Source organism: Scophthalmus maximus, chromosome 1 (genome assembly GCF_022379125.1).
Source record: "Scophthalmus maximus strain ysfricsl-2021 chromosome 1, ASM2237912v1, whole genome shotgun sequence".
Taxonomy (NCBI): domain Eukaryota; kingdom Metazoa; phylum Chordata; class Actinopteri; order Pleuronectiformes; family Scophthalmidae; genus Scophthalmus; species Scophthalmus maximus.
This window is the reverse complement of record NC_061515.1, coordinates 15,752,077-16,035,776: the sequence shown is the minus strand read 5'-3', so window position 1 is coordinate 16,035,776 and position 283,700 is coordinate 15,752,077. Positions and strand designations below refer to the sequence as shown.

Genomic DNA, 283,700 nt, shown 5'->3' with positions numbered 1-283,700 from the left:
GTTCCGGGTCATATCGGATTGTAAACCAGATTATCCGAGGCAGTGTGGCTAAGGACAGTGTTTGCAGTAGTTATTGGTGACGTGGGAGTAATCATAGAGGATTTGGAGGAACAGCAGTCCTATTTTGGACCTATTGATTTTTTGACTGCCACTGGCAATGTTAGACAAGTGAAGGAGGAATTCCACCACTCCAACTGTTTTTTTTGCCAGGAGTAATAGAGCTCCCCCAGCAGCCACAACAGCGCACTCGTTCGAAATCTGTTCCCTGGTAATACTTTTAGATATTTCAGGGTAACTTTCAGACCTCTGTTGCATTTTTTTGCCCGCCGGCTGTGTTTTGTTGCCAGTTCAATTTACATGTCATGCATCGGGTACACATTCTGACACGTATAAAAATTGCAGAGCTCCGTCAAACCCCGGGCTTTCAGTGGAGAGCTTAGCGAGGAGCTCTTTTAATTTCTTTTCCTGATCCAGTCCCACCCTGTTTTGGCTTGACTGCCTGCATACAGTGCTGCATTACAACCAGCGTCCACTCACACGCCCCTGCTGCCTTCTTTCCTTTTCTTTCTGGGACAGATCTAAGCAAAAATTCCACCACTCTACCATCATCCATTGATTCCTACCTCCATATCAAAGGAAAAAAATGCTTGCTGTCTTTAAATTGCAGCTTGCTGGGATTTTTTTCCAATTTCTATAATACAAGAAGATTTGTGTATGTCGTGATTTTGTGAGTAAAAATTTGCTTGGTGTTGCCTGTTCTAGGGATGGCAATATCGGTTTGTGTGTTCTCCGCAATATCTTGGCAACAAATGAGAGGATTGCTGTAAGTTCCTCTGCACCATTGTTTTACTGATTCTCTGACTTAACATCTTGCGCCTTTATGAGATTGACATTTTAGGTTGTTAGTGAAATGTGTTGGCAACTGTTGCATAAATTGCCATGGACATTGAAATCCCCGTCAGGCTGATTTGTAACAACTTTAGTGACCACTTAACTTTTCATCTCGTCCTATCATTTGAGTGTTTTGGTTCAGTCCAGTACAGTCTCAGCTGTACTTTGTGTTTCGCACTAAATAGCTACTGTTAGCATACTATACTAAACTAAGATGGTGAATATGGTCATACCTAAAACATCATCTTATTAGCATTATCATTGTGACAATGTTAGCTAAATTTTTTCAGTGAAACCAAGTTTCAACCCACGTGACATCACCCGTTGGTGAAATCTGAAGCCTCGAATTTAGCATTTTGACCAGCGCCATCTTGGTTGTTTTGCAACCAGAGCCATGGAGTTTGGTCAGACTGAGGGCTCGTCCACTGCCCGCCCACATACACCTGGAACCGTGCATCGACTGGACGGTACTAGCTGTCAATCTCGCTGCATCCTAGCTCCAACATGTACGTTGCTTTATCATCTATTTTAATCTAAATGAGACCACAATTTACAAAATGAACGCCATGCTGTATTGGAGAAGACTTGATACTCGTGATTTATACCCTAAACACCTCGTTTACTGTGAATAAGCGATGTTTACTGTCATCCTAAATCAAGTGCGAGTCATTTTCTCATTTTTCTATAGAAACGGACTTATTTTTGCAACCAGTGGAGTCGCCCCCTGCTGGTGATTCCACAGAATACAGGCTTCAGGCACTTATAATAATAATATTAATAATAATAAATTTCATTTCTGCTTTGGCTTCATTTTTCAGACCCAGTGACTACGTCCATTTTGACATATAGGAGGTGAAACATCAATGTTAACTACTACTATCTTATAAAGACAGTGGCAGTACATTGCCCTAGATCTGTGATTCAACAGGCTCTGATGTCAGACTGTTGGTCAGGCGTTGTGACAGAGCAAGTTGAATTCATGTCCATGCATGCGCCGAGGTTTTCTCATCTGCCCAGCCTCATCTCACTCACTGGCCAGCAATGATGCTTCTGCTGAGATCATGGAAGTGTGGAGCAACAGTCTTCTTCCCTATCAGGAATCATCTTGTGAATACTGTAATGCTAATCAGCCAGTAATCACCTTAAGAGCCTGTCAAGCCCTTGACGGAGCATTATAGGGGGTGGGGGGGACATCATTCTCACCAATGTGACCACACAGCTGACACAAGTCTCATCCTGTTGCTGGGCCTCATTTGAACTCCCTTCGGCAGGAATATGCTGACTGAGATATCCATCCTCAAGCTTTTGTTCCTAGTTTAATCTCCTCAAACAGAACACTTTCAAATTGAGCTTTTCACAGAAGTTACTAGGAGGAGAGGACCTCCAAGTCTAATCGACAATTTCTCAAAGGAAAAATTATATTTTCAGATGTAGACTAGGGCTGCAACTAATTTATTTTACTATGAACTGAGCTAAAGGTGACAACTTCCAAAAGCCTTTTTCTTTGTCGAACCAGTGGTCAAATAACTAAAGAAGCTACATTTTTAATTAATATAGAACGGCAAAAAGCAGGCAGTCGTCACATTGGAAAACTGAAACTGACAGAGGTTAAACGTTTGTGCTTGTTAAATTAAGTCATCAAGTATAATCTGTTTTTTCTCCCCGTCGATTTAACTAATCATGAGTCGGAGCTGCGTTCCCGAAAGCCCTTCTTATCGACGTCATGTCCAACGAGTCAAAAATAAGAGCTGTTTTTTAGTCTAGCGGTGCCAAATTGAACATGAGGTAGTTTGATGAACAGACTGATAAGTCAGGCATGAGTGAGTCATTTGTCCCAGAAGACTATACAGCATGATGGTAGCTGCTCATTTAGTAGTGTCTGCTCAATTGTACTGCTATGCATTATGTTGTTATTCTTTTCAAACATGTTATCTCTTTGTTGCAGAGCTGTCACTATTTCATGGCAGTAAACAGTTGTGCTACAGCCTATTAAAAAAGTCTTGAATTAAAAAAACAAAACACTGTGAGTCATTGTCAAGGTGTATTTACTCCTCATTTGAGGGCAATACGAAGCTTAAATTTAATATCTGAACTTTAAAATACTTTCATTCAGACAGTGTGGGTTTCCCTGAATATTAATGGGAAACAAGCGTCCCTTGAGAGTGTCTTGAGCGAGTGATTGGTGAGCGTGCCCTAGGTTCAGCTCTGGCATTCTTCATTAAAATCCCCAGAGAAAAACAATGGAAATTGGGGCAATAGCCTAATGGATTTGGCTTTTCTTTCCCTCTTGCATTAAGACATATTTTGCAAATGCAAATATACATTCAGTGGACCTCCCGAGCTTTGTTTAATTAGGGGTTTATGTACTGTATATCCCATGGCTGCTCAGAGACAGAATTAAAAAAGCACTCAGAAGTCAAACTGCAAATAAGGCACATGGAGTAAGTCATGAGGTTTTATTCTGTTGACTGCAGCCTGTGGCGCTGTCTTTTTCCAGGGCTCTTTTTGAAATTACTCCTCCTTACCTCCTTCTAAGGCCAATTTTTCCACCATTAAGCTGACAGATTTACTCTTGCGATTTAATTCAATCAATTGGAAAGGGCAATGAGATATATTTCAGCCGTGGGACAAAGGTCTGCATCATTCGTCTGCGCTCAGTCCGAGCAAAACAATTATACAAATAACCTTTGAACACATTACCTTATTTACCTCATTAGGTTAAGTGGTTCCTCTTAGCTACACGGCCAGATAATCTTCACTTGCCTTTTGACCTGGCCACTACAATGAGCTTTATTTAAAGAAAATGCAGCAAATATAAAAGGTCAAAAGTCACCCAACTGCATAAATCTGTCAGTCTGACTCCACCCCGATTTGCCTTACTTGCATGCACTCGCATTGATATCATGCCTCAACGTCGAGTTTTTATTTGACTCTTTATTGTGAGGCTATACAAATGGGAGGGGGGGGGGGGCTGCAGCATTTTGAGGTGAAAGTGGTTAGTGGTGAATATAGACTGTCACTGCTCGGAGAGAAAGAGAAAGAGGGAACGGAATGAGAGAAAACAGGTACATCTCCCCCAGGTCTATAATCCTGAGATTACTGTTTGCTCTGGGGCCTGTCTGACTGCACTCGGGGCCGCCTGTGCTTCACTTCTAATCTCCTCGGCCCCAGCTGTCCAAGAATTGATTCGAAGATTCTCTGAATCAATTACTCTTCTGTCCAAGGTCTCATTGCCTGAGAGAGATACTCGCGCATGCACATGCGCACACGTATACATAAAAAAAACCACATACACACACAGATACACAATGCCTATTCATCCCTCCGTAGTAAATACTCATTCAAAGAGGTTAATTGCACAACCTTTGACACACCAGTCTTGAACCAGGCCTTGTCCCTCCCTGCGGGGCCTCATACAGTTGGGTAGGTGGCTGTTAACCGGCCTCCACTAATACGGTTGTGAAGGTGAAAAGGAGTTTTCCACCTTCATTTTTTCACAGAGAGAAAATTCTGGCTTTAGCTCGTACAATGCCACAGCATCGTCTTTTTGAAAAAACAGAACTAACCTGCAACTACACTAGTTGAAATCATGTACAATACTGAATGTTTTATTCGATGCTTTCGCTTATGACTCTGGGCTTTCGAGTGGTTGTAATGATAAAATTAAGTGGATAAACACTGACACAAACTGCCGAGGAGAAGTGTTTCACGATACGCCTACTGCCAAGTTATTTTGCGAGTACAATTCCCTATTATCAGTCAAGTTTATAACCACACACTCACATTCCTAAATGTATGAATAATGCATGTGACCGGGGAATAGGGAGGTTTCTGTGTAAAGGGAGACGAAGCCGGAGCATGAATGTTGACCGAGTGGCTTCAGTTGGGCTTATTATTTATTCATCTATTTTTTATTGAGTCATGGAAAGCCACAGACAAGACCACAAATGTATTATTGTTAAAGCAAGGGAGAGGAAATTGACTCCTCTGGTGCAGGGGAACTTTTAAGATGAACTTGCCTTCCCCCCTCAGCAGTAATTATTATCTCTCCATACAGCCATGCAAGATGGAGGGGGAGAAATCCAGGAAAGCTGGCATTCTTTTTTCCTTTGCTAGTCCGACAGTGTGATTGTAGTAGCTTAGACATGCAGTTTGCAGCTGCAGAATAATTGCAGTTTATCGCCAATTAAACTAATGAGTTCTAAAATAGCCTCCAGTGTGTTGTCTGACAAAGCTGCGTAAAACTGCACGGTGGGAAAAATCTGTAACGCGAGAAAAATTCGCGGGGAGAATCGGCGATAAATAAAGGTTAAAGGAAATTGAAGGTCAGTCGAAAAAGAACCACTGGAAACACACACTTCTCCCCTCACGCCCGGCTGAAACCGAAGTACCACCAGCCTAGAAAGGAGATGTGCTGCTTTTTGATAGATGTCATCCCTAGGCTTGGCCTCCGGATCCTCCCTGAGCCGCGCGTCATTAATAATGCAGCATGATTTTACTCCAACCTGCCTGACAGATGTGCATAGATTGAGCCTGAGGTTCCCCGCTGCTTGTAAACAGTCTGCTGTTATTTTTAGGGCCAGGTTGTACTACAGTTCTACCCTGTGTTTTTTTAAAGGTAGAGGTGACTCAGACAAAACAATAGAGCGAGCAAATTCATCACCTCGCCCAACTGCTGTGGGGAGTCTGACAGGTATGTCTGCCACTTTGTTCCAGACTGATCACATCAAAACCATACTGCTTGATGGACTCGTGTGAAACTTTTACAGACAACCATGGTCACAAGAGGATATAATACCTTTCTTGATCCTTGGTTTTTTTTCGTTGTTCTAGCGCCACCATGAGGAGGCTACGTTTGACACAAAATATTCAAAATGTCAAAATGATGGTTTTGTCAGTTCTTTTCTGACCAGTTACATATATACATACAAACCAAAACATATGGTTTTGTGAGTGCCATTTAAGACATTCACAATGTCTTAATTGTATAATAAAGTGCATTCAGTTTTATATATTATATCAATGTATTTTCAAACTCTACTTGTGACCTGTTCATTTAGTCAAATGGGACATGAACGCTCGTATAAAAGCTTTAAATGTGTTTGTCTGTTGCTGCATATTTGTTGATCGTAGCCTGCACTGAAAAAAAAAGACAAATGAGAACGAACGTTCACACACAAAACAGCGTTGAGACATAATTGCTTTAGGAGGAACTTTCTAAACTGTATGTACACTCTCCCCATCTTTCTTACGACCCAGTCGGAACCATGCCTAGTTGATTGCCAAACACTTTGTGTAGCTATACTGTATCAACACTTTGAGATTGCTTTTAGCAATGAAAAGTGCTCTCTGAATTAAATTTATTATTATTATTATTATTATTATTATTAACACTACTAAACAGCGTTCCCATAAAACACGGAGAACCTCATGGCGCAGCCATTCTGCAGCTCACATCAAATTGCCCTGCACAGTTTTACATTATTTATCAATGGCCAGTCAACAGTCAGACAGGTTTTTCTCTACAGTGTTCTCACTTTCTCACTTTCACTCATACATGCCATGTGATACAGTATGTGGTGGAGAACAAGCGTCTCGGCATCTTCGATTTATTGTTTTATAATTTAAATCTCTAGTGACTTTAAATAATGTTTTGTTTTTTCATATCATTTGCTGGATCCGATCGGTTTCGCTAACCCCAACCTTCCCAGCAGTGAGTCATTGGAGCAACATGTCTGATGAGTCGAGGCAGTGATTCTTAATAGTAATGAAAAATGACCGTGACTGTTGACATTAGAATTCCGCGCGCTTGTTCAGGGACGGGATCAGTTCACATTAACACTGCGGCCAGTTGTGGGTCTTACTGTAACTGTCACGGAGACAGTTCAAGCCGCTCTGCTGAAGCATGCGAGTTGTCAGTTGGGCTGCGGGGACGTCACATGCGTTAAGACTCTGCTACTTAAGATAAATGTCTCTGGCCTGACGTTGACAGTGTTCACTTGAAGGCTGCAACATGTGAGTGAATATTTAATAAACAAATATAAAAGCCTGCCATAGTACATGAATGTCATTGTATTGCCGTCGGCGAGCTGTGCATTTAATTGGGTTTAAAATAAGAAGCAGCCAAATGCAAAACCAGTGACCCGACATCTGGCATTTAAATCTGATCGCTAACTGTCCAAAGACAAACAGAAAGAGCTGTTTCCCAAGCACAACTACCCCTTCTGTAATATTGGTATTTTTGTAGTGCAGGAAAAGATGTAACCACCTTTGCCGCCTCACAGATGTGAGGGCCAAGAAGGCACGGCAGTGTGGTGTCCCCCGCTGGCGCCCCTGTGTCAGCCATCATTGCTGGGCCGTGGTGGCACTGAGGTTATTAAAAACACAGCCTCTCCATCTGTCAGTGCGTGGTGTGTTTCTGGCCTTTTGTCGCTTTGAAGATGCAGGCTGTCAGGGCTTTCCACCCCATGAAGTGATTGGAGATAAAACCAAAATCCGTTATCAGCATGTCTGTCAACTATCGACAAACCCATCTGTCTCTCCTGATAAGACTCGTCTCGCTTCACGGCTTCAGAATCTTCACAGGGCGTAGACGATTCTGACTGATGCCTCGAAAAAGAAAGGGGGGAATGTGATAAAATTAGAATCGGCCTCATTAAAGATTAAATTTGGTAAATGTTGAGCCTAATTGAATTTCTACTCACAGATCATTGTGCGGGCAGAAAACATGGGCAGCTCCAGTTTGTCTGGGTCCCAGTTTAACGGTTTGTCCTCCTCCTCCAGTATGTTCTCAGCTAAAGATGATTCTCTTCAAGTCCACAATGGTTTGATATGCCCCATGCGTTAACGAGAATCAAGAATTACTCTATTTTAGCGCTACAAGTTTTCAAAACTTATCACAACAACCCACATGGATTTAGCCAGCAAATCTGTTCGTGGACTCTCTTGCTGAATGCAACAAGGAAACAAATGCGTTGAGGTTACACAACACTGTGAGTGTTAAAGTATGTGTCTGCACACCAGTATGAGTTCTGAATTATTGATATACAGTACGAAGGCAAATGAGCGTCGCCATTTCAGAAGCCAGATAATCAAATGAGAAAGAGTGGAAATAAAAGCTGGATCAATAATGGATGAATTTGTCCCAGATTTTTCAGCTCGCGAACCAAAATTAAATGTCTTGTTGTGTCATGTTGGGAAAGAGAAAAAAAAAAAGAAGTTTTAATTTCATCATCATGTGTTTTTTTTCAAGTAGTTTAGAATTCTTACTGTGTTCATTCTCTTGTTGACATCAGTAATAGAAAAGTTCAAGTCTTGTATGCATTTTAGAGTGCAATATCTACATTTATGAGAAGTCTTCTCTGCATTATAAAACTGAGAAGTTATTTTGTATTATTTATTTTATTAGTCTCAATATTTCCGGGGGTATCTGCACACTATCATACATCTCCATTTCACTAGAGTTTCGAAAAGTCATCAAATGTTAATGTTTCGTACGGAGCAGCATCCCGAGTAGAGCAACGATACGGAGAAGAACGACATGCCGTAACTCCTCAATGACTCCCTGTAAAGAAAGCATCTAGGACTCGCTGTGATGAAGCTTGTTTTTCTGTGTCACCTTCATGCAACCGAGCCCCAAGTGTTCAACTGAAAATAAAATATGAATCTTATGTGTGTCAGTGCATGTTCCAGTTGGACTTACTGCTTTCTATTTTGCTTTCTAAGGTGTGGCATTGGAAAAATCCTGTGGTCTAATTCACATATTGGGCAAGTGTGTGCCCGTGTAAACAGGAGGGGGGGACTGCATCGCCGTGTCGAGGTTCGGACCTCGGTATTATTTTTTGCAAAATTTGCTTTGAAGTCCTTGCAACCCAAAGTAAAAAAAGACACAAGTTTTAAGCATCCCCGTGGTCCCCACGGTAAAGTCTCTAAAGTGTGAATGAAATTCGGGGCTTTGAGGCTCCAACTGGCGTTGTGCGCTCACGTTCACAAGCACGAATAACAGACGGAGGTCGTCGGAGAGCTACGCAGTGTTCTAGTTAACGTTGCTAGTGTAGTGGGCGTTCTCAACATGTATGTTTGGTCCGGGTTGTTGCTGAAACGGCAAAAAGTGACCTGCAGTTGAGCCGCGGCGACTGACGCCGCGCTGCTGGACAAGCAGCTGTTGTTGTAATTATTTAGTTGTAGTTATTTACAAGAGCAAAGAGTCCTTCATAGATCCAGCCTCCTAAATTCCTGTCAAAATGTTCACCAGATTGCTGGATTTAACTTTAAAATGTACATAACTTTCTTCCGGGGGAGCATGCCCCTGGACCCACCTTGAGGGGTCTGATGTCCCAGAAAAACCACACAACCACAGAGAGAGAGAAAGAAAGAAGGAGGAAAATATGGCAGGTCATCCCCAACAAAAAAATATCTACAAACCCGTAAACCTAGGGGAAACACTTCTTCTTCTTTTATTACGCTGCTTTACTGATGTGGTTTCGAAGCTACTGTTTAACAATAGTTATATATATATCCAAACGTCATAAAATGCGCATATTTACATCAGGGACATTTTTAAAAAGTTGCACCTCGATATTGCAAAAATCCTGGATTCGGGCCTGCGTGACTGTTGACAAGGCACAACTGTTACTGAGAGTAAGGGTTAGCAACTTTTGATATTCACTGCTGGTCGCCGAGTCGTGACTGACAAGACCCGATCAGGAAGCCAATGAGGGCGAGTGCATCAAAGCTTCCAAGCGTCTCCGTTCCCGCCTTTCCTGACTAGAATGCAGCCTCTGAGTTTTCATATTAAAACAGGGGGCCAGTTGCATTATAAAATGTCATTTCTTCAAAACTTTGAAGGTGTGGATGTAGGCAATGTAGTGTTGGCAAAACCCGGCAATTCCTTAATATGGGCATTGGAGTTCCCTGGGAGTCGTAGTAGCCTACTCTTATTTCATAAAGGCTAAACCTCATGAATAATGATATGTTGTTAATTCTCAGTATCCTGGTCTTATTATTGTTCATGACCTTGACTTGTTTTTTGTTCTTTTGTTGTTTAAAATATTCAAGGTATATAAAACATTTGGACCATGAGTCTACAAATCTAATCTGATCTAAGATCATCAAGTGTCACTGAGTCACTGAATCAAGTTTTATAGAAATATCACCAAAGCTGATATAATGTAGTTTAATTAGAATATACAAGTTTATGTTCTCTCTCTACTACAGATTATCTGCACATTTAACAGGCTACAGTAATTAGTGTTCGACTCGAACATGTTATTTTCACCCCCACATCCCATGAGGCAGGGATTGTTTTCAGTCATGCCCACCCACTACTCGAGAACTGCAGGCCTCCAGTGTTCTTCAAAGAGAATAGTAGTAACGGGCCATTATTCCAATGCACACCAACCAGTGCATATATCACATACGGCCAGGACTAAAGAGTAGAGGTGGGAACACTGGTGGAGAGGATGGCCTCTCCCAGTGAAATCATACATTTCCGTGAATATCTCCTCTAAACTAACTGCTGTCGGCTTCAGCGAGAATCTACTTTGAGTGTTTTAATGTTGTTGTTTTAGGGGGTTTTTGGATGGCTAGTTGTTAACCTCAGGGGCACTCAAATAATTGCAGTTAATTGCCAGAAGAACGTTTTCAACAAACCAGTCAAATTAGCCATTTAATATGAGCTCTGGCGATTATGCAAAAGCAACTTCAGATCCATAAGAGGGGGAACGACTGCGGTGTCAAGGGAAAGTCACAGTAAACTCAGAATGAGAGGAAGGGTGGGATGATGGGTGGAGAGAGTGACGGTGCTCAGTAAATGAAAAAGGGAGAGAAAGAGAGAGTGAGAGAGGACAGTCACCCAACTGACTAAAAAGTGGGCTTTTATCATTTATTCATTTGAAATGCAAAAGCGTGGAGGCAGACACTGAACATCCCCAACCAAGCCCCCCTCTCCGTACCGCTCTCATTTGCATTGAAAGGGCTGCAAGGTTCATGCGAAGGCTGAAGCTCACGAGCTTCCTGGCGCTGTGTGGGCCCCTTTGAGCCAGTTCATACGCCCACGTGTTGGCGAAAACATGTAAGAGCTCTGAGCAAAGGCAAAGCAAACAGAGCTTGCTGCCCCCACTCGTATTTTTGGCAGCTGTGCATGTGGAGGCTAAAACTTGGTAAAAGCACATTTAGTGCATGTTAACACGTTATACTGTTTTGTACATGCTAAGAGTTCCACGGCCTGCCTGGCTGAAGTGATTGTGTGAGATAACGCCTGCTTTATTAAAGTCTCACTGAAATTTAAATACTTGAGCTTTACTTAGGGTTTTATTTGGTCAAAACTATAAATACCAATTTCAATCATTTATTGTTTGAACATTTAGCACAAACGGATAGTGTCGCTACTGATGCAATATCTGCGTGGGTAGGCACTCACCGCTCTGGGATTTGGGTTCTCCCAATGTTACTCCGTGATTCTTCACGTTACTTCATGTCACACGTTCCACACGTCACGTGTGGAATGCCAGGGTTACTTAAATTCTTTAATTTTCAAAGCTTGCTTGACAGTGATTTGGACATGTCAGACAACCGTCGACGTGTAATGCCTAATCAGAGGCTTAAATCTTTTCTTTTACGACAAAACTGTTTTCTCCTCTTCGAATTTAAACATATGCCCAGTGAATATGGTGTCATTAGAGTTTTTCTCAGGGACAATCAGCCATGAAATACAGCAAGCTCTGTAAAAAAATCCAATCCAACTCTAGGCGGGCAATTAAATCAGCAAACTTAATCAAAAAATTTGAGTAATACTGATCTGTGACTTTTCTCACAACCTTGAAGAATTACATATATCACGGAATGGAAGCAAAACTTCGGAAATCCCAAAACACCTCAAAAACATGTAAAAGTTTATTTAGTACATTATATTTTGATTTATCCGGTAAATTAGTTGAATTTAATAAGGACATTTAACAGATGTTATCCTGACTGCTTTGCTGTAACTGAGTTATACTAGGAAAGGAGGAGAAGTGAAAGATTTGGCCATAACTCTGCATGTTCATCTATTTACTATGAAAGGAAGCAATTGAGCATAACTGCAGCCACCATCACCTGTGCCCACCTCCTCCCGGACTTTCATTTGGCTCCAGAAATCCCACTTACTACAAAGAACTTTGTGTCCTACAGTGTGTGTGTGTGTGTGTGTGTGTGTGTGTGTGTCTCTATATGGGCGTGTGCACGCACATGCAGCAGAGGCTGTACTGGAGGGAGGGGGTAACATGCTGACCGTCACTTTCCCTCGCTGTCAGGACCAATCAGTGTCTGCCAAGTTAATGGAGAACACAAAACCTATTTAAAAGCTACATTTACCACTTGGCTGATTCCATTACATTGTGTAATTTCCAGGTGTCACATTTCCCCTCCACACGTCTGTCTCAATGCTCTCCCAAGCACCCTCTGATTAGTCAGCCTCGGCTGGCTCCCCCAGATCCAGTGTAGCGGAGCACCCCATCCGTTTACATCCTCCTTGAAAAGGGGAAAAACTCCTTACTCCACATTTTATATGGGGGTGTTCAGCAAGTTACCAAATAACACTGGACACCGGCCGGGCTGTAAAGCGCTGAATGGTGCAAGCCTCCCTCTGATCTTGGAAAGGTCGATCCTGTACGAGTCTCATCCCGATTACAGCATCTCACTCCTTGTTGAGTCAAACTTTGCCCACACCCAGGCTTTGAATCAAACTCTGGGTTCTGAAGTATCTGTCGGGGGGGTATGATTGACGCTGATGATAATGTAATCTTCTGAATCCAGTCTCAAGTATTTCACAATACAATGTGTGATTTGACTTCAAAGGACCGAGTGTGCCTCCTTCGTTTAGTTCAGAAAGGGAACAAAACTCCACCGATTAATGTTTCAAAACCGTACACAGAAACCAGGTTCAACAGAAACAGCTGGAGGCAAATCATGGCCTCCTCGACGTTGTGTCTTGATTCCTGATAAATTACAGGGGGCAGTGGTTTAAACTTTAATCTGCAGCGACCTCTTTATTCTTGAAGCACAAATTGTTACCGTAGGACTTCCGATTCATGTATTTTCCTCTAAATATCAGAGGAAGGCCACTGTATGTCAGAGGTTGCTTGGTTAATAAGAAGCCGCCCGGTGAATGAACATCTTTTAAAAAATCAGCATTGGATTCCCAGTGGTACCAACAGTGGTCAGAAGATCTACTTCTCTACTACTTTGTCGAACATGGCGCTGATGTTTAATCAGGGCCCCCGGCATTGAATTGTTGTCATCCGCAGGCCTAGGGAAATCAATGTGGGTTGAAGAGGCAATCAAGAGCATCATCTGATTTGTGACAGAAAGTCTCCCTGGTCTTCAGATTCGGACGGCCACGAGGGAGCTGCCACCACCAAATGTTGGCCCCTACAGAGGTTTTGTATCCCTCAACCCATTGATTCATCGCTTTTTTCCTTTGTGTATTTTTTCCCTTCATTTTTTCTTTTCTTTTTCGGTCTGAACATAGTGCTCTCGAAAAAAGCATGGCATTTTCTCCATCAGTCTGAGTTCATAGTCAATGGGGTGTAAGCACTCCCTCCACGTAAAGGTCACTAGCTTTTCACAGTTATGTGTGAGGACACTCACTATAATGGCACATTACGAGTCTGTCGTTAGTATGTGCTCAGTGTGACGCTGATGCTGCTACACGTGTTCTGTTCTTTATTTTTTGCGCCTGAATGTAGGCTCTGAAAATGATTCCCTTTGCATACGGAGGGCCCCGCCGATGTGAGGATTCCCACTCCTTTTAATTACATGCAATGCCCTGCAGTTATGGGATCCATCAAACTGCCAATACTTACAAGTGGGGGAAATAAGGACATAATTGATTTCAGAATTCCCGACCATTGCTATTGAACTAACACAGTCCTTGCTGTGACTCACCAGTCATAAGAGATCAACAGAACTTATCGAAAAAATGCAGGCAGATAATGAGATATAGACCAAAGTTAATATATGGCAACGAGGATCTTTACATCAACTGCTTCGTGGTTGTATTGTGTGCTGTACAGCAAAGCATCAAATCAATATCATCAGTTACAGTATATATTAAATCCTTTGTATTTTAAATTCTGTTGTAATTTTGTTTAATTGCTCTCCATAACAGTTTTACAGCCAGCTATCACAAAAGCATTGGCTGGGAAACACCAGGGGGTGTCTCCTTATTTTTAGTGCAGCTGATATCCAGCCTACGGCAAATTACTGGTCAGCAGGGCTGGTACTGGGATCGGGTCCTCCCACTCAAGTCACTGCTGAATTGCCCACTGTCGTAAGAGTATATTAAAAGGAATCAAAGGGGCCACTAATGATCTGCTCTCCATCAAAGTGCAGCTTTCCAGGAAGCGTCCCGTGCTTTAATTAATGATTCCGAAGCCAACAATCAATTCAGGCGTATGTTAAAGGAATTAAATCTGTCCGCTGAAAATGTACCCATTTGGTAGGTGGACGTGGTAATTGTAAGCATTACTGACAGTCGAGCGTGTTGTTTAAAAAAGATAGAGGAAAAAGAAAAACAGGGCAGGCTGTCCATCTTTCCTCGGGTCAAATGGAGTGCGCGGATAGGGCATGCATTCGTCATATGAGCTGTGAGCTATTTTCTGTCTGCTGATTGACTGCAGGCGATCCTTCAGGAATTCCTCATTTATCAAACCCTTGATATCCCCTCCGGCAGGACGGGAGCGGATGAAGCCTGACACCTCTGGGTTTGCCCGGAGAGGAAAAAAAGGCCAATCGGGATGCGTCAGCTCCAAGCCCGACTACGGGATTACTACTGCTTTCATTAAACTGGGCTTACAGATGATCACAAATGAATACTCAGGCACACTGAGATCCACGGCCACTTGCACTCATGCAAACAGACAGATTTTTTTTCTTCTTTTTCCTCTCTCTTCTCACATATTTGAACACCGACCTGCTCATTTATTTATGTAAAACAATACATAACATTTTAACTGCAGAAAATTGATCGAAGAACTTCAATGCCATACTTTACCCATTAAGATGCAAAAAAGGGACACTGACTATTTTGTGACACTTGAGACCACGTGTGGTTTTTCCAGCAGCTGATTATGACCTATGTGGTTCGTTTTAGGAACAGCAGACCTCTAGCAGTCGTTATGTACGCGGCCACTAGAGGTCAGCGGTAGACGTAGCGTAGACCTGCTATGTCCGAAAAAGGTTGATTTGGACTTATTGTTATTAAACACATACAACATAATTTGTCGTATGAGTTGGAGGACTTGTTGGAATACTTATATTTCATTATCAGAATGACAAGAACATTATGTCCTTGTCTGAGTTTCGAAACAAGTCTTTGCAGCTTCGTAATGCGTCTATTAGATTGATTGAATCATTACATATTACACTACTGGCAAAGGTTGTGCCAGATAACACATGGATGAAAGAGCGAATTTGTAATTGAATTAATGAAGTCAATATATGGTGGGGACGTTGCAACTTAATAAATTATAGAATAAATCTCACACATTGTAATCTGGTTGGACTAGCCCTGCTTCTTGACGGGCTGTGCAGGCTTGAGCACGTGGTCGGCTGCAGTACAGTGTCGTTTGTATGGAATCAATGACACCATTCCCTCGTACTAGTAGTATATGCCTGTCATACCTTCCCAATCTAGCATCCACCAAGTCAACACCATGCAGAGCGACACGGTGAAATGATTGGAGTGTACCTCCTGTGCTCTTAGATTTAGGATTACAATGTCTCATTGTGCCTCCCTGTTGGCCCTTATAGGTCCACACACAGGGATACAGGGACACCCACAGTCCCTCAGGATAAAAACAGGCCCCGAGTTACACCACAGCCCACCACCGTTCAGGAGGGACTCGCACTCAAAGTCCGCAGGTGTCACGCTATTAAGCATGAGAGCGAGCAGGTTGTCAGATTCTACTCGGCGGGTATCACAAAGACCTATTCACAGTATCCAGCACATGCCCACAGAGAAGCAAAAGCAAAAGCAGAAAAACACCTCGCAGCTTATTTTCTGCCATGTCCACAATAAATGCATCACCAGACACAAAATCCTTTTAAACTGTACCAGCAACCCCAAAGTGAAGGACATGGTCGTAGCAGGGCACACAGTGGGACCCAAACGACAGCTTCAGTAACAGTGAATGAGCGGACATGGAAGGCAGTCAAACGCAACCCTCTGTGCTGAAACGATTCGAGAAGACAGGCTTTGACGAAATCCTGCCTGTCGTTTGACTGCTGCAGACGACACTGAGAATGTCCAGTGAGATTCATCTGCTTACATCAGCACCAGGGACGGCTGCTGAAATATGCATTTTGATTTCTGCCCAAAAAGACAATTCATCAGTGCTGTTTCTCTATTGCATGATGTGAGAAATTAGAAAGAGAAGCCGCAACATATGCCTTGATTAAAAAGAGAGAAAGAGATGGAGGATCACTTTTTCCACGTGTCCAAATGCAGAGAGAACAAAGAAATGGTTGACAAACGGCGTCATGGCTCAAGACTGGATGGGACACATTAGATTTGTACTGCACTGCGCAGAGCTAAATTCTTTGATTTCAAAATAGGAGATTTAGTGTTGTATTTAGGGCTGCAACTAACGATTATTGTCATAATCGATTAATCTGTTGATTATTTGTTGATGAGTATAATTAGTTGTTTGGTCCATAAAATGGTGAAAAATGTGAATTGTGTTTCCCAAAAACTCAAGATGATGTTTTGTTTTATCCACACACCAAAGATATTTAGTTTACTGTCATAGAGGAGCAAAGAAACCAGAAAATATTCACATTTCAGAAGCTGAAATCAGAGAATTTTTTTTCAAATAAACACAACTTGAAACAATGAATCGATTATCAAAATAGTTGGCGATTAATTTAGTAATCGATTAACTGTTGAAGCTGTAGTTGTATTGCTCTTTCATTTGCTGAATAAAAGTGAATGCTGACTACCAACATCCAATGAGAAAATTACAAATCTTTTTCTTTATTTTTTTTCTGCAGTATTTCAACAAGTTTTGAACCCAGAATCATCATTTGTCTTGTGCGTGCGGGAAAAACACAAGTTCACATCCGGCGTATAAACACACGTGCATGTCTTTCGTACATCTCCTGTGTATAGATATAGCAAAATTCTAGCAGGACTAGTAATGAATGCCCAGTGGGATGACATGAATATGCATGACCACTTCTGGATGTGTGTATTTATCATCATGTGTTCTCCGCATGTACTCGCCAGTGCTTAAAATAGAAATGTTTATATTTGTGTTACCTAAATTATCAGCAACTCTTCGGTGGACATAAAATATATACATATATATGTGCTTACAGTTTATTAACATTCAAATGGAAGGTTAGGGTATCGGTATAGGTTAGGTTTCCAATCTGAAATCAATAATTGGATGATAGCTTTGCCAATAGTTTAAAGGGCCCATATTATGCTCCAGGCACCTTTTCAGCCTGCCTCCACGTATATTTGGTTATCTGGGGTGTCTGCCAGCCCACGGAGAATGAAAAGAAAACAATGAGTCGTTGATTCGTGGTTTGGGTTGTCCGTGCAGACGGTCTGTAAACGAGCCATTCACAGCCCGGGCGTCAAGCGACGTAAGTTGACTCCTGCTACTGGGGCGACCACGCCCCCAACCTGAGCAGCACCCCCCCGCCCCCTTGAAGTGCGAATAAACAGATCGCATCTACGCCATAATTTTCTCCCCGCAAGCAAACGACGACCGCGGGCATGGCCAAGCTAGACTCGCAGCCGGCCGGCGTAGCTAGACTCGCGGCCGGCTGGCGGAGCTCGTGGCTCGCGGCCGGCCGTTAGAGCTCGCGGCTCGCGGCCGGTCGTTGGAGCTCGCGGCTCGCGGCCGGCCGGTGGAGCTTGCGGCTAACGGCCGGCCGCGAGCTCCGCCGGCCGGGATGTAGTTAACGTTCTATCGCCCAGCCCCTTGTGCACTTTGTGTAATTATGGAGAACGTGTTCGCTGTGCCTCCCGGGTCTCTACGTCGTGTATGTGCCTTGTCACGTGCGACTGTTGTCATGGCAGCGCAACGCCGTAGTTGCGCAGCAGACCCGGGGAGGAGCGAGGCGGAGCTTTGCGGAACACGAAGGGAGGGGGGGCGAGGAGTGAGCAGGAAAGCTCCTTGAGGTGTTTTGACATGGAATGGCAAAGACATGTAGTGCACACACCTGAAAACCAATGTAACTTGTGTAAAAGGGGGGAATACATGGGCCCTTTAATGGAAAGACCTCCCAGTATAGGGACCTATAAAACGATTCTCTGCTTTGCTGGGTGAGCAGCAATAGGTGGAAAATATCATGCACATGTACAGTACATGAGGGCATCTCTGAAGGCATACAAAATACCATGTGGCTACTATAAACAACCGTAAGATAATTTACAGATGGATTTCTTTTTTTAACTACTCTACTGCCTTTAGTGTAGGCAGCAGCTGATTCATTTTTTAAATGTCATGTAAACAAGAAACCCGGTTTCTATAATTAGGGGGTCAGAAAATAACCTTTTCTCACAGACACAGTATTTTTTTTTCTTGAAGCAAGATGATTTTTTCAACGTGTATGGGCAACCAGGTTTCTAATCTAAAGTGCAGACGCCGAGTGGGTGGATGAAAGAAGAGGTAATTTCACACAGCGATTCATCCCTGGTTTAAAATAATGTCGTCCAAATTCTGATTAAAACCAAAACTAACCAAAGAAAATTCCTTTATAAGTCTAAATAAGACTATTTCAGACTTAATCTTGTTCATTAAGGTCAATAAAATAAGGCCAAGAGTTGGGGAGAAAACAAAGTACACATTTGCCACGTGTATATATTTACAGTAACCAGATCACCGTTGCTGTACAAAAGTAACCAGGTTAAAACAGTGTATGTAAACATGTTCTCTGATTACATGGGTAATCTTATTTCTATGAGTGACCTGCAATAACAAAGAACGATAGATATGTAGATAAATAGAGGTTTTACACGAAAAACGGCCATTGTACTTTTCAATTAGCTGACGACATTATAGTGTAAGATCCCTCCAGACATTTCAAATCTCTCCCAGCCCTCGTGACAAATGCAGCTGCCTTGCTTTTCCTTTCATCCACCGACATCTTCCGCACGGCTGCCTTTGACTTTGAGCACCTATTGTGCGATTTTCACCTACATACGACACCCGACACCACAGCGTGGTCACAGGGCGCCATGCAGCGCCCCCCACACGAAAAGACGAAGCAGAATGTATCCTTGCATTCGGGCCCATTGTGGTGGCCGTACGTAAGACTTATGTTCATAGAATCTGTAAAATCAATAAAAAGCAGAGCGGTTTTGTTTAGAAGACCGTTTATCTCCATTTGCCATGTTTGAGAAGGGGGCCGTGGCTGGATGATGTCAGTTTTACTTCACTGGCTTGGTACATTAAACTGAATATTTGCTCTATGAGAGAATCAATAATGGGGCATCTGTAGAGGACTATTAGAGCCATAATCTTACACGAGCCAGCATCCCCATGATTCACACAAAGAACACCTTGTACAAGGTTAATGTCAAGAGTGGCAAAAAATAAATCTAACACTGTAAAATAGGTGTTGGAAGGGAGGAAATATAACGACCTAAGATGGGTGGGGGTGGTCACTTTTGGAGGTATATGCAATATTCACACATTTTCATTTTCTCAGGGATTTTTGGGGGCCACCAGGAAAGACCTGCAAATCAAACCACCTGAAAAATATGAAATGTGAAATTACAGATAGAACAGACTGAAGGTGTGAGATGTGGTCAATCACACAAATCACCAAGTGAATTTACAGATTTGAAAACTGCTCCTGAAACGTCCCCGAATTATTTATTTTTTTCTCCCACTCTTTATTGTCACGTGATACCTGCTTCGCTGAGCCATGATGGCGCCGTGGCCCCTACCTCTGATCAAGCACTCTTCAGTCCAGGCACCATCCATGCCCATACCTGTGTTCCCTTGGCAGTTGCCATGACAACACCCTCTGCTTGATCAGCCGCCTATTCACAGAGTGACACTTGAGTGACCACTTCACCTATGAGTGAAAGGCACCCATCTGAGTAAAGAAATACAGGAAGGTGTGATAATGGTGATCACAGAATCATCGATCACTTTCAACTCTCTGAGAAGTTCCGTGTCATTGTAAATCATTGTTTCAGGAATATTTGTTTATTGACCAGTGGACCAGGCGATTCCCACTGATCCACATGTGAGGCCACTCTACTGGAGGCTAAATGTCAAATTACATTCGTACCTGTCTGATACATTTATTAAAAGATGTTAAACAAAACAGGATCGGATGATTTTTAAAGGATGTGTCCTCAATAGCTTTTTTCTCTGGCAGGGTGCTTGGGAGTGCGTCAAAAAAGTGCTGTGCATGGGTTTTGTTTCTATGACAACAATATCTTGACAGCATATCGCCAACACGCTTGTATGAAAGACTAGCATTAACGCATTTTTTTTTCATCCTCACATCCAAGGATGCTTGCCTTCATACTTTGTGTTGGACGAGCTTGATGCCACTCGGTCTGACAGTCGTAGAGCTAAGGAGTTGTGTTGTGTCGACCAAAGCTGACGCCAACAGGTTCGGTGATGAGAGCGCAACCCTCGCGAGCCACATTCGGTGTCCTGCCGATCTGCCCAACTTCTTTGTTGTGATAGTTTCCGTCAGAACAAGCTTCACCTCCATTTTACCTGCTTACCAGGGTGACGGGTCGAACCCCCATCCGATTGGTTTCCCTTCAAAAAGGAGCTACTGTGACGACGCCAACGCTTTTTTGAAAAGTCCAGACATTTTCAACTAGAAGCACTCGGTGTGGCAACGTAAAAAGCGCAACAGCCACATACACTCTCTCCTCTTCATGGGTACACGCCCGAATGGGATTTCATTTCTTCTTTGTGTTCTTTTTTGATGAGCTTGCTGAAGTTCTCCTGAGTTTTGTAGCTATCATGTTTATAATTGTCAGTAACATAGTCTGGAGACTGTTCACGAACGTTCTTTGGGGTGCCGTTTTTTTCGCAGTGTGAAAGTTTTACTGTATATTCATGTTTTTGTTTAGCTACTTCAAAACTGAAAGGTTATTGTTTTGCGTGCAGCCTCCTTCACAAGAATGAACACAAACAATTGATACAGATATTATGGCAAATATGGAACTTTTTTTTTACCTATTATAGCAACATATATGAATTATTCTATTGAATATGAGGTTATTTAGACAACTTAAGAGCCTGTATTTATTAGATCAGATAGATATTCTAAACGAGTAAGCGATTAATCTGAATCGTACATCTAAATTTGAGTACATTTTGTGGTTTAAGCAGCAGCATGTGACTGTGAGCATGCCAGCTTCTCGTTCTGTTTGACATCAGAGTTGTGGGAAATTCTCGGTCCCATCGTTGAGATAAACTCTAACAGTCCTGATTAATAACCGTATCAGTCAGAGCATCCGCATGAGTGGTGTCTTCCTTTTCAGAGAGGGCTACACCTGAAGCAGACCCACAGGCAGGTGAGGAGTGGCGGCTGGGTAGAGCGCCCTCTCCCCCGCGGTGAATCTTCTGGTAATCATTGTCCTGCAATATTCTTACATGTAGGCCCACTCGGACATTATCCGGAAATGGAGGCGGGCAGGAAAAGTTCTAGGAAGTGTCCGGACTTCAATGCATGTCTAAAAGCAGATTTTGTCTGGTCCTTATTCTGGGTCACTCACAGACACAGTCGTTGAAGAGCCCTGTCATTACTGGACTCCTTTACACTGTTCAACTATATCCATTCAAAACAATTTATTACCAAACTACCCAATTCTTTTTTTTTTTATTCGACAAAGTAGTAGGAGTCGAACAGGAAGATTACAGAAAAACACACACAAACAACATTTCCTTCCTCATTCATACAGCAAAGATTAAACTAAAGCTGTCACTGAACAAGGATTACACATGCACCTTGGAGCAAGAGGAATGCTTAACTCTTTTCGGCGGGGTTGCGTTGCGGCGGAGCTCGGCAGAGTGCTGCTGACGCCGCTCGGAGCGTTGCAGGGTGCATATCGTGAAGCAGATTGGTACAAACAGAATCCTCCCCAAATAATTTTTTCACATCTGCACCAATTTTTTTTTATAGTTCTGGCTAATGGCTTAAAATTGCAACGACCCTCTCTGAACTTGTTTTTGTCCAACGAGTAGCGCATCCAGCTTGGGCATCGTTGCTTTGTTGAATGCTTCAGCGAGGCCTTGTATTGATTTTAATGATAAACATGTGTCGGGCTTAGCGGAGACACGCACATTACTCACGGGATGCGAGTGAACAAGTGTTGCATGTGATTCAACAAAGCAAGACAACTCATATTTTAGTCGAACCAGCGCGCACACTCCGAACTCTCCCTCTCCTCAGCCTGCCGCAGAAGGCGCAGATGCATTCGCTGTGTAGCTGTAATGTTGCCTCGAGAGCCGGGATACAGTAATAGACTATGACAGGGCCTTTTCTCTACCTGCCTTCGGGGCAGTTAGTCATGTGTGGTTGAAGTCGAGCGAGCCCTCTCAGGACCTTTCCAATCTGAAGCATATTCTGTCAGCAACCCCCCCCCCCCCCCCCCCCCCCCCATCTCCCCGACAACATTCTGTTCATGTCATCTATCAATCTTTACCTTCGCTTATTCACTCAGCCCATAGTCGGAGCCCAGAGATGACAGCGGCTGCTGGTGCTTCTGGGGCCCCGCGACTCCTCCCTCCCTACCTCCCTCTGCAGCATGTTGGCAGAATGGGCCATCGAGCAGCAGACGGCCAATCACATGTGACAGTATGAGGACCGCAGACCTTAGGAGGAGGCTGTTTGTGGCGTAAACAGGCTCTGACAGCAACACTGACTAACAATACGCACAGCTACAGAAAGTGGAGCTATTTATATCAGATTACGAACCCCCCTCCCCCCGCCCCAGCAACCAGGTGACAGTGCAGAGATGAAGCACGCAGGAGACCAAAGGCACTGACATGCGAAAGGGGAACAAAACAAACCTCTCTCTGACAACAAAATGAGTGGATACGAGGAGTCAACTTTCATCCATGCAGAACACCTTAATACTGCCGAGATGTCACTTCAGCCTTTTTTTTTCATTTTTTTTTTTTTTCATTTATATGAAGCCTTTCCACTTCAAACTGCTGCCATAAACCAATGATAGGAGGTTAATGAAAGGTGAATGGACAGGCACATACCGATTACGATTTAACTGATAATGCCAAGTAGCCTTTTTATGGAGGAACATTGTCCAACTTTGGTGCAGAGCAGTCAATGGCAATTTTTCACAGCTGTCATGTCATGGCACCTCAACAGTTTGGTCAGAAGCCCCCAGTCAATGTGCTGACACAACTGCTTCTGCACCGCTTCAGACCAGAATTTTTTAGAAATATATGTATTTTTTTTGTCTAGATCACCGGATATACTGTAGGAATGCATCCTGTTTCTGCAGCTACATGATGAAATGTGTGGTGACTGCATTAAAGGAAGTATATATAGTCTATTTTTCTGCATGTCCTTACTTGCACTGGGCCTGATGCAACAACATGTCAGAATTCTAATGCTAAATGTCTTTTACTTGTTTGTGCCCATGCCCCGAGTTCAAGCAAACTCTGTCGGGTGCACAATCTTGTCGCCACCTCTTCAGGAATTGATGCCAATTCATGCTCTTTGTTCACATGATAACATTTTTGAGAGAAATGATCATGTTACTGTGCCCCACCATAACAGCCATAATGCATTATCTGACCGCCTTGCACTTTTTCCTTGAATTCATACCCACACACGCCATCATACTGTAGGTCCACTATTCCACAGGCAGACAGGTTACATAAACCGACCAAAAACAAATGAGCACGAATAATTGAAAGTATCAAAAGCAGTTTTGTTGTTTTTCTGGAAACACAAGAACAAAAACTTGCTAATACTCCAGGGTAATAGGGCAATGTGGGGAATGGATTAAGAAATTAACTTGTTTTTCATCTTGTTGCAGTTCATTATTTCAAAGAGAATGAGATATTAGGATGTTCTTTCGATAAACAAAGCCTGATTAATTTCCACGGCAAACATTGTCTAATGGTTGACTGTCTGGTTTGAGATAATTTTGGAAGATCTTCACAACATACAAAGAAGCCTTTCATGCAGCAGCGCCCCCCCCCCCCCCCCCCCCCCAAAAAAAAAAGAAAAGAAAAAGAACAATCCAACAATAATTGAAATGAAACAACAAATGATACTGTAGTTGTTAGAAATAATCCTGGAAGATACACAGATAAAATACAAAGACTATTTGAAGTACCTGCTTATTCACTGGAAACATTTTAGTAAACAATCAGCTTGAAACCCAGAATTTAAAACGTTATCACCCTATAAGAAAAGAAAGATTGTGTTTTTGCATGTTTTTATTTCTCTATATAGTCCCTCTATGAAATTATGAAGTATGAAATGTACTCAAGTCAATATTTTGATTGCATCCGCAGGTAGATCTGCCTGACGTTGGCTGAATTCAAACAGGTGTTTTTTTTTCCCACAAGGACAAACTCCACTTCATTACTGACTCAAGAGTTGTCGACTACATCAAAGACGATTCGCGGCCTCTTTCCTTTTTCTGGGGGGATATAGGCTCAGCTCACGGGCCGGGCGAAGTAAACAGTGCGGCACCTGTGGGGGGGTTTCTCTCTGATCATCACTGGCCTCAACACTTACTCCTTACTTCTATGCAAATCGTAACCGCGCGCGAAAAAAGAGAATAAATTAAATCCTGATTCCAGGTGGAATCTCAAAGGCATTGATTTTTTGTTGCATTCCGCTGAGACGAGCAGACAGGAAGAGGTAGGGGGTCGGTGACGCCTGAACCGTCCCAATCAACTGATACAAATGAGGTAGATTTGGCATCGGCGCCAAGTGGTTGTCATTTCAAAGGTTCTCGTTGCTTTTACCGTCGTGAAGGAACTGCGATTATTGAATGGATCAAAAGGCTGGGCTTCTATTTCACCTTTGATTTAAGATACCTGTACAGTAAATATGAAGCTACAGCCATGAGCTAGTTCGCTGGGCTTACCAACACCTCTGAAGCTCTTCAGTCAGATCGTGATATCTCCTTTGGGAAGGGATTTTTGTCTTTTTGCCTTTGGGCAGAGCCAGGCTAGCTGTTTCCCCCTGCTTCCAGTCTTTATGCTAAGCTAAATTGACCAGCTCCTGACTCTAACTATATTTTGATGAGAGAGTGGTTTATATTCTCAATAAAGTTTCAGCGAGAAAGTGAAGAAGCACATTTTTCAAAAAGGCCAAAATTGCTCTTTCCAAATGTTACCATAGGCATGTGTATTGATCAGAAACTTGTATGAAAACATGATCACACTGTATGCCAGTCTATTCACATTCTCGATATTGCAGTAATGGTAAATGGGCTGTATTTCTATAGCGCTTTTCTAGTCATACAGACCACTCAAAGCACGTTACAGGAAAGTCACATTCACCCATTCACCCACAATCCTACAGCGCTGCTATTTACCACGTATTTTTCTGTCACATTCATACACTGTCGGAAGAGCCGTCGGAGGCAAGTTGGGGTTAAGTGTCTTGCCCAGGGACACAACGGCATGTGGACTGGCAGAAGCTGGGATCGAACCTCCAACCTTCGGTTCGGTGGACGAACGACGTACTGAGCCACAGCCGCCTGCAGAGGGGGCTTGTGTCCTCTCAAGGTGTCTCTGACGACTGAGATTTCATTATTTATTCACACAACTACCTTGTCGGTCGAGATTAGCTGAAGTCGCCGAGGAAGTGCGGGAATTTAATTCCATTCCTCATCTCCGCATCCAGCACAGTGCGTCGTCTGCTACAGTGCAAATCGAGTCAGGAGGAACTTGGCTTGCAAGATCTCCTCACTGAGAACTTTGGGCATTTCATGTGACAGGCACTAGAACATCTATTGTGTTTCTTTTTTTACATTTGAGCTCATCATGTAACACGACGTGACACACATGATGCACAAAGACAATTGTGATGACAGTACGATGGCTTTTCAGGATATATTGACTCAGTAAGTTGTAAGCAGCCTTTTCAATGTTGTAGTCGGAGCAAAGTCCAAGAATATAAAGGGATATTTTTGACGTTGTGGGGACATATTTTGACCTTGCGCGTGACACAGGAAACTTTGGTTTTTCTTCCAGATGAAACAATCAATACTTGTGTTCTTTTGCATTACTGTGAGACAGCTAGCTACAGTGCATAGGGCATGCGCTCACCTTCTTTTGCATTGTTAATGATGACATGAAAAGCAACAACATTATTTTGCAATACACTTAATCTCTCTTTCCAGACCATCTCACATGACCGATGCCGTAATGAAAGCAGTATGGACTGAACATTTCTAATATGTACTCAGGAGTCAGGTGTTTTTCCTCTTTGCGGCCACCTTTTTAATGTAGCATACATTCGCATAAAATATTATTGATCGAATAAAAAGGCGCTGGCTTCCACATGCATTTCAAGCAAGCAGCGCTAACAAATTGTGATCTATGATGAGTAAAACTCCCCACATTGGCAAGCTGCCCTTTCATTTATCACGGTGAGCGTAATCACTGTTTATCTGTTTCGCATCATGGCCCCCACCTGCACAGCACAGTCACTTTATAGTGGCATTAGGTGAATATGTAGAATTCACTGCGCCCGAGAATATCACCTCACGCACCATCCTCCCTGGTCATGAACTGTTTGATATTCAGAATCGCATTCCTCGCTGCAAGGTGATCGGAATTTATTTGGGGAACGCAAAAATGGTGAGAAAAGACTTTATATTCGACCAGGGTAAAGGTGTAGTAACTGAAAGGTGGCTTCTGTCCGCGAGGCTAAGGATAGTGCATTCTGGCGAGTTTGTGGGTCGGGATGATGAGCCAAATAAGGTGTGAGGAGAAAGCTGGGGGGAGTTAGTGATAGAAAGGCATCCAAAGGAGCAGTGTGGGTCATGATTAGATCTTACCACATGGCGGATGAGTAATTCATGTGCTCTTAATGTGCTGTAGCTGCAGTCTAATGAGAGGAGACCTGGCCACCAGGTCCCCGTGACTCCGCAGTTATCAGTCACCTCGGACGTGTGATGGTGGGGCGGGTATGGAGACGTATGGATGCCTAATGTCCACACGGTAACACAGTCCACAGTCAAAATGTTTCTCAATATCATACATGAAGACCCTGACCAACACTCTGTGTATTCGCTCAATGGAACCGCAAAATATGAGTGAAAAAATAACCACCTTATTGTACTTTTCTCTGGGAAAATGAATGTAATAACTTTCACAAGTCCTTTTTTATTGTAGAGGAATTGGATAGCCTTGTATTGCAAGGTTATTCTGTAATTTAGCCACAAGGATGCTTGTTGCACAGATGCTCACAGTGCATTCAACTTAAATTTTTTTTTAAAAAGTTATGCCTACTGTAATTTCAAGAACAGTTTATTTGAAGAACCCCTGAATATTGTATTCACAATTTTGTAAATGTTCTGTTACAACTCCCACTTCAAGAGCTGGGGCAAAGATTTGATGTTTCTTTACAACATTTTTGAACAATTTCTCATTTCAACATAGATTTTTCATTTTTTCAGCTTCTTGTTCTTGGTCCCGACATGATACATATCATTTTTATTTTTTTAAATGAAACTGTTTTTGGTGTCCGTCACGTAGCATTGGTGTTATCAAGCAGTAGTGAACCGTGGGGTCTGGCACTGGGCCTTCAACGTCTCAAAGTCAGAATTTTTTGGGGGTGTTTTTTGAAGATGTGAACAGCTCTAACACGCTGCACAACAAGCTCCATCACACACACACATACACACTCACACACACACACAAACACACTTCCATCGTCACACCACACACCCCCTTCTGGAAGGCGTTGGCCAATGTTTTTTTGTCCCGCCCACCACAATAGCAAAATATGATTTACTCACTATATTACATCACTTACTAAATGAACACGCGAGCTCCAGACTTCTGTCCCAATCATGAAGTCCCCTTTTCTGCCTAGAGACAACAACAACTAAATCTGATTGGATAGCTGTCTCTGCAGAAGAAAAACCAGGTGCCGGTCGCTCCTTCAGCGACCGGCTCCTTCACCCTAAGTGTGTGAAGGAGCGATACCGCAGGTCCTTCCTTCCTGCTGCTGTGAGGCTGTACAACCAGCACTGCTCTAAATAGGACACACACAAACACACACAGGACTCAACCACTCTAATATAATTCACGGATACACTTAATAGTGCAATAACTAACTGTGCAATATTTATATTTTATATTTTTTAATATCCCATGTGCAACTATTGTTACTGCTCTGTTTATAGCATTTATATACCTTTGGTGTTTTTTATTTAATGTACATTTTTTGTTAAATTTTGTATAAATTATCCTGTCCACTTTACTGCTGTAATGACCGAATTTCCCCATTGTGGGACGAATAAAGGTATATCTTATCTTAGCTCTATTTTCGAGGGTTTGGGTCACTTACACTGTCATTTCTTAGGCGAAATTGATTGAAAATCATCCGAAAATTAAAATTAAAAGAGACAACTATTGTTGATTGAAATATGTTACATTTGACATTTAAAATGCTCCTATGTTGGGCCTTCTCTGAAGTCTTAGAAGTCCCTGAGGGTTCCCCTCTGTTATCAAGACTCACCACTTGAATGCCAAGCATTTCGTAAAATGGACGTCCCATGTCACGAAACAATGTCGCATGTTCTATTTGAAGGACGCATGACAAATAAATGTTATTATCACTAAACTGCCCACAAGTGTGAAAGACTGGCGACCTGGCCAGGGTGCGCCCGGCCCCTCGCCCCCCTGTGGCAGTCAAAGGGTAAGCGGCATACATAATGGATGGATGGACAACAAACAAGAGAATGCACCCATGACAACCTGCAGTGGTTTAACTCGGGCAACCCCTCTTGGTATTAATTATTGGTCTTGTCAAGTGCACTTTATGTAAAAAAACAAACAACTAACAATGGCAACATTATGAGACAATAACTTCCATCCCCATTAGTCTGTAGATTACAGAAATCTTTTTTTTGTTTTCCTTATACCAAGCAAGGTTTTAAAATGGCCTGTTCTGTCTACCCAAACGCCTCTTTACATATCAAGTGCTCTGTCGCATCCTCATTGTTATGCTAAGTGGGCCGGATTCGCATGTGAGGGGTTTGAAAAACCATGAGTAACAAAGGGATCTACACTGTGTGAATGGGTGGAAGTGCAGGATGGGAATGGCAGAGCAGGCAGCTAGCAACAAAGCAGCGCTGGCAGTTCCTGTGCGGCTTTGCCTTCCAAGAAGCTTCTCATCCGACACAGAGCCAGGCATAAGAACTGCTAGCCTAGTCAGGAGAAACCCTAATAAGGTAAGGCCTTATGAATTATTGATTGTAATGCCCCCCCCCTTCCTGTGGCCCAGCTCCCCTTTAAAATACAGATTCCCTTTAAATCCAATAGGCTTTGCTTGGCTCTCAGCTATGGCTCTCTGAGCACAGCAGCTGTCCAAGAGAAAGGGAGCAATGGATGTTCCATAAAGAGAAACCAATTAGAGGCGGCATGGTGTCCTCTACCCTCCCTGTTCCCCCCACGCTGCTATCCCATGATGCTTTAACTCCTCTCCATTGGTCAGAGTCAAATCTTTCCCCGAGCAGTGGCCCTCTAATGTTTGGCTACAATTCTTGATCTGAGGGCCAGGCCTTTCCTATTCTCTGTGGTCCGCCGCCCAAAACCCCAAACGGTCAGTCCCAGCCCCGCTTAGATTGACAGCTTGCTAGTCTGTTGTGAGACCACACTGTTTGTTGTTAACAGCAACAAACGAACCCACAAGTCTCTAGATCACTTACCACCCAGTCAGATACGCTAACAACGAGAAGTTGGGGGTTCGTCCGTGGGATTAGATGGTCAGTGTATTCCCCCAGTCTCATCGTGCATTCTGGAAGCACGTCAGTCACCAGTCAAGGACAGACAAGGCTGTGAGCTTGAGATGCAGACCCCACATGTATGAAATCACCACTCCAATGTTAATAGATATTGACGAAGTAGCCAATCTGGTTTGATGGAATTTGCAGTCTGAAGAGCAGTCGCTGGAGTCCGCAGCTTCTCATGGAATACAAGCAATTTACAGCATGTGAATAATAGAGTCATCAATCACCTTAAATTAAGTGCTAATAGTTACAGCTTTAGAGCTGGAAATATGTGTTGATGTACAGACGGGTACAAATCAATCACTCTTTTAAATTCATGTCGAAAAATGGCAAAGATTCACTGGTTCTTAAAACCTGCAGGATTAAACTTTCCATTCCTGCAATCACACAAACACTGCTGGCGACTTTCCATGACATGTGCCGGCAATTGCTTTTCTTTTGTCATTCCTCTGAATGCCAAACTTCTTCTTTTTTTATCTGGAGAATCAGAATCCTTTCTTTAATGCTTCCTAAAGGTTTTGCAGCCGAACGTGTGCTTTGAGTATATTTAACAGTATTATGGGCGTAGTTTTATTCAATACCTCACTCAAATGACCTCAAGCCCACTTCATTAACCAGGGGTGAATTTTTGCTGAACAGGGCAGCGTGAATGAGACTTACTTGGACTGTGCAAAATTTCACTCCCTTGCGATTACTACTGTAATGAAAGTCGCCAAAAAAATGAACTGGAAGATCTTCACTCTAAAGGCTATTTGACTTGCACTTACAAACATATTGCAGAGTTTTAACTCCCTTATTTTTCCGTCTTTCTTTCCAATTTGAACTGAATCCAGAAAAATGAAAATCCCAAATGAAGGCTGGAATTCAGTATTTATTATGGAATCCGGGGCCCATACACACAAATGACAGTGCAGGGAGATCTGGTATTCATGCGCTCGCTCACCTCGAGGCAAGTTCTTCACTTATATATGACTCTGTATAGTATCCATTCCACAGCTCGCCATGTGAATCTCTGCCTTTCCCCCGCTCATCCAGGCAGGTCATAGGGGCTGCCGGATAAGCAGAGCTATATTGAAATATTCAACAGCAGTCAGAGACTAGACCAGGGTGTTAATGCATGGTGTCTAGGTGTGCAGTGTGGAGAGGAGGTGGAGGATAAAGGGGGAGAGTGGAAAAAAGTAGAAGAGGAGGAAAACAGCAAAGCAGATGATGAGCATGATGGTAGGCCCTGGCTATTAAACTTTCTGAAGGTTGACATTTCCCAAAATGCAGAATCCCTGTTAGTTTCCTGACATCCAGAGCCCTCTCCTGGCCAGATGGATTCCCTGTTTGCCGTTTCGCCTCTCCTTCAACTCATTCATCAGATCTGCTCCGCCCGACCCCCACACCCTTGCCCTGTCATCACTGATCAGTACAGCTGATTGTTATCGCAGGGCTCTCTCTCTCAAGACCATGGAGCTGCAGTGTGGAAACTGCAGCAATTGAATGGGGTGTTACCCAGCCTCACGCAAACACTTACAGTGACTTTTAAGGTTAAGGGAAAATGGCAGACATGCACACACAACCCTGCAGACTATTATGTAATTTTAGGTCAGGGGGACTCGTTCTCCGGGTGAAAGGAAACCAAAAAACCCGAGACACTTGTGAAACTTTAAAATGATGTTGATGAACGGTGGTGCTTATATAAGGTTTTTTTTTTTCTTCTCATGTCCAGGGTTTACGAGAGGCCTGAACCACGTGATTGGTCTTGTAATCATGGTGAAAATAGATGCGGTAAGAAGGAGAAACAGGTCTGATTTAAAAGGAAAAAAGCACATAATCACCTCGCTCTTTAACTCCCGCCAGACTTATCAGGTGAATTAGCGGAGTTGGCAGGAAGTGAATGGGTTAGATTGAGGGCATACAAAGCACACAAACAGTTGAACCGGAGACCAAGGTTCACATCCAGACCAGTCTGCGGTTAGGTTTGGACAACCAAAGGGCTTTGGTTAGAGATCGTGATTTTGGTGATCTGAATTCTGTATTAAACCAGACCACATTCTTTCTTGTTTTAGTCTTTTGCCTGACATTTACAGGTGCGAGTGATGTGAACAGTTAAACAAGGCTGTAGCTACAAATGGATATTGAACTGCAAGATCATGTTGTTGTTTTTTTTAAGTTACTAATTTGTCTGAGAACCTTTCATTGATACTTTGAGTATCAACGTATGTATGACCTGCCAAATACACTAACAAAACACTATGTTATCTAGACGGCATCACGTTTTGTGCAAAATATTCTTGCTGCACCAGTGAGGACACATCTGTATGTGTCTTCTGTTCAAGAAGCAGTGTTTCCCCTTTTGCTACAGGATTTATGAGAATCCACTCATAAATCATTCAAGTGCACTGAACAGGATAGCCCGACATGATGACGCGACAATTTAAATGTCCATTAGGAGAGCGGATTCCCTGTTGCCTAACCGATGCTATTACCCAGCAGTCATACTAAAAATATTGTGACTATTATTTGAATTGTGACATGAAGTACTGATCAATAGTCATGGTTTAGAATTATAACTATACACAGTGATTAAACAGCACCAGGTCCTATTTGTGCTAATTTTCCTCAACTTTCCTTTCTTAACACTGACCAGTTGGCTTAACTCAACATGTCAACCCTTTCTGTTCAAATTTCAATTCCCTGAAGGAACGTTTGTTGCATTTCTCGAGATGAGATCATCTCTCGATTACCTCGATCAAATAAAGGCTATAGCCTATTGCCAAAAATCTTCATGGGTGCAGAATCTCAGAATAGCGCAAAATGCTTTTAACCTGTGAGCAATACAATGAACTTCACGTTGGTTCTCTCCAACAAGTCCTCCATGCAGGTTATATATACAGTATTCACTGCCACCAGAAGTCTCAATAGCAGATGCATGTTGGACCAAATCAAATGAGACACTCAAGACATCATATTCCACTATATCTTAGTTCTTGGTTGCTATATTAATGTTTAGAATCCTATGTATATAACCTTTAAACAACCATATAGTTCATTTGTCCCTATACACTCAGATAAGTGACACAAGGATTACTGTCACGTTCACATGGTAAAAAAAACCCATTACTGTCCTGGGTGAAACTCCTCAACCCTAACTTCTTCCTCAATGTCCACTTTGTCGTTTTATCTATTTGGGCACACGACCTTCTCCTTAGCTATGGGTCATAGTAACCTACTTGCACAGGCGACCCATGGGCTTTTTTTGCTCATATACCCGCTGCATGTTGGGATTGCACTCCAGCTGCCCGCTCCTCTTAATAACATTCTTGGGTCAAAAGAAAGAGATTGCAACCAAATTTGACGAACGAGAATAGACACCATTAGTTTCAACAACATTTCAGTTGAATTTAGCAGCTAAATTATGTCGTTTTTTAAAGTAAATTACATCATTTGCACCTCCTTCACGCAGGCAGCCACATCCCTCTCTTTCTAAAAGTGTGGAACATTCCATGTTTGCTGCCTTTTTGAAGTCCTCTTACTATCGACGTTGTCAGTGAGCCCAGCAGTGTGCATTAGACATTAAAAGCTCACTATATCTAAAATAGGCCTCTGAGCATTAGAAGGAGCTGTGTTGCTTTTAACTAACTCTGGAAAATGGGAGCTTATGCCCCCCCAGTCCTTTGTTTCCTGATGGTTCAGACTCCGCACTGCATCAGCTCTGAGGAGCTGGGGACTTCAGAGGGCCCTCTTGAAGCCACAACATCAACCATGCAGAGAGTAACACAGAAAGTGTTACAACCGTGTCCTGGGGATTTGACTGTTTTCAGGATAATAAGTAGGAAGAGCTTGTGTTAACTTTGTGAAAAAGTCGCTTGAGAAACCCACCGCTTGTCACCGCTCCTGTCTGTTCTATGAGACCACTGGATTAATCTGGCAGGATGTAGGCATAACTGCACCATCAGGTTTGCGTGAGGAACATAAGAAATCATGTTCTATCGCCTTTGACATTTTCTTTTCTTAAACATGAAATGAAAACACTATAATTTGGAGGAGGATGAAGGTTAATTGTACGGTCAAACTCTGTGTTCTCAATTTGAATATTTCCTCCCCATTAGGATACATGACTCATTTAATTCTGTAAAAAAAATGTACATGTTAAGATAAGTTAGACATTGGGAAAATCAAGTACAGAGTTGAGATGGCAGCACAGCTCCTTCATATGGTGTTGTTGTCCCTTTCAAAACAGAGGACAGAAATGTATGAATAAATCAAATTAACTTAAGCCTGGAAGATACAATATTGATGCATTTGAATATGCTTCCCAAGTTCTTCTTCTGGAGCTCTGCTGAGGCTGCAACTCCAGGTCAGACCAAGTCACCAGCACTCTGACAGAAGGATGTGAAGGGGTCGAAAGGCCAGGAGCACAAGGGGAAACCATGCTGGATGTCAAACTGAGGGGATGACACAGAAGACCAGACAAGGCAGCAGCCTGGCCTGCTGACAGAAGTGTTTTGCTCTATCTCCAATAACTTCAGTATCGCACACACACACAGTATACTCACTCTGTGTTTCAGTCACTGTGTGTGTGTGTGTGTGTGTGTGCGTACTCGAACACAGCTGTCAGTTCACCTGATATGAAATGAGCAGCTGTCCTTCGGTGAACAATAATGGACAGAAAGGTCAGTGGTACCAAATGGAGAGCAATAATGTAAGTGCACTTGGTTGTTCCAAGGTGCGCCGTGGACAACTGCACATGTGAACTACTCCGTCCCACTAAAAATATCTAATCTGATTGTCAGGGACATGGCTGACATAGTATCCGTGAGGATTATTGACTCTGGCTTGTAACCACCCCCATGAAACTCAGCGTCATTTAATGATGACCATTTAAGTAACTTAAAATTTGTCAATAAAATATATATATTTCCCTCATTGCCAAAAGTTGGATTATAACATTAGTATAATTTTCATGTCTGTGCAGTAAATATGTATCTGCTTTGATCCTGAGATGCTGGTATGTTGGATTTTGCTTCCGTTGTACTGCGCCAAGCGAGCTGCATCCCGTTGTTTCTGGTCTTGATGCACATCTAACCTAATCAACTGCAGAAATATGCATGTGGTATCAACTTCTTCATCTAACTTTCAGCAAGAAATCCCCAAACTATTCCTTTAACTTAAAATTATTTATATTCACATCTGTATCCAGGTTTAAACTTGAACTTGACAAGGCATAAATAATCTATCTAATCTAAATCTATCTCACAGTTAAATTTCTGCTGTTGCCACTTTTTTTCGTATGGAATGATTTACTTTCTTTACTTTACAATTTTTAAGAGTGTATGCACCTTTGATATCTAATTGCTATTTCTACTGTACTGTGATATGTCATATTTGTTCACTTTGCCATAGTGCAGCACATTAGTACATTTGAATCAGTCTGCAATGATTGAGAATTCAGAGAGTAAATGAACAAGAAAAATGTGCAGAAAGGCATTATTTGCACAATTCTTGTTAGTCAGGCAGGAACTTTTGCTGTACTGAAGCTGAACGATGCTGAATTGCATCAGCTACTCTTGGCCACTAATATTGCAGCTAAGAAAAAAAAACCACATTCAACAGTGCTTACCTTTTGAGAGTCTGTTGTGAATATTTGTTACTGAAAGACGAAATCAAAAAAGGATTTGCTGGTCGAGATTCAACCACTTCATGTACATGGTAGCAAGAAACAGTATTTTTACTTTGAAGTGGCAAAATGACACAATTTTCTGTCCCCAGAAGTAGCGGCAGGGCGAGAGCTCCTCGCCTTTTTTTTCTCACACTCCTCTCTGGGGGTAAACTCCTTCCACTACGTCAAGTCGTCCTCTCCACTTCGATGAAGATGTTTGCGACGGGTACAGACAGCCGCGGACCCAGGGTGAGTCAGAGAGAGCAACTTCATGAGCGGCTTTTGTTTCATGTCTGGTGTCACACAAAAAAACATTGTTGCACATTTCCCATCCATCAATAACGTAGTTAGCTCAGAGGGATAACTTGACTTGTTCACGTGATGTGTGGGTGTTGCTGTCACCCTGAACGTTCTGTCGAACCCCATTCAAAAATTGGGTTGTTCAATAAAGCATCACTTGATAGCTTCTATGCAGAAAGAAAAGGAAAGAATCGTCAAATATGATTCAACTGACAGCCCTATTCCAGGGAGAAAGAAATCATTTGGAATCTATTACTTGATTCCAGCTGTCTATTGTATTTTTACTCAACAAGCTTAGTCTTTCCCTGTTAGTTGATATGTTTGGTCTGACCACACTACAAGAGAGGAGAAGCAAACGACATTGAGGTGGTTTTTGATGTTTATAACCACAAACATTTTTTTAAACCACCGGAAATGTAAGTGTAAGTTTCCCTGAAGGTGAAACTTTCCTCCTCTCTGAACGGGACACAGGGGTTGATATAAATTACCACAGCAACTGCTCATTAACACCTTTGATGGGCTGATTAGCTGGTCATGAAGTCACTGTGCACATTGTGTGCATAGCAATCAGCTCCATATTTTTATCTGCAGCGCTCCTCGTCCCAAACTGATGCGAGGAAGGGGGGGGGGTTGTCTGATCAACTTAATTAAAGCCTTTTAGACATTCAGTGAGGTGGATTGGATCAGCTCTGTGTGGAATAGAAATGAATTGGGGAGACACTGATAAATGGTGTACAAACAGACCACTGTTCTGTGAGCGGGATAACTATCAAATCACGTTGTCTCAGTACCAGATTATGAAATGGAGGCGTTACTCTCAGGTAGAGATTGCCAATGTGTCCACAGTACACGCACCCTGTTGGGTCAATGCAGCCATTACTGGAGCTCACATTTCTACATGAAAAACCTGCTGCACTTCACGTCAGCTTGTATGTATCTATCATTAGTCCGTCAGTAGCCGCTATAGAGCATGCAGCAATTCTTAGCTATGAAGAGATAGACTTTTTTTCCCCACACCTGGCCTAATATCTGCCTAATAATTGGGGTTATAAGCCAGCATTTCCTTTAGGTATGAATGAAATCCTTTGGTTTTATATGGGTAATGTAATAGACATCTGTGATAGGGGCCTTGGAAATCCAGGAAGATGACAACTGCAATTACTCCCTAAGCCACGAATTTGACATCATTCAATAGATGAAAAATGTGCAGGCGTGGGGAATGAAACAACGATTCATGTTCATATCCTCAAAGTGAGTATTCAAACAGAGGGCGGTATGACATAAGAGCAGCACCTCTGCATTGAGAGGGGTGCTCAAACACCTTCAGACCTGTCATTACTGTTCCTCATGAAATGAGCATCAAAAGAGAGGGAGATCCCCCACGGTGAAATTTAGAAAGTTGCCATACTACTGCTTTGATATTTCAAACAGTTCGAGGTTTAAACATGCCGTCTTTGAAGTCTCCCAGTTTCTAGAGAATGTCAAAAATAATACAGACACTTTGCAGAGGGGAGGATTTGCTTATGGTTTATCAAACGGCTTTCTAGATGAAACCTGATGCTGCCCAGTGAATAGTACAAGCAAACACGAGCTCAAAGAGCTTGTTTTCCCCCCCCGTTTTCTTCTTGTAGCCTGTGTGCGCAACTGTCAAACCATCGTTGAAACATCACGCAGAGATATACTGTATGCATTGCAAGGAGTGTTACGCGTTAATAATATGCCAAGGAACTGAAACGCTGATAACGAGGGAACTCTGTTTAAAACAGATTTGTACCATTATTTACAATAATCGATTCGCTCTTATGCAACTTGATATCATATTTGTTAATAGATAAATGCCCCTGCAGAGGTACTGTTCATACATACTTAAGGTTGACATTCACACTTGTGGAATGGTAACTCCACTGTCACCGTAAATTGTTCCTCAGTTGAGTGAAGATCACTGAAAAGATTTACACAAACGTACCAAGCCAAATATTTCATAGCTGGCGAAGAGACATCTTAAAGCCAGACAAGACATGTTCATTCACATCCAACCCAAAGGTTTGTTCCAACCACTTTAACACTGGAACACATCAACAATGGGGGTGAAGAGGAAGATTAGCAAGCCAAGCAAACACAGATTTCGACAATGCACAATTTCAGATATTTAATAAATTGGAACATGCATTCAACACACTGATAGAGTTTGAAAACCACTGTAAGTCTGCGGGAACACTGTTCCAGAGAACTGTGTTTAAATTTGCACTTGCATCCAAAAGGATTAGAGATCTCTGGTTGTACAATTACAGCAGTAGGTCAAGTAATTTTGTAAGTGAGTTACAGTAATTTACTACATAAACAGACTAAAGCTTTTGATAATTCTTGTTTTCATTCTGTTTGTACTCAGAGATTTGCTATTCTGTCTTACTCCTAAGGGAGGTAGCCATCCCTGCTGTTCAGGACAAGTGGCCCTGTTACGATTGGAGCTCCTCCTCAACACCCAAAGCAACCAAATAATGGTTTCTTATGGCCATGCCCTGAAAAAGTGATGATACACCATTTTGGCCATCCATGCTTACTCCCCGTTAAAAAGGGATTTCTCCTTTTTTCCCCCTGAACACCTAGCTCCACCGGTCTGTCCGTCACAATAAGGGCTCTTTTATCCCCGGCCCTGCCTGGCGAGAGAGTAATCGGTGTGAAGCGGAGAATAACGTATCGCTTGATACGCCTTGAAGCCCTTGCAAAGCCACAATCCTAATGAAATATGAATCTGTGGCTCCCCACTAATGATAATGCACTATCAAGCATGAGTTAGTCCAAGTGGGGCAGGCACACTTTCAGTCGCACTTGTGTTGGGAGAAGATACCCCAAGCCATTTCAACCCACAAATGAGATTTGGATCTGCGAATGGTTAAAGTGCTGGACTGCAGCTTTTATTCATTCTTTACGGCTCCTGATTTACTCAGACAGTTGCACTGTAGACCACTAACCCGGTAACATGTGATACAGAGCATGAGCCTGTTAAACTGAGGGCTAACACTGATGACCCGTGGTTTCCTTTCTCTGTCCCTCTCATTTTCACAATCTACCTTTCTGTTACTCTTTGTCCTTTTTTTGACATTTTCAAAAATATATGGAGCTATTTTTTTTTAACTTTTATTTTCCATCATCCATTAGCGATAATGCTAACCCTTTGAAGGGCTGAAGCCAACCCCAGAAACATTTGACAAGAAGCAGGGTACAGCCAGCGGTAACCAGTCTATCAAATGACTGAAGTACATTTCTGACATTAAAATATTTTCATGCAAACATACCTTTGCATCACTTTTTGAGCCTTACAGATTCATTTTCTGCCAATTGATTAATCAATGAAACCAACTAATTGCGTCAGCTCTCAATTGAGTGAAAGTAATTGACATTGACTATATGAACACACACAGAGGCGCATACAAATACTATACAAATATATTACCTACAACATGAGGCATTAGAAGAAATGTTGATTGTATCAGGAGAGACATGCCACCAGTTTTTACAGGACAAGCAAACACTGAAAAATATCCCACATGCTGTTAGCTTTAAAGGATCAGTGTGTCGGATTTAGTGCCATCTAGTGGTGAGGTTGCAGACTGCGACCAACTGAATACGTCTCCCCACCACTCCTTCCAAGTGTGTAGTTTAAGCAGCCATCGCTAGAGTCTGTGTTATAAAAACATAATTTTTATAGATACAGAATAATCTGTGATATATGCCAATCCATCCCTCTGAAAGACCACAAGATACACACTGTGATGGCCACTTTGTTCTCACACACACACACACACACACACACACACACACGCACACACTAAAACTTGTTTTATTCCTCGTCCAGACAATTAACACAACAAAAACCTGATTAGACTTGTGGGCCCACACAAAGCAGAAGAATATCCTTAAAGCTCTCGTACTAATTGTGCCGTGCAAAATGTGACACTGTGCAACTGTCAGCACTGTGCATATATCCTCACATGCGGCTAAGCACAAGAGGTATTTCCACCCATACAGCATGAGCTTTTGAAACACAAGAGATCGCATCTACAGAGAAGTTATGCTGATTGACAAGCAAGTTCAAAAGGAGCATTTTATCATTTAGCTTCAAACGGGAATATGTGGCTCTGTCCTACATTCGAGTCTCTTTTAACTTGAAATTAATTTCAGCCTGGCAAGGAGGGAAACATTTTAGTGTAAAATAATAAGCTTCTTTCTATCAATTCCGAAGGAGATGCAATTTTGGCGATTGTAATGAATACTGGAGACCTAATTCAAGAGGAAACTGTTGTCAACAGTGATTTGAAACTCGCAGCGGAGGCACCTCGCTGAGACAAAAACTCTTAGCTGCTAAAGATGAGACTCAAACGTTGTTCCCTCCACAAGAGATGACAAACAGAGGTTGTCATCTTTGAATCCTCTCAAAGCCCATGTGGCTGAATTAGCATTGAGCACCATGGAAAAGCTGCATCAAAAGCACACGGTTGTTCCCCTTGTCTGATGAAAGGCTGAGCGTTGCCGCCAGTGCAGACTCACTGCAGTACCCCTGCCGCTGAGGTCACAAGGTCAAGGACAAGAGGCGGAGGGAGCAGGAGAAAAATGAGTTACATTCTCTGACAAGCTGCATCCTGAGTGCAGTTTTCAATCACAGCTGTAGTTAGAGTGTTGTGTGTGTATGTGTGTGTATAGCGTCTATGTTTGTTTGTGCCCGTGTCACTCTGTGTGTGCGTGTGTGTGTGTGTGTGTGTGTGTGTGTGTTCATTTACAGTGTAGGAGAGTCAGCCAGCAGGATCCTGGCACGGGGATTCCTGCCCATCAGGACTTGACGAAGGGAACAGATGGAGCTCTCTGAGGTGTGCTCTCAGATTCAGAGTCCCCTTCCACACCACACCCCCGAACCTCCACCCCCACGCACTCATCCCTCCATTCCCTCCATCCACCACAGCCAGCTGTGCACAGCCTCTGCAATTTCATCAAAGCAACTTGTCCTTCTTTCATGGCAAAGCCACAGCCCAAGATCCCTCGAGAAGCAGACGTTCTTGAAAATGCATGGCCTCATGTCTGGGTAACACAATAAAAAGTGATCGGATCATGTGAGTGATATGCGATATTGGCGGCTGGCCAGCCACGCTGTCCCTATTTCAACAGCTGCTGTAGAAGTGCTAAATTAAATGAGTGTTGTTAAATGATATGAGTACTGCCTGGCCTTGGAATGGAATGGATGAGTGTCAGTGTGTCTCTTCAGTATTGATTCAGATATGTTTTATTCTCTGCAGAGGATAATTAAGTCTACCTCAGATTCAGTGGGTCACATGAATATATTTATAGGGAAAGGTGTTGCTCGCAGTATATCACTGTACTGTCTTACAGCACTTATGTTTTGGTTTTATTTCCTGAAAGTTTATTGTTTTGTTTCACTTTCATTTCCCACTCAGATAAATGCCAAAAAAGGCAAACTGATAAAGTGATAACATTTGAAAGTAGCAGGTGAAGAAAGTGGAGTGTTTTTTGCAACATTTTTGCAAGACGTTTGGTAGATGAACGGAAACTTTTCTCCAAATGAACACTAATGTTTATCTGAGTCTGCTGGATGTGTTAGTAGGCCACTGTATGCCATCAAGGGAAACCCATTAACTTTATAATGTAATAATTTGTTGTGTAACCTGGTTCATAATGTTATACATTGTTATACAATTAGGTTAAGATCAAGGCATGTAACTTTTTTATAAAGGTGTTGTTATAAGTACGGTTGAAAAGGTACATCATGAATATGGTTTAAACAGTAATTTCATGAACAGTGAAAAGGGTACAGCGAAATAAATACATTTTCAATCGATACAAAAATTTCGAAATAAATGTCCCGTTTTATTATGAAAGAGGAAGTAGTGTAGGACATGAATAGTGACAGTGGTCATTCATTGGTGGGTGAAATCTGAAAGCCGAAAGACAGGAAGTAGAGAGTGAGGGCAGTGTGGAAGCTTGACTGACACAGACAAAAAGTCCGTGAAAAGTTTGTGCAAGCAAACATATAGTTGGTGTCTTTAGATGATCTGCTCCACAGTCTAAACTATTCCCTCCAAATATTCTTTGTGTGCAACTGGAGGCATTTCTATCCGAAGTGTATTATACTTGTTTATATTGGCATCACCTGTGTATTAGCTCATTAGCCTACAGAGTTTATTTTGTTAGCATTCATTAGCAAAGTGAACATACTCTTAGCCACCGCATGGCTAACCCAGTATCAGTTGCCGAGGCCACGCCCCCTCTCCGGACACCTGCTCGCCCCCTGCTCTTCACCCGAAACTGGTACAAGCTGCAGATCGGACTCAGAACTGAACTAAGGTACCACACTTTTATTTAATCGCTCTGTCAAGTGAAACGGCCAAACAGTTTTGGGCCCCTCCGCACCCACGCATGGCATTAGGCCTGCAACAAGGTGTAATGTTTCGTACAGTGGGGCCACTAGGTTTTGTGTGTATTTGGATGAGAGGTAAACTGAAGGTTAGGTATATTTATAACTTAATTCTGATCATTTTTATTTCCGTTGAAGGGGAATTATTACTGACATTTCAATGGCACTAAATGTTATTTTATTTCTTTTAACATTTCAGGATTTTTTTTCTAAATCTGATAACTGTGTGAGGTTTGGTCATTCATTCGGTTCAAAATATTTACGCATAGGAAGTAAATATTGGTGATTTGTGACTGTGATGGAAAAATTGATGCAGTTGAATAAATACCATAAAGTGTCCCCTGTTGGGTTCTCAGTTGATTGCAGTTTGCAACTTTACCACCAGATGCCGCCAGAAAAGTAAAAAAATTGATGCACTGGGGCTTTAAGGCAAAACGTTGTTCAAACAATATGATAAAATAATAGATGAAGTCATCATCAAGCACACCATATAAACACTGTATTTTAACAGATGTCATGATTGTCACGACACAAGTGTTGAAAACAACATTCTATGAGCAGCGGAACATTTCCATATCCAGCCCACAGCGCTGTTAACAGAAACATTATGATTCCAGGCACATCCACTAAACACTGCTGTATCCCTGTCGACACCACCACGTAAAGCTGTTGCATGTAGATTAACTGCTCTCTTTTTTTTTCCTTTGGTTATCGCTTTTGTTACCTAAATAAATGGACCAGCTGCCTGTTTATTTGTCGAGCTTTCTTCCACGGGCATATTTTAATCAATACACTATAAGGTTTTAATTAATCTGCAGACAGCTTCTGTATGTTTTCTTAAAGATAAAGACAGGCAAAAGAAGAGTCTGCTTTTTTAATTTCCTTGCATTGTTTATATCTATGATTGCCTTTCTACCAACCCGGCGCCGTATGTATTCAACAAACTTTCAAATCTGCCACAAGAACTCATTATGTTTCCGCCAGTTATGTGGTGCTGCTGTTGTTTTCTGCAAATGTATTTAACACCCCCCCCCCATCGAAAAAAGAAGAAAAAAAGACAGAGCACTGCTACTCACAAATCATATACTCACACCTGGGAGATGCTCCATACGGTGGACCCTTGAGTAGATGCACAGGAGCAGTTGGGGGTTGAAGACCTTGCTCAAGGGCACCTAATTAGTAGTTGGGGGCAGGAGATTATTCGCTCTCCTCCTGCACCAAGAGAAGTTCAATCTGGTGACCTCCTGCTCGCAATCTTGCTTCACTAACCTTGAGGCTACAGCTACCCTCCATTGTATAAAAAAGGAGCAGAGAGCGACCTACAGTGCACCAATTGCAATCCAGCATTACCACATTAAGGTGTTTTCCATGCTTTTGTCTCCCACTGTACTCCCTTGTGAATTGAAAGGACGAACCCAGTCTTTTTTCCGCATCCTAATAACCTCTATAATCTGCCCAGTGGTTTCTCATTTATTATTCTTTATCGATTTTCATCATCAGTCCTAAACCTCCCCCCCAGCCCTTCTCCCAATGAATCATCCTCCATCCCTCTCCCTCTCTCTCTCTCACACACACACTTTCTCCAGCTGAGGTTGCGACTCCCAATTGATTCAGTGCCCTGCGCATATGAAGTTGGGTGCTTTTCAGTAAAATACATCACATTCATGCATGCTAATGGTTTATTGTTTTGCAGACGATCTAGTACAGAATGCATCGGGGGGCTCGATTATTGTCCAATGTATGAATTGCAGTTTGCAATGCTGTTGTTTACACTCGTCGACGGCTAAATTGAAAAAAATAAAACTTTGAAATGTAGCAAAAAACATTTCATATATGTTTGAGGAAAAACATGCAACGTTTATATAATGTGAGAACACTTTTTATTTAATTTTGTGATTCAATTGGATTTTATAGAAATGTAAATTATGTAATTTGTTCATAAAGGCACATTTTGTGTTGTTGTAAGGTTCACTTATTTGTTAGCATAATTTGACATCTTTTTAATATGTTTGACTGTAATAATTATTTTCAATAACAGTTAATCAGTAATTTTATATTTTGGATTAATTATTTAATGGAATTTCAGGAAAAAAAGATTAGGATTAGGATTATTATCATGAACAGTGTCTTGCAAGTTGTTTAGCCATAAAACAAACAGATCAGCCACAAGATTAAGACAGGCATCTGGTTTTAATGTTCGGCTGAGTAATGTATGTCTGTGGCCTTTTTTGAAAGAGTTAATTTCAACTCATTCCTCATGTTTTCATACTACTAAACTAAATCCAAAAATAAAAATGAAAAAACCTTAAAAACCAGATTGTGTGTGTACAGAAATGTTTGCTTTCAGCTCAGGTGTATCATATGTGCAACAGAACCGGAGTTATCACTGCTTCATACAGCAGCGCTCTGGTTCCAGTGGGTCAGATCCACCAACTGAACTTTCCACCTCTGTGTGTTTTCTAATTTCCTTTGACCAGACTCTTGTGTCCACGTGATCACTATCTGTTGAAACAGTGCCTTGAGGGATTAATAACTTGGGAGATGGAGGGTGGTGATAAATGATGCCTTGATGGTCCCCTGTCTGAGACTGTACAAATTAACTGCAGTTCGCTTGCCATTATTTCTGTTGTTTCTCTATGCTGCACTTACTGTAGCCACTCCATTATCTCACTGCACCCTCCATTGTGTTCGATGTTCATCATGAGGAATGCACATTAGCGACTGACTTGCCAACAAAAAACAGGAATTAAAGTTTTTTCACTGCTGGGGTTTGCCGACAGCTGAGGACATATCAAAACGATCACTGTCGATGCTCTGATTCACTCAAGAGTGAGGGTTTTTAATATGAAATGAAGATTTGGAAAAAATGTGATGCATTAAAATGCCTTTCAGAGTTGTAGCAAAATGTGTTGATAATGCATACAACATTTTGTGTCTCTGCCAGGAAAAAGATCTTGATGGTGTATGAAGGATCTGGAATAATGGAACAAGTTTTCTCAGTCATGTTCTCTTTGGGTTGGCTCCTCTGGGTAAGAGCAACTTTTTTTTCTTCTTCTCCGATTGCAAATATCCATTTCAATTGGTCACAGCCTTGCGCTGTGGTGATTTTATCTTCCTGACTGTCAGGCTGCGGCCTAACAGTGACGTCAACCCTCGAATTGTGTCTCGAGATGGAACTGGGATAAGACTTATATTGCATTGACCTGCTTCTCAGGAAATTTTGTAGTTGCCAGGGCTTAAATTATCCTGCTTCACCTCCATGTTTGGATAACACAACTGATCATGACCCTGCTTTTTACCAACAGTTTATATGGCACCAGCATAAATTACACAGAACAAGTCTTACCACTGTTGCTGAAGTCCCCTCCTGTGTCTCCTGTTCACCGTGTGTGGATTAATGTTTCCTTTGTATTGATAAGTCTAATGCAAAGTTCACACAGCAGGCGGTAACAAGGATTGTCCATGACTCTGTGATATGTTGTTGAGTCATGAAGCAGGATGCCTTTCTAAAAGTAAGCATATTAGTCATATTGGTCTTTTTTTATTTATTCCCGACGATAAAATACTTGACATACAACCTGAGTGAGGTTGAGTTTTCATTCATAATCAGGGCTAAGATTTGATAGAGATTTCTAGACAGATGTAAATACTGTGAAGATGAAATGTGCTGTCTTTTAGCCTTCTTTTGGTTTGGTCCTATAAACATCCATCCAATGATCAGGCCATAACTGACTCAGGCTACATCCACACTACGTTGTTTTAGCTTTGAGACTGATCACTGTTGCCATTCCGTTGAGAGTTTGGAAATGCCGCTTTCCCTGTTTTAGTTTGAAAACTTGAACAAGACATATGGAAACGATGACGCAGTCATACCACTTTCTGATTGGTTCTTATCAGAAACGACTGAACTACCAATGGATAAGACAAAAGGTTGACGTTTACTGTCCATAGTCGTTCCACATCATTGTCAGTCCAAGAAAAGAAATCCCTGCTCTCACTTTTCATCATTGCTGTTTCCCATTCGTAGTATTTACTGTAACTAAGCAACCGACTACATAATATACAATCTGCTTCCTGTTTACACCGGAACGCACATGCCCAGTGTACGTGAAAATATTCAAGTAATATGCATTTTCAGGTTTGCTAGTATGGACAGAGATTACTTCTGATACAGAGCTAAAACGCTTGTCTTGACGCAGATCATCTCGGTTTTAAATGGTTAAACTTAGTAGTACAGTTGTAGCCGCAATGAAATTAGGATTAAATAAATGGATTTAGGATTAAATAAATGTAGCTGAATAGAAAGAGATTGAATTATATCTGACTCAAAAGGTGTCAGTACAGGGGTGACAAATTGAGTAGGGGAGAATAACATAAAGACAGGCTTTGCAGAGGCAGGTCTGCCCTTTGGAGGGCCTCTGGCTCAAGCTCCCATAATGAAAATAAAAAAAAACATGTAAAGTGCTTTCAATTTTGATTTTGTTCCCATGGTGTAAAATACGTTGTAACAGCCATAATGTTTCATGCACTTATAGCTGCTCTACTCTTTTTGGAAATCATCCATTAATGGACTTTAAAGTTGCTGAGTTATGCTCTTGAAGTCACACAGAGCTGTTCACAGTTCAGACTGTAGCCTCAGCGAGCATTTCAGTGGGCTACCACCAGTCACCTCCATGATTTATCAAAGATCAAATAACAATATTTAGCCAAGAGAAGTCAGCAGATTACGAAGCCGGAGTGTGTGGGAATGACTCATGATGGGGTAGTAAAACTGCAGCAGAGCACTTACTCGCCGCACGGTTTAGTGGATTAAGGAGTGCCACAGTCACACTCGCTTAAACGACTGTGTCAACAAGGAAAGCATCTCCCAAGTCTTTGGATAAATCAATGCATCGCGCGCTCTCCGGGACGCTTTAGAGGTTATGCAAATGAACAAAGCTGGGATGTGACATTTTGAAGGTCCTGGATGGATCACCCCTATTAGCAAAGGCTTTGACGGTTCTTAAAAGGTACTCCCTCCCTTCCATGATGCCAGTTTATTTTACTCTCTCACTCCTCTTTCAACATGATTTGTGGTCAGAAGGGGCAGTGGTGATTTCATATAAAACAAGCGCAGCCCCTGCCGTAGGGGAGCCCACCTGTGAAATGGAAGCACAGAGCAGAGAAGCCGTCAGGATTCAGGAAGCAGAGGACGCGTGACTGATTCGATGTTGCATCAGACTGAACAAATGTGGCGAAATGAAACCAGGGCTTACTGAAACCAAGAGCACTCTACTGTATGCTTCTATCACTCTGTTGTTGCACAGCGGTGATTCATGGAGATGTAGCCTGTAGCACAACAAGCTGTCCGCCGCTTCTGAGCTGACCGTGGAGCTTTCCCCTCAACAGCAGTCGGAGGCCATTACTGCTCATGTGCAAAACTATCACGATGGAAACACGCATCATAAAATGAGAACAAAATGTCATATTTACTCGTCCCATTAAGGGGTGAATATTGTTAGCACAGTGCCCAGGTGACATGCTTCATATAAATTGGCTGCAGCACTTAACTGATGGGATGGCAATAGCCACCAAAAAAAACCCAGGACATTATGGTAGATGAGGCTTTTTAAAAGTCTATAAATGGAATGATTTGAGGGAAGAATAGAGAGGTTGATTGAATACTGACATGCACCAGCTCTTAATTAGGTGTGGCCGCTAAAATCCCTCATGTAAGCTGCAATTACCACTATGGTTTCCTCCAAATCCATTTCAATTCACCATCACATACTGACTTTTATTTAACTTAATAAGGAAAGTTGTGTGATCAATCTATTATGCATCCCATAACATTTCATAATAATCACTCCCAACTTGTGCAGGTGAGGATGTAGGGCGCTTTCACGCCTTTTTTTTTTGTCTGGACTTTCAGACTTTTCTGTTTAGTCCGAACCAATATAACAGGTATAAAAGGTGCCTCTGACCATGGATTGACCCAATGGACAAAAACGTAGTCCGACCAAAGGAGGTTTCGGCCCAGATCAAACTGAACCACGGTCCGGTTCGTTTTGCAGTGTTTAAACACTCATGTGTATAGTTCAAACTTAGAAAAACCAATTGCTTGCAGTTGAGACAGTGTTTAGAAGAGGGGAAAAACGTAAATGAGGCGTGGTCCCACAAAGGCGAGGAGGAGACAATTCAAAAAAATATTTAATTGCGATTTACACAGGTTTGCTTCCAGTCTTCAAGAAGTTAATTTGGCACATTCAAGCTAGTGTTGAGTGTCAGGGATGGACTGGGACGAAAAAAACGTCCCTGGTCTTTCCCCACAAATAGGCCCAATTGGCACGTAGCACCATGAGAATTGGCAAATTCTGCTGTTTGTTTTGATAAGCTGTATGATATGAGTTTGTGGCCAGTTATTGAGCAATTTAAACGGGGACAAATGGGTTTGAATTTGGATGTTGGATGGGTTAAATGACATGATCAAAATAATTGCAATAATTCATTTGTCTTCATTCATTTTACTATAGTGTTGTTCGAGTGCGATTTGTGGGAAAAGGAACCCAGACGGGAAGATAACAACAGTGTGTCACTGTCACAGGGTGGCTTTTGAACTCACAACCTTCGGTACATAACACAGTGAGTGAGGTTTACACACTGCACAGCAGAGCACTCGACTGGCAGACCACCGCACAACAAAACAAAACATGCAAGATTAGAATCAGCCTACCAAATACCAGCGGGCCGTCGGGCGGATGGCCGATCTGTACTTCTCCAGAACGTCCAGATGGCCGGTCCGCCCCTGTTGAGTACCACGCCTGAAGTTGGTGATGCTGGTAGTGATACCACAATGATATTACAGTGGCAACCATTCAAACAGAGAGACTGCTACTAAATTTACAATACACTGACGTCAGACGCACGTAGGTGATGACGACATGTCGTAGGTACAAAATTCTTTAGTGCGCTCCCTAAATTGCAATGTGAAAACAAAACTGACAAGCATTAGCAATTATTTGCTATTCAGCCAAGAGTGCAGGGAGTGACGGTAACACTCTGTCCCCAGACACACATCCCCCACTATGGCACCAGTAACATTTAAAGGATTATGCTATCAAATGAGGCATCCTCTGGCTAGGCACCAGTCCTAAAATATCCTTTTTATTACATGACCTAATTAATGAATTTCAAATGTTCAGTTTGATGTGATTATGTATGATGATTTTGATGATATAAAGGGATATCAAGGATTCAGTGGTGTCAATACTGCAGAAAGTCAACTTTGTAAGGGTTAAAACTGGAAACACTTTGCTAAATGAATGGCATGAATGCTCATTCCGACAGTGTGCAAACATAAGGACCACAAAACACAATTTTTTTGATATTGGATTTTAATCAACCTGAATATTTAATTGCTGTCTTTATATGCATTGCTTGTCCTTATATGGATTCACAAAGACATTCACTAATTAATAATTCCATTTTTAAACAGTTTTAACATATGAATTATTTATTTACATGTCCTCAACAATAATGTAATGTACATGATATAATATATCTTAAATAAATGAACAATACAGTGTATTACACGCTGTTTCAGTTAAACACTTGATGTGTGTGTGTGTGTAGCTCCCACTGTAAAAATGATGTCGCTTTATTACTCTTTGCACTGTCATCAGCGCCCCTAAACCTTCATCAGAGCGGAACAGCAGCAATAATAAATAATAAACAAGTCATCATTCAATAGTGAGAGCTTTTGCAGATTGTAGTGTCTTTTTGTCAATAGATGCACTGTGAGTAGTTCACATTATCTTATTATTATCATTATCACATTATCTACCAGAGGGCCAAATTAGGGGCTTCCTGTTGGCCCCTCACCTCAACTTTTGACCCCTTTGAGTTCTCATCTCTTCATAGCCTTTCTTAATTCAAACCAGATGTTCCTACTCAAGCCAACGATGGACCTATAAATGTAACCCCCAAGAAGAGTCGGGAGGGTTGTCATTTTGGCCGGACACTCTCCAAGCTCTCCAGGGCTTGAATCGATGCTGGTCTTTTTGTAATAAACCTTTATATACAATCAAGACGGTGTCGGCGGACTTCTCTTCAATACATCTTCACATCATCGATACTTAGTATACAACAAGATGCCTGCCCACTTCTTCATTATGCTGTAGCTTCTGGTCTCAGTATGAAAGATGAGGGGAAATCATGGTCCTAAAAGCAGGAAGTTCAGCAACTACAGCAAATACCAAGGGACACCAACAGTCTCGGCACACAGAATAAAAAGGAGACAGAGAAATCAGCAGGGATTTCCTGCCGCTTGTGACAAAGGGCCTGAGGAATGAATATTTAAAGCGGTGCCACCAGATAAAAAGTCTACAGGTGTGGCCATACACATCAAAGTTAGAGGAGAAAACATTTTATTAATTAAAGAATTCTGCTCCATTTATCTAATTTACTGGGAACAATCTTTTTTTATTGAGAAGGCAAATCCCTTTATATCTGAGACGTTCTAAATTCCTTGTGTTATCTCATCAGACCTTCAGCAATACTGTAAAAATCAAGCTTTAACAAAGGTGGGTGTAGGGGAGAGAATTAAAGTATGCCAAAACTGGGCACTGATCTGTCTTGTCCCTAGGTTCACTCCTGTGTGTCGGCCAGAACACCGCTTAAGGCCAAATTTGCAAAGAGTTGAGGGCTTTTCTTTCCTGGGTGTAGCTGTGTTCTTCGTAGTGGTATTTTTTTTTTTTTCTGTCATTCACGCACAGACCACTCGTAACAAAGCTATTGCTATGCGCACCGTCGCACCTCACTTTCTTATCAGACAGTCAGTTACCAGTTATTACCACCAGGGGGGTCTGGCTTCTCAAACCAGCAAAGAACACACAAACACAGTACACAATGTGTGAACATTGGGGCCTTTTCTACAGTGAGTCATTATAAGATTAGTTCTATGACTACAGGTTTTACTCTATATCCGTGTCTATAGTCTTTGCCACAAGACTGAACAGACCAATAGAGGGAACATTCTTCGGGATGTAGAATTCAGGCATTTTCCTTCACAAAGATACTCAAAGTGACGTCTGACTCGGTAACATCAGAGTCACAAGGCCTTCCTCAATACACACTGTGCAACATTTTAACTGGGCAAGTTGAACAGGAGGATGCTCAAATTGCAGTCGGGACAACAGTGTTGTTGCTGACACAACTGTGCCGGGATCTCTCATACTTGCCCACAACTGTTGCATTACAAAGCAATATTCATACCAAAGGTGTTATTGGGAAAAAAATTTGAGTCTGAGGTGCAATCAAAAGACAACAGTAAAAGTAAACTTTAACTTAAACTAATTTAATTATTTCTAAATACAAATGTTCTCCGCAGGACGACAGATGAGCATTAAAACTGATGGAAGCCCGCCACACCCAAAATCACCAAGAAACTTTTCAACTAGGCATTAGTTGAGCTATGGTTGCCGCCATGTTGTATAGGAGATCGCAACGCAAAAAGTTTTTATTAAAATGTACTAAAACTACCGCTGTTCATGTCAAGTTACAAACTTTAAATGGTCCAAAAATAAGTGCTAAACCTCCTGAGGTAAAACAAAAAAAAGGGTAAATGTAAATTTCATATAAAAAAAAGGCAATACTGCACCGTAGGAAAGGAAAGTTGAGAAAAAGGCAATTAAAAAACTGACAGACTCGTTGGTCACTATTTCATCCTACAGCAACATAATGACCTAAAACATTAGCAGAACAAAACTAAGCAGCAGCTTTAAACGATGGAAGACCAGTACAGTCTCCAGACCTATTCCCCTTTTCCTTCCTTTTCCTAAATCCCTTTTATTTAAAATAGTTTTAATCTAAGAAACACTGAGACAATCTCTTTTGTAAATTTGAATTACAGCTTTTGACAAGTTGTGTGTTTGATGTAAAATAATAACAGTCAGAAAGCAGCTTTAAAACCAAAAGGTGTAATTTGCCTTTTCACATGAGATAGTTCGAAGCTTGGTAGCATAGTGACAACATGCAGGACTAGTTAGCGAGCCAGCTAACAGTCAGTCAGCAAATGTGTAAGCTTAACTTGGTTGCTAATTCGAACAGTACGTTTTCACAGTTTATTCCTAAAACGTATTTGCGGCTCCTGTCGTCAACCCACTGCTCTTTAGTTTAAGCAGTTTTTACTTCAACATTAGGTCGGTGTTACAGCTGCCACCGGCACCCTCGTGTGTGTATTTAAGATTGTGCTTTATCTGAGATGCAAAGCAGGCTGTGCCATCCCGTGCTGCGGATTGGTTGGATAAGGGAAGTCCCGCCCAGTTCCCTGCGATGGTGACGCTACTTGGTGCGGCATGCCACCACTGCCCCAATGGAGGAGCGCCAGTGAAGTCCGCCTCCGGCTTAAATAGTCTGCTTGGCTGGCAGTTGAGGGCAGCTTGCAGACCAGATTTGTTTGCCTCGATGTATGAGTGTGTGAGGAAGTGGGCCAGGGAATTGAGCTTTAAAAACTGATATTGCCTTTGCATCTAACAGGTTTGTCTTGTATAGTTACACAAGGTAAAGGGTCGCTGCGCCCATTGTGTTTTGTTTTTGCAAAGTATGTTAGTTAGAGAGGATTTTGGATTACCCTTTTGTTTTCTTATAGTTGTAGTATTAGTCTTCCTATTGAGGATTTCTTTTGTTATATTCCTTTGTTGATTTCCACAGCACCCATTTGCCCATTTTTCTGTTGTAAGTTCCTTTTTGTCTTATTATAAATAAATAGCCTTTCAAAATAACAATTTTATCTGGTTTATGTTTATGTCCTAATACGCCTAGCTCTACGGGACGTAACATAAATGGGGGCTCGCCTGGGATATCTAAATTGATGCCTGGTGAAAGGGTATTTGTTGGAAGAGGGTATGTGAACACACTAGATTGGTAATCTGGTGCAGTGCAGCGGACTAGGTGATTAGGTGTCATGGCTTCTGAGCGCTTTGCCTTGGAGTCATTGTGATCCGACTCTTGACCAAATTCTTGCGTGTAGAAAGGATGATTTAATTAATGTAGCGAGTCACCTCCAGATTCCGGTAACTAAAACTACATTAAAAAGAGATCTTGAACCGTTAGTTATTGCTAACTTGGTGGAGAGGGGGCTGATTGAGTTAGGCCTACCTGTGGCAGCAGAATTAAAAATGCTTCCTGTGGCTGTCTCAGCAGAGGCAGAGGGTGCGCGGGCCCTTAAGCCACAAGCAGTCTCCACCTACCACCGGTAGGTGGAGGGTTAAAAACCCCTGTCACGTTGCCACGTTATGATCCATCCCCAGAAAGCAGTGCTCGTTCCAGAGATGAGGCCCATATAAACGTTGGCCTGGCATGTCTCCAGCTTGAGGCACCAGAACGGGAACGTCAACAGCACATGCAACTTCAGCTTGAAATGAGGAAGCTGGAGGTAGAGGCTGATACGGCTGTTAAGATACGGAAGCTCGAGCTTGAAAGCTCTCAGGGGGCGGAGAGTCTGTCTGCTGCTTTTCCAGGTATGTCATCCACCACGTCCTCCACCCGAAACTCTGCCGGTCCGGTTGCCATGGCTTTTGATATTAGCAAGCACATTGCTCTAATGCCGTTGTTCCGTGAAACTGAGGTTGACTCGTACTTTAGTGTATTCGAGCGCATTGCAGTTGCTCTACAGTGGCCCACTGAGGTTTGGTCTCTATTGCTCCAGTGTAAGCTCCCTGGCAAGGCACAGGTAGCCATGGCAGCGCTCTCTTTAGAAGAGAGTTTAAATCTTGAGTCAGTTAAGTCCACTATTCTGCGCATCTATGAACTAGTCCCTGAGGCATATCGGCAGAAATTTAGGAGTCATAGGAAATCACAGAATCAGACTTATACTGAGTTTGCCAGAGAGAAGGGTGTGTTATTTGATAAGTTCTGCCGATAACTTCAATTCTCTGAGAGAACTACTTCTGGTCGAGGATTTTAAAAAGGTACCTGCCAGAGCGCATTGTTGTGTACTTAAATGAGCAAAAGATGCCTATAGATCAGCGCTTCGTCCGGGTGCTGAGGGACACCGCATGTTCCCAGTTGGTACTTTTGGCGTCATCATTGCCCTTTTCTGAACAATCAGCTTGCGGGTTCGGTTCGGTGCTCCGCGGCATTGAGATGGGCTACATTCCCTGTCCCTCGCACCGCACTCACATTCAGTCTGATTTAGTAACGGGGTTCTTTTCTATCGCTGTGTGTGCCGCTCTGCCAATTCAGGGTATCGTACTTTTGTGGAGTGTGGAGAAAGTAGCTTTCATACTAGATAAAGATGTCTTAGTTCGCAGATGGTCCCCTCTCCCAGATACTGATGCTGATTATAATGTTGTGTACCAAGTAGTGGTGCCTGCTGGTTATAGACAACATGTGCTGTCAGTAGCACATGAAAGCAAATGGTCAGGTCACTTAGGTGTCACAAAATGCTATCAGCTTATTCTTAAACACTTCTTTTGGCCAGGGTTAAAAGGGGATGTAGCGAAGTTCTGCCGTAGTTGCCATGTATGTCAGGTAACAGGAAAGCCAAACCAAACAATCCCTGATGCTCCTCTGCATCCTATTCCTGTAATAGAGCCATTCGACCGGGTGATAATAGACTGCGTGGGCCCGTTACCCCACACAAAAAGTGGAAAGCAATATCTTCTTACCATTATGTGTGTGGCGACTCGTTTTCCTGAAGCGATACCACTCCGTAACATTACGGATAAAACTGTAGTAAAATCCCTCATCAAATTCTTCTCTACTTTCGGCCTACCCCGTGTAATCCAGTCAGACCAAGGTACCAACTTTCAGTCAAAACTCTGCTGTTTCCTCTGCTCATCATCCCGAGTCCCAGGGGGCTCTGGAGCGACGGCATCAGACTCTCAAATCCATGCTCCGTAAGTATTGTTTAGAAAACAGCAGTGATTGGGACGAAGGGGTTCCGTTTGTTTTGTTCGCAGCGCGTGAAGCCATTCAGGATTCCTTGGGCTTCAGCCCTGCTCAGCTCGTGTTTGGGCATACACCCGGTGTCCCCCTCAAAACGTTATATGACCAGTTTATGTCGCTCAAATCATCACCGGCCAAAAACGTATTCGATTATGTCAGTCACTTCCGTGAGCGGCTACACATCGCTAATGCATTCGTTAAGCAGTCACTGTCTGGTTCGCAAGAAGTGATGAAGCGTCACTATGACCGTTCTGCTGTAACTCGTTGTTTTCATCCTGGTGATTTAGTGTTGGCGATACTGCCTACACCTGCTTCGGTGCTCTCAGCCAAATTTACCGGTCCGTATGAGGTCCGTGAACGCCTCAGTGACACAAACTACATTCTGAGTACTCCTGAGCGAAGGTGAAAAACGCGCGTCTGTTATATCAACATGCTTAAGTTGTACCAACTTAGAGAGAGTGATAAAAACGGCCCTGTGGGCAAACCAGATCTGCCACTCACTTCCTCTCCTCCCCGGGGCGCCGCTCTGATCGTAACTGATCCTGCGCTTCCACCCGACTGTGATGATCTGCGGCCGCGTCATCCAGTCCAGTTGGGCACTCGACTCCCTAACTCAGAGGCGATAGCAGAGTGACCCGCCCGGCTACAACATTTACCTGCTGAGCATAGACAGGATATAATTCATCTTGTCGAACAATGTACATGCGTGTTTAGTGATCCGCCGACCACAACAACTGTAACACAGCATGATATTGAGCTGACCGACCCGCGTCCAATAAAACAACATCCTAAGCGTGAACTGATGAAAGGGGAAGTGCAATATCTTCTTAACAATGGGTTTGCTGAACCCAGTTCTGGTTCGTGGAGTTCACCCTGTCTTGTTGAGGCTAAACCCTACGACTTCACCCAGAGACAACCTACTTTGTCTGAACTTTGTGTAGTGTATTGTTAACCCTGACTTTAATATTTACAGCACTAATCTGGGACGAAGACTTTTAGGTCAGGAGGGTAACACTTTCACCTTAGAGCTGCCTAGCATTCTACAATCATTTATTGCTGAGTAGCTTAATTGAAGCAGTTGAGGCTATTATTCGATCAAGGGCACTTGTTTATCAAGGGCACGTAAGAGGCCGTAGTCTAGTGAGCTCAGACTGGTTCCTATTATACACCCAGACCATGTCCCAGACCAGGATTTTTTCAGGCCAAAATTTAAACTAGTGACCTTGTCCAGTGTTCAATTTATATCCATTAGGCTGCTGCGGGACCCAAAAAATTGATGACTGCTACATCCACTCCACTTGGTGTTGCAACATTATGTGCTGTGATATGAGAAACGTTTTTTTTCGTTTTGCCCCCTCATTCATAAATAGATCCTCGTGTCTCCATTTCATATTTCACTGGAGGACAATGGAGTGATATTGAGGCATGTCACACAAATCTCCACTGGCAAAGTCTGACATCTAATCTAATCTCGTCCTCCCTCCATTTCTTTTCACTGCTGGTTTAACAGACTATTATGTTTTGAGCATTCGTGGCTTCCGGTGCACAGACCCTCCTGTATCTTATTGAGCGACCTCTCATCCAGGCAGGACACTTGATTTACCACGGCTATGGGTGTCAGGGCGTCTCATAAACCTTCGCTTAGTCATTTATTTTGTTTATACACTTTCTAACGGATCAGAACTTTCCAAGGACTTCGCTGTACTCATACAAGAGCAACAGTTTGGTCCTGGGGGGAAAAAAGAGATAGTTGGGTGAGAGCACAATAATAAGAACCACCAGTTAAATCTTTATATATTCGAATGCGATATCCGTGTCCAGACTGCAGGTGAGACAGGTTTCTCTGCATGTGGATGTTTCGTTATTCATTTTTCTGGTGGCGTATGTATCTGTGCTGAAGCTAAAAAAAAAGGGAGGGGGGGGGGGTATGATTCGTCTCTTTATTCCGATATTCTCTTCTCTTGCTTGAGGCGAAGGCAGCAATACACCAAATGTACACCCACATGCATCATTTCAACAGCACCCCCTTTGGTGACAAGTCCATTCCCACAAGCATTATCCAACATAATATTACACTCCACAATAGCAAGACTGTTAAAGGATGGAGCAATAAAAAATGCCAGAGCAGAAATTTTAATCGCCCCTTCATCAGATCGAATTAATCACATTAACAAATCCATTTTTTCTTCATTTCGTTGCCTCACACAGCCTGTTCAAGAGTTTAATATGAAGCCATTTTTCTTTTCATAAACGTAATGATTAATATTAAGCTGCAATCTAGGTTATAATGTCAGAATTATTTATGGATTTCAGTTGGGGGCCTTTGGCCCCGGCTGACACACGAGTCTAACATATGAGCAACCTGTGCTGTGGTGCACTACCTGCGGTACACAGATGATGAAGTCATGCATTCAAAATCACATTAGCATGGCTTTGACCAGTTTTACATAACGTATCCCTGGATACTGCGGCTCCCACAGGGACGTGAATAAAGCATAAGGCCTTGTGCAGTGTCTTCCTGTGTTCTAAATACCTCCTCTCAACTTTTTATAAATGTGCAGTATTTATCATTTGGAATTCTACCACAAAAACCCCTCTGTGTATTACTGGGGGAAGGCGAGGGAAATGGCAAAGGGAGTACTGGAATAAATTATTCGCAGACAAATCTTTTATTCCAACACTGAGCACAGAAAACAAGTGTGCCAGCTCCCCCAGTAATTCAAGAGGTACTTTTCTTTTGTTCTTCCCTTTGTTTTTCAGTGCGAATGTGGAAATAGAAGTTGCTAAATAAGGCCCCTCCCATTTCCCTACTCCCAGCGAGTTTCATCTGTCTTGCTCTCTCCCACTTTGGCAGCTTCTCTTCAGCAATTGATCATTACCTGTTGTCTGTTCTGTAAGGGCCATAATTTAAATTGCAAGTGACAAAGTCCACACTCCGAGATGGCGAGAGCGTCCCCTCCATTGTTTATTAAGTTTTCCAATTGAATAAATTACCTGCGGCGGCCGCGTAATTGAGTTGACCTTATAAAATAACAAGAGGGATGGTTCTGATGTGGCGCATTCAGCATCACACCTTTGCCCACCTCGCATGACCCTCTCTTATATGGTTTGGACTGGATCACTCTTATTAAGACTTCATTACTGCAACACTATCAACACCTCATCCTCACTCTCCCCCGGCTGCTTCTGGTTTGCTGGAGCAGATGATAGTGGGAGAGGAGGGAAGACTTGGTCAAAGGAATGAGATCGAGGCAAAGGGAGAGAAAGCTCTTTTTATCATGCATCGCCGAAATACGAGTGTCGGAGCAAATGTGGCTGTACTGTAGCGTGGGGTATTATATAATGAGTCACACACTCATATTAACATGAAGTCTCATTTTGTGATTGTTTTTAAATCCTCTGCACGAGCTTCCAAATTAGACAATCTGCTTTCAAATTCACGCCCTTGAACAGTTTGCACATCACTCCTCGGAAAACCTCTAACAATCTTGGCAACATCAGCTGACTATGAACCATATTTTTCCTAGTGGTGACTTGCTTCTCAGTTACACTGTACTATACACAACCGCATGCATGGCCAATTAGTATTTGACGGTTAAACTCGGTGCTAAAGAACATCCTCACAGTATTGGACTAAATGAAACTCAACGGAAAGTTTCCACTGCTGGTGCAGCAGGGATTCAAGCTGAACCCCTGCAGTCAACAGCCCACCTCGTCTAACCCGTGGCCTGTTACCTCCCTGGATTATTACAGCAGTCGAGGACATGCACTCTGAGCAGCTTCTGGGTAAATATTCGAATAACGTGCAGTTGTTCCTCAGTACAGCACGCTCTCTCTGCCAAGCTCGGTCCCTTGATCGCGCCGAGTGTTGCGTCAATTCTGAAAAGTATCGCCGTTTTTTTGAGGAATGATTCGGGGCCCGTCTCTTTCCTACACCGGGGCTTCTAGTGCATGCTTGAATTAATGATGCCCCAGAGGTGTGCTACCGTACAGTGAATGATGCGTAACCTAAAGGATTTTGTTGAGAAAGTGCTAATCACCGCTGGAGGATTTCATTTACTCCAAATCACCATTGAATGTCTCAAATTACCGCTGTAATATGAAGATAATTTAACAACATTCAGAGGTGAACTGACCGTGTGAGGGAGGAGCTTCTCAGCTTCCAGCAGCAAAAGCACTGCAGTGATGCAGATGTTTTGTACAACAAAATGTGTTTGCTGGTTATGTGTCCGTTTTCTCCACTCTGTAGTGTGTGTGTGTGTGTGTGTGCGCATCTCCTGCACTGCTTGTACTGCATGTGTGGGTGTATGTGTGTTAGAGAGAGAGAGAGAGAGCGATATCTTGAGATACCTGGCATCGCTGCTGCCTCTGTTTGTTTGGCTCCAGGCTTTCAGACTGTCAGTGCGAGGGCTGTGTAGTGAAACAAAACATGCTGTCATCTCCGTAACAAGTCTAGCCGCCGGGACATGACACACACACACACACACACACACACACACACACACACACACACACACACACACACACACATCAGTGAGACAAGATGCTAAGGCAGTTGACACTTAGGACCACTGCCACTCATGGGGATATTGGGGAAACTATGAAACATTCCTCTGTGGCGTGTTTTTTTTCTTCTCTGTATTTCTTCAAGCCTTATGCAGCTGAGTCATTTTTGCATTAGCGCATTACATGACGCGAACGTGATGAGATGGATCTACTTGGGAAATGAGCATTGGTGTAGAGACGAGGTATCAACGTGACGTGAGACAAACTAGGAGAAGGTGAAAATTCCTTCTTTTTTTTTTCTTCTTCTTCCTCCTTTGCAATTCTGAGCCAAATTTCCCGTGGTTTGTCTTTGTCCATCTGTTGTCTAAACGCCACGCTCCTAGAGGCACATCAGCCGCGGTCTGTAAGCTGTTGCAGTCGGGAAGTCAAGCGCCTCTTTCAATTACTCTCTTATTGGCTCAGACCTCCCTCCGGACAAGCCAGGCCCAGTGTCACTCCTGCTGGTAATGAGAGGGGATCACTCCCCACGGAGGAAGTGTCTCTTTGGGTTTGCATTATGTGTCCTCCTGTTCTAACTGGACAAATAGGAAGTGCAGGGGGGTTGTGGCTTTTGGCACGCGTGCTGTATGTGGGATCCTTTTCTTCACTTCCATTTACCATTCATCATCCCTACACACATAATATTTCCCTGAGCTCCATCACCCAAGTCAAATCTGTGACAAACTATAGGCACTATTCCTTTTCTTTTTCAAGCCTGACGTGACATTTTGTTCAACCGACCGCCCTTTTTCCCGCCTGCAAGTTGTTTTTCGCTGGCTTGAGCAATAACACGTAACACTAAAAACCTCTTTCCCTGCTAAACTTTTTGCTCTTCCCCAGGGATTGCAAGTGTGTTATGCGCGGGACAGGGCTGGTGCGACGGTGCTGGCGAGAGGGTTGAGTGCGTGTTTGCATTTCCCAGCCAGACAGCTGTACGCCAGCCCAGTGTGAAGGTCAGGGTACAGCCCGGCTAGCAGCAGGAGATGTCACACCAGGACAGGCCATGGCAGCCATGCACAAAATTGCCTCAACAGATCACAGACCTCCACCCATCTGCTGTGACGCCAGATTGGGGGGGTTGCAGAAGGTTGAATTCAGTGGTCGAGCTAATAGCCCTCTGTGAGATTCACCGCAGTGGCATGGGCCGATTTGTAAATTCTTTTGTTCCCCCGCACATTTTTTAAATTTTTTGGGGAATTAATGAAATGCGATTGAAATACTGTGTGATTGTGAATAAGGGTTCCACTCCGAGCACTGAATGATCGTTGGACGGTGTTGTGACGAATAACATTTCATCTAGTGTTAAATATTGTAATATTTTTTAACGTTATTTGGCGATCTAGTAATATGAGTTTATTTACTTTAAAAAATGTAACCTTAGAAATGCTACAAGTAGAAGTATGTCCTGCAGTGTCAGGTAGTAATTCTCACCAGATGTGACAACATGATGACCTGGGTTGTTGCTAGGCAGCACTTTCAGGACAACACCCCAGATGGGAGGTTGTTGGTATAGGCCTAGTTTACCGTCCAGTGGAATCATGTCTTGCCAACTTTGACAACATTTGTCCTGCAGGCAGCCTGCGTCACACCACCACCTGTCAATGTAAACAAATAAATATCACTAGTCTGTCAGTAAGAAAGTGCATAGGGTGTAATTACGGACAAATAAAGAGCTGTTTATGTTTTTCCAAGGCTGCTTGAATGTGTGAACACTCCTCAAAAGCGAAAGTAGTGCATTAGTCATGATGTTTTGAAACAGAAGTGGGTTGAAAATATAATTCAGCAGCACATCATCCACTTTCTGGAACCTGACAAAGTCGGAAACGTGTAAACACCAACATGCTCCACCACACGGATCACAAAAGGGATTTGACTGGAGTGAAGACAAGGAGAATGAACTGACAAGTGCAGAGCAGTGACTTAAGTTTCCGCATCAAAGTTTAATTATGTTCTTATGGTGTGGAAATTATAAAAGTGCTGACCTCTGGCAGAATCTGATGGCTCGCAGTCACACTGCATACAGTATGTATTATTATTATTATATACAGCTTTAAGATTGGTGCGAGGGCTGAACAGAAAGTCTGTGAGCTGGCGCCTTTCTGTCGGCAGTTTCTATTTCTGTTTCCGTTCCCTGTGGCTGATGTGTCCCATCTTGGAGGAGTCAATCTTCCTCACAAAGGAGGAGCCTGCCTTCCCCGGGGACATCGTTTATTCATGTATCAGATTTATTTTTTGCTGCCATGGCCTCCCAGGATTCACACCGCATTTATTACAGGGGGGTAATGAAAATTGAATTCATATGGCAAAGCCCCACATGCATTGTGTGACTTGGGCGCAATGTGAAGGTCTCCTCCCTCCACTATAGCAGGCTGTAACCACAGTTCCAAAGTTGTGAAAGAAATTTGTGGTTTAAAAAAACTTTTTGAGAATAAAAATGTCAATTAAAAAAAAATTATAAGTTGCAGAGGGGAAGAATTTGGGCTGCTGGCAGAAGTGAAACTCATCTGCTCTTTGGAAAAGGGTGATACATCAACATGAAACAGTTGATTGAACAGATGCATTCATCATCTCGTATTTATTTTAGACCAACAAACACAACTAGGAATTTCAAGCCTCTGTAAAGAAAGAAAAACTAATCTTCACACGACTTAATGGACTGAGATTGTCCAAGTGTTTCCCTGTGTCCCAAAGCAACAGATCAGTCAGTTATAGTTTTCATGTTCTATTCACCATGTGTGCTATTGACGGACACTATTGTCCCACAACACAGTGCACACAGGAAGCACATGTGCTGTTCAGAGCTGGAGGTTGTCCAAAGTGATGAGAAGGAATCCATTTTCCATGTTCCATTTAACCAGCAGGCAGCATGGCTTTCTAGTATCAGTTCATGTTGTTAGTATACTGAGGATTATTGATCAGAAATATATATACTACATTTAGCATGTACTTGGGTTTGACTTCCACCATCATTGTTGGCCTTTGAATTTTTCACTGGAAATAGTTATCAAACTGTGACCACAGTGATTTTGCAGCAATTACAAATCACAAAGTAAAGTGAATGAAGTGAAACGCACTGTAATTAGTGCATGAACAAGTAAACTGTGGTCACAAACGTAAAGACTATCAAATCATAGTTTCATCGTCCGGCATGGCAAGAAGAGGGAGAAACAGTAAAAGATGAAGTTGACGTCCCCACGTTATTCATCTGGTTTTCACACCATATTTGGAGGTGGGGAGTGGGCTTGATTGAGAGCTCGTCCCACTGCATGTTACTGCAACCTGCACCTACTGTAGTACTAGCTGTCAATCACGCTGTATCCACGGCCCAATGCATACTACTACTACTTTAATCTAAATGGGAACATAATTTACAAAATGATGCAAATGTTACATGCTGTTTTGAATTAAGACTTGAAACTTGTGATTGAGACCATAAACTCCTCAGGAAAAAGTTTTACTGACGTTATAAATCATATAAGGGGGTAAAGCCATTCTCTCATCGACTTTTATAGAAACTGACTTCTTTTTGCAGCCAGTGGAGTCGCCCTCTGCTGGTCATTTGAGAGCATTCAGGCTTCAGGCACTTGTACATGTGCTTCCCTTTTTGAACCCTATGATTGCTTCCATTTTTATATACAGTCAATGATTCACACACAGAGTCAACGAGGGTAAAAGAGTTAGCAGCAGTAAATGAACAGTTACATTGGCTGTTGTATTAGCAACAGGTATTCAGTTAGTCTGAAGGTCTTGTCCTACTACTCCCACACGTTACCTCCTGTAGCTAGCAAATGCATGCAATTGATGTGTGTGTGTGTGTGTGTGTGTGTGTGTGTGTGTGTGTGTGTGTGTGACAGCTCAGCCTCTTGCTGAACTGAGATTTCAGCAGAAATTCTAGTTCCTTCATTATTTACCCTCTGAATCCCTTTTCCCTTTTCCTCCCGTCTCCCTGTCCATTATGAAAAAAACAAAAATTTCATGGATAAGCAAATTTTTGTGTTAATTTTTTTACAGATGCATCTTCCCAAATTCCCGAAGTATATGCATCCTTTTTCCCCCAGGCTCAATCACACCATGCCTTTCTGCCAAAATATCCAGTCCTGCAGAACAACATTCATGTAGTTACTATGGCAAAGCATCATCATAGTTTATTCAGTGATCATATATTTCTTTGTTTTTAAAATGTTCATCTGCAAAGTAATTAGTTACTATAGCCATCAGAAACATTTAATCGAATAAAAAGTATAATATTTCTATCTGAAGTGTAGTGCAGTAGAAGTATCATTAAATTGAAATACTTAACTTTACTACAGTAAAGTAGAAGTACTTCCTTTTATAATCTTCCACATCATAACCATGACATTGACCAATTACAGATTATGAATTTAATTTCTGGACTGATTTTGTAAAGATTAGATCAAGGATAATAAACAGTACGTACGTACACTTTTACGTTTTCTACAGATCAGAAACATTATTTGTTTGGAGATTTTACATGGCTGAGTTTCATGGTCTGTCTGTTCTCACATGGACAGATGATGGATCCCACTTAATATTTAAATTATTCATTTGTTATTTAGGGGCTACGATGAACACTTGGAAATTATGATTTCAGTGACATTCCAGCAAATGGAATTCACCGGGGGGGGGGGGGGGGGGCATGCTCAACTTGAAACTTTTCAAATATAAAACGGCTGCGTGCCAACTCGCAGATATTAAGCCAGCAGCATGCATAGATTAAAATACACTGACAAAGTAAAGAGAGGCTTCACACTGAACTAGGGAGTCGGGAACAATCTGTCTCTTTCCTCCAATGAGTCTTCATCTCTTCCTGCTTCATCTTCCCGTTCTTGCTCTCCCTGATCGTTTGTCTCCTTTACCTTGAGTATATTTTTCCTTCATCTGTCTCTGCACCGCCATCTGCCGTGCCGTCTGCATGACAGGTTGGCCTTTTTAAATGACTGTTTGTCATTGTGGGAAGCATCAAGTTACTTTGGCGAGCCGTTTGCCCTCGAGTATGAGGCAAAAAGGGACAAGGGGAGGAAATAAGGAGGGAGTGGTGGAAGTGAAGAGAGAGGAGGAGATGGAGGAAAGAGGAGAGGCGCAAAGGGAGGAGACGCAAGAGAACGGCCGGGTGATTTAACAAAATCAGATTTAAAGAGAGAAAATAAATCCTCCATTCGCCTTCAATGGCGGGGTGAGCAAGCATTTTTTCCACGGCGGATACAACAGCAAATTATGAAAGGTAATCTCTGGTGTGAGTGTGTGACACAGTGATAACTTGGGCTGGTGGAGAGGAATCCGACATCCTCCAGTCCAGGAGCAGAGCCAGCCGATCTTATCAAACATGGCTGATGAGGCCTTTGCTGTCGGTGGTTTTTTTTACTCTCTCTCTCTCTCTCTCTCTCTCTCTCTCTACCTCTACCTCTGCCCTCTCCCTCTCTCATTCTTTCAGTCTTACAAGCTCGCAGGGCCCAGCCTGCTGACATGCCTCAGCACAACCACTAAGCACATCCCCAGTGTCTGGTTTTGAGTTCACACTACTGACATTGCCAATTCATTAGTGTCCACTGACGCACAGCCAAACTCTTAAGTCATAATGCCACAAGGCATTATTTTACGTTCCTTTTTTTTTTTTTTTTCTTAGATCTTCCCTTTTTTTCCCTGGCATGGTCTGGAGGACAGAGCAGATTAAAAAAAAACATTCTCTCACACCAAGAAGAGTGAAATGACAGTACGAACTCGCCCGCGCATCTGAAGCTAGTGAACGCCACGCAGGCTCATTTACGTGTGGCTGCCTTCTTCTCAGCCTTTTCAACACTTTAATTAAATTGGATCTGCCTCCTAATTATTCTAATTGCTAAATTATGACTTGATTATGTCACATTACCGCGCTGTGAATCTGAAATGCTCATTTGCTTGACAAACACGGCGGCGACTGCCGCGCGTCTGAAGTGAACATGGGACGGCCTCGGCCGCACACAGAGGAATGCATGCGCCGAGGAGAGATTTATTTTTCAGTTGCTGCTCAGGGTTGGGTGATTATTTGTCTCCTTTAATCACCAGAAGCCCAGTTAATTAGAGATCTTTTCATTTTATTTCAATAACTAATCTGGGAATTGGGGGTCTAGACTTTATAAAGCATGTGCTGTAAGTATATCCAAAATACATTACCGCACTTTTCTTTTTTCTCTCCCTGTGTGTTCACCCATGGGCTACGTTTCCTCGAATGGCTCCTCTTTAAACCACATCAGCTCGAGCCGGATGATGTCGGAATTGGAAACAGGCTCCTGGAGAGGGAGTTGTTTAATGCCATTTAAATACCAGTGTGGCGTGAATGGAAATCTGTGAAGTCCGGGGTGTCACTGCTCACCGTCCACGCGGGGCAGGAAGCAAACCAGGAGTGAACCAGGCTGATGAGCGGCTCAATCATTGGCCAATTATCAGTTTAGTAAAAGGCTGTGGGCGCCAGTGGTCCGTTGTCCTCTGCAAACAGCAATTTGGAATAAAAAGAATTGAATGAACAATAATCTCTCCCAAGATGCCTGCTCAACTTTGAGTCACCTCTGACCCACAGCGTGACCCACTGCGTCAGCTCTACTGCCTGCAGCCATCAGCAGCCCACGGAGAGAAAAATATGTGTGGGTAACAGATGCACATGTATGTGTGCTGGTAGTGTGTGTGTGTGTGAGGGAAAACAACACTGGGAGAGACTCGCAGAACGAAGCAGTTGGGGGGTTACGAACCCTTTGAGACCTCATTAACCAGGGAGCTTTCACCACTTTGTGTCAACTGGCATCATCTGCCGACTGATGCTCGGAGGCCTGCAGTGGCCGGAGAATACGGCCGCCCAATAATTTTTATGATTTTAACCGTAGTTCAGTCAGAAAAATTCTCATCATACTGTAGTTGGTTAGTGAGTCAAAATCAAATCGAGCAGCATGTTGGTGAAGGCTGTCGCGGTGAGCTTGCAATGCAGCGGCAGCAGCGGTAACAGATGCATGCGGTAATGTATATTGACCGCTTTGTTATATGAATGGGTGCGTAGCGGGCACTTCAGATGGCAGATCAGCTGATGATCAGCTCTCGTGGGCGACGTGAATTATTCCTCGCTTGTGCCTGAATTGGGCTCTTTCAGCGCAGGCAGCAGGCGCGGATGAAACGCTTTTCGTCTCCTTCTCATGTTGTTTCCAGGATCAGCAATCCCCACCAGCGATGGAAACTTGCCGGAGAAAGCAAAAGCTGCCTGACACGTAGGTACATTTTTGAGAAGGAGTCCACAGCACCTCGAGGCTCTGCAGCTATACGCCTCCAGCAACAGAACTCCCCCTTAACGCAGAGGTATACCTTATTATTTTTTTCTATAGTTATGCTCAGCCAACCCAAAGCGCTTGGCTAAAGTTGGGATAACATTGTGGACATGGTCGAGGATCATTCCTGATTATTAGTAATGGTACCAAATTAGTTGGAGAGATCTGGGACAATGTCTCTACAATGTAGTCTGGTAAGAATTATATTGATTCGACCAGAATCAGGTTGAGAGAGCAAGAGCTGCAACTGTCAAATGCTGCTTTTACTACACACCTTTCCCTGCATTTTGACAAAAATGTCCGTCTTAAATTACGTTGGGTTTTTTTCTGGCTTGGCGGACGGGTTGGGTTGCTGGTGGCTGATCAGATGGGGAAGCTGTAAGAACATGATGCAATTTTTTTTCCCCCTCATCCCCTTGAGCCGCCAGGCAAGTTTCTCGGTGGCGCATGAAGCCAATTTCACAAAAGGAAAGTCTTGTTTTGTTTGGTTTTGTCCGAGCACTAACTCACATTCTGCACACAGACTTTGACTCTCACAAACTCATTCCATGACTGCCATTTCCAAAGCAGATCTTATCACTGCTACGGATAATTCAATGTAAAAAAATAAATAAGTCCCATTCTGAAACATTTTCTTTTATGTTGAATATATTGTATTTTTCCACAATCATCTGGCGACCCCCAGAAATTATCTTGCAACCCCCAGGTCGAGAATCACTGGATTTTTGAGCAGTACCTGAAGTTCAGTCAGATTATCTAAAGCCAACTTTTTTGATGCACCCGAATCGTCAGCTTGCACAGGTAGACCAAGTGCGTATAAGTAGAGTAAATCAAATCTATAAGGTCAGTATTCATTTACTCAAATGAGCCCTTCGTTTCCCCCTCCTCGTGAGTTTGGCTAACCTTCAAAGCTGCCTGGTCCTCTGACCGCCCGTGTGTCTTGTCCTGTTTGCAATGTCACCACGTTCCAAGAAGGTGGTGAGCACACAATATATCATGACAATAAAAGGAGACGATGGCCAAACATACTAAAAAAATAATATCTAATCACTATAAATCTAATTGTCTTTTTAATGGCGTATATACACAACCTTTAAAAAAAAGAGTGTTGATAATCATTCCGACTATCGTGTTCAAGAAGGAGCCTGGGACTTTTGAAGGGCCCACACTTGTTGCTCTATTAAAATAGTCGGCACGTGATTTATCTAAGACACGAAGCCCTGCGTCTTTGAACAAATAGTGGAAATGTGGCTCAGACAATGTTTAACCTTGACAGTGGGTTTTACATAACGCAGGAGTTGGATGTGATTAGACCTTTGTTACATTTAATCACTTGCCATTAGAGATGGAACAGGAGGGACGTTCATAAACATTTCATTTGCCGAGACCAGACGGTTGTTTTTGTTAGCAGGTTCTGCACAAAGAGAAGACCCCGGCGGAATTAATGCACCCTGTTCGGCTTTTTGCCACATCCTTCAAATTGAGCAGGGTTAATTTTGAAGTTAAGTAAACATGTCGGCGCACACTCAAGACTGTGATGGCTCTGTGAATTTTCCATCCGACACACAAACCTGAAAGAACCAAACGCCTTGTGCGAGTAATCGCCGACTTCATCTATTGCTTCTGTCTCATGTTCGCTCTCTGAGGAAATTGTATTTTCCTTGTTGCCACAAGCTGTGATTTTTCTCGGAGAGGACGGATTTTCATGTTAATTATTCTTTTTTGAAGATTTACTGATACTCTCTATAGTGATGATGGCTGTGAACAAAGTGATTGCACAAGATTTCACTCCTCTTTTTTCTGGTGTGATGACATGATTTGTATTCAGCCGTGTATGGGGCTCGTAATTATGGAATTTTCTCGTGAATGACTTCTGAGAGGAAACAGCGGAAGGATGCCGGGATGCAAATTCCGTCGGTGAAGTGATGAATTCAAATCGGGGAAATCAAATACCGCCACAGTTCTTTGAGTCTTGATTTTGTATCTTCTTCCCCGAGCTCACACTGACAGCATAAATCTCACTTGGTGGAGTTTAAGGCCAAGGACAATATTGAACAAGCGTCCATGGCAGAGTGACAGATTGATCTACCGTGAACATGATACACATGTAACCACGCTATTCATCTTCTCACTCTGTCAGCGTATTAAGATGCAAGGTGTGTTTGTCATGCCCTGGTAAATAAACTTTTATTGCATCAAAGCCTCAGGGACTCATCTGAATATTTAAAATCTTTGGATGAATGCACTGATTTAGTAGCTTTGAACACCCCCCCCCCCCCCCCCCCTCAGGGTGCCGACAAGAATTTATGAAAGTTAGCTTCAGCTGATCATAATTAATCATTGAAGTGACAGAAAATAGATGTTTGTTTGATGGGGGGGGAAAAAGTGAAGAATGTCTATCTGTTTTGTGTTAAATTAATTAACATGTAGCAGAGAGAGACTTTATCCAGAGAAAATATTATTCTTTTTCATCTTTCAGCGATCTGCCCCAAATGCTAACGAACCAGAAGAGGTTATAATATTATCATGCTCGCTTCCATAAATGTTATTTTTTTCCCATTTGAGTCTTCTAGTTTGAAAGAAAAGTTGTTCTGCACACTGGCGTAATATCAAAAATGTACTTTTTGGTGATGGTGGGTTCAAAGCAATATCAAAACCTCAATCCATCATCAGTACCTTACACCTCCGAAAAAAAACCCCATATGAACTGAGGAGGATATTGATCATGATACCGGCACACAACGAAAAATCTGTGTGAGGTCAAGAAGAAAAAGATCCCTCCGAGGGACCTCCAATTCCCACAATCCCCGGTTAACCTGAGCATCAGCACAAAGTGAAGCGGCTCTCAAGGTCAGAAGAGACGCCTCTACCTACATAAATCATGAGAGGAGTCTTCACAAGAAAAAACCCGAATGCCCATAAGCGTCACTCAGCCTGCCAGTGTGTAAGCAGTTTTTTTTTTCTCTCTCTCTCTCTCTCACTGCTTCCTCTCAAAGGCATCAGTGAGATTTTCTTCTCGGCTTTCTTTTTCTGTTTCTCACAATTCGTCTATTCTATCTCCATGTTTGTTCCAGGCTATCCAGTGAAGCCGGGTGTACAGGCCTTTGTGCACAGCTGTTCCTATCTTCTCATCATCTCTCCTTGTGTGTACTGTGTTAAAACCCCTCTAAGTGAATACGCACCTCGCGTAGAGGAGCGAAGCCGCTGCTATCAAAGTGTGGCCAGCCATCTGGGGGGAAAGGGGCAAAACAGAATAAAAACCACAAATTCCCATATTTGCTGTTAAAAATGTCGACGTAAAACGTATTTTTTGTCACAAATGGTTTCAGCTCATCTTAAATAATCCGAAGGAGTCTACGTTCTTAAGAGCCAGTTTGCGATCGCAACATTTATTGCCACCATTAAGCAATCCTTCCCACTCAAGTCTGCCGATAAATGTGATTTTATCAGTTTCAAATGTCACCCTCAAGGGGGGAATCCAATCTTTTGCAGACTGCAGAGTAGAGTGAAGACGAATGTTGACAGCATATAAAGGATAAAGCTGGCAACGTACTATACTTTTAGTTAACACTTCGGGCGGCTGCGGCTCAGGAGGTGGAGTCGGTCGTCCACCAACCCAAAGGTCGGCGTTTTGATCCCAGCTTACCCCAGTCCGCATGCCGATGTGTCCTTGGGCAAGACACTTAACCCTTAATTGCCTGTGGCTGCTCTTCTGGCAGAGTATGAATGTGATGGGGGGGTGAATTGCAGCACCATAAAGTGCTTCACTAATAGACAGTTATACCTTAATGTTAAAAAAAAACTGTTACTTTGCAAAACAGCTGGGCACTGTAGTTTTTAGCATATACTGTATATATATATATACATATATATACGTGCGTGTGTGCATTTTTTAGAGACTATTTTTTGCGACGGCTTAATACACATTTGGTGCTCTAGTGCGGGGGTTGCAAACCTGTTCGCTTCATCGGTATGAAGCAGTGTCTCCTCATGACCTCTTGTTACATGTCTAAAGCTGTTTTCAGACATGAGAAAGATTGTCTGACAAACGGAAACATTTAAGGAAAATGCGGAGAGCAACATTTGCGTTCTCGCATACAGGCCCTCCGTAGCATATCAGGAAATGTCTGGACTTCAGTGCATGTCTGAAAGCAGCTTTAGAGTTACAGAAATTATGAGTGACTGCTTGATGAGATTATTTTTTAGAGGCCTGAAACTATATAGCATTTCTCAGGTTATTATCTAACCCCCTCAACACATTAACTAGTGTTTAAAATCACCACACCACCATCATAACCCCACGTCCCAAACACCAAGGTCGGGAATCATTGTTCAAGTCATTTACAGCAGCAGGATTGTAAATGTGCAGCCGACTCGAAATAAACTCTCGTGCCCGTGTTCATCGTAATTAAAAAACATGTCACCTAGTGCAGCGATGCAGCACGTTAATGTGTTTTTAATAGTCTGTGGACAACAATGGAGCTCTGTGGCACAGAGGAATGAGCTGTATCCGGCCTGTGCTGCACAGACCTGTTAGCTGGATCGCTTTGTTGCTGGTTTCGGTCTTTTCAAGGGATTTGTTATTAATAAGAAAAACTAAATAGAGAATATAATTAATGTATTTTTTTATGAAAATGTCAACTTTACAGGAAAAACATGATTTCCCCAATGTGGATAAATTAAGGATCTTATCTTACAGATATACTCATAATTACATTGGCTACATGTTATTAGACCTTTTTATCCATATACCATAATAAAGACCATATATACAAATAAAATATTTCATTATTACTATCATACTATTATTATTGTTATGCTATACTATTATATCATACATTACTACAACTGAAATACTATACTATTCTCCAATTATACAACTAAACTACATTCATTTATTCCATTACAAATATAATTTATAGTAGGGCAATTTCTTTGTGTACTATTTTTACAACTGCGATTTTACAATAATGCAAATAATACATATTTAATAATAATAATTATATATATACATGTTTTATATAGCGCTTTTCTAGACACTCAAAGTCACTTTACAAATAAATACCTTAAAAAAAACATAAATTCAGAAAACAAAACACTCGCTTACATAAAATACAAAGTACAGAACAGAAAACACAAAGTGGCAGTCATGTAGTCTATGCTTTCTTAAAACCAGGTGGGTTTTGAGTTGAAACTTTTAGGTATACAATTGATTTTATCTATTCATCCACTATATATAGAGAGAGAGAGAGTATACAATAAGAGTGGCACAGCACTATACAATGTATACTATGTAAAGTATGTATATACATATATTATAGATAGTTAAATATATAGCACATATGCTATATATTAAGACTATATTCTATACTTGTGATCACAGTGATCATGTGGTGATAACTACATTGCTGACCACCGTTTTGTTCCATTTGCTGTTATCTAATGTATATGTTTTATATGTTGTAAATGTATGGTTGTATGTGTTGTTGCACTATTTTGGCACTTTGGCCTGGAGAGGTGACATTTGGTGCAGGCGTATACATTGTATGAGGATGAACAATGACAACGAAACATGAAACCAGAACTTTAAATAAAGTTGGTCTGCCTTTGACTTTGATGATCAATGCACTGTTTCTCTTCTGTATGTCCTGAAATGGGCGCTCACTTGCTTGCACGTTGTAGTCCAAGTTTCTCGCAAAGGCCCATTAGCTGTTTCTTAATCATGAGTCTTTGATGCACCTTTTGAGAGAAATCGCTAATTAAATAGTCGATACCTCTTTTTCCAATTCCTGAAAATCTGCTCATTATTGATCCACCCACCATCTCTCCTGTTGTGAACCAGATGCATTTCTCTATTGATCCCGCATCAAACTGTGCGGTGTACCGGCACAGTATTTTTTTTAAATCTCGGGCTATTACGTATTGATTTGAAAAAAAGCTTGATAGCGATATCGGGCTCACGTTGGCATTAATTGGTACACTCATAATGGAAAATGCATTTGTTTTCATTACTTTATCCCAAGTACCGCAATTTATTACGACTACCTTCTGATAATTGCTTTCCCCTGTCATCAACAGCATCATCGCTTTCCTGAAGGTGTTTGAGATGTTCAAGTCAACAGCCACCTCGGTGTTAATTCATGCCTGATTAACATGATTTCTATATATGGCTCCTACTTCAAGGTAAACCCATTGCGGTTTTGACACAGAGGTGCTTTGTTGTTAGGAAACGGGTGGGGGGGGAGACCAAAAAAACCCCACAAAAACAAAATTCTATTCCTGTCGAGCGACAACCCTCTGCAGTCTCATGGATGTCAGAAGTTGAATTTACAAGATGAAGGCGGTGAGCTCACTGCCGACACGGGGCAACTCTCTCCTGACATATGGGTGAAAAATAAACGGCAGCAGCTCAAAGGAAAACGCGCAAGCTCAAGTAAGACGTTTGGAAAGATGTCCACCATTTCTAAATGACAGTCGGAGCTCTGTCACTTTATTCTTTCTGCAGTATCTATTTAGCCGTGTGTTTATATCTTTGGTCCATATCTTGTTATATATTTCTTTTTTCTGACTAGCTACAGTGCACCTGCACCTGTTTGTGCCAATGCATCACACTTCACTGCCAGTTTATCGACTACACGCACGTGTTGGAGGAGGGAGCTGTTACAATTTAAATTTTTATTTTTTACTTGAAGTTCTTTGATTGTAATTAGTCCTTTAACTTCACACGCACAGGTTTACTATGTGTATTGGCCCCGATTCCCAGCCGGAAGTCCGGTTTCCTCACATTCTTTTCCCCGTATCCTCATTAAGTCAGTGTACGTTTGAACTGTGGAGTTAACATGAAGTTTAACTTGTGTATTTAAGAGAAGTCCCTGCGTATGAATCTGTAATGAGGTTCCGCACAGCCTCATCTTATGAATATGCCTACTTTAAATCTGGGAGACTTCCACACTGCTTGGGAATCTTTCCCGGCAAAGCGTGTCAAGCATCACAGCGTTCTGCTGCACCGAGACAACTGATGGAGAGACACTGCTAATGTATTCAAAAGAGAACAAGCAAGACACTGTCTGTGATGCTGCATGCGCTGTATGTTCTCTGCCTCACCGGCATCTGTATCAGCAGGTGGTCGCACAACGAGGTGGAAACTCACAGACATGACAACTACTAAACTGATTGCACGTCTGCAGTACCTTCCATCTCTTACAACGGTCTCTATAATATTCAGATGCCGCTATAGGTTGTGGAGCAGTTTAGATTCCTTTCCTTCCTAAAATGGTGGACTGTAAATACAGAGAACTATGGAGTAAATATGGAGTCAGTTTGGACATTGGTGTTGTGATCATCCACAGTCACAGGGTCAGCGATTCTGGAGAGAAATGTTAATGTTGGTTTTTCAAATGTCTTTTTTTTTCTTCAATGCTTTAAAATCCACAAAAGATATTCACTTAATTCTCAATTTGGTATAAAGGCAGAAATCTCTCTAGACCACATAAATAACTGTTTTGTGTTCCCTTTAATTTGCGCGATTTGATCCTTTAATAAACCCGGTTCGCATTCGCAGCATTTCAACTCAAGAAAAATTAGTGTAATCTCAGGTTTCATTTCCTCAACATGTCATTCAACCTCACTTGAAATAATAAAAAAAAAAACGGAGAAAACAGATGATACGTATCTTATGGTTTCCAAAGGGTCCTGATTCTTTGAACATTAAATATTTTTAGGATTAACAGGAGACTTTCAGTTCCATTAATCTATGGAAAATCACAAAAATAAACCTTGTTGTCACCCTCCCTCTCTCTCTCTCTCTCTCTCTCTCTCCCTCTCTCTCTCTCTCTCTCTCTCTCTCCCTCTCCCTCTCTCTGCATATGTGAGAGAGAGAGAGAGAGAGAGAGAGGCTGATACTGTGCCCAGGTGATGAATGACCAACAGTGGATAAAGTACACAGCAATAACCTCCAGGCAATCCGGAGCACACTTGGGCACAGGCCAGTGAATTTATCATTCAATTGTCAGAGGATTTTTATCAAGTGTGTTTTTCTCCCCGTGTCTCTGGATTTATTTCACCATTTGTAAAAGTCACTGTGAGTCAGCATTTGACAAGTGTCATTGCAGCCGATACACGGCAAAGTTACTCGAGGCAGAGTTCAAATCCATGATTGTTTCCCCCCCGAATTGAACGGTGACCCAAAAAAACAACAATTGGACATGGCATTTTGAAAAATCCCATTAATTTTGGGGAAATTGTCAAATTTTCAAAGCTGTCCACAACAGACGTGCATGAGTGGCACCGAGGCCAACAGTGTGCTGCAAATAAACACATGACCTCGCTCGTTCTCCTCTCTCCGCTTAGACAAGTGGAATGCGTAGGATTTGGCGGCTTGGTGTGGGAGGCACAAACCCTGCTGAGCCCCGTGGGCTATGAACACTCATCAGCACATGGAGAGCACTTCACTATCTTGAAGAGAATACACACACAGACACACACACACACACACACACACACACACACACACACACTCCCCCATTTACACAAATGGGTCTACAGCAGTGGAAAAGTTGCCTCAGCGAACCGCTTGTTTATTTCTCTGGAGCAGGCTAATTGTTAATCATTTCCTTTTTAATTGTGGTGGTGGGCCCGGCCCTCGATCTGCGGTGGCAGGCCTCCCAAGGATGGCGCCGTGGCGCTAATGTGATGTTCAGTTTAGTCTTGCAGCAGCGGTCTGTCCCCCCAGCTGCCGCTGAGCACAGCGTGATGTCAGCCCTTGAGGGACGTTACCGGGCCAGCCTCTCGGAGGCGTGATGCGTAAGCTGCTCCTCTCTGGAGGCGGGAAGCCTGGTTCTCCGTCTTACCAGGCCCTTGCATCTCTCTCCGGGGGCTTGGCAGTGCCCATGTGGGGGTGGCAGTGATTGATGATGCCCACTCCATTTAACACACTGTAGAAAGCCAGCGGCAGATGGGGATCTACAGATGTATGCTTCGCTGCACAGCTGCACAAACCCAGGTCTTGGGGAAGTTAGCACAGTATGTCAGAATGTGATGTTCTACAAGTGCAGCGGATCATGTTGCCATCTTCCTGCATATAGAACATACTATTGAACATGTATCATCCAAAATGGCATTTGTCAGGGAAAGGGTATAACTAATGATTCATACTTTATCACTTAAGGGAAAAAGACATGGAGCCTGTTTAAATATTATTCCACTTAGCTAGTTTTTTCCCCCCACCCATTTTCAATGCATTACGTATGAAATTCAATGCATGAGTATTATTCAAGCATGAGTATTCTTATTATGCAGCTACACTGGACTATTATCACTTTGTGTTCATGTCATGTAGTGTCGTGCCATGTCCGGAGAGATTGCAGCTGTGCTGTAGGTTACTGCTTGTTCATTCTGGAGATATTTGAATCCCCTCCCTTCCTCCACCGGTTTGATTTGACGTATTAATCTTATCGACTTTACAAGAGTGCGGATGTGAATAACCTAATCGTCCCAAAGTTATTTTCATGCAAAGGGGAAAAGAGGGTAGGAGAAAGTTATTTGTCGGTCTGCTGAAGTGGGAGGAAGTCCCGTTTAATTGGATTTTGATGTGCTGCGTTGTCATGGCACCCAGATCCCATCCTTATACATGAACGTATGTGTGCGTGTGGTTCCGTGCATTAGTGTGTGCATGCATGTGTGTGTCTGTAAGTGAGAGACAAGGTGTGAGAGGACTGGAGACAGAATGACAGACAGACAGGACAACTAAAGGGGGGAAAGGAGCTTTCATTAAGAGTGTTGAGTGATGAACGTACAACCAGTGATGTTGATTGAGAGAAATTATTCTTGTGGCCATTTGTCATAACGGGCGCTCAGGCTGCAGCTGCTTAAGTGGCCACAGATCTCTCAACCAGTGGCAAGTCAGATCACAGCCAAGAGGTTTAGAGCATGTGTAATGAAGGGACACAAAGTCCATCTGCATCTCAGTCTGCTGTGATGCTTTGATGTGGCATGTGCTCCATCTCGATTTCTCTCCAAAGCCGACTCTATAAAAGCACAGATTAGCAAGACACACACATCGTTTGTATGTGCTGGATGAGGAGCGTGCACACAAAACTCCTGAGCATATTTTTAACTCTTAACTAACTGGTGTAGAAAACATTTGAACTATTTAAAACCATAGCTTGGGAATATAACTATTTACACACTTTGTTACTGCCGAGCGTGTCTTACCTCACTTCAATGGAAAGGTGAAAATGATGAAAATGACAGCAGCTGTATTTGTTTTATTTTTTTAACCACTAGGGGGCAGTAAAAAAAAGTTACACTGGACATCAAATAATTATTTGGAGTCTTGTTTCCAGTATTCTGTCAAATTTTAGCTCAGTTTTGGTCTCCACCAACACTTTATCTGTCCCTGTAACCACTAAATACTCAATGTTCACCATCTAGCTAGTAACTATATCAGTCTGCTGTTTGGTGCTTCAGGAGGTACGCGCATACAGTAAGTTTAAAAACGGAACCAAAAAGTGGAGCTGAGGGGAACTGCTGAGAGATCGTCAATAACGTCCTCCGATTGTGTTGCTCTAGCGACAATTGCAAATAGCAATGTTGAACCATTGCCATAGGAATATTGATCAGTGCAGCTTTAAGTAAGTATATAAATAAATAAGTATTATTAATAAGATTATATAAATATATAAAATCATACTGTGGTGATAGTTTATCCACCTAGATTCTTCCAGCAAGTGTGGGAATTCAATTTTTTATGACCTTCATGTTATTGTGCTTTGCTTTATTTCTCCTGTCCCATCCTCATTCCATATTATTTGGTTGAAAATGAAGAAGGCCTTTAAATTTTAATCCAAACAGCCACCTTCATCTTGAATAGTATGTTTGTGTATGAACAGCTCGCAAAACTGGTACCAAGCCCTGACTAGGCCAGATCACTGACGCTAATGGAGCTGCGAGCACAATGTTGTGATCACTGGGAGAGGAGAAAATACCGCAAGTATTTAATTCTCTTCAGAAACACTGTTGACTTAATTGCCGGTCCCGTTCCGCAGAAACGGAGCCATTAGTCTATAAATCCGGCCAGTTGCCAGGGACGTTAAGTGCGACATAAGGACAAGATTAACCATCTATTCTCAGAAGTACCGAACTGAGTTACAGTTGAGTGTGAATGTAAACACTAATATTGACATGGGGAGCTCTTGTAGCTTAACTGTGCCCAAGGGAGCTCTAGCCAATCCAGTGGCTCTCACAGACACACAGAAATCTTGCATCACAGAAAGCATCCCACTTTTACGAGTGCGAGGTGTTTGATTTTGAGAGGTGCTCCCAAAGCAGCCAGCAGACACTCGTAAAATAACTTTCTGGAGTCATAATGTGGAAATATTGTTGTTTGTGTGATGGAGGCAACAACGGAGGACGGTTTTTAAAAGCGACAAAATGAGTCTCACAGGGTTAAATAATTTACTGCGACTCTGTTTTCTCGTGTGATGATTTACAGTGCGCTCCGTATCATTTTCACGTCGTATAATTTCTTTTTATATTTTTAAAAATAGATAAGGGAGCACCTCAGCGAGGCGCGCGAGCGCTCGGTTCCCCGCGACGTAGTCGACAAGAATCTGGAGCATCCAAATTTAGTCAAACGAAACCCAGGGTTAATCACTCAGGATGCAACGCAGACACTCACACATCTGTTGGAAAAGAGAGGGCGCAGTGGCTTGCATGGAAAATTAATTTGCTCCCCAAATAAATAGAGGGGAACAGTGAAATTACTTTCCAATCTCTGAGTGAAGAAAAAAAAAAGACATTCTTTTCTCTTTTTTGGGGGGGAGCAAGCTAAAAATAATGTTGAAGGAGGCACAGCAGTATTGTCCGCAGAGCTTGCCGCCTATCGACGGGCAAGGAGAGTTTTGTCAAATTCACCACCTTTAATTCTAATCGGCTTCCATCTCATTACTCGTTTGCTTCGGAGAGATTAATTGGTGCACATGCGAAATCTTAATAGTATTTCGTGCTGAAAAAAATCCAGTTTCAAAGGTACGGGCGACTGGCTGGGCTATATTAAACTAGGCTGCAGTGCAAATGCTGTAGATATTAACCCACATCAAATGAAGGTTTAGTGCTGGCCAAGGAAGGCTTAAGTGGCTCATAAAAAAGAAAAAAAAGAAAATATTTGGACTTCGAAGCGCCGTAACGTGGACATGAGATACGGCGGTGGCTTTTCTGCGAGGCCGCAGCTCTGTGAGCTACCTCTGCAGTTGAAAACGTTTTTCTGGAGATCTGAGGGTCTGTGAGTCTGGACCTGCTGACCTGGAGCAGTGTGATAAACAGTTGCGTTTACGTGAAATTCTCTAAAGAAAAGTCTTTAAATTGAGCAAAAAATCCTGCCTGCTAATTGTCAGGGACGAGGGGTTACCTTGAAAACACTCCTCAACCCTCACTTCACATTAAGGCTAACCCATACAGAAGAGTGAAGAGAGAATGAAACAGACTTCACTCCCGGGAAAAAAAAAAACTTAAGACAGGCTCCTTCGGGAAGAGCCGTGCCCATTCATCTTTAATGTATCTCCACTTGTGCTCCGAGGCTCCGAGGACCGACGATGGAGAACAGACAGAACGAAAGAAGAGTGGCAGAGGGAAGGAGGAAATGTGGAAGGAGAAAACGGAGGACGAGGGGGCCAGCTTATGGGGGGATAGTGGGGACCACTGTGAATGACTGATGAGCAGACGGGGCTGTTGGGGTGCGTTCGCCAACCAATGGAAATGGACCAATCCATCCTTTTCACTGAGCTGGTGAGATTTTCTGGGGAACTTTTCAGTCTGTTCACTGACCAGTTTTTCAAGAAGCAAACACAGTGCAGGAGTTTGTGCCAAAATGGGATCCAGCCAACTGGAGTCTCTCCATCACCTCTCCCTTTTTCAATCTCCTTCTTTTCTCTCTCTCTCTCCCCCAATTCCCATCCTTTTCCCCTCGCCCCGGCTGTCTGTCTGCCCATCTGTCCTTTTGTCTTTCTACATACCTGTCCATCTGACTGTTGTTTGGTTAATTTGCCTGGATCAATCTGTTCTCTCCAAAATGTCCACACTCATCTCCTGTGTCATTTCCCCCTTGACCACCCACTCTCACCAGTGTAATTTTCCCTCCAAACTCACCTTCATTCATGCTGCATCCTGATTACTCTTTTTCCCTCCCTCTCGGTACCAGTGTGTTCCCTCCACCGGGCTGCCGCTCGTTTTTGCTGAACACAGAGTGACCCCTGCTGGTGGAGGATATGCTCACAGGTGGCATCTTTCCCTCCTCTGGGGCATGGGGGGGACCGGGGGCATCAACCGTGAAATCAGCCTGGCTTTGGCTACACTGTGACAGACACTCTTGTGCTGTCTCTGGGCCATATTTCCCCCCTGCACTCCCTCCTCACTTGGGAAGTAGCACCAGTCAGCACCAGTGTCCTTTGCTTCAGACGTCGCCACAGTGTTTTCTCCCTCTGTTTTTTTTTATAACTGCAGCTGACAAAGGCATACGACTGTAGTTGCTGGGATTCAGTGCTTCCTGTGGAACAGTGGAGCTCCAAGACTGTCTGGTGGTTTTTCTTTTTGCCTGGGCTCCATGAAATACTTCTGATGTAGTTCAGTGCGAAGTGCACAGCAAACAAGCAAAACAAGCTGCATTTAGAAATACTATGAAGTAAGATAATGTATTTGCAAATCATTAAAATGACAAAGATAAAGGTTATTATTTGTTTTGTTCTGGGTCTTGTATAATTACATGATACTATAGCAAACTATTATTATTATTTTACCACATGTAATAGATAGATACTACAATGTATCATATTCTATAAATGTATTTAAATTCAAGTAATTTGTACTACCTACAGCAATCAAATCACTTGTGTGAAGTAAAAAGTCCAAATCTTTATTACCATCCACTGGAATATAATAAATCTGAAGTGTTCAGTAGCATTTAAAGCTACACTGTGTAATATGTAAAAGAACCTTTCACAGAAATTGAATATATTGTCCATAACTATGTGTTCATATATGTATAATCACCTGCAACAAAGAACCAATGTTTTTTCGCCAACTTTGAGTGAGTTAAATATAGTAACATGAGGTGGACCAGGCCTCTGTGTGAGCGGTGCGCCACCATAAAGTGTCCCCTGTCGGTTGCTCAGTTGGTTGCAGTCTGCAACTTTACCACCAGATGCCGCCAGAAAATGACACGCTGGGGCTTTAATGTAAACATGTACCTCAAATTATACAGCCCTTTTAAATATATACTTGTAGATAATCTCACCTGACTTCCTCTCAGTCATATTGTTGAGTGTCTTTCAGCTCATAGTTGTTGTTTAACCGTCAGCAGTTTTACCCCGTTGGTTCATCTCTCACCGTTTTCATTACATGTGTTCCCTCTACCAGTGTTTTCTCCATTTTTGTGCATTTTCAAATTGCGCATCAACAAGAGCAGACATGCCGGAAATTCAATAAAGACTTTAAAAATATTGCAAAACAGTTTTTTTACACTCAGGTGAGGTGGAAAAGTTGATGTATTGATAAAAGCAAACTGTGACTCACTGCACACACAGCAAATGAATCATGATGTACAAGAAGCATTTGACCTTAAAATTTTTCCCCTCATCGTTCAAAAACTATATATCAACAATATTAAAAAACTTTACCATTCAATTCTTGTGGACCATTGTCTGGTTTGTCATGTAGTGTCAGGTTTTACTAGGTCATGTGACAAGTGGTTTTCTCCAAGCCAATTTTACCAGATTGAAACCGCAGTGACTCATTCATTCTGAACTGCAGCGGCTTCCCGAGAAATAAAGTTAATGTCATTGTATTTATCTGTGGCCGCTCTCCGAAGTCAAAACAGAGAGAAGTGAATCATCTTAAACTCTTTTTCTCAAACTCTTAAGTTATGACACAGCCAGCAGAAATTCCTTTGAAATGTGGAGCGCAGTGTTCCGGGCTGTCTACAGTAAATTAGGCGTAATTGGGTTTCAGTGCAGGAAAAAAATGTCAAGCGTTTGACTTCCAGTCGAATTTGTTCAGGAGGGAAAAGAATGAATAAGACATGCAGATGGGGGATGTCAATATGAACTATGGTTTTTCGCTTTGCTTTCATCGTTCACCAAAGGCGTCACGACGCTGCCGTTTCTCTTCAGGGGGGGATTCAGTCGGACAAGTGAAATAGATGTACGCTTGAAATCGGCGATGAGAGGTTTTTCTGTGAGACTCACCTGGTTTGTTTGATGAAATCATGTTCGACCGCCTTTCTATTAGGGAGGGATTTACTCAAAGTTACACAGGGGAAAACTTAGGTGGGATTTCACACAGAGATAATTCATTAGAGTGCCGTTCACCTTGGAAGTAAAATTTCACCTCGGACGTGAACTGGAGAGTCTCTCAGAGGGAGCTGCAGCCAATCACGCTCAAAGCTCTCGCGTCGTATCCGGTCGCCAGATGAGCCACTTTATCGTCACGTGATTTATTTCAGGTTTCATTTGACGAGGCTGACCCTTCGCCCCCAACAGCCACAGAGAGGACCGAGTTATAAACGTCAAGCGTGAGATTCTGATTTAGGGCAGATCCAAGTGATTAAAACTTAATTGCTGAAATGTGTCATGGTGGCTCGTTTGGTTGCGGCGGACGGGGCAGTCATTTTCGGGCCTGACTTCAAATAGCACGGCGGCTGAGTGACTCACGCCGCGAGGCCCGCGCTCACGCGGTGCCGCTTTATTTACTCCGCAGAAGTCTCAGAGATGACCCCCTGGGGGAAATAATTAAGGTGGAATCAGCATTTCATAGCTGTACGTGACGAGCATATTAAGACAATTTACGCTCTTCAGGAAAGGGAGCGGGAGAAAATGCTGATAACCGGCGTTAGGCAGGTTTAAATTGTGAGGCATAACAGACAGTTGTGAGCATTCCGATGCGGCTTATCCCCCGGCTGCTGCTTACACGGGATAATTAGGTCCAAATCTGTAGCTGGAGGAGGAAGCTGGTGGAGTGGGAATTGCACACACTCAATCAGCCTGTACTTTTTACCGTATTGTTAAGCACTTGAGCTATTTTCTCCGGTCCTGTCACAGGGGAACTAACAGAAGTCTTTACCTACTTTTTTTCCTCTTTTTTTTCCCCCTTTTGATTTGTCGAGCCAATATTCAAATCCACTTGTTTATGTGTCGGATCACGCTGCTCCATTGGCGATAATGTATGCAATCGTTCCCGCTGCATTCAAGAAGAGGAGTTTTTCCGCCTCCTGCAAACTTTGAACTGGGTCACGGTAAAGAACCCAGAGGCCATTTCTCTTTGCGTAAGTGCTGCTTTCATGCCACGCCAGTAATAGTGCAGATACTCAAGTGAAGTTTATTCTCATGTAAAATCGTGACCCCCCCCCCCCCTCTCTCTTCTCTCTCGCTCCATGTGTATTGAAATACCACACATTCAACCATTGTTCAACCAGGCCTAGATACCAGTCCCGGTTGACATCCAGTGTCAGTGATGCCATTCACTCTCTCTTTTTTTATACAGTAGCTGCTGCTTCCGTTTGTCTGGTGTTCTACATTATATCTTTTACAATGGACAAATGTAATTGTTTGTAAAAAATGTTGGGGCTGCAACAAATGAGTATTTCCATTACTGATCATTCGATTTGACTCCTCCTCTGTCTCTCAAACATCGGAACACTGCCAAAAATCCCCATCTCGGTTCCACAGAAGTGAAGACGACATCTTGAAATGTCTTTTCATTCTACCACATAAACCAGAGATATTTAGTCTATGATGATATAAAAGCAGCAATTGTGTCAATCGACCAGTCGCTGCAGCTCTCAAGGAATATTTTCTGCTGAACGCTAAGAGCAGACTATTGCGCCGTTGCCTTTGAACAAATATGCATGCGAGGTTTGCAACATTGACATAATTCCCATGGTTATTTTGAAACCGCTCTCCGTGCATAATCGTGCGAGAGGCTGCAGGGCTCCCTCATTTCTCTGCAATTTTCAAATGACAGTCATTTGTGAAACGTGATGTTGCCGTTCATGACCTGCAGGTGAGCGGTGCTCAAAAATTGCTCTTGTGAAAATAGCTTGTATATTTTTTTCAAAATTTTTTATAACGATAAGAAAAGAAAGCTAGCAATGGAATTCTGTCTGTGAAATTGAATATCTGCATTACAAAAGTCAATGTTATGTAAAGTGATACACTTACTCCATAAGCTCGCTTGTCTGAGCCTCAGTGCTCAAAGCTCGAGTGGCCTGTTCTCCATCGAGATCGCATCGTGAAAAATAGATCTCATGGTGAAACATTGCTATTTTGCATGTTTCACAGGTATTGACACACACACACACACCATACATCTATATACACTCAGCATAATTGCAGAACTAAATTATGGCGCCCATGGTGAAATATGAATTATTTTATGTGTGCTGTATTCATTTCACGCCTGATGGACTCTCACCTTTAACCAGGAGGTGCATGTCCCTCGGTGCAGTTTCAGGCATGGTTATTCTAATAAAAGAATAATGGAAGCATTCTCACTTTTTAATTGGACATTGTTAGAATGACATATCAATCCTGCTGCAGAGATGCCCTTTCCATGTATACTGTAATTGAAACATTCCCTATTTCCCCCCTTCAATGTCTCCCTGCACAGAAGATTGCGACTGCTTATGGCGGGCAAATCTGCACCGCCGGCATTGTCACTTATTGTTGACTCTGCTTTACTGAGCATCACATCACCGTTTGAATTGTTTTCTTACTAGAGTTCATGAATTACTCGCTCTCTTCTTCTTGTGTACAGTAGAAACATACTAATTGGAAATTCTCTCCGTATCCTCAAAATACTGTATATCTCAACAATACTACTATTTGTGATTTTTATCCCCTTTGTAGTATTTCTTTTTCTACAACTTAACTCTCCAAAAGCGCAGTTTACCATTAGCATTTTTTCCAATCATCCAGAAATTCTATTAGAATTCTTGTAAATTAAATGACAAGAAATCATCACCCCATTAAGCCCCGGAGCTAAAAGCAACATAATGTGCACAGTGTGCTATGGTGATAATTTTATTTGGAGAGAAAAAAGCGGTGAAATACTACCTGTGTTGAACCGCTCAAAATTCCATTTCAGGTATTCATGGCATGAGGCTGACAAGCGAACTGAAGCCGAGCAAATAAAAACCGGCAGCCGCCGGATGAATGGCTGCATGTTTGGGTCATGATAAGGAAGAATTACATTTTCACACTTCACCGGGGAGGGTAAAACAAAGCCTCGCGTGGGGTTAAAAGTGCTATAAAGTGTTGGAAAATAACCCAGCGCAAAAATACATTCAACATAATTCCTCATTTGGTGGTTCGAGCCATTTCCACAGTGGGAGATGTAAGTGATTCAAGGCTCATCAAAATCACACAGTATGGCCCCCAAAGCACACGTAGTAAAAAGCGCGATGGCGGTCCTGCAGGGCAGGTGCGGCGGCGTATCAGTCTTCTGAGGGCGTTCCTAATGGAGCTATCACAGAGTCGGCTGTCATCTCCAAAGAACTCCATTGATCATCACAAGAGGCATAATGCCTCCTCATTAAACAGTGAAACTTTCAGATCCATATTCTGTATGATCCAATTTCAGCACTTCAAGCCCTCGCTGCAGACCAAGACGTCAGTCCGTCCGTCCAGCCAAACCAGGGAGTCCAGCTCATACCCCTGCCTTACCTCGGTCACTGTCAGCCTGTCCCTCACACATTAATATTTCATGCATCTGTGGGAATGTGAATCTACACACAAATGCCCAAAAATGTTGGTTTTCACAGACGCCGATGCAGCGTTTGGTCCAAATAGCGATTGGCGTGGTGGCAGATAGAGTAGATGACATCGTAATAAGGATGAAGGGAGCGACTAGCAATTACAATGATGAAACATTCATTTGTGTGAAGTTTGTGATTAGGGGACTAATCTTTAATCGCAAGAATTCTAATTACCAAGGGCTGTTCTATGACGTGTGGTCTCATAGCAGTTTAGCATAGATAAAGGAAATAAATGTCATCAGTAGGTAAATGTTCCCACTAAAATTGAACTATTGGTCGGATAAAACAAGACATTTGAAATTGTCTCATTGGCCTCTGGAAAATAGCGATGGACATTGCTCTATAGTCCAACGACTGATCAGTCGATCACGAAAAACAATTAACACGTTAACTGAAACTAAAAAAGTCACCTTTAGCTGCAGCCTCAGCTTGTTTTAGTCATCAGTCAAACACACAGAGCGCAGAAGGGAACGCATAGATGCAGATTCGGTGCAGGAGATCAAGTAGGGGCACAAGGCCTGTGCTGTACGTTATCCCAGCCATTAGGCAGCTCGGCTCCACAGAGCCCTACTCCCGTTGGGTGTGAATCAGAGAGCCAACAGCTAATGGCAACTGTCACCCCATGGTAGAGCCACTGACAGCAAGCTAATGCCCGCACATTCAGAGGGGAGCACAAGAGCTGTCAACACCCCACCATCACCCTGTGGGGTGTAAACTGGCAAAGAAAAAGGGAAAAGGACAAAAACAGGAAGTTGAAACTGATGTGCTGTTATTTCATTTCCCAACACCTCTTAGGCACTCTTGAGCTTTTCACCACCGTCATACGGGTCATTAAAATATTGAGTCACATAAGGCGCAGGAAGTCAGTGAAGGAAGTATGTTATTCTCACATCTTTAAAAATGCAATCCAAGCGTTTATTTGAGGCTGTCGCGTGTAAGTCCATGTTTAACGAATGGAGAGAATGGATGAGAGATTAAAACAAATGCTGACATTGCAGTGAGTGTTTCGCAACAGACGAGCTCTAATTCGCCTGGGCCGAGATCCTCCAGGTCTCTAGTGATCTACTGCAGAGATGAACGGCATTCCTCTTAAAGATCTGTGAAGTTCTGTCTAGCTCCATGTTGGCCTTAATCAGTCTTCACTCTTGCGCATCCAACTTGTCCAAAATTCTGCTGCTCGCTTTTGAACCAACGCTCGTGAAAGGCGTAAACACATTACACCCATTTTATACTCTCCCTCCACCGGCCCCCCGGTTGGATTTAGAATCGATTTTAATGTTTGTTTTTAAAGCCATTAATGGTCTGGCCGCAGCTTATTCGTGAGATATTTTAGCTCCGAGCAAGTACAACAGGGCGTTGCCGCCGTCTTCCGGTCAACTCTCCTGAGAAGTCCCGAGGTCGAGGTATAAGCAGTGTGGTGACGGTGCCTTCGCTGTCGCTGCTCCAAAGCTCTGGAACAAATGACCTCCTGACTTACGCTCCATCTCTCACTTAGCACTTTGTAAATCCAACCTTAAAATGTATTCATTTAGAATGTCTTTTGATACTTTGATTTTATTGTTTTTTATATTCTATTTTATGCTATTTCCTGATGCAAAGCACTTTGGATACCTGGCGGTTGCTGTAAAGCGCTTAATAAATTAGATGTTGATTGATTGACAACACTGACCAACATCTCCCATCGGGGCTCCACTGGGTTGAGATCTGGTTACTGCAATGGTCCTAGAATTAGATGAGTATTTTTGTCATTTGAAATCAAACCATTCATTCGCCCCCTTGTGTCCCGCAGCATTTGAAAACATCTGCATTCGTTATTTTCCCAATTTATTCAATTTTTTATAGGTTGTCACCCATCTGTTGGTTTGGGCAGACGATGGCTTTGGTGCATGATAGAGTTGTATTTGGTTGTGTGCAAATGTTGAATGTTCCTGTGTTTATCAGACACTAACAGGTTTGGTTGGACTCAAGTGAGTCTAAAGAAATTCGATGCGTGATTGGTTTAATTATCCCACAATCATGTCTCAACTTGGTGATTCGTTTTATAAAAGTTTACGTTTGTCGTTTCTTAACCTTGGTGGAGTTCTAATGGTTTCCTTGGCTCGGGATTTGAGACAACAAATTTGGCAATGCGAAGTCCGTGCTTCAAACTAGTGGCATGGAGTTTGGAAGATATGGGCCTTTACAAGGCAGGGTGGGTCGAATGAGGCCAATTGCATTGTGGGAAATGTAGGATCTACTGTTTTTGAACTTACTTCTGCCCGCACATCTTAAATGTTGGCCATTCCCAAATCCCAGAGTGCCACTTTTACGAATTACTTTTTCGAGCACATAGAGAAAACTCCACAAAATAACCACGTATTTTACTGTAAATCATAGAAGAATTTAAAAGTGATTGGAATCGTTTAATTAACGACAGCCAAACCCCGGCAGGCTTTGACGAGACGAGCTCTGAGTACAGAGTGAAGGAATTCGCTGAACAGCAGCGCTCAGCGACGAGACGAGCAGTATCTCCAGTGTTCAGCATCACCAACAAGCCAAAATCCAGTTTGTGTTTTCAGTAGACGGGTGAAACCATAATACTGAGCACCGTCGGCAGAGAACAGATGCCCCGAGGAGAACGGACTTCAAAGTAATCGACCGGTGAATGTGAGAACAGGCAGAGGCCGTCACACTACGGAAAACCGCTATCTTCTCGATTCAGAGGAAATGAAAATTCCTCTTTAATAATGTTCCAACAAATACTTTGTCGCGAATAAAAATTCAACACAGTGATAAACACAGGGGCTTCCCAAACCTTGTAGCCGCCGACCCCTAAAGTGATGATGACGCCAGAGACATGTGACCCTTGAATATATTGATTTGTGGTAGTTTGCAATAAAAATATTTTTTGCAATAGTTTGCAGTAAAAATCACCTACAATGTTTTTCCTGTTTTGCTGTAAATCGACCTAATGCTAAAACTGATTCTGTTGCTCATCTGTCATAATCACCTTAGGCGAAATGTGTGGACAAGGAATTTTTGCTGATGAAATAATTTTTTATTTTAAATATAACTAATATTTTTTTTTAATCTTTTGTAACAATTATGGCTCAGATTTCTTGAAAACATCTTGAGACCCCCCTCTCTATGTCTTGCGAGCCCTCAAGGGGCCCCTAGTTTGGGAACCCCTGGCCTATTGTCACTGACAGAGTTCAGAAACCTGTTCCCCGCCAATTCTCCGAGCAAACGGGTATCGGCTTACTCTTTTCCCCGAGCTGCACAGCAGCACACACGTGGCGGGATGCGAGGGCGCCGTGATTTTCAATTTCGATGCAGTGATTTTTCTTTTTTCCAACGTCGCTCCACAGCGTGTCGATATCGCGTGAATGACCCGCAGCAATGTGAGCGGAGCACTTTGGCAGAAAAAAACTCCGGGGTCCTCTCCCCGAGATCCCAGCAGAGATTGCATTAATCACTGCAGCCTCCCCTCCTAAGTGGAGACGGGGAGCAACAGCTGGGGGAGAGGGGCTCGGCTTTAAACAGTACACAGTGCGGGAGGTTCAGCCATCACTTCTTGTTGTTGATCCTGACATCAGTAGTAATGAACACCTTGGAGCGTTGCCTGACTGCCTGAGCATGACTCGCTATCACACACGAGGAGGAGCATAGAGGCAGTTATTTTTTGTGTCTTTGTGCGTGTGACCAATGTAGTGTGTAGCTGCACGTCCCCATGCACTGCTTCCTTTTGTTGTGCGGTTCTGAGTAATATGCAGAATAACAGGTAGGCCTACATAACTCGGTCTGGTGGGAACAATTAATCAGAACATTGTTGGTTGCTCTAGGACGAGGCCTGGGCTTCGTGCTGAGGTCACACTGTAGCTGCACTATGGGCTCCAGTGATCTTTAAATGATCTACGGCCGGCTGGACCACATTTATGTCAAGTGGAGCAACTGCATATTTATAGTTGTACAGTTTAAGACTCCGCTCAGCCACGTACAAAAAAATATATAAGACTGATTATCTAATCGATCCATACAAAAGGGAAATTAACAGCGTTACCACAGAGACAAAATATGTTTGTTTGTTTGTTGTTGTTTTTTTTTTGGTTGAGCCAATCCTTTACTAAAATAGAAGACAATACATATATGATGAGACTTTTGGAATTTTTTGGGCAGTTGAAATAAGCGATAAGCAACAATACTGACATACAGTACCGTGATATTATGTCAACATCCACAAGAACGGAAAAACAGCGGAATATTTTTTTCTGAGGATTTTCGATGGAGAAATTGTTGTGTCCAAAAAGTGAAGGAAAATAAAAGTGGTGATGGAAAAAAAAAAGTACAGTCGCAGGCTGTAAGACCAAAACAATGACTTAAAAATGCTCTATAGCAGGTGAAATACAGAATTGTGTGATCATTTGCTCTTGGGTTTGTCAATACAGGTTATACCTTTTAACTGCACGGCCACGTCAGACTTGTTAAATATTGATTATACATGATATATTTTATTGATTTACCATTGTGGTGTTCCCATTGTTTGACTGTATGACAACACGGGAAGGCTGCATATGTACAGGATAGATAGATAAGAGACTAAATGAGTGTAGGTGATCCAGATGCGTCCTGTGTACATCTTAGCAGGTAGATTTCCACGAGCAGCGGGCTGAAGTCGTCGCAACGCTGCAATTCTGTGCTCACATCCTGCTCTGGGAATTCAGTTGTCACTAACTGCATTAAATCAAATTAGACAAAGACTCAAAACCTGGGCGCCTTCTATTCTGCTGCTCTTTTGTCCAATTTTCTATCAATGCTGTGGCCACCTAGCCTCCACCACACACACACACACACACACACACGAACACACACACAAACACACACACACACACGAACACACACACACACACACACACACACACACACACACACACACACACACACACACACACGAACACACACACAACGCCAGGAGGTCTTTGCTTGCTGATCTATGTAGGACAAGCAGTGGGGTGTCTGAAGTCATAACTGAACAAGATGAATGTGGGGGATATGTTCATTTGAAAGCTCTTGTCGCTGAGGGTTTGTCGTCTGGCTGCACAAAGGGTGGAGCCGTCCTGCCCGATTTGCTTTAGACTCAAACCGCGGCTAAATTGGAAATCGTGAATCACTCTGACACCGTTGGCGCAAGATGGATTGCTCCAGTTAGAGTCGGCCTTTTTTCTTTACTTTGGTCCCTTTTTTCAAAAGAAATTATACAAAAATTAATTTCTCTGACAAACGGCCGACCTGGGCAGTCAATGAAAGGAACAGCAAAAGGAAGGCTGGGACTGAGACACTACAAAGCTGGTCTTATCAGCGCGGCGCTGCCCCAACCACATCCAACAGCTCTCGGCAGCACAATGAGCCTGGCTGAATATTTGATCAACTGTCACAGGTCTAACAAGGCTTGCCAAACTACACCTGCCTGGAGGAAAAAGATATGACTTTGAGCAGGCCAAGGCCTCCCCAAGATGTAAAGGAAATAAGCGGTTGATGTTCCCAATACCCAGTCTGCACTAATCTCATACAATCTCGGGCACTTGGATTCTTGAATCTCGCCTGCGCCATTTGCATTACTGAACAATGTCTTTTTCCGGATACCAGCACTTCCCCCCTCACCTCAACACGATCTATCCATAAATTATGAAAACATTACACTCAACCTCAAACTCACACTACCATAGTCTGAGGGGAGCGTTCACAGGTTGAATTCAATATCACACTATATAAATGTCCTTCATGCCAGGTGTGATGCAGTGGATGATAATTCATAATGCACTTGGAAACTCTCCCCCACACACACACACACACACAGTTAAGTCGTGGATAACTCTCTTGGACAGAGGTGAAAATTTATGTGCTCCCTGTATCTTTCTGTCTTTGAGTCTGAGCTGCAATGTGCGTGTGTGTGTGTGTGCACACGTGTGTGCACCGGCTGCAGCTCATTGCCCTGCAGTAATATCAGGCCTTGCAGACACCTGGGACCAGTGGTGTGGGCCCTCAGAGGAGGCAACCGCCTGGCAACTGGCCCTGATTACTTTCTCCACTCTCTGGAACTCAACTCTGTCTATGCCATTAACCAGCGCCACGCAGTGTGATCCCAACTCGACCGTGCCATTAACCCTGTACACAAAAGGGTTGTTTACAAACGCACGCGCGCAAACACACACACACACACACACACACACACACACACACACACACACACACACACACACACACGACTAGGAACTCCACGTCTTAACCCTCAGACTGCTGCAGACCAACATCCTCCTCCCATCATGGCGGCATAACCTGCACAACTGAATAACACGAAACAAGGGTGACACCTAGTGTCCACATCGTAGCACAACATGCAAGGGCCAGTTACATGTCAGCAGTGGTCGAAATGTGTCCAGTTGTTACATTAATAATTGTAATTGGTACAGGAAAGGGAAAGGTGGCAGAAGATGTAAGAATATCCTTAAAAATATTGTCTGATAATTGAGAGAGAAAAACACGAGTGGTTTAAATGTTTGTTTTTTCACTTAAAACTAATTTTGTTCAATAACAGCAAAGAGACCAGTAGTATAATCTGAAAACATGAAATACTGTGATTTTATTTCATTGTCGTTGTATCACCTTTACATGTCAATCAGACTTCATAGGAAAATACATGGGTGTGCCGATTTGTTTTTGTTTTGGTGTTTTTTGCCCTGAACCACCAGGGGGCAGTGTTGTCCACAGTTTTTATATTTCGATGTCAGAAAAAGGTGCAATACATGTAAGAGTGAGGTCGGTGACTCTCGGGATGACAGAGGCCTTAGTCATCAACATCATTTTTTCCTTTAAGCCTCCATGAATGAATTTATATTCTAAGTACACACAGATCCTCATATGTTTTATTCAATTGTATTGCTGTTTGTGGAGCACAGAAACATGCTATACAAACAAAGCCTATTATTAGTATTAGTAGTAATATTTATCAGTAGTTGTAGTAGTAGTATCGTAGTGGTGGTAGCAGTGCTATTCATTATTATTATTAGTAGTAGAAGTATTGTGGTAGTGGTGGTAGTAGTGCTATTCGTTATTTTTATTAGGAGTAGTAGTATTGTGGTAGTGGTGGTAGTAGTGCTATTCATTATTTTTAGTAGTAGTAGTAGTAGTATAGTGGTAGTGGTGGTAGCAGTGCTATTCATTATTTTTTGTAGTAGTAGTAGTAGTATAGGGGTAGTAGTGCTATACATTATTATTAGTAGTAGTAGTATTGTGGTAGTGGTGGTAGCAGTGCTATTCATTATTTTTAGTAGTAGTAGTAGTAGTATAGTGGTAGTGGTGGTAGCAGTGCTATTCATTATTTTTAGTAGTAGTAGTAGTAGTATAGTGGTAGTAGTGCTATACATTATTATTAGTAGTAGAAGTATTGTGGTAGTGGTGGTAGCAGTGCTATTCATTATTTTTATTAGTAGTAGTAGTATTGTGGTAGTGGTGGTAGCAGTGCTATTCATTATTTTTAGTAGTAGTAGTAGTAGTATAGTGGTAGTAGTGCTATACATTATTATTAGTAGTAGAAGTAGTAGTATGGTGGTAGTAGTGCTATGCATTATTATAAGTAGTAGTAGTATTGTGGTAGTGGTGGTAGCAGTGCTATTCATTATTTTTAGTAGTAGTATAGTGGTAGTAGTGCTATGCGTTATTATAAGTAGTAGTAGTATTGTGGTAGTGGTGGTAGTTGTGCTATTCATTATTATAACTAGTAGTAATATTGTGGTATTGGTGCTATTCATTATTATAAGGAGTAGTAGTATTGGGGTAGTGGTGGTAGTAAAGCTATTTATTATTATTATTAGTAGTAGTAGTAGTAGTAGTATTGTGGTAGTGGTGGTAGTGGTGCTATACTTACTGGAGTACCCTGTATATTAATAAGTATAAAACACATTGTAAACAACGTGACTGAGTAAAGCAGCACCACCTTATCTGATATATGCAAATGATTTCATGGCCCCGCGCGTCTCCGCCCGGAGGAGAAAAATCTCCCCCCCCCCCCCCCCCCCCCTGTTTTTTTTTCTGCTTCTTCTTCTTCTTCTTCTTTTCCTTCTCCTTTCGAGAGGGCGGTGCCAAGAAGTCGGAAAACCTTGTCAAAGCCACTGTACTCCGAAGCGTGAACGCGAGTTCCAGGTGAGTTCGGCGGGACGCGCGGGGACGAGGCCTCGCGCCGTGGAGGTGAGTTTCTCCTCGGCCCGGTGACATGTGGTGACGAGGAAGAGGGAGAAAAGAAAGTGGCGGCCGGTTCGCTGCTGACATGTCCCGTTGGAAACTTCTGTCAACGTGCATCTACTACTACAGTAGATGCACGTTTCTTACCTAATCTAACAGTTGGTACAAACCGCGCGTAAAGCAGCGCAGTCGTCCTTCCTTGTGTGTTTAACTGTCTTTATTCAAAGTGTTTCAGGAGCGCAGGCCTCTTTTATAGTCGATACTTGTACTATACTGTAGGCGAGCCGCCGTGTTTCTGTGTCGGTTTTCAGTCCTGGTCCTCAAATGCGCCAACACACAGTATGACATCCAATATCCAGCGTTGACATGGGGAGAGAACGTACTTGTATCTCCTGCTGCGTACGTTTAATAATGATAATAAACGATAGGTGATAATCACCTGGAAAAGACAAGGTCGTGTTAGGAAGGATAATGAGAAGTAGTTATTCCAGTGTACGTGTGTGAAATAAAGGCAATGAGAGTCGCAGCTGAATGTTGCTGAATTATTATTGTTATATAAATCACCCGTATTATCACCAACAGTCCTAAACTTAAAATATAAATAAGTTGTAATTGTGTAATAGCAAGAAAAATGGACACGCCCCTAATGATGTCACATATTTTGCAGTTTGCCTTAAAAGAATGACTAAAACACTACACTTGATCCATAAGTAGTTTACTGATTTATCCCGTGTTCGGTCAATTAATTGACAAATATTTACAGCTCTAAAGTCGATCCAGCTACCAACTTGTGTTGTCCAACACGTTTTAAATTGGTGTAGATATCAGTCTCCCGAAAAATGTGAAATACGTCTTATAGGCACAGTTTTTGGGGAAAGGCGTGTAAAAGATTGTTTTTGTGCTTGTTGGAACGGTGTCTTACACCTTCAATGAAGAGTTGGAACCAGTTCTGAATATATATGAGTTTGTCAGAGCGTATGGAATAAGATGCTTTTTAAAGTCTTGATGATACTGAAGGAGAAACAAAAGACAAACAGACAACAACAAATGTACAAATCTTAAATTGTGATGATTCAACATGGATTTCCCTAATTGAATGTCGTTTCTCTTCAGACAATCTATGAACATCATCCGGAAGAGCATTTGATACATCTTCTACGCAGCTGAAAAGAGGATGCTCCATCATGAATGAGGTACTTCCGAGCCAGAGCTCAGCTACAGACCTGCTGGAACCAGACAGTGAGGAGCTCCAGCTCAGGGTGGACTCCTTCAGGAAGCTGGGTTACTCTTCAGAGGAGATCAGGTCCGCTCTGAGGAAGCTGGGGCTCAGCACAGACACCAACTCGGTGCTCGGAGAGCTGGTCAGGATCAGGACCAGCACTTCACCCTTCATGTCCAGTTCTGACGGCGATGAGAGAAGAGGAACAGGACTGAAGGACCCTCTGCTGCCCCCCAGTTGGGCCCTTGGACCCAGAATCACACCGCAACTGGGGCATCAGAAGAGTTCAGAAACAGAATTGAGGCCCATTGTTATCGACGGCAGCAATGTTGCCATGAGGTAATTTTGTTAGTAACTTAAATCATAATTTGTCATTTTCATTTTTGCTACCTTGAACCACGCAGCCGCTCCAATGTGTGTACACAAAGATTAACTATATGCAGCATTCAACAAAGCTGGTGTTGTCTACCTGGGGACAGTGACATACCTGTAAGATGACATGTTTCGAACTATCACTCACTTAGCACCTTGTCAGTCTGACCCCACAAACATGCTCTCACTTCCATCGCCACGGAGCAGGATGCATGTTTTTTTTGAGAACGTTGTTCGCTGAAATGTTCACTATCCTGTATGTGCATGTTTTTTGCAAAGGCAGCTGTCACTATGCAAATTCTCGAGACACACCTCGAAATGTCGGCTTCTCGTAGATAATTAGGTGCCACACATGACGTTCGCAGTAAGTAGTGGCCAGAGGGAAGGTTCCGTCAAAAAAAATTTGAGTATCCTTCTCCGTAACATTTAAAGTCAAACTACTTAAAACTATTATTTGCACTCATGTTCCCTCACCTCTGTCTTTTACAGTCATGGCAACAAGGAAGTGTTCTCTTGCCGAGGCATCCAGCTGGCGGTGAATTTTTTCCTGGATAAAGGTCATAATGCCGTTACCGTGTTTGTTCCCACCTGGCGCAAAGAGCAGCCCAGACCGGATGCCCCCATCACAGGTGACGACACAAGAATCACGCACGACCAATCACAACAGCTCGCACTCAGCAAGCAGAATGGAGTTAGTTTAGACACTTAAAAGTTAAGTCAGAAGCAATGTCATTGGATTGACCACACGCAAGCAGACGCCATTATCATTCGCAAATGTTTTGCAAACTGGGAAATTGAAACGAGAAATGAGGTCTGGTTCAAAAAGATACGACCATAGCTCTTTATCATTCATCCTTGCCCCTAGTCTAGCAACCATGACCTCAAAGGGGCCAGCCGCCCAGCCAGCCTAACTAGCTAACTTTTTTCCAGTTAATAGCCACAGCTCTGGACTTTCTCCCTTTGTTGTTGGTGTGATTTTACTGCTCGAAACCCATGAAAAACCCGTATTGTTTCGAGCGGTCTTCATCTATTCTTACCAGACAGTCATGGCAGTGGTTTCCTGCTGTTTATAGTCCTTATACGCTAAACTAACCAGCTGCTTGCTGGATCCATATACGTTACTGTAAAATACACATACAGTACAAGAGTGGTATCAATCTTCTCACCTGACTCTCCACCAGAAATCAAAAGAGCATGTTTTCCAAAATGAACCTCTTCCTCTAGTTTGCCAGGAATCAGTTGTTCGGTTAAATCACTGAAATGACTTCCTCCTGAGCCTCATCTTTACTCACCATTACTTCCCCTTAAATATCATATATCACTGTCGCCGTAGGGAGGCATATCAACTGTCCTTGAGATAACATTTCAATGTTGTCAGAGGCTGAACTGCCTTGTGAACCCGTGCCAAATCCGTGGGGCAACAAAAATTCAGATTATGAAACAAAGTTTGACCCAAGCAGTTACCAAGTTAAGTTTCAACATGAACCCGTGGCAGCAAGTGTGGGAACTTGAAACTACTTCCTGTAAGAGATTCCATGGCAGCACAGTATGATAATGTGAGCGTACTGTGAAAGGAGCATACATTTCTGATTGCTGAATCACTAAGGTTTCTGGGTGTATCTTTTCAATCCCGATTAATATCACCTCCCCACTACGTCTTCGAAGACTGGGTCGTGCTCATGAAACGGATGCATCATCACCTTGCGGCTCTGAGGATTTAGTAACTCTGCAGCCTGGGTGGGGTAATCCGAGGGATCTATTTTCAGTCTGCAAACAAGGAAGTTAAAAAAATCAGCCTGGATTCATTCCTGGGAAAGCCCCACCAGGAAGTACAGCTGTGTTCCCTCACACCTAGTTTAGTGCATAGCTTAGGGTGTAGTTAAGTGCTGACAATCATCTAAGGTGAATACATTGACCCTGAAAAACATGAGCACTTAGTCGGCGAAGTGCTTGTGAGTGGCTGAACATACAATGTGAATACATAGTTCAGCCACAAACTTCATTTCACCTGGCCTCTTGGCTGGTTCATTTCATTTCACTCTTAATTTGTATAATAAGCACTAACAATGCATTTCCTCTCACCTTACAGGTATAGTAATATGATATTATGTACATAGAGATACAGGTGATGCAATACCTACCTTGTGGTTACTGATTGATCGCTGGAGCTTTGTAAGATATTTATTACAGTTTTAAGCTGTGTGGTTTTTGTTGCTTGACTGAGCGGTTGAAAAGAATGATAATGGTGTTACGTAACATGTATATCACGCATATCATGTTACATAACAAAGGTATGCAGTTTATACACAACTTGGATTATAGCATACAGCACTTAAATGCATCGTAAAAGGGCAATGACGCGAACATGATTGTGTGCAATTTCAGATCAACACATGCTGATGGAGCTCGAAAAGCGCAAAATAGTGGTCTTCACGCCGTCGCGTCGAGTCGGGGGCAAGAGAGTGGTCTGCTACGATGACCGCTTTATCGTCAAGTTGGCGCACGAGTCGGATGGCGTGATCGTGTCCAATGACACCTACCGAGACCTCCAAGGAGAAAGTCCAGAGTGGAAGAAATGCATCGAGGAGAGGCTCCTCATGTACTCCTTCGTGAACGACAAGTAAGCAACGAGTCTCCTGCAGAGCCTGTGAGGTTTTACGTTTTTTAGTGTGGTTCCAGCGCGCACATCACTGCTTGAGGGAAATAATGAGGTCCTCGTCCATCCGATTTGTCACAATTAAGTGACGAAATCAATGATCGGCCATTTCTTTTTTGTCCAGGTTCATGCCCCCTGATGACCCTCTGGGTCGCCATGGCCCCAGTCTTGACAACCTCCTCAGGAAAAAGCCTCTGCCTACGGAGCAAAAGAGACAGCTCTGTCCATATGGTAAGATATTATAATCAGAAAGAGAATCTCTTCAGCTACAATACGTTTTATACTAGAAATGATTTGTGAGACTTTTCACACTTTTTGGACAAAACAGAAATGTGGCTCCTAAATGAGATGACCTATAGCTTTTTGTGTTTTTTGCTTTTCTCAGACAAAAAGTGCACTTACGGCATCAAGTGTAAGTTTTACCATCCAGAGCGAACCAACCAGTCCTACCTCTCTCTGGCTGATGAACTGAGAGAGAAAGCCCAGATTTCTGCGGCAAAAGAAGATAAAAATGCCAGATTATCTCCCAGACAGCCTCAGCCTGATATTGGACCTGCTCATTCCCATCCTCGGGACGCCAACACGGAGGTCATGAGGGACGGAAAAAGATCCTCGTACCCAAGTCACATCAGTGAAAACAAACTGTTGCACTGGGAGGATCCGAGGAACAGTTCAAATCACATGCCCTTCTCTGTGACAGGAGGCCTGTGTCAGACAGACTGGCCCGCGCCGCACTCTGTGCCCAATCATTACTACGCCAACATCTCCCACGACTACCTGGATTCTGGGCTGGGCTCTTTTGAGAGCCAGTACTCTGATAACTCGCATTGCCTCAGCAGCTCCCACAAGCTCAGGTCCCAGCAGCGAAATGCCCTCGCCGGACCCAGACACAACAGCCACTCCTGTGGATGCTGTTCCCAGGCAATGTCCTCAACAGTTCACCGTCAACATCACGGAAGCCTGGACTCCAACTGTCAACCCAACTATCCTCACGTGTTCCCACCAGGTGTGCCACATCAGCGCAGTCTCCCCAACCATCTCCACTACAGCGGAGCACCCCGCAATCAGCACAGTTACTGGTCAGTTCCCATCCAGGGGCTTCCCCGAGCCTCTTCGGTGCATTCCTCGCACTCCCACAACTCCTGCCGCTCTTACGAAGGCCACGAGTACCAATCCTGGGGCCGTCAACAGCCAACTCCCGCTGCGTTCGACCCCCAACGGATGGAGCTCCGCAAGAACCTGCAAGCCATCTTCAATCCGGAACAGGTGGACACGGTGATGGAAATGTTCCCGCATCTGATGGACGCCGAGAAACTGGCCGCAGAGATCCTCAACCTGAAGGCCCAGCAGGGAATATTTGGATGATCTTCATCCCTTTGGACTTTCTTTAGAACTAACTTGGTACTTGTGTTGACCTTGGTTGTGTCCCACAAGTCTGTCACAGCCAACAGTGACTTTCACGAGAAGCTTCCACGGTGTCTACGGTTGAACGATTAAAGCTAATTGCGAAGACTCTGTGAACTGAAAGTGAAATTTGCCTTGCTATTTATGAACAGGTCGGACAATCTGTCCAGAGTTATGTTCATGTGACATTGCAGTCAAGTGTAACCTTGCCATCCATGTTTTGGATAAAGAAAAGTGCCTCTAGACGAAAAATGCTTATGTTCGAGTTTCTAGAGTTATGTTTGTCGATGCATATTGTGTCAAATGTGATTTATTTTAAGTTCTCGTAGTAGGGAATCGCTGTATAAAGTATTACTTGTGCTTTTACCGTCACTGTAGTTCTGCAGAGCAGCCTGCTGTTCAATGTTATCTCTGTGAGGTGTATGTCGGGGCCACCCAATGTGTTGATTTAGTGTCAGTTAATCAAAGTGTTCTGACTTGCAAATAGCGTTTACAATATATCGTAATCCAATAAGGAAACGGAGGGAAAAAAAGACTTCGGAGTTGGTGAAAGGAATTGACTGGTGTGTCATCACCTGTTTCCTGTAAATCAGTATCAGTGTCATGGAACATTCATAGAAAGTGCTGCTTTAACATAACGCACATTTGGGATACTGCGTGATCGACGATGTTATTAAGAAAACAATACAATAAGTATGGAAATTATGTTCTCTTAATCTGTAAATATATATGTATAATGTAGTTTTAAGAAAAACATAGATTGTAAGCATGTATAGCAAAAACAGAGTCTCTGGAATAAAAAATATATTATGTTTACCTAATTGTGCCGTAGCAATCTTTCTAGAGCTTAGCTAATTTGTCTGGGTCTCTACAATTTATCAGAAACAGAAACTCACTCGTGCTTACATCATAACATATGGCCTAAAATTCCTACTGATTTCAGGTGCACCACCGGCAGAAGTGCACCACCGGTAAAAAAGTTTTAATACAGTTCCATTTTTTTCCAGCTGTGATTTAAATATACATAATTTAATGTCTTTAGTGTTTAGATTTTTAGATTCGTTTTTTTTTTTTCTCTCTTTCCAGCAGCTGGAAACCCTGAAAATTCTTTTTACAATGGAAATCTAATATTATTCATGAAGGTCATTCCAACACGGTCGCAGACGCTCCCACAGAGGGGTTCCGGTTCATCCCAAACCAGCACCGCAGGGTTTAAGTCTACAGAGACTGTGCTGCTCTGCCATCATTTGAAGCCAGCGTCTACTCTGTCACCACTCCGGTAAAAATATACAACACCGATGTCCTAATAATGCATCACGGTGTAGTCACACAGCTTGTTCCTAGACAGACTTTGTATAGAGGGCTCATAAGGAATCCATAAAGGGCGAGGCACCTGTAGGAATTGTTCGCACTAACTTTCCACGCTTCACTTCCATTGTTGCAGGAAGCTGTAAGTTAACCTAATCTCTGGAAAGGGCAGCTTGCTCTGCGGTTCATGTTGCAAGCTTTGACAAATCCTAAACTCTGTTCTCGTGTCTGAGGGGAAAGGTCGCCCAGTGTGGGCACTGTATGCGGGTCTGTATGCGTGCACGCTCCAGCTCACCTACATTCTTGCTGTTACTAATTAGTGTTCTGAAAAGACGTCCTAACCTGACCTGTACATTTCTGTCAGCGCCGCCAAGGATGGCAAAGCAGGTCTGTCAGTTGCTGGGTGTTACTCAGTTTGTAGCTTTTTAAACGGAGTACTCGGGACTTCAGTTGAGCATTTGAAGGCACAGATGCTGTTTGAGACAAAAACGACTCTGTTGCGCAAGACAGGTTTTTTTTTTTTTTATTTTATGGAGAAATGAACAGGTTTCTCTTTGTAAAAATCTACATACAGATGGTGTCTGAACTTGTTTGGCTTCGCACTGCGATGTCTCCTCATCACCCACTGTTGTACTGGTGGAACCGAGGGCAAGAAATGGCCCATCATTTTTTCTTTCTTTGTTTTGTTGAGTCATTTGTTTTTAAATTCATCGTCTGCTTTTACGTTGGAAGTCCTTACACAAACTTGCCCCAACCCCCACTCTTTGCAAGCCGTACAGAACCATGTATCATTTATATTTAGCTTTATCTGCCCTACATATATACATTTTCTTTATAACTCCCCAGTTTGGCAAGCACTGACTTACAGCTATTTGCTCAGAGTGAGACTCCCTTTAGGCTAATACTTGGACGTCATTCAGAGCAAGAAAAAATGCTTTGCGCTCAACAGGTTTTTAACTGCCATACAGTTGCCATTCTTTTTGTTTGTTCACGTTTTTGTTTGTTTTTACAACCAGGCCGGAATTCGCGTTTGAAATTCTGCATTCTCCGTGAGACCGAGGCACATTTTTGTCCATTACACTTTGTGACTCTAATAGCCTGCCCAAGCTACACACAGTGCCTCGTCACTATATTTGTTGAAATTGTAAATATTTTTTAAATTGTGAATAGCAATTACACGTGTGATTCAATTCAGACACAAGACACACAACATGCACATTTTTATGCATGTACTTTGATACAAAAATGCACCTCATTGTAATAAGGTATCGGATCAATGACAGTAACTGCTGTCCTCTGATCGGTTGGTCCACTATTCTGTGGTGGATGTATTTTTGTCTATTCCCAGGCCATCAGCAGTTTGTGGAATGGTACAAAGGCTCCATATCCAGGCATGCTGCAAAGAACAAAAAAGAATATCACATTTGAAACTGAATAAATCAACAATAACAACAACGAAAAGCACATTATTAACATTTAAACATGTCCACATGTGTAACCTATTTAAGAGTAAGGATGAAGAGAAGACTAGATCCAAGCCCAGTCTCCAACCACACACAATAAAAATCCAATTTGTCATTGCCGTGCACAATGACAAATTGTGCACAAGTAGGTCCGGAGGTGGTGTTTGTCTGTCGAATACCTACAGTCTGTAGTGTTGTGTCTACATTCACAGAAAACCTCTTGTCTGCGTGTTTCACTCATGAATTCGACAAACAGGTGGATCGCACGGGCCAAAAGTTGAATGTGTTCATGTAAGTGTGTAAATCTGTCGGGATTCAGGACAGCAACTCCCAAACATATACTTTATTTGAAGTAGGCTGGCCTAGTGAAATGATCGCAGTGAAGTGCCACCGAGTGGATTCCCAGTAGAGCCGTAAAGGCCCAACAAGCAACGTGTTGTCTTTTGGTTCACACAGTAAGGATATGAGACGAGTTACCATTCAAAGTAACTGTGGCCCCTGTGGCTGCCGTCATGTCGTCCATGGTCAGGCGTCTGCAGCTCCACGCCGAGGTGGAGATCTGCCTCCCCCTGCAGGTGGCCCAGGAAACGAACCGTGCCTGTGCTGATCCGACCGGACGGCAGCATGACCCTGACCCGGTGGCCCGGCTGCAGGTCCACGGGGGAGTGGGGGACAAAAACCCGGTGAGGTCCCTGGGACGATCGCCATGATCTCACACTGAAAGGGACAGATGGTTCAGTCGCTGTTACAGCAGAGACTGGAGTTGACTGTGCTCCAGTCTACAGGACTTTAATTCAGGGGTTGTGACTCTCCCTCTGTCACACTGTCCTGTGGTGCTGTAAATCGACCTATTGCAACTGATTATGTCATGATCACCTCAGCAGGGGAAATCTGTGTTTTTTTTATAAATGTTTTGTAAGAAATATGTCTCAAATACACTATTTCTAATTGTTTTTAAATTATATTTGATTTCTGGAAAAAAAATTGCTTTGTTTCAAGGGGTCTCAGTTTGGGAACATCATATCTGGCAGAGAAATAGATCAGCATATTGACACATCAGTGCAGTGAACGCAGCTGGCTATTTGGTTAGCATATAGGTCGTTTGCCGTACGGACATGCTTGTACCTAGTGGCTGAAGATGAGGATGCAAGCATTGAGCTCAGAGCTGATGAGGAAGATAACCGTCTGTCTGGCAAACTGCTCGCGTTGGTGCTGCCTTTTGATGACGCCTCAGACCCTCTGCGTTGATACGTGCGCCTTGAGAGGCCGCCTGTTCACCAGGGAATAGCACTCGACACTGTTATTTAAAATGAATGGCCTCGCATGTAGGAAAACTTGTCAATATTTCACTGTGGTTTACTTGAGCACTCCTCAGACAGTTCTCCGTTGCCCCCCCCGGACTCTCCCTGGTCGTCACAACTGGCCACCAACACTCCAGCCTCAGAGGCCAGCTGAGGAGACGGAGGCAAAGTTGCCATTCATTAAGTCATAAACACGATCTCATCCTCACACACACGGTTCACAAACACACCTGATGACGCAGCTCTTCCTGTTTTCGTTGCAGCTCGGCGAACCTTTTCTCCCAGGACACTTTCTCACAGGCAAATCTGGTCTTGAGCGACAGGATCTCTGACTCGGCCTTGGTCAGTCTTTTATTAAGGGCAGTCTTTCGGTCAGGGCTCCCTGGTATGGCCGCAATCCCTTTGCTTTCAAAACCTGACAAACAGAGCCAAAAGGGCGTGACCTGCACCTCAATCTGCAGCCTTTACGTGTGGCCAAGGATATGTGGTAGCCCTCTACATGCGGCACGTGCGCGGAGTAAATTTACAGCAGGGTGCAGATAGACCCGTTATCCTCATGAACCTGATAAAACATTACAGCTTGTCGTCTGTTTACATTCATAATTCCATAAAAGCAATGAATTTACTATGATTACCAGCCTCTCGGAATAGAACAAAACCAGATACATAAAGTCGAAATTTAAGATTTTATTTGCAGACTTTTGGCGATTTCTTTTAGAGATCCTTACCCACAAGTGGTTTAGCTGGTCGACTTGACTCCTCTGTAATGTGTTGTTCCCTTGGCAAGAATTTGATTGCGTTGTATGGGCAAATCTGCAAGGTTAACGAACAGGGTTTATTGTAAAGTCACTATGAACATCAAACCCATCAAAATACCCAAGGGATTAAATAATTTCCTATCATTGTCACTCAAAGTAAACAAGTGGATGAAATGTTTCGGGACCATACAGGTTATCTTAACTCCAAGGTGTTTACATTATGTCTTGGTACTTTTTCCTATGGATTTTTTTTTTGATTGTATTTGGGTTTTTTTCCTTATTTGCAGGTATCAATTTGACATTCAAACTTTTCTTTTTGTGTCCACATATATTTGTTAAAACATGCGAGTAAAGACGGGAAAGATCAGAGATGTTTGAAAAAAAAACAGAGCTATGAATGGAAGATTTGAATTTCAATTCAATACAAAAGACACTCACCCAAAGGAACCTGCAGGTGCACAGTATCCCCTTGAATGTCCACGTAAACACAGTCCACAGGGTACAAGCCATCATGTTGGAGCATTTTCTTTCTGGAGAGCAAATTATGTGGATGTTCGTAAGGGGAAGTAGTGTGGCCCGAAAATAATAGTCAATCTCTACATTTGAGTGTATTCATGGGGTTTTACTGCACCGTGGTCTCATGAGTCCAGAGGATCAGGTGTAGATCCCATCTACAGCATTGGCGAATGCCGCCAATGCTGCGACCTCGCACACAAACACAAACAGACTGTTGGAAATGTACGGACAGAGCTGGACACCGACCTTTGCCAGAAGCTCAACTGTCGATCTGGGGGAAACCCTCCCATGTGAGGTCATAAAAAAAAATGAGTGGCTCCCATTTCCGCTCCCTGGGCCTCGGTACAGCGCCGGGTGAACGCCAATGAGGTGAAACTGACCCGTTGCTACGTATCAAGCCGGGTGTGAACAGTGCTGCTGACGACTGCGTGGTGGGTAAATCTGTTCTAATCTTCTTAGTCGTGCAGTTACAGCGTAGCTGCATGCAGGCTGCTTAATTTGGGCGACTGAGCCTTAACTACAATGTGAATAAGACTCCGCGCTAACCCCGTCGGAGGATTCGGTGTCAGCATCCATCTGTTCTGTTTGAAGTGAATAGGAACTGAGGAAGTGTTAAACAAATTTGGGGCCAAAAGGTTGTTTGTATTTATTTGTTTCGAATGGAAACAAAAAGAAACTGCATTTGTTGAAATGAAAACATGACTATTATTAAGATGATGATATTTAATCAAAGATTTTTCAAATTTACAGTGTGACAACAGCATCACTTTATGTGTTGGCAGGTGTGTTGCTGAAGACCCAAGGACGCGCGCTACGGGCTGTCAAAACGTTTCTCTGGAGGTTGCCGGTCAGCAGCAGCATTAGAGAGCTGTTTGTTTAGCCCAAACACCACCGCATCATCTCTCTGTTCTGGAGTATGAAAGGGGGACGGCATTTTTCTTTTTTCTTCCAGTTGATTAGTCACAATACAAGAGTTTTTGGTTTCAGAATAAAGCTGGTCATTCAAATGAAATGTGAGCCTGAAGGTTCTGGCGACAGTGCTGTGTGTGAAAAGGTGTATATATTTTGTCCAACCTTTAGCCCGCGCATCTCGGGTCACGTCCTCACGAACACATTGTACACGCACAATGCGAAAAAAACAACCAAACATTACAGCCAGATTTTACCAACCAAAAACGATGTCTCGGTTATCTAATTTCCTCACAGTCTCTCGTTCGATTATTGGTTTGTAGAGTAAATGTTTGGATACTTTGAGGTATAGAACAAAATACACAAATATACTGGGCTGGGATACTCATTTTACTATGTTATACAGTATACAGCCATGAACATGTTAATGTGTAAACATGCATATGTGAGGATGTACAGTAGTTATTGTGTGTATATGTGTTTTTTATATAAATACATGTGCAGACTCCAACAACAAATTTCCCCCAAGGACCATTTTAGCTCATTATTTTAGTTATGACTGTTATTTATTGAGTACACTGCTGGTTTGGGGTAACAAATTTCATTCCCTCATGTTTCAACATGTTTGAATGACAATAAACGACTGAACTGAACTGGAACTAAACTGACAATGGAAGCTATTGATATATTTTGTAAAGCCAGGATAACCAGTACAATACAGCAAGGACTTTAGAAAGAATTCTTCCCACCGCCTCATATTTAAAAGAATGGAGTCACATTTTCAAGTCATAAAATTGAAAGAGTTGCTGGTTAAGTAAGCAACTTGACCAGCAGCAATGTTGGATATTACATAGGCTTATGAATGCTAATTAAAGGTTATCAAATTCCTAAAGACAGTGACATTTCGTAACTTGAATTGACGACAGAGGAAGTCATATCAGGAAGCAATTTCTGTGAAATACAGTTTTTCAGGGGGGAGGGAGGGGACCTAAAAACTCAAAGTCATTATCAGATGAATGGACATATAGTGAAGAATAAAAGGATTAAAAAAAACTGACCTGTTTTACAGGTTTGCATGACTGCTGTTACTTTATATTTGAGAAGGCTTCACAAAAAGTTGACCTCACTCCTCTAGCCTTTCGGGGAATTTTCACATGGATAAAAAGCTAAAAAATTCTTTAAAGAAACCAACCACGGGTGACCGATACTTTCAGGTCATACAGACCTTTTGTTGTTGTTGTTGTTGTTGCAGTATCGTGATTGGCCACTGGGGAAAAATTGGCAGCAAAGCTGAGTGACAGTGCTACATCCAGTTCTGCTAATGCATCAATGGTGATGTCACGGAACAGCCAGTGATCGCAGCGCTTGTCTGCGCTGAATAACACAAGTTTGAAAAAAATATATCTGTTTGTGGCGATAGAAAGAATTGAGCTCACCAGACCTCAGCTTGTTCCTCCTCTATGCTAGAGGCTTGAGGCTACATTATAATAATAATAATAATAATAATAACAATAATAATAATAATAATCATCATATCATAATCATAATCATAATCATAATCATAATAATAATAATAAATAACCACTACTAGCATTACACACCAGAATGTATGATCGAACGGGCTACAGTTTTAACAAGAAAGAAGAATTTATGAAATTTAAATAAAAAAGATATATCTCGTTCTGTTGCATGAATTTAAATCCTTTTTTTTTCAACTATCAATTTTGAGTCAGTGTTAAAGCATTGCAATGCTAAAATGGTGAGCAAAAGGAGGGAAATCTTCGCAGCCAGTATGGATGAGAGGAACAATTACAACTACAGATAACTATTTCAACGTACACATGGACGTGCTGGTATTTTTAAGACATTTTCAAAATAATGTGAAGCTATTCTTTGCTTAAATACAGTATACAGCAGGGGTTTTTTACACCTGTTACTTTGCCTCACTGATAGAAATGGTGATTCCCAGACGATGCTGACTGAGCCTTTTGGATACGTAGTTGTTGCTTCAGTATGTATCATAACCAGCAATTCAAAAGAATACGTTGTGATTTAGAATATTTCAAATTAGCCCTCAAAGCCTGTTTGTCTTCAACAAGCACAATACGTATCTGTACACAAAAGACACATTTCATGTGTTCTATGCTGCCGCGATGCCGCAGAAGAAAAGGAAGGATTTCTGTCACCTGAATTGTGCAAGTGCCTTTTGTGTCGTGCCCAAGAATTCTATGTTCTTGGGGCCACAAAGAGGTCATTGTAGTGTGTGGGGGCTTTATGACGGGCAGAGAGCGGGGATCTGATTTCACATTGTGTTGAACAGAAACCAGGAGCTTTCCCTATACAATGAGCCCACAGGGCCACTGCAATCTTACCTGTATCCTTTTTGGGGGCTTTAGCAAAGGCTTAATCCACTGAGTTATTTTTTATAAATCTTTAATTGCTGGTTGCACAGTTCTGATCAACCTCCATCACAGCATATCAGATGAACACAGGAAAACGGTGTTACAAGACGTTCTGAGGGCTGAGGGTACAGGGCGTATTTAAAGTGTTTGTTTGGGATAATGTGAAATAAGCACTTTCCGTTTATATATGTATTGCTCTAGTTTGATCAATATTAAAAATACCCCCTTTTTCCCCCCCAGGATGCATTAACCCATCAGTTCTAGGGGCATCTTTAGACCCACCCAGCAACAGGAGGGTTTTAGTCTCCTCCTCTCTCCTCTCACACTGGTATAGCTGTGCAGGTGAGCGTTTTCCACTCATTACACAGCCACTACAGTGCTGTCAGCAGGACGTGAGAGGACAGAGAGCAACAGAGAGAAACGGAACAACAGTGAGAGAGAGAAAGAGCTCATTCACTTCAACCACAGCTGACTCAAAAATCCCACCACAGTGCACAGCAGGTGAGTGGACTCGATGATTTTAAATTATGAATTTTGTGAGCATGATTTGAATTCAGCTAAATGCAGCTTTGGTATTAGAGCAAGAGGAATCACTAGGACACGAAAAACAATGTCACCATTGTCACCAGGGAATGATACAGCAGGGCAACGTTATGGGAATTTGTTGTGTTTTGACATTTTCTGTTACAAACATTTTTTCATGTGTGCATTATTAATGTGTTCTATGATGAATAAGTCAGCCACTTACAATTGTTTTGATAAATATGAATGAACTTGTCAAATTGATTGAGAGTATTCTATATTTCCCCAAAAAATATTGACCTTATGTTTTTTCCAGTAAAAGATTACTTGTTATAACATTTAATCCCAAGCACAATAACTTGTATCATATCCTTAAAACAAACCCATTTCGGCTGATTATAAAGTTTTTCACAAAACATTAGCAGGTTTTTCCGTTCGTAGCGTCTCCTCCTGTCACGAAACAAACCATCATTTATTCACATTACAGTCAGAAATAAATGTATCTTACGAAAGATATTTCCATTTGTGAAATTGCCACATATTCACATTAGGGGATACTGTTGATGCGGTCATGATAACCTCGGAAGTCATTGGAGTCAATCTTGCATGCTTCATTTCAACAACATGAGGAAAATGTACATTATAGTTTATGGACTTCTGGATTCAGAACCTGAGGACACTTCTTAATGCAATGCACATCAATTGACCACAGCATTTTAATGTGGACGCCAAAGTGACTTGTGTTGTTACTCAGTTTCCAGGGTGTCGAGCCCTAAGGAGGCCATGCTGAGATCCAAGGGAGAGGGGAAAAAACAAGCCGCCCTAGCAGTTCTCCCAAGGGGACTGCTCAAGGAACAAACACATTTTAATTGTGTTCACTTATAAAGCATTGCAAACAGACTCATGATATAATTGCGTATTACAACACTACAACACTAATTTTAGGAGGAATGAACTCATGAGCGGGTGAATATTAGTAAAAAAAAATTGCTTATCATGCTTAAACTAGGAAAGTGCTACTGATGTGAGAAATGTGCGTAATAAATATGTGCAGGGGGGGGGGGGGGGGGAACCTGAAGTGCAGCATTTAAATCTCACATTCATCAGTTTCTGGTATCTGTGACTCACAAAATTGCAGGATCAGTTTCACCAGAACAATTAGAGGATTGTAAAGAGAAGAGACCGCGGATGACTTAGCTCCCAAAGATCAGAAAGACTGCCCAGCTGGGTAACAGGGAATGAGCGTGATTGTAAATCAGAGTCCTCTTAGCATGGGTAAACAGTTTGTGCCCACATTACTATTCATCATAAAGACCTTCTGTCGGCGCACAAATACAGCTTGTCATTGCTCAGATTGAGATATGTCATTATGTCTTCACAAAACCTAGGCGCACATCAATAGGAGAATGTCTTGCAGCTGCCCATTCATGTTAAGTGTATGTTTTGCCCTTCCATTTTAACAGGATCTTAACAGGCATGATTTTATTACAGGTTGGACAAAGAGCTCTCTCCCTGTCTCTCTACATGAAAATGGCCCCCACCACTCTAAATAAATACACAGGTAAGTGAGTATGTTTGTTTTGGCTGTTTAAAATCCTTGTCAGTGGTCACATACACGTTCCCTTTTAAGAGGTGCATTGTGGAAAGTCTTTTTTATCGAAACCAACTTTGTCCTTCAGTTTCATTTATATATCCGCAAATCACAAATTTTTCTTGAAGCACTTTACAATGTGTACAAGCTCACAAGACCTTTAGCCTTAGACCCAAAATTCAGATCAGGAAAAACAACAAAAAGATAAAGAAAAACATTTGACCCCCCGAAAAATTTGTAACAGTAGTAACATCTAAAAATAGAATATCTGAAATCAAAAATAATAATTAACTATAATAATTCCATCAAAGCACATTCTTATTTTCATAGCATCATATTCCATGTTTCCTTTTTTTTAAATACTAACTAATGTTGGACACATGCATTTTACCTGATATTATCAAAAGTTCCACAATGCTATGCTAAATACTGCAATTAAGTACTTCCTACAATGTTTCCCAAAATGCCAGGCTCCACAGGTATCCTGCACCTCCTCCTATTAGGACTACTTCTGCCAGCAGTATTAGTGTCGGGTCAAAATTCCACATCAACCCCAAATGTCACCACTGCAGCCATGACAGTTAACAGCACCACCGATCAGCCCTCGACGACCATGATGCCTGAAACCTCAGCAAACACCAGCAATACCACCTCTGCCCCCTCTGTAGCCACAGCAAACGCTGTCATCCAATCTCCGACCATCAGCACCAATGCCGGAAGCACAGGAGCCTCTACCTCCCAGTCCCCCACTGCCACCTCTGGATCTGCAACAACTTCATCCACCACACAATCCCCTATGACGGCCGCCAATGGCACAGCAACCACCATCCTGTCCACCAACTCCACCACCTATGAAGGTACAGTAATTACCACCCAGTCACTCACAACCACAGCAACCTCCGGAGTCTCAGCATCCACCATCACCACCTCCGGAGGCACAGCGAATCCCACCACCACCCAGTCGCCAACAACATCAAACATCTCCGGGGGCACAGCAAATACCACCATCACCCAGTCCCCCACAACCACAACCTCCTCCGGAGGCGCAGCAAATACCACGACCACCCAGTCATCCTCCACCATCAACGCCTCTGGAAGCTCAGCATCCATCCCAGACACCCAGTCTCCCACAACAACCATCAATTCAGGAGGCACAACACTCACCAACTCCTCCACCCAGTCATCCACCATCAACACTCAGTCACCCTCCACCAACGCCTCTGGAAGCTCAGCATCCATCCCAGCCACACAGTCTCCCACAACAACCACCAATTCAGGAGGCACAACAATTACCAACCTCTCCACTCAGTCATCCACCATCTACACTCAGACACCGTCCAACAACACCTCCGGAGGCTCAGCATCCACCACCATCCAGTTTCTCACAACCACAGCAACCTCTGGTGGCTCAGCATCCACCATCATCCAGTCTCTCACAACCACAGCTTCCTCCGGAGGCACAGTAAATACCACCACCACCCAGTCATCCTCCACCACCAACGCCTCTGGAAGCTCAGCATCCATCCCAGCCACCCAGTCTCCCACAACAACCACCAATTCAGGAGGCACAACACTCACAAACTCCTCCACCCAGTCATCCACCATCAACACTCAGTCACCCTCCACCAACGCCTCTGGAAGCTCAGCATCCATCCCAGCCACACAGTCTCCCACAACAACCACCAATTCAGGAGGCACAACAATTACCAACCTCTCCACTCAGTCATCCACCATCTACACTCAGACACCGTCCAACAACACCTCCGGAGGCTCAGCATCCACCACCATCCAGTTTCTCACAACCACAGCAACCTCTGGTGGCTCAGCATCCACCATCATCCAGTCTCTCACAACCACAGCTTCCTCCGGAGGCACAGTAAATACCACCACCACCCAGTCATCCTCCACCACCAACGCCTCTGGAAGCTCAGCATCCATCCCAGCCACCCAGTCTCCCACAACAACCACCACTTCAGGAGGCACAACACTCACCAACTCCTCCACCCAGTCATCCACCATCAACACTCAGTCACCCTCCACCAACGCCTCTGGAAGCTCAGCATCCATCCCAGCCACACAGTCTCCCACAACAACCACCAATTCAGGAGGCACAACAATTACCAACCTCTCCACTCAGTCATCCTCCACCAACTCCTCAGGAGGCTCAGCATCCACCACCATGGAAAATATCACCACCCTATCCCCCACCACCACTGCAACCTCCGGAGGCACAGCAATCACCACTACCACTAAATCCCCCACTACCACCTCCGGAGGCTCAGGATCCATCAGCTCTCAGTCCTCCACAATATCTAACATATCTGGAGTTATAGCAACTACCACCAACCAATTCCCCAACACCACTACCACCTCTGGAGGCATAAAAATCACCATTACCCCCCAGTCTGCCACAAACATCAACACAACAACCAGTGCCAATTCTGCACCTTCAACATCTATGACGTCTTCTAATTCAGTCAGTGTTGCAATTTCAGGAACCACCTCTGCCTCCTCCACAGCTGGTTCTACAGCCATGGCCCAGTCCAGCAACATCACCACAACCTCGGGTAGGACCAGTTCAGCTTCCTCCATGACTTCTGGTGCTGAAAGTTTTAAATAACTTTCCAGTCGTTGTTCAGTCCCATGTATATAAAATGAAATTATTGCTAATTCTCTTTTTATCCCTATTGTTGACATCCATATTTTTTTGCCACAGGTTACATGAATGGAACTTCATCAAACTTTGTGAGTAGGGGGGCAAGTCAACTTTTTTAGAGAAAAAAAATTGTCTCTTCTTCATCCCTTTAGTCTCTCATCTTCATCGTGTACCTTGCATCTCTCTCATACAGAACTGCCCCTCATTCAGCTGTAACTACTCAGACTGCTACACAATGTACACCAGTCAAAATGCCACTTCATGTGCTGCTGGTTGCTATTGTCAGGTAGGAAGGCCAACGACACTGAGAAAAACTTTTGAGCCCTCGAACAAAACTATTTAATGCATTGAAAATCCTTCAATGTATTCATTTACATGTACATATGGCAAAGTATACAAGAAATGTTGCATCGTATTAGTAACTTGTCGAGGCAGCTGAGCATTCAAAAGTTGGAGTGATATCTGTAAGTAACCAGTAAAAGTAAAGAGTAGTAGTCATTTTCTATATGCTGTACACTTCCAATGTCTACACAAACTTATTTTAATGAAAAATTATTGGAAAAAAAAGATAAATTAAGTTATCTACTTGTCTACTAATGTGTCATTCTGTGTTGTATCAGCTGATAAGGCAGATGGACATGTATTACACTGTGAGCTGCAGCGACACTTGTGCTGCGAGCTGCGTCAATGCCTCCCAGACCAACTGCTCTGAGAAGTGCTGCAACTTTACTGACTGCCTCAGCGGCAATTTTGCATCCATGATGACGATGAATGCCACCACAGGTAAACAGATCTGTTTTTTCCACATCTTCCTATCTCGTGACAATACTGTCCTCGTGAATGATTTCATGATATCACATCTTATAAGTTGCAATTACTGACATACACTTTAAGTCTCGATTCTTAATTTCTTATTCCAACATTTTTACTCTTTTCTTTACAATATTTTAGTAACTGCAACCGCAACACAAGCAACGACTACAACGACCACACAAGTCAGTTCGACTGCTGCAATTAACGTAAGGACAAAAAAGGCTGCATGTGTGAGTGTGCGCTGACATGTTAATGGATACGTGCTGTACATGTGAGCAGAAGGCTAGCTGCATGTGTCGTTCTGTCTCCTCTTGGTCACCTTGCGTAAGATAATCAGACACATTTGGTCTCTGTGTCTGACTGCTGAAAGCTGTCAGTATTTAATATTCTAATGGCATACAGAAGGGATAACAGTGAGAAATGAATACAATCCTTTCCCCTGTGTTGTTCTTTTTTCTCTCTTTCAGGGAAACAAATGCCATCAGGGTGTATGTACCGGCACAACTTGCTACACAGCTTTCATAAGTGCAGCCCTACAAAGCTGCTCATCCTCACAGCCACACTGCCAGGTGAGAGCCGCGAAACATACTGACGAACAACATAGGTCTCGCAATGTTAAATGATGAATTTGTAAACGTGAGATTCATTAAAATGTCCAATAACCCTCTGGAGTCCAGATTCTTTCTGGTTGATATTATCTGACTTTCAAAGTATTCAATTTGTGTCTGTGTTTTTCACGCTTTAGATTATCCCTGCCCACGGATATTCTTTTACTATTCATATACACAAATACAACATGAAAGTGAAAGAAAAGACTCTAATACCGTCTATTTAAACGTAAAGCAAACCAAATGGTTTCTGTGCCATTTTCTTTAAAAGCCGCCATTGTAAATTATTGACATCTTTAAAAATGTCTTATGATAATATTTCTATGTTTTACAGACAGATACTATGTGAAAGCTCCACATCAAAACAATAGATAACATTCCTCAGTGTATTCACTAATACACAGACTCCAGTGTTTTTCTTAAGCAACATTTTAATATCTCTGTGTTACACGCTGTTCTTTCTCACTCACTATCGCCCCTGCAGCTCAAAAAGGAGACCTTGGAGACAAAGTTGCAGTGGACGGCAGGTTGCATCGCCAACTGCTCTGGCCAAACCTCGTGCACGGCCTCGACGCAACCTTCGTGTCATCTAGAGTGCTGCAACGCCACCGCAACCTCCTGCCTGTGGCTGAATGGCACGCTGAATGTCCCCTCCTACGCCACGAGAGGCGCTCATCTTCACACAGGGCTGATTTCTTGCTTACTTCTACTGCTTGCCTTGGCTTCGATGCTGTGAGTATGAGCTGGCTCACTTGCTGCGTGGGTCGTCAGGTAACCAGAGCTCTGTGAAACTCCCAGTCCTTTTCAGAAATAAAGCACCATTTCATACATCTCAGTGATATTCATGTGATTGTACTGTACATATGTACTGTATATATAAATGTATGTATGGGACTATGTAAAGATTTCATTTCTTGTGTTATCAATGCTTCCCCTCATGTTTGAAATCAGATTCAAGACCAATGAAAAAATGGCTTTGAACAGCATATCTAAATAAGAAAACATATCAAGTTCAAATGTTTTTGTCTTCATAAGTAACAAAATAAGACATCAAAACAAAACTTTTTTCTTCAGATTAAAGTTTAAAAAACTTTAAATTGTTCACTTTAAGATGTGAATTATTTTCAACGGTGGCTTTTAAAGAAAATAGCACAAAGCCTATTTGGTTTAATTGACATATAAATAGACGGTATTAGAATATTTTCTTTCACTTTCATGTTGTCTTTGTGTATATGAATAGTAAAATAATATTTGTATCAAATGAAAGGATTGAACACCTTGTTTTAGCCATGACCCTGTCCATAACTGTGATTGAATTCATGTCCCGTCTTCTTGAAGAAAGTTTGCTCTGCGCCTTCCCACTGTCAACTGATTGTGAACAAATCAGAACTTTGGATGGGCGAGTGAGCGGAAACGCAACCTTGCGTGGATCAGGTGTTTGAAACCATGTTTGATTTTCATCTTTTCATCAAGCCATTGTGAGAGTAACGCAGCTACGAGTCTATATGCACTTTATGAAACTCAAAGGTTGAGCTGTCAAAGGGTCTTGTGAAGGTTCGCTGAAGAATTTCTGTAAATGTAATCACAGTGAGATGTGCAATTAAGTGCTTTGGCTACTTTTTGTCAATTTTTTTTTTGTGAATCGTGAATTGGATGTCTGTGTGGTGTACAAAATATATATTTTTGGGGTACAATGGTGTCATGTAAATGTTAAATGAAATCAGAAAGGTGTCTGTTTATTCTAGTTTTGTGTACTGTAAAATATGACAATAGTGCCTAAAAAAATATATCTGATAAACTATATGTTTGGTGAGTCTTGATTTGATTAAATCCTATAATGTGGGGTGAAAGGTGAAGACATTTCTAGCCGCTCACAGCTGCAATGGGCCCAAACATATTCCAGCAGGATTATTTCATTATAAAGTGTATGAAGTCCTGTGTATTACTACTCTGAGTGTGACCCGATGCTCACATTTTTCAGAATTTCTAGCACCTTTGCTCAAGTATGTCACTCAAGTAAAATCTGTAGGAAAGTATTGTACTTTATAGTCCACTTGATAGCTTTAGTGCCAGTTGCTTGCAGTGGTTACTAGTTGTGGTTACTTTTAAGAAATGTTAAACTTTTACAGTTAAAACAAAGAATGACCCCATGAAAATCTATATTTAAAAAACAAAACACTTTTGATTAAACCGCTAGGAAAAAAAGAAGGTGTTGGGACACATCACATTTCAATCTTTTTTCTTTTTTATAAGAGAGACTTCCTCTCTTAGTTTCTTATCAAGTCACGACCCCTCAGTTGTGTGAGTCACAAGGAATTGCAGAATTGTTAAACAAGGTGATTCCACTGTCAGCAGTTGTAGTGGACGATACCCCAGATATCTTTTCGTTATCTGGCTTAACTGACCCTTACGTCGGCCACCCTGATAACCTGGACTACAAAGCGGGTTGTCGACGCTGTCAGTTAAGTTTACCCTGGATTTTCATAAACAGATATGAGCACGTTTACGTGGAAGAGGCTGAGCCGTTACTTACAAGCAACATCTTCAGAACCATGGAGAACGTTTTTAATATACCACAACAAGCTCTTACCAGCTGGTGCAAATATTAGGTAAGTTGAGCTCTCCACATCTTGAAAAACGAAAAAGTAAAACCTGAATTAAAAATGTATATGATTGAGTTTTAATCACATTTCAATGATTCACCTATGTTCATGTATTCCCTGATAGTAAGGAGAAAACTGCAAGCAGAGGAGAGACGATATATACATAAATGCACAATCTTGGTGGCACTGTAACCTTTGAAAGAATTAGCACAGTAACTATGGCAACATTGCCCTACTTCACTTCACCTCACTTCCTGAAACTTTTTATCTGTCCTTAATGGCAGACTTAAGTTTTTTCAACTTTTTATTTTGCACTTGTTGTCTCTCTCATTTTAATCCGTATTAGAAAAAGAACAAAGCCAAAGTAGCCTATACAATGACAGTATACAAAGAACAGCAAAAAAAAAAAAAGTAGCCAGGTGTATGTTTGATACACGACACAAAAATAGTTTTACATATAGTTCCACATCTTTAAAGGGTGACATTTTTTTTTGACTAAAATAGGAAGTTAATGTATTACCCAAAAAATGTATTTGTCTTCTTTTCTTTGTTTTTTGAAAAAAAATAATTAAACAATTGTCTGAAAATATGATCGATGACAAATCTGCTGATGTTTTTTTTTTTTTTTTTTGTGGGCCTGGTTGTCACTCAGCCGATGACAAGCCCCGCTGTGACGTCACCGAGATTCCAAATCAGTGCGTGGCAGACTGGGTCGGGCTGGGCCAGCTGCGGAGGAAGACGAAGAAGGAGAGGAAGAGGAGAGCGGGAAACATCTGGATCGAAAGAGAACAATGTTGGATTACACGGAACTCCTGCGGTGAAATAAAAAAACAAAACAAAACTCAAACAAAAGACTACTCGGAATTTTCGAGTGTGTGTGTGCGCGTGTGTGTGTGTGTGTGTGTGTGTGTGTGCGGAAAGTGATCGCTATGGATCAGTCCGTCGCAATTCAAGAAACTTTGGAAAGGGAGGACAACTGCATCATGGTATCCTTTTTGCCTTTTTGGATTATCGGTGGTTTAAATGTTACTCGAACTATAAGTTCAGTTTTGTTTTTTTTCTTCTGTCACATAGCAACGAAGGTTACGACTCCGCGGGAGAGTCCGCACACAGGCCTGTAGGATTGAAGCTGTGCTACACGGTTTCACATCTCTCTGGATAAAGACAAAACAAAACAAACAAACTACAAGACAACTTGGTCTGTGAATTGCGTCAGAATAATGAGTCGTAGTTCTTCTCGGCGTTTAGTTGGGTGTAACTTCCGAAAGATATGCAGCGGGGCAACTTGAGTAGTAACACTTTGCTTCCACAAGGTGGCAGCTTTGTTTCACCAGCTGGGGTTATTGGCAGCGGCGGGAGAAGTCACTTCAAAAAACTACAAGTTAAAGTCCTGTATTAACAACTAAGTTAAAATGTAGGCTGTTATTAGGACCTTTGACGTACATTTCCAATGCTGCAGAACTGCACCTGTTGGTTGAATTATTAACAATGATGTGTTGACATATCAGTAGATCTTTAATGTTGCATCTGGTTGATTTTAATCATTTAATTTCCAACTGTGTCATTTCATCGACAATGATATATTACATTTTATAAACTGACAATGTGGTTTGCGTGTAAGATGCATATATAAATGTGCAAAGTAACTGGACTCGACAGCCTTGAAATGAAAACTAATATTTCCCTGTGAAATATAGTGGCAATGGTGTTTAAAGGGGAATACACAAGGACAGGTACATCAAAAGCTGTATTTAGTTACATGCCAACACTTACCAATCATTCACCAAAAAAAAAATGGTGTTGAATAATTAATTGAAATTACAGCATGGCAATATTTCTGTAGAAAGAAACACCAAAGGCTTTACCCTTAACAGTGAACAGGCTGTCCAATGTGAGGTCCTCTCCGACGACATCACGGAAAGCAGACTGCTGGGATTGGTGGAGTCGACTAATGAACACGCGTGAGTTCCGACAGAAAGTTCTGATTGGGCAAAAGCGAGGCCTCAGTGTACTATTGAACATTGATTCACAATGTCATTCTGTGGAATTGCACCGACTTTGTTCGACATAGTAACTCAAATTATAGACTGCACTGTGTAATGCATACAGTTGGACTGCAAATTAAAACGTATAGTTTTTTGACGTCATTTAAATTTTTTTAAATTGAATTAATGTTTTATAGAATCTTTATTTATTCTCATCGGAGGATGGCCATCACTGCTGACGACGTGTCACTGGAGGACATTATACCCATCTCTCTTGATTTTGCAGTTGTGGAGGGTGAGCAGCTCTCATCACCAGTCGACTGAACCATGCTCTTCAAAATGACTGTATAAACTGTACTAAGTGAAAATTGGCATGATGTCTCTCAAGTGCCCTAACATATTTTTCATGTTGCACTTTGTTTCTTCAGTTTCCTCTCCAGAGGAACTGGCAGTTGTGGGTGCGTTGTCTTTGTTTTCACTGCAGCTCAAATACACCATGCTAACCGATCCACCACATGAAACTGAATATATACGTAATGTGAATTCTTTGTCTGATTCTAGGTGCTGATACCAGAGTGAGAGTAAGCTACCAGGAAGACGCGCTAGAGCTCAGACTTCCTTTCGGGTCTCACGCTCGGCTCTTTCTCAGCGAGGTCAACAGAGCGTGGAGTGGTAGGTCGGCCCTCTCAGACACTGGTGAAAGGCTTTATGTAACATCCTGCAGTCACTGTTTTTTTTGTTTTGGGTTCTCGCAGTGTAGTTTCACAGTGAAAGTGTGAGAACTATTCATTTTGGACAGCAAAGCAGAGCATCACCTCTCATCCTCTGTGGTAGATCGCTGATTATATTTTGGTGAGGATAAGAAGTTCATATATTTCTATTTTCTCTGTTGAATTTAAGGCGCAGTAAGCGATGTTGGTTCTGTGTGCCCAGAAAAAAATCTCTTTTTTCGGCACAGCCCAGACTCTGTGGATTGAAAACCCAGAAAATATGTAGGAGTCAGCTGCAGTAGGCCATGTGTTAATACAAATATTTTTTTATGCTTGAAGAAAACCTGCCCAGCATGTCGTCAGTTGCCTTGTGGTCACATTAAGCCTCGAACAAAAAATGTCACATTATTCTTAGATTTTGACTTTTAGATCAGATAGACATTAAAAACATAAATGCTTTGGTGAAAGTCTGTTGTTGTCTTTGGTTCATAACCTACAGCAATGGCTAATAGAGATTAAGGCAGAGACACAGACAGAGAGAGAGAGAGAGAGAGAGAGAGAGAGAGAGAAGGGGCGGAGCTTGGGGTGTGTACTTAAATGATTTCCTTCGCTGCCAGCATTTACAAAAGGACGAGATGAAGACCTTTAAAGAAAAGGACATGACACTATACTTCTCTTGAAATACTTTTTAACTCTCTGCATCCTGATAGTCTGAGTGGAGGAGGCTGGCTGATGGGCTGACAGACACATTTGATTTGTTACGGATGTGTCACTTTTGCCAATGGCTCACTTTTTTTTTTACAAGCCACATGTCAGCAGGAGGGAGACTTGCATCCCGTCGCGTGAGTTACATTTTTCGTGGTACTCTTAAGATGAGCCACGGGGGCTTTTAAACCTAGTGAAGGAAATCAGTGATGGAAAGATTAGATGACCTGGCACCAGCTGTGGGTAAAAGGAAGAATATGAGAAAAGGAAAAGGTAAGAGGAGTTCCGTGAGATTCCTTAATGCAATTTCCTAAATGCACATTCTACGTGTGGAGGCAGTCTTACAGACGCAACAGTTCATTATACAGACATGACCCATGTGTAAGAGCGAGCGGATTCCTTAAAAATGCACGACATAAGCATTCTGGTTCATACCATGAATCATACTGTTGCTATTCCTTCTCCACGTTAGCTCGAAAGGAAATTCATTTCAAAGGCTCTTGCTGTGTTCTTCACTCACAACATTGCAATCGCCCTAATTTCATTATGAATCTCATGTTCTCTCTCTCTGTCTATCTTTTCTGCAGATGTGTGCAAGTCTCCCACACAGGTGCCCACTTTCGAGTGGATCAACAAGTACCACAAAGCCACCAGAGGACAGGGAGTTGTCAAACAGGCCCTTGCACCCCTCAGCACTAAACTCACAAAACTCAACCAGCACCGGAAAACAGGTTTGTCGCCTAATTTCTATTTGTATATGAATTTCAGTTAGCAACTTGGAATAGGTCCATGGAGTGCTGTGGGTGACAAGTCACCGGAAGAACAGGGCAGGCTCGTCTTTATCTCTTATCTTTGTTTTAGCATTAATAGTGTCACGAAGATAAGAGACTTCATCTAAGGCATGCATCATAAAAGTGGGCGGTTTTGCAAGTGTCACTTTTGCAATTGAATGGGATTTTCCCAGTCTGCACATAAGTTGTAAGGAATTTACTTATACCTGATTTATTTTGACATGTCGACACTAACATATAACGTAAATTATGGCCAGAGCTAAAGGAAATGCAGTCATTATTAATATGGTTATCAATAGCACCTGTGGTTTTCCTGCTCTGATGTGTAAAATGAGACTGCGCAGACTTCATTTCTACAACACTTTGTAAGGAGCTTACCAAGGGCATCAAACATACAATACCATTAAACGATCTCAGGAAGTTGTCAAACATGGGAGAATTAATTCAAAAAGCTTTTTTTGGAATTAAACAACATTTGTTTGTCAGGCTTTAGGGGCCTTTGTTCAGAATAAGGAGTAAAAAGACGTCTGCAAAGGCTGAGCAATCCCCCTGGCAATGCTGAAGAATCCCTCAAATGAATTCCTAGATCCAGATCCGGCTCTGGATCCCTCCCAAAAGTGACCATGGCCCTTGAACTATCTTTGATTTTTCTTTTTTTTTAACATACAAATCCGTTCATAATTTTTTGACTAATCCAGCAAACAAACAGACAAAGCTGAACCAATTACTTAACCTTAAATCAACTTCTGATCTGCTTCATACTTAGTAATCAAATACACAGAATTGACTCACATAGATGAAAAAAAAAGGAATCCATGATCTCTGAGGGTCATGAGATGATGACCCTCAGAGATCTCATTATTATTACTAATAATAATAAAGAGATCTCTCAAAAAATGCATGGGTTAGTTTGTCCCACATGGTAAGGCCCTTTCCATACAGATTACACTCATTATATTTGTGCATGCTGGGGAGCCATGCTATTTATGACTTAATGTAGCACCTTTCACAGGCCAGGTCACAAAGTGCTTTACATACAAGAATACAAAGGCATACAATGATAAAAATGAAACACTAAAAGGCCCAGACAATAGTATTGTGAGTTTTGAGCTCTTTCTTGAATACAGTGACAGAAATTACAGATTTTAGGTGAACCGGAAGAGCATTCCATATTGACGGAGCCATAGATTTAAAATCCGCAATCACCTTTAATTTTTAGTCGTGTAAAGCTGTCGGAAAACCTATAAGTGACCTGCTGGTGGTGTCGGGTAGCAATAGATCAGAGATGTATTTGGGGCCTTGTCCGTGAAGTATGGAGGACGGATTATGACTTATATAGAAATAAATAAATAAATGCATAAATAAATATATAAATACATAAATAAATAAATGCGTAAATAAATGCGTAAATAAATGCGTAAATAAATGCGTGAATAAATAAATGTATAAATAAATGATTAAATAAATAAATGCGTAAATAAATGTATCAATAAATAAATAAAAGAATAAATAAAAGAATATATAAATAAATGAATGCTTTACATTTACTTCTACATTTCTGTTCACCTACATTTATTTATTTCTACATTTCTGTTCACATACATTTATTTCTGTATTTCTGTGTCCATATGCTAATGAGGCAGGGGAAGTCCTAACCTCAGCCTGAACCATGATTGGTTACAGGAGTCACCTCGATTCGGGTCTTCTACTTCTGCCTTACGAACGGTGTTAATCCGTTTGGCAGACCCCTGTAGCACTCGTTTTTTTTTTAAAAAGCCACTTTATCTGGTGTTATTGGAGACTCTGACGCAGTAGTGACTGTCATCCCTCTGGGTCCAGACTGCAAATGAATTGCGAAGCCGCAAATAAATCACTGCATTTATTGTGGCATCTCCAGCTCTGACTGCAGCACCGCGCGAGTACGGGGCCGCCTGTGAGTGCATTGAGCCGGGGGAGGGACCCACGGCAGCACCCGCTGCTCATTTAGAGTAAAAATGAAAGCATCAGAGTCTCCAAAAGTCGCTTTTTTGAAAATGAGTCGCTAGCGGGGTTTAAAACAGACTGAATGTAGCGACAAAGTCGCAAAATTGGCAACGCTGAACTGGACAGGTAGGAAGGCATGGGATAGGGATCGTTTGCTTTTGCCTGGCTCTCCGATTTGCCCAATCATGGTTGAGGCTGAGGTTAGGACCTCCCCTGCCTCATTAGCATATGGACACAGAAATACAGAAATAAATAAATGTATGTGAACAGAAATGTAGAAATAAATAAATGTAGGTGAACAGAAATGTAGAAGTAAATGTAAAGCGTTCATTTATTTATTTATTCTTTTATTTATTTATTTATGTATTTATATATTTATTTATGCATTTATTTATTTATTCCTGTATTTATTTATACATTATTTATTTATGTCTTTCTTTCTTTCTATATTAGCCATAATCCGTCCTCCATAGTGAAGTGCTCCATTAGTTAAAACGAGAACCTCATGAATGAATTGGAGTGGAGGCAAGAAAATGGAATGGGTGTGATGTGAGTTACGTTTGAGTTTGTTGCGCGCGCAGCAGCAGCAGAAGGCGGAGGTTGGCTCCGCCCACCGTGGCGTTGACATGGGCAGGTCTGACACACTGGACATTGCTCTCCGCCACAGAATGTGTGGCAGCGGTGCAGGGAGATGTCTGAGGTGATTAGAGACTCTGGTATGAAAACTATTACTACATTTGCTTTTTATTAAGGTGCTGAAAACGCCATCTCCATCAATGCCGTGCCATTCAAGTCTGTCCCGTTTAAATTAGTTTAGCCATCCAGCTAATTCTAGCTAGCTAGCAGTAGAAGTAGTAGTTGTGTCGAAGAGGCTAACTTTAGCCGGATTAGCTAAGGGGACAGATATATTTCGCTCGGCGGATTAATGATGCGTCGTGTTACTTCTTCTATTATCTGCTGCCACCACAGTGTCGAGCTGTCACGGACGTCGGCTCGTCTTGTCGGAACGCCAACGTTGGGGTCCGGGCTCCTAACTCAATCTCTGCGCTCGAAGGAGCTGCATGAAAGTTAGTCGGTGGTCGAATGGTCGTGACACACACACACACACACACACACACACACACACACACACACACACACACACACACACCCGTCGCCGTTGGTGTAACAAGTGTGTTGGTCGACACAGCCTTGTGACACACGTTGTGACACCGTTGTCCGTTTCGCCAAGGAGGGACGCTTCACTCTCACTAGCGCGGTTCATCCTCTGAAGCTAGCTTAGCCTGTTATCTTCGGATCAGCTGGCTGTGAACTTTCCTCCCAGAGAGATAAAAGGTGTTTGCTGCTGTCTGCTTTGCCTAAGGGAGGGGGGGGGCTTTCTTTTAAATCAGTGTGACTTTCATCCAAGCTTTAGTTAATAGTAAGATTCTTTGAATTCACCTCTACACAGTTGTGAATTACGAATCAAACTGATTGATTCCTCTGTATTTAATAACTCACAACTGGACGACCATGAAGGGAAGAAAGTAGGTGCAGTTTAAGAGTGTGAGACCGGAACAACTTTATATTTTATGCTGACTGAGTTATGATCGACCGCTGATAGAGAGGCACATGCGTGTGAACTTGTCTCATTCAGTCCTTGAGTTTATCGAGCTCATTTGCTGGTTAATAATACTGAAGCAATGTGCAAGGAATGTAGAACATGCAGTGTAATAGCCGAGCTAATCACACACAGGACCCTCGTGGGGTCAGGGCCTTCGTGTGGTGCTAAAAAAAAAGAAGCACCTGCGGCATTGGTTGCGTTAAATAAGTGTTGAATGTTTAACTACAAAGGTATTAAATTTAGGAGGCAATGAAATGAAATCCATGAAGCTATCTTCAGCACTTCACAGCAGGACTAACACGTGGCAAGTTGGTCCACAACTAATGATTCTTTTCATCATTGAAGACTTCATCATCATTTGTCTGATCAGAAGTCCAAACCCTAAACATGTTCGTGATCGCTACTGTCAAAGTCGAGGAGAAGCAGCAGTTCTCACATTTCAGTAGCTGGAACCTGAGAATGACTAATGCTAGTCATGCTTAATAAAATATTAAATGATTATTCAGTTTTCAAAATGGTTGAAGATTTGATACAAACTACCATTTGTGCATTGAAGTCAATTTCCTGATTTTAACATTTTTTTTTTATTCCATGTCTATTGTTTCATTCCTATTCTATTCATGGGCTGCTGTGGCTCAGGAGGTAAAGTTGGCGTCGGCGGTTCGATCCCAGCGTCCCCCAGCCCCGCATGGCAATGTGACCTTGGGCAAGACACTTAACCCTAATTTGCCTCTGGCCGCTCTTCCGGCAAGTGTATGAGTGTGAAAGAAAAAGCGTGGTAAATAGCAGCGCTGTATGAATGTGTGATAATGGGTGAATGTGACTTGTGCTGTTAAGCGCTCTGTGTGGTCTGTATGACGAGCGCAATATAAATACAGATAATTTTTTCACTGAGGAGGATTCAAATCCAGAACAAACACTTTCAATTTAACACACTGTAAGGATAACAGTGCAAACCAGGAAATAGTAATGAACCCGCCTCAAATGGTTTATCTTTTTAATTCCTTATTCTGCTCTAACTCAGAAGACACTTGAGTCAATTTCACAGTTACATGTGGGTTTTCCTCTGTGTGCACAAGGAGATTTTCACCTTCTTCATTGGCTTTTCTGAAGTACACACTTCTGAAGTAATTTCACAGTTTGCTGGAAGTTTTCAGTCACACAAAGAGCCATAATCTTTTCTTTCTCCGTTTGCACAAACATCAACACCACTGTTTTTCGGTGAAAATGGCAATCTTTTCTTTTTCTTTTTGGTTCTTGTTTTACAAAATGTGGTAAATGAAACAAACATTGCAAACATTTCTGTTGCACAGGTCACTGGTGGTCACGCCCTGATTTCTCAGTTAAGTGATGAGAACATTTCCTTTGTACAACAAAGATACAGGAAACATTCTATGCCAACGGTGGTAAGGGTGATGATCTTTTTGTTATAATTCGTTCAGACTTTCGTTCTGCATTAGACACAGCTGCAACATAAATGATACCTTTTGAAGTTGAGCCGTTGGGTTATTTGGGGTTTTTCATTATCTCCATTACAGAAAGTTAATGTCTGTGTATTTGATCCATGAGGTTCTTGTGTTCAGAGCTGCACAAAAACAGATGAGAAGACAAATGCATGTCTGAAACTACCGATGTTACCCACTTAGAAGACTGGAATTTATATTTGGTACTGGTCAGGTGCACTACTAATGTAGCCGGCCATAACTTTGAGTTTAATTTCCTGCTCAAAGAACCTGGCTTTCCCTTTCAGAGGAGCCAGCTGTGTCGCTTGCCAAGCTGCAGGAGACAGGGGCCATGCTGTCTCATACTTCACACTTGCCTACTAAAACCAGCTACTTGGGATGCACCAACTGTTACCAACTGCAAAGGGCCAGCTCTGTCGATTGACCTAAAACGACTGAGCCCTGACTTGGCACTTTTATGATTGACTCGTGTGTTACTGTGCGTGCTTGTGTTTGTCCTTAAGCATAAGTTGCTTTCATTTAATCGCCATATTAGTTATTTGGATGTAGATTGTCAAAGACTGGGTTTGTCCAGGGCTGGGTTCTTTCTCATTAGAATGAGTTGATATCTTGGGCAGATTTTAAGATAATGCAGATGGTAATGACTCTTAATTAACTTGCACAACACAGTGACTCAAAGTCTTCTCTGACAAGCTGAAAACAAGAAAGTAATTTGTCTGGAGGCAGTTTGTGGAGAACTCTGCTATAATTCTACCTTTTACCTTTGTGCTCTTGTGTTTTATCACGCACACTAAAAACTTTTCTTTTCTCTTCCGCTCCAAACAGAGAAACCGTCAGACAAAAAGGGAAGTTTAGAAAGGGAGAAAGGATCCAACAGCGGCACACAGAAGTCCAGAGTGTTTTCGAGCCCAGAGAGGTACAGTAAGGCCTTTTTATCAATTCACGGGTGGAAGCTTTCAAAACCAACACTCTTATGTATTTGTGCACAGGTTTAGAAAGAGTCCTAGAATATTCTATAACTAAAGTGGAAGTATTGTTTGTCAAAACCGCGTGTGGAGGTTTCTTGTAAGCAAACAGACTGTGTTCATATTCAGTATTACTCACTGAATATGAATATGTATTCTTTACGCCCAACAAACATGCTGAATGCATTTCCTTTCTCAATGGACATTTGCACAGTTTTCTTTTCATATTTGTTTCTCCTTGAAAACGGCATTGTTTGTATTCATGTTTGCTTGCTAGCAGTCAAGGTCTTCCTTGCCTTTTGGTGGTGCATTGATGTGTGGACCATATTTCCAACTTGACTGATTGACGGATGCACACAGCCGTGAGGCGGTAGTTGCACTTGTCGGTCTACAACACTCGGCTCCTCAAGAAAAGCTACTTTCAGACACTGAAGTCCGGCTTTTCCCTGAACTTTTCCGGAGGGGCTGCTTGTGAGAATGCAAATGTTCGCAAATGTTGGTCCGGACTTTTTCCGGAACTTTTTCTGCCAGCCCCCTTAGTAAAGTTTCTGGAAAATGTCAAAGTGAGCCCAATGCGAGAATACAGCAGGAAAATCTTTGGACAATTTACAGCAAGTCAGTGGGATTTCAGCAGCATAATTAAAAACCATGTCCTTTCTCCTCCATGCTCTACCCAGACGCCAAAGAATGTTCAAGAAATGTTCCTGTTGGTGTCTGACTCGGACAATCAACCGCAGCTCACGTGATCTGCAAAACTTAGGAGAATTTCTGGATACAATTCTGGGACATTTTTCAGAGTTCATGTCTGAAAACAGTTTACTTCTCTGCCAGTTTTAAAAAAGCAAATTTCCCCAGTTAATTTGTTTAACCTGAAAGCCTCTGCTGTTATTCCGGGACTGAATGCCTATACAATATTTTTTATGATGATGTTCAGTTACGGTGTTTTCATGGCTTTCCTGGGCCCAGATATTTTACATTTCTCCTTCTCCCCTTTGTGTCATTCCATATTCATAACATGTAAATTGGAGCTTCAGCCCATAGCCGGGGTTTCTGTTGTCCAAATGATGATCTACTGTATATCACACTGTTAGTCTGGAGCAGAGTGTGATTCCTCTGTTATGACATGTTTTAATTTCTAGCTTTTAGAAGAGGTGTTACCAGATGCAAGTGGGTCAAAGAGTGTGCTGGGTGCAAACTAGCAACCGTGCATTTCAAACGTCTTTGGGCAAACACAGTTTAGGACCATCCTGCTACTTTTTCCCTCTGCCATCACACCAGTGTGACAGAATGATCCTGTTTCTATCTCGGTCCATCTCCACTCCACCACCACGTCTGACTGTTATTTCCCCTCCGCTCTCGTGCAGCCAGGTCATCTCCAGTCGAGAGCACCGGGATGACCTGGTACACTCCTCCAGCCACACCCCGTCCAACAAAGCTCAGATACTGACCATGCCTCAGTTCAACCTGCGCGACAACCTCATCAGGTGTGAGCTGCTGAAGAATGAGGACCTCTACACTTACCTGGAGAACTTCAGGTATGTAACTTGTTTCGGAGAGGGAAAAGTCACGGAACAGGGGCAGAGAGTTGGGGGGTTTGGGACTTAAAGGAGATAAAAAAAATGTAATGTTTTTTTTTTTTTTGGACGACCAATGCGACGGTCCAGTAGGATTTGTCCTGGTGCTCCCGATGGCCAGTCTGTCTCTGGTGGCTGGAGCACATGTGAATGTGAAAACTGTGAAACTGTCATCACAGTCAAATATTATGTATTAACATTTACGTTACAATGTAACCTCCATGAGAAATAAAAGAGTGACAGAGGACAGACTTTGATAGGGCTCGGTCCCTACCTGGGAGGTCCCGGATGTTGTTCTGGCAGGATCTGGCACAACAGCCCTGCTGTTAATTTAGTCAGTAGGCAATATTGGTGTGTTTTTAAAATGTACTTGTGTACATGTCTGGTCAACGGAGGTAGATCTAGGTGATCATCAGATATCAGTGTCATCATGACTGTAACTCAAGCTTCTGCTTTTTATCTCATATCTAAATGATTGTGGATATTAATGTTCCTGCAAACTCTTTTCTACTAAGGTTTTCTTTTTTGTCAGTTTCTAAAATCTGATTGCAAAATAAGTGTTTCCTGAATTCGGCATCGTTGTTTAGTTATACACTACACTTGAACCACGCTGCCTCCTGTTGGTAGATGTTTCTACTTTCACCCAAATGAAACGGTCTTTAAGTTTAAATATGGGTTTAATCTGAAAAAAGGCAGTTATACAGAAAGGTTTCATAGTGCTGGCTTTCATCTCATAACACTACAGACTGAGAATGTACTGAATATACATGCTGATGTGCAGATTTGGGGGGGAAGTGCAGATATGGGGGGGAAAGCTTAGGAAAACACTAGTCCTCAGTTTTGGTATAAAGATGGCTTCAGCACCAGTGGAGAGGAGGGCCATTAGGGCAGAAAGTGTTGTGCAGTGTGGTGTAAAGGCGGTCAGCACAAAATAAAGAGCTCTGTGCTTTTCCTGTAAATGGGCAGAGCGGGAGCCACATGAAGGTCAAGAGAGGCGGGCTGCTTTTCATCTGAAAACCTGCAGAATAAATGTCAGCGGGGATTTAAAGGGGTTGGGCCATCACAGATAAAGTGTGAGCTCCAGTGGGGCTGCGCTGTGGTCAGCAGATTAGGAGATTTTATTCTCTGCCATCTCATTGCACTGTGCAACACTTCTACTTGTAACTGAGGCTACATCCATACCTCTATGTTTTCATTCAAAAACTGTGTTTTAAAAGAAAAAATATCTCTGTCCAGATGAGCGATATAGCTCTGTATCAGTCCCCGTCTATACTATCCCTGCGTTCCTTTATACCTAGGAACTCTGAGCTTGCAAGTTCTGACTCGGAGGTCGTAATTCCGAGTCAGAGATTATATTTGAACGATAAACCTGATTTCCCGAGCTCCAAGTTCCAAGGTATAATATGAACATTTAAATCACGTGACCATTCACGTTCGCTGGACATGAGCGTGTCGGTGTAAAAAGGGAGCGGATTGTCTTCACTGCAGGTCACTTACAGTCGTCGCTTTCATTTTTGACTGTCCATACTACAACGCAACCCCGTTATCTAACTAAAGCGAAGCAAGAAGCTTTTCTGAACAGGCATAACCATAGAGTACTGCATTTTCGTTTGAAACGCAGTAATGTGAATGTAGCCTGTGTACATGAATAGGAACATGGCTGAAACTCAAATAAAACAACATTTGAAGATGAGAAAAGGGGTGCTCAGTAAACCAGAAAGGCATCGACTTAATTTCAATCTGCCCTTATGTAAACTGGAAAATCACAGAAGATATTCAGCCGTTGCTTGTCAGCAGGTCAAACTCAAAAGTAGAAGCCATTGTTCAAACAAAGTAACTATATTCCTCTCACCATCTCCCCCCCCATTCTCTCGCAGCTTTTTCCTTGGCACATACAATGTGAATGGACAGACACCAAAGGAAAGCCTCGGTCCTTGGCTGAGCAGCACTCCCGACCCTCCTGACATGTACTGCGTGGGGTAAGTCAAATTCACCCCTTACACTTAATCCCACAACACAGATGGACATATAGTCTTCAAATCTGTGACAGATATACACAGCCATGGATCCCTTTTTTAAGTTGGAGAACATGGCCCCCCACAGATTCAGCACTGTTCTTCCTCTGATCCTGCCTACATTTGACTTTACTGCTCAAAAGAGTGTGGGGGATGGGAACTTTTGTTAATAACATCACCCAAACTGTGGGTAAAGTGCGAATGAAACTCTCAAGACGTTCTTTTACCATTTATTCTTCCTTCTAGTTTCCAGGAGCTGGATCTTAGCAAAGAGGCTTTCTTCTTCAATGATACCCCCAAAGAGCTGGAGTGGACGAAGGCTGTGTCCAATGCCTTGCATCCAGATGCCAAGTACGCCTTAGTAAGAAAACCTGTTTTTCTTCTTCTTTTATCTTGTTTTCTTGGACCTGTGAATGTTACAGCCCAGCCCACTGCTTTCTGTCTGTTCTGTCTTTAGAGTGTGTGTGTGTGTGTGTGTGTGTGTGTGTGTGTGTGTGTGTGTGTGTGTGTGTGTGTGTGTGTGTGTGTGTGTGTGTGTGTGTGTGTGTGTGTGTGTGTGTGTGTGTGTGTGTGTGTGTGTGTGTGTGTGTGTGTGTGTGTGTGTATGTATTTTTAGTAGTAGCAGATTCACTGTTATACTGTTTGAAAGGATTTGCGTAACAGTAAAGTGTCATGCACTTTCTATCTTTTGCCATAGTTGTCTACACAACAGACTCCCATCACATTACATAGATTATTACACAAGATATCATTAAGTACAGTTATTACAATTTGGTAAGTTTAGTCAGTTTATTATTTAAGATACTTTGTGCCTGTCTCTTACCCTTCTTCACTTTCATCTACTTCCTTTTTGAGCTAGAGCGCTGACTCTTGTTTATTCAGTTCCTTTTTTTATTATTCTTAGCTTGGCTGCTTTCTCTGAGTCATCTTGGGACTCACAGGAAGTCTATAAGTCACAGAGCTTGTATAATGACATGTCATTCCCTCATCAAGTGTCACTGCCCTGACCAAAACGCACTCGGCCGCTCTGTTACTGACACTTTTTTTTTTAGCTCGGCAACCTGATAACTAAATGTTTTCACATTTAATATCTGAATGTTTGTTCTTGTAGGATTGGCAGGGAGGCTTATCAAACTGTCTTGCTTCCTCTCATGCACAACCGCTCCGTATCCTGGGACGTACATGCCTCCCTCTGTTTTCCTTAAGATAAGACAGTGGGTTAGACTAAATGTTTTTAGCTGTACATATTTGTTCCAAGTAGTTGCAGGTGAAAAGAAAGCTGATACAAGCAGCAAAAATTGCATTAAAGCATATGTTTTCCTGTCACTACTGGCTACCCATTAAATGAAAAACATCCAGCAAATTGGCATGTTGCATCACTCTGTGTGTATCTTCACTCTATAAGCTGACGTCTATTGTTTATTCATCCTCTGCAACAGGTGAAGTTGGTGCGTCTGGTGGGCATTATGCTGCTCTTCTATGTGAAGAAGGAGCATGCAGAGTTCATATCTGACGTGGAGGCCGAGACCGTGGGCACTGGCATCATGGGAAGGATGGTAAGACCGTTTTTCCAGAGTTTGTTGTTTCATGCACAGGTGTATCATGAAGATTTACTGGTATTACCTCTGCCAAGTCCCAACAGTCCCCTCGTGAAACCAAATTTAAATCCACCAGATTTGAATATGTATTTTGAGCTGCACCAAAAAAAAATACACGTTGTTTGATGTCAGTCCCCTAACTGTAAGTTGCCTGACGTTTCATTAAAATACATAACTTATTCCTAAGGAGATTTGTAATGATTTCAAAAAAACACCCTCTCTTTCAATGTTTAAGAAAGTGTGGGGGAAAAGCCTCATTGTCTGGTTCTGCGCCGGAATGTAATGGATTCTTTCTGGGTCCATGTCCCATCCTTGTATTACGTTTCTCAGGAAGCTGTTCAGTAGTTTTTGGGTGATCCTGCTGACAAACCAACCAACCAACCAACCTGCCAGCAAACAAACAAATTGACAGGGGACTCCAAACATTTGGGCTCCTATAATGACATCGCTGCTTCATTGACATATCTACTGGCATATGGCAAAAAAGAGGAGATATTATGCATAAAGGTTTTTCCGTGCTGATAAGAACCTAGATGAACTGCCACCTGTAAGGCAAGGCAAGCTTATTTGTATAGCACATTTGAACAACAATGCAATTCAAAGTGCTTTCATAAACATTTTAAAGCATTGGGAAGAAATGCATATAAAATGACATTAAAATACAATAATTAAAAAAGAGAAAACAAAAAGATGTTGAAGTAAAATAAGACGGGTGGTAAAAGTTATATTGCAGTAAATGGATGTAACAGGAAATGCACAGAAAAGGCATAAACAAGCTGAACCAATGTTGCAGCTCCAACATTGATTTGTTCTTTGGACTGTTTTTCTCTTTTCAAGCTTTTTCACCCATTAAGTGCATCCAGCGTCTCCAACTTTGTTGTTCATGCACTGTTGGAGAATTATATTGCTCAAATGCAGATATGCTTACTTAGCAGCCTCTGCAGTCTGGAGCAGGTGGCAGGCTGCTGGCCAGTAGGGGCCCCATCCTTCCCTGCAGTAATGAGACACTGACTTATGTTCTGCACCAAGAAACAACTGAAACATGCCAAGTACCAAATTCTCTGTACAATACTGGATTACTGGCAAAAACTGATTTCAACTACATATAATGTAATATTTTGACTCTGAATTTCTCTTTTCTCTTTTAATCTCTCAGGGAAACAAGGGTGCCGTGGCGATCCGCTTTCACTTCCACAACTCCAGCATCTGCGTGGTCAACTCTCACCTCGCTGCCCACATTGAAGAATACGAGCGTCGCAATCAAGACTACAAGGACATTTGCAGCCGTCTCCAGTTTCGACATCTTGATCTCTCCCAGCCTCTGCTCACCATCATGAAGCACGAGTACGAGCCGTCAATGTAGTGAAGAGTTACAGTGTGAATTACATGGAATTATATTCCCCATATGTTGATATGGGGAATACAATAATGACACGCTTATCTTTCCTGACCCAGAACTTTAAAATCCACCTTTACCATGTTTTGCTTGCCGTTGCTGTTAATTGCACGTTCTCATTTATTCTTCATGTTTCCTCTCTGTGTTTATTTCATTAGTGTTGTTTTATGGATCGGAGACCTCAACTACAGAATCAGTGACCTGGACGTTTTCGATGTGAAGGAGCTAATCGGCAAGAAGGACTTTGAAACACTGCACAATTATGATCAGGTAGTACCAAGAATGCCTTTATTCATCTTCTACGTTTTTATGACTGGTGATATTCACTGGCTACATTTGGTTCCTCAGCTCAAGAGGCAGATCGATGAGGAGGCTGTGTTTGTTGGTTTTGTGGAGGGCGAGATTGATTTCCAGCCCACCTACAAATATGACACCGGCTCTGACAAGTGGGATACAAGGTAATCTCATATGAAGGCCTGGCTGCAAATAGCAGTCGGTAAGGAGCTCATTCTTCAGTGATGTGATTACTCACATAGTTAGAATTAACATCATTGACGTATTCACCGTTTAGAAACTCCCCTCTCTCTGCTCCATTGTTTAATGCTTCATAGAAACTTTCTATGATCTAAACAGACAAACATCTCTCCGTTTACAGAGGCTGGTCTTCTACTGGGAAAACATCTTTGAACATAAACATGCACTAAAGCCCCAGAAAAAGTTGCTTGATATGTTTTCCTGGGAACATTCACAACAAATTGTAATACAATTTAGTCCAACATGAAGACACAGCACAAAACAGGAAGGGGAACTAGACTTAACAACAATAATATCACAAAAAGAAAAAAAGTGATTAAAAAAGGAAAGTGGGTTATAATTTTTGGCTTATCATTGTACAAACGTGTGTTTGTAATTCATTAATTCTTCTGCTCTGTAGCCATGTTCAATCGGTTCTCCTCGCACGTCTTAGCTGGCGAGCCCATGAAGAGGGTTCTTAAATACAATTTGAAAAGTAAGTTAGAAAACTAATCATAACAAATCATTAATTAATACCAATAATAAACATGGCCCACAATTAGCAGGTGTTACATGGTATTTTTTGCGCCCTCACTCCCTGATGGGATCATTTTCATTCAGGCATCAGAGTATGTAACTTTGATTATGTATAAATACACTGTGATACAAATTCCTTTTGCCTTTAATACTTTATACAAAATAAAAGATGTGACAAACATACTCTAGAATTAACAAACGTTTTCACTCCTGCATTTAGTGAAAAATGCCGCGTGCCTGCCTGGTGCGACCGTATCCTATGGAGAGGGAAACACATCAAGCAACAACATTACCAGAGTCACATGTCTCTGAAGACCAGTGACCACAAACCAGTCAGCTCCCTGCTCGTCATTGGGGTAAATGAGTCTTGTCTTTTAACTAATCTCATTCGTTTCTTCACGTTGTTTTTTTGGGTTAGAAACCTGCACATAGGACTTTTGTCTATCCTATTTTCAAACCTGTCAAAGGTTTTTTATTTTTCTCTCTTTATTTTGAACAAGTTGTATCATATGTCACTGCTGTATAACTCAGATGTGCCATGTTTCTCCTCCCTATATGTGCCCACAGATCAAGAGAGTGAATGCAGATGCCTACAAGAAGACCTTTGAGGAGATTGTACGCAATATTGACAAAATGGAGAATGAGTGTATTCCGTCGGTAACCCTGTCCAAGCAAGAGGTAAAAATTTCCCATCACTTTCCGTCCTATAATAGTGTAACGGGAGCTGTGACCTCTGATGCACTTTGTAAAATAAACTGCCTTCTCATTATGCCCCTTTAATGAATTCACAAAGTAAACCACAACCCGACGAAGCAGCATATTGATCTCAGGCTTTGGGCCTAATGCAGATATTTGAAGGATACAATTGCATTTTTTTTTGCCTCATGAATCCTGCTCTCTTCTTTCAGTTCCACTTTAAGGATGTGAAGTTCATGCAACACCAGGCAGAGACGTTGAGCCTCTTGAATGACGGCCAGGTCCCATGTCAGTTTGAGTTTATCCAGAAGCCGAATGAGTCGACATACTGCAAGCCCTGGCTCACAGCCAACCCTCCCAAAGGCTTCATCGCTCAGGGTGAGTGGCACATGTACAGTCCCTGTTTCATCCAGGAGACAGATTTTATTTCATTAAAGTATCAATGTCCTGCCTTGAGGTTTTACAAATGAGTTGCACTAATCTTTTTTTTTTTTTTTTTTTTCAAGACGAAATGTCGTTGTAAATTAGGGATGTCTTGTTTCTTTATTAATGCTCAAACAGCACTGTCACCAAGTGTAACAGTCTCAGCACAAAAAAACAACAGATCTAGATCTGAATCGTTAACATCTGAGGCACCCTTTACTTTATATATGCATCACTCTCAACATCCAGGTGGCTCTGTGGACATTGACCTCGAGGTGTTTGTAAACCGCTCGACGGCGCCGGAACTTAACTCGGGCGAGCAGCAGATCGAAGACATCCTGGTGCTCCATTTGGAGCGCGGCAAGGACTACTTCATCCCCGTGACAGGAAATTACCTGTCCAGCTGCTATGGCACCTCCATCCATTCGCTGTGTCGGCTGAAGGAGCCCGTCCGTGACATGCCGCGAGAGATGCTACGTCAACTGGTGAGTGCTCCCAAAAGCAGAGCAGGGAGAGTGTCCTTGAAATAACCATTTAGGGTCTTCTTACAAGCCACGGCATATATATTTTTTGGCAGATTTGTTAAACACAGACATGTCCATTTTGACTAGACTTCTTCTCTTTGCTCTAGGCGGAGATCTCTCGAGATGAGAATGCAGCCAACACTGAAAAGCCTCTGGACATTCCTAAAGAACTGTGGATGATGGTGGATCACTTATTCCGTATTGCAATCAAACAGGTCAGACAATCCGATGGTGATGCCTCTGTTTTGGTGCTGTTATAAAATCCAGTGACACAAAACGCCTATTAAGTTTTTGGTAAGCACTTATCTTCTTGGCCGATTCGTATTCTTAAAGTAATTTATGTAACTCTTGGCCTCCTCCCAGGTTTTTGTGTCTTTTCATGCACTTGCTGCATGCCTCAAGAATAAAGTAAAATGAAAGAGTTTTAAAATTTTGACTACAAAGACACTGGTATGACTCAGCTTTGCCAAGACTCTGCAGTGATTAGGTGAAGGGAATTTATTTATTAACTTGTTTTGGGTAGTTTAAACATAGGATTGTGCTTTAAATCTTAATTTAAACAAATTCTATTGTAGCTCCACTACGCCTCAAACCATTAAAGCCTGTTCGTCAGCCAAAGGGAACCTGTTGTAGTTTATGAATGTGCTTTTGTGAACATCAAGACTCATTGTGTATTATCTTCCATTTGCAGGAAGACATATTTCAGCAGCCTGGGCTCCGGAGTGAATTTGCAGTAATAAGGGATTGCCTTGATACTGGCATACCGGATTCTCTCTGTATCCTTCAAAGCAATTCTCTCATAACCTTTAGTGGAACATATATTGCTTAAAATAGAATATTTGGAAAGTTACACAGTGTAGTACAAATATATTTTCTGATGTTTTGACGTTGTACCCTAGTAGGTTGCATTTGAAATTAAAGTTACTTTTAACCTACAAGCGATTTAGTAGATGAACACTGAAGCATCTTCTTATGAAAACACAATCAGCTGCCTTTCTCAATTTTTGAATGCAGTCGGATAAACACCCGACATTTGATATACTCAATTAAAATCAATATTATGCTTATATTCAGGTTCATAATTTTATTTTGGGATCTTACTGGAAAAGGTATACATACTGTAATGTAAACCCATCATTTTCTTCAGGCTGTCCATTCCTGCAGCTCAAGCCACTTCCAAAATTTGGCACTGTATCTCTTTCTAATCTGTCCATCGGACACTTCACTTGACCCTTTGAATGATCCCTGGAACCTACCGGTGTATGGTATTCTTCTATTTTGCACTTATTTCTAGACTTCTCCAAGATTATGTCCTTAACTCTGTATTGACCTCCAGCGGGCAGTAACCACTCAGTGGCAGAGGCCTTGCTTCTCTTCCTGGACGCCCTCCCAGAGCCCGTGGTCCCGTACTCCTTTTACCAGCAGTGCCTAGAAAGCTGCTCCAACGCCAGTCAGTGTGAGAAAGTGAGTGAGACGACCCCCACTTTGACACTAAGCAATCAAAATCAAACCTCTGACTTTTAAAAAACATATATATAATGTTAACTTATTTTGTCTTCAGGTTATTTCCATGCTACCTCAGTGCCATCAAAATGTGTTCAACTACTTAGCTGCCTTTCTGCGTGAGCTGCTGAAGAATTCTGCATGCAATCGATTAGATGTCAACATCCTGGGTAAGAACTTAACAGAGCAGGTTGCTCTTAAGTGTTGTTCAATTTGTGAAGTCTTGTTATTTTTTAGCTTGCTGCTTTGGGCTTTAGTCAGCATGTTGAATAAGTGAAAAGAAAGTGAGGAATAGAGCCATGGAAAGTGAAAAAGGAATGAAGATCTGGTTCTAGGAATGTTAGCTTACCCAACCTGCCCTGTACAAATTGAATTACACCAACAGAAGGAATTTTTGCAGCATCTAAAATTCATTGTTCGTTACTTTGAATTTCTTGCCTCGTCTGTCACATTCCTTAAAACATGCAAAAAAAAATTAAATACTCACAAAGATAGTACATTATGCCTAAGATAAGGAACCCTTTGTTATAATACGCAATATTAATAATTTATTTTCTCTCTGTGTAGCCACCATTTTCGCCTCCTTGCTGCTGAAGTCGCCTAAGAAGCAGGATCTTGCTGAAAAGAGGAAGGCTCAGGAGTTCTTTCTGCACTTCCTCACCCAAGGCTTTTCCTAGACGGAGGACTTCTCCGTCTTGTCTCCTACATGCTGAAGCTCAACACTTAAAAAAAAGTACAGTTCAGTATTTGAAAATGAAGTGTATATATGAAATGAACTCATGATTTTCATACCAGAAGGCTCTTTGTATAGATATAGTATAATTACTGTAAGCTACACTTCTTTACCTGATATTAGTTCTGTTAAGGCGATGCTTGTGATCTGTTGATGGACAGAGTTTATTGTATTTCGTGGAACATCTGTAGAGACCTAATGATTTTTAATGTTATCTATTTTTTATTTTAAAAAAATAATTTGTATTTTAATGTTTCTGATCTCAACAGTATATTGTTTTTATGTATAAAACTATTGGAAACATTGTGTGTGTGTGTGTGTGTGTGTGTGTGCGCACGCGCGTGCGTGTGTCTCGCTGGTGAGATCAAATTGCATTATTCTGATGCTGCATACCTGACAACTGGGACATCCACATTTTCCGACAAGCATTCACAGTGCGTGTTACCAAGCCTAACTTGATTTGGGCTTCATTTGATACAATTGAACGGTTTGGTACTTGCAAACCGTATCCAATAACATGTATGTATTATCTTTACATATATGTTTTTAGTTTAATTTAAAGAAACAGGCAAATATACTTCGTGCTGTCTTTCAATAGATGAGTTACAGTGCACACATCATCTTCTGTCTGACGTGAGACTACGACTTCATCATGAAAGTTGGGGCAAGTGCATCTGCGAGTTCACGACTAGAAACTTCGAGTGGCGTTCAATTGCACTTTATGTTGTCGGAGGTCGTAAAACCCCGTCCGGAACGCAGCCTCAGTCCATTTACACGGAAGTTACTATGATTCATTTGTCTCTGAGAATGCCCTCCGTTGGTGATCACATCACACTTGTCACATAGAAAAGTTAAAAAAAATTCTGTTATACGGTTAGAAGACAACGCCATCATATTTTACTCGTGCTTTCGTTTATGATATTTAATTTCCCATAATACATCACGAATGGCTGGGAGTCCGTGACGTTGGATGGTAGAGCAGGGAGGGGATAGGAAGAATGTGTTAAAACATCCCAAAGCGCAGGGGCACGGCTTAAATTTCATCACAGGTAAATGCATTTTGATGCCATTTTCTTTCCGCCTGACAGTTTATCCCGTGAAAACACAGCGGCCGTCAGCGCCGCAGAGAAGACGGGTCGTATCGGCTGTCGACAGTCAAACTGGCTAACGTTACTAGCCAGCTAGCTCCGCTAACATACGAGCTAAATTGTTGCTAGTTAACTTAGCCGGCTACCTAACGGTCACTTCTCTAACCCAGCTGGGACTCGGGCCAAGGACAAAAGACGAGACTGGACACGTTTGCGCTGCAGTCCGAGCCGCACAACGTTGAGGAACACGAGCAGCGACAGGCGTGTTATCTAAAACACGAACTGTGAAAGTACGGGCGGTTTATGCGTAGCAGCTAGCTTAGCGACTCGTCTCCGAGTAACGGTGTGATCGAGATGTGTTGTGCGAACTGCCGTCGGGTCAATAATCCACCGACGGGTCGTTACTCGGACGGTAACGCCACAACATGAGGACACGGATTCGACTCGGCAGTTAACGGTGTGTGTGTGTGTGTGTTTGTGTGTGTTCCTCGGGTCACCGTGTCCGTCAGTCTCGCGGCACCGTGAACGTTAGCCCCGCCGTGTCGCGAAGAAGAAAAGTGACACATTTCATATTTATTATTCTAAACGTTTCGTAAAAATCCGACCTGTGTGGATTTATTGGGCCGGAAAGTCATCCGGACGTGTCAGTGTGTTGGTCGAGTGCAGCCTCTGCTGTCTCGTGACTTCTGACATCGGGAGTCAGAAACTTCCAGAGCCCCGATGTGGTCGTTTCCTCCAAACAAGGCTATTGTGCCTCATGAAGAAGAATCATTACCTCTTAAATGATTGAAACTTACAAAGTTTATGTTGATTGATTCGTGGTAGTCTGCTTTCTAGAAACATATTCGGTTTTATGGTATGATTTCCTCCACAGTCTTGAATATATATAAACATATTGTTTTGTAAAATAACAAAAGATTTTTACTGCAATTACCTGGTATAAAAATACATCCATGCCTCCTCCATCCCATGCTTCTTTTTATTTTAGGCTGTAACACAAACAGTGTGAGTGTGCAGTCCTCCCGGCCCGGGAAGGAGAGGCACCAGGGACCATGAGTGAGAATGGCCCTCACACGGAGGCGCCCATGTACTTTGAGGTGGAGGTGGATCAACTGGAGCGGGACGACGAAGACGAAGACAACAAGCTCCACTTCGTCAAAGACAACGACCTGATCGCCGAGCCCTCATCGTCCTCCGGTCGAGTGTACGACCGCACCACGGTGCTCATTGAGCGGGACCCCATCCGGCTGGATGAGGAGGGGGAAGAGGAGCTGCACTGTGGAGGGGACGACGACGGAGTCACCTTCTTGACCGAGGTGGAAGGCGATGGAGACGAGGAGGAGGGCACTCTGGTCTTCATGGCCGACCCCGACGGCATGTCGCAGGGTTACGTGCACCACACCATTTCTGCAGATCAGATCCAGTTCACGATCAATCCGGGCTCTACTCCCATGCCACGCAACATAGAGGGGGCCACGCTCACTCTGCACTCTGAGTGCCCGGAGACCAAGCTGAGAGAGGTAAACCTCAATGAGTGCATTTCCTCCTGATGTCAAAGGTGTACAGCTGCTACATACTGATGAAATGTGAATGTGCCACTGAGAAGCTGCCTTATTCTTTGAATACAGAGTATGAACACAATTCAATATGCAGCTTTTCTTTGTATCAGAATAATTTCAATGTTCCACTCAGGGGAACCGGTTATGTTACCCTTGCTCAATACACAGCAAGGGAAAAGGAAGTACATGAGTGAAAAAGTAATAACTACAAGAGTTGTGGTGATAACCAGGATCATTTAGTCATTCAGATTCTCTGGCTGAACATGCTCCTCTGGCGAACCAGAACACGTGTGTGGAGGGTGGAAGAGATCGTCCATGATGGAGAGGAGTTTTGACAACATTCTCCTCTTGGCGACTAAATGCAAAGGGTCCTGCTCCCACCCCGAGCACCATGCCAGCCTTCTGAATCAGTTTGTTGAGTCTGTTGGTGTTGGCCGTCCTCGGGAGACCGTAGCATAGAAAATCTGTGAAAATTTCACATCATGGTGCTACGGATGTTGAAGGACTGGAGCCTCTGCAGGATGAAATGAGATATTCCTTTATTCGTAGTTACGCACTGAAGTTCACCAACAGTTCCTTTTGTGTTGCTGACGTTGAGCTGCAGGTGATTCAGCCCGCATCAGTCCACAAAACCGTCCAGTACCCTGTGGCACTGTGACACACCGCATTGCTTTGATTCATTTTCACACACCACAGACTGGGAGGGCGACATAGAATGTGGTCAACTGTTACCGCTTGATTTAGTTTGGTTTGTGGAAGCTCGTTTAGTCATTCCAGATCAGTGGTTGAGAGATTTTTTCCCCCCTAGCATTTCTTGATGGCCCTTCAATCTGAGACAAATAATTTGAACAAAACAAAAAACGCTTATTGCACGAGTATAGCAAGTGTTTGGTTTGGTTGTTTGTTTTTTTATTCTATAACATTGTGATTTGGTGCTTTGGTGAAATGCATTAGGCCCACTCACAACCCACTCTTCCTCCTATCCATGTTCCTTTGGTAAAGTTGCCATGTTATGAAACCTATCCCAGCCTGATTAGGGGAAGTGGACAATAAAACCATCTGACACCAAGTGGGCACTAGTTAAGCAGCCGGTCATTTGCCAGATATGAGACAGGGTGCTAAAGGACTGCAGGTAACAACTAAGTCTCCAGTCAATACATTTCTTGGTATAAGAACAGGCACAAACACTGGTACTCTTTTCTTTTTGTTTGTCTGTAACCAATATCTAACTTTACAAATAGTTGATATTTTCATATTTTCATTCTGAGTCGTAAGTAAAGGACGGGCAATTTCGTGGTGATGTCTCATCTCGTCAAAATTATCTGTTAACTTGAGGTAGAGTGTACAGTGAACGGTCTTTGTGAAATATTTCGCCCGTGGGTCTTTTTAAACCACCGACCATAGCATCACTAAACAAACAAAATATGAAATACGATACATATGTGGAGGAGGTTTTCTTTTCATGTAACTGCAGAACACCAAGCACTGAATCGTAATCTGTGTATTCTGTTGGATCGACTGGATTGCATTGTTAGTGGGTAATGTAAATTAATCCAGTCACTTATGATACTTCAGTATCCCTGACGAGAAGTGCCCACAGCAGTAAATGTAAGACACCTCCAACAAAATTAAACTCCCTGTTGGTGTTATGTTATATATTATTTTGATTTTGCAGATAAAATATCCATGGCCTTTCAGTGGAACATTTTCAGTAACTCAGTGTGTAGTAATTGTGGCAGCTATGTGCCGCTGCTGCTGCTGTGAATATGAATGTGCTGTTTGGTGTGGTTACAAAAAAAAATTATGATGCTGTTTGCATTCAGCATGTACTGCAAAGGAAAAAAACAATTTGGCAGCTCTGTCTTCAAGCATAGAGAACCCCCAGAGTGGCCATTTCCTGTTCCTGTTCAACAGATGTCAGAAGAGAATGTCAAGACATTCTCACATAAACATTTAATTTGTTGTGGAGTGTTCTCCACTCTGCGTGTGGGAGACCAAAGCACACAGTGCTGTCTCGCACCGATCAAAGTGATGGTGGAGAGAGAAGAGTCACGACGAAGTGTGGGAGATGAATACAAGCCTCCCACAGTGGCCTTGCATGGTTTTATTGTCTAACAAATGTTATCTCCCACATCCTTTTAATCAAACTGTGAATGGCTTCAGACTACCCATCACTCAGTTAGTGTTTTGTCAGTGAGGCTGAGAGGGAGTCGAATCATCTTTGTGGCATGTTCGCCGTGCGTACAACAGCTTCGCAAGGTTTTGTACTTTTTTGTTTAGAGTGAATGTTACTACACGGGTGTGAGCATGTGAATTGAAGCGTTGACACTGCAAGGAGGCGTGAGCGTAGTGGGGGTTTTCACTGGTGCATCGGTTATTTTCTCTGCTGTCAAAGGCGCCATGAGGAATGTCTTATACTTTGTGAGTCCAGTTTGTGAATGATTGAACATGTGGATGCATTAATTAGCTCTCTTACATTCACAATAAGGAGAGGTTTTTAATATGTTTACAACTTAAGTTTTTTTTGGCTGTTTTGCTGGTTGAAATCTGCATTAGGCGTATGCAGTGTTTCCGCTGGTAACATTTCAAAAAATTTTAATCCAACCAATCATTCATCTCATCCAATGCTTTGGTGACTCCAGTCTCCGCCCGCCTGTCTGTGTGTCCCATTCATTGACTACACTGTGGCGGTCCGTCATAGTCTAATTTGTTGTGCCATAGACTTATAACAAATCGAAAATATTTTATACTTCTCAGAGCAACATAAAATATCTCTTAAGGTGCGTTCAGCTCAATGCTCCTCACTGCGAGCAGACTGGGGGAGAGGCGGAGAGCCCTGCTGTGTTCTCATTAACATTAGTGACCGTTCTCAACATTATGTTTGGACCGGGGCTGTTTGCTTGGTCTGTGTTGCTGGTTGCACTTTTCTTTTTTAACTGCAAAAAAGTGACCTGCAGTTAGGGGTGGGCATTCTGAAGATCTTATTGTTAATTTGGCTTATGATCTGATTTTCAGAGGAATCGATCAGACCACGGCGGAAGTTTGTGCAACGCTCTGGCGAACGCGGATACTGTAACGACTTTAATACAAGACAGTCTTGTTACAGAAAACTGCGCGTGCATTCATTACAACCAACAGATATTATTATATTTTTTTTTAATGGAGAGAGTAACAGCGTACTGAGTTGAGATCAGATCGGTGCGTCTCTGTGTCGGAACATGTCCAGTACTGTGGGCGTAGCCAACTCTCACTGCTCGTCTGTCAGCAGAGACGCTTACAGAGTGAACCGGTCGAAAGTCTTGTTGCCACAAGTGCAACAAATGTTTTGCAACTTTCGAAACATTTAGTGAATGTAAAAGTGAAAGTACCATCTACTTCTGCTGGTCCAAGTCGAAGACCAGATCTGTTTTTTAAATACATTTTATTTTATTTGTCTTTTTCTGAAGTATATTAATGGTGGTGATCATCATTCATATCTATACTAACAATGTGTTTATGATTAAATTCTTTACTGCAACAAGAAAAAAACTACAAGAGCACAAAGTTCTTAAAGATCTAGCCTCCTAAATTGCTATCAAAGTTCACCAGATTGATTGATTTAACTTGAAAATGTACAAAATGTTCTTCTGGGTGCCCCCCCAGAGGGTCTGACATCCACCCCCCATAGTCTCTCAAGATTCTATGCGAAACAGTGCAGGCATTACGGAATACAGTTGGTTAACAGCACTAGGCTAATATATTAGTAGATGTAGTAGTTAAAATGTGCATACTTATTTATTTTTTTTTACAAGGAAAAGAAAAACAAATGCATTTGTCCAGTAACAGGGTAGCGTTTTATCGAAGAACAGAATTTGTCGCTTCTATTCACACTGCCCCAGGGCTTTTGTGTGAGCAGGGAGCAGGAGACGGCCACACTGCTGCAGAGATTGGTGCTGTGAAACACAACTGGATGGGATGTGTTGCACTGAGGGTTCATCGCTGTCCTTTGTGCTCACCCGCTTCATGTGCTGACGGGTGGCTGAGTCACTGAGTCCCCTCTGAAAGGTCACATCCACTCATACTGTCACTTCATTGTGTGGCGAGGCTGCTTATTGCTGAGCTGAATTAACAAATGACTTTTTTTTTCCCCCTCCCTTTGTCAAAATGTAAGATGGAGACTGGTTTATGTTCACAGCTGCTCTCAGACATGCTCCGAAGTCCGGACAGTTCAACGACATTTTTCAGATGGGGCTGTGTGAGAACGCAAATGTCGTGGCAGACATTTTCTGGAACTTTTCCTGCCTGGCCCCTTTTTAAAAGTTACAGGAAAATGTCAAAGTGAGCAAATGTTAGAATAAAACTGGAAAATTCCAATTCAAAAAAAGCTGCTTTCTGCAGCGGAATAATCGTCACGTCCTGCTTCCTACATGCTGTACCCAGACGCCACAGAACGTTCTGGAAATGTTTCTGTTGGTCTGAATGAGTCTCCGGAATATGCCTTTTGGTCCAGGCATTTTCTGGAGTTCATGTCTGAAAACATCTTCTGAGTAGTGTTTTTCCTTATCTCCAGTGTAATTTTATATAATACCACTGCATGCAGTCGACAAAACGTGTAGGTAATGATTTTCCCTTTCACTATCAGGTGAAGCGCTACCAGTGCATGTTTGAGGGCTGCACGCGGACGTACAGTACTGCGGGAAACCTGCGCACACACCAGAAGACTCACCGGGGCGAGTACACATTCGTGTGTAATCAACAGGGCTGCGGAAAGGCTTTCCTCACCTCCTACAGTCTCAAGATCCACGTCCGCGTTCACACCAAGGAGAAGCCGTTTGAGTGCGACGTGCAAGGCTGCGAGAAAGCCTTCAACACTCTTTACAGGTGAGCCCACGCGCAGCTTTTGTTGTGTTGTGTTTTACTTCTCCTCACGGCGTTGTTTTTATGGCGCCGCGTCGTATCATAAAGTCACCGCAGCTTCTGCCATAAAGTGTGAGGCCATAAAGTGTTGTCACAGGACAGAAATGTCTGCATCATTTTTCTTTTATGTTGGACAGTTTTATTAAGAGTTATTCTATGTGGTGGCAGGTTTCTTCTGACCACACTCACTATTTTTCAAGTAGACCCCATTGTAGCTTAACATCTCTAAGTTGAAATTGAATTGAATGAAATCTGTGTACTGTGTCCTTAAAGTTCACCCTCCTTCACTGCCTGTTGTCCCTAATTACCCTTTTTCCCTAACTGGGGAAGAAGAAATAATCCACACACACACACCCTGGGAACATTGCACCGCTCACTAAGGATTGTCTAAATCCTGTAGTTTTGATTATACATTGCAATTTGACTTCACTCTAGCCTCTGGTAAAAGGGGCTGGGTTTGGTCGTCTGAGACTTTGTGTACCTTGTTTAGAAAATGAGGTACTGGCTGAACTTTCTGAGATCGATGCTGCAGATAATGAGTTTAAAACATTTTTTTGACTACACTAGGCTCAAGAGAGAGGGAGAGAGTGAAAAGGCAAAGATGTGACACAGTGGATGTCTTGGCAACTTGATGGAGTGTGGCAGCTGCAACCAATGACCAGAGCAACTCTGAGCGCTCCCTCAAAAGCTGCTGCCGTCATCGCAAATGCATTTAAGATGAAGGATGAGAAAACTTTAGTGCATCATTCTGTTAGGTATCTCTCTTGTTTGCTCAGTGCCTCACATGTTCTCCATTCGGAGCATTTTCACCTCTTTTAGATTTTTTTGCTGTCAAACCGGTTCACGGCGTCAGCGCTTTCTGGTCCGTAATTGGCTCAGTTGCTGTGACGACGTCTCTGGGGCTTGGTGGAGCTGTGCCACTGGCATCGAGTCCCTGTCAGAGGCATTAAGTCGGGGCAGCAAAGCAGTGCCACAAATGGATAATTTTTATTTTAAATAATATAACTTTTACCTTTCCTCTTCCATCCACCACCTAGAGAGTGTGTGTTCGACCCAACTGTCTTTTTTATGCTCTGTAGACATATTAAATTAATGAGCAGAAGCAATCAACACGAGCCGTTTAAAGCCACTGTGTTTAATTTAGTAATTTGTTATGTTTTTTTCTCTCTCCTGACGTGTTTCGCACTGTGGTTAAATGAAACCAACTTGATTGTCTCCTCAGACTTAAAGCACACCAGAGAATTCACACAGGCAAGACATTCAACTGTGAATCGGAGGGATGCACAAAGTACTTCACCACGCTCAGCGACCTGAGGAAGCATATTCGCACACACACTGGGGAGAAGCCATTCCGGTGAGCATCTTCATTATCTCAATAGGATTAACCCCTCCCCCTATCCCCCCAAGTAGAAGATGAGTATATGCTCACTGGTAGGTCTTTGTAGCTGCTGTCAAACACGCACTGAAGTCTGGACATCCGGAGGGGCTGTGAGAATGCAAATGTTCGCAGACATTTTCACGAACTTTTAGGGTGCAGTCGAAATGTCCTTCCTATCTACTTTTCCTTGACCTCAGTGGAAAACGCCATGAGTTCAAGGAAAGGTGTAAAGGAGGACTGATGGGAATTAGGAAAAGCCGACAGCGGTGCTCAGTGAATCCGACTCAACTTTAAATATACTACGTCATCACGCGACGGCGGATGTTATTGACATGCGTCTGCCGTGGTGAAACTACTGTTGTATACTAAGTAGCGATGATGTGAAGATGTATTGAAGAGAAGTTCGCCGACAGCGTCTTGATTGTATATAAAGGTTTATTACAAAAAGACCAGTATCGATTCAAGCCCTGCAGAGCTTGGAGAGTGTCCGGCCAAAAGGACAACCCTCCCGACTCTTCTTGGGGGTTACCTTTATAGGCCCATCGTTGGCTTGATAAGGAACACCTGATTTCGAATCAAGTTATGCTATGTGAGACGTGTAACTTTCAAGGCCAAGTAAAGGAGTGGTAAGGGTCCTTGAAAGACCCCTTGCATAACATTCCAAAGGAAGAGAAGCAAGCCCATATTCCCCTCTTATTCCATATATGGACAAAAAGACACTACACTACAACTTTCCGAAGATGAACTACAAAAAACGCAGCGGCTACATCAGCATTCTTCAGTGTGTTTTACCAATGTGTGACATCAGATGTAAATGATGCATATGTAACAGTAACTTATATGATGACGTGCTGGGTCATAATCATTCTCCTCTACTTCTATTTCGGATTTAGTCGTTTACATCCGTGGGTGGCGTGTCATGTTAAATATTGCTGCCGCAATGAATTGTGGGGCGTCTATACCTCCTTTCCTTTCCTTTTCGAAGCTCCAGTGTACCCTATGCTAGAAGAGATAGGAAAGGAAGCATTGAAGCTCCTTTCCTATGCATTAAGAGAATCCGAACAGCTCTTATCATGGCTGCCGATGAAATACTTTTGGGTCACTTCAAGATTTAGGAAACCTAAGCCAATTTGACAATTGGACCGTACCCTTACTGTCTGCCCCCTGGTCAAATTTTCAGAAAATGTAAAAAATACAGCAGGATAATCTCGAGTGATCCCTCTTCACAGGCGCCACCTCTCACCTGCTGCATGTTTCGGAAAATGTTCCTGCTGTTGTGAACGTGTCTGAGTCTATCAATCTCCTGCTGCGTTTTTCATGTGTGAACGGCAAACTCCAGAAAAGACCCAATGTTCCGGAGTTCATGTCTGAAAACAGTTCTTCCGTTGTGATGAGTATTTTTCCACACAAACACAGTTGTATGTGCAAACTAAAACATTTTCACTTCACTGTGGCATCATGGAAGCTACAAGATGGTGTTGAGATGATATTCCTCCCATTAGTTTCCCATCTGCTATACATGTGTTTCGTTAGCTATATGTACAGTATGTCATGAGTCGTAATGAGATTACTGTTCTAATAGAGGCTTTAATGTGAATCAACGTGCTTATCCACAGTCTTGAAAAATCCTCTCGGGCTATTTGCATCTGGTCTCGTGACATTGTGTTTTTTTTTCCTGTCTTTTTATTCAGGTGTGACCACGATGGCTGCGGCAAAGCTTTTGCTGCAAGTCATCACCTAAAAACACACGTACGGACTCACACAGGTACATGTCAGTGGCTTGTTTTATGTAACCTTGATTCATCTGGTGTCAATTCAACAAGGACATGTTTATTTTGAAAATTTTAAAAATAAGTTCATCGGAGTTGTTTGCCTTACATGGAGATAGTTCATGGGTTTTGTTTTGTTTTTCTTCAGTTTCCTCCAGAGTTAAAAAAGAAAAATGGTTGCAACTTTTACTCTAGCTCAAATATATTTTTCTTCTGCCTGACAGTTGAAATTATCCCTCACCTTTCCTTCTCGCTCCGTCTCTGTAGGGGAGAAGCCGTTCAACTGTCCGAGTGACGGTTGTGTGAAGACTTTCAGCAGCCAGCACAGTCTGAAGAGTCACATCCGGGGCCACGACAAGGGACAGTCCTTCAGCGTCACCCTCTCTGAAGTGAGTCAGAGAAACAGCAGCTCGTCGCTGTAGCTCAATTTGCCCCTCCATCTTTGCACATTGTTCTTCGTACACAGCCTGAGAGCAACATCACACCATCATCCTCATATTAGACAGAATTTTTTTTAGAGGGGTTCACACTACAATACATTATTACTTACTATTTTACCTTGTTTGATAAACTTTTTTTTTTTTTTTAATTTTATGTAAAACTTAATGTTTTACGTTAAAATACAGTCAAGGTTGCATTATTTTGCTCCCCATGTCTCGTTTGTATGACTCAGCACTTGATCGCAGCAGCGTCAACTTTAATTAAGATCTATTCATCTCTTAATTACAGGATGCAAATCACTCGCTGTGCCTCAGTGACTTGAGCCTCATCTCCACAGACTCTGAGCTACGAGAGAACATCCATAATGTAAGTCTGGTTGCTGCTCCAGCGTTGTCAAACTGAAGAAGTAGGAAGACCTGTCAAGATGAAGATGTCTAGCAGTTATGATACTCTGTAGGTCATTAAATGTACAAGTTAAATCTTTTATTAATGTTTAATGTTCCTACAGGCTCAAAATTTGGACCTCAACAATGTGACCCCTGTGAAAATCTTTGAGCTCATGTTCCAGAGTCCGGAAAACAGCGTCAGCCAAGATGATTGCCATCACAACGGTGAGAACATTTCAAAGCCTGTAGGCTGAAAGTTGTATCAGTGGTGCTTGTGCTGATGACGTTTTTGTTTCCCCCACCTTAGAGAGCCTTGCCAAACCCTTCAGCAGAGAGACCTCTGCCCAATCTGGAGTGACCGATGCCTCGACCCTCATCTCTTTCACTGTCAACCCCACCTCCTCCTCCTGCTGTTCTTCCCACACAGCTGCTGATCTGGAGGCTTCTTCCCGGCTCAGAGAGAGCTCTTCCTCTCAGGCCTCCGCCTCCGCATCGGTCACCGCCGCCGTCGGCTCCGCACAACCTTTCATGCAATTAACCGGGCCCCAGCAGGCCTCGGACGTGCCTGCGCAGGCTTCTGTCCCAGCACCGAACCACCACGGCCCCTCCCAGCACTACATGGCACTGCCGCCCACATTCCTGCAGCCAGACAATGTTGCCCAGACCACTCCTCTCCCAGTGCCCACCTCTGCTCCCCCTCCGGTGGCCCCAGCTCTGACCACCACAGTGCCAGGCGCTGCTGCTGCTGCTGTGTCTGTTGTTGCAGCTGCAGCCTCATCAGATGCTGTGGCAGCTGTGGCTCAACCTGTGCCTTTGGCCAACAACCCCATCCCCAACCCTGGCCCCAGTCTGGCTCCCAGCCCGGCCACCATCACCATAGCACCCACCCAGAACCTGCTGCAGCCAAGCTTGGTCATGTCCGACCAGAACCTTCAGTGGATCCTGAGCAGTGCTGCCAGCCAGCAGAACCCAGAGCAGGCTGTGAGTACTGCTCCCACACAGTGTTTGAACAGAGATATGCTTGTCACTTTATAACACATTGGTTTATTCATTGCAGTGCAAATTAGGCGTGTCCAGCATTTTGTCTTCGAATCCTACATTTTTTCACTTGTGATGATTAGCAATCAGTATGCCAACCTCTTCAGTGAGAATTTATTTTGAAGCTACTTCATAACACAGTAACAGCTTCTTCTTTTTTAACCTGCTTGAACTTTTCTGTTCAATGTTTGTTCGCAGTCGCAGCAAGGGGCTCCGAAAGTGGAAAAGCTTTTCTTCACTACGGCCATACCTGTTGGAGGAAATGCTGGTAAGAGTAGTTTAGTGAATTATTACGATTATTCATTTGGATGGATGTGATGAAATCATAAATGTGTTCACACATTTCGGTAAACAATTTGTGGGGGATTATTGGTTAAAGAATCAAATGTCTGTTAGACTAATTGTTTATATACACAATAAACATAAAAAAGGAGCAAACTCTGATGTGAAAAGCTGAAATCCGAGAACGTTTAGCAAATTTTCCAAACTGACTAACTTAGCATAATTTGTTGCACATTTTTTTTCTGCTGATCAAATATTCAGCTCAATGTTTCAGGTTGATGTTTTCAGTCAAGCATGATAAGTGACTGCAGATGTTCAAGATGATGCTACGGGGAACAAGTGTGTAACGGTTATCAGTTATTGTTTATTTGAGGAAATAAAATCATCACATTTGTTATTTAATTTTATTTGTTGAAGAGATCTGTCTGTACATGTGGCTTTAACTAATTTGTCATCTCTCACCCTCTGATTTGGCCTTAACATAAATATTTTCGTTTGAAGGATATTTTGGAAGGCAAATTATAAAGAGTTGCTATCAACTTGCCCGCTTAGTTTTTCAGTGACTTTTCTCTTTTGTCCGTTTCAGGTAATTCAGTCCAACAGATCGGCCTCAGCCTGCCTGTCATCATCATCAAACAGGAGGAATCCTGCCAGTGCCAGTGTGCCTGCAGGGACGCTGCTAAAGACAAGAGTTCAAAGAGTGCCTCCTCCATCAGCTCAGCCCTGGCACAGCAGCAAGCGCCCAAGCCACCTCTGCCTCCCCCTCCGCCACCACGGCCTCCGGAGCCCCCCCTCCATCCACCCACAACGTCTCCCTCGCACTGTCTCCCCACGTCTTCCTCAGAGGTGGGCGAAACGAGCCTGGAGGAGGCCGCCCCTTCCTCGTCGTCCTCGGCTCAGACGTTCTCCACGATGGTGAGCAGCGCCGACCCGCCCGACCCTCCCTCGTCCGACAGTTTAGCTAGTATGGACATCTCAGACTTCCTCTCCCTGCAGAGCCCCGAGGCGGCTTCCAGCATCGAGGCTCTGCTGCTGGTCACCAAGGAATTCAACATGGCCACTGAGGGCAATCCTTAGAAGAGCTGCCTTCTTGTGTGGGGCACCGTAAGTTTTTGTGTGTTGCACCCACTCATCCACAAGTCATTGATTCCAGCCACATCTCGAGTCGCTGTCCTCGGCGACGCCTCGTCTCTCTCCTCATATATCGCGTGCTCTGAACCCCCTGTACCTGCAGTGCATTCTGTTCTGTGTGGCATTGTTCAAACATTTACTCAAACGGCGATTTACTTTTCTCTGCGGAGACATTGCAGTCGTTACGTTTTTAGAAAAAGGATTAGTTTGCTTATTGAGATTTAGCAATGTTTATGCTAATTAATGCAGGGAAAAGGCAGTAGATCCTTTTGTTAAAAAAACATAATCAAACAGTAAATAATAACCCTGAGTGTTGTCCGAGCACTGATGACTTAAGAGTTCAGTTTTCCCTGGCTTGAAGGTCTCACGCCTGAGCAGGAAAACAAACGTGTCTGTATATCCTCGTACTGTACTACAGGTCCTAACAAACGCTTAAAGCTGGTATGCAACTGACCAGAATGCACTGTATATGAGAAGAATTATGCTATAATTTTTATCAAGCATTATTTCCAGCAGGAATTTGAAGGGGTTGTCCACACGGCCCCTCGTATGGCTGCCGAACGAGATGAAGTGATTGCCTCCGTATTTTTTTTGTTTTGTTTTCTAGGAAGACTTTGCATAGTCCAGAAAATGTGATGATTCTTATGTACTTCTTTTGAGTTCTTCACTAACTGAGTGAAGAACCTGTGATCTGCCTGTCTCAACACATCAATAAGTTGCCTATAACTTAAATTAATTTAAAATTGTACATGTTAATTTATTTAAATGCTTGATTCTTTCATTCATACTGGTAATACTAGTATCTTCAAGATAGCAGAAAGAAACAAATCGTATTAATTTATTTCAATCACTTGTTGTATTTTTTGTTTTTTATTGAGCTGTTTTTGTTACTGAATTGCTTGTCCTTTCGAGAACGTAATGGGTTTTTGCTCAAAGCAAGTTTGAGGAAAACGGCGCCAATAGCAGACTGCAGAGCGAAACAAACGATCCTCAAGGATCTGCAGAAGAGTTGTCCACAATGACACAGTATGGAACATCCCGTGTTTCATAGGGTTGTGACCCTCTCAGGGATGCATCGAGTCATAACGGATCCCGTTTTCCCCCCCCCCATTTGTTACTCAGACACGCAGCGTCTTGACCACATAACCCCACACTTGCGGTGGCCCTATGTCTTTTGCTGCACTCTTCCCTGTTTATTGCACAGTAACCTGTAAAGTGAGTAACCTGACATCTTTGTTAGCCGAGGTGCAGCACCACTACAGACTTGTTTTTGTACACAACTGCTGTAAAGTAGCATTTAGAAAAAAGATGGTGTCCTGGCGACAGTGTATATACAGTACATTTTAGTGTAAAAAAAGAAATCTTTGAGAAACTTGTAGATTGTTCTAGAATTTGTATTTTTGTATAGACTTTTGAACTACTAACTCGCCGAGTTCGGCGCTAATGTACAACCCCCCCCCATGACATTCATGCAGAATATTTGAGTTGTTTCGCTGTAGGTCTATAAGCAGCCGGGTTTCTGTACAGTCCCTATAGTAACAAAAATCTATGTGTAACACAGCCCCCTGCTCAGAGTGTAATTTAACAGTATTGTTTCACACGGGACATAATGCAATGACGATAGAGCGAAGGCATTGTGTCCTGTATACTAGAGTGTCGAGCTACTTGGCCTTAGAGCAGTAACTGTTCGGAGCCTCTTTGCCTTGACGGTCTCTGCTACAGACGTTCCACCGACGCGCCCACGCACTCATCCTCACCGAGTCTCAGGCACTCGCATCGAGCATGAGCTCACACAGGCGAAACTTTGATCTGTCTCGTTTTCCAGCTGCAATGTTGTGGATATGCAGCTTTTGTAGAGAGAGAGAGAGAGAGACAAAAAAAACATGTATACACAGCTACTTAACGGGTGCAGTTGATGTGATTCATTCTAGTTCCACGTTGTAGGACATTGTTTTCTGTTGTTTTGTTTTCCTATAATTTGCAGCGGTGCAGCTTTCCCATGATTCACAGGTGCCAAGGCAGCAGTTGGACACACTGTTAAAGGCTCCAAGTCTCATCTTGTGCTCAACCATTCCACGTATGCAGTATTTGATATCAGGAGTGTCCAAATCTGAAGTTTGCTCCATTATTAGATTGTGAAATTGTACGATCGACTCGCCATTTCCCCGTCGAGCGCGCGGTGACATTACTGCCAGGAGTCCAGCTCATGGCATCAACACACTCACATGCATACTGTCAGTGGACACAACTATGCAATTTTAAGTGGCATTCGTAAGTTTAAATACAGACTCCTGAGACAAATGTCGTATTCCTCCCTCATAACATTCTGCTAAAACCCTATATGCGGAACTCCAGTGGCAAACGTTGCCTTTTCCAATGCATAAACATTAAGCATGCTTGAAATCCATTCTATTGCATTTCAGATTTGGAGTGGTGTGAATATGGACTTGTGTTCAAGTACTGTTCCCATGAATATTGCAGCACAGTTATTATCCCTTGTTCATACTGGTTTGCCTCTGAGGTGTCTGGTTTAAAAACTAACTGGATTCTGTTTGTTTTGGAGGAGTGCTTTGTGAATTAATGATTCTGTTTTAAGAATTGTTTTTTGGTCAAATGTAAGCTGTTTTCTTTTTTTTTTACACTATATGGGTACATGTTTCATTTAGGCTCACTCCTTTTTATGTAATAATCTCAGCCTTTCGGTTAAAAAAATTGGATAGTGTGTCACGATTAAAAGTCAAACATGCAGCTGAAGATGACCTGAAAAACGGTCAGCAAATCACTGATGGTGACATTTGTTTAGAAGCAGATCGTTTGTTCACAAATGTAAAGCCAGTGTTTTTGTTTTTTGATCCAGAATTTTTGCCATGTCCAACATCTTTCCAAATGGGCAATATTGAATAAAAAGAGAGGGAGAGGAAACTATATGCTTCCAAAGGAATGTCTTGACACCCAAAGAGTGAGGAATTGGTGAGGATTTGTATTTTTTTTTAAAGAATGTATAATGTGAAACATGTTTGCTTATGCTCATTTCGTATACAGTAATATGATAACTTTCTGAATTGAGAGCAATATAATAAAACCATATCCCTGTCACTGTATTTTTTTCTTCAATTAAATGACAGTTTATTTTAACTTAAAATAGCATGAAATTTGAGAGAGGGACATGTTTTCCACTTCTGGTCACTTTGGCGATGGCAAGGTTACATCCTGGAGAGATTTCCTCTGCAGGACATGCACATGGTTAATTTTCGAATTTGCAGTATGTCACTGATTTAGTTTATTATTTATTATACTCACCATAAGAACATCGCTGAGACCCTTCAGGTCCCCTAGGACTCTCTCACACGTGGTTATCTTCTCAGATAGGGTCGCCAGTCTCCCAGTAACTTCCTCCAGCTGTTGTGAAGAAAAAAAACTCACCAAGATATTTTTGGGGGGCACAAAAAAAAAAAAAAAATTGCAAAATTTCCACTTCAGGTTAAAACTCACCTGTGCGACCATCGAGGCACCATCTTCAGTCCGTCCAGCCGGGGTCTCCTCTCTACAGCCTGTGGACGTTTAACAAAGACGCTTACTGTATAGATGAATGTGGATACAGTCACAACTGCAATGAAAAACATAGTATTGTTTTGTTACCTGTGTTAGATGCCGTGACAATAGACATGTTTGTCCTTCTAGCTTCTCAGTTTCCGCATTCAAGTGAGTGTCGTGCGGTTTTAAGCAGGTGTGCGCACAGGTGATGTCAATTTGTGCTAATCAGTGGTTCGTTTACGTCATAGGGCGCGACGTCTGCGAAGACCGTTTGAAGAAATAACACAAATGCAAAACGATAAAAAAAATGCTTTTCCAGATATTATTGCATCTGTCCAAAACAACTCACACAGAAGGTAAGACGTTTATTTTGGAGCAAATCGTGTGAATACTGTTTTTGAATACATTTTTGCTGAGATTTATATATATATATTTATTTATTTTTATATTTCTTTTTCCTTTCTGTTTTTATTATTTATATGTTAAGCGAGTGTTGTACTTTGACAGCAAAGATTAACCGGAGTCAAATTCCTTGTTTGTTTACGCAAACCTGGCCAATAAAGCTGATTCTGGGGGTTCTGATTTGAAACAGATATTTCTGGATTTTACCTTTTTTTTTTTACTTATTTAAAACGTTTTTCTTTGTTACTTTTTCTGGTGAATATCCATTCATGGAGATGAAAGACTATTGTTACCACAGATATAAATCTAGATACATTTTTTCGCGGTGACATTTCTAATTTCATGTCTTCTTTTTTTTTTTTCTTCGGATGTGCTGATGGCCCTTTAAGAAACATGTCGTCGTTGTTTTGGGGGCGTAACCCGGAAGACGTGTCTCGTCATTTGATCGGGCGACAGCGGCATGCTCGTCCGCGGTGAAGCGACAGCGACACACCCGTGGTGGCTGTAGTGTTGGTTTTGATGAAGTCGGCTGTTGTTGAACTGATCGGGCCCAGAGGAGCTCACCGTGCGGCCGCGGCTCGGAGACTCGGAGCGGACATGTGTAAAGAGCTGAAGACCAAAGTGCTGCGTTTGCTGCCGCCGACCTCCAACGGGCCGACGGTGCGTCGGGAAGGCCACACAGGTGAGGAACGTCACAACGCACGTGCATCTGTGTGGACGGTCAGTTTTGAAAACAGGTGAAAGTCTTTGACAGCTGCTGAGGAATCATCCATTAGCTGGAGAGGTAAACGCCGCCTTGTGTTGCATCCGGTTGCGTCAGATTCCTGATTTTCCTTTCGTCAGTGAAGTGGACCTGCCCAGGTGACATGAGCCACTCACGTGCAGATCTAGTCGTAAGAGTCCAGTGATTTTGGACATTTTAGTTGGTGTGTATACTTTAATAACAAACAGCTGATCGCCCACCGTGGACATCGAAGCAACAGAACTGTATTTACAGTAGTTGGTCCTTTATGGCAGGGCTCACTCATCCTTCAGGTTCTGTAAGTGTTGTTGAGTGACCGTTGTATTCTTTCTAGAATCAATAGAAGCTGATTTATTTAACTCGTATGTTGGCCATTAAAACCAACTAATGAATGTATATTATCCATACCAACTCTCCAAGGACCTCCCAGCTCATGTCATACATGGATGTCTTAATAATGAGAATAATTCATTTTATTTATGGGCGCCCTTCAGGACACTCAAGGACAACTTACATGTACAAATGATAAAAGATAAAAACAGATGCACAACAGTTAAAACAGTCCGGACATAAATACAGAGCAATAGAAGAACAGGTAAATTGTAAAACATTTCTAAAAAGTTACACAAAGTAAGCCAATCTGAAGACGCATTGTGTCTACATGCGTGTTTGTCGACATAAGAATGAACGTCAACAACACGTGCTTCAGTCGTCTCATCTGTTCTCGTCGTATGATTAATCAATTACTGGTTTGGACTATAAAATGTCAGAAAATATGTATTTGTTTGTATTGCTCTTCGAATTTCCTCTTTTGTCTGAGGCCTAAATGCAAAGTCTAAACTTTGGGTAAAATTTCTCTAAGGAGCAAACCAAAACGTGTAGGACCAATGTACTGCGAGCTCACATGATTCAGTATCAAAAAATGGTCTTAAAATGACGATAATATTGTTTATAGGAATCATATTCTGGGACATATCTTGCAACAAAAAGTAATTATCATGACTGGCCTACTCGTAAGGTGTGTGCCATCATTGCCATATAAACATCACTCGCTACACCTTAAACAACGTTTTTTTTTTATGTTATAATGTGCTCACCTCTCTCCTTGGTGTTTTTACTCTCTTTGTGCTTTGTTATCCGGGTTGTTGTTCGCCGTGGGTGATGATGCCTCATCGACCCTCTTCTTGTGTTTGGACTGCAGACGGCGCTGAGATCCTGAGTTGCACGGCGAACGCCCTGAAGGAGGGCCACGTCGTCGCTGTGCCCACAGACACCATCTACGGCCTGGCGTGTCTGGCTCAAAACTCAGAGGCCGTCCGAAAAACCTTTGACATCAAAGGACGAAATGGACACAAGCCGCTGGCCATCTGTGTGGGAGAAGTTCAGGACATCTATAAGTGAGTCTCTGCTGGAGAAGACTGAGATCTGAGCCCGTTTTTCTTTGTCAGGTGGAGGGTGAACTGAACACGGTGTGCTGATATTGAATTGAGCTCTGGTTTTAATGCAGACTTCTTTCCTGTATAAAATACCAGTGGTAACTGTCGTGTGTGGTGGTCAGGTACTGTAAGGTGAACGTGAAGAAGGAGCTGTTAGACGACCTGCTGCCAGGTCCCGTCACTCTGGTGTTTGAAAGGTCTGAAGCATTGAACACGGATCTCAACCCATTTACCTCAGTGAGTCCTCTCCTATTCAAGATGTTCCTGACAATATGACACCCAACGATTTATTAATAGATGCCATTAATCCCTCAGCTCGTAGGCGTGCGTATCCCAGACCACGCCTTCATGAGGCGCCTTTGCCAGATGTGCGGTGAGCCGCTGGCACTCACCAGCGCCAACATCAGCTCACACAGTAGCACTCTGGAAGTATACGTAAGTGGGAAGGAACCATCATATGTGACTTTTGTCTTATGTTCATGTTTTTAATACAGTATTTTTAGGATGTTACTCATTTTAATTTTACTGTGTCTTTATCTCTAATGTTGGTGTGTGTTTCTCCTGAAGGAATTCCAGGAGCTTTGGCCAAAACTGGCCGTGGTGGTGGACGGCGGACCGATCACGGACCAGAGCCGCCTCGGATCAACGGTGGTCGACTTATCGGTACTCGGCAAATTTCGCATCATCAGGCCCGGCTGGTGAGTTCATGATGTCGCTGGGACCCAATCACCGGTTAAATTTCCTGCAGTGACAAGTGACTTTTATTTAAAAATATCAAAATAATAAGTCAGAATTAAATTACTTCTAAAAGTCAAGCAAATGAAAAACAGTTTTCGCTTATCAAATAATGAGTGTTTGGCCTCTGCGCCGTTTCCTGACGGATGCGTCATTCACACTAGATAGATTGAAATGAAAAAGATCCGGTCACATTACATTTCCACGCAACTAAATTTCCCCCCCAAAGGATGTGATGTGACGGTTCAGATGTCAGTAATAAAAAAACGTGAGGGGTGCTATTACTTTGTTCAACGTTAAAATAAAGAGATAAAGCTCTCAAGGTGAAAGCCCACGCTCCTGAATAAAGGTGGAGAAGCACTATGCACTTCACCACTGGGAGGTTGAGGCCGCTGGAGAACCAGGGCAAACCTGTGCAGATGTTTTATTTTAATAATTTAATTTAATATATTACTATTTCACCGCACACACACGCACGCGCGCGCGATGGTCTTCCACTCTGGCCCCCACACACGAGTGATGAAATGGCACATGGAGTCAGAGTATTGTTTTGTGTTTGTACTACATTGTGACTCAGCCTCGCGCCCCGTTTCACTATTAAATAATCTTCCACTGAAGGGGACCCGGCGCATTAAACATGAAACGTCTAATTCTATTTTCAGTGCCCTCTCTTCTACGTTTGATGTGCTGGAGCGCAAATATGGACTGTCGGAGGACTCGGAAAAATGACCTCTGATCTGTCTCTCTCAACACTCCTCAACTGAGACGCACAATGAGCTTCGACCTCGGAGAAGACGAATCCTCTTTTCATGTTCCCAAAGAAGAATTTAATGTTTCCAAGCAAATACTTAAAACTCAGGGAGAACTCGAGTCTTGAACTTCCGATGGCCGACTCTGTTCCGGTGGCTGGTTTAAGGTCTGTGTTTACTTTTGGTTTTTGATGACCATATTTGCTGCCTTACCTTGTGTCTATCATGGGATAATGTGGGGTTTTGAACAGTGTCAAAGTTATCTAACATTTATTCAGAAATATAGAGCAATTTCTGTTTGGTATCGTCCATGCATTAAATGTAAAACTTTTATCTTTTTTGTACTGTCAAAGCAACGTCGCACAGCCAAGAATACAATGGTTTGAGTTAATATTTTATTGCCATTTCGATAATGTTAGAGGCTGATGGGCACCCAATCTGTGGCCTGAGTGAATTTTTGGGACCAGATGAAAGGATGGGAATTATGTGAATTGCACTGACTGACTGAGTCCAGAACTATTATTAATCTCCTGTCAGTTAACGATTTTTCTCCCCATCTTAAAGAGAAAAAAATATATATTCTGGATCTGCCCATTGATCTAGATCCCGATCCCCCAATTTTTTTTTTGTGTGGATGTACGGTGTGAAATTCCTCTGCCCACATGCAAGTAAAAAAAACAAACATCCATGTAGACTTTTTTTGATGGAATGTACAACCACAATAAATTCTCTTTTTCATTATCACACTCTTTTTCATCCATAAGAAGCTTAAGTGTCCTTCACATAGAAATCAACCAGAGACACAGATTTTATTTGCCTAAAGTTTTTGCTAGTACCTTTTTACTTTAACATTAGAAGTTGATAAAAAAATCTAAATCGCACACAAATCAAGATGGCAGACGTCTTTATTCGGCTTTCAACACTTTCAACTATTAATTTTTTTTGTTTTTGACTGGTGGGGGGAAAAAGTCCTGCACACCCAAAAGAACGTGGCGTCTTTTCATTAATCGAATTACACCAAAATCCAGATTGATGTCAGTGAATATAATAATAAACCTTAAGACCTATTCTAGTGTAACTGCCCTTTAACGGCCTGTCTGACCTGCTTTACTCGCCTCTATCAAACGTCTGTGTTGGTTGGCACAGTGGAGGGAACCAGTGCTAGTCTGCATGCTACAAATACAACTATAGAAATACTCAGAGGGTATTCAGACCAGTTAATATACTTTTCTTCTGCTAGAGGGTTTCTATTAGTGCTGCATTTGTTCTTGTAGATTAGCATGTGTGCTGAAATTTTCAGATAAGAACTTTCTCATCCGGTTTAATTAAAATGTCAACGCATGTCCTTGTGTACACCGATCAACCTCGACATTCACGTCCGTCTCCTTTTGTTCCCTTCCATATCCCGTGTCCACCCCAGCGTTCGTCCGATTTAAGCTCACATGAGCCACTGCTCCTTCTCTTTGTTGAACTGCTCCACCCAGTGGCGGGTCAGCTCCAGGTAGTGGTCGGGCCCATGCGGCTGGTAGTCCAAGTACACACGGGTCACTGTCTTTTTAGGGACAGCCCTCTCTATCTGCGTCCCCTCGTGCCACTCGTTGAAAGACGTGATGGTGACGATCTCCGGCCGCGCGTTGAGCGCTGCCTGCAGGGCTGTCTCGTAATAGCGGCCGTTCACCCGGTTGCGCGTGTTGTGGTTGTTCCACGGCCGGATGCTGGTGTCGATGTAGCCGGGCCCCACACTGGGGATGAACAGGAGGTTATTGCCGTCGCAGAAAGCCTTGATGGCCTTCCAGTTCTGATGGGAGGAGCCGAAGGAGAAGCCGTTGGAGGCAAAGTACGTGTACATGCCATCGAAGCCACCGGCGAGTATGTCGTGCTTGTGGCGCTCCTCCACGATCAGCGCGATGAAGATGGAGTCATAGGCGGAGCCGCGCACGCTGTGGGCGCCGGCGGGAGTCAAAAACTCTGACCAGGACTCTGGAGGAGTTAGGTAGGAGTCGTAGATGTAGAACAGAGGGAGAGTGCTCCCGGTGCTGGAGGTGAACTTGTAGAAGGCTCCGTGGTCACCGTACCTTTAAAGACAAGATGATATTATTATTAAGTTAGTTAGCTTGTTACACATGTCTCAAGCCCATAGAGTGACATGAGGATAACATGAGAGCAAATGGTTTATCCTCAGGGGAGCAAAAATCTGATTGGATTCTGGACCATCTTGGACAAGTGGACGTTGTGGCCTGATGGTGAGTTAAACCTACTAAAAAGTCACTGGACAGTATACACCAGTCATCACAAACCAACTTTCTGGACCAGGATATTATTCAACCCACAAAATTTCATGTGGTCAGAAAATGACAAATTTGACAGAGATTTTGAGGAAATGGGTAAAATGGGTTTGACTTAATATAAACCCTTAAGATAAAGAATATACAGTATGTGATGCTCTCAGGATAAAAATAAAACGATTTATATTTAAGGGGAAACAAAAGTGGAATCTGTACATTAAGTGGTCAATAAGAAAGCTTATAAGGACACCAAAGATATTAATATTATTCTAAATTCTCACAGCAAAATTAACTTAAAATACAGCCATTCTCCTCCGGATACTTTGTAGGTCAAGGAAAAACGATGGTCATAAAAGGGAACCATATCTCATTGCCTCTTTATACCACATTCAGGGACAACCTGACCAGTCAGCGATTGTTTATCTTGGCCTGTGAAATGGAATAATTAATGGAGATGACCGTGGATGTCTTGGTGCCTGAGAACCAAGAGTTTCTCGGGGAGGATAGAAAATATTCCACAACAGTCTGGACCAGAGTGTTGGACAGACACACCAGCCATCACCCTGCGATGCCCTTACCATCACTGTCGAGGCAAAATATGAAGGTTGGCTTTTTATTTCTGTATCAAAGTTTTTGGGCGCCTGAATATCTAAAGGTTGGGAAATAGCTTTTGCTTTAAAAACTCATTCATAAGACATAACACTGGCCTTATATAATTATATGACTTAAGTATCTGTGTTTTGCAACTACTTTTCTTTCAACTATGCATGAAATGTTAATGGTCTTCTGTTGAGACGTGCAGCCAGACGAGCGCCTACCTGTCGATGATGTACTTGATGTTGTCGTGCACACTCTGGTCGTTCCGTCCCACATACTGTTGGATGTGAAACGCAACCTGGGGGAAACATGTAGGAAGACACGCCTTGTTGGTTTTCCATTCATCACATTACTGTCATAGAAAAAAGCAATGCCACAGTCAGCACTTACAGATGACCTCACTAAGTATTGACGACACGTCAACGGTCAGGGAGGTTGACAATCCCAGTAGCCAGCAAGAAAACAGCTCAATATGATGCATAATATCATAGTCAATGAAGTCAAAGGATGTTACAGCTGATCAGTCCACTCACTGCTATTAGCACACACGAGAAAGCAAGTTTCTACTTTTATTAAAATAAGTTCATCGTGCACAAGTTTGACCTTGTGTGGCCCTAAACCACAGCATGAGGTGTCTGGTTTAAGAGTATAAAGCTGGGTCCGGACATTTTCCGCTGTTTGCCGTTCACATTTGAAAAACGTAGGGGCCCAGACATTTGCAGGGGTAGGCAGGAAAATTTGCGGACATTTTGCGTTCTCAAGTACAGCCCCTCGGCAAAAGTTCAGGAAAATTTTCTGCAAAAAAACTGAGCAGCTTGAGTGACTTAGTACAACCCGTACAACCATACTTATCCAACACAGATCCTTGTTGTTTACGATGTGGCTGCAATGAACTGCATTTTCACTCTTCCTGACAAACAGACGTCACACTGGCAATGTTTTGTTTTTTTCACCCCCGAGTACAGTTTCTGTATGCTCAGAAAACGGCTCTGTGAGAAAACGGGTATTTGCAATTGATGAACAAAAGCAGCAAAGGAACAAGGGACCTGAAGTGACACGTACAACAAAAGTTGAATATTTTAGAGCCACGGCCGGAGAATTCAGTGATTCTGAATAATGTATGATCCAAGTAAAACACTTTTCTTCTCCGGCAGTGGACACCCATGTGAAGGAAAATGGCTTTTTTTTGCTTTGCTTTTTTTTTTTTAATGATGGAGGCCCGCAAGTTGTCATTGGATGAACTGACACAAGGTTGACTGAGCCCACAATGTATAGCTCCTGTCATGTTCCTGATATAGATCATGAATTAATTCTGCATCTAGTACAAAGATCTAACTTGAAAAGCAGACTTTATCGAGCAATACATGGGGGGGAAGCAAGTTTTGGCTCACTGCATTTTATCTTTGTTAGCCGTAATGTCAGGTTGACAACACTGAGTATTGTCATTGTGACATTGACCATAAGTGCACCAATGGATTGATAAGTTCTATAGACTATAGCCTTGCAAAAACTACCAGATGAAAATCGTCAGCTGGCCGGAAGGAATCAGAATCAAAAAGCTAAATTCCGATGGTGTCAGAACAATTTTGCTTCCAAAATACAAATGCTAATAAAGAGGGAGGAAGAAATGTCATGGCCACATGAAATCAGCGACGCCATCTATTCTCTGAACGTCTTTGCAAATGACGAGAGATCTTGCATGAACCTGTATCTTAGTTATTAAAGGGTATGAAGACACGTAATAATCGAGGCGGAGGGGGAGGAGGCCACAGGAAAACTCAGCTCATTATCTTCCACACACACTGGCACATTACTCTGTGGTAATTTCAAAGTAAATGAGACGGGAGTCGGCGCATTTTAATACCTCATAAACATCTGACAGCGTGAGCCTGGGACCAGCCTGGCAGGATTTATGCTGAGCAGAATGGAATTTAATGCCATGTCATGCGGAGAGCACTAACTGAGGGATGCGAGCCAACGAGAAGATAAAAGGTCCGGACCTCCGTAACAATTACTTCAATTTCAACAAAGCTGAGCACTGCTTTCTTCGAGATTGTCACTTTCACTTTGTGGACAAAGCCAGTGGAGGCACATTCCAAAGTAAGGTCACAAAAGACTTTTAACTTAGACACTCGGTGCATCTGGAAACAAGAAAGTATTGCTGATCCCATCATCGGGCGGCCACAGGCCATGTTTCCCCGTGTACATGCGGCTACATGGCCTACTTACTAGATAGAACTTTAACAGCCCCCCGGGGTGCAGACTGTTCAGAGGCCAAAACGGAGTCATGGGACTCATGATGCATGTTTCCCCTCTGCTCCATCCCTCCTGCACCTAGCTTCCAACCCCCCCTCCCTTGTCCCCATCGAACCGCCCCCACACTCCCCTGGGCTGAAAGACTATTTCAGCTCCTCTTCAAGCTGAGGTCGAGCAGCATAGCACTGCCGTGGAGGCTCCATGTGATCTGCTCTCCAACCCAACACGATACACAATACACGGGCTGTGTGTGGGCGCTGCTGAAATGCTGTTCAACTTATATAATACTAAAAAAAAATGTTTTAAAGTAAGTACAATGCTTTATTTTGTGGTGTTACGTAGAGAGGGATCAGTGTGGTTTTGGCAGTGTGATGGATGTTGTTTTTAGCTCTGCTCCCATGTCCAATAATCCTTTTAAGTGATGTTTCAAGCAAAGATCACTTGAAAAGTACCATAAATACTCAAATTCTAGAATTTCAAATGGGACGATTTGATTCTTTTCTTTGTCATAAATGATATGAGACTGAAAATCAATCCATACTGCCTGAGTCACACACTTGGCCAGGGGCCCCTAATTGGTTACTCATATCATGTATTCATCCCAGCTGACATTGGGCGAGAGTCAGACCCTGGACAGATCGCCACAGAGCTGACATATGGAGACCAATTTAAGATGTATGTATGTGGACTGGGGGGAAGTCGGAGAGCCTGGACAAAAGCCACGCAGGCACAGGACGAACACCCAAAGGCTCCCCGGCCGGCGAACGGGTCCGACCCCGTAACCTTCCTGCGGCGAGTCGACATTCACTTCTCAGATTAGCTGGTAGCCACTTTGCTGCTACAAACATTCTGGGCGGTTGCCAACTGCTCATCTGGGACCATCTGTCACTGCTCGCCTCACTCAGGCTTCCCCTCGCACCTCCGAGCCCGCCTTTCAGTAGAACAATGAGCAAAGAAATTATCTAATGTTGTTGCTCCAGAAAATTTGCATAATTAGTTCCAAATGATCAGAGCCAAAGTTCCTTACCACGTCAGCGATTTGTGGAGATTATGCAAGAAGAAGCACTAAGATAAATGTCCCTTCCTGTGCAGTGGGAGGCGTTCACCACAAACAGGATGCTAAGAAACCCTGCGCTCAACATGCTGCTGCTGCAGATGCAATTTAATTCAAAGGTCGTCTCTGATTATGATTTCCTAAGTCTCATAAGACACAAACATATGCAGCCTCTTCTCATTTCAAACATGTTCGGTTGATTTGCAGAGAGCATGCCAGTCTTTATTATTTCCCCAACACACGTTTCCTCCACTTTTTTTCCTTTTTATAATGATGTCCCGCTCGCTGGGTCACCAATGACAATAAATCTTCGCATTAGATTCCATCTATTAGCTCCTCTCCTGACAGCATTATGTGTAAAACCTCGTCAGCCCAGCGTTGCGTATCTAATCCTGTCGTTCTTGTTGTGCCCTTGCAGAGATACATTATTTCTTTGCCTGGAGCGAAGCAAAAGAATTATACAAAAATAAATAAACGGTGATATCAAATGTGACAAGCTGGCCAAACAAACCTACTGCCTCTCATCAAATTTGTTTATGGAGTGAGAGGTCAATATGTGTCACATAGCTGCAGGGAAATAAATTCTCTTTACATCCGCATCAGGACTCTGGAATGATAATGAAACTGTGTTGTGATGATCCTTTAAATTGCTTTATTCGCAATTGACCTCTGTGATCATTTGAGCAAGATGTAAATAAAACTTATTTCTTTGTGGTTATTTTGGTCCTCCACATACATGTAGCTCATTTTTCCACAATTTAACAAAAATATCAGCATTATATGGGCTGGTGTACTCATTGTGATTTCCCAGGTGATATCTTAAAACATCTTAATTGTTTCCACCTCAAAATGCAAACAAAAACTTAAAGTAATGCTTTGACTTTTCAACAAGGGCCGCTAAAGGTTTTATCTTGTTCCCGGCCCACTTGGCATGTCGTCCGTCTGATATTCCTTTACTTAAATGTGTAGTGTGTTGTGTAAAAAGCTGTTGGTGCATTATTAATGGCGTGCTTTGACACAAGAAAACTCTCACAAGCCAGTCTCTGTTATGGAGGATGTCATTTCAAATTCAGTCATACAGAAAGATTGGCCCCAGGGAAGCGTTTGATCAGCACACAGGCACATGCACACATGATGTAGCTCTCTTCAACTCCCCTTTTTAGAGAATTTTATTTACAGGGGAATTCTTACAGAAAGGACCCGAAAACTCTGATCACCGTGTCAATCAAACACATCCATGTCACCAAAGATAGTGTCACATCTGTGGATCTCTCTCCCATTGTCTCCCTTTACTCTCTCTGGCTCTCTTATCTGTATCTGTCGAGCATCTGACATGATTTGTATCGCATAAACAGGCAAAGCATTACCCGTAAAAGTTTAATAAGCCTTCGATGCGGTGACAGGAGGCAGAAGGAGCAACGTGGAAGGCAGTTGTTTTCTCCATCACATCATTTTCCGACCTAATTGGCAATAGGTCATGTGGTGTTTGCTGCTCCCCACACCTCACTCAGTCCTCACTGTACCACCGATCCAGCTGCAGCAGCTCTTTGCCCCATTTTCAGATCTAGTGCTGGGGATGTCACTGCGGCTGCAGACATCAACAGTCAAATCCCTGAGCCGCAGAGACAGCCTTATAGGAGCTGGAGCTTCGGTGTCTTACTCTCCGGTGGCAAACGGAGGCTGGAGCTTCCACAGCACAATGGTTGATTTGAGATTAATGTCCTCAGATGTTCATTCATTCAAATTCTTCATTCATATTCCGCCAACCATTCAGGAATTAAAAAAGGGGTTGTCCCTGCAGGCATTAACATCTGAGTTAAACATGCTGGGCGTTTTATACAATTAGGCAATTTAAATAATAGATATGACGCGGCGGCTTCGCTGCAGTTCTAGCCTTTCTGTTATTTAGTCAAAGCAAAGCGGTTATTGTTCTTGAGCCTTTTTATTTAAAGCCAAAACCATGGTCTCAATCGAAGAAAAAAAAAATTCACATGTTCTGACAATCGACGATTGGGTGTATTTTTTTCCTTGGAAACGTGTGGTGAAAATGACATGGAGCACTCAACAGCTGCCTCACGAACAACCAAAACGATTAGGACCGAAATTTCTGTCGTGTGTACAAAACTGTTACAAACAACAACAAAAATAATGTTTTAGTTTTTCGTCATGGCTGTGTGGAGATTGAGTTTAGTACAGACCAGAACACAAAATGACTAAAGTCACCACCAAGGCCAAAGCCTCCAACAGATGGGACAATGCATTTTAGAAGGTTATTGGAGTACCTCAAGGTTCTGTGCTTGGTCCCACGTTTATTTTCTCTTTGCATAAATAATTTAGGTGAAACCAAATGATTCTTGGCAGATGATATTGTTTTTTATGGTTGTGGATCTTCTCGCTTAGTTAAACTTTATAAACACAGTCTGATTTTTATTGCTTTTAAAGAAGTCGTTTAAAATATTTAAAGTATTTCAGCAATATGTTGACAAGTTTTTACTAGTTCTTAGTTATTGTGATTGGCTCTATATTATTATAGTTGTTGTATAAATTTATCAACCAGTGCACACATGTTATCATAGTGCTTTGAGATTTGTATCACAGTGATCATCTTTAATACAACCGTTCAGGGCAAATTACCATTAAGTATCTCTGCTAATTTACAGTAACATACAGTAGATCTGCTGTCTTTTAATATGCAGACAATGATAGGAAATAAAGTATTTTGTTTTCATTTGCAGTCACTTGGAACAGTCTGGAAATGTAAACTAATGTAAATGCTTATATTGTTAACTGTATGTGTTCTTAGCCCACTGTCTATCCTATTTTAGTTTTAGTTTTAGTTTTCTTTCATCTGATTTTATATTGTTCTGTTGTTGATTTCTTTATTTTTTATTATTGTTTTGTCTGCAACTAACTTTCTTGCTAAGTAGGCTTGCTCACTAGAATGTACCTGGTTAAATAAAGGTTAAATCAATCAAAAAAATTATATATATATCAGCATTATGAGGAGTGACATTAAAAAGGACAAGTCGTTGAAAAATCATCACTCAAATAATTTCCCTTTGACAACTTGATGTATGCAGTGAAAAGTGAGCTGAACACCGTGCCTGTCTCAGAATAGATTTAACCTTTTGCTCTTGGGCTCTTTCCCTGCTTGGTTTCAGGTCCCACACACGCACGCATAAAAATGTGTTGATGCTTTTTCTTTACCTTAAGGTTGTGTCTGTATGCAGCATCCAGTACAGCTGGTACCAAATCCTCAGCGGGCTCCCCATTGTCATCGGCCAGGCCGGGGGGATACCAGGACAGGACCAGAACCCCTGGAGACACACGGAAATCACAGAGTTTGATCATCCGAACCGAAGTTCCAAATGCATGTGAAGCTTTTAAAATGATAACTTATTCATTGTTGCTATGATGTATGGATTTCATGGATATTGCAAAGAAATGCTGACAATCCTTCGGGTGAAGAAACGTTTGCTTTCATTAATCTACGGTGAGATTTTTCATGCAGCTCTTCACACATTTTTACAAACTGAAGCAACACAGTCACTTGCGCTTTTATGTAAAATGTCCACCCTGGTAATCCACTCGGGTAATTACTGTACTTATTTTACAGGACTCGGACAGATTCCTCGCAGGTTTGTGGCAAGATGCTGCCTGCATGGATGGATGGATGGGGAGAGAACGGGCCCCTTGGGCACAGATATGCAAAAGGCCCCTGACCCTTAATACAGAAGAAGGTAAGAGACATAGACTGAGAGAAACGTAAAAAATGATTAATTTTCATTTTGAAGCTCGTTCTGGTCATTCTGCAACTTTGTGTTCGTTTTTGTCTCTATTTGGAACTTTATGGTCATTTCACACTTCTCATTGGGGACATTTTGCATCACTTTGTGTTCGTTTCGTGTTTCTTTGCGGTCGTGCTCCGTGTTAGATCTGTTTGTAGAGGAGAGTTGGTTGTTTTTATCTGAATGCCTACTGGCCCATCACCCATATCCTGCATTTGATTGATTAATTGGTGTTTCAGTGGCGATCTCTCCGCATAGCTCGAGTTTGTGACAGCTCATAAATCCCTGTGGAGAAATGCGCGCTTGTGCTCACGATGCAGGCTGAGAAATGGCTTCGCCGGCCACAGTGGCGTCTGGGACATCCAGAGAAGGTCTGGCACACGCACGCGGATATAATTGATTAAACATGAATGCTTGCTAAGTAGCTGTGGCGACCATTAGATTGCAAAACCTGTGTGTGTGTGTGTGTGTGTGTGTGTGTGTGTGCGTGTGCGTGTGTGTGTGTGTTTGTGAAATAAAGAAATGGCCACTGCTACTATTCGGTGCGTTTACACGCCCCTGACGTGGCAGGGGATCAGCCATCAGGCTAAGTGAACTATTTAGACCTGGGCCGGCTTCGGTGCCTAATTAAATGGATTACTTTAACCAAGCATTGTGAGCCGTCCCCCTTCCCTGATCCATCTGTCAGGGCGGTAAGGTTTCAGAGGGCCGGCTTCATTGTTCCGGATGGTGTACAATATCCTGCATCACCGCAGGACAGAAACATCAGGGCCTATCATGTGTTGGCTGCACGAGGGCAGGACACACGCAGCTGCTATTCGACAAGCAGACCACAGGACTCTGCTGCCTATCGGGGGAAGCCACAAGTGCTTCTGAAACGCCTAACAACAAACTGTGCCTGTAAAACATTCTAAATGACAACATCCTAACAACGGAAACTAAAGCCTGGAATAGAGATAAAAGCACGGGTGATCTTTTTCTCGCAACGACAGCACGCTTAAGCTCCAGCTTATTACATGCACTTTTAGAGATTTTAAAGCTATGTTATTATTATTATTATGATGACGACATCATGGCAGACAACATCTTTAGAACTCAAAGATACTACTTTGTTAAACTGAGTTACTTAAATTACCATTTGCCGAGTTTCAGTGGAATGTTAATGATATGCCAGTGTTCATTTGCAAAAACAGACTAAATCATCATGATTCATTTCTATCTTTTGAAGGTTTTTAAATACCATGATTAGTCTTTGTTATATTATCCTTTAAAACAGCACATGTACTATATACATATCTATCTCCTGGAATTGATTTCAACCATATTACCATTCTGAAAAAGGGACAAAACCGACTTAACTTGACACATGCTGCAAAGTTTCCAGTCTCAACTTTGAAACTGTAAATAGTCAGGGGGGACGTTCACGGGGCCTCTACTCTCGGGGTATCGAGTCTGCGGTGCGGGGGGGCGACGAGCTGCGGCAGATACTTGGGGGACTTTGTGCCGGGAGTGTGGGGAGCTGTCCACTGGGTGTGTGGTGCTGAAAAGGCTCGAATAAAGGAGACTCGGCTCTTCAGGTGCCCCGTGTGTCTCTGAAGTATATATATATATATATATATATATATATGTGTGTGTATATATACACACCTGCTGCGGAGGCTCCGATCTGCTCCATGTGGGACTCCAGCACGTCCGGGTCCCTAGAGCTGTACGGGTTGAGGTCGGGGTAGAAGCTGGAGCCGACGTCCTCGGGCGGCGTGTGTCTCCCTCTCGGGTAGCTGGATGCAATCTTGGGGTCCCAGTGCGGCACCAGGATGTGGTCCCAGTGGATGTACTTGCCGTCCATGTGCGGGCTGCCATACCAGGAGTAATAGAAAATGTGAACGTCGTAGAAGATGGTCCCCTCGGGACCGGAGTTGGACAGGACCGCCTTGGTGGCGCCGCCCGCCGGACGGGCCTGACCCGGGGACGCGGTGGCGTCGCGGGACACGGAGCGCCGGTCCACCTTGGCCCCCATCGCCGGCGGGAGCGCCGCGCCCGGAGCGACGTCCGAGAGCCCGTCGCCGGGCTTCAGGGTCCTCAGTCCCATCATGGTCCCGAAGACGAACACCGCGAAAAGGAACAGGGCCGTGCACGCTTTCCTCCGCAGCCGCGCCATGTCGACGAGGCAGATCGAACCCCTCAGCGTCCCGTCACTCCAAGAGTTGCCCTCACAACGCACGAGCCATAGTCTCCGTGGCTACATGACGGCGGTGCCGTCGCAGCGGACTGCGGGATGTCTGAACTTTGTTCTGCAGCTTCATCGTCGCCCGCGCGGTCTTGTCTGTCAGCGGGTCCTCTGCTCTGCTCCTGCTGGGAATTTGGTTTTTTTGTTAATGCACGACCGTTCCCGAAGACGCGATGCACTACAGATCTGCTACACCGCCCCTCACTGAACTGCCCTCCGCCTGCAGTTGGTTGGCTCGTCCCGCCCAGGGACTGGTCCATCCGCACCTCGCACTGGGCAGATGACCGGCGGAGGGAAGAATGTTCCAGCCTCCATGGTTGGTTGGTCGGTCGGTTGGTCGGTCGGTCGTTTGGTCGGTCGGTCAGTTGGTTGGTTGGTCAGTCAGTCGGTCGGTTGGTTGGTTGGTTGGTTGGTTGGTCAGTCGGTCGGTCGGTTGGTTGGTTGGTCAGTCGGTCGGTTGGTTGGTTGTTCAGTCGGCTGGTTGGTTGGTTGGTTGTTCAGTCGGTCGGTTGGTTGGTTGTTCGGTCGGTCGGTTGGTTGGTCGGTTGGTGTGTCGGTTGGTGTGTCTTGAGAGGAGATCATTCTCGCAGATCTTTTGCCAAAACAGACACAATTTTTAAAGGGGACTAAATTGGACTAGCCTACAGGATTATAATCTCTCGGTGGTCACTCAACACAATTTAAAAATATCCTCACTCAAACCTCTCGAGCGTGACATGTCTTTCTGATGTTCCTCCTGTGCTGTGAGTTCAGAGATGTACTGACATCTAGTGGTCGTTTCATAGAACACACGGCATCTTCCCCTTGCTGCTTTCAGGTACTGCCGGAAATATGAGACCCTACTTATCTAGATGTTGTAATGCAGCTTACTAATTTGCGGAGAGAGACGGGCACTTGGGGCAAAATGTATTATTATTATTATTATTATTATTATTATTATTATTATTATATCACTACCATTTACTTTCGAGAAAATAATTTTAGTTTTAATTTTACTTCCTATACTTGACAGTAAACTGAATGAGCTCGGAGGTTTATTGGACAGCAACATGTCGTCGTTTATTTAATTCTCAGAAATTAGCAAACAAACCAAAAAAGTTTTCAAACAGTAAATCTCGGTTGTGATAAAGTCTGTAAAGTGAGAACATAAGTGAAGCGCCATGTTTGTTTTTCAGTCTACTGGCTTGTTGCACTTTTGGCTCGAGTCCAGCGGAGTGAGAACCAAACACTCTTGACACACACTTGAGTGTCAGACCCTCTCTCCACCGGGGACGACCCGACTGCTGACACTTTCATCACATTGTTTTCCTTTGTCCATAAGAAGTTCAGCCTGAGCCAAGACTATCGGGCCGCTTGCCCCCCCCCCCCCCCCCTCGTGTCACCTGGGGGATTTAAAGCTGCCACTGTTGTTTAATCCCAGATCCATCCACAATATGATGGAGATATTCTCCTTTAGTATGAAATTCTGACCTGGTATCAACGTTAAAGCGACAGGAGCTAAAATGTCTATTAGAGTAAGAAGAAGGAGCCACTCGGGTCGTTCACCGTGTAATCTTTCTTTCAGGTTAGTTCATACAAATTCGGATTATTAAAAAAAAAAATAGGGGTAGGGGAGATTGTACAGCTAAAAAAAAATAATATTATTATAAGATATCTTCGTGTTTTTTTAAACCACAGGCCTCTTCTTAACTGGAAATATAAATATTTTTTGGCATTTTCTATCTCTGCATCTCACAATAAAATCTGATCCTCCAATTGAAATACAAAAAAATATATACAAAATGACAATAAACAAGAAAAATAATGTTCATATTCGGCTTCATGGCGGGGGGGGGGCATTGTTCCTCATATATTAAAATTTCACATCCTGCGTGTTTGTTGACCTCATTTGAAAGCACCGGTACTGGGCTTTTCATAACTTTGGATAATTTCACTCTGTGTCATGTTTAGTTTCCACACGAGTTTCGCGGGTCCACGGGGGGTCATCGTGGAAGTTGTGCTGGGATCGACGGGTCCCCCCGCCCCCCGGGCCGTCGGTCGGGCGGTGGAGGTGAAGCTGCGGCCTCCACCCGGAGGAACCGGTCAATCGTTCGGATCGTTTTCTCGTTAACCTGCACAAATAAATGCAACGAACCCAACGAACAAACGATCCTCCCTCCCACGTGGAGGCCGGCAATCAAACTATCACATGTCATATGTATTCAGGCTCTGTATTTTATATCTGGGCTGCAGCGTTCTATGTGAGCTTACGCTGGCATGTTTCTGATCTATAGTATCATCGTCATTATTATGTATTTATTTGGGCCATGAATCAATGTTGTTGTTTTTTTGTCATTTCACATTTAGACTATTTCACGTTGGCTTGGCTACAACATCATTTTCCCTCCGTCTCCTGATTCATCCATCATCCCACAAGGACACGAGTCAACATTTTAACACGACGTGATCAATCACTATTGATCCGTGAATTCGTTTGAGCAGCCAGCCTTGTTGTCGGCTGCCATCTTCTTTTGAGGGCTGTGTTTTTTTTCTTCTTTTCTCTATACATTTTTATTTTGTAACCTGTTTTTCATCATTTTTCTTTTTCTTTTTTGTTTCCTTTTCCCCTTAAAATGTAACTGATGGTCCCGATGGTTGGAATCTGAGTTGATCTCTTCCTGGAAAGCAAAAAAAAAAAGAAAGAACCCTTCCCCCTCCATGTTTCCTCTGGATTACCATTACAAACCTTTCTCTGGCATGTTGGGACAGCGGCAGTGGCCACGAGGAAACGAACGCACACATTGCACTCATCCAAGGCAAAATATGAAATCATACCGATGAGATTAAACCCATCGTTATAATTCATCTCCATTTTTAAAGGGTGAAATGGGATGTTTTAAAAAAACAGGCCGATCAAGCCTTTACTCTCACTTTTTACATAATATTCTGTAGCCAATACTGCAGCCAGGCATTTACTTCACCTTGACGTGATCTGCAGGTTTTTGCAGATTGTCGTTATTACAGGGCTGCTCGAGAAGGGAAACAAACCTGAAGGAAAGCAGGTTTAGCATGTTTTTTGCAAAAAAACACAGAAAAAACATCCCCCAGTGCTGCGGGTAAAATAGAATACAGGCCTACAACTGGTCGAGGCGTTACTGACGGGGCCAGGGACAGATTGGGAGTCTTTTTTTTCTTCTTCTTTTTAAAATATAACGATATTTCGAGGGTATTTCGTTAGAGGGTGATAGGCGACCTCCCACACTCGGGGCCCTTACGTGATGCAGTCAATTCCTCGGGGGACAGTGTAGATGTGAATCACGTGGACGTGACCGAGCGCGTGTGTGTGTGTGTGTGTGTGTGTGTGGGGGGGGGCTGGATTGGAAATGGTCATTGTCGTATAGTGACCAGCGGCGATCACCACTGCAGGGGCGCGTTTCGGTCGACAAAGGCGGACACGGCAGCGGTGGACCCCGGGATCACAGTGGCCCTCGAACATGGCAGACGGTATGTTGGGAGCCTTATTTTAGGGGGGGGGGGGCAGTAGTTATCTCCGGGAATGGTTGAGGTGGTGTCTGTGAGGGGCTGGGTTTCCTCGCATTTTCTTTGAGGTGTGGGGGTCTTAAGCAAAAAAAAAAAAATCCTGCCCCCCCCCCCCCCCCCCAACCAACCCTCATTGTTTAGGGGGAATAGGTTGCCAGCCCTCTTTTGTTTACCCCCTCCCCTCTTTCCCTCTCGCCGCGCAGCCTTTGCTCCTCACAGCATTTTGCATGAAAGTGGCAATCTGTGAGGATTACCCAGTGTGAGGGTCGACCACCACCACCACCACCAGCAGCAGAACTAAACGAAACGAAACGAAAGAAAAAGGACACTGTAGCTCGGGTGCTGATTTTTGACTCAGGGCAGACGTGAAGACATGGGCTCCGTTTCGAACCAGGAATTCCCAGGTTGAGTAACAAAACCCGGTTGATTGAGCTGTTTTCCGACGGGACTGTATGTGATCGTGTAACGACACTTTATTTTTTATATTTTTTTTACCTATTGTTCGCACACGTGATCTGCGATTAAACGCGCGAGTGCATGAAAACGCTCTTTGGAAGATCTGACCACATGCATCCAAAAAAAAAAAAAAATCGATTATTATTTTTGCGCCAACCTGTGTAAGGTTGTTGCGGTTTAAAAAAAAATGTATGGCGATAACTTTAATCATCATTTAGCCAAAAATCCAGCACACAGGCCTTTTGCTTTATGTCTCCATTCAATCGATCCGCATCGATCAGTGATGCAACAACGCAACAGAAACGAGGGGGGGCTTTTTCTAGCTTTTTAAAACTTTCTGAAGTTTTTTTTCATTCATCCTTTTTCCTTTTGCAACAGCAGAATCCGTGTAACTTTGTACGCGCGCACCTTTTCCCCTTCCCCTTCCCGCAGGAGTGTGCAGGACCGAGGAGGGCGAGGGGCCCAGGACCGAGGAGGGCGAGGGGCCCGGCGCCGAGGACGACTCGCAGTCGTTCCGCGGGGCCGGCGTGTGCAAGTGGTTCAACGTCCGCATGGGCTTCGGCTTCCTGTCCATGACCAGCCGGGAGGCAGAGCCGCTGGCCGAACCGGTCGACGTGTTCGTCCATCAGGTGAGGTCGACCACCGTCGGGGGCCCACGCGTACCTTCTAAACTCAGCCACATACCAACACTGCAAAAAAAACAAAACAACACACACACTCACAAAACGACATTTTCAAAAGTTCCATGCATGAAAGTGAAGCAGGTGACGTTTCTAATCAGGAGGAGCCGGGTCGTCCCACCTGTTTCCCATTGCAGCTGAAATGATTTAAAAAAATTAATTCAACAACAGACTACAAGCACGCCTCATTAGCCTGAAGATAAATACATGAGGACCAAAACACAATAATAAGTGATGCCTATATGTCACTGGTTTAGGCTTATGGTTTCAATGCAGCATGGTGGCTGTCCCCCCAGGTGAAATGTGTTCCAGCCAGAGGGGAGCTGTGTTGTTCCTTTTTGTTTTTTTAAAGGGATTCAATGCCATGATGGAGTAAATTGAAGTGTGATGTGAGCTCGCACACTTTTCGTAGGTTGACATATCAATGCCCGAGAGACACATCAACGTTTACAGCCCCGGATCACGGTGTGAGCCGCATGGAGGCCGGTTCCTTTAAAGGGAAGAGCAGACGTGTGAATTGATTCGGTTCCGAAGCCGTGAGTGGTCGGCACTCACGATCGCCTTCACTTTAGTGTGATGAGTGGTTTTGGTCATTCGTCAATGCTTGTGTTGCATGCGTGAGCTTTTTAAACAACTCTCAAATCGTGTGAGGATTAAAAAAAAGTTCACCTCCAGGTTGATTTCACAATACAACCGGGATGAATTGGCTTTTGAAAGGTTGAAATTTGCACCTTACACACACACACACACACATATAAACATCAGGCAGTTTTGATCTTCTATGTTACAGCGTTTATGCTTCATACAGAACAATGTGTTTTTTTGTAAGACTTCTTGTCTTCTGTTGTTACTGAAGGGCTGTGGAAATTGTCACGCTCATAGCCACAGAAGTAGCTGTAGAGTCGCTGAAGTTCTGATTTAATTTATTTAAATCTTCACTCAAGTTTTTTTTTATTTTTTTTTATTGTTTCCTTCCCCTCTCATCTACTTTCAACCAAAGACTTCACTCAACTTTTTAAGAAGGTGCTGATGGTCAAGTGGGAGGTACAGGCCGGGGGATGGGGGGCGGTGCGGGGGTGAAGCGCTTCCCCTCCTGCTTGTCGTGTGAGTGAGCCCCTCCATTGCTGTCTGATAAGATAAAGGCTTAGCATGTGAATGAGAGGAGACTCCGCGAGCTGCTCATTCACCTCCAGGTTCCTGTCATAAAGTGATTAAGGGCTCTTTGCTGTGTGTGGCAGTGTGCTGTAAAAGCTTTAGAGAGCACAGGGGATCTCAGGCTTTAACTTTGCCCACCCTAAAAAAAAGCCTTAGGCAGTGGGGATGTTTCTCTACCAAGTTTTAATTGTTTCACTTTATTTGCTTTATACACATCCATATAAAGAAGGTCAGTCATTCATCCACAGTGTATTCTCACTATTTTACTGTAGAAATAAACAGGAAGTTGGTGCTTGACAAGTTCAACTGGGGATGGAAACCCTGAGTTTTAATTCCAGCTGCTATCAAATGCTGCTTAAAAACTCCAATCCAGAGTGTCGTGGAAACAAATTGATCGCCAGAAAAGTTGGGTTAGCCGATTTGCTCAGGCAGTTGCCTCGGCTGCGACTGTTCTCATTTCGTCCACAAGATAGCCGGTGACGTGCTTCCCTCTCTGTCACTAGAAATGTTGGCCACACGTGTCAATGATGGATGTTAGCGGGCTTCTGGCAACGTAAAAAGGCCTCAGCCCTGAAATTAGTGGCCGCGTGTCAGGGAAAATTAACTCCCAAGGTCCACCAGCCTTTGTGCAGGTGGACAATGGAGCCATGCATCCAAATGAAGCACCCCTCGGCCGTGACCGAGCCCCTCTTTGTGGAGGCGGCACCCCTGCTATTGTCCCTCGCTGCTCTGATGTCTTTCTCTGCGCCACTGTGCTTCCAGACACATTCTGGACAGAGGTTACAGTGGACCCCACTCATAACGCCTCAACGTCATGTCGTACACCGCAAGTTAAAAGGTCCCACTCCCATCCAGTACCTGCATGTGTGTGTGTGTTAATAACCCTAATGTGGGCATGTGGCTGGTGAGAGTCCGTTATGGGGGTTGGGGGAAGGTCACACATGGAAGAGGAAGTGGGTTAACGGTCACCAGGGTAGAGAGGCCTAGTGGGAGTGCAGCTCTGTGGAGGTCCATGTTGCCACTCAAATGTCACGGCTCACCAATTGTGTTTCCCCGCCGATCAGGGCTTTGGTAGCAGATGCTCATCTATGAGGCCATTTGTCACTTTGACTATAGTCTGGAGATGTCGGGTCCGGACGTTTTCGGAAGTTGCACCGTCCGTCACACATGCAGCACACAACCGGGGATTGTCCGTGTGGGAAGCTTTCACACCTCCCGGAAGTACTCGGTTAGGTTCGGGCGGCGCCTGGGTAGAACATGCAGGGGAAACGACACCCACTCACTCACAGTGGATTACATTTTTTCCCATTTCATTGCAGATGGTGTTGTTAGTTTGCAAGTCACCAGAAACGCTGGCGGTTTTTGTTCGATTTCCAACATAAATTTTGACTACTGACGTGTCCTCGTTGGTTGATTTATCCAAGGCGGCGTCTTGGAGATCTTCTTCTTGGTATCTTTTGTAAATTATAAGATGTCCTAAACGCGTCTTCCGCTGGATTTGGTTTAACAACAGACCGTGTGCTCTGAGAAGCTCAGTCTGATTCCTGGTGGTTTTGGCAAAAGCAGAGAAAGGTATAGAGCATCTAAAGGGATTCATGAAATCTCTGTCCCACCAAGGGGATTTTAGAGAGGGCTTTCCCAGGTTGCATTTACTAGTTTTGAGGGTTTATCCGCAAATCACCACCCTTTTCCTTCGTCACCTTTTCTTTTCAATGGCAACAACAGAGGGGTTTTTTTATTTTAATTTTTTTGCAAGGCACCTGTATACCTTTATGAAGGTAACTTCAGGTGATGATTATGCAGGTAAGCAGCAGGCCAGGTTTATTGTTTACTCTCAACATGTTCCGACCACTAGTCCCCTGCAATGTTGTTGTTCATCAAACACGTCTTTCTCTCACTGAAAAAGGTGTTGCATATTCAAGCAGTCCTATCAAAAGGGGAACATCATTCCCTCAACTTTTATCATTAATGTCTCTCTCTGCTAAACAACTATTCAAGGAATGTCACCCCCCCCCCCCCCCCCAACCTCCCAGAGAAACCCTGCTGCCTTCTCACCCCACCCCCCAAACCCTGTGCTAACCCCTGCATCCTGCAGTTTAGGGTTAGTGGTGATGGTCAGTGTGTTAGTCGAGCTATGTGATGTAGATGGGAAGAGGGATGGGGGTGGGGGAGGCAGTGTGGAATGCCGTTCCTCCGGAGGGGGGGGGGGGGTTATCCTCATCAGCTTTACCTCTCAAACACGGCAAAAAAGACAAAGCAGCATCAAGGCATGAGTGCTGGGTCGTGTGTGTGTGTGCACAAACTGGGAGCAGCAAAAGCTTTGTGAAGCTTGTTTGTTTATCAGGTGAGACACAATGATCACCTCAAAATACCAGACACCTGATAAGCGCTATCAGACTCCAATGGTATCACAGTGAAGAATGGGTAGGGGGTTTGTTCTCAAGGGTCAGTCTCCACAGTCCCAATGGTGAAGTGATTTGCTCACTGGAAGTATTTGAAAAATCTAATAATCTATTTGAAGTATATTGAAATATTTCTTCCCCCCTTTTTCGATTGGACTCTTTCTGTCTTGCCTATCAGGAAGTTCCAGCGTGTTACAAACTCCCCCAAAACAATGATTTTGATGCTGAATTCTCGCCCCATGTTCCCCTTTCAGAGCAAGTTGCACATGGAAGGCTTTCGCAGCCTGAAGGAGGGCGAGGCGGTCGAGTTTACCTTCAAGAAGTCTTCCAAGGGTCTGGAGTCTCAGAGAGTCACTGGACCGGAAGGCATCCACTGTGTGGGCAGCGAGCGAAGACCCAAAGGCAAGAAGCTCCAGAAGCGACGTTCAAAGGGAGATAGGTAAGCCGGGATGAACTGGGACGAAACGGGAAATACAATTTAAACTTTTTAACTTCTCTTTGAAGTGGCATATTAGCTTTGGTAGAATTTTGAATAATGTGATCCCAATTGAATTTTTGATTAACATTTAGGACAAATTGTCACATAAAAATGTTTTATGCCATCATCACAAGACTAGCTTTGGTGATTTGCATCGCTTGCTTTCTCCCTCTTATGGACACTAAAAGAAAACTCGCTCACATACAGAGTGCACGCAGACATCATACATACATCACACACGCTTGCCTCCCCCCCACCCGATCACTCTCCTGTTTGAATGGATACGTACATAGAGCTGTGTTCAGACATTCATTCTGGACAATGTCAGGGTAATGTCCGCACTTCACTGCATGTCTGGAAGCATCTCAGGTGAGACGAGGCTTTGTATCTGGAGGGAACCGGGAAAGAAAATTGGAAGACAAAAAGAAATCCAGTTTGTATGTGTTGAGTTCAGAAAGTGGAACAGAAATAACGGAGGCAGAACAGCACTGAATTGATAAATGTTGAACAAGCTACAATTTATCTGTAGCAGTACCACAGCGTAGCTTCTTCCCTGAACCGCCTCCCACGACTTAAAGAAAGCCTGAAACTCTGCATGTCCACATCACCCTTGGATGCATACAGTCACACCAGTAGTAAGATTTTAGTAGGTCTGCATAAAAAATTGAACCTGGTTGTGATTTCCCCCTTTTTTCCTTGCAAATTTGAAATTAAGAAAATGACTAATCATTATTCACATGTATGTTTTAATGCAGACACCTTTTTTTTAAATTCTCTTATTTGTAATTTATATAGCACATTTCAAGCTCAAGCGCAAATCTGCTTTTCAACATTTCAGAGTAAAAATGTTTCAGGTGCTACAGTACAGGAATCATACCGGAGTGACAGTGAAGGGTTGAATGAAAATTTAAAAGGGTGAGAGGCGCTTTCAAAATATTGACATATAAATTGAGTTTGCGATATTATATCCCAATAATAGATATGTTAACATACCGAGAATCTATGACACAGAAGCCATGAAGTGAGACTCGAGATGGAACCATGCCATACTTAGATACTTGTTTTTTTCCCCCATGAATTTGTTGCCCGTGTGTATATCAGTGTCCGATTAACTGAAAATGAGAAGAGGATAATATAACTGCCATTGTTAGCGCTCTCTGCTGCAGTACATGCAAACTCCTGAAGACCAGGAGGCATTTTGTGAAACGCAAAGCGCAAATTTGCCAAATTAAAATATACCGAGAGGTTCCATCCACGGTTTACACCAATCAGCAACATTGTTTTAATGCCGAAGCTGATTAGTGTATATTTGCATATATTGTAAACTAGGAGAGCTAGACTAGGCTAATATTAGCTGATTCAGTCACAGCCACAACACGAATGAAACAATTCATCTCCAGAACATAAACCTTTCATTAATTAAAAAAATTAAATCAACAAATATGGAGATACATTGTTTTCATTTGATAGCTACAAATCATGTATCTTTACACTAGGGACCTTTTCAACAGTCAACAAACAGTCACTGTTGTGTCCATTCGAATCAGATATACAATGGTGTTTTAGTTTCTCCGCATTTTCCTTCCTATTCCCCGACCCCCATCTCTTGCCCCAGCAAGGGTCACACCAAGCAGGCTTGATGTGTGACCTGGATCAATAACTGTTTAAATCTGCGGGCCCCAAGTGAATACACACCTAATGACTCTCCATCTTCCTCTCTATTCCTAAACCTCTTTTACCAATGTGATTTTTAACTTCAAAACCAAACTAATAATTCAAATAAGATTAAAAAATAACACTTATTAGTTTATTAATAATCCCAGCACTCTTTTCTTTCTGCTTGACTGAAGTAACAATGTCTGAATGTGCAGGGGAAAAGTAGTGGTTTTCATATACAGCATTTTCATTTGAACTGAACGTGTGTCCATTATTCTTGAAAAGTAAGAGCTAATTTAAGTCTGGGTCCTGTGAGAGATACAAAAGCAGATAAAAAAAATTTTTTTTACATTCTGTGGAAACATTTCTTCTTAAAGGTTTCGATAAAGTCAACAATGTCCCTCCAAGGGGGGGGGGGGGGGGGGTAGAGGTGTATCAACTTCAACCCCACTGTCAGTTGTGATTAGAGCCAGAGAGTAGTCAGTGTGAGAACAGAGATCACTACCGCCTCAAAGAGTCCTGGGAGGCCCGCTGTGGTTCAATAACTCTCTCAAGACCACACTGATCCATGGATAAGATATTATTCCCCTCCAGCTTATTTGACTATGCAACACAGGATGGTGTTCTATGTATTTTTTATGTAAGATTGATTCATCACATTTATAGCCAATAATTGGACTTGTTTAGGACGGGGGCAAAAGAATATCACATTTGGTTGCAGTTCTTGGTTTTGAGCTCAGGTTTTGCCACCGGAGTGAGCTATTTGACTGAGGGAGGGGAAAAAAAACTCCTGTCCATTTAATTGATAACAGATGCAAGGGCCTAGGCAAAGGGGTTAAAGGTCACTGTTGTCATGGCAACAGTGTATGAGTAAATGCAAGAGGGCTGTGGGCTGGGATGGGATTGGGGGTTAGAGGAGTGTGTGTGTGTGGGTGGGTGTGGGGGTCAAGGTTCAGAGGTCATTACTGCAGCTTTTTTAGACAAAGGGGCCACTTCCCCTTACCTCCATTCGCCTCCTGATGCTGATGCTTCCGTGAAGTAACTGTTTTAGACCTTGACACCAACTGCTCAACAGCCTCCCTGTCCAAACCTCACCTGTTGGATGGAGTGGTGGCAGGGGGTCCGCAGTGGCACAAACCGTTCGCCCCACGCCCACCACCCATCTGTCTTCCGCCCCCGCACGCGTGGCCATTCTATAGATGATTGTTCGAACAGGGGGTGGCCAGTGGCACCCCCGATGGCTCCCGCTGACCCCTCGTGGAGTTGATTTCTAAAGTTCAATGCTGATGAAACGGATGTCTTTGTACAATAAAGTCCAATGGGAAGCTTTTGGCAGTGACAAACGGACAAATGGGACAAGCTGTCCGTGATATCCGAGATAATACGTGCCATGGTAACCATACCAGGTGTGCTGAAAAATATTCAGAATTTAGAATCAAGAATCTCCACTTTGCCCTTAAGGCAGCTAATTAATAATTATTATGACAGTTTGGGCAAGTCCAATGTGGTGTGACCTGGAATGCCCTCCCAAGATTTATGACCAAACGCAAACTCGGGTCATGCCCTTTGAAATGATGCCACCTGGTGGACAACGGGTTTAACTCAAAGTCAGCGCTCCACAGTAAAATGCGTAATGGTAACTGACACTTCATTTGGATTTACACGCTTCACCTTACTTGATGATGTACCCATAAGCAAAATTTGACACTAAAGGCTCAGTTTTCATATAGACCATGTTCGTGCCTCAGCATTAAACAGCACAAAGACGATGTTAGTGACTTTTTGGTGAACATATTCAACATGTTCAGCATCTAAGGAGCCAGATATCTCCCTTAGGTGTGAGGAGACCAAAAACAGAGATGACCATTCAGATGTATCTAAATGAATTCTAATGTTGTTCTGTAGATGTGCAAGTAGCATCTGTATTCTGGAAGTAAACCTATAACAACTCAAATGTTGATGATGTGACGATATGGTGATAGCAGCTGCTAAAAAAATAAATCACTGTAGGCTGAGGGACACCATATCTGACTGAATGCTCTCTGCTCTTGTAGGTGCTACAACTGCGGCGGCCTTGACCACCATGCCAAAGAGTGCAAGCTACCACCCCAGCCCAAGAAGTGCCATTTCTGCCAGAGCATCGACCACATGGTTGCCAACTGCCCGATCAAAGCACAACAGTCCTCCCCTGGTTCTCAGGGAAAGCCGTCCTCCTTGAAAGGAGACGAGGAGGAGCACAGCCACTCGGCACTGCCACCCGAGATCTCCGATTAGACGAGGAGTCGGGGCAACGCTGACGCCGGGGGAAGCACAGAGGCCAATCAAACTGCTTTGATGGAGGGATGGGAACCACACCGTGATCCCCTTCCACCTGTTGAAGCTGCTTTTGGAACAACCTCAGGTTTAAAAAAAAAAAAAATTGCTCATGAAGAATGTTGCTGAAGTTTTCTTTTTTGTTTGTTTGTTTTCACTTGGTGTAACACTCAGGAATACTGCTGTATTATTGCACTCAGGACGCTTTCTAAATGTTTGAATCACTGCTGTTTTTGAGGGCTTTGAGAATGTGGTGAGTTATGCCACATGATAGATTATCTCAATGAGTTTTTATATAACCATCTTTTTTTTAATTTTATGTGATGCTGTGCCTCTCCTGTGGGCACTATACCTTTTGCTTTTATGTAATTTTCAGTCAGTTTGTTAAGTATGGAGCTACACATTCGCTGCCTTACCATTTAGTCTTCTTCCTGACTGTTACACCTCAGTATCCGACAAGGCAGAGGCGTGACTGTTCGTACCTCTGCAATGAATGTTAGCTTGCATATCGCATGGGAAATGGGAGGGTTCGTGAAAACACATGGGATGGGTTTTAGGGTATAGCTAAGGGCAATGTATTGGCATCTGCCAATAAAGCAGTTGACCATCCAGTTTTCCTGGGGCCAAATGAATGTCAGACCATAAGTGGTATCCAGCTTTTGGTCAGTTTGTTTTTGTCATTTCATCATTTTCATCCAGCATTTCGCTGGCTGTCTAAAGGTGCACTGTCTACCTCAATGGTGCATGTTTGGTCTGCTACTTAAAGTGTCATCCTAAACACTGATGGTAAACCAAATATTCTCATAATACAGTTTTGGAGATTGAGATTTGAATTGGGATTAAATCAAATCCTTTTTGCACTACAGTGTTTACACAGGATTGTCATTAGTTTTGGTTTACCTACTTAAGGAGTAACTTAAAAAATCCTCTGAAAATATAGTTTTTGCTGACATCCAGTCGTTGAGCTGCTCATCTTGCGCTGTTTCAGACATGAACGCCAGAAAATGTTGGGAAAAATTGGGTCCAGAGTTTGCCTTTCACATATGACGAACGCAGCAGGGGATTGTCTGAGTCACAAAGCCTGTGGTGTCCCTGTAAAACGAGAATTCCGCTGCAGAATGTAGTGTATTTGTTTATAGTCATCAACACGCCAACTCACTCCCTGTGAATTTTCTGGAGGTTTTCTTGCTGTTTTCTCACATAAGGCTCAGTGATATTTTTCCACTGGGTGCATTGACTCTAAGTCTCCACCAGAGAGGGCTACAATGCTGCTTTTCAGTCAGGTTCTTAAATTACTCTTCAACCTTTCTTGGAGCTGGAATCCTTACTATGGTCAACTTTCCATCTACAATACATCCTCATTTAATGGTGGCTGTGTTAAAGGCTGCTGCTTTATTATTATCTCAACGTGGATTTGATAGAATTCCCACTAATGTGATACTGAACCGTATACATGTACAACATAACTTCTGATAAGATTCTTGACTTGGACTGAGTTACTGACAGGTCCAGCTAGCTCTCCTCTTGATACTTGAATAAAATGAGGCAGAATCAGACATGATGTTGCCAGTGGGATGACTGGTGTTTTTGTTTATATCCAGTGTGATCCATTTCTAGGTAGTTATTTAAGACATTACCTCCCTATGACCCGTAGTAGGGTTATAGTTCAGGAACACCAAGCCTCCATGGAGAAGCATGTAGAACTAGCTAGCCAATCAGCATTTTACTCCCATTTTACAGGAGAAGCTGACGAGACATTTACACCCAATTAATATATATGTAAAATTATTCTAAAGCCTTTTTAAGAAAAATAAACATACTACTTATTTATTTTCATCCAAGAATGCTGCAGCTTCCCCTGCTCCTGTTGAAGCCTCTCTGCAATTAATGTTTGATTAGACATCAGAAAACTGCAAAAATGTCATTCAAAGCTACATATGACTTGAGAATATATTCGGGTAACGCATTTTTAACATCATGGTATTACTTTGTACATGTGTGCGTGATAAATAACGGTCCTTAATAATTCAATGCAGTACGAACACAGCGAAACAGTGATATTGCAATACAAGAGTAACAATATACAGCACATACTGTACAGGTACAAAGTATTATGAGGGCTGACCTAAACTGTGAGTTTCTTTTATTTCCTTTGCCTTGTATGATTTTTATTTTTCTAATTCTTTTGTGCACAATGAGTCTTTCAGGAGCGAGGCACATTGTTATTCCTATCTATGCCTAAACCAATGCAATGTTACTCTGCACTAATAATGTGTAAGATGCATTTGTTTATGTTTTTCTTATATATTCAGTTCAAGGTCTTTTGACTATATGTTCTATATATTATACTATATTATTTAGATTTTCATATACTACATACAGTTGGTTGCTGGTTTGAAAAAAAAAACTCTTAGTCTCATCTCAGGAAATGCCAATCTGAAAACTCAGGGATTACTTCAGATTGATTGGAAAGAGTTTAGGAGTGTTCAATCGAGACAGAATTGGGATTAATTGGTCATCGCCATGATGTGAAAATAGGACAAGGGAGCCACAGTAAAATGGGCTTAGTACTGTCTGTTTTTCAGTGTCTTGGTGCAACAGTTTCTCATTATTCATAAGAAGGAAAAACAAAGATTACAAATGATGGGAAACAGTTAAGATTTACATTTGCAAGCATTTTAACTCAACCTTCCATGCACACGACGTGATGATCTTTATATTTTTTCTCCTCTTTGAAATAACTTGCCATGTTTTATTATGATACGCAGAAAATGTTCCACTATTATTGTATTTTTTCCTCTATTATCGTTGTAGATGGGGATGTAGTTGAATGTTGTTAAAGGGATTGTAGTATATAATCTGGGGTTGTCTCATCTCAACACATGGCCGATACTTGGTGTTTCAGACTATCAATGCTTTCGACAAAAAGAATGTGTCATGAATGAATCAACACTCGAATCTTGTTTCATACTCTGATTTTAGGTGATGTTAAAATTTTTGAAAAGGTTGCATGAGGAAACACTTGATAATTCCACTCAGGATATAAAAGGACAGAAAGATTGTTAATGCAAGTGCTCTGATTAGTTGGAATGGTTTTCTTTTTTCTGCATTTTTACATTGAACTTTCCTTTCTCCCCTTTGTAAAGGGGAACACACAGATGACTTTTGTTCATCAGTTTCCATGATTGTAATGTAAAAAAAATGTACTCAATACCTCATCTGTCAAACTCTTAATAGGGGATTCCGACACCCACTATTTAGGTAGAGGTTGAATGAAAGTGTTTATTGTAATGTTTGCAATATTCTGCTGTACTTGGATGTTTTCAAAGTATCATTTGAAAACTGAAAGTCCATGAAAGACATTCTGATTGCAACAAACCTGTTTGACCCCTCATTGGTGTGTTATTGTGATTTGTTTGTCAGGTGTTAGATGGGTTAGATATACCTTTAAAAATATCCAAGGACCTTTAAAACTGTGCTCGGGTAACATTTGAAGCACATCATGCTTTTCATGATACATCTTGTTTGTGACCATCAGCCATTCTATTTGTGATATTGTATCCTATAGAGTAAATGGCTAGAGCTACTTCCAAAAAGAATGTGCTTTTATTACTGATGAATGTATCAGATGTTTACTGCCAAAAACCTACAATTATCTTGATCTCAGGCGATTTAATGGCTAGTTTGTCAATGATGAGCAGCATGTAGGCTTTTCAAAGTTTTACTGTGATTATGTTTCTATATGTAAAGATCTGGTCCATTTCTTAATAAATGTCAATATCATGCATGTTTTTCATGTATTCTCAATCATTTAACCATTCACTTGTTCTGTATGACATCTTTGAATTTGTTAGTCATGGAAGATATATTCAGTAACTTTAACTCATAAAACCATTAGCAAAACAAAACATAAAATTACAAATAAAATACTTTCAATTCATAGGTTTTCTTGAGCGAAGGCACTGAACTATTGTATGAAAAATGTACTTAAAAATATTCATTATCCATATTCTAATAGATGTAGTGCTCTAAATGAATGAAAATTGATTTTGAACCCACTTTATTCATACAAAGTTTTCTTACAGCACTCAGCACTATTTATACTAATGCTTATGCTTGGAATTCACATAAACACAGTGGCCTTCATATATACATAGTATGTTCTTTTTTGTCATTGCCTTACATATATAATCTATCTTTCTACCAAATTGTCTCTGCATAATAGTTACATGTTTATGCGGACCTGTCTCCATTCAACTTTGTTGTCCTTATTTTTTTTTAGCTATATAGCGATTCCTTTTTATCTTTCTTGAGAAGAAACTTGTTCTTGTGTCAGGCAAGCTGAGAGCAAATGATAGGAATCAAAGACAAATGATTTGCCTTTGCATATGTACACATACTTCGCCAACAAAGCAGATTCTTATTCTGTTAAGATTTTGTGCTATGAATCATCGGAGGACATGTTTTTGACATTTTCTCTTTTGGTTCCGTTTTTACTCAAAAATAAATGCATACGGGTATGAACACCTCCATAGTGCCAAAATAGTGTCCCATTACAAGAAGTGAAATAAAATCAATTCCTCATTTTTCTGCCTAGTTAATAAAAGCACTGTGGTTTCTAGCTCATAGCGGTGGAGGACAGTTCTTCGCCACACGGGGCGCCGTTCTCTGTTTACATCTTTCAATGACACAACTTCGATCCAACATGGCCGCACGCGGAGAGGGACGCTAGCGAAAAGCCCACAGCTCACGCGACACATCTTTGCACAGTGGCGTTAGGTTTTTCTTCCATTTCGAAGTGGAATTCCCGTGTCGCGATGTGGCCGCCGCTTCACGGGCTCTGTTCGCTGAGCCGGACGGGAGGCGCGATGGCTGCTTTGCTCAAACTGTCGAGGCGCGGGGACAATGCTAACGTCCGTCCCTCCACGCGCTCAGCCGGACTGTCTGCTCACACGTGCGAGGCGCTGCTGTTCAGGAAACACGGGGACCCTCCTCGGGTCGTCCGGTGAGAAAGCTCGTTTAAACTAACGGCTAACATGTCGTTCAGTTGTAGTTGATAACGGCGACGGTCTCACGGTGCGTGGTGCGCGGGTGACCGGGCGCACATTTGTCATATTAATAAGTTAATATCTTGTCAACAATGAAAAGCAATGTTCGGAAACACTTCTGCTAAAGCTAAAATCTCACCTTTGTGTCGCTTGTCCAAGTTAGTTGACGGTGTGGCTTCTTCTTCGTCTTAATGTAGTAGCACCATGTCGACACGACATGCGCTCACCACTGCCCCCTGGACGCAGAGGTGAGACTTACGGTTTGCCTTGAGAAATGCTTGCTGGGGCTCAACAACAGCAATTTAGCCTTTTTTTAATTCTGGATTGGGGCTTAAATAAACCACTTGTATTTGTTATTGATCAATCTGTTGTTAACCATTTTCATAAAAAGATGGGAAAATTCGCATCAAAACCTACCAGTGCCCAAGACATTATATTCTCCTTGCTTGTTTTGTCTGAAGTCCAGTTATAATTACTTTACAATGACATAAAATAGACAAAAGCTGCAAATTAAATTCTCACATGGGAGACGTTGAAACAAATGTGCGTTTGGTGTTAATTTTGCCCAATAAAGCATTTGAACGAGCATCAGATATCAAAACCTTTAGGGATTGATTATTCTATTAATTGTTCCAGCACTATTATCTTCTTCACACTTTGTGTCACCTATGAATAGTAATGTTTAAATAATCTCCGACGTCGTATGGCTGTTGATGATACTTTAAAGAAAATCCCATTATTGCGTTTTTTTCGTTTTTCCAATAGTTTATTGGGGTGAGAACCAGCATGCATGTTTAAATGGCAGATAGAGACTTTTCTTTTTCCGGTTGCCAGGTTGGAGGATATAGATCTGCCCCCCATGGGTGCAAAGGACGTCCTGGTTAAAATACTCGCAGCTCCTATCAACCCGTCTGACATCAATATGATTCAAGGTAATCAGTTAATTACATGCTCACCAGTCATTAGCACTCATGGTCTAATTTAAAAGCAGCTATACCAAGCGGAAAGAAAACAGCAAATTAAGGAATGAGGGGCAGCTGTTTATCCAACAGTGATTTTTCAGGTACTTATTCCATTCTGCCCGACCTCCCTGCTGTTGGGGGCAACGAAGGAGTGGCCCAAGTCCTCGAGGTGGGCAGCCGGGTGACCTCCCTCAAAACTGGAGACTGGGTCATCCCAAGAGATACTGGTCTAGGTACATTACAGATTGAATTGCATGTCTGAGGCCACACGGTCTCACAGCCTTCTGTCCCCCAACATGAATTTTGTGCCTTTTGCGTGGGCAGGGACATGGAGGACAGAAGCAGTGCTAGCTGAAGACGATGTTATATCTTTACCGAATGACATTCCCCTGCTGTCTGCCGCCACGCTGGGGGTAAACCCCTGCACTGCCTTCAGGATGCTCTCCGACTTTGAACATCTTAAGCCGGGTAACCTGGTCCACACACAGGATCATGAGTCCTTTTATTTCACTAGTCTTCCACTGCCTGAAGGAGATGTTGCTTCTTTTTTTTCTCACAGTTTCTGTCCCTCTGTTGTATTTCCAGGCGATACCGTGATCCAGAATGCAGCCAACAGTGGAGTGGGGCAGGCTGTCATACAGATTGCTGCTGCAAGAGGAGTAAACACCATCAATGTCATCCGTGACAGGTTAACTCAGTCGTGTTACTCCTTTTTGTGTAAATAACTAACTACACTGAGACGTCACTTCCCTTTCCTGTTCCTCACTATATTTAAAGTCCTTTTAGGAGACTGAGGACTTTTTCAGTCCTAATCATTGTCTCCGGTTATCAGTCTACCTCTTAAGGCCAACTGGCTGTGAGAGAATGGGGTCTTATTCTCTTAGGGTAACAGTGAGAGAATTTATTTTGTGTGCGTGTTAGATTTATTACAGTAATAAACTTTTTTATTGTGTCCTCCCTCTCAAAGGTCAGAGTTCACACAGCTCAGTGATAGGTTGAAGGCCATCGGAGCAACTCATGTGATCAAAGAAGAGGCGCTGAGGCGACCTGAGATGAAGGAACTGTTCAAGGTTTGTGGGTCGGTATTTAAAGGCGTCTTGAATATATCGTGTGGTTTTGCCTGTCGGTGCAATAACGCAGTCCAAATATATTATCTTTCTTTTGAAGACATGTCCTAAGCCAAAACTGGCATTAAATGGAGTCGGAGGCAAGAGTGCAACAGAACTTCTCCGTCATCTACAGTGAGGAGCCCGAATAATCTTCATTAACATGATACGAATTTGTTGCACTGCAGAGAAAGCTGATCAATAGATGCCGTGTTATTTATTGAAATCCATTTCAGGATTGGAGGCTCTATGGTGACATATGGAGGGATGGCCAAACAGCCAGTTACTGTCCCTGTGGTGAGATGAAACCAGATTTTACATCACATTTCACTTTTTTTTTTTCTTTTCTCAGTACACTTACTAGACTTGGTCTCTCCAGAGTGCTCTTATTTTCAAGGATGTGAAAGTTCGGGGATTCTGGGTCACACAGTGGAAGAGAGATCACTCAAACGGTGGGTCAGCGTGGAGCTACTATTTTCATGATCGAGATTCCCAAATTATTATCTTTTGATTAGTTTAATGTGAAACTCTACTAACTTTCTCTGTAGATGAAAGGGCATTTAGAGCCATGCTGGATGAACTGTGCTCCCTCATCCAGCAGGGAAAGCTGACCGCTCCTGCCTGCTCTGAGGTGGGACTCAAGGACTACAACAAAGCTCTTGAAGTAGCTATGACGCCTTTCACTTCGGCCAAGCAGGTCCTAATCATGTGAACCTACTGATCTTTAACTATGAACCACATTGTTAAGACCACAGTGTGTGGACTAAAGTGTATGTTTTATCTGTCAAATACACCGTTAAAGCACATACAGTACTCAATAAATGTGACTTCACAACAGACTCAAAGTCCAGTATCATGCCATGTTCTGCAATGACACTTTGATTTCCCCCAAGGTTTACTGGCAGTAATCAAAAACTCATTAAATCTTTATATAGTAATATGAGATAACAGGAATCATCATAGAACCCAGATAATGCAGTTTAATCTCTCGTGTTAATGAACAGATCGCAAGTGACACAGGCGTGATTGAGTGCCGTAAATATGAATCAATAGATTTATTGTTGTGGAATTGCAGATAATACCAGTGCAGTGATGCTTTCTGCTTAAACAGCATTCATACAAGTGAGATTGGTGTATGGATTTATAAAATGCAGACAGTGGAGTTTGACAGGAAAGTGTGAGGGGTAAAAAAACAAAAACATTTGACAAATGTCTGGATTTGGTCCAGAACATCCCAGCTGCACTGTTCTATGTACTTCTGCCTCATGAGCCAAAGGATTACCACGGGTGATTGACTGGAAATTAAGTATTCAACCAGTACCAATAAACCACGGTAAAGAGGTCACACCACAGATTGCTTAAGCCAAAGGTTGTTTTTTTTCCCCAACTCAATCTAGAATCTAGTGAATGATTCAGTTAAATTGCAGATGTCATATAATTTAATGTGATTCAAAGTGATACTAACTGTGCATTAAAAAAACAAAAACAAATATTTACATGGCCACAAAATATAAAGCGCTTGATCTTGAATTTCAGTCTTATGATATTTCCAATAACTTTCTGAATCCTCAATATTACATTTTAAACATTGTCTGAGATAGATGTCCATTACCGACTGGCCAACACAACACCTACAGCCACAGAGAGGACCGACAGCGACCCACCATAAATGGCAGCAGCCCCTTCTATCTTCAGGCAGCTTTCGTACCTGTTGAAGTCCACCTGTCTGGCTGCGCACACGTGGTCCACGCGGCAGTCTCTGTTGCACTCAGTCCGGTCGTAGCTGACCGAGTTGAACTCGTAGTACTTCTGTAGGTAGCGGTGGTTATTAGCAATGAGCTCCAGGACCTGGTGCATGGAAGCCGGGGAGGCGTCTGGCACGCGGAAGCTCTCCGTGAGGCGGTATTCTTTCTCCCAGCGACCACGGGCCACATTAGCGTAAGTCAGGTTCAGATAATGCGTCACCACATCCTGAGTGTATAAGACAAATGGTTAGAAAACAGACACCACAACAATCATCTTTATATGGCTTTTCTGGCGAGGGGGGTTGCATATCCCTTGCTGCACACTGTAAAGGTTTCTAGACATATTTGAATTGAAATTATACAGACGGACATTGACTTACTTTGACCAGAAGTGTTTGGGGGTCATATTCAAAGACCCGAATTCCAGGGTTATTTGCTCCATCCACGACTCCAGGGAGTGTTGTTTTCCACGGCGTGACCCCGGGGCTGAGGAACATCGTACCGATAGGAGAATCTGTGAAAAGGAAAAAGAAATGTAGGCAAATTTATGAATGCAGGATTCCCACATGTAAATCCTTCAAAATGTGGGAATTTGAGAAAAACAAATCAACAGCCATAAATAGACATGGGTCCTTGCTACGTTTGTGTATCCCACTGTCCCTCAGCTCGTCATCTTATCAATAAGTCTCCGTCTGTAACTTAGTTTTCCTGTGCTGTCTTAGCCTGCCGTCACTGTAACACGGCGCAAATGTCAAGTCTTCACACAAAAACGTCTCTCTGTTTGTACTTGTCGTCTGTTACTTCTTATCATAAAAATTCTTAGTTTCTAAAAAAATATATGCTGTGTGGTGTTTGGAGGAATTTGCCCTGGAAAACCCTTGAGATGGCCATGGTCATGTAACATCTTGGCTCTTAATGTGAGAGTCACTGTATCCCAGTTAAATCAGTCAACACAGATGTAAAATAAGAAGAAGAGTGGGTAGTAGTTGTATCATGATAGTATGACTTTACCTTCTGCGCTGTAGAACATGCGAAAACTGTCGGTATGGTGATGGCCGAAGAACTGCCCGAGGATGACAGAATGATGTTTCTGAATTAAATCCAGGTATTTCTGGTTGAATTCAGGTGTAAACCACGGCTTTCCTCTCTTCTTCTCAAAGAAACCTGGGGGGATGTGGCCGATGACGTAGACCTAGTAGAGGAAAAAAAAAATGTAGAGATAGAAAACATTTCTAATTTCACTTTATAACCTCTCCTGTTTTTAGTTGATCTATCTTTTTTTTGCAAGGCAGGGGTTGAAGTGGGCCGGGGCAACCAGAGAGAGTTTAACTCCAGAGGGTCTTGTTGTGAACCTTTTCACCAGCCTTATTTTCATATACTCATAGACCGAAAGTGCCCATTTTGTTTACCCTGAAAAATAGAAGTCACAATCTACTTCCAATGAGGGTGCCCTTGATTTTAAATCCAATTTACCCGCTTTTGTAAGGCCAAAACAAGATGCTTTACCTTCTCCTTGTTGTCGGCAGCCTCTGAGAGCACACGGTCGGCCCAGAGAAACTGGCCCGCTGGATCGTCCATGCCCACGGTCAGATTGTTATGGTCAGAGTAGAGGTTTGTGTTCAGGACCAGCATCCTGAAACCTGTTCGACTCAGCAGCTTTTCTGTGTAATATCCACCTGTACATGGGGAACAATGGGAGAACACACTTGGACATGTGCTTTCAAATGCATAGGTTGTGTCTTATGCAGAGTTTTAAGTAGATTCATCACAGAGCAATTGTGCATGCATTTGTGCGTGTCATAGGAGGCTTTTGTTCACCTCTTTTAAATGTTTCCTGGGACTCTGGATCCAACCAGTCCTGCCACATTGCTGCTGTTTGGTTATAGATGTGGTTAGGTCTTGCTGGAAGCTGGCTCTTGGGGTGGTAATCGTGGTTTCCCAGGGCAGAGTACACTTTAGTGCCTGACGAAGGACTCCCATCATTAACATGAGATAATCAATACTTAAATACTTCTAGTTGATCTTTGGTGTTTTACTTGAAACTTACGTGGAAAGACCTGTTTTATGATGTGAGTGAGGTTGCTGATAATGTTCAGTACTTCCTCGTCGCCCAGGTCCTCATCGGGTACATGTGGTGTGTTATCTCTGAGAAGCAACACATGGATTGTTCAAAACTGGCATTTTTTTTGTTTGTTTGTTTATAGTTTAAGGGTATAATGCTCTGTCAGAGGCCGGGCAGGCGGTGATGATCCACTAGAGTAGTAGTAGTAGTAGTAGTAGTAGCAGTAGCAGTAATTATGCTTTGACTACAGGGGCCAAGCTGTCAGGGGCCGCCAAAGTGCTGCATCTCATAAAAGACAAGGGTCTAAAAACCAAGATTATAAAGGTGGACTTGGGACTTGAATAACGCCCCAGTCAACACAAAACACGTACATACCCTGTCCACACGATGAAGTCCGGGTCCGGTAAAATAGCCTTCATCGCATACACAGTGGAGTTGATAAGATGCCACGATGAGTCACATACATAGTCTCCAAATTTCCCCGCGTTGGCTGCGGGTCTTTTGTTGCTCGATGCGCACACGAGCTCAGGGGCATCGGTCAGATTGTACGTCCGATCCAAATGCAGATCGGTGATGTGCCAGAAACTACCTGGATTAAAACAATGATGCGTTATTGCGCAAACTAAGTTCTATTCCAAGAAACACTATAATGCAAAGTATTGACGCAGGATGGTTATTTTGGCCGCCACTCACCTGGCTGCGCATGAGCCTCTTTGAACAGCAGATAAGACAAGAGGAGCAGCCTCGCTGCCGACATGCTGAGCTCTCTGAAGAACGGAAACATCCAACACAAGTCAAGTCCAGGTTTGAGAGGTGAGTCTATAAAAGGCGAAGCGAGATAAGATACAGTTCTTCGTGACGCGTCCACGGGGCCTGCGTGTAGTCCATTATATTTAGTTCCCTGTGCTGATGTTTATAATTTCAAATATAAAATGAACAGCCTACCTCAGATAGCCTAATATGGGCTACACAACAAGTCTATAATAAAGAAGGTCAAAAGTAATCATGTGTTTTTCTGATTTAAGAAATAAATAAATAATGTAACAACTTCTAGTGGGGGGGGGGGCACGACTATTTATAGGGTACAGATTTGAGAATACCATTAAAAGGCATCGGATATGGCTCTTGCCAAATCCCTCAGTTGGAACTATTTTTATGCGGGCTACAGCTAAAATCAGTAGGTTTATTTTTAATTTTTATGCGGGCTACAGCTAAAATCAGTAGGTCTGCCGTCAAAGTCGCATGTTCATTTTCAGCTTGGATCTATTTTGGTTCACACCAGGAACTGATGCATGGTTCTGTTTTCTTAAACCCGTACGTTCGACGCTTCAGTTCTTGTTTTGCTGTAAATGTGACACCATAGATAATTAAGCCAGAACAGGCTTTGAAGTGGGCACGCTGCTTTCAGGTGACGCTCGTACTTCCCGGGCCGGATTGTAAGTCATAGGTTATTTATTGACTTCTTTGAAATGTGAAAGTTACAAGGAGTAAATGCCTCCGGTTGTAGTTGTTTTCATGACAAAAAGATGGGCACAAAAAAGAGGAGCGTTTAAAGGGAAGATAAAAGGTCAACGGGTCATGTATTTTTAGTGCACCGGACCTTGAAGCAACCAACCCTGCAGTCTGACCTCACCCCAAACTGTTTGTTCTCACAGCCTTCTATTCACCCAAGTGTGTGGTTGGATCTTCTAAAACGTAATTTATTACACTAACAAACATTTTCACTGTAGTGTTATCCATGTAATTTGAATTTCACAGTGTATCTGACACATGACCCATTAAAGAAACATACAATCAAAATTGTTAATTGTTTGAGGATACTATGCTACCTACATTATTCTCATGTGTGCTCACACACTCACACACACTCACACTCACACACACACTCACACTCACACTCACTCACACACTCACACACACACACACACACACACACACACACACACACACACACACACACACACACACACACACACACACACACACACACACACACACACACAGAGAGAGAGAGAGTTGAAATACTTCGATGGAGCCGAGATTGTCAGAACGCTTATATATCCTACAGGAAGGGAGGGCGGCAAAAACACGTTTTTAGGCACTATTCTATTCCCCGTGATACGCCTCGCAGGCGCTCATTCTCCAATGCCATACCACACCTCTAATAAACAATATCGACTGGGTACAGGTTGTGTGGTTGGAGCCATAGATAAGAGTTTGACTCGATAATAATAGCTGTAACTTCGGTATTTACACAAATCCAGAATTGGATGTCTGCCTGACAGGCAAAATCGGGGGTAAAACAGCCCGCTGATTCTTAAATTGCGCGGGACAAGTGCTACGCGCATGCGCCGTACTTTGGCGCGGGACCACACAAGGAAGACGTCCACAGACTGCGCTCCTGTTGTCTCCCGTTGTCACACGTTGTCACAGATTGTATTTTATTAAGTTAAACTCTAGGTGCCAACATGTGGAATCAGGGTGAGTTTAATCTCTTCACCGTTGTGCTCATGAAGTTGTTCGTGGCGGCTTGTTGACGTTGGCTAACGTTAGCTCGAGCACATCACCGCCACTGTTGTGGTGTTGTGTTTTGGACGCTAGTGGACTAAATAGGAGGCACGGAGAACAAACAGCACTGTAACGCAACTGCTACTCTCTTTTTTTCCCGCCTGTGTTTTTCAGGAGGATACAACGAGTCCAGCATGGTCGGAGGTTACACTCAGTCTCCAGGAGGCTTCGCGTCACCTGCCATGTCCCAGGGAGGAGAGAAGAAGGGGGTCTGTACTGACGACTGCACCTGCATCGTCTCTATAATAAACCCACTGGAGGATTGAGAGTTATTCAGAGACACAGTTGTGCTGAACATCAATCACAACAACATCTCCCCTGAAGTTATTTCATTTGTTTGTTTGTTTTTGCAGAGAACCCGTGCCACACAGATAATCCCCTGCACGGTGTCTCAGCTGATGTCTGCTTCCCAGGCGGAAGAAGCCTTCAGAGTAGGAGATGTGGAAGTCGCCCAGGTAAGTTGAAGCAAAGTCGGGGCACAAAATGAAAATAACGGTGCTTGTGCACTAAAGTTCCTAATCTGCTGATGATGTTGTTGATTATCATCACCACCGTGGCGACAAAGGGGGAAACTACCTGCATTGTTCAAATAATTGTCGATGAAAACCTCCTTTTCTTCCCTTTTTTAAAAAAAATGCCACATTGACCTCTCCCGGTTGCTCTGTCTGCTAACAGTTTATGTTCCGTGTGGTAGGTTACCATCGTGGGTGTCATCAGGAGCACGGACAAATCCATGACCAACATCCAGTACAAGGTCGATGACATGACGGGTGCTCCCATGGACGTGAAGCAGTGGCTCGACACTGAGGTTCGCGGGGGTCCTTGTACCTTTGTGCACATGCACTTTTTAAAAAAACATCCGCCCTTTCAATTCATCTCAGTCACAAACGTAGATTTATGGTTTTAAAAAAGAATCTTCAAAAGCAGTTTCCTCTTCAACTGATTCATCAATCACTTTGAAAATCTGCTGTACTGTATATTTGTATATGAGCTCGTTTTGATTGTATGACGTCAAAGTTAAGAAAATAGTCATGACCATTATTCATCCTGGTCAATGGCCAATGCCACTTCTCAACTTCAATATCAGGGGGTTTTGAATGGCAGGCATTACACACGAGATCACAAGTACAACAGGACACATACATAAGACAGGCAGATTAAACATTCACAGAGACACATACGACAGCAAGAATTAAAAAATGTAAGAAGATCAAAGACCAAAAATAATGTGTGTAGTGAGCCAAAGATGCCTCATATCTGCCCTCAGTGAAAGCCTGATGTAACAGCTGATTTATGTTTGAGAGATTACATAACTCCTTACCGATTTATTCTGTGTTTTTTTCATTTTATTTATTTCAAGGATCCCAGCGTGGACAGCAATGTCCTGTCCCCAGGCACGTACGTCAAAGTTTCTGGAAATCTGCGCTCATTCCAGGTGATTCCAGAATCCTCTTCATAGCACACGGAAACAAATCGAAATTTAGCCGAATGATACTTCACAAGGAGACATGAACATTCAACTGTCTAGAGATTTATAGATATAAGCTTCCCTCATGAGCAGTTGTACAACATTTTTATGTTTCAATTTTCACTCTCGCTTCCATTCAAGGTGGCTCTGCTACAGTGATCAACATGGTCTTTGTAGTTTTTCCCTGTTGTTCCTCTGTGAATTCAGCTTTATCTTTTTTCACAACTAACTGAAGATGTGGGTTGTCTTCCTGTCTCAGAACCACAGGTCTGTTGTGGCCTTCAGCGTCAGACCCCTAGAAGACATGAATGAAATCACCTCCCACATGCTGGAGGTTGTCCAGGCACACATGGTGCTCAGCAAACCTCAGACGACAGTGAGTGAACCTCGACAGCCTTTACTGTTGGTTGTTAAAAGAAAACATTGTGTAATTTACTATTGAGAAACCCAACAGAGAATAGATGAATCGGCCAGTTAAATTGTGTCAATGATACGTGAAAGCACCAGTTTGGTTGTTCGCAGTCGCTTGTTATAGATGTTTATCGTAATGAGTTCTGTTTACTGTTGGAGCGAGTGATGAGAGCCAACCCCAGCCCAGACAAGACGTGTATTTGGAATTTATTTCAATGAATAATTTTTATTAATCTTATCCCTTAATTTTAATGGCATTGAATGTAACAGGCTCTACAAGGTTATATTTATTTTCAAGTGCTTAGAATCTGACATTGAAGGGTTGGATGCAGATTTACAGGTGAGGTGCCACTGTTTCTTCACACCTGTCTGTATCCCGGTGTCGTGACTGAGTCCAATACCGAAGCCATTGCTGAGTGAGCACTCATAATGAAGAGAAATCCAACCTTTGCCCATGATTTATGACATAATGTGTTTATTTTCGTTAGTGTCTCCTTACTCTGTTTTGTCCAATAAGTTTTTTCATACAGACTTTCAAATAATAAGTTGTCCAAAAAAACGAAAAAAACTTTGCACAAGCACAGTCAAATGGCGTTTGCCCGAGTGGACACAAGAAAATACAAATCACATATAGTATATGGTTCCTACACCCGGATTTGTGTCGTATTTGAGACACAAATAAGTTGACAAAACATCAGTTCCTCCACTACTAAAATGGTCTTGACTGGTTTGTTTTTAAAGTTTCTCGCAATCTGCATCTCTCTGTTGTTCCGTAGTGAACTTCCGTTTATGGTATAAATGTTTGTGGGGTCCGTTGTTCTCTTCGGGAATTGCATCAGTACAATTTTAATTGTTTTCCTCCTTCAGCTCGGAGTCACAGGAGGAATGAGCAGTAAAGTCGTACCCATTTCGAAGCCGGGAGGAATGGGGGGAAGCTATGCAGGCGCTAACGACATGGCTAACAATGGTTTGAGTGCAAACCAAAATCAGGTCTGTCTGAATGACAAATGAATATTAGATATATGAGAAATACGTTATTAGAATTAGAGAACACTCTTGTCTCTCTTTTCTTTTTTTCACACAATCAAGTCTCAGTCAACACTGAATGTTCTATGTCCGATACTTCTTGTCCATTACTTGTCCGATTACTGCTTATGACTTCAGGTGCTGAGTTTGATAAGAAGCTGCCCAGAACCGCAGGGCATCAGCCTGCAGGACCTGAAGCAGAGACTCAGTGGCATTAGTCTGGTTATTATCAAGTAAGAAAAGATTCTTTTATTCAGATTCCAATTGAAATTATTATTATTATTGCAAAGCACTTCCTCTTATAGCCTGAACTTCAAACTGACTCATCAGGAGCTGTTTTCAGACATGTCCGCAAAATTGCGTCCGGACATTTCCCAGAATTTCTCCTCACATGCGGCCCCTCTGGAGAAGTTCGGGGAAATGTCTTGACTTCAGTCAAGACATTGATTATACTGAATGTGTCATAAAGATAGCTGAAATCAGAAGACTCAGTCCTTATAAATGATTAAGCTTTGATGTGCTGCAAAATCTTTTCATATATTTTCTCTTTGTGCTCTAAACAGGCAAGCAGTGGAATTTCTAAGCAACGAAGGTCACATCTTTTCCACCATCGACGAAGACCATTACAAATCAACGGACAATGATGATTAGACACGCCCCCTTCCCTCCCAACGGCGGGGTTACTTATTGGAATTTAAGCTGACAGAAGTCATTAGCGTCGGTTTTAAAACTCAAACGTATCAACCAAATCCCATCCATTCTGACCCCCTCAGAGCTGCGAGAACCCCGTAAGTCTTGGGTTGAAACACACGGTTTCTGTTCCGTGAGACCTTTTTAGTCCGTATCCAAGTTTCTTCTGTCAATTTTCAAGTCCCTGAAGTTCCGTATTAACTTTCACCTCTGTCGTTCAGCATTTTGTAATTTAAAGATTGGCAAAATTAAGTACTTGATTTATTTTTGTGTGTGTAGCTTTTGACAATATTAAAAGATTATAAAATATACCGTTTGGTCATCTACCTGGAAGTCTTTGTTTCATAAAGGAGTATATGATGTTATTGTGTCAAAATAATTTCATATTTATTAGTATTTTAATTTCACTTTTTGTTGCATCAAACCTTGAGTTAATGTTCAATCCACAAACAGCCTCCACTTTGAAGAAGCAGTTTTTGCAACTTTATTGAGATTTCAAATAGATATTATCGTTTTACATGTAATTTCACACATTCAGCCAACTAACTGACTTGCATCTTTTACTTTAGATGTTTGTCTACATGATGCAGAAATACTGACCTACACAGCAAACAGGTTGCAAGTCTCAATACACTGAAGCCACCTACAGACAAGCTACAATATACTTGTAAGATGATACACAAAATGCACATAACTCCTCAATCAAAGTTTAAAATCCTACATTCATATCTTTGGTAACATGAGTCCAGTCCATAGTATGCAAATGAAAAGCAATACTTCCAGCATGGAGTCCTTTCAATGAAAAAACAAAAGTCATTAAAATGGTGTGGTTGTGGATTGAGAGCTTCAGTTATTGCGGCAAAAGAATCGATGACCATGTGAAGCTGCAGCTTCCGTTTTGTTGCCACAGTTGCCTCCCAGCAAGGACTGTTGTTAACCCTTAGTGATTACAGTTTGCATATATACACAAAATTAGTTTGACATATGTTAAATAAGATGTCTCATTATAACCTATGTGAAGCTTATAAAAATACATGTATGTATTCTTGTATTCACCTGTTTTACTCCCAAGTTGTTGCTGAAGTTTTGTCACATAATGAACTACATAACTACTAAGTATTGCACAATGTTAAATACAAAACTACAAGTTGCCAAGTCACCAAAAACTCCACGGGGGTGTTTTAAATCTTGCAAAAAGAGTCTCACAGATTAAACTGAACAATCCAACCTCTGAGATGTAAAAATAACCAAACTATTTTCAATATTACATTAAGACTAATGAGTTTCAAGGCAACATTTGGAATTTAATGGACAGGGTGCTTGGTCTGAATGTAAAGTCTCAGGTAGTAAAAAAAACAATTCAAGGCAGGAGAGCTTAAAAAACTATAGTACGATGTTTTTTCCAAGTGCGATTTTTAGAAAAACCCGACATTCTCTTGTGCGTTCTTCACCATTGTCACAAAAGTGTCATCCACTGTTTCATAATCGTGGTCGCTGTCCACATCTGCTACAACCTCGCACAGTGGCACTGGGGGCAAAGAAGCAAAACAGTTCATCAATTAGTGTTTGTATTCGCAGTATTTTAGATTTATCTCTATGCGAATGAATCCAGTGATGAAAACCAGAAATGCAGTAATCATACAGGTTTTTATCTGCGTGGACAATGCATGATATGTCTTCTCTGTTTCATAGAAACATTTTTGTCCAAAAAGTATTGAAGATTCTTTAGTGGGAGACATAATTACGTAATCTTTTTAAAACATAAAATGTCATATTTGTAACCTGCACTTAAATATTACCCATTAATATTCACTTGGAACATATGTACTTGGGGCTGGGTGCTATAAGATAGGGAGGTTGGAAAGTATTGTTGGGTTCGGTCTTGGCTGTCATCAGAATATACAGTTATCGTTTAAGTGTAAGCAGAATGGCTGTACCTTGTATGACACCGTCTTCTGGAAGATCTTCGCCTTTCTTCGTAGATTCCGCCCTTTTCACATAAGTGTTGGGCAGAGCCTTGCCAGTTGTCGTTTTGGCTGCCGAGTGCTTTCGGGGTGCAAGTGGTGGAGGCTGATCATCAAAGATAACCTTCACAGTAAGAGGAAGTCAGAAAATGTTCTGTTTTATTACACGCATGACTCCTCTACCACAGCAAAATGTGGAAGCATCTTTTTTGATGTTTGATATTTCCTGCAAGTAATGAGTAAGTATGTTTCTAAGCACAGCTGTCAAGGGATGCTTAGCTTCAGTGAGTACCATGAGACAGGTGGTGTTAAAAATGACCACAAGAAATTCTAAATAGCTTTCGGAGATGTACTGCATTCGAGAAAGCCGTACTTACTGGTGGTAGGGGAGCTGGGGGCCTTCTTTTGCTATTTAGAGTCAAATCGGCAAACTCTTTGGTTGTGACACTTTCATCTGCTCGTTGTTTGGATTTGTTTGCATTGGATGTTTTTTTTTGAGGTTTTGAGGATTCCTTTGGAGGGTGTAAAGAAAGATTTCCCTTTGGTGGTCGAGGCGGAGGAGCTGCATCTGAGTTCCCCCGTTTGCAAAATTCATGAAAGAATCTCTCCTTCACCTCAATGACCTTATCCACATGGCACTTAGGGGGTTGATCGCTGGGCCATGGCAGGGGGTCCTCGGTAATACAGACAGACATAGAGAGCCACTGGGTTGGGATCTCAAAACAGTGGTCTGGCCTGTGCAGAAAGCTTGCCTGGATGGTAGGCTCTAACATAGCCCCCTCTAGTCTGAGACATGCAAACCCAACCAGTGGATCAGTCTTGAGTTCTGTATCGCGACTCGCCACTTTAACATCCAGCGGCAAGCTGAACTTCGTACCCAAGTCCCTGAGTCTGTACCTCTTGTTGTCAGTGAGTACCTCCACAAAGTGACCCTGCATGTACAGAGGCAGAGAGATCTCCTCTTTCTTCTCCTCCTGCCTGACCTCTTCTTCATCGCCATCTTCACCATCATCTTCATCATCTGGCTCCTGGACACGATGACACACAAGACCCTCCACAGACTGCCCTTGTCCCTCGCTGCTTCCACAAGGCAGCTCCATCCTGTCCCAGCGCACAACCTCCAGCTGTTCCCCCACACTGAGAGCAGGCAGGCCCTCCTCTTCAACTTCCTCACAGTTCCTTGTTACACCGACCATCAGACCCGGGGCCTGGATCGAAGCAGCATACAGCTCGTACACCGAGCTAAACTCTCTCGGCTGCCTCCGAAATCGTCCACCATATTGCTGAGATACCAGAAAGTACTGCTGTGGCTTCCGGCTCTTCAAGCTCGATAGTAATATCAAGGCTGAGGTTCCTTTCTTGTGGAAAACCAGTTGCTCATTCTTGGTAATATCTGGTAGCCAGCTGCACTTAAACGGAGAGTGGGTCTCTGGGCCCTCCAGTATCTCCACTACTGAAGGGAACGATTCATCTGGCTGGGAAAAGACCTCTGTCAGACTGAGTGGGGTCACAAAGTTGACATCTTTACACAGCTCAGTGACATCGACCACATCCACCTCTAAGCTGGACGGGAACGTCAACACGTTCTTCCTTACTGTACAAGAAAAAAAAGAGGGGGTATTAAAAAGTAAACAGTATTAGAAAATAAATTGTGAGCCACACGGTGAAATTATATGAAGTGAAAGCACAGTTTTGGGGGGTTTTTCGTGGAAAAGGTAATCATAGCCTTACCTAGAAGTAAAAGTAAACATACTCTTCACTCTTTACTGCATTTGGAAATATCATCGGTAAATAAAATGTCAGATGCTGGATGTCAAAACCTTTCTCCGACTAAATTAATCCAAACCTGAGGTCCCTTTGACCCTGAGCTATATAAATCACCTATGTAGAACAATCATGTTTTCTCCAACTTGAAACAAAAAGTTGAAAGTTCTCTTCCCCGAGTGGACCTTGGAAAAGTCATCCATGTTTCCAACTTGTCATGTTTGGATTATTGTTACCTTCTGTGCCCAAAAGCCATCTCCCTCCCTCAAGACCATATCACTCCCATCCTCTGTTTTATCAGCTCTCCTCTGATTTATCCAATTCTATCTTGACTGTAAGCGCTATTTTATCTTGTTCTGCAATCGCTAAAACAAATGAAGTTAATTTTCACTATCATTATTATCATGGTCTAATTAGTTCATCAAAAAGTCAAAAATGTTAATAAATTACATTTATAGATCAAAATTACCCTTCTTAAGATTCAGATTATTTATTATCTGATATATATATATATATATATATATATATATATATATATATATATATATATATATATATTTATTTATTTATTTATTTATTTTTTAAATTGAAAATAAAGAAGTAAGTTATTCTCACAGTTCATGATGGCATGGACCTGGTATATTGGACTGAGGACAAATCGCTGTTCACATTTGGTGGTGTTGATGAAGCGAAAACTTCGACTGCGCAGGCAGGCAGAGGACATGATCTCCAGCAGAGTGAAGCACTCCTCGCTCTCACACTCGTAGAATTCTCCTCGAGAAGAAAGAGGGACACACACTTCGAATAAGGCTTCATCTTGTCCTCGAACATGGCAGCGGACCTGATCCTCCTCCCCCTCATGCCGCTCAATGGAGAGCACAGTCAGAGCTCTCCCGGCCCCCAGTGTGAAATTGTCAAAGGTCATCTTGGAGTGGCTGCTGAAAGTGAAGGGAAGGCAGGATTCCAGGCCAACAGGCCTCATGCTCAACATCTCCTCTACCGTATTGTACGGCATCTCCTCCGGATCAACCTTAAACAAGCCTGAGAAACAAACGTGTCAGTGGCTAGTTCCAAAACACATTGATCTGTTCTCACGACGACCCTGTTCACTGCACAGACTGACCTGTGTGGTTGGCGGGGAGCTCAAACTTCTCATTGTTGCTGATGTCTTCACAGCAAACTGACTGGAGCTCCATATCAATGACCTTTATAAGATCCCCTGTCGAAAAGCTTACTTCACTCCCCGAAAGTTCATATATGGACCCTGAAAGAGAAAGCCAGAAATAGAGCAAAGACGGAACAAAGAGCAAGCTCTCAATTATACAACAAGCAGATACATCAAGAATTAAAAACATATTTTCCTGTTTCTCTTATCTGGGGCACAATCTTACCTAATTTGAAATATTTCTATCAATCTGGAACAATACAATAGTTTCACCTAGAACTAATGGTAATTATTTTATTTGGCAACTGTAGCTTCTGGTTTGGGGTTAAGAAAAGAATTAAATGTGTTTACTGTATAGTTTAGATATAAGTGTATGCATATAAACAGAATACAGAAATCCAGACATGTTAAGATTCGACACGATCTAATCACCTCGAGTAATTTCTTATCTGCACGATTTTCTCTTCATCTGCACTTTCAATTTCAGTTCACAATCAATGAAACAATTGAAGGCTTACCTTGGAAATAGACTCCAGAGATTACCTGTAGAATTTTTGGCAGACAAGTTTTGTCCAATGATGCAATTAAGTGTTGAAGTGGCAGAGCAATTTTTCCTGCCATCACTGTCGCCTTTAGTATCGCAGTGTGCTGCGATCAAAAAATGAAGGCATGTAGCAAATGGCAAGCACAGCAGAAAAGGGGGTTGCTTTGGCAGTCAAAAACCACAGAGTGAATGAGGAAGTCACACAGTGCATATAGCGGTTGCATTCGCAGACGTAGGCCAAGCAAGAAGTTGTGAGGGAAGATGTCTGTCACTTTAATGTATTAGTGTGTCTCTTATTATTTCTGTCTGAATGCTGATCTGCATTGCATTCCCAGGAGATAACACACTCCACTTTCACACCAACAGACAAAATCAATTATCTTTCAATTAGCTTGTCGCAAGGGTCTAACAAATTCAAATCCCCCTGATGTTGTTTTTGTATGTTAATCAGATGGACAACTTGTTGGTCTGACCAAACACAAAGTTTTCATTTCACTCAGCAACCGTGTTGACAGGTTACACACGGTTGGATAGAAAATCTCCCTCCGTCTTTCACACAGCACTGACGCCAAACTACGACATTAGTGGTTGCTATTAGACAGAAAGGACGCAGATCTTCCACTCGGCAAAGCCAGAGAAGGGTTCCTTGGGCTCTTTGGAACTATGATTTTATTTGTCTACCGCACTTCTCACATATATCTTTTCTCTTAGTGCTTTAATGGCACATCCTTCACACAGTAAATGCACGCCCTCTATTCAGGCTACCTCATATGCACGTGGTAAAAAAAGACTTCACTTCCTTCTGCACTTGAGAACACGAAGCACACCCTCGCCTCGGGGACATGACGAGCCAGCGTCATGAGCTGTTTATATACAGTCTATGGTCGTAAGGCGTTGATTAAAAAACCCACAACACTCGGTGAGACTTGGTTGTGCAGCGACAGCCTCAAAGATCAGCCTGGGGTTCTGTAGGGGGGCTCCTTCCCTCTCCATGATACAGTCTGGTAATAACGAGATGTATAAGACACCAGCATTACAGAGCAGACTTGCGTTGAGGAAGTACAATTGTCCCAGTTACCAAAGACGAAACACAACACAATATTTTGGTGCATGGCCCTTGCAGTGAACCTTAACCCCCGCAAGAGACCTGCAGTGTTCAAGTTCTCAGAGCTGTAGCTCTCCACAACAGCACGAATCAGATGCATTTCAAAACCATGTTTCTCCAGCACTTATCTACTTAGAGTCTGAAGTCTGGGGTCTGAGAGCCTCTAGTGGTTCTTGGGGGAATTCATATTTGTCCTGGTTCACTGTAATTTCCTTCATTTAATGCTTGCACATTCTGGCTCAGTCTCGTACACACAATAATATAATGTATGAATCTGGTTCCAGTTTCGTGGACGTTTAACTTGGACGTAAGCCATTAGACTGCAACACCTCACCTCTGGCTGACAAATGGACTATGGGCTCTGTTTAAGCTCAACATTAAACATAAATCCCGGCACATTTGCACCTCCATGTTACCATGTTCCTCTGCACACTACTGGTAACTGATTGTACAACTGCAGTATTTCCACTATTAATATTTCATGTAAGTATGTAGTATTTCATATTTTTTGCAATTCGTATATTTTACATTTATTTGTGTAGATATTGTACATATTTTTAAAGTGTGCTGTGTGAAACACCGGAATTTCCCAACTTGGGATAAATAAAGTACCTATCTATCTATCTATCTATCTATCTATCTATCTATCTATCTAAATATCTAAATATCTAAATATCTAAATATCTAAATCGCCCGTGGGATCGGGAAACTCCAACTCCCATCAGCCCGCAGTGACGGTTACCCATCAGGCAGCGCGGCTCCGAGAAGATGAGGCAAGATGGCGACTAAAATAAGCAAAGAAGGTCCCCCTCCTTTCGATTGTCCGTCATGGTGAGGAAATGCACGTACTAAAGTTGTAGCGGTCGTTTCGTCGTGCACTGCCAGGTGCAAATGAGCAAAACCACGTTGGCGAATTTGAAATAAACCCACCTCCGCCCAGTGAGAAGCTTGTGGGCACTGTAGCTAGCGTTAGCATGTACGCAAGCTAACCAGCGCTGGTTTTAATTCTCAAACGGCGTGTGTATTTTTTTTTTTTTTTGAAAATTAAATTAGTTGTATGCTTGTTTGATTTAATAGTTTTGCACCTGTCTTGATCTGTTGTGGTATTCCAATTGAGGGGCGGTGGTTTTAAACGTTAGCCGGCTGAAGTGGATGTAATACTACGAACTATGTCAGAGCCAAGACATCCGTTCATCGCCTGTAATGATACGTTAAGTGTTTACATGTTTCAACCGTTCTCTAACTGTTTGCTCTCAGGGCAGGCAAGGCGCCCCCTGGCCTCCATCTAGACGTGATGAAGGGAGACAAACTGGTGGAGGTAAGTGGGAGCTTATGAATGTCACTTCAAGGCAGGTTGGCCTCGCCACCAGCTCTATGGCAGTATGCTTGTTATAGTATTAAAAGCATGTAATGGCTCGTGACATGTCAGTGAACGCACCAGATACGAGCCCGACAGCCCACCTTGTCCCAGGCGTGTTTCACTCTGGGACGTTGCATGGCTGCGAGGCTTCCAGAACGGTGCGAGAGCAGCATCAGCCCTGATATTTAAGCTTCGCAGTGGGAAGCGTCACTGTCGAGGTTATGGCTCAGAGGCACAGAGACGCCGCAGACCGTTTACAGGCCTTTTTCCGCCAGCTTGTTGCTATGACCGTGACGCTGAAACTCTGTCCCTGTAGAAACTGATCATAGACGAAAAGAAGTACTACCTGTTCGGGAGGAACCCTGACTGGTGTGACTTCACCATCGACCACCAGTCGTGCTCACGTGTCCATGCTGCCCTGGTCTACCACAAACACCTGAAAAGGGTCTTTCTCATAGACCTCAACAGCAGTAAGCCGTATTCACAATCACACTTACTATATATATTTATTTAATATATAGGACCACTGTCTGAAATACATGACAATGGTTGGAAACTAATACAGATGACCTGCAAAGTGACCTGTGAAGTGTTCCTGCTTCATTGTTTTATATATCTTAATATCTCTGGAGTGTGGATGACTGGTTGGATACAACCTTCATACCTGCTTTATTATCTCATTGAAACAGTATGAAGTTTTTACTAATGTTAAGGTATCAAACTTTGCGGCTGTGTGTTTTTCACTTGCGCTGTGTGTCACTTTTGGTTCCACCGGCCATTTAATCTGGTAACAACAGAACGGTATTAGATCTCCCATCGCCAACTAAGTAATATTAGGCTTGATGATATACACGGGGCCAAGGAAGAGTATAAGGCACACGTAATAAAATCAAATCGTAATTAACATCTTGAATTGAATTTACAGTAGTAATGGTATGCGGAATCCTAGGCCGATTCATAGACATTGTATCAAACTTTATTGACTGGTTAATTGCTTCAAGGGGAAGGAAGTTGATAGTAAACTCTCGCTTTATTTCCAAGACTTGGTGTTACAGCAACACACAAGACTGAATCCCATTTGATTGAGTTTCATAACGACGTAGGATACAAATAAGTTATCCTTCTTATTTGTCATCATTTTAGCACACGGTACTTTCCTCGGCCACATCCGTCTAGAGGCACACAAGCCTCAGCAGGTTCCCATAGACTCTACAATATCTTTTGGGGCCTCAACACGGACCTACACCATCAGAGAGAAACCCCAAACTCAAGGCACTGCTGGTACAGGGGACAGTAAGGCGGGAGAGGATGAGGAGCTGAAAGGGCTGCTTGGACTTCCAGAAGAAGAAACAGAGCTAGAGGTAAATTTAGTTTCTTGATAAGAATAATATTGTCATTCTATAATCTCTAGAAACATAAACTACACCAAAAGAGAAAGAAAATAAAGGCATATTGTGTCTTAACTATCACCTTTTAACCAAGACTGCTAATACATGCAGGACATTGTTTAAAATCTGTTTCAGCCCTTTAGTCGTTTAAATGGATATGTTTATGAAGGGTAATATGACGCATTTTGTTTTCATTCAAAGATCATAGATTGTCAAAGTAGTTTAAATTAATAAATGCATTGTTGAAAAATTCGAGGAATATATTGTTGAAGTGAGATGTAAATGAACAGGCCACAGGCATAAACAGGACATTTAAGAATTACAATTAGTTATGTTTACATTGTCCATTGTTTAAAAATACATCTTGTTTTTATCCTGCCTAGTTTAGTAGTGTTGTGTTGTGAATTAGTGATATCTAGATGCTGTCACATTGCACACATTTTTCTTTTGATGACAAAAAAATGAAATGACAGAACCTGACAGAGTTCAACACAGCTCACAACAAGCGCATCTCCCTGCTGACCATCGAAGAAGGCAACCTTGAAATCCAGAGGCCCAAGAGAAAACGGAGGAACTCGAGAGTTACTTTTAGCGAGGAGGACTCCGTCATTAATCCAGGTACGAATGAATGTGGCAGCCTAGGTAATACAAGAAACTTTCATACAATGTTTAATCAGCTCGTGACACTATCAATAATCATTATTTTACATAGTAGATTTCTGTCACTTTGAAATAGTTGGCTGAAGATTTTGCAGCGTACAATGCAGAAGGAAATTCCTTATAATAACAATAATTTTATAATTTGGTTTTAACTGGTTTGAGTATATATAAGGCAAGACCTTTGCCGATTGTAAAGATATTAATAAGCTTATTCAATTTAATTGGAAGGGTTTTGCAGTTAAAGGGGCTACCTTCATATCCAAGCTATATCTCTGATCAAATATGTGCGAATGTACTCTTAATAGGAAGAAATGTTTTAAACAGTAAATATTAACATGTACAACAGTAACACTGTTCTAATATCTACAGAGGATATAGACCCGTCAGTCGGACGCTTTAGGAATATGGTGCAGACTGCTGTCATCCCCATCAAGGTAAGCTTTGTTTTGTTGTTTAAAATGCGTCATTCAGTTGTTTCCTTTAATGTGACAGGCTTCATAACAGTACATGTTGTTGAGTTATTCAGCAAAAAAAAGAAGTAGGTGAGGTGACATGCAATGATCTGTACTAGTGGGTTACTGTGTGACTTAAAAAGATAATACTTTCATTCCTGCTGTAGAAACGGAGATCAGAGGGCCAAAACACCCTGGGTCTTGATGACCTCACTTCAAAACGTTTCCACGGCTACAGCTTGGGCGGGGGTCTCTATGGCGACTTGCCCCCCACCAGTCATGAGAACCAGCCAACTGGAGCTCCAGGAGGTGCTGCAATGCAGGGAGGACTTCCTCTGCCCTTCCCTAATCCAGCACCAGAGGTGGACCTGGCCCCAGAGGCTCCCCAGCCACCTGTCACCCTCAACCCCACCCCTGTCACAGCCCCCTACCTACCAGAGACACACAATGAGCCACGCAAAAAGAAATATGCCAAAGAAGCTTGGCCGGGCAAGAAACCCACCCCTTCACTACTCATCTAACTAGTTTCTTAAAGCTGCTGACTTTCAGGTGACCAGTAGTTCACCAGGGACTGTGACCTGGCAGAGGTGGAGTCAATCACTTGCCCCCCCCCCCCCTTTTTTTTTTTTGTAATTCCTGTTACTCATTGTCATCAGAGAGGCATCACTCAATTAAACTGGGTTGTGTTACAAGATGTTATCTACCTTACAAAGTCAGCAGTTGATATTTTGGTGGAGAAGCAGCTCAATATTTTTGACTGAACACAATTCACCGACTTGGCACAGTGACCATTTTATTGGCAGTAAAATAAACTTGACTGAGTGACAGGCTACAAGGATATCAAGAGTCACCAAATTATGTATTTGATGTGATTGATGTAAAAAAAAAAAAAGGATAAGGTTTTCTACTTAACATATTTCAGCAGTTTTTCACTCCTTCAATATTTTGATAATGCTATTAAACATATGGCTAAAAGTACTTTTGTATGAAATATTTTATCGTGAAATTCAGATGGGAGTCGGTCATCAAAACACAGGGCTGCATTTTACTTTGTAAACTTCTTGATATATCGTGATAAAGTGTTGTAAGTCACACTCATTGTATAAGGCCGACATGACACTGAAAGAAGCATCTTGCATTTGTCTAACAAGCCACTATATGGCGAATTCACTGAGGCTTGTGACTTGTTGCACAGAACTTCACCTTGTCTAAAAGTAATGTATGGGGTCCCATGAAGGTGGAACTTCAAGCTTCTAGTCGTTGATTTGGATTTTTCTGCGGATAAAATCCACTTATCCTGCCCAGACAGTGTGTTGATCATATTTGTCCTTACACTTTTTTCTAGCATGTTGCCCTTTATTCCCCCGCTGCAGTGAACTGTAAATACAAAAACTTGTGTTGTTTTCTTACATTGATTGTTAATTGGACAGTTGCTAAGTAGTAACAGAACTGAATGGATTCCAACACAGCCACAAATATGATTTTTTCAGGAAAATAAGAAGTTGGTGAAAACAAAGGTTTGCATTAATGGTTATATAATGTTAACATATTTTACATGCAACTGAGTCTCGTGCAGTGTATGCAGAATATTGCTATATTTTCTTTTCCAATACCAACCACAGAAATAAAATACATACATAGTTAACTGTGAACTATTAAGTCAAGAGTTCTCAAATAGTCCTTGCTGGTGTGCATGGTTACTCTGCTCCTGCTCAAAACTGGTTGTTTGCACTCTCAACAGTCCTGCATTTCAGTTTGTGTCCTCCTCCTGGCCCTCAGGCTGCTTCTGTGTGCGCTTGAATCTTCTGCTCTTGGGTGTATTTGAGAGATTAGCCTGTCAAAATTCCCCACAACAATTTGTTTGCGACCAGGGATTGTTTGACAGCGTTGAGGATGTGAATGGAGAATGGAGAATGTGAAAGGAAGAAATAATGTTCTCAAAATGAAAGACCACGCTGTTGAAAAAAAGATAGGAAAGACACTCCATAGGATATTAAACTTCGAAGTATCAAGTTTAGTGTAAACCTGATTAGGCAATTATGCAAGAAAGACGGGTTGAGGTAGAAGAAGAGGCAGCCAATCACCCATAACAATGCACTGCTTTCTGAGGAGGGCAGTTTTCCATAATGAGCAAGTGGACATTTCACAGGATCTTCAAATACAGGAAAGAATGAAGATCTGGGATCTTTAAAGGAAGACCGTGTTGAATTTTTACAAACTGTACTGGTGACTTCTTTTTCCTTGTGGGCCTGTGGATTTTGTAATCATATGACTGTAAATAAAGAAATGACTCCCTTTTGACTCATAACTCGACAATTTTCAGCCATTGCATTGTGCCAGGTGTCTGTGGAGATTGTCATTCGACCAGGTCATAGTTATTTGGAGGGCTGTTGAATCAGGAGCAAATGGACTTGTTTGTAGTTTCTTGAAGATGTCTCACCTCTCATCCAAGAGGCGTATTCATATCTAAATAAGTTGTGGGGAATTCGAGTTATTTGACCTCTGTGTGGTGTGGGCAGTGTTAATGCTCCAGACTGTTTGAACCACCGTCGTTGAAACTACTATAGCGATGGTCATTAAGAGTTATTGGACTCACCCGTGCCCATGCAGGTGTTGTGGTCACAAGAAGTAAAGTTGTTTATAAGTCTCCTGGGAAGAGATGAATGGAGTGGGAGAAAGATGGTGTCTCAGGCCTCCTCTGTTTTCAGGGATGCTCTCTTTATTTTCACTTAGATGGCTACCTTCATTTAATCAGGGCTGCACGGTGGAGTAGTGGTTAGCACTGTCGACTCACAGCAAGAATGTTCTGGGTTTGCATCCCGGTTTCAGTTGGAGTTTGCGTATTCTCTCTGTGTATACGTGGGTTCTCTCCGGGTAATCTGGCTTCCTGGGGTTAGGTTAATTGGGGGGCTCTTGATTGACCGTGGGTGTGAATGTGAGAGTGAATGTATGTTGGCCCTGCAATAGGCTGGTGACCTGTCCAGGGTGCACCCCCCTCTCACCCGATGTCAGCTGATTATGGCTCCAGTCCCACAACCCCCCCCCTCCCCCCTTCACTCCTCCATCTATCTTCTCTGTCCAGAATATTTATACCTGTGTCTACAAAGGAGTGTCCCTTGTCCTTTAAATGTATACAGACAGCCCTGAGGAGCTGGCTCTTCTGTGTACTGTCTCCTCCACCTCTTCCCTGTCAAAAAGCCCTTGGTCGCTTACAAATAGTTGAACGTCAACAGCGTACCTAGCACTCTACCGAGTTGGGGGATCCTACCGGGAGGGTAATCTCTCAAATATACCCAAGAGCAGAAGATTCACGAGCACACAGAAGCAGCCTGAGGGCCAGGAGGAGGACTCAAGGAACCATGCACACCAGTGGAGACTATTTGAGAGCTCTTGAATAAATATAGTAAATTTTAAAAAAAAGGCTCCATAATGTGCCATTTAAAACACTCTTCAAGTGGAAATATGAATGGTATCGTAGAGGCCTGGTGGTTAACATACAGGAAAAACATAGAAGAAGAACCAAAGAACACCACATCGATAACCACTCAAAACCTGGACCAACAAGCACAGCGCAGAACCACAGCATACATTGTCTCAAGGCACTTTACATAGTAAGTTCAATATTACAATATTACAGGGAAAACACAGACATTACCGACTCAGCTCCTCCAACTCACAAGACACAAAAGAAAACTATGAAGATAATTCATCAGTTCCAGAGCCCCTCACATCAAATCAGAGATAAATTGACTCCAAATCATCATTAAAAGACAACTTCACCAACAGAAGACATTCCACAGAAAACTGGATCAGGACTCAAACCCCTGGACTTTCTGGCAAAAAATAAGTAGCCTAAATGGAGTTCCACAAAACACCAGTTAAAGTCTCAGGCACAAACATCAATGACAATAAAGACAAAGCCATACTCTTCAGAAACTACCAGGAAAACCTTTATTCATGTCCAAATGACCCGCACGACAACACACAAATAAATTGTTGAATAACATGACAGAAAGGAGACAAACCCCGCAAATCCCACTGTAGAAGACCACCCCGTCACCCACAATTATTTCCTTTTACTCTTGAGGGTCTACGGGTTTGATTTTTATGTGAATGCCATTGACTGAGCGGAGCACCAGTCTGGGAATGATCTTGGGTTTGCAAGTGGGGTCCTCACTCAGCTGATATCTCTTCAGTGTCAGGGCTGTCACCACTTTCATCTCATTCATGGCAAATTTCTGACCAATGCAGTTTCTGTTGGGAGGAAAAACATACGTAGAATCATGTAGCAACAGGAGGAATATATGCATGTTAAAGGGCTGCTAAGTTATAATTCCCAAAGTCTGCAAAAAAGTGAAGAAAACTACTTTAAATGACCTACTTTTGCATTCCTGAATTTTTCTTTTTCGTAAAGCGTCCATGTAACAATGATTGGGGTTGAACTGCTACGGCACAACAGACGCCATTGATACCCTGGCTATATGATGACAGAGACTATTCTGAATGGACTAAAAGTTGCTTCAAATTTGTATTATAATGGAGAATAATTGTCCAACTTGTAAATCTCTTATCCTTCTTTGAGGAACAAAGCGGGTATTGCCTTTTGGGGTTTCTGCACTGTTTTAAATGAGATCAGTCCTAGGATACACTAACCCCTGATCAAACTGAACAGCTTGGTGAAAGGGGGAATAGTTCTGGGCTACACATCCACATACTGATGACCTTTATCAGATAAAAGAATAGACAGCATAAATGGGGTTGACTAGCTGTCAATTGAAAATCTCCCTGCCAAGTTCTTGGTGACACAGTCAGATGATATAGAGTGTGGACAAACCTCGGCCCAGATGAGAAGGGCACGTATGCGTGAGGTGACCTCTTGGAGACATTCTCCGGCAGGAAGCGCAGTGGGTTGAAGACCTAAGAAGACGAAAAAAAGGAAAACAAACAAACGTCAGTGCAGCATCAATCACACATTTAATGTCCATTTTCTTATTGTCTTTTGTCTGATTGGTCAGGCAGTAATATTTGTAATTTTTACTTTTGTAGTTTTTCCCTGTTATACTTGCTTCCATATATTGACACAGGGTCTCTTTTCCACTGTGTCTTTTACTATTTATGTATGTACAACACTTGCAGTATATATGCTCACACCCCCCGACACTTTTGAAAGAGAGAATTTTCAGAGCTATGACACTTACCTCAAGTGGTAATATTTCTCTAGTGAAACCCAAAATATCAAAAGGAACCACTAGACAACTATCAGGTCCCTATCAAAGCTACCTTACCTCAGCAGTGCCGCAGGTCATGTGCATGCCACATGCATGCCAGGAGCCCTGACCAAATATTTAGTGAATAAATGAACATATTTTCAACTAAGGGTTGAGATATGCCACTTAACGTGTAATGAATGTAGAATATATGAAAGTTTCATTTTTTAAAATTGATTTGACACGGGGAATCAGAATTTTACTTTTAGTGGGAACACGTGAGCTTTCACATCAAGATTTGCAAAATTATCTTCACTTACATTAGGGTTTTCCCAGATGGCTGCATTCCTGTGAATCGCATACACACTTGTTCCAACACGAAAACCTACCAACATGAAAAAAAAAGAGTTTGTATTCGGATTGTACATAAAAACTGTGTGACTACAAACAGACCAACCTTGAATATATTAAAGCGTGAGCCACATGATTGTAAAGCTATTATTGCAGTTTAAACATTCACAGTGAACTCAAAGATGTGAATGACCGTTATGGGAAAAACAAGAAGGGGAAAATGCAGGTGTAAGTTTTAATATGGGCTGAATGTTGTGAAATGCTGTATTTGTAAAACAAAAACAAAGGGCCATTAAGTATGAAAGTTTATCATGAAACAAGACCAATAAAGAAAATCATATTTTAGCTTTGATCAGTAGGGTAAAGCTTTCTATATGCAATAGTTTGCTGTCAAATTTTTTGAAACTCTAAACTTTCCAAAAACATTGACTGAGACACCTTCACTTTTTTCTAGACCACAAACCTGCAGGTAGAGTCCTCCCATCAAAAAAGGTCATGGGTTTGGTGATTTTTCTGCCTATTCCTGGTACAGGAGGGTAAAGACGAAGTGATTCTTTTATGCACATTGTAGTGTATGGAATTTTATTCAGATCCTCCCTAAAAACAAGACATACACACAATGTTATAGATCAATACACGATAAAGCGGCAGCCTAAAGCTCACCCAAACCAGCACAGTGAGGCCCTTGATTTGCACGGCACATGCCAGTGTTTTGAACACTCAAGCTTACCACTCAATGGAGTCCTTGCCATGCAGGACATCAATGATCTCGTCCCTGCACATCTTCTGGTGTTCTGGGTGGCAGGCAAGACAGTAGAGGATGAAAGCAAGGCCGCTGGTTGTGGTGTCATGGCCCTCAAACATGAAGGTGTCCACCTCTGCTCGTAAGTCTTCATCTGACAGACCTTGCTGACTCTCATCCTGAAGGTGGGATAAAAGGCGAAAATATGAAAAAGAAGAAAAAACTATTTATTCAAGTGCCAGGACTTCTCCGACAACAAAATGCATCCATGTAGTGTTATACTCTATTTTGCATTTGTAAAAAGGGGCACAAGCTCCTATCGGAGCAAACTTATATAGTTAAATTAATTTTTAATCAGTCTCATATGATGAAAGTCATGCGTTACCGATTCAATGGATCTCTGCTTCATCATTCAACGTTGTTTACATAATACAAGTAACTAACTAACTAACTAACTACACAGGAAAAATGACTTAAAACACTAGTGACAGGGGAATTATATCATGAAACACTGAAGTGGGAACCAAACCAGAATTCTTATATTTGATTTACAGAATACTTGATTTGACATGGCCCCTAGATGGCATCGTAGGTACATGGTAGAAGTATATTCCGATCTGTCATCTTGTATCTTGATTTCCCTGTGGTATACAACAGTGAGAGTGGTGTCCCTGCTTTTACTCTTCACCATTGTTGTTTCTCGTAGCATCTGGTTGGTAGCATTTTCTGTAATTAAGTAACCAGCTGCAGAGTAGGCCTCTGCATGACTCTGAAATCTCCATTTGGTCTATCCCCCGTCTGGGAAGTGAGGGGAATAATGCAGTATTACTGAGTTGAGCATGGTCTTCGTTGTGGTCTGCATAACCTTTTCTGACCAGTTCCATTTGGTTAATCTAAGTATTGGTCATCAAATATCTTTTTGTTTGAAATGCTTATAGCAGGTTTGTTGGGAGAAACAGATATTTCTTGCTTTTGTTGCCTATTTCAAATGTGGTGTTATGATGGGACAAGCAGAGATGAAGAAGGTCTGCAAGTCCCCGATACAGATGTCTAAATTTTAGTTCTTTAATAGCCGGTGTCTGATGCCAGAGCAATGATGTTCACTACACCCAAGACCATGAAATCCTAATAAATTGACATAAAACAAACAATAAATGGCCTTGAGGTCTATGTTGGGTAACAGAAGTCATGGAGATTGCACGTCTGTCAACACCTTCACTTGGTCAAAGGTGGGGTTAATGGTCAACAAGGGAATTGTGCATTTCAAACCGTACCTAAGGCCAGCTAGTGCATGTTTAGACAGAGGAGATTTGGTCAAGTCAGCGTGAAAGCTAAATGTTGTACCTGAAGGTTAAAGATCAGATCTGTTTTTTGCATCTACAGTGACAAATATTTCATAGAAGCAAATAAAACTTTTATTTTTAATTATTTTCTCTATACAGAGCACATTGTAACTTAGTGTTTTGACAGTTGCGTCATTACGTTGAGGAAAATGTGTTATTTTTAAAATCACATGACATACTCTTGCTGAGAGAAGGATGTCCAGGAAGTCCATGTTCCTCTTGGCCTGTATGCGTTCCCTCTCCTTCTCCTCCTTTAGGGCTTCTTTCCTCTTTCTTATAACTTCCTCTTCAAAAGACAAGAGAATGGATGAGTATTTGCAGACTCACTCTTGCTATAATGCAAAATCATCCGTACCATTGACATTAATCAAATGATGTGTGTGGAGCTTACCTGTGTGACTGTGAGCAACCCTGCACGCTTTCCTGTATCTAAAGCCATGTGGGCTTAAGTAGAAAATAAGGTCGTTGTGGTAAGGAAACGTCGTTAACCGCAGGCTAACAAGATCACTGAGTTCGTACACTGCTTTGATGTATGCATTTGTTCCACTGAAATGAGAATGCAGGTCATGATCAAAATAGCAGAAGTAGTAAAACAACTGAGAACATCAAATTAAAACTGTGAATAGTGGATTGAAAGTTTTTATGGACTCACCCCTCAGTCTGACAGTTGCTGTTGTAGCTGAATGCACATTTCAAGATGCTGTCCAGTGTCATCAGGCTCACTTGTTCAAACAATTCAAAGGACTGGTTGGTGTATGCAAAACTTTCCCATTTGTCCTGACAACAGAGAGAACAGATGTGACCTCTCTGCAGGAGATGGAAAAAAACTACAACGCACTAATTAACTCCATCAACATATCATCTGGAAAGTCTGGTCTTGTTGTGCTTTGATCGTTACTTCACCACTTTAAATTAAGTAAACAGTGATTTACATACCAACATAATTTCGGCAGAATCTGACATCAATTTCACGTATTGTTTCAGGACATCATAATGAAAACTCGGCGTCAAGAGCCGTCTGTGGCGAAACCACCTCTGACCCTTTGACACCAGTAAACCTTCCCCTGAAACAGACAGTATATGTGTGGGTGAGCAAACCGCTAAACAGAACCCCCCTGTAATGCTGTAGGAGAAGGGCAAGGCAGTCTTACCAATCCAAGATGTAATAAACCTATAAACCAGGTCATCTTTAGGTTCTGTTAGGAAGACATTCAAAATGTTGTTACTTTGATATTTGGTTGTGAAATTGTAGCTCATGGACCTGTAGAAGATTAAATCAAAGCTTGTTTGATTACATTGTTATAATGCTGCACCATATCAGTCAAGAAAGAAAAGAACCTCACAAACCTGTTGATTTCAATAAGGTTTTTACATATTCTGTGTCGTGAATATTGAGGAAACAAATAAAGGGACCAAACCACAGCGGGTAAGCACAAGGGTATTGCTCTGACCACTTCCGGAGCTTCTCCAATTCTGTCCCATCTTTTTTTAACTGGAAAAAAATGGAAACAAAGAAAGCTTGATGGAACCTTCCTGTCATTCAACCTGCATGCCAGTCCTGTATGAGGACTGTTTCTCTTTGTTGTCTTTACCAACTGTGCATGGGTGGCTTGGTGTTATAGCAACATCAAAATTCGATGTAGCAACACCTAAGCCACACCAAGAATTGTGTGAAAACAAAACAAAAAAATGATAAAAATAAACATCAACATATATTTCAATCATTCATTTTGATCATTTAATGATGGTTTCGTAAAATAATTATTCCATTGACTTTTAGCAAAAACAACATAAAATCTCGAGAGGGGTCTGTGATCGTGACTGATAAATTTCTTCTAACAAATCTGCGCAAACGACTGCGAAGTAGTCCAATGGAGACGGACAACCTGTCTGCTCTCCCTGTGGTGGGCAACACGGAGGTGATGGAGCAAAAAAGGATGATAAGAATTGCTGGGAGTCGGATTGGGACGAAGAATGGGGGGCAACACCATGATGTCATGGCCCATAGCAACTTCTAAGCAACAGCAGTGAAAAAATCCTGGCGCTGTTTGCGGCGGCTTTTGTAAAGTGGAGCACACTCAAACAAACAGCCACATTTCGACACATTTAGCATCTAATTTAGATTTAACATTTAACATTCAAAATTTAGATTTAGATTTAACATTTAGATTGAACATTTAACATTAAGATTTAAAACATTTTAACATTAGAATGTATTTATATATATGTATATATTACACAAGAAAAGTAAATTTCACAAGTTAAATAATATTGCTGGAAATCTGGTCAACTTTTTTAATACGTTGCTTGCTGCTAAATGTGGCGAAATGTTGCTGTTTATTTCAGTGTGCCCCACTTCACAAACGTTGCCCCATAGGCGCTGCCCATGCAACTTTGTGTCTCTAACGTGCAGGGATAAAGGATGTTTTTAACTTTATAATTAGTCTTAGTATCAAAAGAAATATATATATATATATAATATAACAACCGCGCAACAGCTTTAACTTTTAGTAAGTCATGTAATAAATATATTAAAATATATATAAAGTTACAACAATTTGCAAACCCTTAATAAAGTATTATAAAGTAGTATTCAGCATTTAACTGTTGAAGCTGGTCTAGGTATGTATTCGATAATCATAACTTCAATATTTGTTTTAGATCCTTGAAATGTTAATGTGCCATATTTAGCCAAAGGCCAGTACTGTTCCAGATACTTGTATGCAATGTTAGTACAGAAGCCAGACAAATATTTGTCTAGTTTAGTATTTGCGGTAGAGGTGCCTCACAATTGTACTACATAGCAAGTTATATTCCATCACTGCTAATGTGCTTATAACAAACCCATCTATTGACTAGTAATGTACTTTTAGCAGGTTTCATCGTAGTTCAACAAAGTTGCAGCTCGATTGATTTACCTCCATAAGGTGTCCAAACAGCCAGTGCACCGGGGGTCCCGGGAAGGCCTCGCAGCTGCGAAAAGCAGCCCTTCTCTTGACCAACAGGATGGTGAACTTATAAACAACGGCGACGAGACAGAGCAGTGCGAACAAGTGATGCATGCGAGGCCAGCCCAGCAGGAAGTTCACGACGGCTCCGGAGGACTCCATACCGAGGACGGTGCCTGCGACCGACAGCCAGGGCCGTGGTGGGTGATCGGGAGAATATCTGTTGGGCCGCTTCACTTTCACTAAAGTTCACTGACAGCAAAGCCTCTGCCTGACAGCGCAGCCTCTGCCTGGCAACGGAGCAGATGGGAGTTCTCCCCTCCCAGATAGGGGGGCGGGGTGGGGGGGCGGCGCCAGAGCGTAGCTAGGTGTGATCTGTAATGTGTCTTTTGCACCGTTGGTTCCGCAAAGCATCTCTCTCTCTCTCTCTCTCTGTCTCTCTCTCTCTCTCTTTCTCACACACGCAAACACACACACACACACACACACACAGTGAACGGTTCTCGAGATATGATGAAAATGATGAAAATCATAATATAGACAGAATTATGCAAAGAATGGCATTTTCTACCTATTTTTTTGTAATAGTATGTGGGTGCGGGTTCCGTGTCCAAACAACACATAATATAGGTTGTAAGGATATTGATGGTGGTGATCATCATCAGTGTTCTGCGAGAAGCTTCTGCTAATGACATACAATCATTGTTCCACTTCTGAACATTAGGACCTTGCTTGATATGTCAGGGCACAAATCACAGGACAAGAAGCTGGACACAATATCAGCTTGGATGTTATGCAATATTTTATCTTCTGTAAAACCAGAAGTGGATGTAGCGAGAGTCCTACTGTTGCAAAAGGGGACCGCCGAAAATCTTCTTTTCGCCACATTTTTAAATGCTTACCTTACAAAAAATATCCGTTCAATTGTACACACTAAATAATGTTTTTTTTCACTGCTTTAGTTTGCTGCCAGACAAATTTTATTTTTGCACTTTATTTCAAGCATACTAATTACAATGCCAACTCACGGGTGCAGAGCAGCAGCGTATCAGCTGTTCACAGAAATTTACTTTCATCGTCGCTTTCATAATCACTCTTCTTTGTTTTCTTGTGTCTCTGTAAAGTAAACTGTGATCAGGGGCAGGCAGAAGACTCTCAAGGGACCCCGATAATGTAATTTTTTAAATCACAACTGTGAAATAGCTGCTTTATAATAAACTATGCAATCCATTAACATAAATTGTCACTTATTGAGCCAAGCAAGCCCATAACATACAGGGAACCCACTTAGTAACACATGATTGGACTGAAAAAACGCCCAAAAAAAGGCAAATAGATCAAAAATACAAAAGCTATTCCCATTGCTCCACATGTTTCAGCACCTTGGACAGCAAACGGCACACGTGAATCGCTTGATAAACGGTTCAGTGCCACTGCCACCAGATGGCGACAGACATGTGACCTTCTACAGGGGAATGACAAACATAAAATAGACAAGGTGGTGTCCAACACTACAAGGCCTATTGAAACATAGACATGACGGTCCACATGACACAACAGCACAGGCAGTGACACACAAGGGCGGAGAAGCGCAATACAATAAGTTAACCAACAGATTATTTCATTATAACCAAAATCTAAGTTAGTTGTGGCTGTTTCACTTACCAATTGCGGTCTGTGCTTTGCCCGCTGTAGTTTATTCTGTTTCATGTCCACTCTACTCTACAGACTCTGGGAACCACAAGTAATCCTGACTTTAAGGATCTATTGGGTTAATATGTAACTATGAGCTCTGTAAGTTCAGATGGAGCTTGATTATTAAGAGGTTTGTAGGTGAGCAGCAGGATTTTAAATTAAATTCTGAATTTCATAGGAAGCCAATGCAGAGATGCGAACACTGGATAAATATGATCTCTTTGTCTAGTTCCTGTCAGAACTCGTGCTGCAGCATTTTGGTGCTATCCTGAATAATGCGGAGCTTTGCCATTAAATATGACTTCTCTGCCTCACAGTGAATATCTGACTTTTCATGCGTTTCAATCCGCTTTGTCCCTTTTTTATATGTAGACAAGCCCTTGCATGGATCAGCCCAGCATTTCCCAGCAGCTTAGGTCAATTTGCTGCCAAATAGCCAACAACAGAAGCAAAACAGTCTGATTGCTCGCGGTGAATAAACTAACCGCTGTTGCTCCACGGTGACTGAGCTTCCCAAATGACACTTATACCATGTGACCAGGTCGAAGCGACGCTTATTCTGGTCATATTGGAAGCTATCCTTCTCCATCACTGCTCGGATCACGTCAGTGTTGAGAGGTCGGTTTTGAAAAAGATATGTGTCGGTTGGGTACTTTTCCTGTCTGTGATAAATTCTATATTTCAATAATTGCACTAATACATGTACTGTTATGTTCAAAGTCTTTTTTATTTTCTTTTATAGCCTTTTGACTATTATTTTAATTGTTATTATTCAGAATCACAGATTACATTTTGCAGATTACAGGAACAGAATATTTCAAAAGTGATCAGAGCACAAACCGTTATTATGTTGAGATTAGTCAACAATGTGCAACAAGTAAAACAATCCAAATAAAATGTTAAAGAGCTCATAAATATTGAAATCATTTAGTCCTAAGCAGACACAGACATAGCGTACCATTAGTGTTATAACAGAATACTGCTAATTTTAGCAGGCACATACCAAATTCAGTTCTTGCTGGGCTGTCAAGCTGTGATACCTTGTCAACATAAGTGAACCATCCCTGAAAAAACAGAGGAGGCCTGAGACACCATCTTTCTTCCCACTTAGAATGCTGTCCTTTCATTGTGAAGTGGAACACACTGAAAGGAACAGCAACATTTCGCCACATTTAGCATCAAACAACAACAAAAAAAAGTGACACAGAAAGGCCCTGGTTGGTTTGAACAGGGACTCGAACCCAGAACCTTCTTGCTGTGAGGCGAAAGGGGCTAACCACTACGCCACCGTGCAGCCTATTTGTGAACTTGTGATATTTAATTTTCTTGTGAAAATATAACGTCAATGTTAAATCTCAATCTAAATTTTAAATGTTAAATGTAAATGTGACGGTTGAAACTAAATATTTACTTAACCAGTCAGCAGAAGTACCAAAATAGAAGCTTGATGAAGCAATCCAGCGCTATCCACGATCTTCCTTAGTTAGTCAAGACGGTGTGAATGCACTCCACTCCACCGTCAGCCACTTCTCCTCACCGTGCTCCTCTGTTGCCTGCCAACATGTCCAGCGACTGAGCTGAAACTTCCCTTTAATATCCAATGGTGTCTCTTTCCTATCTTTTTTTAACAGCGTGGCCTTTTTATTATTTTAATATATAAACATCTTCCTTTCACATTCCATCTCCATTCTCAACGCTGTCAAACAGCCACTGGTCGCATGCAAAGAGTTGGGGAATTTAGACAGGCTAATCTCTCAAATATACCCAAGAGCAGAAGATTCACAAGCACAAGCTGATTCAACGCCCCGTGGGATGGTTAACCAGCATGTTGTTTGTTTTCAGCTACCCAAGACTTAATTCTGGAAGTCAACAGACGTATCATTAGTACATTGGATCTGCTTCAAATTAGTTCATGGGGAACTGACAAATCAGGTCCTATAGGACATTTTATACAAATCATAAAATCTTTAAAGGTCAGTAGAACCTTTAATTTGTTTGACCTGGCCATGGCTCAACTGTCATCCGCTACTAAAAAAGTTATTATTTCCCTTTACTCTTGAGGGTCTGCGGGTTTGATTTTTATGTGAATGCCATTGAGTGAGCGGAGCACAAGTCTGGGAATAATCTTGGGTTTGCAAGTGGGGTCCTCACTCAGCTGATATCTCTTCAGTGTCAGGGCTGTCACCACTTTCATCTCATTCATGGCAAAGTTCTGACCAATGCAGTTTCTGTTGGGAGGAAAAACATACGTAGAATCATGTAGCAACAGGAGGAATATAAGCTTTTGAGTAATATGAGGAAAGCAACATTGTGTGGAGTGGACGTGCAGCAGATGGATTATCGTTTGTTTTTCATTCGGACAGACAAAAAGGTTTATTTGGGAAATCAAGTAAACTAGAGTTTCAATTTCAACCTCTATAACATACAGACATAAAATCGGAATGTGGCAGGGAGTTAACAAAATTTTGGAAACACTTGAAAATAGCTCTGCGGGAAAAAAATAAGAAAGCTGAAGATGATGAGTTTTGGTGGGATCTAAATCTAAATTTGACCGCCATTTTAATTGTGGGTGTTGTTGTGCATGTGTTTTGCATACACTCTTAATTTGATCTAATTTACAAAAAAACATTATTGAATAGCTAAACTAAATTGTATCTGCAGGGTGCTGACTGCATGGCCATTGTAAGGTTACATTATCCCGATACTTTCAGCTGGCAATTTTTTTTATACTGCCATAATTGTTTTTAATTGTCAATTGTATGCTTTTGCGGCTTTTCCCTTCTCCTAACTGTGTCATATAGCTTTCTTTGTGCAGGTTAAAGGGCTGCTAAGTTAAAATGGCCAAAGTCTGCAGCAGAGAGAAGAAAACACTGAACTGCTGGAAATGCCTCGTTTGCATTCCTGAATTTTTCTTTTTTGTAAAGTGTCCATGTAACATGTAACATGTAACAAGCTTTGGGCTGCATTGCTATGGCACAACAGACGCCGTTGATACCCTGGATACATGAGGACAGACACACACACACTATTCTGAATGGACTAAAAGTTGCTTCAAGCATAATCATAATGGAGAATAATTGTCCAATTTATAAATTTCTATCGTTCTTTGAGGAACAAAGCGGGTATTGCCTTTAGGGGTTTCTGCACTGTTTTAAATGAGATCAGTCCTAGGATACACTAACCCCTGATCAAACCGAACAGCTTGGTGAAAGGGGGAATAGTTCTGGGCTACACATCCACATACTGATGACCTTTATCAGATAAAAGAATAGACAGCATAAATGGGGTTGACTAGCTGTCAATTGAAAATCTCCCTGCCAAGTTCTTGGTGACACAGTCAGATGATATAGAGTGTGGACAAACCTCGGCCCAGATGAGAAGGGCACGTATGCGTGAGGTGACCTCTTGGAGACATTCTCCGGCAGGAAGCGCAGTGGGTCGAAGACCTAAGAAGACGAAAAAAAGGAAAACAAACAAATGTCAGTGCAGCATCAATCACACATTTAATGTCCATTTTCTTATTGTCTTTTGTCTCTTTGGTCAGGCTGTAATATTTATAGTTTTTCCCTGTTATACTTGCCTTCGTATATTGACACACGCTCTTTTCCTCTGTGTATTTTAATATTTGTCTTTTGATGTATGTACAGCACTTTTTTAAACAGGGGAGTATATATGCTCACAGCCCCCAGCATAGACAAACATCGTAAAAGAAGATTATCAGAGCTGACAGTTACAGTTACCTGAAGGGGTATTATTTCTCTAATGAAACCAAAAACATCAAAAAGGAACCACTACACAACCGATTTGTATAGTTATGTAGTTGCATGATATTTTTTTTTTCGAGTTCTGCTCCGAAAAAAAAAAAAATTGTTACAGACGTACATACATGATCACAACCCCCCCATATTCATGAAGAGGACTGGAATACTTTCCAAACGGTGGACATCTCTATATTATAAAACATTTTTTGATTGATCTTGGGAAATAGTCTCATATTTTCAGATACTGGATCTTTAATTTCAATGGGCTATAAGCTGTATTATTCAAAATTAAAACAGGAAAACGGTTGAGATATGTCACTTTTACATGTAATGAATCTAGAATATATGCAAGTTTCACTTTATTTGACACAGGGGGAATCATAATTTCACATCAAGATGTGCACGGAAAAAAATTATCTTCACTTACATTAGGATTTTCCCACACAGCTGCATTCCTGTGAATCCCATACACACTTGTTCCAACACGAAAACCTACCAACATGAAAAAAAAGGAGTTTGTTTTCGGATTGTACATAAAAACTGTGTGACTACAAACAGACCAACCTTGAATATATTAAAGCGTTAACCTTGTGTTGACTGTTAACCTTTTATTGCAGTTTAAACATTCACAGAGAACTTTGAGAAAATGTGAATGACCTTATGGGAAAAACATGAAGGGGAAACTGTGGTGTAAGTGTTAATATTTTGCTGAATATTGTGAAATGCTGTATATGTAGGGCCATCAGTAGGGTAATAGTTTATTTGTATGCAATTTTTCTGTCTTATATATTAATCTTTAAACATTCCAAAAACATTAACTGAGACACCTTCACTTTTTTCTACTTGTTGACAGACCACAGACCTGCAGGCAGAGTCCTCCCATCAAAAAAGGTCATGGGTTTGGTGATTTGTCTGGCTATTCCTGGTACAGGAGGGTAAAGACGAAGTGATTCTTTTATGCACATTGTAGTGTATGGAATTTTATTCAGATCCTCCCTAAAAACAAGACATACACACAATGTTATAGATCAATACACGATAAAGCGGCAGCCTAAAGCTCACCCAAACCAGCACAGTGAGGCCCTTGATTTGCACGGCACATGCCAGTGTTTTGAACACTCAAGCTTACCACTCAATGGAGTCCTTGCCATGCAGGACATCAATGATCTCGTCCCTGCACATCTTCTGGTGTTCTGGGTGGCAGGCAAGACAGTAGAGGATGAAACCGAGGCTGCTGGCTGTGGTGTCATGGCCCTCAAACATGAAGGTGTCCACCTCTGCTCGTAAGTCTTCATCTGACAGACCTTGCTGACTCTCATCCTGAAGGTGGGATAAAAGGCGAAAATATGAAAAGGACAATTTAACTATTAGTAACTATCTGCTTTATTTGAAAAGCACTTTTTAAACACAAGTGCTGCACTTGAAACTCATGCAGCATTATAATGAATTTTGCATTCACAAAAGGGGTCCCAGCTCTTATCGGAGCAAACTAATATAGTTTAATTAATTTTGAGTCAGTTTGTCATGAATCACTGATTCAATCGATCTCTGCTTCATCATTCAACGTGGTTTACATAATACAAGTAACTAGCTAACAAACTGTGAACTGTTGGACAGTATCCCTCTGTAAGACTTTGGTCTTTTGGCATTTCTTTGGACTTTTGTTGTATAGTAAATAACTCTTTTGAGCGTTTTTGTTAATCATTGAATTTCTGATTTTATGTTCTGTATTATCATGAAAACTTCACCTGTTTAGTTACCTTCCTGTAGTCCCTTGTGTTTTCTGTTTTATTTTGTAATCGCTCCCCTCGTTTGGTTATTTTTCCTGTTCTTTGGTTTCCTTCCTATTGTGTCTCTATGTCTCTACCTTAGTTAAATTACATTTCTCACTCCTTGTTTCTTGTGCCTAAAGTTGTTGTTGTTGCTGCTGTTTCCAGTTTTGTTCTGAAGTCCATTTCCTATGGTCTCTGCACTTCCTTCTCTCCTCTCTCTCTTGTGTTTGGTCTCTTTACTTGTCTTGTCTCTCCTTCCCCTGTGATTGTCCTTACCTGTTCCTAATGTGTCTCACCTGTGTTCAACCCTGTGTATTTATGCTGCGTGCCATTATACCTCGGAACTCGAAATTAGGTTTAACCAGAGCCCTTGAGAAAGAAAGAGAAAGTAGCGACATCTGTGTTCACTCCAATGCACCAGTTTTTTTCCCAGCAATGGCGGATCATGGAGCCTCTCAATAGTTCCCGGAAGTGAGCAGCAGCGCATTAGAGTAGCAGCAGAGTGGATCAACGGACCGTCTGTGTTTGCACTTATGGAGGGTAAGACGTTTGAATAATCAGATTGTATATTATCAGTACATCTGAATCAAATCTAAATGCGCATTAAAGCATGTAAGTGGATTATGATTTATTTATTTATGATTTAAGAAAACGTATTGAATAACTACATAGAGTAACTACATAGGCATGTCGGCCTATTTATTGTAAATCGATACATTTATTGACTACTAATTAGCAAAAAAATGGATTCAAATTGCGCGGCAAGAACTTCCAGGAACTATCTGAAGTCTGCATGAGTCATGTGGCATGCAAACATTTTGGACTTCCGTTGTCACGACTCTCTTTAACATGTTTAACGTTCCAATATAATCTTGGAAATCAGAATTATGACCTCCGAGTCCGAAATTGCAACTGGAACGCCCCTCCGAGTCGGAAAAAATCACCACCCCGACTTCCAGGGTCTGAGTTCCGAAGTATAATCGAACGAAGCATCAGTCTTTGGGCTCCCAGTCCTCTGTGTCAGTTCGTCTGTTACAGTTGTGATGTTTGTTCCGGTTTGCTGGTTAGTTTTGTTTCCTGTTCCATCTGCTCTATGTCTTTCTCCCTGTGTTATCTCCTGCTTGTTTAGCCTCCAGTTTTTACTCCTAATGGACACTCTTAGTTGGAGTTTGCTTTAGTTTTACTTTAAAGACTGTAACTCTGTTTTTGTTACCTTTTTTGAAATACTCCAGTGTGCATTTGGGTCCCGCCTCTATGCCACACCCGTGACAGAACCAATTGACCAGAATTGACACAGCAGGTGCGTTTTTTGGGGTGGAACTTTATGATTTTGTTTACACTCTGGTCTGTATTCAGGCTGAATATAAGAGAGACTGGCTTAAAGACTTCCTCAACATCCAACCAGCTTCCACGTCAGCAAGCATTGGGCCTCCTAGCCTCCAGCCGGCCTCCCAGTCGGCCAGCATTGGGCCTGCTAGCATTGGGCCTGCTAGTCTCCAGCTAGCCTCCCAGAGCGTCCGTTGCCTCTGCTTAAAGGGCCCATATTATGCCCCCTTTTACACAAGTCACCCTCCTCTTTCTGTATAAACAGCCCTGTGAGACTATGGTCGAGTCCAGCGCTTTCCTGCTCACTCCTCGCCCCCCCTCCCTTCGTGTTCCGCAAAGCTCCGCCTCGCTCCGCTTCACTCCTCCCCGGGTCTGCTGCGCAACTACGGCGTTGCGCTGCCATGACAACAGTCGCACGTAACAAGGCACATACACGACGTAGAGACCCGGGAGGCACAGCAAACACGTTCTCCAAAATTACACACAGAGCACAAGGGGCTGGGCGATAGAACGTTAGGGACATCTCAGCCGGCCGAGCCCGCCGGCAGCCGCAAGCCGCGAGCTCCGCCGGCAGCAAGCCGGCAGCCGCAAGCCGGCAGCCGTGAGCCGCGAGGTCAGCCGGCAGCCGCGAGGTCCGCCGCGAGCCGCGAGCCGGCAGCCGCGTGAAAATAATGGCGTAGACGCGATCTGTTTTTCCGCACTTCAAGGGGGGAGGTGCTTCTCAGGTTGGGGGCGTGGTCGCCCCAGTAGCAGGAGTCAACTTACGTCGCTTGACGCCCGGGCTGTGAATGGCTCGTTTACAGACCGTCTGCACGATCAACCCAAACCACGAATCGACAACTCATTGTTTTCTTTTCATTCTCCGTGGGCTGGCAGACACCCCAGATAACCAAATATACATGGAGGCAGGCTGAAAAGGTGCCTGGAGCATAATATGGCCCCTTTAATGGCACCTCCAGTGACTCATCTCCAGTTCCTGCTTTGTGACTTCCAGTCGGCGGACCGGCCGACCTTCGCTCCTGCCCTTCCATCGTCTTAATGTAGACAGTATGTAAGGGCAAAACGCAGAAGTTTGGAAACGATGACACAGTCACCCGCAATGACCCTCTGATTGGTTCTTATCAGTCACAAATACCAGCGGTGAAGGTAAAACTTTGAAAACAATTACTGTCAGTAACAGTTCCACCTCGTTGTCAGTCCAAGAAAAAAAATCCCTGCTCTGACTCTTCACCATTGTTGTTTCCCGTTCGTAGCATCGTCTGTAAGTAACTAGATTGCGAGTAGACAATCTGCCAGTTTACACTGGCATGCACATGCCCGGTGTACGTGATATACGTTTTCAGGTTGGTCAGTATAGACAGGGATTACTTCTGACAGAGCTAAAATGCTTGCTTGGAGGGAGATCTTTGCAGTATTAAAACAGCTTTTTTACAACAAATAACGCAGTAGTATGGCTGTAGCCTCTGCATGTCTTTGAGATCTTCATTTGGTCTATCCCCCATCTGGGAAGTGAGGGGAAGAATGCAGTATTACTGAGTTGAGCATGGTCTTGGTTGTGGTCTGCTTAAACTTTTCTGACCAGTTCCATGTGGTTAATCGAAGTAAGTCATCAAATATCTTTTTGTAATGCTGAAAGCAGCTTTGTTGGGAGAAACGGATATTTCTTGCTTTTGTTTCCTATTTCAAATGTGGTGTTATGATGGGGCAAGCCAGAGCCGGCCCTTTGGCATAGGCTGTATAGGCGAATGCTAAGGGCGCCGTCATCCATGGGGGGCGCCGCAAACAAAGTGGGCATGGTCTTCCTGAATTCCTCACTGGGCTGCACACCTGTACCTGATCAAGCTAGTTATCTCCCACTTTAAAGCTGAGACTCGCCTCAGATTGGTTTTGCGGTGATTTTACTGAAGCTGATTCCACCTTCTCTTCTGATTGCTTTGCTCAGTTTCTGAAGCAGGCAGTGCCAGGTGTAAGCAGGCAGAGCTGGAACTCAGTCCCCAAACCATTGCCGAACTCACGCTGCCTTGCTCCTGCTTCTCCATCTGACTGCTTGACGTCGCCACCCTCAATCCCCTCCCTCTATTGCTTGAAAGATGATTAAATCTGTTAAAACCTTCATGGACTCTGGTCATCTGCATTTTGGGTCCAAATTCTAGCTCAGCCCTGAACACTTTTAATTACAAAAACACAGAACTGCCCCTGAACTGTCAGTCACGAGCTGACATCATGATAAAAACTGTCTGCTGTCATGACGTGATGCAAGTTACTAATGCATGCACGTTATTATGTATCATCCAATACTGTGCAGGAGTTGCAGCTGCAAAATGAGTCGAGAAAGGATTAAATTATTCTTAACAGTTCTCAAAAGTTTCCTGAATTATTTATTGTGTAATTAATACATCATTAATATTTTGATTATTGTATATTATATATGGCACGTCTTAGATGTCATACAATGTTTAATTTCTTGCATTGCAAGTGGTGCAAATAATGGGGTGGGGTTTTTTCATGTAGGCTACTGTAAACACCTTGGGGTCGGGGGGCACGGATCAAAAATCTTGCCTAGGGCGCCAACATTGCCAGGGCCGGCACTGTGTCAAGCAGAGGTGAAGAAGGTCTGAAAGTCCCTGATACAGATGTCCAAATTTCAGTTCTTTAAAAGCCTGTGTCTGATGCCAAAGCAATGGTGTTCACTACACCCAAGACCATGAAGCCATAATTAACTGACATTAAAAAAAAAATGGCCTTGAGATCTATGTTGGGTAACAGAAGTCATGGAGATTGCACGTCTGTCAACACCTTCACTTGGTCAAAGGTGGGGTTAATGGTCAACAAGGGAATTGTGCATTTCAAACCGTACCTAAGGCCAGCTAGTGCATGTTTAGACAGAGGAGATTTGGTCAAGTCAGCGTGAAAGGTAAATGTTGTACCTGAAGGTTAAAGATCAGATCTGTTTTTCTGCCTCTACAGTGACAAATATTTAATAGAAGCAAATAAAACTTTTATTTTTAATTATTTTTTATCTATACAGAGCACATTGTAACTTAGTGTTTTGACAGTTGCTATACCGCACCGCACAAATGCAGTTTACCTACTTTAATACCAATGTCATTACGTTGAGGTAAATGTGTTGAAAAATCACATGACATACTCTTGCTGAGAGAAGGATGTCCAGGAAGTCCATGTTCCTCTTGGCCTGTATGCGTTCCCTCTCCTTCTCCTCCTTTAGGGCTTCTTTCCTCTTTCTTATAACTTTCTCTTCAAAAGACAAGAGAATGGATGAATATTTGCAGACTCACTCTGGCTATAATGCAAAATTAATTAATCAATCAAATGATGTGTGTGGAGCTTACCTGTGTGACTGTGAGCAACCCTGCACGCTTTCCTGTATCTAAAGCCATGTGGGCTTAAGTAGAAAATAAGGTCGTTGTGGTAAGGAAATGTTCTCACCCGCAGGTTAACAAGATCACTGAGTTCGTACACTGCTTTGATGTATGCATTTGTGCCACTGAAATGAGAATGCAGGTCATGATCAAAATAGCAGAAGTAGTAAAACAACTGAGAACATCAAATTAAAACTGTGAATAGTGGATTGAAAGTTTTTATGGACTCACCCCTCAGTCTGACAGTTGCTGTTGTAGCTGAATGCACATTTCAAGATGCTGTCCAGTGTCATCAGGCTCACTTGTTCAAACAATTCAAAGGACTGGTTGGTGTATGCAAAACTTTCCCATTTGTCCTGACAACAGAGAGAACAGATGTGACCTCTCTGCAGGAGATGGAAAAAAAACTACGACACAATCTCTATCAATATATCATCTGGAAAGTCTGGTCTTGTTGTGCTTTGATCGTTACTTCGCCACAAGTGAATTAAACAGTGATTTACATACCAACATAATTTCGGCAGAATCTGACATCAATTTCACGTATTGTTTCAGGACATCATAATGAAAACCCGGCGTCAAGAGCCGTCTGTGGCGAAACCACCTCTGACCCTTTGACACCAGTAAACCTTCCCCTGAAACAGACAGTATATGTGTGGGTGAGCAAACCGCTAAACAGCCCCCCCGTAATGCTGTAGGAGAAGGACAAAGCAGTCTTACCAATCCAAGATGTAATAAACCTATAAGCCAGGTCATCTTTAGGTTCTGTTAGGAAGACATTCAAAATGTTTTTACTTTGATATTTGGTTGTGAAATTGTAGCCCAAGGACCTGTAGAAGATTAAATCAAAGCCGTTTGATTACATTGTTATAATGCTGCACCATTTCAGTCAAGAAAAAAGAAAAAATCTCACAAACCTGTTGATGTCAATAAGGTTTTTACATAATCTGGGTGGTGAATATTGACGAAACAAATAAAGGGACCAAACCACAGCGGGAAAGCATACGGGTACTGCTGTGCCCACTTCAGGATCTTCTCAAAGTCTGTCCCGTCTTGTTTAAACTGGAAGAAAAATGGAAACACGGAAAGCTTGATGCAACCTTCTTGTCATTCAACCTCCATGCCAGTCCTGTATGAGGACTGTTGTTTACCAACTGTGTGTCGCTAACGTGCAGGGATAAAGTTTGGAGCTTGTGCTGTTGCTTATATTCTTTCATGCATTTAAAAGTGCATAAATATGGTTGGTATTGTTATAATTAGCAGTAATGTCAGAGGAAATCGACATGTATATAAGAGCTGCAACAGTTAATCGATTAATTGATTAGTATTCGATTACTAAATTAATTAAACATTTTCTGATTTCAGCTCCTTTTATATAAAAATATATATCCCGATTATAAAAAGAATCGTTGCAGCCCTAATGTATATATAAATAAATCTTACAACCATGCAACAGCATGGTTCAGTATTTGCCAATGTAGAGGCATACATGTAAAGGGGAATATTGGGAATGGTACTTCAGGGGTAGAGGTGCCTCAAAACTGTACTACATAGCAAGTTATATTCCACCATTGCTAATGTGCTTATAACAATCCCATCGATTGACTAGTAATGTACTTTTAGCAGGGTTCATCGTAGTTCAACAAAGTTGCAGCTCGATCGATTTACCTCCATAACGTGTCCAAACAGCCAGTGCGCCGGGGGTCCCGGGAAGGCCTCGCAGCTGCGGAACGCAGCCCTTCTCTTGACCAACAGGACGGTGAACTTATAAACAACGGCGGCGAGACAGAGCAGTGCGAACAAGTGATGCATGCGAGGCCAGCCCAGCAGGACGTTCACGACGGCCCCGGAGGACTCCATACCGAGGACGGGGAACCTGATCTCGTACTGGCGACGAAAGCCAGCGAAGGCAACGCTTGAGAGTGATCGCCGTCAATACGTGGTCGGCGGATTCAATCGGATGACGGCATTTTACAAAACAAGGGCGAGGAACGCGAGAAGAAAAAGTGTGACTGTGTACGCGCTCCGTTTTTCACGGGAATAAAGCGAGCCCTGAGGCCGTTTCTCAATGTGCGCTCTTCTCTGCACTCGCGTTCTGCTCTGTACTCGCGCTCTTGACAACAACCGCTCAACTAGCAGTGGCGTTTCCGGTGGCAGCCTCAACAATCGGCCACTCACCTGTGGCTGCAGATGCCACTGTTCATGGCTGCAGCCACCGACCAGCCGTTGTGCGCATGGCACTGGCAGAAGTTTTAGCCTGATTTCAGGAAGTGAAGTGAAGTAGTGTAACCAGTGTCGCCGTCAAGGGGGGGGGCATACAATTAGTGAAGGGGCAGGACCCACATGAAGGTAAGAAGGGGAAAAAAAGTATTTAATAACTACGGTAAATAATAAAAACAGACTTAAATAAACAAAATCCAACTCTTTCGGTTTTTGGTGAGCCACCCCGAGATTTTCAGTGACCCCATCTGGCCCCCCTGTGAAAAATTTCTGGGGGTGCCACTGAGTGTAATCCTAGCGTTACTTGTATACTGGGCAATTTCTAAGCAGCTTATTGAGCTGTAAAGTATAGTGCGATAAATTCTATTTTTCAATAATTCCACAGCATTTTAACAGTCTTGCACTTATAAGTGTATCGTTAAGTACAATGTTGTTGTTTTTTTCATTTTCATTCATAGCACTTTGACTTTTATTTTATTAATATATTTACCAAGTGACATTAAAGTTGACATTTTAGGTACCCTTGCCTAAGACTGAATGTTTCGACCAATCTTTTGTTTAGGTGGGAGCACACACACACACACACACACACACAAATGATTATTAAGCATCAAAAAAGGACAGAATAAATTTTGCAGATCACAGGAAAAGATCACAATAGTGATTAAAGCTCAAAATGTTAAGTTGAGATTCATGAACAATGTGCAACAAGTAAAAAAAATCACAACTTTAAAATGTTAAAGAGCTCATAAATATTGAAATCATTTAGTCCTAAGCATTAATGTGCATGTGCGCAAACATCTGACTTATATTGTTCATTTGAGGTTAATCTTTCCATTGTTGGACATTCCAAACAACATTTTGCTTTTTTCTGTTATCCTAACTAATCCTTGGAACTGATCATTCAAAAAAACAACAACAAACAAATGGCATGAATAAGAATGTATAAACAGCACCAAGCAACATCTTTAACTGAGACATTGCTTACTGGTGCAGATACTGTGTCTCAACACCCGTGCTTTTGCACATAGGTGAATAAATGCAACTACATCAGAAGAAACAGTGTGGGTGAGAGGCGAGTTCTTCTGCACTGACTGTTAGACCACTTCCGATGTGTCATTGTGAATTTAGTTGTCAGGCTCAATCTAAGACCTTCTGATGTGATGCAGGCTCTGATCTGTGTTGTGAAGATAAGCAGTACTATAACCACGGATGACGTGTTTGTCTGTTCAGTATCGTTACTTCATCAGAAATGTGAGGCCCTCAACCATGATGCAAAAAGCCTTTATTTTTTTACTCATTTTCTGGAACTCATCCTCCTTTGTCTCAGGAAACAGTAAGTAACTGACTACATTGCTGATATTACCGTATATTTAAAAAACACTTTTAGGAATTTAGCATACTGTTGTCTGCCGGTACATAATTCATATTGTGTTGTCAGACACAGCATACACTAGCTTACTATAAGTGCTATAAAAAAATACTGATATTTTAGCAGGCACATACCAACTTGAGTTCTTGCTGGGGTGTGAAGCTGTGGTACCGTGTCAACATACGCGGAGCGACTCGGACTCAAACTCTTTCAAATGGTTTTACAAGAAGGATGAACACAGTCACAGAATCCAGATATTTTTTCAAGACAAGCAAGGACTACCACATCGTCATGACTTCCATCCCAAAAGGAGTGTTACGCACAACCGATCCTTGGTGATCTCTTCTTTTAAAGAGGAAGATCAAGGCCTGTACTGGTGTGAAAAGTGTTATCAAGACAGCTGCAACACCGAACAGTCCACAGTGATCAGAGTCAAGAAAGGTTTGAATTATTGTAATTGTCTTCTTCTTTTTTTTTACTCCCCAGAGAAAATCCAATATACCAACCTTCTGTGTTTATCCTGTTCCGTACATTTCTCAAATCATTTGCCAAATCCAACCCTCATGCTTAAAGCCTGGGGGTTGGATCAGCTTTTTTTTCTTTTTCTTTTTTACTTCAGAAATTCTGGAAGAAATTCAACAGACAGTGTATGTGACTGAAGGCAGCAGTTTTGAGTATGAATGTCTTGGTGAATTTACTAACTCAAAATGGAGTTTTGAAGCAAGTAACGCGACTGCTCGCAGGATCTCAGCAGTTAGAATGAAAACACAAAACCTTTGGACTTCCAACAAATCCATACACATTGCAAACGTCGAAGGAGCACACGTTGGGAGGTATACCTGCTGGACGAGTAGATGTGGTGGACAGAGACACAAGCTTCTTACTATCAACTTGTGTGTAATGACAGGTAAGAAAGTACCACAGACAAGCATTGTCTAATGATCATTAATAACTGGTTTGACTTATTAAAAAAATTGTCTCGTTACAGTACACCAGAGTGGCGATTCATCTGTCTCTTGTGATGTGATATGTGATCTGGAATTCAGTCGCATCAAATCTTACCTCAAATCCAATGAGGGGACAGGCACAACAACTATATCAGTGGGTGTAGATCCAAAGGGGTCTTTAAATTGCAGCCCAAAACAGATCCATGATGTGTACAGTAAAGTTAACGGCACTCACAAACCGTCAAATGCTTCAAACAAAACAACAGGTGGGTATGTATAGCCATCTCTCTCTGAATGGAGTTTGCAACCTCAAAGTCAAAGTCATATCAGTTCTTCTGTTTTTGGTCTTTCAGGTACAGAATCTAAATATCTGACGCCAGTTATTTTTGGAACATTAGCAGCCCTAGTGTGTTTTATTCTAATGGCTCTCTTGGTGTTCTACTTCAGAAAAAGATTGCGGGCAGGTTGGCAATGCAGCTTTTTGTCTTATGGAAACTTCCTGTTTATTTGGTTGTTTAGTGGTCTGCTGATTGCATAATGCAGCAAAGGCTTAAGTGTTTGCGAAGGTTAAGTGTCCCTGTTGATTCTGTTTCTCTTTCCATGTCTTCTAAGTTTTTCCTGATCATCCCTCTTGCTGTGGGATTGATGAGAGGGTAAGTGGTAGATGATGATGATGATGATGATGATAATGCTGATGATGTTTGGCAAGATTAATAAAGATTCTTATATCTTTCTGCAGTTGAAAGAGGAGAATTCAGTGGTTTATTCATCAGTCATCATCGGGAGAACTGCTAAGACATCAAACAACCACATTGATTGTGTATAAAGTGAAATAAATGTATAGAGAAAACTATCAGGGTCCATAAACGCCTCTGTTATAATGACAGTTTCTACACTTATAATCATATGATTAAATTCATTCTCCCCCAAAAAAATTTTTGTGTTTAATGGGTAAAATGAGTTGCTGACTTCACTGATCTGAAGGATAATTTTGACACACTGGGTTTTTTTTGAGTAGGAAGTTTCCTATGAAGTGATATAAACAATAGCCATGATAAAGTCTGACTACATTTTCTTAATAAACAATATAATAGTACTTCATTAGTCCCTCTACATTTTACCCCTCAGCCTTATCAAACGCTCTGAAATCAAGGGTATAATTGCTTTTTCATAATTTATGGCTCCAAAATCACCCCACACACCACTCCAGATGCAGATTTTACCTACAAAACAAATGGTCTGCATACTGCATATTGTTGTAAAACTATCGGCCTGTTTAAATCAGGTCCACCTTTGGTTGCAGCTTGCATGTTAATCGGTAATTTGCATCAGTTATTATAAATCGTCAATCTACATAATAGTTATGAGTAGAGTATAGAGTACGAAAACCACGTCTGCACTTTCAAGCAAGAGTTAGAATGCAGCACATTTACTGGTAATGGTAATTAAAAAGTGTTTACTTAATGATCTCAGTAGTTCTTCCTCTGCTTGTATGTCAATGCATCATTGATGGATATTGAATGATCTAAAATATGGTGGTATATTCATAATCAAGCGTAAAGAGAACTTTTACTTTTTTTGTTGCATTTATATGAGACCTACATGTTTTAGATTACCACTTAACGGCAGCTTTGTATGCAGGACTTCAACTTTTAAAAGGGGTATTTTGAAGAAGCATTTCTTCGCTGTAGGGCGCTTTTGAGTTTTCTTAAAGATTCTGGGCTAGATCATAAAATATACATAATATGTACTAATTTTTATTTTAATATTTTATTTTTTCTTATATATTTTTTGTTCGTTTGATTGTCGTTGTTTCATTATTATTATTATTATTATTGTTATTGTTATTGTTATTGTTATTGTTATTGTTATTGTTATTGTTATTGTTATTATTATTATTATTATTATTATTTTGCTCTAAGAATGTAACCCGAAGTTTATGAAAGCCTGGGGTTACACACTCAGGTACAGTAGGTGGCGGTATGCACCTTAAAACGTTGGTTTGGGATCCGCCATAAACCAGAGAAGAAGAAGCACTACTTCTTCACTTTTTCCATAACTGGCTACGCGGGAGAATAAGCGCCGCCCTATAGGAGGCTGTAGTGAGTCTTAGTGCTGGATACTAACACCCCGCAGCACAACAAACCATAGAGGAAGAGAAGGAAGCTCCTCATTCATCGAGCTGTCTCTGCCTTCACTCTTTCATTAATGCTTCCTCGAGCAGTTTGGTTGAATTAAATCAACGGTTATAAATACATATGCAACTGATTATATATCTGTCATCATGTTTAGGTAATTTAACGCCGAACTGCTTTGCACGGTCACTTGAGTTACGTCGTGGCTAACCGGTGAGGCTAACTTAGCTAGCTAGCGAGCTAGGTAGCGAGCTAGCTAGGCCGTGTGTCGATTGAGCCAACCGGCGAGGCTTACCGGATCCACGCTCTTTACCGGCGAGGCTCCTCCGAAGACGAGCGACATACTCTGCATTTCGTTCTTCGGGGTTTCACAGGTAATGGAACAAAACAAGTACTTTTTCGAGGTAGCTGCACGAGTGAGCTAGCTCCACAGGTACATGCTACCAATGAGAGCTATGTAACATTAGCCGATGAAAGATTAAAAATAACATACAAAAAAGACCCACATTTTCCAAGTTTTTATTACAATGGAGTCCAGTGAATAGCTTAAAAAAAGAAGAAGTTTAGGATCGTTCATTTTTTAGAAAACAATGAATGGCTTACCTTACACTTTGTCTGTGAATTACACATTGAACGTTAATGTAATCGATTTCTCCTGTAGTTAAATACTTAACAAAGGCCAAGTTACTGTAACAACATCCTGTGGTGACAGTAGTAATGCATCATATGAAGTGGAGCTGTTGGTTGTTTATTAGGTACACCTAAAAAATAAATACTAATGCAGTCTCTTCCCACAGTCCTGCTGTAAATCCTGTCTTCGTGATTTATACTGCCCAGATTGTATTGAAATAATGTTAGAGGAGGCAGATCAGCTTTTAATAATTTGAGGTGGCAGTTTGTCTACCCCTTTTATTTCAGTGAGGATCAGTGACTTAAAGGAACAGAAATGCCTATCTGTTTTAATTTAATTTTGTTCCCATTCAACAGTAGCACAAACTCCAGACTCTGAAATGATCATACATGCTGCATCGCCATTCCTCTAAAGCTATTTCAATACAAAATAGAATTGATTTATTGCAGGACTGTTTTATAAAAGTGCATTCGTTTTTAGCGAGGTGAGTAAATGGCTAACTCAGTGTATATTGCGTCATAATGCTGAAAAAAAGAGTCAGTTAACAAAGAAAGATAGTGCAGTTGGTCACAGTTCAAAGTACGGTAAGATGATGATCCAAGACTACAGACTATGTCTGGTCAAAGCGTCCTAGAAACGCAACACATTTGTGGGAAATTCTGGAACAGTGTTGAAAAATATTTGATTTCCACTTTGGTAAGAAGGCCACAGGTGTGTTGATCGAATCCAAACTTTAAATGAAATCGAATGAAATAGTAAAATTCTATGAGCTTTTGTCAAATCATCAGTTGTTTATATATTCAATCAAATGCAATTGTTGTAAAGCATAATATTTCCCTCCTTCAGATTCAAAAGTGCCTGAGAAAAGATGGAGGCTCCTCCTGTCACCGTGATGCCGGTCACCGGCGGCACGATCAATATGATGGAATACCTGCTGCAAGGTAAGATAAGTTAGAAAACAGTCGCAGCTGAGGACAGAAGATGAGATGTAACGTCTCAATAATGGACGATGAGCTGTTGTTATGCATGGCCTCCAGGGCTGAAGGAGACAAATATAATATCTGATAAGTGGCAGTGTTTATATGGCTTCATGAGATGCGATAACTAACGATGTCAAAAACGTTTGCATGTGTATGTTTGAAAGAGCTGTAGATGTACAGATATCTGTACAGATACATCTACCTGTATCACGACGATGCATAAACCAGGCAAACTGGCAATATGTGTTCCTTCTCCCAATGAGATAATTAAGTGGTTTACAGATGGGTAACAAATGAAACATATGTCCACAATGTTCAAAAGAGTCTACCCTCATTAGGACCAACCGCACTGGATAAAATAGTTAAAAACTCACTCAAAATTAAATACTTGTCATCATTACTTAATAATAAACTACAGTTTGATCATTAAGGTGAAGCAACACCGTAGATCCTTCATGACGGTAGTATTTTATTGCAGGGCTGTTGTTTACCACTAATATTACCAGCATGGCCATGGTCTCAACTCTGTCTTAATAAATTTCAGCTGTTGTCATGTGGGAGTTTTTGCTGTGTTTTTTGTCAAGATGTATATCGACAGTTATGAACACAACATAATATGCAGTCCAAGTCGTCTCTCTACGTCTTTTATTGAACTGTTTCTCTCGCCTTTAACCGTTCAGGCAGTGTGTTAGATCAGGCCCTGGAAAGCCTCTTACATCGCCTCCGAGGTCTGTGTGACAACATGGAACCGGAGACCTTCACCGACCATGAACTGGTTTATCTTCTGAAAGGCCAACAAGGCAACCCTTTCATCCTGCGTGCCCGACGCTCCCTCTCCCACCCCAAATCTCCATGGCACCTGCGCTACCTGGGCCAACCTGAAGTGGGAGACAAGAGCCGCCATGCCTTAGTGCGCAACTGTGTCGACGTAGCTGCCTCTCACAGCCTGCCAGAGTTTCTTAATGAGATGGGCTTCCGCATGGACCACGAGTTTGTGGCGAATGGACACATATTCCGAAAAGGCGCCATGAAAGTCGTGGTGAGCAAGCTCTCACGCATCCTGGTACCGGGGAACACGGAGAATACCGAGCGTCTGTCACTTTCATACTTGGTGGAGCTGAGCGTGTCGGCTCCCGCCGGACAGGACACTGTCTCAGAGGACATGCGCAGCTTTGCTGAGCAACTCAAACCTCTGGTTCACTTGGAGAAGATCGACCCGAGCAAACAGAGACATTAACTCGGATAATTAACGAGGTTGACTCGTACTTCTGCTGTGGACTACTTCTCTTGTTTTTGTACATCAATTTTCACTTGTGACCTTAAAATGAAATACAGTGCATCTTTGACTGAACAGTAAAAATCTGGTCAATGTGTTATGTGAGCTGGAAAATGTCTACTATCACTACAGAATATAACTGCTTGCTTTCCATGGAATGGTTAGAGAATATGGTTGTAGAAATCATGACAGTTATCTTATCGGTCTGTCAGAAAGTGAAACCACGCTACGTTCAAGATAAACCCAGTTTATTAAGGCGTTTACATTTGTTGTATATATTAATTGAGCTGTTCTTGGACTAGTTTTGCGTTGAACAGTTGGGAAATAATAGAGGAAGGTAGATGAAATTAGGAAGCAGAAACAGTGAAACAATAACTTAAACAGATTAATAGTAGAAATTTGTCATATTATAATGGAACAAAGTGTTATCAATAAGGCTCCTGGGATGTATGTTTCTCTAAAGCTTTAATTGTAAAGTTCTTGATTTAAAAAAAAAAAAAAATTGTTTTTTACGCCTCCAAGATAGACGGGTGTCGCAGAGGTGTTACCTTTAATAACCCTTAAAAAAAACATAAGGTGAGACAATAGTGATAACTTTTTTTCCAGAGGAACACGTTTATCCGATGATTGTTGATCCTTTCAACACCGTGAATCATCAACTCACGAACACGTTCATTTCATCCCACTAGGGGTCTCTCTCGCTCTTCGTTGCGACCGCCTCAACAGACGCGGGCTGAGGAGCTACCTCAGATCATCCACTGCAGCTGCGGTTGCCATGGAAATAATTAGTTGTGAGATCTGCACATCTTTTTCCCCCCACTCTAATTAGCTTTCTCAATTGCTTAATGATACATAGACCTGTGAAAGCCTTTTCTTTCTTCCCCTCAACAAAAGCATTGATTTTCCCTCCCTTCCCCACTCATTTCTGCTGTTAACCCATTAGTGGCTCGGCCACGGGAACCTGAGCTGGTACTGTTGCGTGTGAAAGCACCACAGCTGCCTCAGGTCATATATGTATACAAGTGTGACGGCATTGCAGCCAACGTGCCGCGCAGACTGAAGTAACTAATGCACATCCTGTCAGCTACGATAATAATGCGGGCAGTCTTGACATGAGTGCTCCTAATAATGCTGCAACAGGAAGATGCATTTTACAGGGGGTTGCGATGTAAAGTGGCCGCGTGCGTGTCTGAGGGGAGAGCTTGGGGGCAGATGGCTGTCTCTGCACGTTGACCTACCTGCATATCAAGTCTGATGAGGACAAGCTCGCTGAGGTGGAAATGTGAGATGACATTGCTTCCACTTGTGTTTTTGTGTGCACCTGGAAAACCAGCTCCCGAACATGTTAATGTACAGGTTTTTTTTTTGATGCACAAATTGAACCTAACTTTATAGCTCCCTACTCAGTACATGAAGTTGCCTGTCAATAAGAGCAGATAATCTGATGGAGACAGTTTCATGTTCCAATGAGCAGACGCAGACTGCTGGCCCTCAGGACTAAAGCATGATGTTTCAGCTCTGAGTGAATTATGTATTAAAGAGGCAGATGCCTCCTTGCCCAAGGCTTTATATGTCCGGCATGGATACACTACACTCTGCTGGCTTTCTTCCACTTAAACTTGTGTTTAGCACAGTGCTCTTTGGTGATGAGCTGGACTCCCACTGCACCTCCACTCCGCATTGCCTGGAGAACAGAGGCATAGCTGGGCTAATCAGTGTCTTGGCATCGGGCCTGCACGCCTATTGTGGATGTAGCCAACCACTGACTTGCACAAGTGAGGGATTTAGCTTGTTGCCAGAGGCGATACGATAAGCTGCATGGTTTACTGGATGGAACTGAGACCAGAGTGACACCCTCTCCCAGCACATGTATGCAAAAAATATCCTGATATGTCACAGGGGGGGTGAGGAAACACGAGTGATCATCAAACCTAATTAACTTTCTTTGTGGGAATGTAATCGCTTGTGGGAAGCGATCAACCTTTTTATTTTTCCAATTCACTTATTGATCATTTAGTCCCCCGGGCCAAAGTTGATAACATCAAATTGCTTGTTCTTTTCTCACCCACTGTCCGTCACTTGTATGTGTTCAGTTTGAATTCATATAAATCAACACGCTTTCACATCAGCTCACATTTGAGAGGCTAGACCCAGCAAACATTTAGCCTTTAAATGATTTATTTTTAATTGATAATTGACCTGAATGATCGATCATATTGTAGACACACGTGGGAAATGGTGATTCCTCCAGTTCATCTTAGCTGTACGGTGTCCGCCCCATACCTTGTTTTGTGTAGTGCACAATTTCGTTGCAACAACATCTCGGCACGACAGCCTTTAAACCAACTTTGACATCATCAGTTTATTATAACACAGTTGCGCTCGCTGCACTTTTGGGTACGAGAAGAGCACACATGGATTTTCCTCTCTGGGCCATTTGGTTGCTCTGGGTCTTTAGCTGTTCAATATAATTAATTGACCATGGCAGACAAGTGTTATTTAATCATATTTCGGTAGACCTCTAAAATGGGGATAGAAGCCATTACCTGCACATGCCTTTACTTTCCACTGCACGACGCAGTCTTAATCACAACTCTTGGCACCAGTTGTCTTCCACTTCTGAACATATTATACATGGTTTGCGACGCAGATGCCACCGAAAGAGCTTGGGGCAGGAATTCTTTAAGTTGGTCTGCTTTGGGCTAATGCCACGGGGTGGTAAAACTCCTGCTTCACCTTCTACGAAACGCTCCCGATACTTGGATTTGAGCCCTCTCCTTCCTGTGTCATTGGGAGCCCATATGCTTGCGAGAGAGCGTGGGTTGTTTGCCGAGAGGGGTGGAGAGGCAGGGGAGGTGTTTTCCCAGACAGGCATCGATCTCCCGAGGGTGTTCTTGCGGCTCCATCGGCTTCCTCCTTTTCCTTATCCCACAGGGCAGAATGGGGTGCAGGGATGAATTGCACAACATCATGAGTTTGCAAGCGATGTCTGAAGTGGCAGGGCCAAGGAAATGAAGATGGGCCTGGCAGGAATTGGCAGTGTCCCCTATGTGAATGAAAATTCAGAGAATGTTTTTCGGGTGCAAATTGACAGGCACAAAGCTCTGTCTTGTTGTTGATGTGGTGCTCTGCCTTGCTTGTGGCTGGCTAAGATGATTACTGCTGTACATAATATTCTGTTCCAGGATCAGCCAGAACCTGAAGCCAGCCACGCTGCCTCTGGAATGTCTGGTATGTGGACAGTATAGCACTAAGCCTGAAAGGACCCGGGCACATACAGAGTTTTTTAACTAGTCCTGCCCGGCCTTTCTCTCCTCTCCTCTCGTCTCTCTGGAGAATCAGTCCTGCTGCGAGCTCTCCGGGTCTGGTCATTTGTCTTCTTGATGTTCCCAATTACTTCTCTTTCACTATGTGTGTAATCAAGACACATTATGTAATCTAAAGTGTCACAAAAATGATGGCTCTTTGGAGTTTTATTTTGTGGACAAGCATCGCAAATAGAACCTCGTGTTCGAGCGGGAGGATATGAAAGGCTCCTCTGTCTCCCCCGTTGGCTTGATTTTTGCTCTTGCCACATAATTTGAAAATACAGTAATTACCCTTCACTCAAATTTATAGGCGCAATAGGGTTTGTAGACATTTTTACATATGCAAACTATTAGCAACATGGCATTTTCAACCACGTGGTCCCCGCCGATGTTCAGCATTAAGTCATTCCATGACACACGATGACACATCCGTCCCACATTTAAAAGGGTGCTATTTTTTGACACAAATTTCTCAACATCAGTCATGTCTGAGTGCACAGGGTGGCCATGTTGTGCAACGCTTAAGTACAGCCTCAGTCCACGCACGCTTTCTGCAAGAAATGGGTGCGGTTCTCCGACAGTTACAGCCACCTTGCACAGGAGCCGGAGAGCTATCGGCGAAAGACGTAAGGTTTTTTTCTAAGCAAGTTTCTGAATTCAACGTCGCACACCCACCCGTTGAGGGACAACTTATTATTCAGCTGTTGAATATTTTTACGACTGCGGTGCCTTCATAGCAACATGCCCCCACAGGTCATACTGATTACCCATGGGCTATTATAATGCTTGTATGGAATGGGTGCCTTAACTCCCAGATATTGTAGCTGCACAAGAGAGTGAAAATGAAGGACTGTCTATAAAATTCCATGAATAAATAACTATATCCTTCCCACAGCAGCCATCAACATAACAGGTGTAAATGTGCATGAGATTTGTGATGCAGGCTGTTGCTGTAGAGCTCAGCAGATGTTTATTTTTTATTTTTCTGGATGGACAAAGATTAAAAGGTGAGGTTCAGTGTGAAGCCACCAACCCAGATCTAGAAGTCTAATGGAGCGTTTGTCGTGGGAAATAAACAGCCAACAGGAGTCAAGCACCTGTGACCGTGTGCGCCCACTCTACCGCCACAGTTTAGGAGGGTGTTGGTGGTCGGATGGAGGGGGCGGAATCCCTTCTCGGTCAGTTTAGCGGGATTACGCGCACGGCTCTGACCGGGGATGTGTCCCTGTGCCAGAGTTGATAACGTGCACGTGTTTTATGTCACCTCACTTTGGCTGGAGTGTCGGGCAGAGATGATTTCTCTTTTCTTTTTTCCATTCTGGCCCCTGAAAAAGCCCCAGTTGAGCTCACTCTTCCCGCGGATTAAAAATAAAATAATCTAGGGGTTTACCTAATCTCGCGTAATCTGCACCAAAGCGGTCTAATCGCCCCGGAGAATCACACTCGCCGAGGTGTAGCCCCGGGCATAATCAGCAGAAGGTGAAACCTCCTGCACGCCGCACGAGTTGTCCCCGGACGGCGTCGGGACGCCGCACACACGGTGCACCGCGCGGGACAATTTGTTACATACGCGCATAAAGGCGAATCACCTAGACGCTGCATTTTTTTTTTTTTTTTTTAATTCAGACGAAAAGCCCGCGGCGAGATTGTTCAGGAATGTTTCCCCACGCGGACCTCCGCGTTGCCTTTTGTGTTTCCGCAATCGCGACTGGACGTCGGCGCTGGCGCACAGACCGCCGCGCGACGCTCCGCCGGGAAGGTCAATATTAGTTTCGACCAAGAACCGTGCTTCCTCCGTTCACGACAGAGGTGACGGAGAGAGAGAGAGGGAGGGAGAGAGAGAGAGAGAGCGAAGGAGAGAGCGAAGGAGAGAGAGAGAGAGAGAGAGAGTTCGGGATTTCGCTGTAATCACGTTCGGAGACTATTGATTTCGCGAGCGCGCTCCAATTGGCAGCATCTCCACTACAGCGCCGGCGCGTCATCCTCAGTTCACATCGACGGAGCGAGTTGTAAGCAAATGAGAACATGTGTGGGATCTGAGAGAGTGGGAACGGTTGAAGGGGGGAACGAGGGGAGCGAGAAGAGGTGTGATTAAAAAAAAAGAAAGAAAGAAGCCATTCTCTTTTTTGGCGTGTGTCACCCTGACAAGTGGATACGACATTTGATTGATGGGCTATTTTTCTTCTTCTTCTCTTTTCTCCCTTTATATATATATATATATATATATATATATATATATATATATATATATATATATATATATTTTTTTTTTCCAGACTGGGAATTTATCGATTCGTCACATGCGCGCGCCTCTTCATCATAATTGCAGACAGTTGGCTGCTGTTCAGGCCGAGTGGACTTGAATGTGCCGCTGCCAGGCGTAATCCGCGCAGACTGGAAGATTTAATAATTCACGGTAATAACGCATTATCGCCTCGGTGGTTGCTCTCTGCACAGCCCCGGTGATTTTTTTTTTTCTTTCTCTCATTTCTCCCCGTTGTCTTCTGGAGGATTTATCGACGGCCGCTTTTGTCAAATCTGCCTCTTATATGAAATATCATCTGTTGCTGCAACTGAATTCGGAAAAAGCGCCCATGACCGGCTCTGACACGCGCCTCGGACTGAGCTGATGTGGACTGTGGAATAAGAGGCATTTCAATCACCATTTCATATTTGATTCCAGGTAAAATGGACGAAAAATTGTTATTACTTTTATTACTTCTCTTATCTCTCCACGCGAAGCTGTGATTCCCCCCTCCAGTGTCCACCATGATCCTCCTACTCTGTTGAATTGCCTTCTGATCGATTCGGAGCGAATAAGCCGAATAGCCGTATTACAAGGCGAATCTCGACGCGAAGTTATATTAAGGACACCGGGATCGCGGGGGTCGCTCCCTCCCGTGCTTGTCATCTGATTGTGTTCCATTTCAACTGAAGGGTAAATGTTGATGATGGAGGACGACGAATTGGACGCTCATCAGGTTGATTCGGATTTCGAGCCGCAGAGCCGGCCTCGCTCGTGCACCTGGCCGCTGCCTTGTCCGGAGGACTTCCCCGGCGGACACGAGGTCAGCGGGGCTCTTGCGTTGGCCAACATCAAGGTGGAACCGGAGGACGTCCCGGCTTGCAGAGCGGGGCTCGTGGGCGGAACGCCGGCGGAGCTGAAGCATCCAGCCGGCGCCCCGGCACCCGCGGGCGCGACGCACCCATGCCTGGCCGGCGCCGCGCTCGATGGGACCGGACCGCTGCGCAAAGCCAAGTCGTCGCGGCGGAACGCGTGGGGGAACCAGTCCTACGCGGATCTCATTACCCGCGCCATCGAGAGCACCGCAGAGAAGAGACTCACGCTGTCACAGATCTACGACTGGATGGTCCGTTACGTGCCCTATTTCAAGGATAAGGGCGACAGCAATAGCTCAGCTGGGTGGAAGGTAAGGGACACAAACACCGCGGCCCAGCGCGCTGGAGCTTGGACACGTTGATCAAAAGTGTCTAGTGATGGCAGCTTGTGACACGACATTATTCTTAGTCTCTAGGTCTTCTTCTGTGATTATTTCACCTCCCGCGCCATACACATGCTGCCGTGGGATTCCGAGTCGGTTACGCATGGATGGTCACATGCCTCGTCTTGTCTTAGTCCATTACTGCCGTCAGTCATTCTAATTGATCATATATGGCACAATGTAATAGACTGGAGTGGAGTCTGTTGCTGTGTGTGTGTGTTTGTGTGTGTGTGTGTGTGTGTGTGTAACAAGGCTTTGCTCATCTCGGCTTCAGTAGTAGTGCATGAAATCCCCTCACCAGGAGCAGGAGCACAAGGTGACTAATGATTTCCCTTCATCTCTGCGAAATAAATGTGGCACATGAATAGAACAAACTATCTCAGGCGCAGTCATGCTGATACACACAGCAAACGCGTTCCTCAACTTGCCAAAAATAAAACACGGATGAATCAACAGAGGGACACTTGTAGGAGATCACAGGTCAGCCGTCCACAATGTAAATATTCAGAGCAGCTGACCACAGTCCACCACCGCTGCCCATCTGGCTGAGAGCCCTGGAGTAACCTCCTGGACATCAGCCCACATTTTCAGCCTCGGCTCCTACAGAAGCTATTCGTTATGGCCGTCTGAGGACAGGGAGAAGGGCTAGGGAGGTCAGCCGGGCAGCAGAGCTTGTCCTGATCGTGCACCTCCGATGAGCTGAGACTTTGAGACTCAATGAGAAGTTTGCGTTTCTGGAAATGCTGTTATTTCCATGGCAATGTATGGAAAGAGGCTGTACAATATGAGAGCTCTTCGTGGATGCATTGTCAGTCATCACAATCTATAGACTGTTCATAATATCATATTTGATAAACCACAGAACAGGATTCAGTCGGCCACACTTTTTTCCAGCATGAACCCGTTATTGAGTGGACCGTTAAAGCTTTTTGCAAAATTTTGTCATTAAATATTTACATGAAGAATTATGGAGTTGGCATACTCATCCTACTTATCCACAATCATCTAGGTGTGTCATTCATGTCATCGGATGCGATCAAAGTAGAAAAGCAATGGGAAATGTGTAACGGCATGCGTCTTTGTCACTTTAGAGGAATCCGTCTTTTGTCAAAACTTGTCGTGTTGCACAACGTAAACTCTGTCACCTCCTAGAGTCTCCTCTGTTGGCCTCAGACTTGATCACAAGCACCTGACTGACACCTAAAGCCTGTCCCATTAAAATGAACTTTGCCGAGGTGTGTCTCCAGGTAGACTTTGTCTCATTAGCCCGGCACCTCCACCACAGAGTCTTCCACCGCAGGGCCTCTTTATCTTTAGCGCCCAAAGTCCCAGTCTGCTATTTGCGAAACTGCAAATTAGGGGGTTTGACAGTGGCAATCTGAGGTCCGGGGCTATTTCAGGCCACAGGCGAGACATGGGGCCCATTCCAGGTAATGATGGGGGATTAGGTAAGTCGTTTAAAGCAGGCAGCCATAATGTCAGTAACGGGGCTGACCTGGTTTTGGTCCGAGACAGAGTGGTAATGTAAACATACACTTAAGACGTCACATGTGCGGCTTACTTAGAGGAACGACACAAACAGCTGACGGAAACACAACAGCATGTATGCATACATGCGTATACACTAAAACTTTGATTTCTGATACAACTAAATGTTTTCAATTTTAAAGTAAACTTGACTCCTCAAATAAGAATCTGTTTCAAATTTAAAGAAAAACATAATGAATATCCGTAAAATATTTGTTGTGATAGGAGTGAGACAGAAGGTCTATAAATCTTAATTTTTGCATGCTATGGCACATTTTTTTGCACTAAGTGAGCAAAAATGTCAATTCCAATTATTTAATTTAGGTAGTTATGAAATCATAAGTCTGTCGACTGAATTATCAGAATGATCTGTTTTATGAGAGACGATCGTAAGATCACTAGTTGAGTCAGTTTAACAAGGTCAATGTGTGGTCACATGTCCAGATTGTCAATCCTGAACCTTAGGTTCAGAGTCCTGCAACCCCCCCCCCCCCCCCCCCCCCACAACCCCATCCCCAACATGCCATACATGTAATTCTACAGTCATATCAGGCAATTAGACTTGACGGCAGTATTTGCGAGTTGGAAAACATCACCTGTATCACCCACCATACTTTACATCTCAGTCCACGTGCACGAGCAAAGCATCCGATGGGAAACTGCCCGATTTATTCTGCCATGGCATGGGGTAGGTGACGAAAGATAAAAGAATTGTTGGTGAGCTGCTGATGAAATTAAATTAAATTAATCGGTGCAGCTTGGCAGTTTGCGTGGGCGGCTTTCTGGGCAGGGGTTTGGGCAGGAGGTGGGGTGACCAGCTAAGAGCGAAGGAGCCCTCCCGAGACAGTTTATTGAACCTGGACCATACGTGGCGGTTGTTGGAAAATAATCTTCACAAGCAGACTGCGTCGTAACTCATGCTGCTGATGCGGGCTTGACGATGGCTACTGGACAGCCCGAGACGGTACCATTAAGCTCCTATAAATACCTAATGGCTTCTGGGTTCTAGGAAGGCTACGGTATTCTGAGGTCACGGCTTCCTAATCAGCTCCTTACCAAAGGAAGGTTATGTAGTCTTGTGTACTTGTGAACCCTTTTGCACTTTCCAGCGGGGTTCTCGCCAAAAGAGCCGTGTAGATTAGTGCAACCTAAATTGGCGTGTGTGTGTGTGTGTGTGTGTGTGTGTGTGTGTGTGTGTGTGTGTGTGTGTGTGTGTGTGTGTGTGTGTGTGTGTGTGTGTGTGTGTGTGTGTGTGTGTGTGTGTGTGTGTGTGTGTGTGTGTGTGTGTGTACTTTTGCGTGGGAGACGCACACGTCAATTGCAACAAAGCGTCAGGTTTGGTTGCGTTGCATGTGCCTTTTGTGGGGGCTACTGCAGGGGGAGGGGCTGTCTGCTTCCATAGGCATGTGTGTTTGGCCCCGCCGATTGGTCTGACAGCATGTCACTGCAGATAATGGTGTGTATTCTCGTTCTTGACTTCATAATGCCTCTAATGGTGGGGTTTAAAAGGAACTCGGTGTCGGGATTGCCCTGCAGGCGCCTAGAAGTTCATAAACTTCAAGGGGGTTAGATGAAGCCATTGTTATGCTTTTTTGGAGAGGGGGAGGGTATTGGATTATTCTATACATGTCAGATTTTGGTCATAGTATATTTGAAGCGGATGCATTTGCGACTACGGCGCAATTCTGTTGAATTTGATGTACAACATATAGTTTTCCCCGTGTGTGTGTGTGTGTGTGTGTGTGTGTGTGTGTGTGTGTGTGTGTGTGTGTGTGTGTGTGTGTGTGTGTGTGTGTGTGTGTGTGTGTGTGTGTGTGTGTGTGTGTGTGTGTGTATGTTCTGCAGTGCAGGGCTTTTTCTGGCGCTTGGGACTGTCAGATGCCGGGGCATCGCACAGCAGGCCGCCAAGGGTGCCAGGCAATCACTCAGACAGTTTAATCCAAAGCGACTAGACTGTTATTTATAAAGTGTCTTTAGGTAGTGGTCTGCGCAGGGCCAGCAGGGCAAGGGGTCATGGGGCTTTGAGTTATTGGCAGAAATTTGACAAACCACAAAGATGCAGCTTAAAAAGAGAGAGAGAGAGAGAGCACATGAGAGAGAGAGCACATGATGCATACAGTATTTGTAACGGGGCTGGATCACATCTCTTTGTCGAATTGATTTATAAGTAAAGAGACGGAGTCTAATAATCCTGTCATGATGGGCTCCGGCAGCCGCAGTGGAGATGCACTTGGCAAATATGAGGGATATGAATTTCAAATGTGCAGCGACGAGTGTATTTGTCAGATGCTTAGCGCCAAGTGAAGAGACCTGAAACTTCCCGAGTGTGTCTGTTGTGTGTGCGTGTGCATTGGAAGGCATGCTTGTGTCACCTGATGGTGGTTGGTGAGTCTGCATGGACTGGAAACCGTCCTAGACTTCGGCTGATTCATATTTTATCCTTCGTCTTGGCTCAGGGGAGCAGAGCAATTTGAGAGTGCTACTGATACATGCACACACACGCGCGCGCAAAATGAGAGCATATGATGCATGCTGGACAGATTTATGGTGTAGGATTATGAACACCTTACATCTCCCCGTGGCTCCTGCAGCCGGAGCCAGGTTGGGTTCAGGCAGTATATTCAGGTTGAGCTGGGTCTCTGATGCCAAGCAGCCCGTTCTCACCGCCTTTCCGCCTGCAGCCTTCAGGCAGCCGCGACAGTTCATTTCTCACTGGAAATGATTAATGTACATGCAAATTACCAAAGCATGGGCACGCATTCAAATATGGGGAGACGGCAATCAGGAGACGGTAAAATGAAAAACAATGTAATTTTGCCTTTGATATTACTTCACTCTCTCTTATCATCCCATCGAGCAGACACCCGCGTTATCGCCTCTCATCTCTCCACCCATGTTTTTGTATCCATCAGACATTCTATACATTCCTTCTGTCCAAGTGTTTTTTTCTCTTTGCACAAGAGCCAATTGAGGTGAGGAGTGTTTCTCAGGGGAGCTATGGCGTCAGGTCTTTTGAGCTTAGCAGTCTCCTGCTGGTGATCTAGACTGTCTTAAGCAGTGTGTGCCTCCTCTTATCTAAGAGAAATCTCACATCTCACATTATCTCAGAGATGATAGGATAACAATGCTGGGTCCCCCCCCCCCCCCCCGCCTCTCAGCTTCTGGGTCTTTTGGAGCAGAATACAAGGGGATGAGACCGTCAAGTTCCCAATTCGACAGGGTTGAACTAATTTGGATGAGCTGAACTTGAGCTGTTGAAGCATTTCTTACCAAGCCTATCAGCCATAGTTCTGCCCCCCACCTCCCATTTCTTCCTTTTGTTTTAATCAGCCATTTGGTGACATGTCTCAGAATATTAAACACTCTTCTGAGTTCATTTTCTCCCAAACTGAAGAAGCATATAGAATGTGTCATTCGTATCCCATTGCACTATTTAGGGTGATGGTTTCCACTATTCCCTCGTACTCAGGCACACACATTCGCACGAAACACACAACACACTTGTGCCTCCTCAAAACCACTCATGGAGGAACACTCTGTTCTTGGGTGGGGTGAACAATTTTTTGAGAGCGGAGGGGGCCGACAGAGCGGAAGCGACTTTCTGCGGTGCCGTTTTTTGCCGTCTGATTTGTTTTGAAACGTGTCTGACTCGTTTGCGATTGGCTCACACGGAAGGCGTGGCTCTGTTTGGTGAGCGCCCGCGGAGTTTTTGGCAAAACCATTCACAGCTGCAGGGACATATTGTGGTGCGTGTGTGTGTGTTTCTCTCTCCGAGACTGTGTTAGTTCGATGCCATGGAAATTTGATGGGAGGCGGAGACGGCGCCGAACGATTTGTGAAAGTTGGGTGGAAGGAACGGAGAAAGTCTTCTTCTGTTGGGTGTCTATATGTCATTGTATTGCTGCTTGTGAGGTCTGTGCATACACCCACCGTACCCACATTTCACTGAAGTGGGGGGTAAAATACACTATGTTCCAGCTCCGTTACCCTCCGGCACATTATGTTGACTGTGACTTGCTGTGCTGATAAAACGCCCCAGTTTAGGGGTTTTGCTGAACAAAAATAGAGACCGGCCTCACAGATCTTTTGTCAGCTGAGTTAATAGTAATATCATTCCCACAAAAACAAATCTTAGAATAAAGCATTTTTCAACCACGACCATAAAATACTTTCCAAAATAACTAATACGCAATAAATGACTCATGATCTAATAACTGGCTCACATCACAGAAATCAAATACCGCAGTCTTCTGTTTCCCAATATAATGCGGTTAAGAAAATAACCAATGTCCTTACACATGCTCGGTGGCTGAGAGGACAGGATTCACACAACAGAGGCTTCTTCCAGCACGAGAGATGTTTTTTTCCCCCGTTTTTTTCCTTCAAATTCAGTCAAGTGCCATGTGGAAGTGGATTATTCTAATACCGAGTAAAGTCTGTCAGTTTCAATCTGACGCCAGCGACTGAAGTTATTCTGTCCCAGAGAAGAAGTGTTTGCACCGCGCTCGTTGTAAATGGCTTTAGATAGTCACTTCAGCATGTGAATGGAATGCGTCGGCCCTCGTGGTGCTGGAAATTTCAGGCCTCCGTGTGCAGTGGCATGCTTGTTGCTCATCTTTGTCAGTGTGCATAATGTGTGATTATGTGCATCTTTCTGAGTGTATTTCTCTCCCGGTTTCCCCGCGCGCGCGCACGTGCGTGTGTGTCTGTGTGTTGGGGGGGGTTGATGGGCTCAGTGGGAGCCCGGGTCCCGGGGGAACAGCTCTCGTTAATAATTCAGACGAGGCTCATTATCAAGGCAGCGCAGATTTCTCCCTGATTCCACCTTAATTGCAGGCAGGCTGCTCCACTCAGGCAGGCGGTAGTCACGCTGGGTCAACTCTTTCTGTCTTTTTTCTCTACCACTACAGGGCCCGCTCTGCTCCACTCTGTTCTGCTCCGTCTCCTGTAAACCCCCACACCCCCCTCCCCTTATCACAGCCTCGGGCCAACGTACTTCGTATCAGTGTAGCCATACAATGAACATACTATTTTCATTTGTACTTAAAGATGTGCCTCATATATTTGTGATTAGATACAGACCATGCACTGTTTGGAGCGTCGGCGTAGAATGTTTTTGTTTTGTTTTGTCGGCCGACATGGACCTGAGCTGCAGGTTGATGCGGCGGAGCTTAACACCAGCCTATATAATCATACTAGCTGATCGGCAGAAAATTAATCATCAACCCTTTTTGATAATTAATTCATAATTTCAGCCATTTGCCAGGGGGGGGGGGGGGGGGGAGCCTCCAGCATCTCAACAGTGAGGTTATGTTGCCATTCTATGTTTTATGTCTTTACAGATTGAACAAAACTTTATCTCTTGGTCAGACAAAGCAAATTTATTCACGATGTCACTGTGGGCGTCATTAGAGATTCATAGATTTATGACAAAATCCAATTGATAAGGAAAATAATCATTAGCCGCAGCCCTTGTAGGCTGTATGATTAACGGTTCATTGTGGTTGAAGTATTATTTGTACATCTAGAACACAACCCATATAATGCTTTATGATGCACACAACACAGAGCCTAATGTGTTTTCCTTTTGTTATGTGCTTTGTGAAATATCATAATGGCTAGTTTATCCTTGAAATAGCCCATAGCATGTTATCATACTAATGACACCATTGAATGTGTGTTGCCATGATTGATATCGGGCTACAATAATACTCCTCTTCTTGCCCATCTATAGGCTTATGTAATGTATCTTGTCCTCATAATTTACACTGACTGATGGGTTTCCATTCATTCCATTCAGTGAAGCCCCGCTGAGAGAGCGACATAATGGGCCTGATCTTGTCATACATGTATATGAATATTTCAAATCAAGCCATTGTAACTAGATGGGGAGCTTTGTATAAACAACATAGATGCTTCTTCCCCTTTGCTCTCGCCGTAAGATGAAGTGCGCTACGAGCAGTATTTCTCTCCGGGGCCACAGAACTGGCTTCCCACAAATCACCGTGTCCGTATTTCCTAATACAATTTTTCTCTTCGTCGGATATCTCTTCCTGCATGTATGCAAGCGATTGATGGCCATGTGCCACGCATATTGCCATGTCTGTCCCTGAGAAGGAGATGATGTACGCCAAGCTAAACAGTGTATTTCACAACGCTCCATCTCCGGACCTTCCTTCCTGGCAGCCACGTGCCAGATTTCCAGCTCCTCTCTACCTGTCCATCAAGCCCCCTGTCATGAGTCAAAGGACTGTGGGAGGGGCAAGAGGAGCGTACAGGCACTGTAGATCAGTTTACCTGGGCTTGGCGGTCCCGACGAGTGATGGAGGGAGCCGCCTCACAAAGGGAAATGTAGTTAACGTTGACTAATCGAAGCAGGTGGACAGTAGAAAGAAAAAGAAATAAGAGGAAGGCAGCAGAGAGGAGGAGCGGCAGGAGTTATGTTCAAGAAAGATGCGTGTTATGCTAATGGTTGGTGGATATGCTGTGGCTGAACCACGCGCCCGTGGCTGATGGATGGAACCGCAGAGGTCACAACGGGTAATGACTGATCAGGAACCGGAGTCGTGCCCCGCTGAGGTGTAATGCCGGCTTACCTGAGCCGAAAAGGGGGAACTGACCTTGGGAAGAAGTCACTTCAATTCACACAATTTTCACACAATTTTTGCGGTTGTTGCCTGGGCCCGTACATTTGTATGTGTAAAACGAGCAATGTGTGAGCAAATCTGTGTGGGAGCCAGCATATGTGTGGGGAGGGAGCGGGATTGAGGCGAGGTTGTTGGGTGTTATGAGGTGACTGTGAGACCAGCTGGGGTTGGTCTGACAGCATGTCACTGCAGATAATGGTGTGTATTCTCGTTCTTGACTTCATAATGCCTCTAATGGTGGGGTTTAAAAGGAACTCGGTGTCGGGATTGCCCTGCAGGCGCCTAGAAGTTCATAAACTTCAAGGGGGTTAGATGAAGCCATTGTTATGCTTTTTTGGAGAGGGGGAGGGTATTGGATTATTCTATACATGTCAGATTTTGGTCATAGTATATTTGAAGCGGATGCATTTGCGACTACGGCGCAATTCTGTTGAATTTGATGTACAACATATAGTTTTCCCCGTGTGTGTGTGTGTGTGTGTGTGTGTGTGTGTGTGTGTGTGTGTGTGTGTGTGTGTGTGTGTGTGTGTGTGTGTGTGTGTGTGTGTGTGTGTGTGTGTGTGTGTGTGTGTGTGTGTGTGTGTGTGTGTGTGTGTGTGTGTGTGTGTGTGTGTGTGGGTGGGTGGGTGGGTGGGTGGGTGGGTGGGTGGGTGTGTGTGTGTGTGTTAATGGGAGGTGTGGTGTGGGGGGTGGGGGGTGGAATCCTTCCCTCCCCAATTGGATTTGTATGTCACTTGCAAGAATCTAGGTCAGGACATCGGGCCCAGTGTTTAGTATGCTGACCGTGTGAGGTCTGAACTCCTAGTCTGCTCATAGCCCTGAATGAACCCAGCACGTCTGCCTCGCTCTGTCTCTGACTGCCTCCTCTCCCTTTCTCTTTTTTTCTCTCTTTTTTCAATCCCCTCTCCTCCGTCTCTGCCTTTTTTCTTTCCGTACCCCAGGCCTCGGCCCCCTCCACCCTGCTTTCTCGCGCTCTCTTTTTCACTGTCAGTCACTCACGGCCTTCCCTTCTCTCCTCACTTGTTCTATTTCACACTCTCAGTCCTCCCCACAAAGTAGCCTTTTTATCACTCATTTCCCTCTTCCCTCGCTCATTTTCCTCTGCTTCTTTCATGTGCTTTTGAAATCCCCTTTTCATCTTTAGCTCTCTCTCGCTTGCACTGCTCTCTCACACACACACACGCGCACAAATATACACACACACGCGCACACAGGCTCATTCAGTCATTCTTTTATTATCCCAAAACTAAAGTGATAAATGGCTCTCTTTCTTCTCCGTAAATGTCACTCGGGGAATTGTCTCTGCTCATTGATTGACTGGAGTGGAAGGATGGCCACACGTGCACATGTGCCAGTCGTGCACTCAGGCAAAAAAAAAGGGAAGAAGAGAGAGAGAGAGAGGCAGGGAAATGATCTATCATTAGAAGTACAGCTAGGCTTGGACCTGCAATTGTCGGGGTTAACATCTGGCCCCTCACAGGTCCAGCTTTCTCTCAGACGCTGATTCATCATGTGAAGAACTTGTGCGGTTGGTGTAGAATGAAGCATCAGTCCTCAACAGGGCTTTGCTTTCGCAGGAGCAGTGCTGGGAAGCTGGAGCTCGACAAGGGATCACTCACAGTTAAACAATGGGAGCCGGCAGGCCGGGCCGGTCTAGCCATACTTATCTTTCTTAAGTGATGTGATGCAGAATGCAGAAGTGTTATTCCCAGTACGATCATTCGGCTTTAGCTTATCCTCAACTGTCAGAAAAGTGCAGACCAAGGAACAAGGCATCAGAGCCATTGTTCGGACAAGACGGTGTGCGTTAATGTGCGTGTGTGTGTGTAAGTAAGTAGGGGTTAATAATGCTCAGTCATTTTCTTAATGTCTCATTCACCCTGCCTCAGGCGCTGAAGCTTGATAAAGGTCAAGACTACTGGTGGTTACATGTCGTCTTCCCTTAATTCATTCTCCTCACTGCACAGCGGGGAGAAGGAGGGGGAACAGAGAAGAAAAGGAAAGTCCACGGCCAGCCAGCGACGGCGCTGATCCACGTGTCTTCATTCTCAGAACCAGGATAAAGAGATTTAATAGGGAGACAGTGGGGAGACGGGGGCGGCTGCCTCAGTCACCGGGGAGGGGAGGAAAATATTGAATTGATAGGGAGACAGAGATAGAAAGACAAGTAGAGGAAAGCGGTGAAAATGGAGAGGGCGAGAAAAGAGAGCTAGAATAGTAGAGAGTAGATTATGGGGCTTCCAAGCAGGACTGGAAGCCAGACTTGGCTGCACTTCAGCTACACTCTGCACACTTCAGCTCAAGTGTGCGTCCATTAGTGCACTCCCATTGCACTCAGAAAGCCATGCACTCTGAGATGCAAGACACATGCACTTGCACACACACACACACACACACACACACACACACACACACACACACACAGAGACCCACGGTAAATTTCTCAAACTCTTCATACATGCAAAACCCCACAGACACAGTTAGCTTACAGTAGCTCCGGCCTCACACATTCACACACGTTTACCCAAAAAGCCGTCCTGACCTAGTCCTGCTCCGTCTCTCCCCCTTCTTACCCTATCACTTCTACACACACACACACACACACACACGGCCTCTTCTGTAGCCACCAGATTGCTTCCCGTCAAAATAAATAATTAAATGTGCGCAATAACGGCTTCCGAAAAAAGATCCCTCAATTAGTGCAAAATGGGTAAGTGGCGTGGGGTAGGGGCTGCGGGGGGGTGTATTTCGGGAACACACGCACGCGCACACACATATGCGTACACACAACCTATTACATAAGGCAAATCATGACCCAAGAAGGTTTTTATGCAGTTGTGCAATGGTAATACCCCCCACCCCTCATGCTCCTTCCCCTTTAGCAATCAGCTTAGCAAAGTCTTCTCAAATCCTTACAAGTGATTCATTTCCAAATACTGGCCAGGGAGACATCTTGATGAGTGGCAAGGAGATGCAAGAAGGGGCAGCTGAGGGGATGCTGCTGGAGTTTGTGTGCGGGGGTGGTGGGGGGGGGGGGGGGGGGGGGGGGGGGGGGGGGGGGGGTGTTGTCTGGAATGGTGATTAGGCAAAGGTTGTAATTCATGCAAAGGAATTGGCCCATGTGAGAAAGAAAGAAATACAGAGCTAAACACTTTTTGAGAAAGGTGTGAGGGTGTGTGTGAGCATTAAGCTCGTGATGGGGGGGTGTGTGAGAAAGAGCATAGGTTGTGATGTCATGCGAGGATGGAAACATATGGGACTGATGGACAACTTAATAATGAGGATTGGTGTGGTTGGGACTTTAACGTCCTATTAGACCATGAGGATCCATATTTACATTAGGTTTATTGTATAATCAATGAAATTAAGAGAACATTAAGACAAGAGGCAATGGCAAGCATTCAAAGGCCCAAGGTATCTGATATTAGAATTGTATAGAGTCATTTGTGTCTTCCTTTAGTCTGGGTCTACGGTGCTTTGCTGCAGGCTGATAATGGCAAGTTTGAGCATCAACACCACAAAGTGCCAGACTCACAGTTCATGTCAATTATGTTAATTATTTTAGTGCCTAATAGAATTGCAGTTCATGTGCTGTGAAGTGTTTCCTTGACTTATTTTTCATATGAGTAGGCGTGTTTTATTACAATGACTGAAGTACATTTATCGTAATAGTGATTGAATTACTGTAAATAATTAGCGTTTGTATGTTTTTCCATACATTACTTATTAAATAATGTTTCATGAGGCCAGCACTAGAAAAAAAATGACCCTTATTGTTCATACCGTGGTTACATTACCTGTCGCTTATCTGCATGCTTGTGGAAGCCTGTTATGGTAAAGTTAACTTTGCTAGTGTGCAGGTTTGCATGAGGAGACGATTGCCACATTGCCAAGTTAGTTCGAAAGATAGAGCCACGTTACTGGAGTTGTTAAACTCCAATGGTGGACATTTGCTTGTCAAAAAATAACTCAACACTTGTTTGACTTTTATTTGAGGGCGCTGGCGGGGTGCCATTATGTCATGTGTCATGTTCTTTAACCTGTCTCTGTCGGCATATCTGTTGGCAAGATGCTTTGCCAAGTTGGACGTGTTGGCTCCTTTGGTCTGCATAGCTTCCGAACATCTTTTCCAGCAGGGCTTTGACAATTGGCCTTGTAAGTGAAATAATGCCATATTTCACTTCTTCCATCCGCTTTGTCGACAAACCGTGGACTTTATTAGCACGTTTTTTCACAGTTAAAGCTGAAAATGGTTGGCATGTACACCAAGCCTGCTGGCGCGCACGCACACACACACACACACAAACAAAACTCACAGGACATAAAAATACGTCTTCACTGTCATTCTTCAAGTATTGGCACTAGTTAAATGGGGTACCATATTGTTTTTAACGGCAGGGGGGTACTGTAATAGTTTACTTAAACACAAATATTTGATGGGTTATTGATGAAACAATTGATAAAACTGCTGTTGACTTACTCCATGTGGGTCAAATGATCAGCTAATTGCTAATTGCTATTTTAACAATTCAAAAGAAATGTGGTGTGAACCATGTGAACCTCTAATCATCTCTGTGCAAACCATTTCGGATCATCATATCATTGTTGAAATATTTGTTCAGACTGGTCGGCTCAATTCCATACAAAATATACTACTAAAGGCCTTTTATTCTCTTCTTAATGTCAAAAAATTTGCGAGGGGAAAAGGCTGCGTGTTGCTCAGTGTCTTTTGTCACCTGGCATCAAAATGCGTCTCGGGGGAACGGATCACAAAGCTAAATACATTTAAGTGTGAACAACCACCATGATGCATTGTGATCCAACCACTTACAGCTCACCACATATCTTTTTCTATCGTGAACACCAATGTGTCATGATGCGTCCCTGACAAGGACATAACAGTAGTTAGATTTTGGCAGTAAGGAAATCAGACCTACGACAAACACATGGTGTAAATGACAAATGAGCTCGCCTGTCCACTTGTGTTCAGATCCCCCACGACGCATGTTAATGCCCATAGGTCTTTTTTTTGGACCGGGGTTATGACTGTAATCTACACTGCATTATATTTGGGGCTTGTGCACCACAAGGGGTTGAAGTCCAATGGGACCCACGTGCCACTCCTCAGAACATGTCGGAGAGACGCCGGCTTCAGTGTCCTCGTTTCGCGTGTGGCTGTCACACGTTGCCTCGTCGGATGCTTACATTTTTGACTCCGTGCCGTCTGAAATCCACCAATCTTTCAACAGCGCTGGCATCTGGCCACACTGCATTGCTTAACCTCATGTTACGTCTGCACTGCTGTCATCAGTCAGGCCCTAATGCTAAACTACGCTGACAGCAGGTGCCAACACCGAGCTCACCAGTGTTTCACTGGGACGACTGTATCACAGAAAAGGCCTCATCTCTGTGTGATAAATGCTAATACAGCAAAGCAAACAAATGGATCCCTGGACAATGGGAACGTACTGACTAAGAAAAGCACGGGAGGTTTAGCACGTGTGCTAACACAATAAGCTTTGTAGAATCGTTTTTAAATGCCAGGCGTGTTGATTCTGGTATTCAGCACAGGACATCGCAGCACAGGTCACAGAGCTGTAGGGAAAGGGGGGGATCAGAGGGATCACTCTGACTAAAGAGAGCGAGAGTGTGTGTAGTGGATGATGGAGAAACTACACATGGTTGCGGACACGAAGTATACTGACGGAGCGTGTCAGAGAAATGGATGGATTGATGGCAAAATGTTCAAATGAATAAGCTTGAGTGTCGAAGGAGCGAAAGGCTGGCATGCACAACCGCAGGGCACGAAGTGCTGGGTTGTAGCAAAGGCACGAAGGCGAAAGTGAAAAGAGCTCATGTCTCACATGTGTAGAACAGTTGTTTCACCTTGCTGCGGTTAAGAGTAGGTCAAGTAGCAATGGCGCTTAGTGCAAGGAGAAGATCGGCTGTGCAATGCAGAGTGGGTGAAAATGGGAGCAATGGGCTGAAATGGAAAGATGTGAGTGAAGAGGGGGGTGGGGGGGTGGGGGGGGTGGATAAATCTGGAGCTGGGGAAAGGAAAAGCTGCAGCGCACCGTGCTTAAGTGAGGGCACGACTTCAGAGATGCGGGGAGGGTCAGTCAGAGATGCAGGGTGAAAAGGGGGTAAGATGGATGGAGGAGGGAGAGTGACAGTGGGGAGAAAATGACAGAGTGGGGTTGAGGGGCTGTGCCGGGGTCTTCGCGGTAGGGCCATTGCGTGACAGAGAGGAAAGTGCACTGCCGTGTGTGTAATGCTTTCAAGACGGATATTAAGACGCGCTGCCCGACTCACACAGTCACTGCCCCTCTCTCCCCTTTCCCTCCTCTACTCTCCTCCATTCTGCTGCCTCCCTCACTCCCTCCGTCTCCACTAATGATCCTCGCATCCTGCCACACTGCCGGGCTGAGTGATGCCCACTGACAGTCGCACTCAGGCAGAAACACTGCAGCCCCCCTTCCAGGAGTGCTGTGACACACACACACACACACACGCACACACACACACACGCACACACACAAACGCACACTGTATAACATACAGGGGTGTAGCACTTTCTCACGTACATGTATCAGCTCATGCAAAGCAGCTGACAGACGTGTGTTTGTGTGTGAGTATGTGACCATCACCCTCCCCACACACACACACACACACACACACACACACACACACACAGGGCTCACAGTCAGGCACTTACTGTAAATATGCCTCCATCCAGCTGCATCTGCCTTCAGGAATTTTGATGTGATGGATAGATGTGGGCCATCGAGGTAATCACAGGGTGCAGCTCGCTCGTTAATGATGCTGCTAGTGTCTCTTTTGGCCTCTGAGCTCCATGACAAATAAAATTGTAATGCTGGACACCACAAGACAGTATGAAAACAAAATAGGTGATTTAATTTTGACATTAAGTTTTGTTCACCATAGATACAGAACAAAAATTGTTTGCATGGGAACAATACCAGGCGGCACGGAATTTGCGTAACTGCGGTGAATGCATTGAGGAGTTGTATAGATGGCCAAGTGAAATTTTCAATAGTGCTGCTGTTCATTCTTTTTCTCTGCTGGTTTCCCTCATCCGTGTGTTTGCAGTCGAGGGAACATGAGTGAAGGTTCAGGGAAAGTGGCTTGCGGTGCTGCTGGATTTAAAGTTACAGCACTGTATGGTTGTATGTTTGATGCAAGGTGCCATCCATGTGAGGTGGCCTTTATAGGTAAGAGGAAGCAATCTTTGGTTGTAGGTTTTCGGCAAATCTAAATAAAGCATTGGTTCTTCAGTCATAGAAGGACATTCGGAGATTAGCAAGACTTAAAACGTTCCAGTATCTGATGATGCACCTGATGCTTTGCACCTTAAAAATGTTTCCCCAAACATGAACATCTGCAACTGTCAGAAATGAATCCCCTGTCTTATCTTTAGTTCATGTTGTAGGACAGAGTTTTCAATGCAGAATGTCATTTCAGTTGCAGCCAGACCGTCCTTGCGAAACAGAGCTAGGTCACAAGCGTCGCTGACCTGCAATAACGGCTTCCGCACCGGCTTAATGAAAAGTTTCATGAATGGTGAATTATGGATCACAGAGTTCCACACAATTCCACTATCTATTACACTGTGTGGATAACTTTTCTAGGATTTCAGATAGAACAAAAAAATTAAAAAAGCAAATCTTTTAATAACTTAAAAAACTTATTGACTGCAGTCAAACCTGGTAAAGGTTCTAATTGACGTTCCACAAACGAGACGTGTCAGACATAAATAAATAAAGCAAACCTGCATAGTAAATCATTTTTACTATTTGTTGTGGGAAAAAAATGCATCAAATTCAGCTGTCATATGATGCTGCCCATGTTTCCTCCATACATTATAATTTTTCATGTATAAATATAACCTTCCCATCTCTAAACCCCCCACCCCCTTTTCTATTTCCATACTTCTCACTGTGAGGCACCTTCCATTTTCCCGCCTTAATCCAACCGATCCAAGCCGAGGCCCCAATCCTGACTGCGGAGGAGAGGTTAGGAATTGGGTCAACAGCATCTCACTCCTCTAATTAGATGCTGCGAGTGTATGCATGTCAGTGCATTTTTGTGTACGTCGGTGTGCGTCTGCACGCTGGGCGCTACTAATCCGGAGGTGGCCTCTATGGTAATGGAGAGTCCTGGGAAGGTGCATTGGCCGGCATTTCTGTTACCCTCCGCATGTTATGAAACATGTTTCTGACGTCAGTACTTGGGATGACGGCGAGGAGACTGGTCGGTGATGACGACGGAGGCACAACGTCTCCTAGGGGAGAAAGGAAGGGTCAGATTTCCCCCCTGTAAAAAGACGAGTGTGAATAATTGTCATTAACCAAAGAACAAGCTCCGGTTGAGGGGGCGCTTTGACCTACATGACCTACAAGATTCAACCCATCAGTGCGATGTAATCCCAATTTCTCTGTGGAAGTGAGTGTCGTTTAAGGTAAAAGAGCTCCTCACCTTGCTCTGCAGAGCCCTGTGGGTTTGCTCCAGCCTCTTTCTGAGATGTCTCCTTGTAGGGGGTCAGGAAAAGACATACCAGCCTCTGCAGTTTTAATGTCTGGTCCCGCTTTTGTTCATCTCGGGATGTGTACGTTCCTTAACATGACCGAGAAACTGATGTGGCCAGCGTGAGTCATTACGAACTTTTATCCGCAGAAAGTCTAGTGTACATCAGCCCAGCAGGGTGTGTGTGTGCAAAGGGCAAGGGGGTAAACAATCGTCTCAGAGAGAGGATGAGGGATCATACAGAATTTCTTTTATGAGTATGTGTGTGTGTGGGAGAGACTAGCAGGAGGAGAGAGGAGCGCGGGGCTAGTCTTAATTAAGTTTTCAGGAGGCTCTTAAAAGGTCATGGCATGCCACCGCACCCCCTCACCATCGCCACCGCCGAACCCCGCTGAAATTTCACTTTTCCCCCTTCCCTCCCTTCGCTGTCTCCCCTCCCTCACCTCCCCGTTGTGATCTATCCAGTCATCAGCCCCCCATCTGTGCACATTAGCCATTCATGAACACACTCATTAGGGTGGGAGTTTGAAGCGTTTGTGTTCACTAGTCTGCGGCTGGAGCGTGGCGATTAATATTTCAGCGTCTCCCGTCGAGGGGCTGAGAGCAAGGTTGGCCCTCTTAGGCAGGAGAGAGAGAGAGTGGTTCATCCCCCTACCCCCCCCCCCCCTTTTACCCCCCAACCCCAACAAACCTTCCCCCTCCCCCCTCTGCCCTGAGACAGCACCACAACTTACAATACACTGCCCCCCGATCTCCCTCTATTGCACACACACTCATGATACGGATGCATATTTTTACACACACACACAAACACATACACACACACACACACATACGCACGCGCGCGCACACACACACACACACACACACACACACATAGAGAGACTCTAACTCAAACTGACTTAATTGGGCTCTTTTTTGTTTCAGGAAACAGAGAGAGAGAGGGGTGGGGGGTGGGGGGGCAAGAAGGGTAATTCCCTTCCCCCCCTTTCCTCTCAGCTGTACGGGGTGTCTTTCTCTCACTGTCCTTAATTTTTCTCCCCTTATGCTTGTATTGAGTTGGTGGAGCTTGGGTTGGAAGTGAAGAGGTGAGGTGGGTGGTATTCTTCACTGTACGCACACACACAACAGTGCAAGTTCATTCAGACTAATCAATACATTCCCTCGTACGTACTGTACACTGGTGCTTAAAATATGAGAATCTGAGGCAGCTGGGAGTATCCTGGGTTATCAGGCTGTCAATATTTGAAGCACTGCTCCTGAATACAGAAATCACTTTGACCCCAGACGAGCTCCCTACACCTTGATTTCACAAGAATCCAGTTCTCGGTGCCCGCGGTTGAACTGACGTGGACTCAATTTGAAACATCTCTTTCTCTTCATTTGGCAGTCTACAGTGAGGCAGTGAAACGGAAATCATTTAAAAAGGCAGGTCTTGTTCTGTAACGTTATGCATTGGCATTTATTCTCATGCATGTCATAATATTTTCAAACATTTTTGTCTAAACAGTAAACAATACTTTCAAATTGCTAAATGGCTGAAGTTGCTGGAGCACAAGGGATATTTGCTTCTTTTGTAAATGTTAGCATTACGGTTAGCACAACAGACTTGTATCTTTAATTGTGATTCATGCAATCGTTCCTCCCCCTACTTTCATCCTTAATTCTGAGGCCGTCATGTCAATAAAAGAAACATTTTTTTTCTTAAATGTTACCTTTAAACTTGCTCAACATTACCGTACTTTCTCAGCTGCTGCGTTAAATGACTAATACAGTTGACAATTAAATGTCAAATACATTCATGTAATGAATAAAACTTATCACAGAGATATGTGTGGGCCGAGATGAGGTCCCCTTGTCTGTTTGCAAAGGCTTGAGAAGTTGTCAATCACACCTCACGGTTGTTGACAGCTCCATCAACAGGTAGCATTTATAGCCATCATTCACATTCAAATCAGTAATTTAGACTTGTACAGTCTGGCAACAGAAACTGAGAGATGTCAATGAGAGGTGGAGAGAAGTGGCTGATCGGAGCGTTATCGCGGTCATGCCGAGAGTAAGGACAAAGTTTATATTAACTTTATGTCCATTCCGAGATAGAGGCTGTAGGTGATTCGGGGGGGCGGGGGTTACACAGAGAATTTCCTCTACACTGTCTTTACCTACGTGAGCGTAGTCTGCGTTTCAGATCCCCAAGCGTTCCAAGCGGGCCCCCACATTTAAGACACCCTTTGACTCGCCTTTGTTCCCCCATCTTCTTTATGTTCTTCGTTCACCTCTGCCCCTCACAGCCCCCCCCCCCCCCCCCCCCCCCCCCTCTGCAGATACCCCTCGGCCCCCTTATTTTCATTCTGAGCATGCCATTCTCCGTCTCATCCATATAGGTCTGTGAATAAACGGGAGTCGTTGGGCTACGTGCGTGAGTAAGTGTCGCCTGGGGGTCGGCATTCATGGGGGAGTGGTGGTTGGTGTGGCGCACACCCGGATGGCTAATGAAGTTTCATTGCACCTCCGCAGCCCTATTAAACTGCTGCCCCCTACCTCTACCCACTTCACCCCCCACCTCTTGCCTTGTTTCTCCCCAAGGGAGAGAGTTGGCAGGGAGCGAGCCGGCTGCTATGGCAACAACAAGGAACCCTCCCTCTCCCACAGGTCTCCTTAGCAACTGGTAGCATGGCATTGCAGTAATGAGTGTGCCCGATGTGCCAGGCTTTGTGTCATGTTGGCATGTGTGTGCAATGTACGTGTGGGAGACAGTCAGTGAGTGTGCGCCTAGGTGGATGTGTGTGTTTCAGCACGTTTGTGTGGTTGTTTGCTGCAGTTTGCCAATTTCGGCGAGAGTTAAAATGTGTGACGACAAAGAGATGTGGAGGAACTACTTGGTGCTGTTCCCAAAAAATTGTGAAGCTTATTTTATTAAAATGTAACTGGCACTTGACTGACTCTACTTATCTTCTTCTCCGTCTGTCTGTCTGTGTGCTCTGCAGATGTGTGCCTGTGCTTCTGTGAATCTTTGCACATCATTTTTTTCTTGACTGTGATTGCGGTCATTCTTCTCTGTACTGTGAAATTGCAACAATTAAAGAGACGATCCGATGAATTTTGCATGCCATGTGCATGGCTGCCTATGAGTTTCCTGCTCTGCTGAAATTAAATTAAACGGTGAGAATCATGTTTATTAAAGTGTGATCAGAGTTGTGCACTGACCTTTAGAATGTGGGAAATGAGATTCTCATTGTTATGAATGAGATTATGTGGAGGCCGAGTGCGAAAAAAGCCCAGGCCTGCATTGATTCCATTGTTGGCCATCAGTTTCTTTGTATATCGGAGGGAGGTTTCAATATAATCAACTCCACACTGGGCCTGTTGGCTATTAAATGGACCGATACACAAATATAGACACACAGGCACTCACATAAATGCAGATTGACTTGCGCACGCTTGCACACACGCATATCTTGCTGATCTTGTAAAAAAAAAAGCTGTAAAAACCTCTCAAGAAATGTGTTGGTCTTAAACAAAAGCATGGCAAGCCCAGTGGAAAATGTTAGTTTGCTCCCTAGACAAGGTGTGAAGTGCGAGCAGGCGGCTGGCCCCACAGGTGGCCCAGCCCAAACACCTGTTGTGTGAATCCTCAGCGGGAGGGCGTGAGCTCTGCCTACCCTGCATTTCCCAGTGGAAAAATCACATCCATGCTACACTGTGGTGCATGCCTATTCATTTCCCACATCCACTCTGAGGCTCCCTCGTTTTGTGCGTGGGCTTCAGACGTGATGCCCAGATTGTGTCCCCACCGGAAACGCTCAGCTGTCCCTGGCATCAGGCGAGCGGATTTTCCGATCCCCTATCCGGGTCTCAGATGCTCTGCTAAGCTGTCAGCATCTATTTTTATCCACCAAAGCTGCGGCAGCCCTCCTCTATCCCACACCCTGCCACCCCGATGCCAACTCTACCCTTGGCGCCAGGGTGGGCACGGCTGATGAGTCGCCAGCCATTGGCTGCAATTAGTGCACAGTCAGGCAGGAATCCCCTACCAACTCCATAACACCCCTCTCCACAGCCACTTCCTGTTCTGAGGCTACCAGACACACTGCCACACACTTGCTTTCCATTTTAAGCCTTTTTATAAATGGCACTACTGCAGTGTTGGAATAATGGGGTCGAATACAGAGCACCTTTCACAGTACTCGAATCACTCCACTGTGCAAACTCAGTCTATTCAAGTACACCGGCGGCCGAGGGAATGCACATAGGAAACCTGTTCAGATTTGGCGTTGAGATGAAGTGAAAGTTCTGTCTGTAATAGGACAGCTATTAGTGAAAAGTCCTCAGGCTAAGTTCAGCTTTTTTCCGAAATGATCCTATAAGAAATGACCTTTTTGACTTTTTCCTATAGGGCCTATTTATTCAGCAGTAAATTAGAAAATGCTGCCAATCCTCAGAGACCCCACAGTGATACACTGAGATACATGCAATTCCTAATCCCAGGTTTATTTTTTTTTCCCAACAAGGGCTTTATTGTGCCTTGCATGCCAATGCAGTCGTGACCACTGCTGCGGAGGCGATGATGACATGTGGCAGAGAAGTAACTGTTTCTCACCTCCTGATAAAATAGACTCCTTTTTAATCTTTTCATTTTGATTGTATTCCAAAAACAGGCCCGTCTGCCCATCTGTCTCTCCTAAAGAAGTCTCCTAAAGGGATTTTAATCATCTGACTCTGGGCTTCTTAGGCAAATAGCTACATCCCTCTATTTCTGTCTCGCATACCCTCGGTCTCCTTCCCTCCCTCTCTGTCTCTCTCTTTTTCTCTCTCATACACAAACAATTTCCAGTTTTCTGTCTTGTAGTTACTGTCATACTCTCACTTGTCTTCTCCCACTTTCTGATACATCTTATCGTCTCAGCTCCTTTGTGCCATATCCGTGCAGCCATTAGGCTCTTCAGTCCCTCTTCAAGTCCCCCTCAGACACATTAAATTCCCCCAACCCTGTCCCTATTAATCCACATGGCTCTAAATTCTTTATTTCCCTTCAAAGGGACAACGCCAGCCGTGACATCAATCATGGAAAGCGAATATTTAGTCGGCGCTAATTTCCACCAATAGCCTGGAGACAGGCTTAGCTGACAAAACTCATTCCTGTGCTGAACAAAACTGCTTGTGTTGAAATCTCCCCTCCCCCTGATCCCTCCTGCCTTCTGCACAGGCAAATACAGCATCACAATAAACACAGTTAGCGCTTCTGTTGCTCCCCCTTGATTTAGGCTTATCAAATGAATGTGCACCATAGAGGGATACCCTTTGACAATACATAATGGCTCCATTCTGCATGAAATGGTTTGGTAATACCAGTCGAGTGTGGCAAACGGCTTTACCCGGTGCCACTACAAGAACAGCTGCTGTGTTCTTAGCTGGGCAAGCGCACCACTCTGCTTCACCCTTGAGGTTGTTTGAATCGGGTGAGTGGTTTCTTTTTGCCAGTTCCCAGACCCCACTCACAGTCCCCGGTCTCTCAATCAGTTCTGTTTGAATGAGTGCACATTCGCCACAAGATGGGACCCATAAACTGTCTGACCTGTTTCCTCGCCCTTCTGTGTGTGTGAGCGGGAAAACCTCTGAGTGGGTTCTGACGGGGGGGGGGCTAATGGAGGGGGATGGGGTAAGTAGGGGGGCATTTTGAGGGCACCCCTTTGTGTGGCTTGGAGGGGCCCCTTGCAGTACCTTTATTTTCCCACCCTCAGGCCCCTGCACCTCCTGCTGCATCCCCTAGCACAGCTGCCCCCATGCCAGTGAGTCAGGTTATCCCAGATGACCCATTTGGCCCAATATAACAACCCCTCACACTTTACTACATCTACTCCCAGTGCTAACGCCTGATACTTTTGGGTAAGGAAAAAGAGGGCAGTGTTGGGTACCAAGCAAGTTTGGGCACAGTCACAGTCCTGTGGCTGTTAGAAATTGTTGTGCAAACAGTTAGATATGGTATATTGAGCACCGACATTGGCCTCATAATGCAGGTAGATTGTGTTGTTAGCCGGACTTTGATGTGTGCTAAGCCTCAGCACTGATAGCCATTAAACTTCATTGATTCCCAGCACTAAATAGGCCTCTCCAGTCCCTGAATCAAAGTGAGTTTGCACGGGAAAAACGAGGCGGAGAGTCGGGCAATTGATTGCTTTTGTAAGATTTCCAAGATCCAAATTGATGGTTCCTAAAGAGGTTATTATGGATTACGGATGAATACCAAGAACCTGTTTCTACTCCTCAACAAATAATGAGCAATAATCTGTTGGATCAAATAACAAAAGAAGACATGTCTGGCTTTAGTTCCTTCCTTGTGCCTAAAGCAAACCCTCTTACTTCTTCGTCCACCTGTGTTTTGGAAAAAAAGTGTCATCATGTCAGATTTGTTTGCAATGAGCTTTAGCCTTAATCTGAGGACAAAGAGGCCTATCCTGTAGCCCGGTATCCATTGTCTAAATATCTAAATCAGCTATCAGGATTTTTAGACCCTAATGAGAGTTGAACCCAAGTTGATTGTTTTCCTGCAGCAGAGAAAACCGTGTTCCCCTTAACTGGCTTTGATTGGTCCGCAAACTATTATCCCTAACTAATTTCACTTTAACAACTCTCAGCCTGATTTAGTTGCTTTTGTAGACTGCCAAGCGTGGAAGTCTCTGATGACAAAACAAAGAAGTCACACCGCTACTTATGACTCTGTCTGTTCTTTTCAGTATTATGGGACCAGGCAGTGCATCTCTCTGCAGAAGCCGAGCCACTGCTTCATTCATTATTTAGAGCCCTCTCCACTAGGTCCATTGTATTAAAGGGGTATGATTTGAATAGGAAGTAGCTTCCTGGACCCAGGCGTGTGATGTGTGTGTTCTTCTGTCATTGTATGTTTCTGTGGGCTTCATCCGTCTGCCTCGGCAAGCCAGGGGGCTGAAAGAGAATTTCCATTTTATGAATATTTAAAACATAATAAAGTTTTCAATTTTATTCCATTCAACCCTTAGGGGTAAAAATGTGGCAAAGGCAACCCTCAAGGACAGCACAGGGAGTAAAGGTAAACTCAGTTCGATGGAGGCATCAAAAATATGGTTAACATCAGTCAGAAATCATCTATTAAGAAACACTCACAAACATTGGCAATAGTTTAGCACTGCATCCTGGAGGGGTTTTACAGTGTCCTTATTTCCCACAGCTCAAACTCCCCTTATGCTGTATTACTGTTGGATCATAGCATATCCGGGCAGCCCGCTGCGTCCGTGGTGACCTGGCATGGCTCTCTGTGAGACACCCAGCTGGGAGTGCCCCTGAATCAATTTGGGATTAGCCCAGGATTGACTGGGATTACTCTGGGATGGAGGGGGGATTATCAGTGACTGCCTGTTTCAGGGGCGTGAGGGCCATAGGCTGGCCAAATTGCCCCTGACTCAGACTTAGGGAACAGGAGGTGGACAGAACCACACCCACAGTGTAACCACCTGCAACCCGAGCTATTCTTAGATACTAAAATACACACACAAACAGGATGGCAGAGAAAGAAAAATGTGGTTGAAAACTGCATGACAGGAAGTCATTAGCTAGTGATGATGAGGGTGACGATGATGCTGCCAACGTGGCTGACCACCACGTGAAATCTCTCAAATCTCTCTAGCAGGTGGATTCATCAGTTTGAGAGGGTTTGGGATGATGACAAATCCCTCCCAAGTTCAGTGGGGCTGTTCTTCCCTCGTACGGGGATAAATCGTCATTTGAATCAGACAGGTCACACAGAGTAACAGCATGAAGTGCTTCAGCTCTCTGAAAGATGCCCCATTTATGACCGACAGTGGTGGAATGGCATGAAAGCTTACATATGTTTTAATTCAGGCATGCACAGGACTTGATGGGGATGATTTGGAGTGGTATGATAGGTGGATGATCCCGCCAGAGTGAGACAGGGAGTTGGCGCGGCACGTAGAGAAGCCGTCAGAAGCAGGGAGCGGGCATCCCCTGCGGACCTGCACTGCCGAGATGAAAGGCTGTTTAGTGTTGGAGCAGCGGCATCAAACAACCGCCTCCTCTTGCATCCTTTCTCCCATCCCCCAACTCTCCCCTCCATCTCTCTCTCACCACAATATAATATAGTTCTGCTCAATTTTGCACGTTTACCTGGTTGCCTTGGTTACCCGATGCTGGAGGTGTCACAGTAAGATAACCCAAGGAGGCATTCACAGATCACCTGAATGCGGTTTGCCTTCCATTTGTGTTCTCCGCCGCAATTTGATTTATTTGTTTCCCTCCCTCTGCCTTTCAGTGTGAATACAAATAATCTGCAACATGATGGAGATGGTGGAAGTGTGAGTACCCCGCAATCTGGAACAATCTATTGTACCAGTATATTCCGTAACCACAGGAAGTGCTTTATATTTGATATTTTTCTGCCTCACGCATGCAACGAAAATCAGGAGCCATCAGCATTCAGCATCCTTGAGATGTAAATGATGATAAAAAAAAAAAACTATATTCACTGAATTACTTAGTCAGTGACTATACACGCTGCTGTTGAGGATAATAGGAACGTAATTGGTGACACACTGTATAATTGAAGGCATAGAGACCGAAAGCAGAGGTGGAAAATGACTCTTGTGTTCAAATAAGTGTGAGAAAAAATATCTAGACAAGTGGAAAAATATGTAGCACAAGGAGGGTAATTGATTAAGACAAAACAAGGAAGGGAAAGGGAGGTAGGGAGAGAAGGTAGATGTTTGAGGTTTGGAGACATCCATTAGCCCTTCTAGCTCCTGGCTCCCCCCCCCCCATTCACGCTACAAGCGCAGAAGAGACAGGGCTGGCACCAAGCCAGGCTGGCACCGACTTCAAACATACAGTACACTCAACCACAGCCGCTTACATCAGCCTGGCTGAAAGGAGAAGTAGAGGAGGACAGATGGATTGATGGAAATTAAAGTGGGAGGATTGATGTACATATGAGAGTGTCTCAAGACTGAGTCTCAGATTGTTTCAGGCTGGCGGAGGTTTGCAGGGTCTTGCTCTGTGTCGGCTGTAGCTGTCCTTCGGATGTGATTGTGTTTTTGAAAGTTTTCTTAGTTCTCTGGCTTTGCTTGACACTGATTGCATAGTGGGTTGAATATTTCATTTGAATATCTAATAATAGTAATGGAAGCGACCTGCTAATTTGGTAACTTTTCCGATGACATGTATACACTGAAGGATTTATAAGCAGTTCTGACAGTGTTTTGTCTTCATTGTTGATTTTCATGTTTGATGTCAAAAATTCTCATTTCCTATGTAACACTTTAAATAAATCTTTTCACTGATTTAAAGTATTCATCTCAGAAAAGCAGTTTGTGTACAAATGTTATATTCCTGTCATCTCTCCGCAGAACTCCATCCGACACAACTTGTCCCTCCACACTCGTTTTATCCGGGTGCAGAATGAGGGGACTGGGAAGAGTTCCTGGTGGATGCTGAACCCCGATGGAGGGAAGATGGGCAAGTCCCCACGCCGGAGAGCAGTCTCTATGGACAACAGCACCAAATACCTAAAAAGCAAAGGCCGTGTTAGAGGCAAGAGGGTTGGTCGTCCTGGGATAGGAGCAGGATCTGCTGTGGTGGGGCTCCAGAGCTCCCCCGACCATGGCAGCCCACCACAGAAAGGCCTCCCAGGAGTTGGAGGTGCAACTGGGACAGATGGAGAGTTTGATGCTTGGACAGACCTCCATTCCAGGGCTAGTTCATCAGCCTCTACCCTGAGTGGGCGTCTGTCACCCATCCTCGCTGAGGAAGAACCCGAGGAACCGGAGGAGGGTGGGCTATCCTGTTCCACTTCCCCCCACCTCTACCCCTCACCAACCAGTGCCCGCTCCCCATCCATGGGGGCAGGGAATCACTGTCCTCCCCTTGAGCAGCTGCCCCAACTGGCTAACCTGGCAGGTGCCATCAGCCTGGATGAGCAGCTCGTGGAGGAGAGCTATCATCACCATCACCAACAACAGCAGCAACGCCAGCAGCATCCGGTTGTTGGCAGACACAAGCACCAAACCCCTGTTTACCACTACAGCTCTGCAGTGAAGGGGCAGAGCTCTTATGGTGCAGGCGTCTATGGAGCAACAGGTATGGGGTTGCTGTGCCACCACTCACCCATGCAGACCATTCAGGAGAACAAGCCAGCCAGTTTCTCTGGAACCATGCGGGCATACTCCAGCACCAATGCCCTGCAGAGTCTGCTAACAGGGGGTCCTGCTGGGCAGCAATACTGTTCCAAGGACATGATGCTGGGACAGGAGAGGGAAAGCCATCCTATGATTGGTCAAGCTAGTAATGGAGTAAGCTCCAACCATCACAGCCACCACCCTGGTCACCACAATGGCCACAGTCACAGCCACAATGGACCTCATAGTCACAGCTCAGCTCATAACCATAACAGAACTCACAGTCATACTCCTAGTCATAATCACAACAGTGTAACCAACCACAACTCAACTCACAGCCTCTCTCACAACAGTCACAACCTCAACCAGAGCCATAACCACACAACCCCCCGGGCTGCGGCTCTGGCCCCACGTGGCAACAGCAATCAGCTGCAGACCTACAACCACAAAACTCCCTACCTGTACAGTCCCCCATCACATGCCCACCTCCCTGCCTCCACCACCCTGCCCCCAAACCCAGCAGGTATGCTTGGCATGCCCCAGGACTCCTGCCATGTGGCCACCGCCCCACACCCCCGTCACAACCATTACCCTGACCCACAACACCAATGCATGACAAATGGACCTTACCACCATGGCCCAGGGATGGGAAATGGTAACATTGGCAGTCACTACCATGGCTACCACCAACCGCACACCCATGAGAGACTACCAGCTGATTTGGACATTGATATGTTCCATGGTAGCTTGGACTGCGATGTGGAGTCCATCCTCCTCCATGACATTATGGACTCTGGGGAGGAGATGGACTTTAACTTTGACTGCTCCCTAGCCCAGGGCGTGGGTATTGGCATGGGTATGGGCATGGGTGTGACCATGGGCATGGGGATGGGAATGAGCAGTCTGGCCAGTCCACAGCAAGCCCATAGCAACCAGAGCTGGGTGCCAGGCTGAAGTCTTAGACAACGCACCCTACCCCCAGAAAGAACTACCCCACCCATGAAGCACTGTGCTCAACTGTGACACTCCTGACTTGACACAGAGACTATACGACCAACAATACCATCTCTCTTTGTTGTCCTGACAGTTCTTCTGTCACCCCCTCCTCTTTTTATCCCCCTACCCTCCAAGAGATCTAGTTCATGTCACATTAGGTTTTTCCTCGTACTAGCTATACTGTGATGACAATCTCTCAGCTGTGATTGCCGAACATCGCTTCTCATCTACCATGAGAACTGAACTCTCAATGCACTTTATTGCAAGTGGGTCACATCTCACAGTGCAACACATTCACAGAGCAACTCAGGCAGAGCTTGGCATGTTTTGCAACGTGGCTGCAGGATTTGATTGGTAACAAATGTGGGATCAAAAGCTCCATCGATAATATATCACATCTTGGCATTTAATTAAAATTGGACCCTGTTGGGTTCACATTCTGTCAGTGGTGGGGAAATAATTTTTTTGCGTGCAACAAATCACAATTTGATTCGATTCTTGGTTTTTATTCAGTGTTAGCTCAAAATCTTTGACAAATGATTTTCCTCACCACTCACCTTAACAAATTTAATATGAGTTAATTTGATATTTTTCAATTTAACCCTGATTTTAGTATTTATACGATATTTTTAATTTATATTTAAACATAACTCTCTGACATTCACTTATTCATTACTTCCAATTATCTCACATCAGCAGTCCTGTTATTTACACCTTCATGCATTCAGTCTTTGGCACTTTGACTTTTCTTTTGGATGTACCATTTTGTTAATGACATTTGGCCATTGGTTGGAGAATATTCTCACTACATCGTTAAACAGATTCAATCATTACTGGCTAGCATGCAATTTGGTGAATTAAAATGTCATACCACCTTGTCTCACCTGTTCTTCTTATGCCACCCCCCCCCCCCTCTCTCTTTCTCTCTCTTTCTCTCTCTCTCTCTGTGTCTCCCTGTCTCTGCCTGCCAGTGGAGACAAAGTGGCCATTTCTCACACCAGGCCATTAATGTGCTTTGATTGAAATTCAGCATCTTGCTTTTAATCTCCAAAGTGATGTGGCAGCGAGGTGTCATTATTGAGAATCTACCGCGTTGTCCTCCCATTTCTCACCCCAGCTGCCCGGGCCGCCACTCGCCTCTCCAACTTAATGTGCCAAGAAAGCAAGACAAAACTGTGATTAACGCCAAGTCACTCTGCCTGCTGTCCTGCTCTGGGAAGGGCCAATGTCAATGTCCGCTTGCCTGCTCACAGAGGGTACAAAATAAAGAAAAGATGGAGACAAGGATAGGACAAGTCTGTTGTTGCAGTGGGATCAGTCATCAGCCTCTGTTACCCATGCTCATTGGGCATGTGTATGAAAACATGTGGTGTAATCGTATTGTAAATCATCCCCATATCTGTATTTTTGTGTTCCCTTGTTCCCATGTTTTCTGTGCTTATACCCTGAGCTTCAACAACACAAATAGGTGCAAAGAGGGGAGATTCACGGAGAAAACAATCAGCCAATCTGAGTGGCATGAGTCTACGTCGAACAGGGTTGTGATGCCCCACAGCCATCCAGATCCACTTTTTGTGTGTTTATTCTGCCGTCTTGTAGTTGTTGTTGTATTGTTAAAATTCCAAGGACCAACAAGAACAGAGCTGAAATTTCCACAATGTAAGAATGGAATTAAATGGTGAAACGGACCCCCCCCCCCACGTGCTATGCTTAATTGTCTTTGTGCGTGGGGGAGTATGATGCTTGTGTGTCGCTGGCCTTGGAAAAAAAGAGGACATCCCTATTCTCTAGTTCCCTCAAGCAGACTCTCTGCGCTTGTTCTGCACCAAGTGCGAGAATGATGGGGGGTGCAAGGGTGGGGTGGGGGTTACTCCTGCCAAAGGTCAAGCATGGCACAGACTATCAGACCTATTATTGAGGTAAATACTTTTATTTCAGGGCTTTTAGCCACACTGGTTCCAGTTAATCTGTGTGGAAAATGCGTGGAATTTTCCAACCAAATGGGCCTCACTAAGCAGTTATGTTATAACCTATGCTACAGACATTTAGCAATGCCCTGCTATTGGAGAGAAAGAGAGAGAAAAGCTATATATGATGTCTAATTTTCCTATATTTATTTATGAAAGAGATTGGTCCTTGTCACTCCAAAAATGTGGTCGTAGTTTGAGTTAAATCCCATCCCCTTCCTCTTTTTTTTTCTCAGTTTTCTAAGATGTCAATCTCCCTTTCCCCTTTACTGACTTTAATTTTGTACAAAATCTATATATTAAAAATATTGTATAATAGTTTTTGAAATCTCAAAAGAGTATCAGTTTTGTTGTCTATTTCTTTTTTAAGAGAATGTATCTCATCATCTGGTGACTGTTAAATAAATGAAATCAAAAGAATGTCTGTCTCTGTTGTCACATTTATACGACTCTGACTGTAAATATCCATCCATCCATGCATTATCTATAGGGCATTATCCATTAAGGGTTGTGGGAGGGCTGGAGCCAAACAACCATTCACTCTCATATTCACACCTACGGTAAATTTAGAATCTCCAATTAACCTAACCCCAACCTGCATGTCTTTGGACTGTGGAAGGAAGTACCCAGAGAGAACCCACGCAGACAACATGCAAACTCCACACAGAAAGGTCCTGTTTGGGGTCGAACCGGGATGGCGAACCCAGAACCTTCTTGCTGTAAGGCGATGGCGCTAACCACTACACCAGTGGATTTTCTCTGAGCTCACTTGTCAGCTGTGGTTTCTCTCATGCGCGCATACACAACGGCCGGCGAGACGAACGAATGTGTGTTGCTTGTTGATTAATTTCTTTTCTCTGTGTAGTTTGTTTCATTTTCAAAACTCCTTTCACACATGCAGACAACCCCTGCAGTCGTGTGACACCAAGTTTCTGCGTGGTAGGCAGGAAAGAGTGGGCTGTAAGAATAAAATAAAAAGGGGGGGGGGTGTACCTTTACATATGTCGGGAAGCATCACTTGTGCAATAGACTGCATGGGAACAAGAGAGAGAAATGGGAAGAGTGTGTGTTTGTGTGTGAGAGAGAGAAAGAGAGAGATGGTACTTGATAGACAGACAAAACAAGGAGGCAGCCAGACAGCCAGACAGAGTTGGCAGGATTGGAGTAATAAGTATATCTATATATATATACACACGTGTGTGTGTGTGTGTGTGTGTGTCATGAGGCTTGTTATGGCCCATGAAGCAGTATAGGTTGGCCACAGCTGTCCCGGTCCCATTGGGGGCGTTTTCACAGGAGGATTGTGCAGCGCTTCGGCGCCATACTGCCAGGCCCCAGGGGAGCCCCCGCCTCTACACTCACTCAGACGTTTACACACGCACACACACACACACACACACACACACACGGACTCGCACCACACATGCACATTCACACGCTTACATTTGAAAATACCTCAAATTCACACATTTACACAAAGAAGCACAGGGCGAAGTTACGAAACCATGTGCACCGTCACACACACGCAGACAGACATTTCTCACTTAGATGTACAGTTTTAATTGACTCCACTTGACAAAGCCTCTCTGCAGGGAAACGAGTGAGAGGGAGTGGGAGAGAGAAATATATACTTGTAGGTGTGGAGGGGGGAAGCCAGGCAGCGTATATATTTAAAGCTAAAGATGCTTGACAGAAAAAAGAAAAAGTGTGTTTTGTTAACATTTAGAGGCGATCTGATGAACGTGGCACAGTAACTTTCAGAGATGTTTCACGATTTCAGAATTAGACCAAAAGGTGTTACCGAGACCGAGAGCCTGGCACACGGCCAAAGTCCTACTCTTCACCGCCTATATCTCCTGAGAGAGACGGAGGTTGAGGTAGACGGGAAGGCCGTCCAAGTCCAGGTGCTTTGCTTCAGGGAGGGTCTGCTCTTCTGTTACTCATTATCAGAGAGAGAGAGGGAGAGAGAGTGAAGCTGGGTTACAGTGTCATTATTCATCCACTCAAGCATCTGGGAGGAAGTCTTCCCTTACTTGGCCCAGTGATATCGTTGTCGAGACCGCCCTTGGAGCTAAAGGCTGGCTGGGGACACTGCTAACTGCTAACAGACAGACCCACCCAGGCAAGGCTCCAGGGTACAGATGTCCTTGAGTTCTTGTGAGGATTCAGCACTTCTCACTTTC

General features: G+C 43.0%; 18 protein-coding genes across 38 annotated transcripts; 12 read left to right on the top strand and 6 right to left on the bottom strand.

Annotated features, from left to right (window-relative positions):
• The first annotated feature begins 93,874 nt into the window (after nt 1-93,874).
• LOC118311857 (endoribonuclease ZC3H12A) lies at nt 93,875-100,508 on the top strand. 2 transcript variants are annotated; one of them, XM_035635955.2, is made up of 6 exons: nt 93,875-94,002; nt 95,155-95,599; nt 96,122-96,261; nt 98,018-98,252; nt 98,413-98,519; nt 98,674-100,508. In XM_035635955.2, exons 2-6 carry the CDS (start codon nt 95,226-95,228, stop codon nt 99,651-99,653), a joined length of 1,836 nt encoding a protein of 611 aa, XP_035491848.1. In that variant the 5' UTR covers nt 93,875-94,002; nt 95,155-95,225; the 3' UTR covers nt 99,654-100,508. The 2 variants fall into 2 exon arrangements, with proteins under 2 accessions (XP_035491848.1, XP_035491841.1); XM_035635948.2 differs by having other exon boundaries at nt 93,894-94,047.
• Nucleotides 100,509-101,556: 1,048 nt separating this feature from the next.
• LOC118309076 (tubulin-folding cofactor B) lies at nt 101,557-103,940 on the bottom strand. Its single transcript, XM_047334552.1, has 3 exons — nt 103,589-103,940; nt 102,941-103,180; nt 101,557-102,396 (listed from the first exon to the last, which is right to left on the bottom strand). Exons 1-3 carry the CDS (start codon nt 103,615-103,617, stop codon nt 102,339-102,341), a joined length of 327 nt encoding a protein of 108 aa, XP_047190508.1. The 5' UTR covers nt 103,618-103,940; the 3' UTR covers nt 101,557-102,338.
• A 4,776-nt stretch (nt 103,941-108,716) lies between these two features.
• On the top strand, nt 108,717-116,342 carry LOC118316327 (mucin-5AC). Its single transcript, XM_035644034.2, has 9 exons — nt 108,717-108,850; nt 110,363-110,432; nt 110,933-113,029; nt 113,179-113,207; nt 113,312-113,404; nt 113,739-113,901; nt 114,070-114,137; nt 114,399-114,500; nt 115,024-116,342. Exons 2-9 carry the CDS (start codon nt 110,396-110,398, stop codon nt 115,273-115,275), a joined length of 2,841 nt encoding a protein of 946 aa, XP_035499927.2. The 5' UTR covers nt 108,717-108,850; nt 110,363-110,395; the 3' UTR covers nt 115,276-116,342.
• Nucleotides 116,343-117,848: 1,506 nt separating this feature from the next.
• Nucleotides 117,849-139,165, top strand: inpp5b (inositol polyphosphate-5-phosphatase B). Of its 5 annotated transcripts, XM_035630669.2 has the most exons (23): nt 117,849-118,128; nt 119,024-119,103; nt 119,325-119,422; nt 119,556-119,585; nt 119,689-119,799; nt 121,130-121,273; nt 127,208-127,298; nt 128,712-128,882; nt 130,799-130,900; nt 131,183-131,297; nt 132,376-132,492; nt 133,691-133,878; nt 134,089-134,200; nt 134,279-134,388; nt 135,201-135,336; nt 135,548-135,658; nt 135,889-136,054; nt 136,349-136,584; nt 136,731-136,838; nt 137,315-137,399; nt 137,960-138,087; nt 138,185-138,296; nt 138,694-139,165. In XM_035630669.2, the coding sequence occupies exons 1-23, from the start codon at nt 118,072-118,074 to the stop codon at nt 138,801-138,803; spliced, it is 2,718 nt and encodes a 905-aa protein (XP_035486562.1). In that variant the 5' UTR covers nt 117,849-118,071; the 3' UTR covers nt 138,804-139,165. The 5 variants fall into 5 exon arrangements, with proteins under 5 accessions (XP_035486562.1, XP_035486573.1, XP_035486583.1 ...); XM_035630680.2 differs by lacking the exon at nt 117,849-118,128 and having other exon boundaries at nt 119,079-119,103; nt 119,414-119,422; XM_035630690.2 differs by lacking the exons at nt 117,849-118,128; nt 119,325-119,422; nt 119,556-119,585 and having other exon boundaries at nt 119,079-119,103.
• Nucleotides 139,166-139,651: 486 nt separating this feature from the next.
• On the top strand, nt 139,652-155,928 carry mtf1 (metal-regulatory transcription factor 1). Of its 4 annotated transcripts, none has more exons than XR_004789976.2 (12): nt 139,652-139,908; nt 140,936-141,467; nt 146,128-146,366; nt 147,625-147,756; nt 149,472-149,545; nt 149,817-149,938; nt 150,279-150,356; nt 150,499-150,601; nt 150,684-151,357; nt 151,613-151,682; nt 151,971-152,035; nt 152,283-152,424. XR_004789976.2 is itself a non-coding variant. In XM_035623976.2 (12 exons), exons 2-12 carry the CDS (start codon nt 141,000-141,002, stop codon nt 152,771-152,773), a joined length of 2,370 nt encoding a protein of 789 aa, XP_035479869.1. In that variant the 5' UTR covers nt 139,652-139,908; nt 140,936-140,999; the 3' UTR covers nt 152,774-155,928. The 4 variants fall into 4 exon arrangements, 3 of the variants coding, with proteins under 3 accessions (XP_035479869.1, XP_035479853.1, XP_035479862.1); XM_035623976.2 differs by lacking the exon at nt 151,971-152,035 and adding an exon at nt 152,693-155,928 and having other exon boundaries at nt 152,283-152,611; XM_035623960.2 differs by lacking the exon at nt 151,971-152,035 and having other exon boundaries at nt 152,283-155,928.
• A 1,233-nt stretch (nt 155,929-157,161) lies between these two features.
• On the top strand, nt 157,162-161,166 carry yrdc (yrdC N(6)-threonylcarbamoyltransferase domain containing). The gene is made up of 6 exons (XM_035624086.2): nt 157,162-157,445; nt 158,707-158,902; nt 159,064-159,178; nt 159,257-159,376; nt 159,509-159,639; nt 160,339-161,166. Exons 1-6 carry the CDS (start codon nt 157,283-157,285, stop codon nt 160,403-160,405), a joined length of 792 nt encoding a protein of 263 aa, XP_035479979.1. The 5' UTR covers nt 157,162-157,282; the 3' UTR covers nt 160,406-161,166.
• A 146-nt stretch (nt 161,167-161,312) lies between these two features.
• On the bottom strand, nt 161,313-177,154 carry LOC118299945 (glycoprotein endo-alpha-1,2-mannosidase-like protein). 2 transcript variants are annotated; one of them, XM_047334578.1, is made up of 5 exons: nt 177,016-177,154; nt 172,053-172,757; nt 169,825-169,934; nt 163,529-163,605; nt 161,313-162,500 (listed from the first exon to the last, which is right to left on the bottom strand). In XM_047334578.1, the coding sequence occupies exons 2-5, from the start codon at nt 172,561-172,563 to the stop codon at nt 161,864-161,866; spliced, it is 1,335 nt and encodes a 444-aa protein (XP_047190534.1). In that variant the 5' UTR covers nt 172,564-172,757; nt 177,016-177,154; the 3' UTR covers nt 161,313-161,863. The 2 variants fall into 2 exon arrangements, with proteins under 2 accessions (XP_047190534.1, XP_035479903.1); XM_035624010.2 differs by lacking the exon at nt 177,016-177,154 and having other exon boundaries at nt 172,053-173,072.
• Nucleotides 176,185-189,070, top strand: lin28aa (lin-28 homolog Aa). The gene is made up of 4 exons (XM_035624104.2): nt 176,185-176,555; nt 177,040-177,236; nt 181,099-181,283; nt 185,033-189,070. The coding sequence occupies exons 1-4, from the start codon at nt 176,525-176,527 to the stop codon at nt 185,250-185,252; spliced, it is 633 nt and encodes a 210-aa protein (XP_035479997.1). The 5' UTR covers nt 176,185-176,524; the 3' UTR covers nt 185,253-189,070.
• Nucleotides 189,071-189,961: 891 nt separating this feature from the next.
• On the top strand, nt 189,962-193,246 carry mecr (mitochondrial trans-2-enoyl-CoA reductase). 2 transcript variants are annotated; one of them, XM_035624038.2, is made up of 10 exons: nt 189,962-190,296; nt 191,174-191,271; nt 191,403-191,534; nt 191,626-191,769; nt 191,887-191,989; nt 192,269-192,371; nt 192,469-192,542; nt 192,644-192,704; nt 192,787-192,859; nt 193,006-193,246. In XM_035624038.2, the coding sequence occupies exons 1-10, from the start codon at nt 190,109-190,111 to the stop codon at nt 193,035-193,037; spliced, it is 1,008 nt and encodes a 335-aa protein (XP_035479931.1). In that variant the 5' UTR covers nt 189,962-190,108; the 3' UTR covers nt 193,038-193,246. The 2 variants fall into 2 exon arrangements, with proteins under 2 accessions (XP_035479931.1, XP_035479923.1); XM_035624030.1 differs by having other exon boundaries at nt 189,963-190,296; nt 192,956-193,246.
• Nucleotides 193,247-193,433: 187 nt separating this feature from the next.
• smpdl3b (sphingomyelin phosphodiesterase acid like 3B) lies at nt 193,434-197,033 on the bottom strand. Of its 2 annotated transcripts, none has more exons than XM_035624008.2 (8): nt 196,908-197,033; nt 196,590-196,803; nt 196,200-196,297; nt 195,971-196,114; nt 195,659-195,828; nt 195,164-195,344; nt 194,533-194,666; nt 193,434-194,378 (listed from the first exon to the last, which is right to left on the bottom strand). In XM_035624008.2, the coding sequence occupies exons 1-8, from the start codon at nt 196,996-196,998 to the stop codon at nt 194,016-194,018; spliced, it is 1,395 nt and encodes a 464-aa protein (XP_035479901.2). In that variant the 5' UTR covers nt 196,999-197,033; the 3' UTR covers nt 193,434-194,015. The 2 variants fall into 2 exon arrangements, with proteins under 2 accessions (XP_035479901.2, XP_047190531.1); XM_047334575.1 differs by having other exon boundaries at nt 196,590-196,799; nt 196,908-197,025.
• rpa2 (replication protein A2) lies at nt 196,798-202,688 on the top strand. 2 transcript variants are annotated; one of them, XM_035624069.2, is made up of 9 exons: nt 196,798-197,027; nt 198,897-198,991; nt 199,136-199,237; nt 199,477-199,590; nt 200,143-200,217; nt 200,510-200,626; nt 201,529-201,651; nt 201,826-201,920; nt 202,251-202,688. In XM_035624069.2, exons 1-9 carry the CDS (start codon nt 196,970-196,972, stop codon nt 202,336-202,338), a joined length of 867 nt encoding a protein of 288 aa, XP_035479962.2. In that variant the 5' UTR covers nt 196,798-196,969; the 3' UTR covers nt 202,339-202,688. The 2 variants fall into 2 exon arrangements, with proteins under 2 accessions (XP_035479962.2, XP_035479967.2); XM_035624074.2 differs by lacking the exon at nt 196,798-197,027 and adding an exon at nt 198,536-198,695.
• Nucleotides 202,689-202,837: 149 nt separating this feature from the next.
• On the bottom strand, nt 202,838-207,982 carry themis2 (thymocyte selection associated family member 2). Its single transcript, XM_035623992.2, has 6 exons — nt 207,789-207,982; nt 207,229-207,369; nt 206,721-207,146; nt 204,719-205,935; nt 204,315-204,465; nt 202,838-203,905 (listed from the first exon to the last, which is right to left on the bottom strand). The coding sequence occupies exons 1-6, from the start codon at nt 207,889-207,891 to the stop codon at nt 203,793-203,795; spliced, it is 2,151 nt and encodes a 716-aa protein (XP_035479885.2). The 5' UTR covers nt 207,892-207,982; the 3' UTR covers nt 202,838-203,792.
• A 1,665-nt stretch (nt 207,983-209,647) lies between these two features.
• On the top strand, nt 209,648-215,074 carry ppp1r8b (protein phosphatase 1, regulatory subunit 8b). 2 transcript variants are annotated; one of them, XM_035624051.2, is made up of 7 exons: nt 209,649-209,750; nt 210,177-210,237; nt 210,596-210,749; nt 211,423-211,640; nt 212,141-212,285; nt 212,697-212,761; nt 212,947-215,074. In XM_035624051.2, exons 1-7 carry the CDS (start codon nt 209,698-209,700, stop codon nt 213,298-213,300), a joined length of 1,050 nt encoding a protein of 349 aa, XP_035479944.1. In that variant the 5' UTR covers nt 209,649-209,697; the 3' UTR covers nt 213,301-215,074. The 2 variants fall into 2 exon arrangements, with proteins under 2 accessions (XP_035479954.1, XP_035479944.1); XM_035624061.2 differs by lacking the exon at nt 210,596-210,749 and having other exon boundaries at nt 209,648-209,750.
• A 1,633-nt stretch (nt 215,075-216,707) lies between these two features.
• LOC118299913 (cytochrome P450 4B1) lies at nt 216,708-225,633 on the bottom strand. Of its 2 annotated transcripts, XM_035624007.2 has the most exons (13): nt 225,036-225,633; nt 223,341-223,546; nt 221,770-221,914; nt 221,574-221,618; nt 221,359-221,486; nt 221,075-221,199; nt 220,814-220,968; nt 220,602-220,708; nt 219,068-219,258; nt 218,801-218,934; nt 218,307-218,371; nt 217,614-217,696; nt 216,708-217,033 (listed from the first exon to the last, which is right to left on the bottom strand). In XM_035624007.2, exons 2-13 carry the CDS (start codon nt 223,530-223,532, stop codon nt 216,856-216,858), a joined length of 1,548 nt encoding a protein of 515 aa, XP_035479900.1. In that variant the 5' UTR covers nt 223,533-223,546; nt 225,036-225,633; the 3' UTR covers nt 216,708-216,855. The 2 variants fall into 2 exon arrangements, with proteins under 2 accessions (XP_035479900.1, XP_047186608.1); XM_047330652.1 differs by lacking the exon at nt 225,036-225,633 and having other exon boundaries at nt 223,341-223,820.
• A 140-nt stretch (nt 225,634-225,773) lies between these two features.
• Nucleotides 225,774-237,551, bottom strand: LOC118299905 (cytochrome P450 4B1-like). 2 transcript variants are annotated; one of them, XM_035624000.2, is made up of 12 exons: nt 236,973-237,551; nt 236,222-236,366; nt 236,025-236,069; nt 235,812-235,939; nt 235,536-235,660; nt 235,275-235,429; nt 235,073-235,179; nt 229,956-230,146; nt 229,689-229,822; nt 229,254-229,318; nt 228,429-228,511; nt 225,774-227,293 (listed from the first exon to the last, which is right to left on the bottom strand). In XM_035624000.2, exons 1-12 carry the CDS (start codon nt 237,162-237,164, stop codon nt 227,116-227,118), a joined length of 1,548 nt encoding a protein of 515 aa, XP_035479893.2. In that variant the 5' UTR covers nt 237,165-237,551; the 3' UTR covers nt 225,774-227,115. The 2 variants fall into 2 exon arrangements, with proteins under 2 accessions (XP_035479893.2, XP_047186599.1); XM_047330643.1 differs by lacking the exon at nt 236,973-237,551 and having other exon boundaries at nt 236,025-236,134; nt 236,222-236,363.
• A 990-nt stretch (nt 237,552-238,541) lies between these two features.
• LOC118299961 lies at nt 238,542-240,770 on the top strand. 6 transcript variants are annotated; one of them, XM_035624011.2, is made up of 7 exons: nt 238,542-238,860; nt 239,020-239,337; nt 239,516-239,803; nt 239,885-240,109; nt 240,197-240,307; nt 240,456-240,496; nt 240,583-240,770. In XM_035624011.2, the coding sequence occupies exons 1-7, from the start codon at nt 238,737-238,739 to the stop codon at nt 240,667-240,669; spliced, it is 1,194 nt and encodes a 397-aa protein (XP_035479904.2). In that variant the 5' UTR covers nt 238,542-238,736; the 3' UTR covers nt 240,670-240,770. The 6 variants fall into 6 exon arrangements, 4 of the variants coding, with proteins under 4 accessions (XP_035479904.2, XP_035479906.2, XP_035479905.2 ...); XM_035624013.2 differs by having other exon boundaries at nt 238,546-238,860; nt 240,291-240,307; XR_004790026.2 differs by having other exon boundaries at nt 238,545-238,860; nt 240,291-240,496.
• A 1,073-nt stretch (nt 240,771-241,843) lies between these two features.
• med18 (mediator of RNA polymerase II transcription, subunit 18 homolog (yeast)) lies at nt 241,844-244,949 on the top strand. Its single transcript, XM_035639302.2, has 3 exons — nt 241,844-242,352; nt 243,456-243,550; nt 244,270-244,949. Exons 2-3 carry the CDS (start codon nt 243,478-243,480, stop codon nt 244,824-244,826), a joined length of 630 nt encoding a protein of 209 aa, XP_035495195.1. The 5' UTR covers nt 241,844-242,352; nt 243,456-243,477; the 3' UTR covers nt 244,827-244,949.
• Nucleotides 244,950-250,463: 5,514 nt separating this feature from the next.
• LOC118313212 (forkhead box protein O1-B-like) lies at nt 250,464-281,928 on the top strand. Its single transcript, XM_035638548.2, has 2 exons — nt 250,464-251,604; nt 277,787-281,928. Exons 1-2 carry the CDS (start codon nt 251,116-251,118, stop codon nt 279,506-279,508), a joined length of 2,211 nt encoding a protein of 736 aa, XP_035494441.1. The 5' UTR covers nt 250,464-251,115; the 3' UTR covers nt 279,509-281,928.
• Nucleotides 281,929-283,700: the final 1,772 nt, after the last annotated feature.

Coding starts and splice junctions, on each gene's coding strand:
- LOC118311857 (XM_035635955.2), top strand. CDS start 95,226: ATGAATGAGGTACTTCCGAGCCAGAGCTCAGCTACAGACCTGCTGGAA. Junction 95,600..96,121: donor GGCAGCAATGTTGCCATGAG/GTAATTTTGTTA, acceptor TGTCTTTTACAG/TCATGGCAACAAGGAAGTGT. Junction 98,520..98,673: donor GAGACAGCTCTGTCCATATG/GTAAGATATTAT, acceptor TGCTTTTCTCAG/ACAAAAAGTGCACTTACGGC.
- LOC118309076 (XM_047334552.1), bottom strand. CDS start 103,617: ATGCTTGCATCCTCATCTTCAGCCACTAG. Junction 103,181..103,588: donor TCCTCATCTTCAGCCACTAG/GTACAAGCATGT, acceptor TGTCCCTTTCAG/TGTGAGATCATGGCGATCGT. Junction 102,397..102,940: donor GGCCACAGTTACTTTGAATG/GTAACTCGTCTC, acceptor TGTTCTTTGCAG/CATGCCTGGATATGGAGCCT.
- LOC118316327 (XM_035644034.2), top strand. CDS start 110,396: ATGAAAATGGCCCCCACCACTCTAAATAAATACACAG. Junction 110,433..110,932: donor CACTCTAAATAAATACACAG/GTAAGTGAGTAT, acceptor CCAAAATGCCAG/GCTCCACAGGTATCCTGCAC. Junction 114,138..114,398: donor GTTCGACTGCTGCAATTAAC/GTAAGGACAAAA, acceptor TCTCTCTTTCAG/GGAAACAAATGCCATCAGGG.
- inpp5b (XM_035630669.2), top strand. CDS start 118,072: ATGGATCAGTCCGTCGCAATTCAAGAAACTTTGGAAAGGGAGGACAAC. Junction 130,901..131,182: donor CCTGACATGTACTGCGTGGG/GTAAGTCAAATT, acceptor TCTTCCTTCTAG/TTTCCAGGAGCTGGATCTTA. Junction 134,389..135,200: donor TCTGACAAGTGGGATACAAG/GTAATCTCATAT, acceptor TCCTGCATTTAG/TGAAAAATGCCGCGTGCCTG.
- mtf1 (XM_035623960.2), top strand. CDS start 141,000: ATGAGTGAGAATGGCCCTCACACGGAGGCGCCCATGTACTTTGAGGTG. Junction 150,602..150,683: donor AGATGATTGCCATCACAACG/GTGAGAACATTT, acceptor CCCCCACCTTAG/AGAGCCTTGCCAAACCCTTC. Junction 151,358..151,612: donor AGCAGAACCCAGAGCAGGCT/GTGAGTACTGCT, acceptor GTTTGTTCGCAG/TCGCAGCAAGGGGCTCCGAA.
- yrdc (XM_035624086.2), top strand. CDS start 157,283: ATGAAGTCGGCTGTTGTTGAACTGATCGGGCCCAGAGGAGCTCACCGT. Junction 157,446..158,706: donor GCGTCGGGAAGGCCACACAG/GTGAGGAACGTC, acceptor TTTGGACTGCAG/ACGGCGCTGAGATCCTGAGT. Junction 159,377..159,508: donor GTAGCACTCTGGAAGTATAC/GTAAGTGGGAAG, acceptor TTTCTCCTGAAG/GAATTCCAGGAGCTTTGGCC.
- LOC118299945 (XM_047334578.1), bottom strand. CDS start 172,563: ATGGCGCGGCTGCGGAGGAAAGCGTGCACGGCCCTGTTCCTTTTCGCG. Junction 169,935..172,052: donor GATCGGAGCCTCCGCAGCAG/GTGTGTATATAT, acceptor GTGTGTCTCCAG/GGGTTCTGGTCCTGTCCTGG. Junction 162,501..163,528: donor ATCAAGTACATCATCGACAG/GTAGGCGCTCGT, acceptor TTGTCTTTAAAG/GTACGGTGACCACGGAGCCT.
- lin28aa (XM_035624104.2), top strand. CDS start 176,525: ATGGGCTCCGTTTCGAACCAGGAATTCCCAG. Junction 177,237..181,098: donor TCGACGTGTTCGTCCATCAG/GTGAGGTCGACC, acceptor TTCCCCTTTCAG/AGCAAGTTGCACATGGAAGG. Junction 181,284..185,032: donor CGACGTTCAAAGGGAGATAG/GTAAGCCGGGAT, acceptor CTGCTCTTGTAG/GTGCTACAACTGCGGCGGCC.
- mecr (XM_035624030.1), top strand. CDS start 190,109: ATGTGGCCGCCGCTTCACGGGCTCTGTTCGCTGAGCCGGACGGGAGGC. Junction 191,770..191,886: donor CTTTGAACATCTTAAGCCGG/GTAACCTGGTCC, acceptor TTGTATTTCCAG/GCGATACCGTGATCCAGAAT. Junction 192,860..192,955: donor GAAGAGAGATCACTCAAACG/GTGGGTCAGCGT, acceptor CTTTCTCTGTAG/ATGAAAGGGCATTTAGAGCC.
- rpa2 (XM_035624069.2), top strand. CDS start 196,970: ATGCTGAGCTCTCTGAAGAACGGAAACATCCAACACAAGTCAAGTCCA. Junction 199,591..200,142: donor AGCAGTGGCTCGACACTGAG/GTTCGCGGGGGT, acceptor ATTTATTTCAAG/GATCCCAGCGTGGACAGCAA. Junction 200,627..201,528: donor TCAGCAAACCTCAGACGACA/GTGAGTGAACCT, acceptor TTCCTCCTTCAG/CTCGGAGTCACAGGAGGAAT.
- smpdl3b (XM_035624008.2), bottom strand. CDS start 196,998: ATGTTTCCGTTCTTCAGAGAGCTCAGCATGTCGGCAGCGAGGCTGCTC. Junction 196,115..196,199: donor CATAAAACAGGTCTTTCCAC/GTAAGTTTCAAG, acceptor GTCCTTCGTCAG/GCACTAAAGTGTACTCTGCC. Junction 194,379..194,532: donor CCCAAACACTTCTGGTCAAA/GTAAGTCAATGT, acceptor TTATACACTCAG/GATGTGGTGACGCATTATCT.
- themis2 (XM_035623992.2), bottom strand. CDS start 207,891: ATGGCAGGAAAAATTGCTCTGCCACTTCAACACTTAATTGCATCATTG. Junction 207,147..207,228: donor GCTCCCCGCCAACCACACAG/GTCAGTCTGTGC, acceptor TTTGTTTCTCAG/GCTTGTTTAAGGTTGATCCG. Junction 204,466..204,718: donor CCCCAGCTCCCCTACCACCA/GTAAGTACGGCT, acceptor CTTACTGTGAAG/GTTATCTTTGATGATCAGCC.
- ppp1r8b (XM_035624051.2), top strand. CDS start 209,698: ATGGCGACTAAAATAAGCAAAGAAGGTCCCCCTCCTTTCGATTGTCCG. Junction 209,751..210,176: donor CCTTTCGATTGTCCGTCATG/GTGAGGAAATGC, acceptor GTTTGCTCTCAG/GGCAGGCAAGGCGCCCCCTG. Junction 212,286..212,696: donor GGACTCCGTCATTAATCCAG/GTACGAATGAAT, acceptor TAATATCTACAG/AGGATATAGACCCGTCAGTC.
- LOC118299913 (XM_035624007.2), bottom strand. CDS start 223,532: ATGGAGTCCTCCGGAGCCGTCGTGAACTTCCTGCTGGGCTGGCCTCGC. Junction 218,935..219,067: donor GGCAAGGACTCCATTGAGTG/GTAAGCTTGAGT, acceptor TCTTGTTTTTAG/GGAGGATCTGAATAAAATTC. Junction 218,372..218,800: donor TGGGAGGACTCTACCTGCAG/GTTTGTGGTCTA, acceptor TCATGTTGGTAG/GTTTTCGTGTTGGAACAAGT.
- LOC118299905 (XM_035624000.2), bottom strand. CDS start 237,164: ATGGAGTCCTCCGGGGCCGTCGTGAACGTCCTGCTGGGCTGGCCTCGC. Junction 229,319..229,688: donor TGGGAGGACTCTGCCTGCAG/GTCTGTGGTCTG, acceptor TCATGTTGGTAG/GTTTTCGTGTTGGAACAAGT. Junction 227,294..228,428: donor CCCTTCTCATCTGGGCCGAG/GTTTGTCCACAC, acceptor TCCTCCCAACAG/AAACTGCATTGGTCAGAACT.
- LOC118299961 (XM_035624011.2), top strand. CDS start 238,737: ATGACGTGTTTGTCTGTTCAGTATCGTTACTTCATCAGAAATGTGAGG. Junction 239,338..239,515: donor AGTGATCAGAGTCAAGAAAG/GTTTGAATTATT, acceptor TTTTTACTTCAG/AAATTCTGGAAGAAATTCAA. Junction 240,497..240,582: donor GCTGTGGGATTGATGAGAGG/GTAAGTGGTAGA, acceptor ATCTTTCTGCAG/TTGAAAGAGGAGAATTCAGT.
- med18 (XM_035639302.2), top strand. CDS start 243,478: ATGGAGGCTCCTCCTGTCACCGTGATGCCGGTCACCGGCGGCACGATC. Junction 243,551..244,269: donor GATGGAATACCTGCTGCAAG/GTAAGATAAGTT, acceptor TTAACCGTTCAG/GCAGTGTGTTAGATCAGGCC.
- LOC118313212 (XM_035638548.2), top strand. CDS start 251,116: ATGTTGATGATGGAGGACGACGAATTGGACGCTCATCAGGTTGATTCG. Junction 251,605..277,786: donor ATAGCTCAGCTGGGTGGAAG/GTAAGGGACACA, acceptor ATCTCTCCGCAG/AACTCCATCCGACACAACTT.